At 32.2% G+C, this 250,232-nt stretch overlaps 18 protein-coding genes and 1 long non-coding RNA gene across 53 annotated transcripts in view; 8 read left to right on the top strand and 11 right to left on the bottom strand.

Moving 5' to 3' along the window:
* Nucleotides 1–11,731: 11,731 nt before the first annotated feature.
* LOC147910982 (TWiK family of potassium channels protein 18) lies at nt 11,732–15,209 on the bottom strand. The gene is made up of 5 exons (XM_087414207.1): nt 14,955–15,209; nt 14,167–14,509; nt 13,562–13,959; nt 12,293–12,740; nt 11,732–11,865 (listed from the first exon to the last, which is right to left on the bottom strand). The coding sequence occupies exons 1-5, from the start codon at nt 15,207–15,209 to the stop codon at nt 11,747–11,749; spliced, it is 1,563 nt and encodes a 520-aa protein (XP_087270333.1). The 3' UTR covers nt 11,732–11,746.
* Nucleotides 15,210–15,236: 27 nt separating this feature from the next.
* Nucleotides 15,237–51,022, bottom strand: LOC105146875 (TWiK family of potassium channels protein 18). Of its 2 annotated transcripts, none has more exons than XM_011057483.2 (8): nt 50,116–51,021; nt 49,697–49,865; nt 34,763–34,919; nt 34,506–34,593; nt 34,062–34,252; nt 33,340–33,524; nt 32,513–32,664; nt 15,237–15,374 (listed from the first exon to the last, which is right to left on the bottom strand). In XM_011057483.2, exons 1-7 carry the CDS (start codon nt 50,422–50,424, stop codon nt 32,558–32,560), a joined length of 1,206 nt encoding a protein of 401 aa, XP_011055785.1. In that variant the 5' UTR covers nt 50,425–51,021; the 3' UTR covers nt 15,237–15,374; nt 32,513–32,557. The 2 variants fall into 2 exon arrangements, with proteins under 2 accessions (XP_011055785.1, XP_087270340.1); XM_087414214.1 differs by lacking the exon at nt 15,237–15,374 and adding an exon at nt 28,418–28,494 and having other exon boundaries at nt 50,116–51,022.
* Nucleotides 51,023–52,022: 1,000 nt separating this feature from the next.
* Nucleotides 52,023–72,612, bottom strand: galene (potassium two pore domain channel subfamily K member galene). Of its 3 annotated transcripts, XM_087414179.1 has the most exons (12): nt 70,907–72,612; nt 68,807–69,015; nt 67,570–67,689; nt 67,240–67,366; nt 57,476–57,602; nt 57,218–57,319; nt 56,772–56,894; nt 56,409–56,548; nt 55,818–55,964; nt 55,273–55,515; nt 54,596–54,877; nt 52,023–54,292 (listed from the first exon to the last, which is right to left on the bottom strand). In XM_087414179.1, exons 2-12 carry the CDS (start codon nt 68,999–69,001, stop codon nt 54,027–54,029), a joined length of 1,872 nt encoding a protein of 623 aa, XP_087270305.1. In that variant the 5' UTR covers nt 69,002–69,015; nt 70,907–72,612; the 3' UTR covers nt 52,023–54,026. The 3 variants fall into 3 exon arrangements, with proteins under 3 accessions (XP_087270305.1, XP_011055958.2, XP_087270315.1); XM_011057656.2 differs by lacking the exons at nt 57,218–57,319; nt 70,907–72,612 and having other exon boundaries at nt 68,807–69,151; XM_087414189.1 differs by lacking the exons at nt 68,807–69,015; nt 70,907–72,612 and having other exon boundaries at nt 67,240–67,405; nt 67,570–67,649.
* Nucleotides 63,341–66,575, top strand: LOC105146874 (uncharacterized). The gene is made up of 5 exons (XM_011057480.2): nt 63,341–63,776; nt 64,180–64,356; nt 65,029–65,170; nt 65,251–65,340; nt 65,542–66,575. The coding sequence occupies exons 1-5, from the start codon at nt 63,565–63,567 to the stop codon at nt 65,815–65,817; spliced, it is 897 nt and encodes a 298-aa protein (XP_011055782.1). The 5' UTR covers nt 63,341–63,564; the 3' UTR covers nt 65,818–66,575.
* A 627-nt stretch (nt 72,613–73,239) lies between the features above and the next one.
* On the bottom strand, nt 73,240–110,065 carry LOC105146873 (hypothetical protein). 5 transcript variants are annotated; one of them, XM_087414201.1, is made up of 5 exons: nt 109,925–110,065; nt 92,187–92,322; nt 88,900–89,200; nt 76,948–78,496; nt 73,240–76,371 (listed from the first exon to the last, which is right to left on the bottom strand). In XM_087414201.1, the coding sequence occupies exons 4-5, from the start codon at nt 78,387–78,389 to the stop codon at nt 76,038–76,040; spliced, it is 1,776 nt and encodes a 591-aa protein (XP_087270327.1). In that variant the 5' UTR covers nt 78,390–78,496; nt 88,900–89,200; nt 92,187–92,322; nt 109,925–110,065; the 3' UTR covers nt 73,240–76,037. The 5 variants fall into 5 exon arrangements, with proteins under 5 accessions (XP_087270327.1, XP_087270326.1, XP_087270331.1 ...); XM_087414200.1 differs by lacking the exon at nt 109,925–110,065 and adding an exon at nt 99,918–100,128; XM_087414205.1 differs by lacking the exons at nt 88,900–89,200; nt 109,925–110,065 and adding an exon at nt 99,918–100,128.
* Nucleotides 110,066–111,369: 1,304 nt separating this feature from the next.
* Nucleotides 111,370–114,384, top strand: Ssu72 (Ssu72 CTD phosphatase). The gene is made up of 4 exons (XM_011057477.2): nt 111,370–111,781; nt 111,994–112,137; nt 112,337–112,595; nt 112,673–114,384. The coding sequence occupies exons 1-4, from the start codon at nt 111,699–111,701 to the stop codon at nt 112,772–112,774; spliced, it is 588 nt and encodes a 195-aa protein (XP_011055779.1). The 5' UTR covers nt 111,370–111,698; the 3' UTR covers nt 112,775–114,384.
* Nucleotides 113,155–117,661, bottom strand: Ns3 (nucleostemin 3). Its single transcript, XM_087404692.1, has 4 exons — nt 116,102–117,661; nt 114,422–115,814; nt 113,938–114,238; nt 113,155–113,695 (listed from the first exon to the last, which is right to left on the bottom strand). The coding sequence occupies exons 1-4, from the start codon at nt 116,198–116,200 to the stop codon at nt 113,548–113,550; spliced, it is 1,941 nt and encodes a 646-aa protein (XP_087260818.1). The 5' UTR covers nt 116,201–117,661; the 3' UTR covers nt 113,155–113,547.
* Wdr33 (WD repeat domain 33) lies at nt 116,369–126,030 on the bottom strand. Of its 4 annotated transcripts, none has more exons than XM_011057472.2 (9): nt 125,451–126,030; nt 124,298–124,755; nt 123,953–124,222; nt 123,483–123,634; nt 120,985–121,082; nt 120,252–120,612; nt 119,928–120,139; nt 119,475–119,807; nt 116,369–119,351 (listed from the first exon to the last, which is right to left on the bottom strand). In XM_011057472.2, the coding sequence occupies exons 2-9, from the start codon at nt 124,619–124,621 to the stop codon at nt 117,961–117,963; spliced, it is 3,141 nt and encodes a 1,046-aa protein (XP_011055774.1). In that variant the 5' UTR covers nt 124,622–124,755; nt 125,451–126,030; the 3' UTR covers nt 116,369–117,960. The 4 variants fall into 4 exon arrangements, with proteins under 4 accessions (XP_011055774.1, XP_011055776.1, XP_011055773.1 ...); XM_011057474.2 differs by having other exon boundaries at nt 125,574–126,030; XM_011057471.2 differs by having other exon boundaries at nt 125,439–126,029.
* Nucleotides 126,031–126,999: 969 nt separating this feature from the next.
* On the top strand, nt 127,000–129,447 carry rept (RuvB-like helicase 2 rept). The gene is made up of 7 exons (XM_011057470.2): nt 127,000–127,188; nt 127,562–127,669; nt 127,753–128,187; nt 128,256–128,688; nt 128,755–129,023; nt 129,138–129,243; nt 129,323–129,447. The coding sequence occupies exons 1-7, from the start codon at nt 127,183–127,185 to the stop codon at nt 129,358–129,360; spliced, it is 1,395 nt and encodes a 464-aa protein (XP_011055772.1). The 5' UTR covers nt 127,000–127,182; the 3' UTR covers nt 129,361–129,447.
* On the bottom strand, nt 129,373–132,734 carry LOC105146868 (uncharacterized). 2 transcript variants are annotated; one of them, XM_011057469.2, is made up of 4 exons: nt 132,652–132,734; nt 132,420–132,548; nt 130,177–130,311; nt 129,373–129,896 (listed from the first exon to the last, which is right to left on the bottom strand). In XM_011057469.2, exons 2-4 carry the CDS (start codon nt 132,523–132,525, stop codon nt 129,868–129,870), a joined length of 270 nt encoding a protein of 89 aa, XP_011055771.1. In that variant the 5' UTR covers nt 132,526–132,548; nt 132,652–132,734; the 3' UTR covers nt 129,373–129,867. The 2 variants fall into 2 exon arrangements, with proteins under 2 accessions (XP_011055771.1, XP_087268244.1); XM_087412118.1 differs by having other exon boundaries at nt 132,420–132,574; nt 132,652–132,725.
* A 7,409-nt stretch (nt 132,735–140,143) lies between these two features.
* On the top strand, nt 140,144–161,884 carry sff (BRSK family serine/threonine-protein kinase sugar-free frosting). 4 transcript variants are annotated; one of them, XM_087414015.1, is made up of 13 exons: nt 140,144–142,396; nt 147,608–147,788; nt 147,870–148,010; nt 148,096–148,246; nt 148,360–148,575; nt 148,711–148,910; nt 149,024–149,254; nt 149,696–150,015; nt 150,932–151,080; nt 151,348–151,500; nt 151,802–151,976; nt 152,564–152,793; nt 153,138–161,884. In XM_087414015.1, the coding sequence occupies exons 1-13, from the start codon at nt 142,297–142,299 to the stop codon at nt 153,360–153,362; spliced, it is 2,472 nt and encodes an 823-aa protein (XP_087270141.1). In that variant the 5' UTR covers nt 140,144–142,296; the 3' UTR covers nt 153,363–161,884. The 4 variants fall into 4 exon arrangements, with proteins under 4 accessions (XP_087270141.1, XP_087270153.1, XP_087270138.1 ...); XM_087414027.1 differs by having other exon boundaries at nt 150,929–151,080; nt 152,564–152,775; XM_087414012.1 differs by having other exon boundaries at nt 150,929–151,080.
* Nucleotides 161,885–162,823: 939 nt separating this feature from the next.
* On the top strand, nt 162,824–176,120 carry Asator (tau-tubulin kinase asator). 5 transcript variants are annotated; one of them, XM_011057464.2, is made up of 15 exons: nt 162,824–163,089; nt 166,431–166,563; nt 166,776–166,923; nt 167,032–167,246; nt 167,350–167,619; nt 167,772–167,858; nt 167,937–168,206; nt 168,357–168,543; nt 168,616–168,950; nt 169,018–169,314; nt 169,430–169,696; nt 169,772–170,039; nt 170,161–170,538; nt 171,338–171,656; nt 171,820–176,120. In XM_011057464.2, exons 1-15 carry the CDS (start codon nt 163,082–163,084, stop codon nt 171,872–171,874), a joined length of 3,237 nt encoding a protein of 1,078 aa, XP_011055766.1. In that variant the 5' UTR covers nt 162,824–163,081; the 3' UTR covers nt 171,875–176,120. The 5 variants fall into 5 exon arrangements, with proteins under 5 accessions (XP_011055766.1, XP_011055761.1, XP_011055764.1 ...); XM_011057459.2 differs by having other exon boundaries at nt 171,236–171,656; XM_011057462.2 differs by lacking the exon at nt 162,824–163,089 and adding an exon at nt 165,352–165,621 and having other exon boundaries at nt 171,236–171,656.
* A 711-nt stretch (nt 176,121–176,831) lies between these two features.
* Nucleotides 176,832–178,895, bottom strand: Arl8 (ADP-ribosylation factor-like protein 8). The gene is made up of 3 exons (XM_011057458.2): nt 178,600–178,895; nt 177,715–178,031; nt 176,832–177,642 (listed from the first exon to the last, which is right to left on the bottom strand). The coding sequence occupies exons 1-3, from the start codon at nt 178,720–178,722 to the stop codon at nt 177,522–177,524; spliced, it is 561 nt and encodes a 186-aa protein (XP_011055760.1). The 5' UTR covers nt 178,723–178,895; the 3' UTR covers nt 176,832–177,521.
* Nucleotides 178,896–180,190: 1,295 nt separating this feature from the next.
* Nucleotides 180,191–185,915, top strand: twf (twinfilin actin binding protein). 2 transcript variants are annotated; one of them, XM_011057456.2, is made up of 5 exons: nt 180,191–180,442; nt 180,570–180,647; nt 180,879–181,538; nt 181,604–181,722; nt 182,213–184,601. In XM_011057456.2, the coding sequence occupies exons 1-5, from the start codon at nt 180,418–180,420 to the stop codon at nt 182,375–182,377; spliced, it is 1,047 nt and encodes a 348-aa protein (XP_011055758.1). In that variant the 5' UTR covers nt 180,191–180,417; the 3' UTR covers nt 182,378–184,601. The 2 variants fall into 2 exon arrangements, with proteins under 2 accessions (XP_011055758.1, XP_011055757.1); XM_011057455.2 differs by lacking the exon at nt 182,213–184,601 and adding an exon at nt 184,990–185,915 and having other exon boundaries at nt 180,195–180,442.
* On the bottom strand, nt 185,587–187,430 carry 140up (RPII140-upstream gene protein). 2 transcript variants are annotated; one of them, XM_087414064.1, is made up of 5 exons: nt 186,955–187,430; nt 186,578–186,810; nt 186,222–186,473; nt 185,913–186,161; nt 185,587–185,743 (listed from the first exon to the last, which is right to left on the bottom strand). In XM_087414064.1, the coding sequence occupies exons 2-5, from the start codon at nt 186,727–186,729 to the stop codon at nt 185,617–185,619; spliced, it is 780 nt and encodes a 259-aa protein (XP_087270190.1). In that variant the 5' UTR covers nt 186,730–186,810; nt 186,955–187,430; the 3' UTR covers nt 185,587–185,616. The 2 variants fall into 2 exon arrangements, with proteins under 2 accessions (XP_087270190.1, XP_011055756.1); XM_011057454.2 differs by having other exon boundaries at nt 187,178–187,430.
* A 1,017-nt stretch (nt 187,431–188,447) lies between these two features.
* tweek (transmembrane protein KIAA1109 homolog tweek) lies at nt 188,448–214,163 on the top strand. 9 transcript variants are annotated; one of them, XM_087412046.1, is made up of 52 exons: nt 188,448–188,571; nt 188,988–189,165; nt 189,751–190,062; nt 190,137–190,280; nt 190,399–190,721; nt 190,824–193,102; nt 193,267–193,553; nt 193,652–193,955; nt 194,053–194,370; nt 194,911–195,286; nt 195,494–195,994; nt 196,123–196,381; nt 196,443–196,787; nt 196,861–196,937; nt 197,025–197,358; nt 197,517–197,698; nt 197,766–197,994; nt 198,065–198,450; nt 198,532–198,693; nt 198,807–198,932; nt 199,856–199,994; nt 200,425–200,667; nt 201,016–201,272; nt 201,416–201,445; nt 201,535–201,838; nt 201,914–202,312; nt 202,390–202,887; nt 202,959–203,374; nt 203,452–203,890; nt 203,973–204,220; nt 204,362–205,059; nt 205,144–205,304; nt 205,406–205,617; nt 205,895–206,124; nt 206,194–206,412; nt 206,620–206,691; nt 206,756–206,911; nt 207,006–207,182; nt 207,421–207,613; nt 207,692–208,068; nt 208,147–208,547; nt 208,649–208,972; nt 209,041–209,352; nt 209,432–209,624; nt 209,758–209,987; nt 210,058–210,342; nt 210,416–210,604; nt 210,696–210,899; nt 211,236–211,259; nt 211,884–212,014; nt 212,115–212,320; nt 212,394–214,163. In XM_087412046.1, exons 3-52 carry the CDS (start codon nt 189,810–189,812, stop codon nt 212,611–212,613), a joined length of 15,072 nt encoding a protein of 5,023 aa, XP_087268172.1. In that variant the 5' UTR covers nt 188,448–188,571; nt 188,988–189,165; nt 189,751–189,809; the 3' UTR covers nt 212,614–214,163. The 9 variants fall into 9 exon arrangements, with proteins under 9 accessions (XP_087268172.1, XP_087268177.1, XP_087268179.1 ...); XM_087412051.1 differs by lacking the exon at nt 188,448–188,571 and having other exon boundaries at nt 188,614–189,165; nt 196,443–196,775; XM_087412053.1 differs by lacking the exon at nt 188,448–188,571 and having other exon boundaries at nt 188,614–189,165; nt 202,971–203,374.
* A 4,916-nt stretch (nt 214,164–219,079) lies between these two features.
* LOC105146860 (myelin regulatory factor-like protein) lies at nt 219,080–243,597 on the bottom strand. Of its 5 annotated transcripts, none has more exons than XM_087412078.1 (18): nt 243,009–243,597; nt 227,334–227,427; nt 223,938–224,159; nt 223,520–223,611; nt 223,149–223,444; nt 222,804–223,067; nt 222,499–222,677; nt 222,214–222,430; nt 221,987–222,145; nt 221,539–221,865; nt 221,196–221,455; nt 220,759–221,109; nt 220,477–220,651; nt 220,267–220,342; nt 220,035–220,147; nt 219,696–219,949; nt 219,405–219,624; nt 219,080–219,241 (listed from the first exon to the last, which is right to left on the bottom strand). In XM_087412078.1, exons 1-18 carry the CDS (start codon nt 243,055–243,057, stop codon nt 219,164–219,166), a joined length of 3,426 nt encoding a protein of 1,141 aa, XP_087268204.1. In that variant the 5' UTR covers nt 243,058–243,597; the 3' UTR covers nt 219,080–219,163. The 5 variants fall into 5 exon arrangements, with proteins under 5 accessions (XP_087268204.1, XP_011055747.1, XP_011055748.1 ...); XM_011057445.2 differs by having other exon boundaries at nt 220,035–220,150; nt 243,009–243,596; XM_011057446.2 differs by having other exon boundaries at nt 220,035–220,150; nt 222,214–222,418; nt 243,009–243,595.
* Nucleotides 243,598–243,822: 225 nt separating this feature from the next.
* Nucleotides 243,823–246,431, top strand: LOC147910981 (uncharacterized). Its single transcript, XR_015547012.1, has 2 exons — nt 243,823–245,731; nt 246,342–246,431. It is a non-coding gene; the product is annotated as an uncharacterized LOC147910981 (long non-coding RNA).
* A 141-nt stretch (nt 246,432–246,572) lies between these two features.
* The window catches only part of LOC105146855 (tyrosine-protein phosphatase non-receptor type 7), a 9,316-nt gene continuing 5,656 nt past the window's right edge, over nt 246,573–250,232 (bottom strand). For all 3 annotated transcript variants that reach the window (XM_011057435.2, XM_087412108.1, XM_011057434.2), the window contains 2 exons: nt 250,032–250,232; nt 246,573–249,954 (listed from right to left, as the gene is read on the bottom strand). The exon at nt 250,032–250,232 is cut by the window's right edge and continues 9 nt beyond it. In XM_011057435.2, coding sequence (XP_011055737.1) covers nt 249,843–249,954; nt 250,032–250,232 — 313 coding nt within the window. In that variant the 3' untranslated portion in view covers nt 246,573–249,842. The remainder of the gene's footprint in view (nt 249,955–250,031) is intronic.

Genomic DNA, 250,232 nt, shown 5'->3' with positions numbered 1-250,232 from the left:
TATATATATATATATATATATATAACATTTTTTCTGGAGTATTCACACAAGTATATACAAAAAAAGTATATTAAAAAAAAATGTAATAGAATTCAATGATGAGTTAGTGTTATAAATATAATATTAATAAAACCAAAGTAAGAGAGAGAAAACATGAATTAATTTTACAAAATTATTATGTGATTCATACATATTAGAAACGATTAAATTTTTAAATTCAAAAGAATATCCAATAAAAATTCTTTTCTTTACTGGCAATATAAATAAAAAAAAATATTTATACACGAAGCATTTTAATAAAAATAAGTTTGATAAATATAAAAAAATTATTGAAATAATTGATTTTTAAAATAAAATTGATGAAATAAATAATGAAATAAAAAAATAAATTTTCGTATAAATAAAATATTATGAATTTTAAAATACAAAGATTTCTACAGATTTCTTTCTAAAAAAATTATAGTATAGGATATTCATATACAATATACATATATATGATATAAAAATAAAAAATTATATTTTGATACAGCAAAACCTATAATTAAACAAGTTACGCATTTATTTTTCTTAATCCTATTCCCAAATATTTTTCATCCAAGATTAAATATGGTACAAATTGGTGCAAAGAAAAATTATGTACATTTTTAAAAATATCTTTTGAATGCATACAAATACAAAATTTTCCTTCTTTACAAGAAAAGTACAATAATGTTATACAACGACTAACTAATCTTATTTTACATATATACATATGCATATAAAATGCAATACTATATATGACTATAAATAATTAATTCTTGAACACACACAGCATTAATTTTAACATAATAGTTTGTAATTTATTTTATTCATTTGATTGATTGATAAAATAAATTTACAACAAGTAAAGCAAAATAATTGACATAAAATCCTATAAGTCGCAAAACATAAGAAATTTTCAAATTACATTAACGTTTCCATTAAAATTTGTCTATAAAAAAGGTACTTTCATATAATACATATTACAATTAGATATAAGTGATATAACAATAATATAAATGCAACTGATAAGGAGCTTATAAGTCACAACGCAGGGTTTTTTCGCGCAGTAGTTATATTTAAATGTACATATATAAACAATAAATTATAAATTCTGTCGAAAAACTGGGCTACTTTCAGTATGTTAAGATAACGATAAGAGAACAAGTGTATAATTTAAAGTAATAATGAAGTATTAATATGATGAAACTATTATTAGCGCGATAAGTACAAAGATTTCCACAGATTTATCTTTGAAATAAATAGAATTATCATCTTAAAACAAATAAAATTATCTAGATGCTATAAATACAGTCATAATGTATTGGGTCTATGATGATTCAATTTTCTTGCCATTCCTTTTCCATTGTATTTTTGCAATCATTTCTATTATATTTCATATAAATATTGTGTAAATACAAGAGTCCCAGACATAATTTAAAATTATTGTAAAACTAATATAAACCGCTAAATTATGAATTACATAGTAAAGAAATTTTTTAAATAAAACAATAACTATGTTAGAAATAACGATTACTTCATAATTATATCGAGTTTAAATACATTTTTCAAAAATCAGATAGAAAACAGAAACTTATTTTAACAATATGTGTAACGTGTCCGTGGACAAAGTGATCGATGTCATGATAATAGAGAGATTTTTTTTATATAAATGTAAATAACTATTATATTATTATGTTAAATATTATAGAAATACTTCCAAAGTCACAACAGCGTTTGCATATAGCGTGATATGAAGATGAAAATATAAAAAAAAATAGCTAGATATATTAATTGTCATAAAAATTTATTACATTTAGTTTAAAATCAATATGTTTTAATGTCACATTTAATATGCGTTCAAGATGAAATTGAAACACAATAGTACAAATTAACCATAATTAAATATAAAAATTATAAAAAGCAATTCTACATACATCGTAAAATGCCAATCCACGTAATTTTTCAAGAATTATTCTCTTCTCTTTTCCCATTACACGTTTCTTTATTTATCTCCTTTCTATAATAGCTTCTCCGTCTCGGCCCTCTCAATATCTTATTTCTTTTATAATTTTTTTTTAATTTTTCGTGTGTCATTTAACATTTCTGTTGCAGCTTCCTCATGGCACATGCAATAAAGTTTATTGAATTAAATAAATTTGAATTTTATTGAATAAATGCATTTCTTCAGAATTCACATTTCCGGTAAACATTTTACTCGAAATTTGTGTAAATTCGGGATACGGTCCGGGTAGTAAGATCGTTGCAATACTCAATTGCCCAATTCTCGCCACATTTACCTGTCTGTCGAGCTTGTCTCGTAAGACTAGTGTTTAGGAAATCGATAAGCCGAATTAACCATGATTAACGCACGAGGGATGTGGGCAATAGCGTCCCAGAAAATGGATTGCCTCACGTCGTGTCTATCAGCCGCGTGATTTGCACACTTGGTGTGACACAGACTATTGTGGTTCGCAGAGTATTGTGATTATGAAGGCCTCGTCGACGTTAGACGCGCGTTAAACGTGACACGAGAAGCTGGTCGTATTCGCAACGATCTCACTGTTGGTCCCGCATCCACTGTCGAACGTAGCAAATCGCCACAGTCTTTTTTATGTACCATGAAGATGCAGCAACCGAGACATAAAATGACTCTTGAAACATTTAGAAGATTTCTCTGAAGAGAAATTGAAATATGTGATGGGTGGAATTTATTGTAGAAGAAAAATCAAAAGGAAAGATTGTAGAAGAAATATCAGGAGTACACGTTGGGAAAAAAGAAAAATGAATAACGCTGGAATAAAAAAATAATAAATATTAAAATTAATAAATATATTCGCAACGATTTCGCTATCGGTCCCGCTGCGTCGATCATAGCAAATCATCAGTCACTTTGCGTGTCGTGCAATTTGCGTATCGTGTCGTTTGCACTTTTCATGAAAGATTTGCAACAAGGATATATAGATATGTGATGTATGATTCGCGAGGCGTCGAGAAAATTTATGCAAAGAGAAATTGACGAAAGCGAAGGAAAGAATTTCTGCAGAAGGGTGATCAAAGAGAAACTTGTAGGTGGAGCGTCGTGAAGAATCTCTTAGTCACGAATCGCGGAATTCTAATAGCGGAGATTGTGGATAATTGTAAAATAAAGATTTAGTATAATTTATATATTTTATGAATAAATACGCAATTATAGGAAGAAACATGGTAGCATTTTTGTAAAATTAAAACATATGTGAAGTATTTAAATATCATGTGGAAGAGAAATTAATTAATTCAATATAATATTTTGTTTTATGTAAATTCGGATTTTTAAGGTTACTTTTACTGATATCTAATAATACATTGATGAAAATTTGAGGAAAATATTGAGATCTCGTAACGATTTTTATTGTGACATGCAATTTCTATCGCTTCGTTGAAAATGAAGGGAATTGGGGTAACTTTAGCTCCTATTTTGTAATTCTTACAATTAACGACAATAACTATAAATATCGTTATATATTGCCATTGAACAGATTTCATACATGAAAAAACTACGCAACGATAATATAATGACATTGACACTGTCATTGAGAGTTACAGAATAAAAGCCTTTATCCCAGAAATTTTGACATAAATTATAAAAATACATATGCAATACATATGTCCAAAATTATGACATAAGATTTTTAAAACTTCTTTAAAACAATAGTTCGATCAATTCTTTATAAGATTACGTTTTTAAGATATTACATGTCCAGATTTTGCGTTGTATTGTCAAAATTTGGACTAAATTTATTCTAATTTTGGATAAAAATTATTCCATTTTATGGTATTGTAAAGGAAAGAGGACTGCCGATTGGATAGCAGGGGATGTGATGGAGGATCCTTCTATAAATTAACTCGTTTTTATCAAATTAAATGAAAAACGTATATGCGTAATTCGAGTGTAACATATTTTATAATTTTTTTGTATAGTATGTTGGTTTAAAAGTTAAAGAAAAAAGGAAAATGGAAGAACTGAAATAGCAAACTGATGTTATTTGTCGTCATTTGACATATTAAAATGATGTCTTTATATCAAAATATTATTTTGATATAATTGACGGAGGTGGTGGAGGGCCTTTACAATTTAAATTGTATTTGCCACATAATCTGAAAAATGTATAAAAGTAATTTGATTATAACGTACTTTATGACTTTTTTGCATAGTAAAAATGCATTAAAAGTAAAAAAAAGAAAAGGAAAGAATCCTCAAATAACAAGCTGATCTTATTTGTTGTCATTTGACATCAACATATAGTCTAATCTAGTATAAACTAATAAATCTATTGTGCATGTGCAAAAAATCGTACTTATATCCGAATACACTTATCGTCAGGATATATATATATATATATATATATATATAGAACTCCATAGTTCTCAATTGTAATTATTCACATAAGAAGAGAAATATATAACATTGCATCTATTTTAATAACTTTCCAAATTAGTATTTCAACAAAAGATAGTCATTATGAGCGTTTAAATATTTATTTCTATAATCATTATGCTTAATAGTTGCAAAATTTTATTAATTTTTTTTTATCACTAAAATCCCGGGAAAAAATATTTTATATATTAGATGTTGGAATTAATTCGTAGCGTTTTTTAATGAAAGAATGTTATTTATTTCACATGAGCATTAAAAAATACATTAATGAAAGTACTTCCCATCACTTGTAAAACGCTACGAATTAATTCCAACACCTAATATAATTTTATATAATTGTATATAAATGGACATATTTTATATACAATTGTATATAATTATATATAAAATTATATATAATTATATATATATATATATATAGAATTACACATAATTATATATAAAATATGTCCATATATATATATATATATATATATATATAATTATATATAATTTTATATAATTTTATTTAATTATATAAAAATATTTTTTCCGGGATGTTTTCAGAATCATTTTAGATATTTATAAAATTCAGCTAAAAAATATGTTCATAACAAGTCTGTATTTTATATTAAGTTGCTATCAAAATTATTTTTTTTTCGAGATCATGGATTTTATAAATCGCGTTATCAATTTTATCGTCGGTAGCTATATGCAGAGGGAAAGAGAACATGATAGCCAAAATATGTAATCGCAAAATGCTGCCGCGCACTATCGCCTTCTGAAGAAATAGATGTAAACTACCCAACAATATCCAACTTTTTGTAGTGCTCCTGATGGAAATAAATCGCTGAAATCGTTGAAGTCTTTATTAATTTAATAGAATTTATTTATTTTAGCGATTTCAACTATCTATTTCCATCAGGCACCGCAAAAAGGTGAATATTGTTGTGTAGTTAACACCCACTTCTTCAGAGGTGGTAGTGCGCAGCAACATTTTGCGGTTACAGGTTTTGGTCACCATGTCCTCTCTCAGGTTTCTCTCTGCTATTATTCCGTGCTTACATCGGCCGGTTCTTAGTAATTTTTCATTTTGCTTCACAATTATTTATAAATAATTAGAGATTAAATTATTTTAAATTAGCGTGGGCAATTGATTTGCATATTATGTTATGATGTAAAATAACATAAAAGATTACATGACATTTTTTCTGAAAAACTAAACTGAAAAATGTTGGTAATAAAAACTCCTACTCAACACGATTTTAATTTGTACGAATTAGTAACACTGTTGAAATAATAAGTCCATAAGTTCGTCTATGAATCCATACCACAAACTTGGACTTACTACTTCAACAGTGTTATTAATTCGTACAAATTAAAATCGTGTTGCGTAGGAGTTTTTGTTAGTACCAATATTTTTCAGTATAGTTTTTTTCGGAAAAATATACAAGTAAAAAAATGTACAAGTATTCACTGAATGATTTAAATGCAGAAACGTTTAATGTCCATTGAATTGCAATGTCTGTGAGACATAAAAAATGTTTCTCATATTAATTAATTCAATTTTATTATTAAAATAAGTATTATTGATTAACATCATATTTCAGAACACATTGATAAAATTATAATTGAAAAAAAAGCTTCCTCTTCATTTGGGAATTAATTTACTTATTTTCCTAAGTGGTCACCCATCCAATCTTGTACACCATCCAACGATGCTTAACCCTCTGCAATCGTATGGAAATTACAACTTTGATGATCCACGAACCTTGAATGTAGTGAATATATAATTGTGACATATAAATATATAGAAACGACATCACGCATCGGATCAGTCAAATAATACCATACGTGCAAGCATTCTGCACGCGCGGCCAATTCTCGCGTAAACATATATTGTTTAGAAATGAATTAAAAGATCAATTTAAGTGATTTAAATTTTCTATTTACATGACATTTTATTTTTGTTTATTTTTTACAAAATAAAATAGATTTTGATATACAATTTATTCAATGTCATTTCAACATTGCAGCAACATTAACAATTAATGTGGAAAAATAAATATTCAACTTGTGGTTTAATTTATTCAATATTATTTCAACGTTGTAGCAACATTAATAATCAATATAGAAGAATCAATATAAATACAACATTGATAAAACATTGATACTTTAACATTTAACATTGCAACATCTCAGCATTCTTTTCATGTTCTGTGCTGTATGGATTGAATTTTAATTTGCATTAGCAATTAAAATAAATATGAACACTATTTTTGTTCTTTGCTCATATAAAAATTATTGTATATATATCTTAATTTCTGAAATAATTTCAATCAACTTACCGTGAGAACTTCATTCTTAATTCATTCAACTTTAATACATTGATATTTATATATGTATATATTTTACATTTTCTTATTTAATTTTTATTTATTACGAAAAAAGATTGAGAAAAATCTAAGCTTTCTCAACATTTTTGAAAAATGTTGAGAAATTTCCAATTCGCATAAAAAATTTTCTAAAAGAAATTTTGATAAATTAATATACAGAATTTTAAGAGAAATTTTTAGAATATACATTGTATAATTTTACACACACACACACGCGCGCGCGCGCGCGCACGCGCGCACAATACATATAATATGTGTGTACAATATACAGGGTATATTAAAATACACCCATCCTGAGCAAGTAGAGTGAACTAAACTGAATCAAAAAGTTCTTTACCATTTTATGATTTTCGCAATGCTTAACTAGATATTAATTATATAATCGATACTAAAAATCGCTAAATATTGGTTTTTAATAATTTTTTACTCAAATAACTATCAACTTTACAGAAAATTACAAGAGACATAAATCATTTATTTTCTTCTCATAGAACTTTAAAAATTTTTTCAAAATTGTTTAATCAACTTTTTAATACTGCATTTTCTTATTTTTACCATCATGAGATAATAATGATATTAAAAAATTCTGAAAAAATTCTGAAAAAATTTTCAACTTTATAAGGAGAAAATAAACCATTTTTATCTCTTGCTGTTTTTCTGTAAAGTTGATAGTATTTGAGTAAAAAATTATTGCAAACAAATATTTAAGCGATTTTTAGTAATTATATCTCGTTAACTATTGCGAAAATCATAAAATGGTAGGACTTTTCGACTCAGTCCGCTCTACCTACTCAGAATGGGTGGTGCCGTATTTTAATGACATCTTGTATATGACAAAAATTTTCTTAAAATTCCTTATATGTATTAATTTTTCAGAATTTTTGTGTAATTTTATAATTTTTTAAAAATTTCTCCAATTTTTTATACAAATTGGAACATTTTTCAGAAAGACTGAGAAAGTTTGTATCTTTTCTAGAATTCTTTATATATATATATATATGTCAATTATATACATATAAAAAAACATTCTACAATTTTCGAAGAAAACTTATAAAATCTGAAAAAATTTAAGATATTTTTCGAAATCTTTATAATACAAAAAGTTCTTACAAATATATTTTGAGAATTTTTTTTTACCAAGGTGTATGCATATATATATATATATATATATACAAAACAAAGTATCCAGTAAAGGTGAACAACGTTTAAGGGTATAGTATATATTCCTGAAGTCATTTTGAGATAAAAAGTTCCAATACCAAAATATCAAGGCTATAATTTATTAAATTATAAACATTTAAAATTAGCGAATTATATTGCCTAATTTGCGCGTTTAATTGGTTTTGCATTATACTCCCAGTAAAAAAAATTTGTCATGCATGGATATGTATAAATATATATAAACATACATAAATATCCATAAACATGTATAATCATATATGAAATATGTTCATACATCTCTCTTTCTTTTATAACATTACTTTTTAGTGTAATAGCAATATGTAATAATAGTAATATGAAAATATTAAAAATAATTAAAGGGATAATTTTCGCATTGTTCATTTCAGAAAAAAACAAGTTTGGAAAAATATAAAAAAATTGCTCATACATAATTATGCATAATTTTAGATATAATTATGCATAAGTAATTTTTTTACATTTCTTCAAACTTGATTTTTTTCTAAAACAAATAGTATGAAAATTACTCTTTTAATTATTTTTAATATTTTCACGTTATTATTATTATTTCTGTACATATTTCGTATATGATTATACATGTTTATGAATATATTAGGTGTTGGAATTAATTCGTAGCGTTTTTAATGAAAGAATGTTATTTATTTCACATGAGCATTAAAAAATACATTAATGAAAGTACTTCCCATCACTTGTAAAACGCTACGAATTAATTCCAACACCTAATAATATATTTACAGTTGTGTGTATTACCTCAAAAAAGTAACGCGTTACCATTACCGTTACTTTTTGAAAAAATTTAACTCCTTATTATCATTCGTTACCAATTTTAAAAAGTAACTCGTTACCATTATCATTACTTGAAAAGTTACTTTTTTGTTACTTTTTTTTGTATAATGCTAAAGTAAGCTATTAGATTTTAAAATTACATTAGCTGATAATTAATTTAATACTAAATAAATATTCAAACTTGAAATTCTCTACTAGTTTGTATATAGAGTTAATATAATTGTTAATATAATTATAGATATTTGGGTATTTATGTATTTCTGGCTGATGAGTATTAAATATAGTCGAAATGTACTGTTGAAACTTATCGTCGGAAAATTATAATTTGTGATTAATAAATATTATTTAGTACACCTAACTATAGCTCGTTTAATGTATTGACCTGGTTTTTATTATTTATTAACTTGTTGTAAATTATACGAGCAAAAAGAATTGATATTATTAATATTGTAATATTACTGTTATGTGTATTTCAATATTTATTGGTCGTACTAAAAATTTACATATACAATTTACATTTGTAATGTGAATTATATATTTTCAACATTGATAGTGTCTATTAGAACACAGTACAAGATATTAAGTACAAAATACTTTTTAAGAAATTAAGAATAAATTATAAAATAAGAAAATAATAAGGAACTGAAGTAAAAAATAACGGTAAAAGTAATGGCTAAATTCGTTACTGTAAAAATGTAACAACGTTACTGTTACAGATAGAAAAAAGTAACGATCGTTACTGAAAAAAGTAACGAAAACGGTAACGGCGCGTTACTTCTCAACTTTAAATATTTATATATGTTTATACATATTTATACATATTCATGCATAAAAACTTTTTTACCGGGCTGTGTGGAACAAAATATCAACCACACCTAAACGCGCGAACTTTAAACGGATTCGCTAACTTTAAATAATTATAAATTATTATAATTTAAAAAGTATATAGTCTTGACACTTTGGTGTAAGAATTTTAAAATAATCTCAGGAATCTATTCTTTAACATTGTTACAGTCTTTACTGAATATTCTATATAACTTAATTAGTATAGTTATAATAATAATGTGATAGGATAATTGTATGTTGTATAGGTTAGAATTATTCAATATATTTTTTGAATATATATGTATATATAATATATATACAAACTATTCGTGTAATATTCGGAATACATAGTTGGACTTATCGGACATAAAATTCGAATACTCGATAGAGATAACCTACGCTGCGCGTAAGTAATTTGACAACGATAATGGATAATATACAGTCGACATTTGGCTGACGAAAAGCTTCCACTGTCAATTATAACATCTTTGTTTTTCTTCTATCTTTTTGAATTATGACGGGTATTTGTCTTTTTATTCTTCGCTTTCATATGTAGTTCCTGTGCATAGCATCGCAAATTAAAATATAAAACTAAATGACATATATAGTTTCTTAAAAAATTGTTGAATATAAAAATAATTCTGTAATCATTACAAATCGTCTGTAATCAAATGAACGTTTCAACGATGTCTAAAAGATATTCGAGATATATTTGAAGATTTGGAATATTTATCAGATCTTTAAGCGTCTTTTAAATATTGTCTTGAATGTTATTCATTTAATCTTGTCTCATGTGGTGACAAGAAAAAAATCTTTACAGTGCCGAAAACTCATAATAAATGATTTTCAATAAAAGTTTTATCTACGAACAAAATATTTCTTAATGTCGCAGTCCTTTTTCAGAGTTTTTATAAATTGTTAATAGTTTTCACATCCTCCGCCATATTTGATATTTAGAGTACTTTTATATGCTTATAGTAGCCATGTCATCGCGTTGTACAGATATGCAGTTTTCTGTAAAGGTTGTCGATCTGTCTTTTCGTTTCTCTTTGCCTGTTTCGTATTCTGTTTTATAATTAGAATTCACATAAATTGTGAATAGGTTCTTGTATTTTATTTAGCATTTATGTTTCACGACGCATAATTGGATATGATTTTGTTCTTAATTCTTAATATCTCATCTAATGTTTTTCAATTATGTATTCGGAATACGTTCAATTCTTTTTTCTTCTTTTAACAAAAACGTCAAAAAATCTCGGTAATCATCGGATTAACAACTCGTTGTCGATATTTCTCAATCGTTTATCGTCCAATCACATTCATTAATTTTTTTCATAAAAATAATTCCCGTATCTATTTAATTTTTTATCGTTTTCAAATGGCAATATCCATCGACATTTCGATGATTTGTCATTGTCCGTCTCTTCATATTCGAAGTGTGGAAATTCCGAGGTTTTCCTATCCACAGCAGCAAGCACTTTAGCATCTGTGAAATCTGCGGCACAGGTCACATAAAGACGTTATCTAGGGTGGGTAGGTTCTTTCTAGTGGGTGTCGAGGTAACGCCGCAACTGACTCCCTCGTCTTCAAACGTAACCATTTTCTCACGACTTCTGGTAGCGATGTTGCAACCACCACCACTACCACTATCTAGTAATCGCACCTGGTTAGTGGTGGTGATCACTGCGGTGGCAACCGGAGGTGCGATCGTCGAGGAAGGCCTAAGAACCGACGCGGGAGGTGGCGGCGGTACTGCCATGTCCGTTACGGCAGCTGCGAGATTGAACTCGCTGACGCTGCGCGGAACAAAATATTCAAAGTGCAAAGAACTCTCCTGCTGCCGGTGTGAATAATGATGTGGCAACTGTTGTTGTTGATGTTGCTGTTGCTGATGAAGATGATGATGTTGCGTCGGCGACAAACAGCTCCTTCTTAACGGCTGGCCCCGCTGGAACTGTTGAATGCTGGCACCTGAAGATGACGAGTTGCTCGCTGTCCTGCCGGCAGCATCCAGCGGCAACGTCTTCTTGCGTGGCAGCGAATGATGGCCTGGCGACAACTTTATGGCAGTGTTCGAGGGATGGGCCAGGAGCTTGCCGTCGCCGGGGCTCCTGGCCTGATGCTGTCAGGAACCGGCCGGCACCATTGACATGGCGATCGCCTCCTCTTCTTGTTCGGACAATCGCGAATCGCTGGTGCCGCCTCCATCATCGAGATCGGCCTTGAGACCGGAAGTGGCGCCTGCTGCAAAGAAAAAGAGAGGGACCACGCGTGACTCGTGACTGCCACTCGTCTCGGCGGTTGTACAACCGCGCTGTTCTTTTCGATCGTATTTTCCGGAAATTCTCAGTTTCTTCGGTCGCGATTGGCATTGGTAATGACGACAACTTTTATTACGTAAAACAACGGGGCACTCGCAAGATAAAACCGTTCCGCAACGTAGCGATTACGTTTGATTGATGCATATTATTATATCCGGTTTGGTATCGAACTAATTAATATTATTACAGGTTTTTTTTTTTGGTGTGTATATGCTGCTGCTGCAGTTTTTGAACGCGACAAATGCGTGACGGTCGATAAAATAATCAACGATTCACGATGCTCTCTCTTTCTATCTCTCGTGGAAGACTTTCATCGTTGATTCCCCACCGAATGCCTTCATCAGGGATACCTGTACCACCGATAGGTCCGACCACCACGCCCGACGACATGCCGCAGGTTCTACCGAAGACCCTGACCACGCGTACCACCTCCTCCTGGACGAGGTTGAAGCACATGGCGATCAGGCCCATTCCAGCGAGGATGTAGAGCGCGCATGCACACAGGCTGAACTCCTCCAAGGTGGTTGAGGGTGCGTTACGTCCCACCGGCATCAGGTCTCCAAAACCGATCGTACCGAGGCTGGTGAAGCAGAAGTACCCGCCTTCCAACAAGCTCCAGCCTTCCAGACGATTGAACATGATCGCGCCTCCGCATATATACACTAGCATTATCGCCAGGCACAAGCTGATCGGTATCCTGACGGGATTGGTCTCTAGCATGTACGCTGGTGATGAAGTCGATGATAAGGACAGCGAACACGGATGAAAGTGTCGCTTGCCGTTACCCGTTGTCACATCCTGAGTCACAGGCGAAAAAGAATTCATATGAAAACTATAAAATGTGTGATCAAATTGTTCCTTGAAAAAGAAAAGATTTTCTATGTTAAATTAAAATAGATCCCAATATAATAATTATTAGAATTATATATTTATATATATATATCATTTTTTTCTCTTTATGATTTTATTACATGTACCCAGATAATCAAATCTGTCAAAAACAAATTTTGTTATAAAGCTGTGTTACCAAATTAATAATACAGATAAGGAACAAAATCTACTAACGTAACACATGATAAATTGTTGGCAAAAATTAAGCAAGGCTTGCAACAATCTGACAGCAAATTGATAACAAAAGTCGATGAAGTCAGCCGACAATTTGCTGTCAGATGCAAACTTTGCTCGGCTTTTGTTGTCAATTTGCTACCATATTGTTGCATATGCTTGATTTTTGCCAACAATTTACGATAACTTTGAGTACAATAAAATTTGTATTAAATTTGATATTTTTTTGTTATCAAAATTAATTGTAGCAAAAATCTGACAAAATTTGTTTTCGACAGATTTGACTGGAATATCATATTATAGTAATAAAAAAATATAGTACAAAATATTAGAAATCACTTCCGAGATCTCAGACAGAGAAAGAATTAATAAATCACATTTGAACAATTCGATCACATGACCAACACAATAATTGGTCAATTTTTTCCATCCAAAATCTTACAACCAGATTGATTTTTAATATTATAAACACAAGGCTTTTTAGAAAACATTCTCAGTAAAAAATGATGATATAATCTTTTCGATTTATCGTAATAATATCATCATAACATTACCTGGAGCGCGGCTGTCGAACTGGTGGTAGCGTGCAAGAGACCCTCGCTACCGCAGTCGAGCAAGATTGCGCTGCCAGTACCGCGAATACCCAAATCGTCGCAGGAACTTTCCCTGCTTGCCGAATAGTAGTTGCCGCCTCCCTTGGTCTCCACGTGATTGTCGTAGCGATACGCCTTGGTCATTATACCACCGACTGGCGGTGGCGGTGGCGGTGGTTGCTGTTTTCGTGTACAGTTACGTGGCTGCCGACATATGCGTCCATAGAGACGACGGAAGCTTCGGGCGAGCACATCGCCTACTGTGCTTAGATAAACCAGCATCAGCGGAATTCCCGCTAAGGCGTAAACTATAGTGATCAACCGGCCCCAAACTGTGCGTGGTGCTACGCTACCATATCCTGAAACCGAAACGATCGTTTCCATATATTTCGATATCTATCATGTGACGAAAATAAACGCTCGAATTTCGGCCACAAGCTAATAATACTTGACAATTGTATAAGTCTCAGTTTATATTGAGTGCGAGATGACGGGTATGATTTGACAAATAATGTAGGTCGAGATGACCGTTTTGAACGCGGTCATTTGGACGAATTTGGACAAACCTATGGTAGTAATTAACGTCAGAGAATACAGCAAGCTACTGCTGAAAGTCCATCGTCGACCGTGTAGTCGTCTATCTGCCTGATGCTCTCGGGACCGCGGAGGCACCTGCTCGTAAGAAGTGCGCTTAAGACCGCGGGCCAGATTCTCTTGGAACTCGAGAACTTCTCGGGCAGCTAGACGAGTCCAATTTTCTTTGTAGAGAACGTTTAGATCCTCGGTGATGCTCCATAGTTTTTCGACCGTGCGTGCTCTTAATTCCGTGGCAACGGAGTCGTTCTCCAGATTAGGCAGCACGTAGGAAGCCCCATCGGATTTTGAGGGTGGAATCTCAGTAAGCGAATCCTATAGGAGAAATATATAGTATAAATTATTCTCATCGAAATATTTGAGCGATGATCATATCGACGGCACGTTGCGGAGATTTCGGTTGGTCAAATTTTTTTTCAAATAATTGTAAGTGTTTTGGATATTGATTAACAATCATTGAACACGAAAATATTACATTTTTGTGTGCATATATGTCTAATCTCTGTCATGAAAGTCAAATCTCTAATCAGAGTTAATGTTAACAATAAATTTTATTACGTAAATTAATTAACTCAATTAATTTTATTTGGTAAATTTAATTTCATTTTATAAATTTTGTCTTTATTTCACATTTATTTCACATTTATGCAGAAACAAATTAAATGCGAAATCGTCGAACGAATTATATTATCTCGAGTTTCGGCGTCGAATGACAAATCGGGAGGAAATGGTTTAATTGTCGTCGGCTCCGATCCCTCACCGATTTAAGGTCTCCCTCGAGGGCCATAAAGGCGAATGCGCCGAGGAGGGTGTAGCCGAGGACGAGCACACACACGCCAAGACTCGCTAGCAGTCCCGGAGTCTTCGTGGAGGTAGAGGTGCTGCAGCTGCAGCAGCAGCAGAGCAGCTCCGCGCCTCGCACCGATCCGCTCGCACTATTATTGTTGTTGCTGTTGCCACTTCTACCCGGACAACATCTCGGCGCTCTTTGATAATAGTCACCGGTGTTCTGCATCGTTTTGCCCTCTTATTAAATCGTCGCCACCGCCACCACCGCAGCTGCAGGTGCAGCGACCGATGACGCCGCAGCTGCAGCCGCAAGCGGTAACGTTCTAACGTCTTTCTATCGTCGTCGTACTACGATCATCGCTGTTGCCATCCACCTAGTACGCTGTTTGACCTGCATCACAGTCATAATAATACATGATTATGTATATTTTTAACCGGGATTTAGAGCAGATTGTTGCAAATAATTTCTAAATGAACGCGCGTTGTTTCTGATACTTTTCGTTCTTTTGTGTTAATTATATCTTTTGTCCCATGGAAGATAACTTGTATCGTTATCATTTTAAGAAAATAAAAGAAAATCAATGAGAAGAGAAGAAAAGCAAGATGTTCAAACGTGTTCGCGAAATAATAGTTATATAATACGAACGATGTCAATGCTATATTTTACTACTTGCTGATCATCCTCGTTTCAATCTGATAGAATTTCTGACTTTCATATGAAGTAGGAGTTTAAAGTAGCAATATCATTAGATGCATCGGCAATATGCGTCTATCGTCAATACATCTAATTATATATATCATCATTAATAATCCAAAATAAGGAGTTCAAAAGGAACTATTTGTCACTGTGCATAATATGCGTCAGTGATGCACAATGACAAATAGTTCTTCCTGATCAATAGATCTGTTCTTTTTCCACCTCGCAAGTTCTGAACTGGTGTACACTGGTGCAATAAATAAAGAGAGACAGATATAGTTTGTTTCACTCTACTTACTGCATTAGTTCAGAATCAGTTCAGAATTCTTTGAAAAAGAACAGACCTCTTATATTGGCTGGTTAATGACCTTCATAGTAGCACAGTAGCTCCTTCATTTCGTGTTCATGCGAAACAAAGGCTTTTGTAAATTGAGCGATTAACTCATCGTCGTCTATATAAATATTTTTACGGAAAATACGGTAGATTTATTATTCCTATTATTATTATTGCTATTACTATTTCTAGCGTGACTGTAAATAATATAAATATAGAGGACTATTTATAAACGTCATAAAATATGTATTATATGGGATATTGTATCATCAGACATGAGACTTATCTACAAGAATCCATTCTGTGACTAATTGTAAAATCAATTTTACTTTAACAAAAAAAGAAACTGACGCCACCTTTTTTGGACAACTTTTCTTTATTTTTAATATATTAATATAATTATTTTTAAATATATTAATAAATATTTCTTCGAGTACAAAATTAAATTTTAAAATAAGATATTATCAGAGAAAAGTCTATTTGTATGGAATTAATTAAGAGCACGGTCTCATGATCTATTTTTGTTCCGATATAGCTTAGTTTACAAAACGACTTTTATTCCGGTGACACGAGATCCGATGGCGCGTACCCCGTTCCGTCAGTCAGTCTCATACATCTGATAAAGCAATCGTCACCGACGTAAAGTCGGAACACGTGCAGAAATAGCCAGCCACACGATCGACCCTTGGTATACATTCACTGCTCGCGTTCGCTCGTTACAGAAACGCGTACATCAGATGCACGATGTATAATAGGCTCACTTGCGCGACTCGACGCGCCGGAATGGTGGAAAACGGAGAAACAGCGGCAGAAACGGAGACAGAGACGGAACACGAATTCACTATCCTAGACCGCGATAGGAATGTCTGTAAAGGACTGAGAATCTGGGAGAGAAAGAGCAGAAAGAGAATGAATGCATTTCAGAGAGAGAGAGAGAGAGAGAGAGAGAGAGAGGAGGAGGGGAGGATAGACAGAAAGAGAGATAAGGGTCAAAATGGAGAGAACGCGTGTGTAGATCATCGAGAAAAGCACGAGTTTCGAGTGAATATACATTAGAACGTTAGCTTTTCAAGATCAGTAAAAAGCATCAATGATGCTTCGTCTGAAGAAGATGTCTCGTCTTCGCATGTAAGGCGAGGCAGACATCATCGCGCAATTGAATAAATAGATATGGCAAATTATTCGAAAACTATTCGATGAGAAATGGAACAATTATTCTAAAGATAAATTGTGATGTTTGATAATTAGTACTTAGCCGAAAAATATTAATTTTTATTTTACAAAATAAAAAAAAGGATAAAAAGTTAATATAGAGAGAAAAAAGTTAGGATATAGAGTAATTATAGAAAGAGAGAGAGAGAGAGAGAGAGAGAGAAAGAGAGAGAAAGAGGAAAGAATGAGAGAGTAAGAGATCTGTCTGAGAGAGAATAGAAGAGAGATGTATAAATAGAATGTGTGCAAGAAGAGTAAAGAGTGAAGCACATGGAACGCGTATGCGTATGACACCGTTAACAAATGATGTGTGCGTATGCATATATACGTATACAGTGGTTCCACGTGTAATTGTGCACGCGCGAGATCCGCGACCGTCCTAGTTGAGGCATTGTATCACGGCTACCAGCGATAAGGCATGAAATTAAATTCGACGGAATGTGGGTCGTCGTGCCGTACGGCTCCTTTCGCCACCCTCTACGTCACGTCCTGTTTAACGACAACGTCGAAGAGATACGTTGGTACCCGCCTACCTATATGAATATATATACATATATATACATATAAGAATGTATACCAGATAAGTATTGTAACAATCGCTAAAAGAACATTTTTCAAATTGTCTCATTTATATGTTGATGCTGCAAAGTATCTTATAAAGCAAATAGTTTTTCATCCATGAATTTTTTGATTAATTTGGAGTATTCATTTTTATTTTTCATCAATGAATATATGAGATTGATGTAGAATTGACGATTTAGTAAAATCATCAAATCACGACGTATTCTATTACATGTTATTCTATGACATGTCGCTTTATTGTACGATATCCAAAACAATTTTTCTATTTCATTTCGCATAAATTGATAAAATATCTGAATTGCTATTTTTAACGTTTTTTTTTTTTTTTTTTTTTTTTTTAGAACCATTTAACGCGTTTTCGAGGCACATGAATGATCGTAATCGCTATGAAAACGCCGGAAGCATATTTCCAAAAAAAAAAGCTAGAACACGCTGCTCCAGATATCTCGATGAGAGATAATTTCGTATGATGTACTCTCAAATAGAAAACAAATAACTTTGAAAATACATGTATTGTATAAATAGTATGTCAAAATCTAAAATAAATTTTCTCTTTTAATTAATAATTTTCCAACTTTTTTAATTGCAGATATACAAATACAGCATCTTACTCTTTACTTAACTTTAAGTAAAGTTTTATTTTAATGAAATTTTTAGTATTGACATTTAAGAATGTCATAAAAAAACATGACATTTTCTATGATCGTATCTTTGTTGAGAAAAAATTAATTTCGATATTGATATAAGAAGACAGAGGGAATACCGATTATAAAATTAAGATCAGAAATTTTGGAACACGCGTGATGCGTAAACTATCTTTTATAGTTTGCACTCTGTACGTGCCAAATGCTCATTACATTAGGCACCGTGCCATAGGCATCAGTTGGCATTAGTCGACCATAAGCATTTGTTCAATTGAAACATATGCGTGAGCAAACATCAAATAATTGCACTATCAGCTATTGTAACATCGTCATAATGGACATGACCGAGTATGAAAATAGATTCGTTCTGTATCTACATAAAATAATTAAATGTGGCAAGATTAAATTGTATTTTAACTAGAAATGATGGATTAATTTAAGTTCATAATTAAAACAGATTTTCCTACGGTGAATATTAATCCAAAAATATTCTCTAATGTAGGACACGAAATAATTTCAAAAGAAAGAGGATTGAACTTGATCTCTGGATTGTCTGATTTTTACGGGTTAAGTTAAATCCTCTCAGTAATACTCTTGATAATAATGATCCAATATTCTCAATATAAAAATAAAATCTTTTTTGTTTCCACTTTTGTTTTAATAAGAAAGCAATAATAGAGAGAAATCATTGGTTTAATTTATATATGCTACTTAGTTCCCTTTAATATCACCTTTAACATCCTTTAACGATTAAATATATACCATTTATATATTTGACCGCATATTACTTGCATGTTAACTTTTAAATTAAATGTACATAATGCTTTTAGTCTTTCATTCTTATTATACGAACTTAAAGATGTAATTGTAAATTTGGATCAATTTTAAACTTTAATTGAATGTCAAACACATTTTAATTTAAATTTAAGTACATGCTCCATTTGTATTTCGTTATATACAACAAGCTTGAAAATATAATCAAATAAAAATAACCTTTAATATTTCAGACTGCATGCTGCTTGTGTGTTAAAATATCGAATAGAACATCCTGTATTATATTTTATGTATAAAGCCTCGTGACTTTGACGTATAGTCCAAGTTAGCCCTAGGCGGAATGCATTAATCTGTCTACATAGCTAGGTAGCGATTCGGGTCTGTCAAAAGTCAAGGCGTGCCTACTACGTGGATTAGACGGGATAAATGATTTTCCAATATCGATACGGTTTCTAGCAAAGCTTCCCATTTCGCTAGACAAACTATATTAGCGCAACGTCTGTAGAGAGAGAGAGAGAGAGAGAGAGAGAGAGAGAGAGAGAGAGAGAGAGAGAGAGAGAGAGAGAGAGAGAAAGCTTATTAGTCATTAGATCTTTAATCTTAATAATTACCGATTTTTAGGATTGTTGTTTTATTGAAGCGAATAATAGTTGCAATTAATATATTTGGATAGAAAATTTAATTTATTATAAACCATAAATTCTTTATGGTTTATAATACTTAGTGACTTAAATTTCAATAATAGATTGAGACAAATTTAGAAATAATTTTTTTTTAAATTAAATAAAATTAAAAATTTTGTTTTTAACTTTTTTGTATATTTGATGTTAGATATTTTTTGATAATTATCTTGATTTTATAATTATTAATAATTATTTAATTTTAATTATAATTTAATATTCTTCCTGCTTTTATATATGTGTGTGTGTGTGTATATCAATTAGAATTTTCAAATTTTAGATTTTCAAAGATTAGAATTTCAAAGAAATCTTAATATTGAATTTTTTTTAACAACTATGTGTTTTCTTAACAAACACCAACTGATTCATCTCATTATTTTGTATGTGCATGTGCATATATGTATGCATACTAGAAAAATTTGCATGGGAGGATTATTTCTTTATCTGTATTACACAATGGTACTATATACGATTCCATGATACGATGATGCGAACCATGCACTTATCGTCATATCTTTACAAGCTCAAAGAGATCGCAGCCACTGTCAGACATAAGATATTTCCACTGACAGTTTCCGAGGGAGTAATATACGCATCTCAACTCTGCAGTTACATTGTCACAATAATCGATTGGCATGCGAAAGGAATTCCGGGCGTTTAATTGGAATTTGTGTGCGAAGCGTATAGTACAATATATCTCATCGTCTACTACAGCCATACTTAGGGAAACGATAGCATCACATATACATATATGATACACTGCTTGCTTGTATCATTCTCCAGCAACTCTAATCTAATATCTAATTTAAAGCCCAATTAATAATTAAGTATGGATAATATATATAACTCTACCATTATATTACACATTACATGTATACATTACATGATGATTACGACTACGATGAAAATTAATATAATTACTAATTATTAAAAAAATAGCTTTTCTTTGTATTGTCTTGGATTTTTAATAATTAAAAATTTGTGTTAAATTAAGCTTTATACAAAATCAAGTATATAAATCAAAATAAATCAAAAAATATCAAAATCAATTTTTGTATTTAATTATAACTTTATAAATTAATCAATTATTAATAAGGACAAAAACAATTGTGTTTCATATTAAACGATTTTATCATTAAATTAAAAATTAAAAATTAAAATTGATACTCTCAAATAGAAACAGAAGACATCAATGACATATAAATAGAAAAAAAAATATAATATAATCTTTTCATACTTAAAATAGTTAACTTGCTTAGTTTAATATCTTTCTCCCTTTGATTCACGATTAAATTCTACTAGAAGTAAATTAGAAAAAGTGCTTTCAAAGCAACATTAACAGTAGTAGTATTTGAGATAAGAAAGGGAACTATATTATAGCCATCAAGTAGATATCGATGCAATATATAATAAGGAAGGAATTCCATTCCATAAGTAGCGAGCCACGCTTAATTGGAATTTATGCTTGTAGTGGCCACCCTCTAGACGAACACATTGAATAATATGGTAGTTGATAGGAAACGCGGTAGCATCGTGTAACGAGTTAGCACAAGTAAAAGAGAGATGACGAGACATGAAGAGAGAGAAAGAAGCGAGAGAGAGAAAGAGAGAAAAGGAAAAAGGAAGAGAGTAAGAGTGAGAAAATGTCGAGAAGGTACCTTCTCGTGGCCCTGGCGGCTCGCAATCGATAGCCGAGCAGCAGTTGAACGCGTAGAGGTCGGTGCGAGGGTCGATGACGAAGAGAAGAGAGAGAGAGAGAGAGAGAGAGAGAGAGAGAGAGAGAGAGAGAGAGAGAGAGAGAGATCTGCTGAACCGAATCTCCCTCCCTCTGATCGTTTCAACCGAGACTACCTTGTTAAATAGGTGCATGTCTGCAGCTATAGAGACGCATAAAACCTATTTGAACTGAACTGAGATCTGTCAGGTTTAACCGTGACTTTTCACCTCTTTTAAATTAACTCTCAACTTTCTCAGCTTTTCTTTAATAAGTACCGATTTTAAAATGCAATTTGAACTAATAACGTTACGTACAATTAAATTTTCTAGAAATATTCATTAACACAATTGAATCATCTCTTAACGTAAATGAACAAAGGAATAAATAGTTAAGTGTACAAAAAATACGGAGGATTTTCAAAATCGATATTTCTATTTAATTATCGATCTGAAGATTCAATTAAAGCGATCAAATAAGAATGTAATAATGTTTGTTATCAAGTGCAGTTAATGATGTAATTAAAATGAATCGTTAAAGTAGAATCGATGAAGAAAGACAAGAGTTAATGCTTAATTCAGAAGGAGTTTTTAACATTGGTGCAACCGAGAATCCATGGACCCCCACAAACTCCGGGATCAGCGGACCCCCGCAAGCCACAGGATTCGCGAGCTTCTGCAAATCCCCTGGTACGTGGCAAATATTTATGAATTTTTTGTTGCAATATTGCAGATCTATACCTATGTATATTTTTCTTTTTTTCTATGTAAGTGTTCACAATGGAAAATTTATACTTTCAAACTTTTCAAACTCAATTAATATTTTTATAATAGACCCTTAGAAAAATTTTGATCAATTTTTTTTAAAGAAAATTATTTTTGGAGGTCATTGTTGGGTATATTACAATTTTTTAAAAAAGTTTAAGACAGTTTTCTAAATAAAACTATGTTTAATTCTCGCATTTTTCGCATGATAGTTAAAATCGTAATCTCGTTGATTCTCCTCCTCTTTCGAGATTTTTCTTGTCATCGAGATTCTGATTTATCTTGCTGATTCAGCTCCGCGATTTGCAGTGAATAACAGAGGTGCTAGCCTGAATGAAAAATAAGAGGGAAAAAACGACGATTTTAATTCAAATTTCTCTCGAAATTTCGTTTTCGGACTAGATTATAAATGGACAAAAGTAAATATTTATTTTCCAAAAATTACAATTCTAGAAAAAATAATAATGTAAATAAAAGAGAATAAAAAACTCTTAATCGACATGTGACATATATATAGCTGCATTACATAATCAAGTTTTAATTTAGAATTTAGGTGAACTGTACATCACACGTGCATCGTCAAAATAGCGACACAATAATAACCATGGTATAAGTATTAGGTGTTGGAATTAATTCGTAGCGTTTTACAAGTGATGGGAAGTACTTTCATTAATGTATTTTTTAATGCTCATGTGAAATATTATAAATAACATTCTTTCATTAAAAAACGCTACGAATTAATTCCAACACCTAATATCTTTATCCTCTTGAATTTTAAAATTTAAATATATTTCTTTAAACAATGCGAGAAATGTATGCTCTACTGGAATACATCCATGAATGAGCTTTTTTCCCAATGATTTCCGTCGAGAGCGACAATAAACTATTCGTCGTAGGAAATGAAACGCGACTTCCGGAAAAATCGCATGCGCGATGTAGTAAGTACATCAGAGGGATCGCGCTATCCACGCGTTTTTGCAATTAATTCGCACAGGGAGCGGTTTTCAATCGAAAAGTTTATTTAACCGACTTGCACGCTCCGCGCTGTGGAATTAACGGGATCAACACTCGTGACGTTCGTCACGAAACGAGAAGGGAAGAGAGAGAGAGAGAGAGAGAGAGAGAGGGGGGGGGGAGAGAGAAGGAGAGAGAGAGTGTTTCAAGTTTGACAATGTTAATTAAAACGCATATACCGGCCACGCGCGATAGCTGGTTCGCGACGATGTATCATGTTTCATCGGACGGAGCTGTTGTTTGTACTCTCGATGTCCCTTTAACTAACAGGGCAACCGTTGAAAGAAAGGGGATGAAATTTGAAACAATGCATGGGCAAACGTACGATCGAACGAACAGTTTGGCATCGATTTATTTTCAAGCGGTCGCACGCTCACAAGTGACTTTCGCTTTTTCACGAAATTCGATATCCGGAGGTCGGTTTTATCTTAATTTTATCACCTCCATATGCTCTCTGACAGGAAATTACACATATGCAAATATGTGATCACATAATACCACGCGTAAATGGGGAATCAACGGCAAATTATAAATATAATCTTCTTTTAGCAAAAGAAATTTTGTCTTTATTATAGTAAATTTCAAATTACTCTGTCGTGTTGCTTTTAAATGTTATGTTACTAAATTTTATAATTTTTATCAATATTAACTTTTTATTATCACCATAGATATGACATTTAACTTGCATTTTTTATTTATACATCTCGTTATAATCGATATATTTTAAATTTTTGTTTCTTTCACACACCCACACACAGCCATCGAAGAAGGAATCAAGAGACAACATTCAATTAATAATTAATTGAATTTAATTAATTAGAATCTATCGGTCATCCAGCGAAATTTTTATCATCTTTGATTACTTTATATTTATTTACATACGTTCAGATTCTGCCCACTGTCTTCCTGTCTTATTTTACACCATTTGTACCTTATTTGCGAGCAAAAGTAAGATATTTTATGTCACTGATAATATAAAAAAGATACTTATTCTATCTGCTTTGCGCTAAGATTTCTTACTTTTTCTTTTAAATTCTTTCCCTTTTATTTTATTTTATTTTACTCGTGTTTTATTTTTTAATCATTTTGGCATGTGTCGCTATGCATATAAATATAAAAAAATAATCTCGTGATAAAAGGAGTAAATTCGCAATCCCTGTTCGTAATCCCTTTTTCCAAGTTTTCGTAATACGGAACCTGGTTGCAGCGAGTGAATAAAAGGATTAATGGGTTATTATTTTTCCTGCGCTTATAGATTAATATCACCTCCCATATTTCACGAGAGATATTAAAATTACAATTATTCAATGTAATGAAAAATCTCTCTGATTGAATTATGTAGACGAATGGAAATTATATAAACGAAATACGTCTTTTCAATATGAATAAATCTTAAAATGCTGCGTTGTACTATTTAAAGTTATTTTCTCAGATTCACATATTAGCTTTTGGTATTTTTTCCGAATCAATGCATCTGATTTTAAAAATATCATTGCACCCAGACGAGATCAGACAGGACACTAGAGAAGAGTAAAACTTAATTTGGAAATGTCATTTTATTCTTGCTAAATATTTAATTATTCCACGTATTTACTTATATTTGCATTATCTTGAGTCGTTATTTCACCGATTATATCTATTTCTCTGGTTGCAAAGGACATTAAAATTTTAGATAATTTTATAAATTAACAACACTCAAGTGAGCAAGCTATAACAACGATAAGTATCGCCAATAACAGTCTTACTGTATTAAAAAAAAGGATAAATTACACATGAAAGTTATTCTTTTTTCGAATGGACAGAAAATAAAGGAAGCAGGAGACTGTTCCAGAATTAAAGGATTGTTCAGAATTTCAAGTCTTCTATCGATGCTATTCAATTGACAAAAACCCTTGCATATTTCTTGAAGCTTAAGAGGATCCTAAAGCAAAGTTCGAACTCCGATGAGATCGCGCCGCGCACCGCATATCGACATGTCTCTTTATACTACCATAGCAATATCTCATGCAACCTATGGTACATGCAGTCACACGTCAATTTTCATATAACAAATTCATTGCGATAAGTCTAATTCTAAGAACTCAATGTTTATTCGTGTAAACTACGTGTGTGTGTGTGTGTGTCTGGGAATCATTATTTCGTACGTACAGATTGTAAAGCTTTCGTATCAAGCAAATGACTTGACAGCTGAGACGCCATGTTACACTAAAAAATGGTAAAAAATATATCAATTTTGAAATTTTCTATCGTTCTCGGCATAGATTCCACTTTCCAGATACGTACTAATGCTATACTTTAATTCTAGAAAAGGATTTTCAAATCAGTGAGAAAGAGAAGAAAAGTATTTCTTATACAAAAATTATACATGCTTACATGGTAAAAGGAGGCTTTAGGATCGAGAATTAAAACGAAAATTGACAATGATAGCATGTCGCGAAGAATGATTTGTTTTTATTTCCTGTAATTTTACGGATCTGTCTGAAGGCGTGCAAATAATAAAAAAAATAAAAAAATAAAGGGCAGGTCATCGAAGAATTCAAAAGATAGAAAATAGCGTGAAAAATATATGTGTAGTGACTTTCTTTTTTCTTTTCTCTAATAAATTATTTGTATTAAAGGAATTATTATTATTATCTATTAATAGAACTTATCAACAAAGTTGGTATATTTTATATTATTCTTTCAAGCAATTTAAGAATATTTTTCACTTTGAAAGTAAAGACAACAAAATAAAAAATCTTGCAAATTAAAATATACATTCGTGCATTCTTTCCTTTCGTCACATTTTGACATAAACGTAATGCAGCACTGTACGTAGTATATTATATAATGCGTCTTTCCCAAAAAAAGAAAGATCAGAAAGAGAATATCTGAAAATTTTATTGACGAACGGGGGGAACCAATCGTTTTAAAAGACTCCTTATGCGGTTTCTCGATATAAAGTTTTGTCGGAGAAAAATGAGGTAGGAAGAACAAAGAGAAGTAGGCGAGGAAAGAAATAAAAGGGTTTTACAAAGGAATGCCCAAGAGAGATTCTGTACAGCAAAGTGACAACTATATGCGCGCTTCGGCATTATGAGTTATCTAGCCTGCAGCAACACCTGCGCTTTTACTCAAATTTCACCAACGAGTCGACGTGTAACGTTACGATAGAAATATTTCCTACAAACTGATACATATTTCAAATACTGTTATGTTGCCCGAGCAAAAGAAACATATGTAACAGATAAATAATTAAAAGCTACATCAAAATAGAGAGAATTTGAGAAAGAGAAAAATAAATTGAAATTAAAAAATAGCTATTCAAAAAACGGAATTAAAGATAAAAAATTATGTATAAAAAAAAACACCTTGTAAAGCATCTTACTTTATACACAACTATATATAAACTATATATAATTATATATAACCAAATTTATTTACGACGGCTTTAATTTGTTTTACATACAGAGAAGTTTCTTTAAATTTAAAAAAAGTCACACAAAAGAAGAAGACAGAAAAATTTCTTTAAAATTTAAGTAAAATCATGCAAAGAAAGAAGATAGACTAGTTTATCCAATTGCCGATCGATGAGGGTATAATTTATATATCTTAAGGGAAAATTATTTTAAATAAAAACAAATTCATTCGACGAGAAAAGTGGAGGTTGCTCGTAAACCCGAAAACTTTCTACAAAATACAATTTTTCGCTTGCATTCGTGCTCATTCGTTTGATATATCTATCGTTTGCTAAGCGAGATGTTAAAAATTTAATGAGCTTCGAGTAAAGCTTGTAATCCTCGAAATGGACGTTAAATGTTGCACCAGAAGAGCTTTGCTTTCGAGTGAGAGCGGCTGTCGAGCCAGAAAGACAAATGTTTTTAAATTCGATTTTACTTGTAATTGAATCTCGGCTTTAGTTTTAAGAGATGTGATATTTCTTGCGATTATATGCAAGGAGAGGTGTAAGCGAATGCAAATTTTGCCAAGTGCCATATCAATCTCGCTTGGACAATTTTTGCATGAAACTCGAGATAAGTATAATCTGCAAGCGCGCGCGTAATCAGATTCCTTTTTTTAATCCTCAAAAGTGCCGCGCATATCGCACGTTCATTACTAAAGAGAACGTTCTTATCAGGAAGCAAGGATTAACCTTGCTTGGAGAAGCAAAATTGTCTCACCAATTTTTAATCACGGGCATAAACGGGAATGATACAAGATAAAGAAAAAGTTTTGCTTGCCACACTTCCCTATACTGTTCACATAATGATGTATATATATTATATGTTTTTATGCTACGACCATTTTTTATGTTGAATATTCTTTTTTTCGCATATATATATATAAAGCACATAGTTATTTTAATCAGAGATTAACAATAACTTATCAACAATAATTAAAACAAGTGTATTTATTGTATTATATTATTAATTCTGTATAAAATAATACCAATAATAATAATAAAAAAGCAACTGTTTTAACGTTTAAGAACTATGGGGAAAATAATGATTTCATTATTTTACTTTACAACGTTACATAACATATTGATTAAATTTCCATCTGCAATTTTTTTAAAATAAAATGTAAGATATGATTATATACTTTTTCTACATTTAACAACTCTAAAATTTTTAAATTATCACAACATCATTAATACTATGAGAACTGCAATTCAAAGCTTGAAATAAAGGGATGTATAAAAATTTCTCGATACTCTGTATACGTATTTTGTTTGCGTTCATCTCTTTTCTTTAACAAATACAAATTTTATTATAGGATCCAAATTAATCAAATCCAAATCACAATGTAAATCACAATGAGAGAGCAAAGTATACTTTCCTCTATCTATAACGATCGTATTCCGTATTACATGTGTTTTTTTACGATCGTATTCGCGCCAATGGGACAAAGTATTAAAACTATTAACTGTAAACTGTGAATGCATTGCGATTCTTTTAATGCGCTGCCCTGATCGCTTTGCAAAATATGTTTAAAAAATTTTATTATTACAACTTACCATTCAGCTTAACAATGATCGCTCCTTACTTTTGCTTTTCGCGTTTTCGATGACGATTCTCGAATTCCCACGGCGGTTTGCAGAACATAACATCGCACCGCTAAAATAGAAAAAAACCTGTTCGCACAATGTTCACGCGGAGTTTCATAAAATCGCGCCTAGAGAAGCGCCGATTATTTTAAACGATCCTATTTATTTGTTTATAATAATAGGAAATCAACATCGATCATCCGTTGCCATAATATTTTTACACCATCGTTTCGTGTATATATATAATAATATTATTTATGATAGATCAATATCGCTCTGCGCGTTACACTATGCGTCTCGCATTAATTTTGTTTAATAGTGAAAGAAGAGACAAGCAATTTCTAGTTTGTCAATAATATCACTTATCACAAATAATGTCTCATTATGATCGACATCCTACGATATAATAATATCTGGAGCACTCATATCACTGGCATCCGATACGGTCTGACTATGATTGACCCATATCACTTACTATTCATAAAGTTTAATTATAATCAACTTATATATTGCTTACGTCCGATATATTAACAGATAAGTTGAAGAAAACGACTCGCAGCTGGACTGCTTCCGAAATGGAACAATATCGATACATGCTTCTTTCATTTTGCGAAATACACACTACAAATTTATTCGATATTATTTATTCATCATCTCATTTCTTTGTTACTGTTTTATCAAAATCATGCTTTAAAAATATGAAAAATCATCGTGATAAATTGATCGCGACGGCATCGCTGATTATTCCGCACTGATTGGCATTCGCGATTTACTTAATGGTCCGCATCCGTTCTCAATCTATCGCGGTGACGGGCATCATTGGAAGAACTCTTGAATTGAAACACGATGACCACATCGAATCACGTCCGCTCTTTACCCTGAGGGGTTGTTTCAAAGCGTCCCTTATGAAAAATGAACGCTCGACCGTTGGACATATATGGAGATGATTAATTTTGAGCGAACGGAATATAAGAATTTAATAAATCACAAATAAAATAAATCATGCGAGTAATTTGTCAATTAAGGAATTCTTCAGTTTAAAAAAAAAATTGAAAAAAATTGAAAAATTTAAAAACACTGGTCGAAAACAAAAGAATCATTTACAGACCGCATATCTTTTCTTATCAATCTCATTACGTCATTAATCTGATTCCATCATAATTCGGCGAGCTATTATATGCAACCGATAAACGATTTTAAAGATCATAATTTAATTATCTTCAAATTATCTTTGTTACCCGAGTAATATGGAAAGTTTCTATTTAGATAGAATGTGTAGATTAAATGTGTCACATTACTCACTCTGTTCCAAACTTAAGTTCCATCTCGTCTTATTTTCCAAGAATCGTAAGCAACAGCTATTCCAATATTCCAATATAAAATAGGAAGAATTTAATGCCATTGCAAAAGAGTCATTATCGTTACGAGAAATTCGTCAGCAAAGAACAAAGTCACATGTCGTACTATAAAATCTCCACTATGTTTTCAATTAAAGAGGCTTCATTGATAATCGTCGATCGTAGAATGCACACTTTCTCGTTATAAATGTCATACTAAATGCCATTCCGATCGTATACGCGGGCTCTATCGAACTTGACTCTATGGACGTCGACAAGTGGCCTCGTTCGTGGCTGTCTATTCCCTCGAGAGAGAATCCTTCTTCTAACCGCAGATACACTCTGCAGTAAAATCCAACAAATGTTTCGATAAAACTATCCGTAACTTTTCACGTTTAAAACAAGCCTCATATCTCAATACTGAGATACGTTCAAACTTGGAACTGGTAAATATCGAGCCGACACCGAAACCGAACTGTCGGTGGTGAACGACGATAGAGCGCGATTCGACGCTCGGTGTCGACGAGATCGATAAGATTCTTTAGTTTAGATCTCGCGGCCGCGGTGCTTGAGGCGTTTGAGTTTCGATCGAACAGACAAAGTGAGACGAGACCGTGAAATGTGAGATAAATGTTGAGCGAAATACGAGCAGGCCGAGCCGAATGACGACAGTGAACGAGGAGCGTACGCCGGCTTTTACGTACGGACGCACCCCCGTAGTGGCGGCAGGGCGCAGGATCGCTCTCCAATGTCTCCGGGGGTGGCTGTGGCGCATGTGCGGTAAATGTACAACAGGAACGCTGCATGCAAAAGCGCGTAGTCGCAGCCCCGTTCCATCGCGACCTGATCTCCTATCTCTCCCCCCCCCCTCTCTCTCTCCCTCTCTCTCCCCCCTCTCTCCTTTTTTGATCCTTTTTTTCCTCTTTCCTTCTTTACTGCCATGCCGCCCTAGGCTTCTTTATCCCTCCTCCCTCTTTCGTCTTTATAAATGCTTTCTTCGCCTCTATTACATACGCACTGTGATGCACTTTTTATTTTCCGAGATTATATTAATAATGACGAGAATTCATATTGGTTTCGCGCGATCAAAGAAACTTGGTTAAAAGTTTTCCCTTTCCCATCATTTTTCTCGTTTTCTTATTCGCGAATCTTTTTGTTACGCAATTCGAAGCTCGCGCGAAACGACGATCGTCAAAAGCGCATCAATTTCCTCTCTTCAAGTACGCGATCATGCACTGTGATATATCATAGATATGCTAGACATAGATAAAATAAACTAGTAGCATTTTTGGCGAAATTCTTATTTTTCAAAGAGATTTACATTAACTCTCTATTTACGTTCTTCTCTTTTCTGAATATATGTATATCGTAAAAATAATTCACATTGTAATATATAGCAAAGTATATAAATATAAAATAAGTTATAATTAAGTTTGCAATTGAGTTTTTGTTACAAGTCATCAATTACTCGTTATATTTTATTTTCTCTGATATTATCTCATGATTAAAAATGTTCACAAGAATCATAAGCTAAGTTGATGTAAAACGCAAAGAAATCAATAGTTGATAAACGGGTCAATCGTTTTTTGTACTAGATCCGTTTATATGGCGACCCCTGCATTATGTACTTATTTCTTACAATTGTAATATACAAAATGGTTGAAATATTTTTTTAGTCGGCGATGTCCACTTTCATCTTGTTGAAAGTGGACATTAATTTGAAATGGGAATGTTTCAAATTAATTTATAATTCGATTCAAATCAATTAATATTTATATCCTATCTCGATAAGAGGTCTACTTTGATATTTTCCTTACAATTATAAATACAAGTATTAGCCATACTTTTGCAAACGCTCGATAGCTTCTAAATCGTCGCGGATATCTTCAGATATCGTAATCGCGTTTCACATTGCGCGCGCGCGCGCGCGTGTGTGTGTGTGTGTGTGTGTGTGTGTGTGTGTGTGAGATATATATATCGATACATCTATTTTGCACGATGACGTCTGATCTTTCTCTCTTTCTCTCTTTCTCTCTCTATTCTCGCGCCGACAGAATGCTCGCTTCGTCAAATGATCCGATAATCGGATAACGAAAAATTCCAACATGCAATTTTAGAAACGGTAAAATGTTTATCGAAAAAAAAGATTTCATAAAATTGTATTGTTTCGAAGAAAACTGATTTTTGATACTTATAATGTGATACTTTGAACAACTATTTAACCGATGAAATAATACAACGTTAATTTTTTCTTCGTAAAACTTTTAACTTTTAAAAGAAAACCTTGGAGTCTCGAAGGAGAGCAAATGGATCACCCGCGTTTTCCTTGCGACACGAAATAGTCGTATAGAATTTATCGTTTACGATTTTTGTCTTGTTGCTCTTACTGTAATGCAATACTTCTACTCAATCGTTCGTTCACTTACGCCCCTACGCCTCGCGAAAGATTTGAAGGAGAATTCAAAAAGAGCGAGAGAACATCAAAGATACAGTTACATGATACAAATGATTGCTCTTTGCTCGTACGGATCGCATCTAGTACGAGCAATCTTTTTTTTATAAGGAATGATTTTCAGTGGAAAATGTCTCGTAAAAATGTGTACCTATTTCTTAGCATTAAAAGTACAGGAAGAATTTTAGAAAAATTAAATTAAATCTTTCTTGTGAAAACTAAGAAATCATCCTATCATTATAAATCATCATAAAATTAGATTATTGAATGATTGAGAACGGAAATATTTATTAACTCACCAATTAAAATAGTGGTGGTGCAGAATCACGATGAAAACTCGTTCGTCATCTTTCACATCTGAAGATGTACTTGACGATGCGCACTAGGTTGCGTATCTTCGCGATCACCTCCTCTTGCATAAGATTAAAACACATAGCGATCAGTGCCATTCCTGAAAATATAAAAATTACACATTACGAGTGATTCGATGTCTCTGTAAAGTCTATACCGAATATTAGATTAGAGAGAGATTTCAAGCATTGCGGATATTATTGCGCCAATTGTTGCGTAAATTGAGAGCGCCGTTCGCGCGTATGGAAGCGGTCGAAACATTTAAAAGCACTTGAATATTTTCCACAAAAAATCTGCCCGGCAATCGGATATTGATTGAAACGAACTTAATACGCTCGCAACATGGAAAGCTGTATTGCAACGAATGAAATCGCGTTGCAGGATTTAAAACGGTTGATCCCTTTCAAAACGATTGTCTTTGCATCGTAGCGTTGAGCGTCAAAAATTTTGTGACAATCGGAGACAATTATATTTCTTAAAAAATGAAGTATCTATTTTTTATTCTAATTTTACTAGAATAAAAATATACGATTAAATACGATTAATATACGATTTACTAGATTAAAATACACGATTAAATCAAATGATTTTATATTCCTTCAGTCTGTAACATGTAATAATATTAATAATGAATATTGTTTTATTTATAAGGGAACGTTTAATTATTAGCAGTTAAGAGGATTTTCTCGAAGGAAGCTCTAAAATAGACTCTTATATACAACTAATAAGAGATGTAAGTATCGTATATATATATATATATATATGTAAAACTTACCAAGCATTAGGTACATTGAACACATGATAAAAGATAAATCGAAGGCATGTCCGGAATAGATTTTCTCACCAGGAACAATATCGCCAAAACCTATGGTCGATAAAGAAACGAAGCAAAAATAAGAACCATCCAGCATATCCCAAGATTCCCATGTCGAAAACAGAAATGCGCCACCCCAAATATACCTATCGGGCAAAAAGTAAAAGAAAGTGCTGTCAATTCCAGACAATTTTTCTAGAGGTTCTTTTAAATTTTTGAAAGAAAGTGACATCAAGTTTAATGCAATGTTAGACTTGCAAACTGAAAATAAACATCAATATATACTCCAAGTCAATATATGCATCGCGTCCGAAAATTATACTCCATAATTTTACCTTAATAGAATTTTAATTTGAATAGAAAAGAATTTAGCAATCTCGAAATTAATTTTTAATTTCAAAGACTATTTTTAATTTCATAGACACTTGTAACTTTTCAAATTAAATAATACCAGAGAATCGTAAAAATATTTATTTCAAATTAATTTTTAAAAAGTAATGTTACAAACCATATTTTTCGAGTTATTATTTTACTAAAAAAACTTTAAGTATCTGAAAAACTTTTCCTATTAAGAGAATTTTCATCATTTTTTTGTCAATTCATTTATCTGTTATATGTTCTTTAAAAGTGAATCCTTTAATTAACTTTATTTCTCTTTATTATCTCGCTCGTCAAATACTCACCCCACCATAATAGCAAGACAGAGAGTTAACGGCACCGTGACATGCTGAGGATCGTAGCTGTCACTCTCGTCGTCATCGTCTTCGTCATCGCCGTCACTTCCGTTAACTTCTCCGTTGTCGTCGTCTCTAGGTAAAGTTTCTTCTACATTCAAGCTTGACGTATCTACCTCCTCGTCATACGTGCTTACAATCTACAGACAAATTTTCTTTGAATATCCCCTACTTGATATCCCGAACATATCAGAATTCGCTTGTAACAATAAAGCATTGATGTCTTTGATATTGAAAAAATTTTGCTTTATCTCGATTAGTTTTAGAGAGATTTCGAATGTATAATAGAAATAATTCTGATTCTGTATGAAAGCCTTATTCCCTCTTGAATCACGATGTTACTTCGTTATAATGAAATCGAATTGTAATTCTGGTTACAACGGTGTCGCTTACCTGCTGCCACCGATCTCTTTTCGCATCTGGATCATTCGATATCTCCGACACTCTCGCGTTTGTCGCATCGTATGGTCTTCTTCGGCATCTTGAAAAATCGATCGAGATTAATTCAACGATGTCGATGTAAAATCTGATTCTACGCTATCGAAAAAGATAGATACTGAAAAGATGAATAGGACATGTAACATATGAACTACTACAGAAAAGTTCAATAGGAATGTGACACATTTTTGCGACAAGCAGAACGGTCTTACTTGCACAAGCAACAGCGGGCATAGGTCCACTTGAAGCTTCTGGCCAGAATGTCACCGATATTGCTGAGGTAGAGAAGGAAAAGCGGCATCCCTATTATTGCGTACACGATAGTCGCGACTTTGCCCCATTTCGTCTTGGGACAAATGTTGCCGTAACCTGCGCAGTTAAACGAGAACACGGCAAGTGAGTTTATCGACAAGCTTCGTTGCTTCGTTTCAGTTCTGTTTCTTGCTTTATATCATTCTACAACTATCCGCCAGCTGATTCATTTATTATTAATTTATTGCCCGCGGTGTTTTTGATAGAAACCCATATAATATCATATTGTTCGAACTATTAATTACGCAAACACACGTGATAAAAATATTTATTCTAAAGAAAAAGAAAGAATATACCGAATGTTTGAATTCATAACTTTCATGATTAAAACAAGAATCTCTTAATGTATGGATTTTATTCATTTAAAATATTGTATATTTAAGGATAATTTGTATATTTAGACAGAAAAGGTAACTAATATCTCGATATATTTTTAAATTATTTGCACAAAGTGATCCGCACTATATTTATTAATGCGGCTTAAACTTGTTTTCGGATAGCTACGAAAACTTTATTATCGCAACGATATTCATAAAGTATCAATTGTCTTCCAAGTAATTTAACCGGACGTTGTTTCAACAGACATATCCGTGAGAGTTTGATCGCATGCTACTGAAAGTTTCAGGTTTATCTCGTGGGAGACGTAAACAATCTCGTGGAATCTACTCGGACATTTTCATGTTTTATAAGGTGGCGAAATGTAGTGTTCTATAAACTGAGCAAGTAAAAGTCTTTAAACAAAAAAAAAAAGAAAATATCACAAAATTCCAACCGCGCCTTAAGCGGAAATGATTTTCCATGGAATTATAGAAAGATCATATTCTCGCGAAGACTAATCGTAAGCAACAATGTCGTTCGTTAAGGCAAATTGTTTAATCATGTCTGTTTGCGTTAGTTTCTCTCGTTGCAGACCGAATTCGCCTTTTAACATTAATCTTTTTCCTTCAAAGAGATTCCTCTCTCAAAAAGAATCTTCCTATCAATATAATAATCTGGCAATCTACTGACGACTTATCGCGATCGGTTTATCGAGTAACGACTTTTGTTGATATTTCCTCGTTTTAATTTGCTCTCTATTTCGATCATTTATCATTCGCAAAAGAAGCAAAAAGTATGCACCAACAAATTTTCGTCCAGTGCCAAAAAAACTGTCGAATTGATGTACGATACCAGGGATGAATCCGAGCATGCCTTGTAACCGCGCGAAGTCGCCACGAAAAAAAGCTTGTTCAGCTGCTCTTTTTTCCATACACGTACACAAATATGCGCGAAATAGGGAAGTAACAAAAGAGAAACGCGAGGATATATATTCAGCATGATTTTTCAGGAAAACTACATGTCGAATCTCTCGCATGCGAAATGACCAATTCCGGGATGCACGAGATGTAGACTTTATTATCGATCCCGTCTCTCGGATAATCTTGAAAATCTCGTAATGGCAATTTTTCTTATCGCAATCTTGCGTTAAACAATGGCCACTGTATAATACAATATATGTACATTTTAATAAAAATGAAAACTTTTAAAAATCTAGTGCATAGGTTTTTAAATAAAAGGTAACTTTTCACGAAAAATTAATCTACGTAATAAATTTAGATAACTTTGTAATTTATTCTTTAATTCGCCTATTAATATTACAATTACAATCAGATCCGTAATTTTCATTTTGTATTAAAAAAAATGATGTACGTTACAGTATATATACGGTTATAGCCAAAATTATCTATTGTTTCTGACAAAATCGAGAACCGTGTCATTTTTTTCTCTTTGTCTCCTTTTCTTTTGGCATTTTTACATAATTTTATATTTCGGAGGAAAGGGAAGCAGCGATCGCGTTAATTTTCGAGAATCGACACTCACGCCGATGATTTACGGCACGGCCGAATCAAAATGAACGCTTGACGTCCGATCGCGCGAACGCGTCTTTTAGCGACGATAAAACGGTGGCGCCGACCGATTGTATATGACAGCGATAAAACCTCTACAGTAAATCGACGCGTTTAAAGCTGCGTCTACGCGGACACTGCGAATATTCCATATTCACGACAACGTTTTATAACGTGTATGTTCCGCTCATGTCGCGTCGAAAATACGATGTACGCGCGGAAGGCAGAACGCGAGATAATTCTTTCTACATATTTAATTTAATGTAATGCTTAAATACTTAAATTTAATTTTGATGTCTCTTTGATAAATATGTTTTTAGCACAAAATTTCTAGATCTCGTCATATCTTACATGCATCTTTGTCGATTTATTTTAAATAAAAATCTGTTGATTGACTAAATCGTATGACTTTATCAATGAAATAGAAGCGAAAGATAAAAATCGAAATATGTAGCCGAAACAATTTATCCCCTTTATACGATATCTTTAATTTGAGAGCGCGAATTGCATTCGTTCACACGAAAATAATGTACTATTCACGCACCATACACATTCATAAAAATCCTCTCAAATCGCAACCAGTCGGATCAGAATCGCGGAATCGGCTATATCCCGACGCAATATCCAAAACTCTATACGGCAGAAAGCATCGAAAGAGATTTTCTCGCGCATCCAATAAACAATATGTGCCATTGCGGATGGCATGCAGCGACTGATTTTTCAGTGTCATTTTTTAATGCTTGTCCGCAACCGAATAAACGCAACACCGACTTTGTTAATCTAATAATCGAGAGAGATTTGCGTCTTGATACAATTTTTTTTATTCATCTTTCCAAAAATCTATTGTTACAAAAAAGAAAGAAAGCAACTGCAATGTGATGCTATTGCAAGTTAGTCTGCAACTATAATTCGCATTATAAATGCTATAAACAATTTGTGCTCATTTCATTATGAGATAGTTAGAAAGTAATATCTACTCTCTAAATTTCTTAGAGTAAAATCTCACTCCAAAAGAGTTAAAATACAATCAGTAAAAAGAATGAAAAATTTACACTCTTGAATAAGAGTGGCAGATTTTTACGCTTTTTTTAAGTAAGATTCACTTCAAAAAAGAAGTGATATTATTTTTCTTTGAAGTGAATCTCATTCATTCTTTTGAAGTAAGATTTCGTTTCAGAAATTTAAAAAGTAAATAAAATAGAATGTTATTCTCACAATATATCATCGTAATACATCAAAAGTATTATTATAATAATTATTGTATATGGTAATATTATTATACGTTTTTTAATTTTACAAAGAAATGGAAACGTGTTACTATTATGGAAGCATAATTATTTATTTAATAATACAAAGGCTCCAGAGTCTCGCAACTAAAATATTAAAATGTTCTACAAATTACAATGTTATTATATATGCAAACCATCTTTTTTTAGGAGGGTTAAATCCTCTACAGAGTTTCCCTTTAAACGACCACAAATGAAGATGTTACTTTTATAGTGTCGCAATCTCCATTTTATTTCACGTTGGTATATGAAGCTTTGAAGTTAAAGAAGTAGAAGAAATTTAAGAGGAAGATTTGTAAAGAAACGCTTAAATAAAGATAGATTTACTCTTTAAATATTCTATCATCTAATTCTGCCAACTACTTTTATTCTAAGATGCACAAAAAAATGGAAAACAGAATGTTACACTCAAAACCGTTACTTAAAATTAAAATAATGTTTTTGTATTGTTATACATTTTTCTCATAATAATCAAAATGCATTAAATATTATTTTATTAATATAAATGACAAATAAACAAATATGTATAATGTTATACGAAAATTAAACATATATATTTATATCTATTCTTCAAATATCCTAAATAAATCGAAAATGTTTAACTGCATTTTGATACAACATTTTTTTTGTTATTTTTTAATCGAAAATATGGCAACAAAGTTCTTTGTACAACTTTAGACTCGCTCTATGAACAATTTAATATGCGCACATTTCATAGTCAGAAATGGAAGCGGAAATAATGGACCATGCACGCGAAAATTAATGTCGTTATACAAGTCGACGAATACTGGTGCATAAAACCACTGCGTATATATGGAATGTTTCAGGAATTCTGATTAAATATTTTTAGATTTGACATTTCTTAAGGTATATTGAAATACTAGTAACTCAGAGTTACAAGGCATCAAAAGTGAAATAATTAGACTTTTATATAAATGTATAAATGATCTTAAAAAAATTTCTAGCTTTATTTCAATTCGCACGATTGTTATTTCTTTTAAAATTTTTATTAAAGTGAACTTTTGACTTAGATTTTCAAGATTTTTTTATCCCAACTACATATCAAATACTTATTACTATTAAAGTGTACTTTTGAATAATAATAGAAGTAATACAAAATGATAGTGCAAATGTAAAAAATAATTTGAGATCTTTTTTGGTACACTGGAATATTAAATTTTAAATATTGCAAATAATTATTTCTTTTACAGATAATTTAATTCTATCCGTTATTTATAGACATGATTAACTTCAACAAATACGAAATTGCTGTTTTATTGGCTGTTGTGACGTGAAACGTTAACAATTATATCGCGTCATTTTTTTCAATTTATATTAAGTTTTTGCACAAAAATATGAATTATCGAATATCAATGTAACAGGAAATTTGATGTTTTCTTTCGATTAGTTTTAACAGAACATTTTGTATTTATTTATATGTGGTTTTTTTGTAATCGTAGGATCTTATAAAAACGGTCAAGTATTCTTTTATCAAAAATTCCGATATATTTCTATTTTGACTGCAATTTTCTATAACATCTCTTATTCAAAAGATCTTATCCTGAAAGGTAAAATTCTATAAAATACGCGCATGAGATATGTGGAAAATGATTTGGATAATGAAAATCTTTATTTATTGTTTGTCTTTTATCGCATTGATAAGTTAGATGTAGCTAGTTTAAAAATAAGAATGCATCAAAAAAAAGTATTATAACAATATATAATCGCTGATAGAGGTTGCGTCACTTTCAAACGCGCGACATGTTTGAAACTTATGTAATCTAAATTCTATATTTTCCATGAGAATAAAAGTCTTTTGCAAATCTATGAACTCTATTTTGCAAATCTATAAATTTATGAAATTTAATATTGATTTTTATTGATGAAAAGAGAATAAAATACACAGGAGGCAAAAATATAAGCATTATTGTTCTCCAAAGAGTGGAAATGGCATTTACGAACCGTTTTCGATTGCCAAAACCAATAAAAGATATACGCAAATCACATTACAAGTCATTCAGAAGACTTCTCATTTCACATTTTAAGAATGAATATCGTAAACAAATCGCAAACATTTTTTATCAATTTTCGGAAAAATTTAACGACGCTGGTAATACATGTAAAATATGATCAAAATTCACATAACATGTATATAAAAGTAATTGAGTACTATGGTTGAAGCGTATGTGTGCATCAAAATCTAAAAGAGATAGGAAATTCTCGACATGGCAGAATAGAACGATGGTACGTATGGAACGTATGGAACGAGACTCAAGTTGATCGACGAGTTATGTTACGTATCGCCGTTGACATTTGACTTTCCGGTCGTTTCGCACATACAATATTTTACCCGGCGTAACAATGTAACCCAACCATGTAACGGAATATACATTATACGTACTGCGTGCGATTTTTTTAACAGTTTGTTAAACATTAAAAAACTCTATTTCTGCAGGCTTTGCACACTCATTATTTGGATCGTATATATCAAGTTTATAAAGCCGGCAAAAGATTGTGTAAAATGATGTTTGTTCACAGCGACATTATGTAAACTACTGACGACCATTAGGTTATTATTATCAAACGTAAATCCATCACTAAATGAATAACGATATACCGATGTCGACATTTACAATCTCGAATTCAATTAACCGACGATGTTTATAGAAATGTTATTCAACTTCGCTGATGATAAAGTTAAAGTTTTTTCGTCGTCGATACGTGCGAGAGAACTGTTTCGCCTATTCATTATTATCGATTTTATCGCGATTATGTAATCTTGGAACGGCGAGCGTTAATGATTTAATAAAATATAAAAGCACAAAGACGTTTTTATACAGATTCTCTTAAAGAGTCGCGAAAGGCGAGTTTAATCGCAAATTCTTTGAAACTGAACTTTTCATAATTCTTGACTTTTAATTTAATAATCAAGGTTTTAATGTTGAATATTAAAATTAGTTTTAAGACCGACAGAAACAAATTTAAATTGGATATATTGCGCTTAATTATTAAAATATCTTATTTAAATAAAAATTAATTTAAAATATCTTATTATCTATACTTAATTATTTAAATATCAAATTTGTAATGTTATGTTTTATCGAGTCTTAATTTGAAATTGCAAGAGATAAATGGGAATATATTTTCAGACCATTTCGCGTGCATTCACATGTAAGAGCTTCCATGTTAAACGTACATCGACGATGTGCATTTAGTTTTAACGGTGTTCCTGATAATTCTAAAACGCTGATAATCATGTTGTGAAGCATTGCGTGCGCCCCCAGTGATGTTTATCATTTTCACTAACTGACAATTTTGGCAGCCGGGATCACCTGATTTTATCCTCTTTCGCTTCCATGATGATTTACTGCAACACGCCATGACATAAATTAACATGATATATGCACTCGTCATATCATTCGTTTCCATTCGTGGCGGTTTAAAGTATGTTTAGACAGCGCATAAAGCAGATTGGATTATGACATAATAATCTTAAAAACTGAAATAAAATAGTAGAAATGCTGTTAATTAATACCAGGTAAAGTAACATAAATCTAGAATAACGGAAAGAAAAGAGAGAGCGAGAGAGATTTATGTAAAATGAAAATAAAAAGAATTTTGGACAATTCCGCAAATGTTTTAAAATTATTCTCAGGACTGCGAATGATTGATACAGGAGGTAATTAATTAGAAATCTCGAATGTCAAAACGTTTTGTTCATATCGACTCGAATGGCACTATCGGCAAAACGACATGCTTGTCTTGCCACGCACGTAACAGGTATCACGTGCCAGACGTATCAGGGACATTAGTCCGTTTGGGTCGGGCCTCCGGCCAGAGAATTATTGGCGATTAACCAAAAATACGGAAACCGATATCCCGCGCGTACTTGTGCATATGTTTGTTATTTCTCCGTCTCGAACGACGAGGGCGACCGACGCGACAGTGTCATCACATACATGGTTAGCGATCAATTATCGCGAGGATTAATCGCGGGAGGTTTCATCGCGGCACCAATTTATCGGCTTGTCAAGAAGTTTAACGGCAAAATGATTCCCTCTGAAAATTAATTATGCCCGTTGCCGGCGATACCGGACAATCGCTGTCGCGCTTGATTTATATCGCGTCACCGACTATTTCCACATCCCCTTGTGATATATACTATACGGTTATTATATCTAAAATTCTGTTGATAATCTGAACAATAAGTAAAAGTGTCCTAATTGACCTATATTCAGACAAATTATTAATTTTTCCATTCTCCTTTTGTTTTCGAAAGACAATTGAGAGAAGCAGAAGAGTGTTTCACTTAATATCGAATTTAAATAAAATTAAAAAATATGTAAATATCCGCTCGGATGTGTAACAATAAATTAAACTATAGACTAAATAACGAGCAACAAAGGATCTAATTGAATCTAGTTTATGATCAAATAATTAGAAAATTAGAAAAAGTTAGTAATATGTATATTGTAAAATTATACATATATATACATATATATACATTATCACAATTAAACGATGGTATGTTTTGACTATATTAAATCTAAATTAATTGTAAATCTTCATCAATCTGATGACAATCTATCATAAATTAAAATTTCATTACAGTAATAAAACGTAAAGAAAAAACACGTTAGAAGATATTCATGATATTATAACATATAATAACATATTATAATATATAATTCATGATATTATAACAGGTTGAAATGAAAACATGAAGTTATATCGCAAATTAGATACAATGATGAATTGGCACTGTCCTGTGTTCCAAACTATTTCATAATTGGATGACGAGAAAGAGCAGAGCCAAGAAATTTACTATAAAAGAGCTGTGTAAAGTCAATAGTAAAGTAATATTTACGAAACCTGATATGAATTGGAAATATAAGTTCTGTTCTTTTTGGCTGAACTTTTCCATCAATTCATTTTTCTTTTTCTTCTTTCGTCCTGAAGAGAAAAGGAAGAAAGAACTGGTGCGAAAGTTTAGTTAAAAAGAACAGACCTATTGTCTCCGGATCTTTAAGTAAATTAATGTATCCAATAATATTAAACAAACTTCGTGTTCTGACGAGTATTAGCCGAGAAATGCCCTTAGGCATTGTATTTGTTAAATAAATATTGTCTGAAATACGCGAAAATAGTTACTGTATTTTATCTCAAATACAAAGAATATGCCACATATAAATTTATTTTATAAAATTCACTTTAGATGGATATATCTTTCTATTTTTGTATTGAACTCGATGATAGAATTTATAATTTTATGCAACGTAATATGAAAAATTTGGAAAATTAGAATATGCATTAAATATATATTTAAGTATATATCTCGAAATATACAGCATCTAAAATTATAAGGCATATAAAATATTAGCTAATCGTAAATCTGACGTACATAGATTATGGACAAATTATTTAAATCTAAAATGGACTGAGTGATAAATGAATCAATCGATTCTTGATATTTCTTTATTATATTATTCTTTTTATATAGTAGGTAGTGATCTCTTCCGTGTATCTAAATACACATGTATCTCCAATGACGTTTAACGCCATGATTTCTATATAGAGTGCTGACGTGCATAAGGCTATGCATGTATCATCTATTAGATATCATTTACTCAACGAGACTCGAGTCGGCAGATCCTCGCGTTTTCAAAACGCAATCATTTAAAGAATTAAAAGTCAACAAAAGTGACAACTCATGTACATCTTATTTAAGGTATAGATATATACCTGCACTATCATGTATTGTAGCGTTGTAGAAAGATTTGCCATACAATTTTTTTTATTTACGTGTTGTACGAAGATACGAAATTGTCCTCTTAAGAAGATAATTTTGTAATTTTGTTCTTAAAAGTATTATAATAAATAAAATGATCTGCTTCTTATGCTTACAGTATAGATACATGTCTTCATGCTGATATTTTATCTCTTAGAAATAATATCGCGTCACGAGAGCTTCTCAGCTCCTTTTTTTATGAAGCTAAAGATACGTAGAGCCGAATTTTGCAATTTAATTTTTAAAATATTATATTAAACAAAATTATCTGTACTTTAACTACATTTATATCGTAAATTGAATAAGATATCAAGATAATTTTTTATCTCTTTTTATCCAAAAAATGTTCTGTATGTGTTTTTCGAGAAACGACTTTCTTGATTACAAATATCGCAAATACATTGCGATTTTCTTGGTATTCTAAATCTATAATTTTAGCATAAAGAAATTTGTCTCCAACAGAGATCTCCATAGTCATTCCTGTCCGAGCTTTGATGATGAGAAACTCACGTGATTAACTAACTGTCGCAATTAACGTATGATTAATTATAACTCTCACGCTTGTTTAAATTGTATCGAAATAATGGCAAAATCTAGTAAATAAATAATAGTATGAATCGTTTTAATTTGTCGCGTCATTTTGTAATGTCATTTCTGGAAGTAAAGTACATTATATAAGTATACTTGTTCAAAAAAGTATACTTATCTTTGTTAGAAACAAAATTTAACAAGTTTAAGCTTCTTAAATTATTTTAAAAAAATTTTTCTTCAAAATATCTACATATGTATTTATATTTATATATTTAAAATGATCATATTATATCTTCAATCATCTATTTCATATGCTTTTATTATTATTAAATCATTTTTGTACTTTTTAAGAACAAATTATTTTGAGAATAATTATTTTATATAAAATATTTTGTGCCTTATTTTTGACAAAGTTCTTGTTAACTTTGAACGATGCGATATTGTGAATATGATCCGTTTAAACTTTTGTCGTCGTAGAATACCATTGGTATTCGCACAATTTACATCAAAGTTTGAAATTAACAAATAACTTTTAACAAAATTATAGATAAATTTTAGTCTTTAAGAAAAAATGAAAAATTATTTTTAAAATATGTGTTTACTGTAGCAGTTTTCATCATGTTTATGTTCTCTCGTTTAAATTTCTGTTTACATGTGACATAAATATATGCTAATTGTATAGATTGTAGAATAAAAAATCACTAAGAGGCTTCTTCAGCTTTGACAGAAGATATCTTGGCAACAAACCAATTATGCTCGAAGATAGGCTACGACTTTCGCTTCATGTTTTCTAAATTCGAGGATGAAGTGTATACAAGTCAATCGATTACTGATTTGACGGCATTGATTGGGCTTTATACAAATATTTGAAAAGCTTTTAATAGCGTTATTTTTGAACGTAAAATATATAAAGTGACGGTGTTTCCATATGTGTGCGTGCGCGCGCGTGCGTGCGTGCGTGTGTGTGTGTGTGTGTGTGTGTGTGTGTGTGTGCGTGTGTGTGTGTGTGTGTGTGTGTGCATTTCTATATTGCAAATATAATAGGTACATAATTTGCGATTTTAATCGAGTTTCGAGAACGGCAAGTTTAATAAATTGATATTCTTTTGTAACAGGAAATTTGTTTATTATAACATTTGAATATACTTAGTAAAATCTTGAGTATGTAGTAGCGATGTAATACGTATTTTTTTCAAAAAACTTCTTTATAATTCGTCATAATTCGCAAAATAAAAGAAATTAACACAATAAAAGATAAATGCAATTAATGAAAATGCGCAGATATTTAAGCATATTTGATTTTTTACTCGAATACATCTCGAGTCATTGTGATTAATGTATATTATCTAAAAAAAGAATATATATATATATATATATATATATATATATATATATAAGTAAAATGAAAAATTATTAAAATTATTATTATTACTTTTGAATTTAATTTATTATATTCCTTTGTATTGTAATACCTTGTGTATCCCTGATAAAAATTTTTCTCAGAATTTTTCATGTAATTTTTCTATACAATTAAATTATATAGAATTTCTATATAATTTTATAACTTTCTTATATTTTTTATACGAATTGGAACATTTCTCAGAAAATCTATATCTTTTCTCAGAATTTTTCATATATGTTAATTATGAAATATCATAAAATTTCTAAGATTTTTTGCAAGTATAATTTCTGATGAAATGTTATAAAATTAAAAAAATTTTTTAATATTCTTTTTAAATTATGGGATGAGAAATTTCAGAAATATTTCAGAATATTTCAAAATTCACTTGTGTGAAAAATTCTGAGAAAAGATATAAACTTTCCGAATATTTCTGAATATTTCTGAAAAATGTTCCAATTTGTATAAAAATTATGAGAAAAATTTTCACCAGGGAGTATGTATAAAAATAATTGTGTATATATGTATATCTGTGTGAAAAAATAGCGGAATATCTTTTTTGCAAAATGCACTTTGCATGATGTCGTCGAATATTGTGTGCATTCAGGAAATTAATTACTAACCTAGCCTATTAGACACTAAAGAAATTAATTAATAGTGAAATGGAATGTCGATCGTTGATGGTGACCATCAGCGATGTTCTTGCGATGAACGAACAAATAAATGAACGAATGAGCAAGTTTCGTCGATCCTGGGGGATCGAACGATCAGCGCACGTTAATTAATTTCCGGCCTAACGAAGTCCTCGTCAGTCCGCAAATTCGTCGTCGCGGAACACGTCGTAGACGTACGACAGGTAATTTTCGGTAGCGATTCGATTCTACGAAGGACATCGGATACGAAGGAAATACAGGAAATTCGGTTGAGCAATATAATCCAATTTCAAAACTTTCATCGAGCGCTGTTCCCACTATTTTTCATTGATTTTATCAATGTCGGTTAACTATGCTGAAGGCTAATAATAATAATAATATTTGAGATAATTAATAAAAAAAAGCCGTGATTTATAGCGATTAGCATTTTAAAAGTCAAATGATTATGAAAAACTCGAGATAAATAGATTTTAAATACTTTAAGTTTTATTAACTTGTATTAATATGTATATACATATATCTAACGTTATTTTACTGTTAAGTCAGCGTCTTAAAATAGACGGATATTGGACAGCAAGATACACAATGTGTCAAAATGAAAAGGATACTAATTTAATTAATTATTTATTTATTTATTAAATGATGCAATATCATAAACTGAATTGCGCGAGTTTAGGATTAATTGACTAATGTATACAATTCATTGATGGTTATCATTTCACGAAGAGCATACCTTATCAATATCGAATTTCATAATTAATTTTATGTTAATTCAAAGTGACCGACTTTGTATTGTGCCAATTGACAAAAATAACCTAATGTCAAAGACTGAAAATAATTATCATCGTGGGCGCATGCACGAATGAAATTTACGTTCCAGTATTCATACGCAACCTTCCAAAATAGTTCCAAACACAGATATTAATATATTATAATGATCAATATAATAATGTCAATTGTGGTGAATTCTATTAAAGTTATGTAAATTATATGATTAGTGGATATTATAATTTAATATTTATTATTCCAGCTATCAAAAATTGTAAAATAATACAATAGTATTTGTGTTAATTTCATATATTAAGATAACATTAATCGAAATTTTTATATTAAATAAATACTAATGGATATTCTACTATTGACACTAACTATTCACTGAAAAAAATATTGAAATAGATTTATATTAGAGGAAACAAATTTTAGAATATCAAAGATATACACATCCGTGACCGTGAATACTTTCATGTATTTCTAATTTATGCGATAGCCTCATGAATCGCGTAATTCCTTTCGTGTAATTTCGCCGAGTAATCATGATTTATACTCTTCTCACACACACATTCTCGCACATAGTATACCGATACGGTGTAGCACGCACAACGCTGAGAACAAAGCCGCCATCACGTTAAAGTCATTAATATCACTTTATCCTTTCATTGCCGTGGCGCCGGAAAATGATAAATCCTACGTCTCAGGATATTATTCGTGGCCTGGATAGTAGTAACTATCCAACATTTTACATTGATTTTTCTGCCTGATGCTATAACTCGATCTCTTTTGATACATTAGATCGCGATAGACTAAGAATAAAGTAATTTTCGTACGCACTCATCAACAATAAGAAACTTTCAATTTCTTTTATTTTTGATATGTAATTAAATCATGATTGATCTGATTAATCGATGAAAAAATTAGCTTTTTGTAAAAAATTAAGATTAATAAAATTTCGCTAAGTTAATTTATTATATTTTTTCAAATTATACATATATTAGTTTATATAGATTGATCTTTAAATTGTTTCTTTCAATAAATATTGTATTTATTTAAATAAAAAATTTTATGTAAAGATTTTTCTTAGGAATTTCTAGATAGATAAATGTTTAATGTATAAATAAAATATAAAAATAATATTGAGAAAATGTGTGCATGTATAGGAAGAAAGCATTATGAGATTGACATTTAGTCTTAGATCTTTAAATTGTTTCTTTCAATAAAAATAATAAGAAAATGATTAAAGTTGAGCAAATAGCAAACATTTACGCCATACTGCCAAATATAAATAAATCAATCAATTTATTCTACAATTGATATAGAATGAGTGTGCATTTTCTTTCTTATCAAACAAAGGAAGAGCTTTATAAATTTCAATTTTAATTATTTGCATTCTAAATATTTTAAAAATAATTTGAATATAAAGTATGACATATATAATAATATGAAAACAGAAAAAATTAATAGGTATTGTCTAACAATAAGAATTTTATGAATATTTTATTATTGCGCTCTTTCTCTCTCGATTTTAATATCCTTTTCTTGATATTTCAGACAAGACCAAGATTTATGTATATATTATATTTTTCAACTCGAAATCGGTCTGTTTTTACAATTTAAATTCACTTCTTTTATTTTTGGACATACACGTAGCTTATTTGGAAAATGTGTTACTCGCTAGAATTTTTGAATCAAATTTTTCTTATCATGTTATAAAATTGATGTTCTCAACATCCATTATATGCGTCAGATAGATTATGTATGCATACAATTAAAAAAATTATTTATTTTTTGTTTTTATAATGAAGTGGACATCAAATTTATTCTACATATTTTAGCATAATGATTTCAAATAAACTGTATATTAATATTTGGTCATAGCTTGCTAATTTTATAAAATATTACAAAGTTGTCAATCTCTTGCACAACTTTATTGTTAAATACAAAATCTGAAGACTTTATCTCAAAACATTTTCATAGTTAGCATAAAAGCTTTTAATGAGATTAATCAGTCACGACGAGAGAAATGGGCATTAGCTAGGCATTAGCAGGGCAAATAAGCGTGCCATACTTAGTATGGCAAAATATCCAGCAGCGAAACTGTCTACATTTTTCAAAAATTATTCTGACATTTACCCTTTCATTTTTCATGCCACGTTTAATTCTTAAAGACAAACGCGCGCGAATATACCGAAATTCTATACATTTAATTAACTCTTTAATTTTATATTTTTAAATTAAAATAAATTAAGAAATGTAAGTAAAATTATAATTAAAATTAAAGCGGATATATTGTTAAAAATAAAATGTTAATTTTAACTTAAAGACGTATAGTGGACTTTCTGAAACATTAGTTAAAATTAACATTTTTGTACAAAAAAAAATGTTAATTTTAACATTTTTGCGTGTCTCAGAAAGTCCACTATACGTCTTTAAATTAAAATTAATATTTCACTTTTAACAATGTAAAATTACAAGTAAATCGTAAACAATTTGATTGTATATAAGAGCGAGACTCACCGATGGTCGTTATTACGGTAAGGGAATACAGAAAAGCACCGGCAAAAGTCCACTTAGTTTCCTTCATACCATTGTATCCATTTTTTATAGCTGACACTATCGTCGTTTGGTAATTCTCGAGAATGTTTCTTACCTTCTCCTTCCAGAGTTTTTCCGAAAACACATTTTCCTATAAGCAATATATGGACAGTGTCAAAATGTCAAAACAAATAAATATCGACAATATTAATAATGTCATTCGTTTGTTCTCTCGATATTTTAGTTAAAGAGTGATCTAAATATGTGTAAAAATAGATGATTAATAAAACTTGTAAAAGATAAAATACGTATATTTCTACGTATCTGTTCTTGCCGATATCATGCGATTTCACTACTGCGAGAAATTATAGCGCGTAGCTCGATTCACGTAAATTCTTCACCTTAGAAGTAAGCTCCCAAAGAAAGTCGGCCGTCGAATTTCTTAACTCGATGACGTCGCTGGCGACATTCAAGTTGGTTTTACCCTCGATGTAGATGAATAGGAAGGCGCCCGCTATAGTGTAGCCCACTACTAGACACACGATGCCGACGTTACTGAAGAGGAATGCTATCAGCGTCCTGATCCAGTCGGCGATCCGCTCACCCCATGGCTTCCGCTTGCGTTTCCGCCGTCTTCCGCTCCGGCTGCGATAACTTCCGCGTTGCCAACTCCTACTGACTGACGAACGGGGCGTCCTATCCGTTTCCATCGACGATTACGACTTCTCAATGTCACCTCGATCGCATCACTTCCGGCCGATTCGCGAACATCACGCTTCCGGATCGCCGAACTCTCACTGAGTTCTCGCCGTTGCTCTCCGTTGTTTATGATATCACTACGTATAGGTATCCTCTCGTGGACGACTAACCACGCGGAACGGTCACTTCGAACCTTTGATTCCCTATTTCTTAATAATTCATTGATGATGATTATAAAATGCCTATCGCAAGAAACCGCCAAGTCACCACAAGAATTCACATTATTGCTCGAAAACCGCAGTCAAGTAATTGGCTTCGTTCCATTTCGTTTCCATTAACATCATCTTACGATCGAAGGCCAGAGAAATCTCGCTCATTAATTTAAAGTTTAAGTGAACGCGCGCGTTATATGAGATTTTTTTCTTAAGTTAATTTAGTTGATACAAAGGTTTCTAATATGTAATAATTACGATCGTGATAGTTTGTTTTTTCAACTTTCAATTTCTCAATTTTTCACAAAAATATATGTATATCAATTAATGAGCTGATGTTATTTGAATTGGATTTTTTTCAAAATTGATACTCTAAAACTGTATATATTTAATTATTATGATCGATTATCGCGATAACTTTACTAGCAAATAAAGCTAATAGGCGAGACATATATATATATATATATATATATATATATATATATATATATAAATGTGTGTCTATAATGGTTTGATATAGAAAAATGTAGCATACAGAACTACAAGAAGATCGCGAACTCTTGTATGCGAGCACTGACCGAGGCTAATGGAAAATTACGCTCGGCAAATTTAATAGGAAATGTCCGATCTTCGAATCTCTTTTACCTCCGCGAGTTGATTCTCGGAATCTGCTATCGACTCCGTCGTGGTCCACGGGGAATAAAAAATCACGACGTCTTTGCAATTGCAGTAGAGATGAGCCACTTGGCTGCTTAACAAAATCTATTGTAAAATTGTTTACGATTCCATGAAAAATGATCGACATTTCCTTGAAGTCGTCGACATAGAATATAATCTCTTTAATTAAATTGTTTCAATTTTCGTAGACAATTTTCGCAAACTGAGAATAAATCAACGAAACGAGATTGTTCAAGACTCTATGTTTTGACACACAATTAATATGAAATATTTTTCTATTATGATTCTATAAACTTGACAAAATATTTTATTTTAACGTGAAATATCTTATTTTATTGAATCAAACTCTATCCCGAATTATGAAGATGGCTTATTATAGATAGAATGTTAATGATAAAATATTTTAAAGAATTAACATCAATCAATTTGTAAAAATTAATATGCAATATTGGAATCTATTTCTTATTTTACTATTGTCTTAATATTAGAGCGGTGAAACATTTCTGAATATTTATTTTCAAAAGCTTTTATATTTAATCAAATCTTGGAATCAACATTTACCTCATATTTTTCGTGCATTATATCAATTGTGATGAGATTCATGCGTTTAATTCTCGTTGCGAAAACTATGTACACATATACGCACATACTAACATATTAACTAAATAGACGATTATAAGATGCCGCCATCACGCGTAAGAAAGATCATTAATTTACAATTTTCGTTTTTTTTTTTATAAATCATTTTTCTGAGAATTTTATTGATATTATCGCGATTAATTTAAAAATATTTGTGATTCTTTGTGAAAACCTTGCACCTCGATTCCTCAAAATAATACAGTACGTGCACTATTAATTATTTCGACTTCGGCATTCCCCTCCCCCGACTCTCGTTACATCATTATTACGCGCGTACACGTACACGTTGAAACGAGCAATTAATTTTCGAGCGATGACATCCCATTGTGCACTACGCTTTTGCGAAAAGATCCATGTTTGGCGATAATCGAGATAGAATCTGAGCTGTAATTGCCGGTACACAAACATACAGAGAACAACCCATCTCGACCAAGTTTCTTCATAAACTGATTTCTCCGTAGCACCCCGCGTCACGACATGCATTATCCCAAAATAGCGCGTCGCCGAAAATAACTGAGTTCAAGTCGCCTGGGTCTGGTTGTACAGCCGGTCGAATTGTTAGACTTATCGGACACCCGGTACAGACGAACCTGTTTCGATGATCCAGTTGTGCACAAAATGTTGAGATGTTAACATTTAAAAAAGTACCAACAAAATATTAACAAAAATATATTTAGAAAAAGTTTTTTTTCTCGTCAATTTTTAATATCTCTGCTTCTAAATTTAAATGATCAATTAACAATATATCCTTTGATCAATTATTCACTGATGTATATATTTAGGCAAAAATATTTAATTTTTTTTATAGAGAATAATTTTATGACGCTAAGGAAATGCGAAAGAGATAGAAGGAGACAGAAAGAGAAAGAGAGAGAGAGAGAGAGAGAGAGAGAGAGAGAGAGAGAGAGAGAGAGAGAGAAAGAGAGAGAGAGAGGGACACGTCATTTTAACCGGCTTTAAAATTTATGAAATGCAGATTTCGCCGGTGGCAGGATTGTTCATTCGTAATGGACGCGAACGAAAGTTCTTAGCGACTATTATTTCTTCTTTGAGTGGACTTTATCGCGCGATTATCGAGTCGTTGAAACCGGAGCCGTTAACTGGATACCGTCGCCACCGCCATCGCCGTCGTCGAGACGATTAACGTCCTCGCGATTTAAACGACGAAATGCAACTGCGAGCATAGTAGCGAAAATGTAAGAGAACGTATATGTATGGATCGCAAAGAGGATGAAAGGGATTTGCATAGCAAGCGTGAATTTTGCATGCGACAAGTGCGTCCGGAAAAATATTGTAAGAACAATTTTCTGTGCGCGGAAGGTAGTAAGCCGCACGAAAATATCGTACCCGTTGGAAGATAATCGTATTCTCGCGTCGCGTGCATTCGAAGAAAATTTAAGAGATTGCTGGAACGTAGGACTATTTTATGGAAATGTACAGTCTCAGATTTTTAGCTGTTCCACAGCTTCCTGAGCAAGTTAAACGAATGAGTTAAATGAAATGAAATGTTGCGCTTGCTGTCTTTGTGTCGCATTATTTTTGCAAAAGAAAATTTAAAAAGTACGTAAAAGTAAATTGTTATAAATAATGTACATTAATTAAATAAACATCTTAATAATTTTTACCAAATTTACAATTAGATTACTTTATTAATATATAACAAAAGATAATAATAATAAACTTCTCAGTATCGCTACTTCTAATATTGTGTAAATAATGAAACATGAAAGGTTTCTAAATTAAAAGATCTTTGAAAGTCCTAAGGAATTAAAAAATTTTAGTAATAATAATATCTAGATGTATAGTATTTTAATAATTGGAATATTTATAAATTGAAAAAGATAACTGAAATAATAAATTCTGTTTTTAAATTAATTTAATTGCATACGTTTGTGTTTATTCTTGACTTACATGAAAAGAGCTAGATTACTCGATTGAAAACTATCGATCCACGAGAAATCAAATCTGTGTCGAAATTGACACATATCGATCTAGATGAAACACCCTAAATCTTGTACTATGTATATGAAGATGGATGACTCGCGTTCCAGATCTTGTCGAATAGTAAGCTGAAAACCACGAAATCAGAGCTTGGGCTCGTTTTCATAGACCTCATCTTCGTACTCGGCGTCGTATTCGTCGTAGTCCTCGGCTTCTTCCTCCTCTTTCTCCTCATCGTCGCTCTCTTTGATGATACCCAACCTCTTCGCGACGCTCTTCACGTTGTTGATGACTTCCTCTTGCACCAGATTAAAGCTCATTGCCAGCAAGGCAATTCCAAATAGCAGGTAGAGAGAACAAAGGGCGATGCCCTTCTGCGCGTCCAACGCCGGCACATAGTCGCCAAAACCTTAAAATAGAAAAGATAGGAAATTGTGCCAGTTTCATGTCATAGCGTTCAAAATAAATGTAAGATTAATTAATAGATAGAGATAAAAATAGAAGTAGAGCCTCTAAGACCTTCAGAAGACATACAGATATTATATGTCTATGGTATGTTTTCTGTGGAATGTTACGAATAAATATACATTTATTTTAATAAGATTGCTATATCACTAGTTTCAATGGCATGAACTTTAGAAAATAATAATTAGTGACATCATATCTTTTCGTAAACAGCGAAAAAGGAATTATTAATTATTAGGAAACAAACCGATGGTGGTCAACGTGATGAAACAGAAGTAAGCCGACTCAAGGAACGGCCAACCTTCCCACCGGTTGAAGAGATAAGCGCCGCCAAGTATATAACTGACGACCAGAAAGACACACAGCCAAATAGGCACGGGCTTGGTCGGTTGTCTTTCCTGATCATCCGTACCAGAATAGTAATCGTAGTCAAAATCAATATCATCGGCATAAACCTGTCGATGAACAGCAAATCCCATTGGTGACATAATTCTAGGCGACGGCAGCGGTCCCCGTTTATAAGAACGCGCTAGAAAAAGATATTTAACCAATTTGACAATTAGAAAATACACGCACACATTATTGATTAACTTATTATTTCAGTTGTTAATCGGAATATTTGCAAGTACAATGTAACAATTTTGAATAATTTGGATATGCTCGATAATTAGAAATATATTCAATATAAGTTAAATTAGATATATAAATATAAATTGCAAACATTTTATGCTTTACGAATATCATCATTTTTATTCTAAAAATTTGATTCTCTCATTTAGATATCAATATTCATTTACATAAGTCGTTTTAGATATAATCAGTCGCTTCTCAAAATTTCCATCAAAATAAATAATCGAAAACAATCGATTATTTTCAATTAATCTGATTGAAATTTAATCTATGTTTATATCGCCATTCACTTACCAACAGAATAATTGCTCCTAGTGCGTCTACTTTTGCTAGACTGCGATCTTTTCATATATTCCATTTCCAAATAGATCGAAGCTGGTCGGTGTCCTGAAAATGAACTCGCTCTATTCGTCGTCGTAGCTCCTTCTACAGAAAGACATCTTCTCGGCAAAGATCTGCGGCTAAACGAAGTTCGTTTTTCAACGCCATCCAACTCTTCAACCATTTCTGTGCTTTGCGGTTTCTCTGAGTTCTCGACTGTAATAGCGTCGGTTTTATTTAATTTCTTCAAATGTTTCAAAGTATAGTGTCTTTCATCATCTTAAATAAATACTTATTTGAATCCTGAACTAATAAATAGTTGTGTTATCATATATGAAATAGCACGAATAGTATATCATACGGAATAATCATATGCAATATATCTAACAATAAATATCTAATAATATGTCAGTATTTTTTTATGTAGAAAAAAAGATTATTCATTTTCGTTTTTCAATTACAATTCCTAGAATTATAATTGATATATAATTAATAATATTAATGATATTAACGCTCACCTTTATTTTGAGGTAACTGCCACCTCGATGTTTCATCTTCCAAATCATCCAATGCATATCTGTTGCACAAAACCGGTGAGCGATCCGCTTCATTCGGATTCATCAGCAATTTTCTGTCCAGTGACTGTGTCGTTATTTTGGGACTGGCTGTACGCGGCAATGCAAATAACGCAAACCAACCGATTTGTTTAATTAATCAATGAGTCGATACCGAGTGTAATGTGGCGCAATCCATGCGCTTGAATTAATTAATTAATTAATATCTAACGGCAGCATTTTGTATCTTGTTCGTGTAATTCTGTGTGATTTCATATGTGACACCGACATGTCGTTTATAACTCTTTTATTATGTAAATAACAAACAAAGTAAACAGCAGAGATAGAGAGATTAAATTTAACATAAAATTTAATTATTCGCCATTTATCTGTTTCTGTATTTTGATTGTCTGTGTATGACAACAAAATAATATCTTTTTTTATAAAATTAGTTTGGGATACAACTGCTTACGTATATTATTTTTATCTGTCAACTTTATAATCAATTTAAAATTAACATGAAATAAACAATTGATAAAATCGATTAAAAAATACCTCTTACGCTTCTCGGAGTCGCCATTGGAATATCCGAATAACGTGGCACAGTTGCGGCCTTAATTTCCATTGGATGATTTGTAGAAGGTGTATAACCGATTGGTTTTGATTCACTTCCTTCCAATCGTCGAGACATATACCTACAGTTTGTTTAGTCTTATACATTAATTCTTTATTCCTATAACTTTTTAATTAAATCTAAATATATTTGTGTAATATATTTTATGGTTACATTAATTAGATAGCAAGTAATCAGAAAAACTATATTTATGATATAGTTTTATTTGAAAGATATAGATTTTTATGATATAGACTTTTATTTGAAAGATAAGGTCACTAATTGAATTGATTAAATGATCTTACCTGCAATCAGTATCAGAGTACGAAGACTTTGTCATACTTTCGGAGAGCCCTAAGGCCGAGTCAGCTGATCGTTGACTCACTCTGATGGATCGACGAAAAGGACCTCTACTTGATCCATACCGCCTTGTAAAGAATAATAATTTTTCATGTTATTAAATAATAGTTTATAAATTTTTATTTACACTGGACACAGATTATTTATGTAGAATTTATGTAGAAGTCAATAATTTTATTTCAATTTTTAAATAAAAATCCATAAATGTTTAGGAACCTTCTTCTTGTGCAACATATTAATACATTATTGATTTGTGATTTTTATTTTATACATATTACATACTGTATTTTTATGAAATTTAGATTTTCACTTTTTTTAATTTTTCTTCTTTCTATTACATTTTTGTATAACAAAATATTTAAAAAAATTTGTATATTATATATAAAATTACCCTGATTGACGAACAGAATACGACCTAACCAGATTGTTACGTCCTCGTCGTTTTTTTGGTGGTTTCGTGCACACGTAACAGCACACTTTCCAATATAGAAATCTAAAAATATTATAAATCCGAAGAAAAAAACAATTTTTAGCGCTAATGAAAACTAGTAGATAAATATTTTATATTTGTTATGTGAAACTTTGCTAAGATTTTTGATTTTATTAATATGGAACTTATATTTATATATGATTAAACATTATCTGTTACCTAAAACTCGACGCCATCACGTCTCCGATATTTGATAGGCAGAGCAACATAAGTGGGATGCCGAGAATGGCGTAAAAAATAGTCACTACTTTTCCATTTTTCGTTTTTGGTGCAATGTGACCGTATCCTGAAACAAGAAATAGAAAAATAGAATGCATAAGAGAAAAAATTTTTATACAAGATTGCAAATTTATTCGATAAAGTATTTTACGCGAGAAGCAAACATAAATATAAAATACTATTCAGTTTATTGCACTACGAGTCAAGAATCATTTTGCTAAATGAGTTTGATCGATAATAACTGTATCTTTAGAGCCAAGTTTAATAATTGATTTAAAAACTTCAAATTAAAAAAACAAATTGAAGGTCATAAGTCTTTAACTGTACTCGCCTCAGCCTTGAATCTTTTCTTCTAGACTCGCCAACAGTCTCATAATTTCGTTAACAAGTCTGGGTCAAGGTCGCCGAGATTCTTTATGATATAATGAAACTCGTCTATTATATAAGATCAACAGTCATGCGATAGCGGGATCTGCCTTCACGGTTATAATTCCCAAGTGTTTTTTTTTTAAATTATTAGAAATAGTTCACATTTCTTTATTATTAAATTAAAAATAATAAAAATATTTATACGTAATTCTTCACATTTTTTATTTGAATAATAATATAAAAATGTAAAAAATTTCTGATAAATAATATTGAGAAAGTATATTATAGAAGTTCTGTAGGAAAAGAATATAAAATATAATTTTATAATAAGATGGTAATATTAAAGTGTCGGAAAATATTATAGAAAAATATTGAAAATTAGAAAAAATAAATATTCTATTTAAAATATTTTCTATTTAAAATATTTTTTTCTATTTAAAATATGAGTCTTTTGTATACAAAAATAATAATATGATGAAGTTTATGACACTAAATTATCCAAAGCAGGTCAATATTACCTATTTTTTCATTGAATTCAAATCTTTTGAATAATTTTGATTGTGCAAATTTTAAAACTGTTATTTAAATATTGCAATAAGGTAAATATATTTAAATATCTTTTTATGTATAATAACTATGAATAAACTTTTATGTATAATTCTTTTTTTTATAATTCACGAAGTATTCCCGTAATACAAACGAGAATTAGTGAAACATAAAAAAAAAATAAAATTTTTTTTATTTACAAAAAAGTACTCTATACTTAGTACACACAATGAGTCATTTGTGACCCAGAGATGAACTTCCGAGTTATTCTAATCAAAGGATACGCACAAATTGAGACCGGTAACGTACAAAAACTTGTTCTCTAAATACCAAACTTTTTTTTAGAAAGAAGAAAAACCGGTATTTGGCCAGGTGCTTTTAATATTTCAAAGAAAAGAAATCATGTATACTAAGGATTAAATATTTTTTAATAAGAACAGAATTAATTTATTTTATATTTAAACAAAAGTATCTAAAAAAGCCAGCCATTTTTAATATAAAACAAGATAAACTCTATTTTGTATTATTATGTTAGTTCCTCATTGGCGGAAATTGTTTATTACAAAAAACCAATAATCCAAATGCATCTATATCAAGACTTTTTCCACTTTATCGAAAGAACGGATTTATTCGCACTCGTGAAAACAAGATGACCCATAATTTTACCCCAATGAAGCCATTTATTACGATGATCCCAAGGCGAAATGTGCGACAAAGGCAATTTAGACCCCCTCTTGAGCGGAATTGATTTTATGATTTTATCCAATAAAAAATTTTGTGACAAAGAGTATTTTTATGATATTTAATTATATTGAAATCAATATTAAAGTAATAATATCTATATCTCTCTTTATTCGATTTTGTTTTAATTATAAAAAGTGGAATTTGATAAATTTTTTTCTATATTGAAATATCAGAAAAGAAGAATCTCCCTTATATACAGTATAAGGTGCAGCATATAGTACTGTGCATTATGCAATCGTACATACAACCAGGATGGAAAATATCTGTTAGGTAAAAACTCCGTTTTCTCAGTGAATATATGAATTCTTTAAGAATCCTAAGATGTCAAAAAAACTTTGCGATCTATGCGCATTGCGAGATCTTGCTTTTATTCATCTTTTTTTTTTTAATTCTTGAACGATATAACATTCTTATTCCAAGAGGAGAAAATAATCAAGGAAAAAGAAAGAGAAAGAGAGAGAAAGAGGGGGGTAATAGCGCAGGAAAATGAGAAAATAGGTCGTATAATCGATGGCAGGAAATTATTCAAAAAAGAAAAAATATATAAAGGGAGGAAGTTGCCAGGCACGTCGCGAAAGTCTGTCGAAGAAATGAATTTTTGTCGAGGAATTAATTCGCTCAATCGTGGTAAGTGCAACATTCATCTACTAAAAATTTCGATAAATCTTCATTTCTCCTCAATGAGTCACATCTAATTTCGCTGAAGTTAATTTTTACGCAGTTACAAACCGGAAACATTTTCCGACATCACGAGAGAATACATTGACATTTCCTTTGAATATATGATATCAATTTTTTTTTAAATAAACGTATTATGGATATTGTTGAATTAAGTAAAGATAATTGTTAAAATTAATACTTTTTTATAATGCAAAATTTTTTATTATATAAAATTAAGAATATGGCAATTACCTTAATGCAAAGCTATTTATTTTGAAAATATAAATCAAAGGATTTTTATTGGAAGTTTTATAAAGCCATTTAATATCAAAGATTAAAAATTTCCATTATCAGATAATATAAACATATATCTGATACGAAGAAACCATCGTTAAAATATTATTCGATATTAAGATATTTTTTAAATATATATAATATGTAAAAGTAATAAAAAATAATTTATATTATTTTTTTTAAGTAGTATATTATAATAACTTTTTATTGAAATAAAAATGATGAGAAAATAATACTATTACATAAAATAGACACATACTTTATATTTAAAAAATAATATTGCATACATATCTATATGCACATATAATTAAGTTAGTTGTTTCAATTTTCTGTAACTATAATAATTTTTCATAATAGGATTTACAAACAGGGCAAAAGTCGCGATGAATGGTCAAAACATGCACATTTTATATTCTATTTATGATATAGCAAGAAATTATTTAAAAAGGATTACATGTTAGGAAATTAATTAAAAAGACGAAAGAACATTTTTTCCGATGACGAAATGAATTCGACGAAATAAATACGACAAGTTTTTCTCGAAATGCTGAAGATATTTTGTCAGACTACGACGCGAAAGGGGTTGTAAAGTTTAATTTGATCTTGCATTTTGAAGACATTTACTTATTGTTAAACTTTGGAAACTTATTGAAAAACTTTAGTAGAAAAGAAGACCTATGTTTGGTAAAAAAAATTGTAGTATAATCTCATCAGAGAGTTTTCCCAATAAGAATTTAATAATAATATCTTTTAAAAATATCTAATGATGTTATGTAATTATTTTTTTGTCATTATATTGTATATTCTCCTTTCTCTTTGTTTGCTTATATATAAATCTATAAATAATTTTTATTATTATAGATTATTTACTATTAATCTTTTCAATTCTTCCTTTATTTATGAAAATTTATTTAATCCATAAAAAATATGTAAAAAGTTTATAACTAGAATTTTAAATCAAATATTTGAAATATATGTTAATTGGATATCTGCGCATGTAACATATGTCATAATATATAATAACATTTTTTTAAACGAGCTAAAATATCGAGCGTCGTTCTTTAATACTTAATCTAATGCACTCGTTCGGAAAGAGGTCACTTAATTTGAATTAAATTTCCAAAGTAACTTCCAAAGTTTGACCAATTTGAATTCAATTTTTCTTCTTAAAGCATCCGCGAACAGTTATAGTTTACACATTCGGATTTTGCATAAAAAATGTTTGTTAATATATTCGTAATCGCTTTGCTCCGGAATATAAAATTCCACTGTTTAAATTCTCGCATTTAATCTCATAAAAGAATGTCGTTCCAGAATGAATTTCAAAGCAGCCACGAAATAAAAGCATTTTGCATTTGTTTTGACACGCTTGCTCTTTCTTTAGAAATGCAAACGATGCACATTTACATTCAAAATAGTTCGTTAACCGACAGAAAATCATATTTTCAAAAGAGTTTATAAGAGAAAATTTTCTACTGTTCTTATATGTTTTATTTATAAAATGAACTAGAGAGACCCTATATCAGAGTCTGCTCACAAGCAATTTTATCAAAATCCTACAAGAGAGAAAGGTATATCTGTTATTTCTTCCTGTGTATATATATATATATATATATATATATATATATAATCTCACTCTACTTATACTATCTCACAATAACCTTAATTAAAATTATAAAGTAAAATAGTATAAATTAAAATGAAATAATATATATATATATATATATATATATATATATATAGGAAGAAATTATACGATATCTTTCTCTCTCGTAGGATTTTAACAAAATTGCTTGTGACTAGACTCTGATGGCCAGAATCTTTAAAATGAATAAATTCCATGTAATCTGAGATAAATTAAGTTGTTAAAATATAGAAATCGATCTCTAATATTTTATTAACAAAAATATATTATACATATACATATATATATAATATATATATATATATATATATATACATATATACATATATATGTATATATATTAGGTGTTGGAATTAATTCGTAGCGTTTTTTAATGAAAGAATGTTATTTATTTCACATGAGCATTAAAAAATACATTAATGAAAGTACTTCCCATCACTTGTAAAACGCTACGAATTAATTCCAACACCTAATATATATATAATATATTAATGAAATATATAGTAAAATAAAATAGAATTTTTATGTCGATTACAAAATAGTACAATTTCAAGATAAATTAGCAATGAAATAAAAATATAATTTTATAGGTACTCGTGATTTGTAGTTTTAATTTGACATATATATGATTTATAGGCGGATTTATAGGCAAATTTAATTTAATAAAGGATATATTTTTCAAAAGTGAAGGCTGAAAATCTTTAATGGTAGTAATTTTACTGTCGAGCAAGACAAAGATGCGGGAATTAACGTTACGCCATGTGTCTCGACTTTACTTTAAGAAGGAGGTCAAAGAGTGCGTACATACTACGCGGCCAACCAAGTGGCTTCTCTTCTCCGAAGTCGAAGAACTGGGTTTTCCCAGTTCGAAGGACGCTTGAAGAAACGGAATCGACCTCAAAAATTGACTGGGTCTACCAACGTTACATCGTATAATAAGTTACGCTTGTAAGTCAGCTGGTGAGTTTATTGTAATTTCGCGATTGAGTTTTATGCGGCGAATTTAATTTACATTCTGGATTAAATTTTATTAAAGTCATTCATGCTGATATTTTACTTACAATGAAATTAAGAAACTATATAAAGATTCGAATTGTTCATTATTATTTTACAAAAAAATTAAAATTTTTAAAAATATTTTTTTCACATTAAGATTTCATGCTAGAGCAATACTTCTACTGAATGTGGAAAAAATTAAGCAAGTGTTCCTAGCAGAAGATCGAAATAAAAATATTTATTTTAAAGAAAAAATACAATTTTCTTTTATAACGTACACATCTTGCGCATTGAAAAAATCATGATTGTAAGATGTCAAATAAAAAATAGTTAACAAAAATATCTTATCGTAAAATATTACATAAGATATATTAAAAGCTAAGTACTTGGAAAAGTTATTTGCTAGTTTAGAAGATTAATCATAGAAAATTTTTACAAATTGGCATTATACAAATCTAAAATATTAATTATTAAATATTAGTAACGTTTATGAAGAAATGCATAATTTAAATTTCAATTATCTGTATTTATAAACTCATAATATTTTGAATTCGTATTTTTACTAAGAATTACTCAAAATAATAACTTAAAAAACATGATATTGCGTGAAATAATCGAATTTTTGGGATAATTTACTTAAAAACAAAGAAATACAGTCCATTGATCGCAGATAATTATCAACCGAAAAGACCTCGAAATGTAGCGATGCGTTCACCATCTCACAATGCATATATAAAGACGTGATTCACTTTCACTCTCGTTTAGTCGACTTCGAATGTTATGCGTGCCCAAACGTCTTTCTTTTTCGGCAATATTAACTGAGATGTATTGCATTAAATGTCTTGATTCTGCTATTTGGCAGATAATAAAAATGCGTGTTTCTCTTTTGATCTTTTTCGCCGTGATCGTTACAGCAACCGCTGAGAATGATAAATCTTGGACTTGGAATGATGATAAATCAAAAATCAACCGAAACATCGATGCCAGGTGTGTGTCAATGATTTGTTACATAACAATGTTTAATTACATGTTTATGTGTAATTATACTTTATTCAAATTTTTTACTAAATTTTATTTATCTATTATTTTATTGAATATTCCTGTCATATTAATTAAATTATATATTAATTAAATTATACACTTCATCAACAAACGCGATAACATCTCGTGCCAAATATATTTTTCGTTAGCACATTCTTTTGTGAAGAAGATGCTACAGCATCCTATCCTTTATAGGAAGAAGAATTGCATAATTATACATTAATAGTACTTTTAAATAAAAAAAAGTATAATATTTATGTCGGTTTTAAATCAGACAATCAGCTTTAGGGAAATCTATATGTACTTGTAGCACACTTAGGTAATAACTTCTCGCTGATGCAACTTTTAGGTATCAGACATACGAGCCTTCTGAATATTTAGATGGTTTCAACAACGGCCTTCAGTTAGGATTTAGACCTCAGAATACTGGCCCTTACGGTCCCAATGGCAGACCGCTCATACCAGCATATCAAGGCAACAATGGCGTTCTCGTGGGTCCCGGTGGACCAACGGGAATAATCGGCAGGTATTTCATTCATTCTGTTTACAGCAACCCTTCTATTAAATATTATTTCTATGTTTATACGTTTATTTATATATTTACACGCAATAATTAATTAATTGGATTAATTGACTTTCCAAAATTGCCAAGACTATTCACAATTCGGTGAATTCGGCATGATATATGTAATCTTATTAGAGTCCCTTTAAATCACATTTTTCAAGCAGATTTATTAATCTTGGAAAATTGAGGTTTTCCGTCGACTTCCCAACGTATTTTCCTAGCTCACTCTATATTAAATTTCCAATGATCCGATTAAAATATATAGCATCACTACTCCACGGAGACCGCTTAATTTAGATATTCCCATTCGTATATTTAATTGCATAGGAGGCACAGTTCAGCCATAATAATATTTTATAAGAAATAGCATATAATAATGTTTTATAAGAAATAGCATATATTTGAGTTACTAACTGATAAATAACATATATATTTTTCATAAATTGCAGATTTATATTTAGATTTATATTTATCTATAAAATTCCATTATTGAATTATTTCTCAAATTGTCGTTAATTATGCAACAAACTATGCCAAAATCTTGCTAATTAAAATTTTATTTTGCATAAAGTAAATGTTGTATTAAATATCTGTTTTAAATGTAAAAAAAATGTAGGGACATTGTTATTTCAGACCTCCTCGTTTTGAATCGAATGGACCCGACGGTATTTTGGATTCAGTACCACCATGGATCAGAGATGATCCTCGTTATCGTGAGTTCGATACTTGTAAATGCAGATACAGTTTTAATTGTCCATCACCCGGATTGAAATTCGTGAGTCCAATTGAAAGTTTGTTACACGAAAATTTACAATTCCGAAAAATTTTACAAAATTTGCCTAATGATGATTTTAGGGCCATTGCGCAAATGAGAAGAAGTACTGTTGTTTCAACAGCAAAAGATTCCCAGGATTGTCTGAAGGGCATCATTACCCATATTATCCTGTAACAAAAAGAATTTAAATCTATTCATGCGTTTCCAAATTATTTAACGTGCTCATATACTTGAAATTATATTTTCTGAAATATTATTTCAGGAAAGTTAAAAATATTAATTAATTTTCAAGTTTTATCATATTTACGTAATTCGTAAGTTTCTATGATTTTCTATGATTTTCATATTGACCTTAAAGTAATAATTTCTAGGGCGCACCGTACAAGTACAGACCGAATGGTTTCGAACCATCAAATTATTACGGTAATCGAAGACCGTACGGTAATGGCGGCTACCAACATCCGTCTTTCGATTATTATTCAGGACCCTACAACGATGGTTATGGTCGTCGCAATGAGTTCGAGTCGTTACGGCCATACGGCTACGATCCAGAATCTGACGATTATGTCATCTACGGGAGGTCATTGGGCAAGAATCAAACGCAGACGAATGAGAAACCAAAGACGTTCGAAGATACTAGAAAATAATAATCAGTAAATTCTCGAAACATCTGTTATATCGATATTTCTTTATATTTAATGATAATGCCAAAGATATGACAGAGATATGGAGAAAAATATATTTATATTGGGTTGGGGAAAAAGTTTCTTCGTATTTTTTAATTCAAAATTGTATATACAATATCTTCGTCAAAAATAAATGAAATTTCAATTTAAAAAGAGAGTTTTAAAGCTTGAAATCTTTACTTTCGAAAGATTACTATATTTTTTCAGTTTCTGTGAATTTGATAATTTTTACATCAAAAAAACTGCGAGCTGAAAAAGATGAAAATTTTTCTTTTCACTTTGAGGATCTCTCACGTGTCCAAAAAAAATTTACAAAAATTTTCGACTACCTATTGTGAAAGCTCGAAGCTTTTCCTACAAAATCATTTTTTAAAAATGTTCCTATGATTTTTTGTTACTGAGTTATTCGCGAATTAAGTAAAGGAGCATTCTAACTTTGATTGCTCGTAACTCCGATAAAAATCATCTCACCGCAATTTAAAAAACAGATTCTTAAAGCTAAAACTTTGCTCTAACGAATAATATAATTGTAACGAAAATTTTGCAACAAATGAAAAACTTTTGCGAAAAATTTTTTTTAAATACGAAGAAACTTTTTCCCCGACCTAATATCTATGTATTGTGTATCAATATATAGATGTACATGTACTAATATATTTTCCAATTCATTGAGCAATTGTATAACACAATACTAAATGGAATTAAAATATTAATACAAATTTTTTGCGATAATTGATTTAAGTTAATGCGTTGCTAGTGTAAATTATGAATTTCTTATATTGTAAATTTTAGTAATGCTTCGTTTCCGAATTTAAATATGCATTCTTCCTTTATAGACTATATTAAATTGACAAGAATAATTCTGAGCAAAAAAAAATAATAAACTTCTCCGCTTTTCTTAAGAAGTAAAAAAATAAGTACTCTGAATTATTATTATTGTTTAATATATTATATATATATATATATATATATATATATATTTATATATATATTTGACGTAATAAAAAATTAAATTTTCGAATAATACATAGCAAATATCTCAATTAAGAAATAAACTCTTAGAAGATAACCTATTTAACTTTTATTACACGGAGAAAATTTTCTTTTAAAATTTCAATAAAATATGATATAATACAATATTTTAAAGAATTTTACCATGCACTTTACCAAAATTGATCAAACTCATTTTATACCTTATTGTACAATAGTTTTATTAATGAATGAGAGAGATTTATATTAAAATTTTTCGAAATACAATGTTGTCCTATGACTGTCACATTTTCAGGGTAAATTCTAAGAAAAAATTCTTTCCGTGTATATAGTATCTCATATAATTTTATTAATATCAACAATTTTGAGAATACTTTACAGACATCAACTTACCAATTGTTGTGATGACGATAATGGAATAGAAAAGAGCACCGGAAAATGTCCATTGCAATTTATCCTCCTTTTCGTTGCCATTCCATCCTTCCTTCTCCATTTTTTCCAAAAGGCATTTCTCAAATTCCTGCATTGTGCATTATTCGTGCAATCAACAAATAATCTTCTGTCGAATCGAATCAAGTTTAATAGAAAAAGATAATATTTTGTATTTACGTGTTATTTTTTTAATAACTTTTCAAGCCATCATAGAAGCGATTCTTAACTTCGGCTTTTGTTTTATACAAGTAAAAATGATCTAAAATTATGAGAAAAAACACAAACACGTACCTCCAGCTTGTTCAATGCCTGCTCTGTCCAATTTTCGCGAATCAACACGTCGAAATCCTTCGTAATTTCCCATAGTTTTTCCGAAACGTTTTCTCGTATACTCTTGATACTCATCTTCACCTGCGAAGAGAGCGCAGGTGAAGAACGCTTAATCAGCGCGGACGTCGCGACGCTTGACACTAGTCAATAATTCATTGACACGAGCGTGGAATATTTGACGTGGGAGAAATTATTTGTTCCCTGTATCCTTTTTTCTTTTAGTGTCGAATCAATTTCTGTCCCAGTAAACTTCGATCCAATAAAATTACGTGATAGAGATATTATTTAATGTTCTAACTAAATTATTAATCCAGATGTTAGTAAAATTAACAAGAATGCATACAACATTCATGACTATTTACTTTCATATTTATTTTTATAACTATTTAATGAAAAAGTGTTAAATAAAAGAATAAAAAGGAAATATTTGGCAACAGTAGAAAATAAGTACTATAAATTTAACATAATCACTATTATAATTACTATTAAAAACTAATTACGAATACAATTAGATTTATTCTGTTCTGAGATAATTGAAATAAATTGAAATTATTTCAATTTATAAGAATTAATTTATAAATAATAATGATAGAGTTAAGACTATATATATTCAATTTACATAAATTTAATTTATTTTAATATGTTATCAATTATATAAGTAACTTATAAATATAGAAAGCATAATAAAGAAAAATTTATTAAACAAAAATTTATTAAACGACAAAAATTGAAATATATATAAAATTAATCTTTCCCTTTTATAATTAAAAAGATCTGAACTTAATAATTGATCAAGTTGTTTATACATAAACGTTATGTATATGTACATATTTCGAGATTACTTTAAATGTAATAATGTAAAATGTGTAATTGAAAGAAAATTGAGATTCTTAACCCTCCAACGCTCACGTTGTTATACTGTTTTATCATGAGTGCAGTACACTGTGTATGACTATCCACAACTACAACTTCGATTGCTTATAACTTTCATAAAAATAAACATTATAACACATTTTTTTAATCAAAATGCCAAGCATTAAGAAATACAACAATATTGAGCAAATGTTATTATAAAAAAATTTATAAGCGATAAAGTTAGCATAGAAGTTTTAAAAAATACAATTTTTCGAAAAAAAAGCCACCGAGAATGGCATTAAAGAGTTAATTAATAATATTTACTAATAGTCTCGCAATTTACCTCCTTCTCATGTTTCGCCTCCAGTGACTCGAAAGCGTATGCGCCGATTAGACAATAAGCAACCACCAAAGAGATTAACGTCACGTGAGAGAAGATGCATCTGCTGAATTTCCATAGCAGCCGGAGGAATCTGATGCACCTCGATGGTTTCTCCACTTCCACCACGTCGAACACTTCCGTTCGCGCGCGCGGCATTTTCTACTTGCCTCCTTTAGATCGCAGGTATCCTCTTATTAGATTTTCCATTTATATAGCGAGCGCGAAACCGCGCTTTACCTTCATCACTTAGCTTTAATTGCTAATAATTAAATTTTCTCTCTGATTCCAAGTAATAAATTGATTTTATATATATATATATATACAAATATAATTATGGAATTATTTCTATTCGATATTCATTTAAAAATAAACAGGTTTGACATAAATTTGGATAGATTGATTTAAATATAAAAGGAAATAATTATTGCAAATTTAAATGCAAGAAAATAGAATTTATAAATATATGAAAGAGAGAAAAAGAGAGAGAGCACGTAACTAATATTGCGTCGATTTTCGATTCTGTGATAAACGGGAAAGGGAAAGTCTATAAAATCAAAAAGCTTTTTAAATAACTTTTCTAACTTTTGCTTTTCCCTATACGTCACGAATATATAAATATCAAATGACCATCAATAAATAACTATGTGCATAAGAATTACAATATCGGATTATATCACAAATGATTAAATGCAAAATATTTCTCTCACATATCTATATTTTTAAGAATATATATATATGCAGTAAATAGCGAAACTTTATTAGCATTTTTTTTAATTCATGTGTTTTATGTTTTACGAGATGTAGGGATTAAAAGCATTGAAAAAAGTCGGCGTTCCCGGTCCATTTTTATTTATTTTTTTTTGTATGTGCAATCACTATTGTAAACATAGTAAATTTATTCGTATTGAACATACAGTCTTGGGGTAAATAAATTACATAAGTTTCAAGAAAATCAATAAAAGAATCCTTATTCTTGTACGTATTTGCTACTTCTAGATTAAAATTAGAAACTTCCATTAACTTTACACGAAAAAACTATTATTAAAACAAATAGTAAGGTACTATATAAAAATAATATAATAATAATTAAATAATAATAATAAGTTATATTGTATTAGCATCATTTTCTAAAAAAATATAATTACATTATTTTATATAAATATACATAATGTGTGTATAAATATATATATAATGTATGTAATGGTATATATTATTGTATGTAATTGGAAATTCTTTTCTGATGTACGTATGTTATGTAACATTAATGAGAAATTATTTTCATTTTTTTTTTAATCAAGCGTTTTTTTACAAATAAATTGTTGTTATTGCTATAAATACAATTTTATCGTTATAAATCAGAGCTAATTTTGGACGAGATTTATTCATCAATTGATCAATCGCATTGTGCCAATGTAATTTTGTTTTGTAAAAGTTGCATTTGTGCATAATACGATTGATCAATCGATGAATTAAAAAACTCACTCATTATTGATTATGTAATCTGTTTTTTAATCTCGAAATTGATTTATACTCTTTCTCGCTTTATGTTCGAAGTTGATTTCTTAGAGCAGGGAATTAGAATTTTTTTTTTAATACTAAAATTATTATATTTACAAGTGATTACAAATACAAAAAAAATAATAAGAACGGAAATAATGAGAACATTGACTTAAAATAATTTCAGGCTTAACGATTGTCAATGAAAATGAAAATTTTTAATTAATTGAATGTAGATAATTGAATTTTAAATTAAAGCTTGTGTGTTATACATATATGTATTTTAATTTATTTTGTATCAATATATTTTATATCAATTTTATCGTCCATTATAAAATTATTCGCATTAAAATAAATTAACGCGATTTAATATTTATATCGCTAAAGCTCTTGATTATTTTAATCATTTGATAAATTATTATCAATGCTTGTTAAAGAAATTAATATTAATTTATAAATTAACTATGAAATATAAGAGTAATGAAATAATCAACATAAATTAAAAATTCAAGAAAGATATCACTAGATATATTCTAGTGTAATTATAAAATATGTCAAACATACACAATGGTTACTTAAAATATTTAAAGTTACATCAGAGGGCTGCTGACAACTGTAATTAATCGTAACCATACAGCCGAAAGATAAAACTATTTCGATCGTTTTTCGAATCTTTGGATAATTCTTCAAGACTTCGAATAATCTCTCTTTCAACACAGGATAAACTCCACGTTCACCCGTAAATACCCGAGCACAATTTTCATCATAAGGACACGCGTGTGATTCTCGCACATTCTTGACACGAAACTAAAGCAGAAACATAGAGCGTAGTTGAGTTACATCCGCGAAGCGGTTGTTCCAAATTTATCTCGGCGTTGAAATTTTGTTCGGAAAGTTACGGAGAAGGGAGTAACACGTACGCGGGATCCATCTATGATCGGAGACTCTCACGTTTAACAGGACATGACACAGAAGTTCAGAGAATCGCAAAAAAATTAAAAAGTTACATTATAACTTATAAATTGCATTATAATAAATTCATTAAATCTAACTTATGGACATAAAACATGAATTTCTTTGTCGATAGACATGTATTAACTACAGTACAATATAAAATTATTGTGAATTTCGATAAATAATGCGACAACGCGTGATCACGCGATAAACGCCGAGGCGAATATGTGTCCGGCATCGGTAATTATCGCAGCGGCGTGTATTAATTTGACCATACGGGGGTTGCATGAATAAACATGAGGCTGCCGATCATGTAAATCCGCCAGTGGCGACGGGGAAGAGCATAGAGAAATATCGCACTATTCTCCACGAAATCAACGATTAGGAAAGGCTTTATTTTTAGTGATGGCTATTTGCAGACAAAAATGGGATCGAGATGAGCGCAACATGCAAAAGATTAGTGCGATAATATTTCATAGTTTTGTCAAAAACATTTTCACAAAGTTAGCAAAACTCGAATTAATAGCTGAAAAATCAAATACAAGCGCGAGAATCTTTGTCTGAAAATCGATTATGTAATTCTTTTTTAAAAATGTAGAAAACAATGTAATTTTTCACATATATTTAATAGAATTTCATGATTACAATTTTAGTAAATATATGTGAAAAATTTCATTGCTTTCTATATTTTTAAAAGAGAAAGTATAAACTCTATATGCAATATACAAATTTTGCATTAAATTAAATTTTCTGTTGGTAGGCAAATAATGAGATCGATTGACAAACCGTATACCCTCGGAAGGATATTCATCGGTTATTTACAGATACCTTATTTATCGATGTACATATAATAAATTTTATTGGAAGAAATTATATGGAACCCTATGCTGCAGTATTGTCAGTCGGCAAAGTTATTTCAATTACTGCGCGGATTATATTTGTTTTGAAACCAATGCTGTATACGAATCAGAATTTAAAAATGATGAATTTTATGTTTTATGAGCATATACCATATATATACAGGGTGTTTGGAAAATAATGATAAATCTTTGGCATAGAGGCAGAATGGACTAAACTGAGAAGAAAAGTTCTCTACTATTTTGCAATTTTCACAATAGTTAAAAAAATATTAATTGCTAAAGATTGACAAAAATCGGTCTTCAATAATTTTTTACTCAAATACTATCAATTTTATAGAAAAACTACAAAAGACGAAAATTGTTTATTTTCTTCTCATAGAACTCTTAGAATTTTTTCAAAATTTTTTATTAACATTTTAGTATTACATTTTCTCATTTTTACCAACATGAGAAAATACAGTATTAAAAAATTCTTAGAGCTCTGTGAGAAGAAATAAACAATTTTTGTCTCTTGCAGTTTTTCTGTAAAGTTGATAATATTTGAGTAAAAAATGATTGAAGACCAATTTTTGACAATTTTTAGCAATTAATATCTTGTTGACTATCAAAAATTGCAAAATGATAGAGGACTTTTCTTCTCAGTTTAATTTATTTTGCCTCTATGCGAAAGATTTGTCATTGTTATTTTCCTAATACCCTGTATATATTATGTATATAATAAATCTGAAGACTTATTAAAACATTTTTTAATGTAATACAGTTAAAATAAAATTAAATAACTTTAGTTCAGTGATAATAATAAATTAAACTTCTACTTATAATATTAAAGATTAAATTGTTTAATGAAATAAAAATTATTATTGATGAAAAAGTTATTCTACTTATCACATTTCTTTAAATTAATGTTGCTATTTAAATTATGTCGTGTAATACATATATTTTTGCGATATTTTCTGTAAATTCTAATTTGTTTTCAAGGCTTTCATTTTTATCGACATTCATTAAAATTACTTTAATGTTAAAAAAAATCAACTGCTGCTCTAAGGAAAAGCATCAAAGATATATGATTTTGAGATATAAATGTTTTTTGCTTCAAGTATATTTATTCACGTAAAATTATTCTTATATTTAAAAAATAATAGTATTGTATCCCAAGAGATGTCGAAATACCTTTGGAAACTTAGACGAATAAAATAAATGACTTAACAATTAATAGGAAAGAGAATGTTATTAATTGCATTTCGAAGTCTCTTTCGATACAGCACGTCGTCGCTTGGTTGAAGGGAGCTTATATTGTAATCGCCATCGATTATCCTGACACATGTCGAGCAGGATATGCTGACTCATCATACTGATAACATCCGACAATTTGGACACGCACACGATAAGACAACGGGCATTTCAAATGACGCTAATGCCATTCGCTACAAGCTAAAGCGAATACATTCCAAAATTATATATTGTTATATGCGATCCGCCTAGATATAAATTTACATAGACTTATGCTAGTAAAAAATAATAATAATAATTACAGGATAAGAAAAAGATATGTTTATATCTTCTTGCAATAATTTATTATCTTACAAACAGATAAAGGAAAAATATTAAAGGATTATTGCAACAAACAAAAAATTTTTATCGTGTAAAACGGCATAATTATTATTAATTGGCTACGCGAGAAATTTACTGTTTGTCTTATCAGTTCAGTAGTTTAAAGAGCAATTCTTTTTTTAGATAATTGGTGTCAGCTAATTACTGTCATTTTATTTTAATATTATCTTTTTTCATTCTAAATCATTTATATTCAACATTAACTAAAAGCTATTTGTGGGCATGGGCGTGAAACATATTGTTGTATAATAACATGTTGTATAATAATTTTTACATATTATTTAATATTACATATTATATTAAATAAGCATAAATAAAAACAGTATTTAATTAAATAAGAGAAAATAAAAAATACCATTTTGTCTGCCAATATTTTAGCTTGAAAAACAGCCCACAGTTTTTATTTTTCAAAAATACAATATTATTTATTCTCGCACATAGACCAATGACGTCATGCGAATCGACTTTTCTGACTTTTATTGACTCGTATCTACAATGGTCCCTTTATATCGATATATCTCATGATGACACATGAATCGCCTTCTTACGTTTACAAACGACGTTTATGTCGAATAGTAAATAACAATCGATTTTCATCGTGCAGAAAGCGATCGAGGTTCATCATAAGAAAGAAAGATTTCCAAAATCACGAAGCGGTTATAAATAATTAAGCGAGATAAAAGAATCATATTTTCTTATATTCTCATTAATAAAGGCTATAATATTTAAAATATTATATTATCAAAATATATTTTGAATTGTTTTAATATTCTAATACCAATCAAAATTAAAATAAACATAGAACTATGATTATGTACAGAGAGTTATCAGCGTTATTGTGCCATTTTAACTTTATTGAACATATAAAACAAGGACAAAAATGACAGTGCGATCCCCTAACGCAGTTTGTACCATACTGACCATAATATTTTTTTATTCATTTTCTTACTTATCAAATGTGTGATAAAAATTAAAATAGTTTCGATTTTTGTACTAAAAATCTATGAAAATTAAACTACTTCGTGACTGCGGAAAACTGGTTAAATCAAAAGTAGTCTTTACAATATCGATGCTTATATACCTCACAGCATTTCAGTCGTTGGAATGGTATGTCAATACCTTTTAATACCATTCCAAAACAAATATTTTTAATGTCTAGATTAGACATTAAAAAAAATTTTATATATTTTATTGTAGTTGTCTAAATATATTTTCGACATAACGCACCTATAATGTAACTAATAATTTCGCGCCTTTATTTTTCTTTTATATAATTTCTTTATACTCTTTATTAAACTCTTTATTAAACTTTAAAAGTCTACATTAACTTTTATTAAATTTAATGTTGCGTGCAATCCGTATATTGTATCCAAATCCGTATATTGTAATTCGTTTACTGACACATTGCACTTATTCACTATAGCTATCGATCAATCGCAAACTGATATTTCATATTGAGCATATGTAAAACTTATATGAGAGAAATTATTTACAAAAAAGAAAAAAAAAGAATACTGCAGTTTTATTATGAATGTAATCACTCAATTTGCCATTCGAATCAAAAATTTGTGTATCGTTGTCGATACGAATCAAACTGCAATTACGTTCAGCCTAGAGATAATTTTCATTTCGCGGGCTAACGGATGCCTGAAAATTATCATGTTAATAGGACTGGCATAAATTGACTACAGTAATTTCCCATCATGCTTGCGACTTTATTCAACTAAGATTTGGAATATTTGTTCGATAATTTTTTTATTAGAATTGAATTAACTTTGATAAAAAAACTGTGCGTGCTTAAAAAACTTAAAAAATTAAATCCCGTTTTTTATATACGCTACTTTACTTTAGGCGATACAATGAATTCTATATTAAATTAATTCTCACAAACGATCAATTGTTCCGGTCTCAATAATATTCTTGATTGATAACCTTATTTAATAAGGCTGAGAATATTTTGTCGCTCAAGACACATGACCTATGTATTTATATATATACTAACAGCACTATCATCAGACAAAGGTTATCGATCCACGCTCTTCTCACGCACGCACAACACATAAAAATAAAAGACGCGATATTACGCTGTCACTAGAAATGAATCAACTCTATCGGTTACACCAATCCCTATTATCTGTTCAATTAAATCTCTGATCAAGTCCCACCGGCAATTACCTCCCGCTGATAGATTCATCGCTTCTCAACCGATCAAATCTTCACCAGAGAGAGAGAAATGAAAGTAAAAAAAAAAGGGAGATCAATCTCTGACGCTATCTCGACCCGAAGAAGCCGAGAGTTTTCAGAGTGTCGGTGACTCTGTTGATCAGTTTATCCCTGTAACGCCATATCGTCGTGTCTACCACGCTATTCTCCCGATATTCCACGCATGTTTTCTTTAACGATCGCACGCAATCGGCGCGATAATGCTGCAGTTGCGCATCCTCGGTCTCGATGGGATAACTGGTACATCCAGCACCCAGACATGCCAGGGGAAAATGGTTGTGCAGAGTGACCACTCGTTCTGGATTATGGAAGCACTTGATGTATTGATTTGGTTTCGTAAAGTTCTTCGAGCGATACACGTGTTGAAGCATGTGCATATACCTATGAGAAAAATGTTGAAATCAAGAATACATTTCTTCATTTCACATGAGTTAGAATTTCTTGGGAAAGATGATAAGAGTAGAAAATGTTCAGAATTAACTGCTTAACTGATTAACTAATAAATTCTATTCCAAAAACTTGATTTAAATTTAGAAACATTTTTTTTTAAAGCAAAACTATTATCAAAGTTTTTCATATGCCACACAGTTAATATTTTCGATCACTTCATTAAGATTAAAATGAAGATATGAACATATATCTACCTCGCAGTATGAAGCAAATATTTTAAAATTTGCATCGCTACAAAAAGATATAAGGAAAAAACAGTATAATAATATAATTGTATGTATATATAATAAGAATCATATTATACGTTCTTTAACAAACAAATTTATTCAGTTATCAAACTTCCTATTTCTCCTTCGAAATTATAATTTTTGTTAATTCGTTGCAAAAACAAATTCATGACTCTGATTACCGACGTATACCAAGTACCTACTTGCGAGCCATCCACCTTCACATTCCCTTCACGGACGGTCGATTTGTGCGCGGCGTGAAAGTGGAAACCTTACTTACTTGGGTATGTCCTTGAAGTAACCATGAGAGTGCAGTAGGTCGTCGAGGAAGTAGACGTTTCTGACGTTGTACGAGGCACGGGTCTCGTTCCGTATTTGTAGGGCCTTGGGCAATACTCGGCGCATCAGCTCTTGCCAGGTCGCGTCCTTCACGGGCATAATCACTTCGTCGACGTCCAACAGTGCGATATACTCATACTCATACATGTGCTTATACAAACAATCGTTGTAAGGTATTAGTTCATTCTGTCGCTTGTGATTGGTTTTCTTCGTGAGATACATGTGCTGGAAGGCGGGCACGTTAGGCTGTCCGCCCGGCAGGGTTAATGGGGTCACATGTACTATACCCAGACGCTGATAATGCCGCAGCACCTTGGTCACGTTTGGGTGTACCTGCAGCTCGTAAAAGTAGATTTTGTCAGCACCCAACAGGTTGATCAGCTCGATCCATTCAACCAGTCGAACCGACAGATCCTCATGCAGAAAGTCCAGACCCTTTACGCACACTGCAAAGTCCTTTTTACGTTCGGGCTTGTTGTAAATTACGCGAAGATGGTTGGTGGCCGTGTCGCAACGCTTCTCCACTATGGAGACGGACGATGGTGGCTTACCGTGCGCTTGTGGTGGCACCCTACATGCTATCACGTATGGCTGATAAATGCCCTGCTTGTAATTGCCCCATTTAGGATACCATATATACTTGTATTCGAGCGTCTCGACAATCTTGGGCTCATTCTCGCCTTCGTACCATAATTGACAATATGTCTTCACGATTGGTTCAATTCGATCGATCATACCAACGATCCTTATTGCCGGCCCAATCTTGGATAATTTCCGATTGTCATAAAACGCACCGAAAAATTGAAACGTGCCATTATTAGTTCGCAGCGTTTGCCAATAGATGTTATTGAATTCTAAATCGTAGATCTGTGGGTATTTGGCGCAGCTCTCATTGCTCCGTTTTGTCAGTTTGCTATTTTTGGACCAATCGCTCAGTGGTAAGCTCGGTATTCTTTCGACGATCTCCTCGATTAATTGCTGTTCAGTCTTGGCAGGTCTTTTATCTAGCAACGGTTCCAGCTCGAGCGGATTTATCGTCGCTTCCAAATGATTTTTAAGAGTAGTTAGAGTGGTCAACAGAGCGCCGTTACCGCCGCCAACGTTGGTGAAATCGCTCAGTGACGACCTTTCCAAGAGAATTCGAGATAGACTCAAGCTCCCTGAAGAATCTCGGTTCGCATCTCGATCGTTGATGCTACCGACCTCCACCAGGTTGCTGATGCCGTCCTCGGCCGTGGGACCACTGTCCTGATGCAAAACTCTGTTTTCCAAGTGACGAAACTGTACTGCCGCGATCATCAGCAGTCCCCAAGCGAATACGAAGACGAAGGCACGCTTCGCGCATTTTGATGAACTGCCGCCACAACTTTGTCTCGTTGTCATCCTGTTGCTTTTCCCGAAATGTCTTTCCAATGAACACCTGAATGATACTGAATCTCCGTATCTTCCTCTGTAAATTTAATCGTGTCTTCTTCCTCTGAGGACCAAATCTGAAACAGGAAAGCTTGTTGTTCACAAAGTGTCGATTGAATTGTAAAACGATCGATTAATGCTAATGATAGAGACTCTCTTTTATACTGACTACTTTATTATTCAATCCAAACTTATTTTTTCTACACTTGTCAAAATCTTAGAGATATTGATAAAGATTTATTCATAAGTAATTAATTTCGCTAAAAATTAACAAAAATTTAACAAAAGTTTCAATTTGTATTTTTCAATTTTTAAAATAACTCTCTGTAAATAATTTAAAAATTATCGGAAATAAATTCAAAATATATCTATAAAAGGGTAAACTCAATGGATGACAATCCACGGATCCAGAGATTTTTATTTATTAAATTACGATACTGTTTTAGTTGGAACGTTGGGAAATCATTCTTTTTAAGAAGAAGAAATAAGGCAAATGATTTATCCACAAGTAAACGATACGTAAGTTACTACAAAGTAATCCATGACTAGTTGACAGAATTTGGGGCAAGAGACGAGATAATGTCTTTAACTGTATAAGGACACCCGCTACTGGTAACCAGTACTCGACTATCATCAAGAAAGCGAGCGACCCTGTCGGGCGAAACCCCGTTGGCCGGACCGGGCGAGTCTCAGAAGAGCAAAAGAAAACAAGAGAGAGAAGGAGCGCAAGACCCGCTCGTCGGAGATACGTGGAACCGGTTATGCTGATGGCAAACTGTTTTTCACCTTTTGCACTTCGCTTCAACTAACCTCCTCCCTTCCTGACCACCTCGGGTCTTTTGCCCGATGATGTTTCTCTTCGTCTCTCCCTAGTCTCTTCCTTTCCTTTCCCTCTAAACCTAGGCAATGATGGCGGACTCTCAGGATCAAGTTTGACCGTAACCTAGGATTTTCTATGAAAACTACCTCTGTCACGTTTGTTTTATTGTATATGCGTCTATATGTATCTATTATACTTTTTGTACCTACGAAATTTTTAATCTGGCGACGGTATTTAATAGAATAATAATTTTATTCTGATAATCCTCTATCCTGTCCACATATTAATTAAAATTCTATTAGTATGTTCGGTTTCTTCATGTAATCAATAATGTTGCGATGTTATATTACAAATATAATTGAACCGGCGATTAAATGTATATGTCAAAAGATTTTAGTAACAGAGAGGGTTTAGAAGAAAAAGTATACAAAATTCAATTTCTCTTTTTTTTTCAGTGAAAAAATATTGATAAAAAATATACTATAAAAAAAACGTTTTAAAGGACTTTTAATTAAAATAATCATTAAATTAAAATATTTTTATTTATTCCAATAAATAATTTTATAGACTACATATTAAAGTTACTTACAGTATAAAAGAAAACTATAGCGATAATAATTATAGATGCACACAAGATTGATTACGACATATAATTAAATCCTCGAAAAAAATCATTAATTCGAATTTTTATAATACAAGATATTGTTAGAAGAGATCAGAAGATATAATCTTAAAGATAACTTATAACTTAATAAAATATACATAATATAATCGGTTTCTTCATGTAATCAATAATGTTGCGATGTTATATTACAAATATAATTGAACCGGCGATTAAATGTATATGTCAAAAGATTTTAGTAATCGTAATATATATATATAATCACCAAATTTATGCATTTTTTGCATGATTTTCTTGATAATTTTTCGATAGCAATATAATATCTGACTTCTTAAATTAAGCAATTATCTATATTCAAGGAATCACTAATCAACTATTATTTATTTAATCTACCGTCACGCCCTAAGTTCGATAAACGACGTTGCAATTGCAATGCGAAAGTGTAACTTGTGTACGTGCAAGCGCGATGCCACCTCGTTCCCGTTTATTCCATGCCTGTTCTTATCGTTTCGTTTGGAATTAGCAATCCCGCACAACAGCGAATCGACCAGCTAGAACGTAAATTGCGCGGAACGAACGCGTTTATATCGACTCAATCGTCATCGTTCAATATAACCCTTCCATTACATTGAGTCTATCAAAAGAGAAATTTAAATATTTTCTGAAATTTTTTTCTTATAAATAGGTCGAAACTTTTCCACTAACACTTGAATAAGCTATTCTACTTTTCTTGGTCAAGATCTACTTTTATTTATCAAGATTTGACAAAATTGATTTTCATAATTACATTGTTTCCTATGTTTTAATTTATACGGTATTCTTGTTACCGTCAAATTTAAAATCATAATAATTCAATAAAAGATACTCAAAAAAAAGTATATCCAAAAGTTTCCAAGTTTTACATACATTGGAATATATTTAATATACTTTCTATTAACATATTTAATTCGCTTCAAAGTTACGGATTAATGCTAAATAGATCAATTATTTTCTTAATAATCAATTTTCTTAATAATCGAATAAGACTAAAACCGTTACATTCATATTATAAAAAGAAGTATCGATGATTGCGATAAGAGACAAAATAAATTAATCATACACAAGCTAGAGCTGAAAAGGACTTGACGGTAAATAGACGTATTCAAAAAAAATTTAACATTTATTTACGATCAACGCAACAGAATTCATAAACGACGACACGGCTAATATTTAAGAGAAAGCAGGTTAATAAGCCGAAAATGTGAGCAAAGTTTGACTCACTTTTCTTGGGAATCTCCGATTCGACGAAAAAATTAACAAATATTGCTCTTTGTCCCAAGCAGGAGAGAATTTCTTGCTCTCTGAGAGAAATTCTTTAAGATAGCTTAAAGATAGCAATATTATTTCTTATCTCTAATCTCTTTATTGCTAGTAGTAATTCTCATTTTTTCTGAAACGTGAAAAGACAACGATATGTGAGATAAAATTAACAATATTAGCCTATATTATAACCATGACAATTAACTTTCACTTTAATGTTATAACTTCAGTAAGACAAAATCTCTTTACTAAATCTTTTTAATACAGCTTTCATTAGATGAACAAAGTTAAACGGCATATTTATGGAAAATGCAAAGAGTAAATAATAGCAACCTATTTTTCTATCGTACCCGTCACGACCTATTCTCGCACGAACTCGAGATTGCCGATAAAATTCTATTGGAAATAATCCTCTCATGCGTTAATATAATCGCAACGTCACTAAGTAGATAAATATTCATCCTTGTCGTAATCATGATTAGATCCCAAGGTCCTCGATCAAAAAACATAACCGCGAACTCTTGCCTTCCTCGCAACAAAATGCGTTTATCCTGTGAGTGTATAAAAGTTTTCTATACAATAAAATCTCTTGCATGTGTACATCACCTCGATAATCCTCTATTCGCTTGCGTCAGTCGTTGATAAATTATTCGTCAATGTTGCGTATATAAGATATATGATAGCTGAGTCATAATGGCTGTACCACGTGGCTATATAATAATGATTCTTCCAATCTAAACGATTCCATGATTTTTGCAAAAAATATCGATTCGCCAGATTTAATTAATTCGGATATTAATCATACTTTGGCGGCCAAATAAACCGGCTGATATTTCATCATAACACGACATGGTAATAGCTAATTTTCAAAATTTTTATAAAATGTAATATCATATCATTTAATGACACTATTATAGCATTAAAATATTTCTACGGATCAGATAAAGACTCGTTACGCGTGCTCGTGCAAGATAAATCTGCATTCTCCGTCTTACGTAATTCCATTGCATCTCCGCGATTTCTTCTTTCATTGCTAACCACCATAGCGAAAGAGAGTGTTAAAGAAATTATCCTACGCCAGTTATCCCACAAAATCGTCAATATTATTTAAATTGATAATATAACCGATAGCTTCAGAAGGTGAATATCGAAGTGATTCAATAATAATTGGCATACTTTCAACGAGTTCAAGCTTCAATAAATGTAGAAACGATTTAATATACTGGCATATAATTACTTTTGTTAATGATAAAAATTGATAAGCTAAAATTTTAATTTATATTTCTATATTAAAAAGAAAAATGAAAATTTTACGTAACGAATTTCATTGTTCATTTATTTATTTTTCCGAAAAAAGTAAAAACCTACTATATATACTCTTCACGTTTATTTCATGCGGCGTGGTGCAATAATTAATATCATGCATCATAAGTGACGCTTGCCTTAACTCTTATTGCGCTATTTTATATCAAAGCTCCATTCTTCCATACACGTAGCTCCGAGAATTGAAATCATCGAAATTAGACCGGTTTCAGTGTGCTCGCTCGAGAGAAAGACAGGAGGAATGACGACATATGCAGTCCAGCGAGGATGATTTTGTGGAAAGTCGAATAGAGAGAGCGAGTGATGCTGTTACTGCTGTTACTGCTGGCTGGTACGTTCGCCTGCTCCAATTGCGATTTCTCGCTTACGCGTGCTAATTAACCCTAATTGTGCGAGGGGAGAAGGAAAGAGAAAAAAGGGGGGTAATCTATCTAGAGAAGGATAGATCGCGGCGCGAATAGAACAGTGGGGATGCTCTATAGCAGACGATTTCACCAGTCTCGTCCCATCGTCGATCTTCGCGATTCGAGAGCGAGATAGCATTCTGTCGTGCAATATCGTCTGCAATTGGTGGTACACAATACACACATACGTGCCGCGTATATCAAGTAAAGTACAAAGAGAATTCTTTTGATTTAACATACAGCACGCTCTCGTTGGTGCCACGCAATTCCGGGGTTCGTTTATTATATGTATGTTTTACATGGTGACATAGTATGGCATCATGTGTTTCTTTGTATAATAGCAGATAACACAGATAACTAAATACATCAATTAATTGACGTGATATTCATAATTACTTACGTATTGTCGCAGCATAAATGAATAGCACATTCACGACTTGATAATAATTTCTTTAAACTTAATACAGTACCAATTATGTAATTGATATATTCAAGAATAAGAAGGATGCTAATAATACATTTGTGTTTCTCGAATTTATTATGTTAGAAAAGTATTAAATTTAACATCTTACGCACTAATAAAAAATAAATTAAATAACAATAATAAAATATATGTACCATCAAATTATTTTTAAACTATATTTCAAAAACTCTACTATTTCTCATTTTATTCTTTTTAATATTAAATTTATTATCTTAGGCTTATATTAATCTGAAGTCTATGCGAGACGTAATAACAATTTATAATTAAGATCAAAGTTATAATTTAAAATACGTGATTTATCTTCTTAATCATGAGATAATTACTTTCATTTGATACGTTAATAATAATTATTTATCTAGGATAAGTTTTAAAAAAAAAATTTTCTGTTGCAGTGTATAGCAACGTTAATAAATCAAAGCTATATATGATATTTTAAAAGCGCATTTATGATTCGCTAGATCCAATTCTCCATGCGAATTTATGTATCACTTATGCCGCGTACAGTTACGATATCTGTGAAGTTTAAGCGAACGGTTTACATACAGTTGTCCGGCTTGGACCAATGAATTTCACAGAATCCGTTGCATCGTGCGATTGGAATAGCAGTAATAGCAACGGTTAAAGAATCATTCGACTAAATATCCGTTCTCTACATGATCCAACACTTAAATCCGCTGTTATTTCATATAATCGAATAATAATTCAAAAAAACCAATGATGCTATAATATATTTAACATCGAATTTCGTACATTGCGAAATAATTAATAATGTCGAATATAATCAAATCTAGAGTAAATATACATATCAGAATTCTGAAAATATATACTTGAGTTTAATCAGAATCAATTATTTCACGAACGACTTCGATGGCATAAATCGGTATCATTTCATGACAACTGAACGTGCATATCTATATACTGTCTGTTATGTTCAAATGACATTAATATACTCAAAATGAGTATACTTTAATTATATGAATATTTTTTAATTGTTTAAATGCATATTCTGTATCAGATTTCAATACCAGATAACAATAATTATTTACAAAAAAATTTATTTATTATTCTGTAAGAATATTCATGCATGCCTAATTTTGTTATTACATATATAGTTTGAAAGTGAATAGTTTAATATCCTATTCCTGCAGCATTTAAAGCTTACACGTACAAGTGTGATCATAAAACTTGCGTTTGAAGTCCTTCTATTTATAGTAGACTTGATTTATTCCTAGTTTTCTTCATTTTTCAAGTAATTCAAAATAGAAACAAATGTCGTTGATCTATTTTACGTGATGACGCGATAACTTATAGAATGTTCTACATTATCTATTGAATTGTATTATCTTTGATAAGAAATTAAAAAATAGATTTATATTAATATTTTTTAAAAAACTAGAAAGCATTTAATTAATTGTGCTTTTAAGAAATTTGTTTAAAAAACAAATTACATTATCCTTATGCATATTTATTTGCTTTGCTTCTTTTATTCTCTGTGTATGTATTTTTAACCTTTACGTGTTTATTTTCCAAATTCCCATTTTTCAATTTCTAAAAGTTTGTAAAATTCGTTCACAAAAATTAATTTTGTATGACAATTACTCTCTTCTCTTCTACAGATTCAAAAATCCTTTTCTAGAATTATACACATTGATTGAGATCTTTATCATGTCTTAGTCCAATATAACATTCTAGAGCTGTCACGTCGTAACAACATTTGCTTGATATAAAAAGTTGCAATCTGTATTTACGAAATAGTAGTCACAGACTAGTAAATTGCGCAAAGAAACAACGTGGAGTTCTTAAAATTGGACTTTAAAGTCCTACGAAAATTTATATATATATATATATATATGTTGTGTGCGTGGGATATTGATGTAATAGGAGATAGTGATGTGTCACATAAATCGTCTGTGTGTAAAAATCCTACTTAATCGGTAAAACAAACGTCTTTAGGATCCCCTTCTGCACACCCTGAAAGACGTCACGCTCCGATAAGATTCACTATTCTTAATTTGTATCGTTTTTGTTTCTTTTTTTTTCTTTTCCTTTTCTTTTAGCCAAATATACGATTTTATAGAGCACAAATGCGTAATTTAGTAAATTACTTTTCGTATTATACCGTGGCAATTAAAGCGTAAATACTTAACGGCAATACATTGAATGTCGAAATGAGGCCGTTGTTCCCTATCACAGGAAGCAAATGGCACTTTAAATTGCCGGCCGCACGCACGTCATCATCTTGTCGAGGGATAACTGCACACGATCCTTCTCTCGTGTGGATGCAATCTTGATTCGACCGACATGGGTGCCACTCGGCTTTTATCCGATCATTTGCGACGAAAGGCGCGAGTCTTAGACGGAGATAGACGGCGATCGAGCGATCATTTTTTTCCTACTTGCTGCACGAGTGAGATTCAAAATATCTCTTGACAACTGTTCTTTTCCCGGCAAGAATGCTACTTTCACGCGCGAATATATTTATTTCTATTTACTTTGCTAATGTATAAATTTGCATTTGAGTTTTCATGTAAACGTCGTTATCAACATTTAAATCATCTGAATCATGTGTGTATAAATTTCACATAAATTTCAAATTCTAAGAAATGAGAAAAGATGAGCAAATATAAAATTTGCCATAAATCGTGACATCTTCAAGAGGACTTTCCAAGATGATATTGCTGCCGAATTGTTTTCAATAGTTTTAGAAAACAGTTTTAGAAATGAAAAATTAATTTTCAACTTCATATTTCGTAAATTCTGTCATGTTACTCTTTGTAGGTACGTCAAATGATGTTAGCACGTGAAGATGCAATATGTGCAATATTACGTGACGCGCCTGTTGCGCTACGACCGACTTTATCGGGGATGTCAGATTGTGTGATACTTGGATCGCACAACCGTTATCAAGACGCGAGCCGGGGGTCAAGCTTAGTCGTGCATATTGGTCTTTATGCACGTTATTTTCTCTAAGAGTAAAGATTACACGTTATCATCTCTCGAAAATGATTAGTACAAGTACATAATAGATGATTATGATATATCGAACATTTATCGATCGTCGTATCTATACACTCTTATTCAAGAAGCTAATGTAATTTTAATTATAATTACTTATCTTTGAATCCTAGTAAACTAGTTAATACTAGAAATTAAAGGCCTTTAACGGTCGAAGCTGGATCTTTTAATGCTTAAAATAATTCAATCTTGAATTACTATATATATCTACTATACATATATGTACTTGTATGATACTTGCTGATTGGATATCAAATTATAAAAAAAACATTGTTTGTCAATTTAATTTGCGATTATTAAAATAGTTTAATTGCGGAAAAACAATTCAGCGCGCAGTTTAAAAAGACTACAAATATGATATATATATGGAAGTACGTATATAGTACATATAGTATAATTCAAGATTGAATTATTCTAAGCTATTAAAAAATCCAGCTTCGACCGTTGTAGGCTTTTCTAATATTGATATTCTCATATATGCGATCTAAAAATAAAGTTTCTTAATAGTGTTTAAACTAATTAACCTTCGTGAGTTAACCTTCGTGAATTAAAAGATAACAGTGACCTTTCATACTACATCATAGTAAATATTAAGAATATATTAATAAAATTATTTTTAAAAAAGTATGTTTTATTGTGCATCTTGTGTGATTATGCATCTATATTTAAGAACCGTGTTTTAAGAATATTTTAATAATATTACACTGGAAATTTGCATAAAACATTTATTTTTAGAATCAGAGCAATTATCAACTTATTTATTTGAACGAAAGAATGTAAGCCTATAGCATTTTGTATTTAACGAATACTAAATATTTCTATGTTTGCATTTTGCATACCGCAATTCTTTAATATTTGTAACATTAAATATTCAAAAAATGTTTAACAGTGACCATACGCTGTTGACGATAAACAATTATAATAAAGAGTCACGATAGCATTATTTTATATTGCAATGGCGTTACGTCGATCAGTTACAGACATCAGATGCTATATTATAATTTTCTTGACAGATAATATCTAAGTTGCGCCATAACTCATAATACGTTATTGTTATCAACTTGTCCATTTCCTTTGTTTGTATCTAGCGCAAATGCATAAGAACAGCAATCTGACATGCAAAGGTCACACTTGTTCTTCGACACACACACAGTTTAAATATTAATTATTGAACTTCCATAAATTAAAAGTAATTAAACAAATGCAATGATTAATTAGATATCACTCAATTGACGACGAATTGCAATCAGAATTAACACAAAAATGTTTAAAAGGTTAGAGCTATTATAATGTTAAGAATAAAAAAAAAATTGTGACAAATAAAAACCTGTTTCGCTATCGATGATTCATAAAAGAAATATCAAGGCCGTTTTTTTTTTATAAAATCTTTCGATTAATATGGTAAAATGCCGGTTTACTGTGAATTTATCGCGTTCTCATTATTCGTCGATAGCGGAAATTGAATCCTTCGCTTGTTTTTCAATTGACGTCATTAAAATCGATTGAAATGGGTCATTAAAGCGTACAATCATGTGATATTTCGCCGATTGAACGAGAGCCACGTATTTAGCTCTTCTCTAAGCTTTCACACACTTTCATAATTTGTAGCGTGCGGCCGCGAACGGTATTCGACGAAATTCTATGCACCGGCACGGACGTACGATGCGTGTACATACAGTTCCTGATTTCTCTGAGAGAAAGAAAAAGGAGAACAATCGATGTTCTTCGCGTGATCGCACGCATCTTAATTTTTAATCAATAAGTGCAAAATATGAATTTATTATCTTTACATTACTAATTCCGATTGAAACGCAACAAATTCAATCAAATTATTTCGTATAGCCGCAGAAACACGGATATACAGAATCGATATACAGAATCCAGTAAAAGTAAATTGAGGTCACGATCGTTTTAACGGTTTTCTTCAGGCAGTCACTTCGTTGCCACGAAACCATCAAATCGATCGATACTTAATTGCGTCATGAAATTTTCGCCAATCTTATGGCTATCAATCACAACGTGAATTCTTTGATTAAGTAAATCGTTTCTCTAATTCTTGTTTAGACTGACTTTAAGTTTATATTTACATTTATTAATATTTATTTATGTGCTTAGAGTTACATAAATTTATATCTCTCCTTGAAGAGAGAGAGGATTTTTTTTTTATTAATTTTCTCAAGCTTTCGATGACTCGTCAAAAACAGATCTGAAAAAACATATTCCTCGAAAGATTGGGAATAGAATCAAGTATATATCGTGAATGGTATTATATATTAAGAAATCTAAAAACTTGAAATTTTTATGAATACATCAAAAAGTAATATTCCTACCTATCAAATTAAATCTTGATACCTACTAGCGGATTCTGGTACCGTTACATCAAACGCTTTATATGAAATAAAAACTTTAATAGTGTTACTCTCCAACGGAATATTACTTCGGTGTCGAACCAATCCGGATTGCAAAACAAGTCGGATCATCCTAGCCATTGACTATTTCTACGTTCTACTTACGAAAAATATAAAGAAATGAATCGATCGTGACCGTCGGGATCAGCTTGGTCGAGAGATCGTCAGCCTTTCGAATCCATCCAGAAGACGTCCCGGGGTGCCCGGGTCGCATCCCGTGACACTCGACGACGACCTCCGTTATCAAGGGAAGAGGAACGGATCCGCGTTAATACGCCGGCATTCCTCTTCCATTGGCGTATCACGTCATCTCGCAGTTCCTTTTCGTTCTTATCTTTAGCTGGTCCACCTCGGAATCAGGAAGAATGCATTGGCGATCACTATGTACCCACTATGTTTTCTTCTTCTGAAACCGCGGATATCCCGAAGAAAACAACACTCATTAAAGGACAAAACACGAACCGGACGCGCTTTCTTCTCCCGACTATTCGCATATATATATATATATATATATATATATATATATATATATATATATATATATATATGTATGTATATATGTGTATAAATGTATGAGTATGCGTGCGTATCGGCTGCTGTTGCCGCCGCTGCGCCGGATGAATGCGACGTGCCTGAATGGGAAGGACGGAGCTGAAAGCAAGCTCGATGTACTTCGATCTTACAATTCTCACGATTCCTTGCGCATTGAGCGATCGCCCGCAAACACATACAAATTATCGCTCATCGTCACTCGTTCTTTGTGAACATGATGATGACGTTAACTTGACAGTTTTAAGCCGAATACGATCAACTTTTTGCTTTTCGGATTCATCGATCTTTTTCTACCTTCATGCGTCACCTGATTCAGTTGGAGCATTCAAAAGTCGTTGTTAGAGGCCGGTTGCCAATCGCCGGTCGCCGGTCGCCGGTCGGTACTTGAAAGGTTTTATATATATATATATATATACAAGGACCTGTTACACACACCTCTACATCAGTAACCGGCACATTCTCGTTCCCCAAACCTTATCTCGTTTAACCCGATAGCCGCGATAATTATTTATATCAAGAGACTGCAGGTCTTTTTAACTTCATAAAATTATTTATGTACAATAACATGAGAAACACGTTAATGAAAAATTAAATTGCATTCCGGAGTTCGACAAATTCGGGGCAAAAATACTCGTCGTATATCGTGTCGGCGTCTCGCTCCCAACTGCCGCCAGACGCCAGACGAAGTCTTCGACTAGGGGGCCGTTCGAGAATCAAGAGGGGAGCTCGAAGAGAGTGAGAGAGTGAGAGAGAGAAAGAGAGAGAGAGAGAGAGAGAGAGAGCGAGAGAGAGAGAGAGAGAGAGAGAGAAAGAGGGGGGTAGTCGATTGGTCAACTAACATGATGGGAAGGGAGATTCCTCCGGGATCCAAGGGTATTGGGGAACATATGGGAAGTCATAAGAAACCAGCGTCTACACCGACTAAGTTCAAAGAAGAGGCGATGTCTTTGTGTAGCAGGGTAGACATCAAGTATGTGTGACTCCTTCATAGGGCGACAAGTCGCGACGATAACATAATGGATGCAAAAATATTTATATTTCAGAACATGATTTTTATCTTCTTTAATAATTCAATAAATAATGAAGAAAGACAAAAAACAATTTTTATCAATTTCTATATTCTTGTTCTATACATAGGAACAGGTAGAGCGGACTAAACTGAACCGAACAGTCATCTACCATTTTATGATTTTCGCAATGATTAACGAGATATTAATTACTAAAAGTCGTTAAATATTGGTTTTCAATAATTTTTTACTCAAACACTATCAACTTTATAAAAAAATTGCAAGAGACAAAAATCATTAATTTTCTTCTCATAGAATTCTAAAAATTTTTTCAAAATTTTTTATCAACTTTTTAGTACTGCATTTTCTTATTTTTATTATTTTCTATGTGAAAATACGATATTAAAAAATTGTGAAAAAATTCTCAGAACTTTATAAGAAAAAAATAAACATTTTTTATCTCTTGTTGTTTTTCTGTAAAATTGATAGTATTTGAGTAAAAAAATTATTGAAAATCAACATTTAGCGACTTTTAATAATTAATATCTCGTTAACCATTGCAAAAATCGCAAAATAGTACAGGATTTTTCGGCTCAGTTTAGTCCGCTCTACCTGCTCAGAATAAGTGGTGTCGAATTTAATAACACCGTGTGTGTGTGTGTGTGTGTGTGTGTGCGCGTGTGTGTGCGTGTGCGTGCGTGTGTGTGCGCGCGTGTGTGTGTGTGTGTGTGTGTGTTTTTATTAATTTAATATTACCAAAAAAAAGGAGATCTAAACATATCTTACATATTTTATTTAAATCACCGTTTTTTTTTAATTGAGGATCTTATTTTTTACCATATTTCTTACAAGATATTAAGTCTGAATTAAAGAAACTCTTTAACTCGTTATTTATAACAGCCGGATGTAATAATTAGCGCGAAGTTCTCAGAACTTTTCTTTCTCTCGAATAACCAGATGTTCCTTTCCTTTGATTAAAAACTCCAAATTTTAAGTTCTTCTCTTAATTCTAAATTATTCTTTTTGAATTTTAACAACGAAATCATGGTACAGTTTATCATTAAATCATAATTCTAATAAATAAATATTTTTATGTAAAAATGTATATAAAATACCTTTATATATGTTAATATATTAGACATTTTTATATTTTTATTATTTATATGTATATTATTACATTTTTCAAGTATAAAAAATTATATGTGAAATTATAAAGACATTAGAAAGCGTCATATTTAAAAAGATCATATTTTTTATAATCTAACTCATTCAATGAATTAGATTTAATCTCATTAAAATAGGCAATAAATTATTAATGAATTGTCAATTTTATATCGAAAACTTACAAATGGCAAAAATTTAGCGGCTCATTAAAATTTCCTCATTGAAATTGTCGACGCGCCATCAGGAAATCAAGCTATAATTAACTATCCGATTGCATCGAAAAATGATCACGTTGTGGATGCGAAATCGGTTCGGAGACATCTAATCGTTGTGAATATACGGGAAGAATCGTGAGATATATGGTATGAGAGTAAAAGGATCCCAGTGCGACCTACACAGCGACTAACACAGGAAATCATGATCCCGGCAACTTTCTCAACTGAATTTAAAGGATAAAGCAGCATCCATCGACGGCGTGAACAAATCATATGATCTCTATCGACCAAATATATCCTGAACTGAATTAAATTGTTGAATAAAAATAGTTTAATCGAAACGATTTACTCTTAAAATCTGCGTGATTAATCTTTAGAACTACATTTTATAAGTAAAACTTGATGTTTTGAAGCGGAGCGACTTTTCTTCAAATATAATTAGTTATTTACGTACCTTGTACTTTAAGATGACACTGAGAATAAAGGTGGATGAAGAATATTCGGAGGAGATTTGTCCTGGTCAACAAGGTCAGGCAGGGAAATCCATTATCTTCGTTGATTTATATCTTTTTTAATACGATACCATCTGTCTGAAATAAACAAATTTTTGTCAATTAGTAACAAATTAAGTAAGAAATTTAATAACGGATTTAACAATGGAATTTCAATCTTTTTTATGAGAAAGTAATTTCATAAAGTGATATTTTATTATTGTTCATAATTTATATACATAAGTTTAAACACTTTTATTTAAATTTTTTATTTAAGATGATGAATTGTATTTTGTAATCTAAAGTAAACGGAACAATAATTAAGTCACACACGCACACATGTACACATAAAGCCTATACATAAAATTGTAAATGTGGATAGAAAAAAATTAGTTTAACTTATTAGAACCTCGATAATTCATAAAATTATTTAAGTTACTTTTTAGTTATTTTAATTAATTTCTAGAATGAACGTAATTAATGAGTAATATGAAATGATTGAAAAACGCTCTCTTAATTTTGTATTGTAATGTAATAAAATTTTATAATGTAATGAAAATTGTTGTATTAAATTGTTGCAAGTTTTTTGCGTGTAAAATTGCATGTCAGATTTCCAATCGCACAGCCCATAGATCTTCATTGAAGAAAAATGACAGGATATATCTTAGGTAAGGTCTTCCCAACGAAAGGAACAATAGAGTGCACGTGGTCCGCAAGCGAAGCAACTGGGACATGGCTGTCACGATCATTATTACAGACAATAATCGTTTCAAGGGATTTCCTTAATATTAGCACCAACATCAGCACTGTTGGATATTTTCTCTTTGGTATTAACTTCCAGCGCACGATATTCTACGAAATGTATTAACTTAACTTTTCCATTAATTTAAATTTGAAATTAAAAGTTTTATTATTTCCTCAATCCGAAATTAGATTATTAATATTTTGTATATTATTAAATTATTGTGCTCTACATTATAATATAAAAATATTGTATTATTATAGTTTGCAATATAAACTAAAGATAAATTGATACAATAATATGATATCTAAGCAAACAAAAATAAACGAGTTATATATACATTAATATCTTCAAATATAACCAACATAAAGCATCTAATCTTAACTAGTAAAGTAATAAGTACTTTACTATCGCGTAAAGAACTAAGTATACTATAATATCTTATCAAAGATTAGTAAAATTTTTTCCTTAAACAAAATTATATTTCCTCATAAATATATAATAAAAGTAAATTTTGAATTTTTGCAACATCATTGCTCTTACTATTTTATCACATACAGCAATTAAAAATAATAAATTTTCATATTTGTATTAGTATATTTAAATACGTTATTGCTTGATGATTTACGTCATCATTTGCTTAAGTCGATAAGCAGATTAGAAGCCTAACGGTTTCAATAATCGTTTGTCAAATTCATTTCTCCATTTTCTCCATTATAGTGATTGTATTGATCTAACAATAGTTTTATATTGCAAAATATTAACAAGCGGTGAGCAGGATATGTAATTATTCGCACTCAACTGTTACGATCGTCTCAAAGACCCCGTTCGCGTTGACGATGCCGTAATCCATCTGAGAAAGATGTTTTGATATGCGAAAAGAACTATGAGAAGAGTACTATCTCAATATAGCATAAGCAAGAATTTATAAAAGTGGGCAATAAATTTTACGAATTCGCACCATTGTATTATTGATTTTGTCACATTTTGTAACTCATTCTTGATGATCCTTTTTCTTTAATTACATATATTAGGTATTGGAATTAATTCGTAGCGTTTTTTAATGAAAGAATGTTATTTATTTCACATGAGCATTAAAAAATACATTAATGAAAGTACTTCCCATCACTTGTAAAACGCTACGAATTAATTCCAACACCTAATATATTCTCGATAGAATCTCCAAAAAAAAAATGATAGAACAAATGAAATAGACAATCATATAATAGATTCATTGTTTCATCTATTATTCTATCCTACTAGTAAAAATCGATAAATATATAAACCTCTCAAATCTGTTGCAAAATGACATAAAATAAATTAGAAAATATCTTCCTTAAATTAACACTCGTGATACTTGTATTCGCAATATTATATAAGTATGTATATATTCTTATATATCACTTCTGATGAAATATGATGATCAACACAGAGGACTATCCGAAATATTATGATCAATACACCGGATACGAATATCACGTTACGAGATACAATAAAGCTTTGCTTGGAGCCTGGCAAGTTATGCAAGCTAAAATATCGATGAAATTTGCAATATTCAACATATCAATGCATAACAAAGCAGCGCATGCAAAAGCGATATCGCTTCTCTTTGCATACGATATTACTTGTACACACAAATGCATCTATCTTTTCAAGTATTTGTGTCTTCTAGTAAATTGTGTCCAATAATGTTACATGATGATTAAATAATAGATCGCGACGCGGAAGTTTAATTAAGAATACAATAGGCACTGAAGTTCAAATCGAGTATACGGTATAAAAGCGGAGGAGTGTAAAAGTAGGATACTTTTCCACGGTATAAGAAACGAAAGTCTTATGTTACAACTATAATGGCGTTGTAACTCTGCGATTTAAAGATCATAAATATTACGACTAAATTTAGACTGGGATAAATCACACAGTTGCATTGCGAGAAATGTGCATTTCGAAATATAATCTTCGCTAATAGTGCAAATAATTTTACGATTAACAAGGACAGTATCATTATTGTTAATGGAATGATCGAAGATACTGGCATTTATAGCATGTAATTTATAGAATAATTTATAGAATGTCAGTTAAACGTATTATGTTTCATAACGAAAAAGATATTATTATGTTTCTTTATTATAAATTCTATTTCATGCATAAGTCTGTGAATTCATTGTTAAGGATTAAATAAATCTTTAAAATAAGTTCTAGTTTTTTTGTATGACATTATAAAATATTGCCTTATGGAAAAATAACTACGTTTAAATTACATTAGATAATAATTATATTTGACTTGCGCAATTTTGTGTACCATAGATGATTTAATTATAATAAATCCAATTCTATGACAATTGATGGCATAATTTTTACATAAATTTAAAGAAAATCTTTTAATGTAACATGCTTCTATTGCAAAATTGTAATAAATTATTGATTCTATGTTGTCAATAATTTGCGTGATTAACATTAATTTTAACGTCGAAAATAAATGTCTACTATAAAATATCGTAGACATTATGTAAATTTGTGTGTCTAAAGAATCATAAATATGTAATATTTAAATCTTTAATGATTTTAATAATATAAACAAGTTAAATTTATGCAATAATTAAAAGTTTGAAATGAAAACAAAAAAGTCATTCAAAAGTATAAAAATAACTTTCCATTATTTAAAAATTATTATGTTAAAAATCATTAAAACTCGTTTTTCATATTTAATCTTTGAATTTATGCATGTTAAAATTAAGATCTATTAAAAGCAGTTTGGATAGAAATAATAGCATATTTCGTGATAGTCGAACCGTTTAAACTGCGGAATAGAACGACTTTGATCGTTCGTCAGAAATTGATCCTGATTTATAATCCTTTGATCTGATTCTACAACGTTCATCGTTTAAGTAATCGTTTATCATTACCGTTAATTTGACCGATTCACCATTAATCGCGCAATTTTGCGCGACTTGTCGATCATGCCGTGACTACCTCCGTTTATCCGCACGAATCACATAACCGCAATCCGATGTTCGCATTTTGCAAAAATTCCACCTTACAGTGCACTCCGTTCATCTTATTTGTATGTGAGAGAACAATTTGATTAAGAAATTTTTGTATAATCTGTAAATACAATGTTTGCAAGAAAATTAATTAAATTATTTAGAAAAGTAATTGCTGAAACAAACGGCCTCGGAATTGTCAATACAACTGTCATTACTTAGTATGATGTCATTTTACATTTTTTGTAAATATCATTAGTTTTCTCCATAGTATGCGCATGATGACTATCTACGGATAGATTTTATCCTTATAATATGCTAGTCTCTCGAAGACGCTACGTGTCCTTGCGAAATTCCTCACCAAGAACCTTTAACTAACTTTATTAGTAGTAAACATAAAAAAAACTCGGAATGTGACACTCGCATACCAAACAATGGTAAGCAACTTCTTTTTCTTGTAAAATTACATGAAAATATTTCGAATAATTAAACGTAATTTATAATTAAGCAATGTGGCAATGCTTTTTAAGGTGCAGTGTTTTATCATAAAGAAAAATTCTCAAAGCTTTATAATTACTAAAGCAAAAAATATTACAAAGCTTTTTTTATAAACTATTAATTCAGAATTACTTTTAGATTAAAATCGATTTAAAAATAAATTAAATTTACATAAATTTTCATTCAATTTTAATTTATATATATATATATAAATCTATTATTATTGTTACTCGTTATGCTACCTGTTTGTTTTAATTTTTCCTTACAAACTTAATCCTACAAGTATCCAAATATTATTTAGATTAATGCAAATAACTAAAGCTCTACCTCAATGTAATTTAAAAATTATACACGCGCGCGAATACATCTCTAACTGCGCGTGTTAATCCGTATCTCACTATAAAGAACGCATGCGCATCCTTATCATAAAGTGCACGAGTCATAAATTCACGGAATACTGTCGACATGTGTGGAAGGCATTATCCTTTCAGTGCTCCTCTAACATCATGAATCACCGACGTTAACAACAGGTCGGTCGACCATCGTAATCCATTTTCATGCTCGCGTGGTCGCTCTACTTATTTATCACCTTTAAGCGCACATCGGAAATAAATTATTAAAGCACTATTTTCGCATCATTCTAGCTATAAAACTTACAAGCGTAATTAATGCTGGCCGGATGTTCTATGTCGGTTGCCGTCGCATTGGCATTCGCTGAATTATTGATGCATTGCTACATCATTAGTATTATTTAAAAGAACAGTCTGCAAAAATCAAATATTCAAGCAATCACTGCCAACAGTAAATTTACACATCTATGACAAAAGTTAATTAACGATTAAAATTGAGTTTAGATAGAAATACTTGATAAATTATCAAGAAACAAGACAATTTATATTTTTCTCTTCAAACAGTCAGATTTTTAAAATAATTGTATAAGTATTATTTATCGACATTGATAAAATTTTCTTAAACATATTTCTTCTTTTGTTCTCTTTCTGTATTCATCAAGCATGAAATTACAGTTCGTCAATCATTAAAATCAAGGATGAAGTGCAATATTTCTTTTTTTAAACAAAGAAACTGAACATCTGTTTTGCTTCGGTAGAATTTTTTATGATGCGCAAAATCAAGTTTATATTATGAACAATAATAATTCTAATCATATTTTAACATTATCTTTAATGTAATATATTCACAATTGGTATTATAGGTAATAGGTAATGTTGACAAAATTATTATGTAGCATTATCCAATATGAGCATATGACTGATTCTATTTTCTTCTTTTCATACCAACATAAAAGAATACTGGTAGCATATATGCGCAATTAATTATTAATAGGTTGACATTTTACATATATTAACGCAAATAAGTTGAACGCGGATAAAAGACCAATTATTAGAAACCAGCTCGTTCACAACATTCATTATCGATGGAATAATAACGAAACGAGAAAAAAAAACGATCTCTCGTCCTTCGTACAATCGTGACTCAATCTTTCTTTATATTATAAGAAGAATAATATACCATGTGAATTTCTATCTGGGTATTTAAATCTAATATGTAATAATCTTTGGAAGTCTTTCTAATAAGAGTCTAATAGAAATGTTTCCTCTTCGTCACAAATGTGCTTTTCCATCGTCTTTTTTTTTTTTGCTTTCATTCATATTTTATACAATCACTCTGCTGCCCTATTCTGTAACTCTTAATGAGTGTCGATATCGTTACAGAGTTGCGCAAATATTTTATATGGTAAAAAAGCTACGCAACGACATATAACGATATCGACATTGTCAGTAAAAGTCACAGAAGGTATGTTTGATGGAAGTTAATTAAAGTTTCGTCATAAAAACGGTTAGATATGAACATTATATGACTAAAGTTTTACAATTATGAAGAGATCTAACATTTAAGAAGAGATAGTGTTTCCAAAATGACTATCAAATTCCCTTCAAGAAAATCCTCAAGAGATGCAATCAAATTATTCAAATTAATTAAGAAACGAATGTTATATTTAAAATTAAATTTTGAGAGAATATTCATATAACTTATGTCTTCTCAGCGTCTTATCAGCGGATAAAATCATGTGTTTTGATTAATTGTAGGACCAACTTGCCCAAGTCGACAATTGTTTATACATTTAAATGAATATATTTTGACAACACGAAAGAGTCTTTTCATCCATCTATCTATCATTTTCTATTAGTTGGATACGGAAATACAATTATACCGTCGATTGTCTCGTCGTGCGGCATCTTACCAATAATGTATTTCTCTATTCGCGCACGGCGCTAATCGTAAGTATTAAATCTTTCGTAACAACAAAAGGTCACCGTGTTGATGCACTAAGAGAAGAGATCGAACCGCCTCTATCATAGTACGTATCCTTTCCCGTGGCCTTTCTCTTTCACTATATACAGGTTGCTGCGCTTTCCCCTCGCCTTGCAGCAATGTAGGGTTCGATGTCGCGGATCGATCACGGGTATACTTCGAAAATCGATTCGATAAAGAGAAACGCATCGAAGAAAGTCAATATCTTGGAAATAATAACAACGAGTTAGGTAAGGATAAATTTCCATTTTCACAGTAAATCTTGCATGTCGTTGGAATGGCGATGACAAAGAGCTCCGAGTTCGCGTTCGTTCTTGCGCAAACGGAACAAAGTCGTGCAAGGCCAAGCCAATGCCACATTTCCGAACCACGCTGGCAGTCTCTTTTAAGCATTTTGTATTACGTGGACTAAGGAGTTAGTTCGATCAGGAGAAATCGGTACAGCACTTAATGCGTGGTCGCTATAACACGTTACACGTCTAATTAACGCGTTCAGCGCTTGTAATTAACAGACGCTGAACGCGTTAAAACGGCAGTTATATTATACGTTTCAGAAATTAAAAGCTTACCCATTGCCTTAATTCGTTTCTCTTTCTTTTCTTTTTCGATAACGTAATTTCTAGTTTAGAAATGGCTGCGTTTGTATATTTCGTATCTATGTGAAATCATGAAATCATTCATTTTTGTAATTTATATAAATTTAATTATAAAACTTTCTACACTTCTACACTTTTATACTCAAGTCTTGATTTGATGTTAACAATAATTTAAAAAAGAACATCCAAAAAACAAAATTTGAACCATCAAAATATATATAGTTAAAATTCTCGTGTCATCAAAATATGCATTTGAGAATCAAATTGAGTACAATTGCAAAAAAAATTTCTTTATGTTATTCTAATATATAATAATATAAAGAATTGTCACAGAGATGTTTTCAAAATTTACTTTTAGAAGTACCTTTTATACGATTTTATTTCGTAATTATTATATGAAAGATCAAAGAGCGCTACTCAAAGAGTAATTATTATATGAAAGATCATCGTACATCATATCCTCGTCTATAATACCCTCTTCCGATTTAATAGGATCGGCTCTCTTAGAGTAAATGTACTAATCTGACCGTGCATCAATACCAGAATCGCAGCGCGAAGGACTTCTTTGGCCCAGAAACGTCACTAGTGCAGTTACCAGCCACTCGTAGTAAGTCCGACCGACACGCAGTCGAGTCCGTTATGCAATTGCACGTCCTGCAGACGGCTGGGGTCCACTTCGTGACGACAACGACGACCGAATTAGGACAACCATGCGCTACCGAGGACACTATAATGCACTTTAACGCTGATGCAGGCCTTCCTGCAATCTACGCCTCATCCCAACGCGAACGTAACGGGCTGCCTCGTTCGCTTTGCTGTAATGAATAGAGTGCATTCTTATCTAACGATAAATGCTACATGACGATCGTGGACATCAAATCAAGTCAATTCTATCCTGACGATATGAACATTTTATAAACATCTGTCTGATATTCGTTGGTTATATACGATTTAGAAGATAAAATATTAAAATCGTATCCAAGTATAAAAATTAAACTAGATAAAAACAAACATTATATCACGATAATAGTGAAAAACCGATAATTACATAATTGACTATTTAACTTAATAGTCTTTTATTGTCTTGTCTATGACATCATATGTGTGTTTAAATAATTAGATGTAGACTTGCTTTCGTTAATACTGTCAATATTATTTCTTAATATTATCAGCATTATTTTGTTATTAATAATAATAATAAATTTGTATGTCTTTGACGTCTTTCCTATTATCGTGTTTCAAAGAATTAAGCGCAATTTCGAATCGATGTTCCTACAGATATAAATAAATATATTGACAATAAAATGTTTTGTATTCAATTCGCGTTAAGGTGCAACTACGACGATACTAATTGCATGACCAGAAAAAAAACGCGCAAGCGATGTCCACGAAGAAATATGTGCGTTGGTTTCTCTTTATGCATGCCAATCATGCATCACGCAGATGAGTCTCATCTCGCACCGCATAAGGTATGCAAAAGTCTATATTTGTCTCTCTTTATTTTTCTCGCGTGACCACGATTGGAAATGTTGGTTAAGAATTGCGCAAAGTGCTAAATACATGTGTTAACAATTAGACCGCGCACACGCGGTAGAATTGCAAGGTGAAATAAATTTACGAGTTGTTCCGTAAATCAAGATTCATTTAAAAGTGTGCTTTTTGTTTGCTGCAAACATTGAACCGTATTTTTACATTTCTTACGCTTTTGATAACTTTCGCATGGATAATTGTAAAAAAAAATTATCTTATAGAGGAAATTTATCAGAACTTATCTATTTATTGGAATTTATCGGAATTTATTTGATAAATAAAATAGATAAGTTCCGATAAATTGCTTAGAATGGGCAAAACATAGAAATGAAATCTATCTTTGAAAATGAAAATAGACATGTCACTGGAACATGATTAGATATTTTCACATATATATATCTTTTAAAGCTATTAATAAAATAAATAAACTTAGTAAGTTATTTACACGTTACAACCAAATTTTTATTTGTATCATGATGCAATAGGTTAATCTATATCACCTCATATAAATATTTGAATAAAATTAAACCATGAGCACATAATACATGTTTAAAATCTTCATTTAACTTTTAATATATTGTAGAAGAAATTTCTTAATTGATTTCTCTTAATATCATCGCTTCTAAAGACAGTCTTATATAACAGACTACAAACACAAGACAAATACAAAGGAGGCGTTTACATAACGTAAGTTCTCAATGGATTACCTTGTTTATTTTAACTTACATTTTTGTCGTAGCTATTGCTATGTTACTTCGTTAAAGCTTATAGTTTCCAAGAAATTGTTGAGCGGCAAACTTTAAGAACGTTGTGCATTTTACCATGATATTAGTACAAAAGTATTAGTGCAAAAGTCAATCATGCATACTCGCTAAAATCTTTGGAGATGATGCAAAGTTTCAAGACGATACAGACGAGTGTCGCGACATAATTCGTTGTCGCTTGACAACGTTAGGTAATTACTGAATGCTTGACGCATACGTAATGTTCATGTCAGTTTTGCGCGTCAAATTTATCGCGACGCAAGAATGCGTTATCGGAGAACAGATGCGAGAAGCGAGAATCGCATAACAATTCTAAGGGCGAGTCTCGCTTTCACGCTCGTAATGAAGAGGAGTTCTTTTGGAGAAAGCGATGCTGTTCCCATGCATATTTAACACATAACTTCCTTACTTAACATATCATTGCCGATAGTAATGGGCATCGGCATGAGATGCGCTATATCTTACATAAATATGCAAATCCAAAATTTCGAGTTTCATAAATATTTTGTGTTTTTTTGTTTTTTTTTTATAAACGTGTCTGCTTTAAAATCTCTTTTAATAAGTCATTTATTCTCACATTATTATATGGCGTTACTGTGTTACGTGCTGTATTTGTGCTTTCATTATTATATTATTAATTAATTGGAGTGTTGTTTTCAATTAATGAGAAACAAGTTTGTTTTTAAGCGCATGTTGCAGCTAATATATTATAAAAATAGATAAATTTACTTCCATTTACTAATAAAGTAGCTAATCAAACATTCAGCAATCAAAATCATTTTTACTGAATTTTAAAGAAACAATAGATATGTTCATTATGTTCCATGTACCCTGTACGCGCATATGTAACTTTATTTTTCCAAAAATTCATCAATTTTCTCAACGTTTACCAACACCGCCTTTGTGGGAAATGGTATTTTTAAATTTCCACCAGCAGCGAGTTTAACGCGGGAGGGCTCTGTAGACCTCCTAGAGAGGAGAAAAATACGTAATAATAACTGTCTCTGTGTAAAGATCTTGGAGCAATGGCCTATCAAGGTCGCGTTGTGATTGCACGCGTGGACGCACTCCCTCGAGGTGGCTGGAAGGTACCCGAGAGAAGCGCTTAACAGCAACGATCCATCCTCCGTGTCTCGTCAGAAGTGACCTTCGTGACGTAACGGAGCGAAAAACCGCGTGAGTTCTATTACGTGTTCTGCACGCTAGTTTCATTACGCGCCAGCAAATTACACATTTCTGGAAGCGTATCAAGTGCGTTTCAGGTACAAGACAGGTGTGAGTGATCGCGCGACAGCGAAATGAACTAGCGATGATAAACCACCATCATTAGACTGCCATAGAGGACTACATCTCGTCGCGACTATCGCAACAACGATTAAAATCAACTTTTCGCTCGTATCTCATTCTACCAAAAAATTTACACGCCGGATGGAAAAAGGCGAATTATTTCCAATATATGCTCCATGTATAATATTTATGCATGTAATTATTAGGTGTTGGAATTAATTCGTAGCGTTTTACAAGTGATGGGAAGTACTTTCATTAATGTATTTTTTAATGCTCATGTGAAATAAATAACATTCTTTCATTAAAAAACGCTACGAATTAATTCCAACACCTAATACTATTCAAGAAAAAAATACCTAATTATAAGATATAAATATAAACACATCATTATTGTTTCATATGCGGATTGATATCTCAAAAGTATCGTGGATGAAATCTATTATAAATTTTTTTAGAAATTTTTTTTCTAAAGTTGATTAGAAAATTATTTTATTTATCTTAATTTATCATCTTAGTTAAGAAATGGATAATTTTTGACTATTTATTTTTTAAGCATTATAAAATGAATAAGCAAATCTTGTAGAGAAATTGTGAAACCAGTTATAAGCTCATGATAGCACTAAAGTTTTAAATAAACTTGGTAATTTAAAATAGCTCCATAAAGCTAGCAGGACCAATGTATCATTTCTTGGAAATATAAAATTTTTGATATTATAGTACAAAATAGTACAAATTCAATCCTATTGATTTCTGACATTTTTTTTTCTTTTATTTTATATTGGTTCTACCAGCTTAATATTAAGCTAGCATTACCACGATTTTTTTCGAAATGACACACAAAATTATCATTAATAATACAAAATAAGTACTAAAAATTCCGATAAATCCGATTTGATTCTGTTGATTTGATCCTGCTAGCTTTATACAGCTGTCTAAAATTAGAAGTTGTAAATAAGGTTGAAGTTACAAAAAGAAAAAAACATGGAGCGCCAGGACAAAAACCAGGCGCCTACGTTGGATACACGCCAACTTTTCGAGTCCCACAATAGTATCTTATCGTTCGTTGCTCTCACGACAGCAGTGCAATGTTAATTTACACGAGAAGCGTTGTGGTTCGTTGAATTTCTAGCGTGGAAAGAATCTATTATCGAGTATTTTAGGAAAAAAATAACAAAAAACTTTTTTACGTCGTGTTACAGTGAACGAAACGGCAGCGAAGCACGCGACTCTCTAAGAATTATTCGTTCAGAAATTATGAAAATGTTAAATTTACGAAATGTATATTTCGTGCGACAAGTACCTATTTTTGTTGCCAAATACTAGCGACTAATTTTAATTCTGGCATGGCGATATCACGTTGCACAATTTGCATTGCGTTGATCGCATAGCAGACCAATAATAAAATGATTAATAAAAAATTAATGGAAACTTTGATTAATGATGAAATCAATATTGAATTACGATATAAATTATAGATAATTTTCAGTTTATTATGGAATTAACCAAAAGTAACATTTAGTAGTATCATTGCGGTCAATGTCGATTATATGATGATATAATGATAAGTTAGCGTAAAGAGTAACAATTAGGAGACAAACTTGGCATTTTCATTGCGTAAAACGAATTCTCACATAAGCATTTTCGTAAATGATAAATGATATTCTCCTCTATTTAATAAATTACTTTCGGCTTTCGCTATTTGGGAACAAAATTATCAACAACTATTAGGTGTTGGAATTAATTCGTAGCGTTTTTTAATGAAAGAATGTTATTTATTTCACATGAGCATTAAAAAATACATTAATGAAAGTACTTCCCATCACTTGTAAAACGCTACGAATTAATTCCAACACCTAATATTATTATTGTCGCTTTTACTAATATTAGTGGAATAAATTTCGAAGCAGATGCAATTGTAAAGATTAGAAATGCTGCAAGTAACAGACTTAGTCTGGCAGCCTTTGAGAGGTGTTTAACTGCCTCAATGTCGAAGCCAACTCGATGCGAGATACTTGATGCTTGCATACCGATCGAGGACAAATCGTGATGCGAATCATAAATGGTTTTGATGACCTTTGTATACGTTCACTCGCGCTTTCATGATGCAGTGTGCCGAGCCCTTTGCTAATATCGAAAATCTCATAGTGAGATTCAGCGTCAGGTGTGTTTTTGAACAAATGATTCGCAAATTAAGTAGCATTATTTTAAAACGTAAAATCCAAAAATTGGGGATTTTAAAGATCTATCTAATTTTTAAGTAAATTTTTAAGTAAATTTTTCTTAAAAAGAATCAATTAAATTAAACAATAATAAAGACAAATAATAATACAAAATGTTAAATATATATATTTATTTCAAAGCTTAAAATTTCGCATTTAATGATTAATCCGAACATTTCAAACTGCACAGAGCCCTTCATCAACGGTGAATATATGTATGTATAATATATAAAATATATATATTAGGTGTTGGAATTAATTCGTAGCGTTTTACAAGTGATGGGAAGTACTTTCATTAATATATTTTTTAATGCTCATGTGAAATAAATAACATTCTTTCATTAAAAAACGCTACGAATTAATTCCAACACCTAATATTTTTTTTTGTATGATATAACATAAATACAAATGTGTTACTAAAAAAAAAAAATAAATCTAGTATATGTTGTAATATATAATATCTAAAAAAAAGGAGCAACAGATAAAAAAAATAAATCTAGTATATGTAATATATCTAAAAAAAGGAGCAACAGATTCTCTCTTCACTCTTTCGACAAATAGATCAAGATTTTTTTTTTATATATTTTCTTAAGATATTTATATTATTGATCTTAACTTAACGTTTTCCGATATTCAATGACGACTAAAGCTCTGTGTCGCTCGAAACGTTCGGGTTAATAATTAAATGTAAAATTTTAGGCTTTGAAATAAAAATATATTATTATTAGGTGTTGGAATTAATTCGTAGCGTTTTACAAGTGATGGGAAGTACTTTCATTAATGTATTTTTTAATGCTCATGTGAAATAAATAACATTCTTTCATTAAAAAACGCTACGAATTAATTCCAACACCTAATACGTTTAATATTTAGCCTTGTTTTATTTTTATATTGTTGTTTAATATTCACAAGCTCGATTTATTAATTTTCTTTTCAATTAAATTAATAAATTGTATAACATCAGATAAAAATTCGATTAATATAGGTTCTTCTCCTATCAAATTTCTGAATCGTGCATTTCCTTAACTTTTGATGTGCGGAAATTCTAGTTATCGAGTTAGAAACGACAACTTTCGATTCCACGACTGAAGAAATTTCATGGAGTTCCGGTATATATGAGAGATCTCTTGCAGTCGCGTCGTATTCTCTCTCCGCAAAAGAGTCATCGTTTCCGCTCTGTCGGTCGCGATTTCCCGACTTTCACAGAATCGACCGTTGCGATGTAAAATTGGCCAATCTGTGATTAATGTAGTTCAGGTGCGAAGGAAAGGCGATCTTCTTTTTAGCCGCAATTTATTAACTATTATTACCAGTCTTACGAGAGATTAGCTAACTCAGTATTAATAATGAAGACGTACAATTTCTTATTGCCTTATGATTTATGAAGTCTTCGTAATTATGTATCATGACATCAAAAATGTCTATAATAAATAAGTCAAACCTATATTATAAAATGAGCTAAAAAGAGATTGAGGGAGCTATTTTTAATTATTTTATCATTCGCGTTAAAATTTGCGATTGCTTTTCAATTTCACGAAAAATGTCAATTTTTGTAAGGAATTTTTGTAAGAATTGTGTGTTGATTTTTGAAGTGCTATATTTAAGGTATTGATGCACATAAATAATTAAAACTGCAAAATAGATTTCTTTATATAATTTAAAATTGTCAAGTTTGATTAAAAAATAAACTTATCAATCATATCACAATTGCGCCATTACTAATCCATAACAATTTATCTCGCTCCACTTGATTTTGATGCTGAATTGACATCGCGCAGTCATTCCTGCTATTGGTTTAGCATTGAAGTAAAGAGCGACACGGAGACAGATAGGCATGATTTAGCAACATGACGCGTAACATTGATATTCGGAACGCGGAACGCACTCAGGAAAAGAGAGATAATTTAATGAGCGTTGCACCGTAAGGCTAACTTTTGATTATTCGTTTATGCATATGATATCTGCTGGACGTCAGTTAGATGGTCTCTCATGGTCGCGGAGTACTCGTCATTAATATCCATGAGTTAAGTTTAAGCATATCCGGCTGTGCGTTTTCGGTTTCGAGCACGTAGAACATAATTTATGACTATCGTGAGACACGAACAATCGATTGCACATTCTATACATTTAGCGATACTCCTGCTATTTATTTCTGAGTCCGTTATCTTCTGAACGAGGAGATACGTTATCATCAGCAAGAGAAATGTCCAATTAAAAATGTAATTTTATTTTTAAAAAATCATATCACAACGTTACATGATGAAATCATCTAATTAAAACGGTAAATCACGTAACGAATTATTCCAAATCAGTACGTAATTTTTTTTAAATGATGTAATTTGAAAAATCACATAATATTAGAAATAATTTTATCCGTCATGTGATTTTATAGTTGTCAAATTTTAAAGAATTAAATGATAGAAATGACTGATAGAAAAAAAAAGAACATATCATCATGTGACATTTCAAATTACGTAATTTTAAAAAATCACGTATTGATTGGGAACAATATTTTATGATTTCGTCATATAACTAACTCGTGATTTTTTTCAGTAGATTCTAAATAAAGAGTTGAAATAAAGAATTAAAATCGAATATCTTAACCTTAATTTATACCTTTGGGTCATTCGTGTCCTGCGCATTTCTTTTCTTTGATTTATATATACAACAACATTATATAAACAACAATTGTACATAACAATTTACTATAAACATATAACTTTACAAATATTTTCTAAAAATGTCAAAATATATGTAAAAATTGTTTAATAATTGTATATACTTGTAAAAGTGATGAAAATTAATTCAGGACACAAAGGATCCATTGTGTGTAATAAAGGTACCAAAAACTAAGGTGTGTACTAAGGGTTAACATTGTTATTATGCAATTTATAGACTTTGGTACAATTTAGTTCTTGCGAACTAGTAAATAATTTTTATAAAAAAATAAAGATATTTTCGCGATATTATATTTTTCATTATTTACGCATGTGACATTAAATACCGCAATGCAATTAATAAATTAATAATCAGTGAGACGTAAAATATGTAAAAATGTTAAATATATAATAAAAATTCGAAAAGACTTGATACGCAACGTTACAATCACCGGAAAATATTTCCATCTAAGTGGGTTGGTAAAGCAATTACTATGCGAGGTGCAGCGGAGCACATAACACGCGCCATTATGGTCAGTACAAAGAGACGAGCTATGGATCTAAATTGGTTTCGTTCATCGTTGATCTGTTTGTACGTACAAGTTGCGGTGCACGTGCACCCATGTGCACCCATGGATGATTCGCGGAACGAGAGCATACGGATGCTGCAATATGAGTAGCTAAATGTACTTGACGTCGTTCGCGTTAATTTTACAACATCACCTATTGCCGACAAAATACGTGCGATCCGTTTTTAAATAATTTCACGTTGAATGATGATAAAAAAAGTATTGGAAATTATATAAATCGCAATTTTTGTTTTCTCAGATAATGTTATCACTAAAAAAATTTATAAAGAATATTTAAAAGGAAATTAAAAGGAATTTTGCTTATATTATGTCCTACTTTAAGGAACAAAAAGAAACAGAAAATGATTTCGTAACAGCCGATAGAATAAAAATTAATACTAAATAAGTATATACAACGTCTTATTTTTGCAACATTATTTTTAGACAATTCTAACCAGTTTGAAATAATAGAGGTAGACAAACATACAATTTTGCAATAAAATACTTAGCATAAAGTTTTTGTTAAAGAAAAATTGATTTTAAATAAACTAGTAAATATGACTTCCTTATTCATTTTTTTTTTTCAAAATTTAATTCATCAAAGGCTCTTATTTTTATTCACTAAATATACGTATAATAATTTCGGAAGCTATAAATATATTTCTATCGAAGAAAAATAGATTTCAAGTTGATGAAAGAATATTCGGTTATTATAGAAGATTGCGACAGAAACGAGATGATGTGACAGAAACAACAGTATATAATCGTGATATTATACATGTAATTTTAGCGCTCCGTCGATCGCATCTCCCTTTCTCGAAACGCTCGCCGAATCTGTTCGGACTATTCATGTTCTCTTTCGGAGGATCGCGACACCGGGCACTAATCTTGCAAGAATCATCGAGCGCGAAATTGAAGTCTCGTCGAAGCCTGGGTCCCGCCTTAATTCAAGCCTCCGAGTTCGAGACACGCAATCTTCATCGAGCGTCCCAAGTCGCGTCGACTGTATCCCGACCAAGTATACGCGGCGCTAGTCATTATTTCGTGGTTTTGTAACAGATCCGCGACCGGCATTATGCAATTTAATGACGAGCCTTTTTAATTCTCCCCGACTCGAGAGCGCGCGAATTTCACGTGCAATTTGTAGAAAGACGTTAACCTAGAGCCGATTCAATACCTTAATTCTCGCGAATCGCTTGTAAAAAATTAATCAAATTTATCATTTAATTTGGCACAATAAACAATTGTGTAAAATAATTGTGTAAAATAATATCTGTTAGTTCCTCATCATTTAAATTATGTCTTGTGAACGTTATTAATTTATTATAAATATATTTTTATCCCATTTCCAAGTCGATATATATTTAATTGTTTTTCGTCAAATTTCGAAAATTAAACCTAAAAAGAATGGTATATGAAAAATAAAGCACATATATATGTATATATACGTACATACAACAAACGCATATATAATGACGATAATGCATAACCTCAGCAAACAAACGTGTCAACTTTACTCACCAGGATGGAGGCTTCTCTGGATGGTTTCCGAGAGTTTCTTAGCGAAAAGTATGATAAACGAGCACGTTTATACACACGAAGCACTTTTCGAAGAATCTCGTTCACGCGATAAAACGAGTCACTTTTCAAAGAACTTCCGCCTGCATGCGCCAAAACGAAGCATACCTTCAAAATCACACGCGCTTCAACTGCTTGAAGTTTGCACCAGTTTGAATTGCCAAGCCATGTTGCCAACGTCGATTCGGTGAACCACGCCGATCATAATATATAATATTTGTTTAATCGTATATGTATATATAAAACGTACATACAAAGCAATTTACTACATTTACACGGTACGCTTAATCGGGTTTGATAACATCCGTAGTTATTAAATTGATCAATCATAGCTGTTCCTCGGAAGAATAGATTGACTAATTTCATAACTACCCAGCAAACGAGAATGGATTAAAAATAGATTGAAATTTTTTTCCATTCGAATGCATATTTTATATATATATATATATATATATATATATATATATATATATACAGGGTTGGCCATATTCGACGGAAATCTCCTTGAACCCTATTAAATGATTTTTAAAATGAACAGCAAAAAATGTGTTTTTTCCCATGATTGAAAAAAAAAACATCTTTCCGTCGAATATGGCCAACCCTGTATATATATATATATATATAAATAGCGAATATTTTTTTGGATTTAATTGGATTCAATTGGATTCAATTAGATTCAATTAGACGCAATTGGATTGAAAAACTGCATTTCCTTTCAAAATTTTGAATTAAACAGTATTCACAATATGTGTTATGTGCACAGAAAAAGCTACTATTATTTTTAGATTGAAAGGTATAAAGATATGCTCCATGCAATTCCTATAAATGAATAAAAATTCAGGATTGAAAAGCATTTATTTTAACATTTGTGAATCAATATTTCTGAAAATCTGAATCTATTTCAATTCATTTCAATCCATTCTCATTTGCTGAGTACGGATGTTATTAAATATAAGGATGATTAAAGATGTCGTGTAAATATAGTCGATCATTGACTGATTACTATATTTGATAAGATTTAATATGTTATCTATATAAAATATAATTATCTTATACAAGACATTTTTACACTTGAAAGATAATAAATGTAACAAAGTATATTTTCTTGTCATTTATGAGATAACTATATATTAAACCGACATTCTTACTCTTAGGGAAGTTTGCGTTCCTATTGAGGGATTTAAATGACCGAGAGTAAAAAATTGATAATTATTAATTTTATGATTTATTAGTTTCGTAAATTTTATTGTCCGAGGTTGATAATTTTCTTTATTCCCAAAGTTTCTGTCGATAACGGTTTTTTTTTAACTATCGTATTACGTTTATCTTTAGATGTCGCTAAAGAACATCTCCGTTATTTTTATCGACGGAGCAAAAAACTCGGAGACGGAGACTTGCGGAGACTGGAGAACAGATCGTCGTGGATCGTGATAGCGTTCGGGATCTTCCCGTAATTGCTCCTAAATAATCCGTTAGGATAATTTCTCGCCGTGGGGAATGATTAACGTTCGCTCGGGCTGCATTGCGCCTCCATTACGCTTCGATTAAATTCAGATAAAAAGAAATAAATTACACTCGCATCAAAAATTTACACGTCGCGTATCACATGCATCCTTTGTAACCTTTCAAATATAACCTTCAAACGCGAAATTATCTTTGGTTAGACGATTTCACGACTATCACGGCCCTTTTACCGTTGATAGAAACGCGCGGAAAAATGCCAGCACCAAATTCCATCAGCGTAGCTGTAATATGTTCCAGTAACATGAACAGGAGCATGGAGGCACATGCTTTTCTGAGGTAATCAGTCAATCAATGATTAACCTCGTGCAAACCGATTAATCCATTGACAATTGCATCCTCGATGATTTGTGACTTTCTTCTTGTAGAATGCAATTTTCGATACTTATTTTCAAATTGCTAAATCCTCCAAAATATTGCAATATTTAATAATTGAAATCAAGTTGTTGCATAGAATGTGCATCTCATTTGAAAATATGATTGTGTTTCAGCAAAAAGGGATTTAATGTGAAATCATTTGGAACTGGAGACAAGGTCAAATTACCTGGTACTGCACCAGATCGCCCTAATATCTACGACTTTGGAACTTCATACGATGAGATCTACAATGATTTATTGATGAAAGACAAGCAATAGTATCCTTATATAAATAAGCTTTTTGATACTTTTCTGACATATGTAATATTAAAAATATAAATCTGTTTTGTTTGCTAATAAATTTTATAAATTTTTGCTATTAAGCTACTAATTTTAATTTATCTAGATAAAAAAAGAATTTTCTTTATATAATACTATATCTTTTCTATATTAATTATTCCTTAATAATTAGTACAGTTATACACAGAATGGTTTACTACATATGCTGGATCGGAACCGTCGAATAAAACCTAGACCGGAACGATTTCAATTGTCCAAGGATAAGTTTGATATTCTAATTTCATGCGAGGAACGTGTATACGATCAAGTAATCGAATGCATGGAATCTAGAACTAAAGAAGATAATCAACCTGTGCATTTGATTAATATTGACATTCAGGATAATCACGAAGAAGCCACAGTAGGCTCGTTTCTTATATGCGAGCTAGTAACAGTGGTATTATATATTCTTTTTAATTTTAATTAATTTGAAATATATTTCAATTTTATAATATGCAAATGTTCATGTTTTAGTTGGCAAATAGCGAAGACTTAGACAATGACATAGATGAATTACTCCATGAATTTGAGGCCAAATTTGCAAGAACAATATTGCACACTGTGTTATTTTACTGAAAAATCCGACACAAGAATTATCAGGAATCTGGTGTTCATCAAATTTGAAATTTATTTATAACAGAAATTAAAATTAATTATATATAATTTACTGCGCGTATATATATATATATATATATATATATATATATATATATATATATACATACATATATATTTAGCTATCAAATAGAATCAGATGGACTATAAATTTTAACTCAAACGAAAAAATCCGCTTGTATTTCTTATTTAACGGTTATTTCCATGGAATCTAATTAACATGGTAGACTGTGTGAAGTTGATAACGTATTCTATGATTTACATTACATCAAGATTAAACAAAGTCTGTAGAATGGTATCAATCTTTAAGTATGAAATGAAAAAGGAATAAATGCAGAGAGTATAAAATATAAAACACACTATATTTAAGCATATACATACATGTTCATCGTGCACGATTACATCCGAATATAAATCCACAATATACGTATATATAATATACACAATATATAATATACACATGTAAATTATATATTTATATATTCAATGTACAAAAGAATATGTACGTATGTTCGAGATATATAAATATATATATATATATTATATGTACACATTTTAATATATATATATATATATATATATATATATATATATATATATATATTCGAACGTTGCAGAGTTGTCATACACACATTATATATACATAATCATACAGCTATATTACATGGCTGTTACTGATAAAACCAACAGATTGAGAAAATGCAAAACGATGATATTTTTCACATGTTTTGTACTCAGTGTTGATCAAGATGAGCATACAATCTTCGAGCCTTTTCACGTTTATTTTTATTAACATGTTTATTCATAATTTTCCATGGTTTTTTGATTCTATTTGAATGACCGTCGACCGATTCTGTTAAACTAACCGTTGATCCCGCGTGCCTGGAAATTAATTGCATCAGTCAAATGAATTTTGTATATGAAGTAAATACGAGACATTCTGATAATAGTCTCTCTAAATATTTATTATATATATATATATATATATATATATATATATTTCAATCATGTATGACAAAGTCACTTGATTAGAATTCGAACACATTTTAATAGATTATTTGATTATATTGTCACACTATTATATAAGAGAGACTACTTAAATAAAGTCAACATTTTGACATTACATTGTAGAGTTTTGCAGCACAGGTTCGCGAATCTTCTTAATGTGTGTATCTTGGAAAAATTTCCGATCTACAGCGTTGACCGTTACTCGACATCCTTCATTTATGCGAATCGTTCGGGGTGGTACGTGTTTATTCATGGATATATTACGACGTCGCGGTGGAAACGTGTGAAAGCGCTCTTGGTCAAACGTTGGCGGTGCAACGCAGTATAGCAATTTACCATTAACGAAATCTTTCAAAACGTATCTGGCTGAACGTGGATTATCTGGTTGACCGTTCTGCGTCATAAAACCTCTATTATCTGCAAACGATATATGCATATACGATATCAATTTATAGAAATATACATTATAATTATTACAAATAAATGTATGAACATAAATCATAATTTATATATTATACAACATGTAATATTATAAATATAAAACTGGGGCAGTTTTAATTTAATACTTTTTAATATATTTCAATTTAAATGATTACATACAACCGTGTGCATTTAAAAGCTCCTCTGCAGTTGGAGCACGATTTGAGTTTTCTCCCTCGGATGGTATAGGTAACATAAAACCATAAAGATCTTCTAGAATGTACCTAGGTATCAATGTAGCCAGCAATGTAATTGCTGGTACATGATCTCGCATCTGATCAATCGGCAGTATGCCATTTAAGATCATCTCCGCTTTTGTACAAAGAAAACTTGGCATCACCAAACCTGGGCAATCACATAATAATAAATCCTTGTCTAAATACAAAGTTTGAAAATGCTTAGTTTTGCCCGGCGTGGCAGACACCGAAACCTTTTTATCCATGAGCAAAGCATTGATAGTAGAACTTTTTCCAACGTTCGGATATCCTACCAAACCAATTGTTGTCACTCCATCTGTATAGGTTTTGTTACCCGCAAAAATTGTTTTAAATAATTCTACGAGATCATTCCTATTTAATAATTTCGATGAATTAACTATTTCTCTTGTTTTGTCTTCCTCTATCATAGAGATGTTTAAGTTCTCCATTGCACATTGAGTTTCCATTTGTTTGTCATTATCAATTTCTATATTAGATACAGTAGATGTATCATTGTCAATGATACTATTTTCTGCGCTTTCATACTCTGATTCCGAAGCAAATTCAGAGTTCCACTCATCAGTACTACTTTCATCCTTTTTATTCAAACAATCATCATCATCGTCATTTTTATCTATCGATTTTGCATCTTCATCTTCTTCTTCTTCTTTTATTGATTGTTTTTCTGCAGCTAATGTGGCAGAAAAAAAGGCCACTCGTATATTTAAGTCTGTAAAATATTTTGCCCATGTCTCTCTTTGCTCATCCGTTAAAAAGTCTGCTTTATTAAGAAGAATCATATTTAATTTGTCAGAATTTATTTCTTTAACATAATGTTCCAAATCTTCACAGCGAAAGAGCAATGGATTGCGTGCATCTACGATTTGTACAATCACGTCGCTGCGTTCTATTACTCTCCACAATTGTCGCCAAAACTCTAAATTTCTCTCATAAGGTGTCAATATCAATCCTTCCACTTCTTGTAACTTGGCCAAATTGCGTCTCCATTCTAAGAATGCCTCTTTCTCAAGAGTGTGTAATTCCTGAGCACTTAAGGTGTTCCACTTGGGTCTTCTAGGTATCTTAACAAGACCCTTGTTTCTTTCTTGTATTTCTAATATTTTCTCCTTTTCATTCTTTGAAAGCAAACCACTACTACTGGGATTCACAAATTTAATATTTAATTTCTCTGCAGTAAACTCGGTTCCTGCAAGTTCAGCAGTCGACAGAAACTCTTGAAACGAGTTCTCCTCTGTAACTGATTGCAAATTGAGTCGACCCCAATCGTAACCGTCATTGATTTCTGTAGTGTGAAGCTATATAAAAGGCGAGAAAAGATATTCTAAATAATAGTTTATCAACAATTAATTTATTAACAAATACATCATCGATAGATAAAATACTTAGTAGATAAACTTAGCAACTGATAAAATTTCTGATAAACGTCATGAATGAACATGTTATTTATGACTAAAAATATAAACATGACAGAATACTTTTGCAAATTGCATTATTTATGAAAAATCTATGAAATTAATCCCAATTCGCCCACACTTGTCAAAAGGACATTTAAAAGAAAAGGTTACAATTTGTTTTACCATACCCACTCATTGTTGTTCCTCTTAATTTTCGTAGATCCAAATCGATCCCTAATTAAAGATTTTCCTAAATTACCACCTCCTCCTTTGCCTTTCTTGCCCATCTTTTTTTTGTTAGATAATATTTATCCGTTGCAAAAACAGTATGTGACTCTGCAATATCTGCAACTTGAAGGTTAAGTTTTGCGAACTATATAACCTCGCCTCACACGAAGGATTTATGTAGTTCTACCACTACATAAAAAAGAATCAAGCCTCTCTCAACGATCAAGTTATTATTAAAAGAATGCAATTTATTGATAATTAATAAATAACGCAAATTATGTACGTTTCTTGAAATAAATCGATGGATACATCATGTTACAATTCAAAATGTCCCTATATAATGAGGAACATAATTCAGAGATCGAAATAGATCGAATTCGTGTTCCGATAAAATTGAGATATAGAGAAAATGTATTTTAATATTTTTAAGTGCAACTATAAAAACACGAATTTACAATATGAAACATTAAACTCATTGAATCATTATCATTATCGGTTTCGATCTCTAATATCCTGTTTCCGTTCAAAATTTCATCATGATTCGATATTCGCTGTATTACATTTGCATATTATACAAGATCAAGAGAAAATCGATATAAATTCAATCAGGATAATTGTGACATTAGAATAGTGTTTTCAATAATAATCTAATAATTGTTATTACATAAAATAAAGTAATTGTAAAAAATTATAGCTATATATATTCAACAGATATGTATAAAGATATGTACTAAGAGAAATATTACAAGCTTTCAAATTAGTAGTGTGAAATAAGTCACAATTTATAATCTTTAAATGGACAATTTTATAATTTTAAAGTTGTAAGAAACTTACAACTTTTTTACAACTCTCTGTTGCATCAAATTCAATAATATATACTATTTGAAAACTTATATCGTTTTTAAATCTTTAAAAAATTCTTTTTTCTTTATGTCACGGTTATCCCAGTTGAGCTCGCTCGCTTATCGTATAACACATGCGAAAATAGGGCAGAAACGAAAGATGCTTTATGTTATTCCGTTTTATTAATAGTTGATAGACTGTTCCGGCAATCTCACGTCCTTCGGACGATAACAAACACAAAAGTCAGTCATACATTGTGTTCATTCTCCTCCAGGATTATGCATCACTCAACACGATTAATGCTTGCCGACACATATGGAATAAGAATTTCCTCGCAAGGCAGCTTGTGAACAGTTCCTATCGGATTAGTATTCATGTCGCCAATCCCTAATACATTATATTACAATTTCGTGTTTCTCCATCTTGAAAAAAAAAACTGTTCATATTGTAGCATACTGCATCACATAAATCAACTCGATTCAGAGTAAATCCAAATTTGAATCAGCGATTCGTTCTCGTCTCTCTCTCTCTCTCTCTCTCTCTCTCTCTCTCTCTCTCTTCTCTTTCTTCTTTAAAGAAAGTTTAATTAATCACCTATTATACATAATCAATTCGCGCAATTCTTGCACACAAAGTACTCGATCGTTAGCTCATTAGGCGAATCATAAAAAAAAGGAGAAATATATATATGTATATATATAAAATATATATTATATATGTATATATATACACACACATATATATATACATATATCTCATATATCTATATATATATATATCTATATATATACTTCATAAATACCATACGAGTACCAGGTATTTTCGCATATGAGTAACAAAGTTCACTCATTCAAGGACGCCGGCACATTATTTTATATACTGAGTCAAAGTTTCACTGAACAGTTCATGCAAGACAGTTTATATCGAGGCATAAGAACATTGTCGATAATCACGCATATTGTTCTGAGAAATCTCTTCAATAATTGTCTCTTCCTCTCCCTCCTCTCGATTGATCGTTGTCACGTCCTCTGCCGCGATTATTATAGCCGCCCCTGCCCATATCGCCACCACCACGACTTATGCCGCGATTGGGACCATTTTTGCCAAAATTGCCAAAGTTGGAATTAAAATTGTTCAATTGACCCTGTGGAGTTTGTCCGCGGAAATTAGGTCCGAAATTTGGTCGGTCGAAATTCATCGGAGCGACATTTGGTCCGCGGAAGTTGGGCGGTCCCTGAAAATTATTGCCAAATGGCGGCGGGCCCTGATTCGGTCCAAATGGTAGCATTGGATTTGGTCTAAAATGATTTGGGCCGAAATTGCTATTCGGCGGTGGTGGTCGAAAATTGGGTCCGAAACCACCGGGCGGCGGTCCATTGGGTCCAAAGCCTGGATGCATGTTTGGATGGGGCGGCATCATATGGGGTGGCATCGGGCCATCTATACCGGGCATACCAGGATGCGGCGGTTTACCCTGCATGCTAGGATGCTGTGACATGTTGGGATGCGGCACAAGGCTTGGCATCGGTGGCGGCATGTTGGGATTAATATTTTGCATGTTATGATGATTCGGCAGATGCGGTATACCAGCCATAGGACCATGCATATTATTACCCATGCCCATTGCTACACCATTGTCGCGTTTGTCAAAATTGTTGCCGAATGTACTGTCCAATTTACCACGCGATCCATCAGCCTCTTCGTCGTCCCAGCGGCCGCTGGCGTTATCATGTTCCCGCTCGTCATAATCATCATCATCCAAAGACTTGGATGACAGGAAATTGCGAAAATCCTTGTCCGCGAAATTGTTGCCGCGTGAATCGTATTCGTTAACTGAACTGGGTCTACCAGGACCGGTAGACATGTTGAATCTAAGATCTTCATCGCCACGATTACTTCTCGATAGATCGTGAAGACCGCTCCTCCTATGATCTTCATCTTGCCCGCTATGGAAGGAATTACTCTCCGCGGCGAGACTTGACTTGCTAAATCTCAAATCAGTGTCGTTGGACTGCGAGTCCTCCGTAATCACACCACTGAAGACCGGCTGATGCATCTTAGATATACGATCACTAGCTCCACCATCGCTCCAGCCGATTAGCTGATCGAACTTACGCTTGCCGCCGCGATTCAGCGATTTCAGCAGTTCCGGATTCTGTGCAAATTTGGAGCTAGGCAAGGGTGGCGGCAAATTTACGTTGGGCACTTTAGAAAAATCGATCTCTTTATCGTCCAGCAGATATTCTTCGACTTCCATATCAGCCTGTGGACATACCAACTCCCGTAATTCTTCTACTTCACCAGAAAATACTAATTTGTTTATGGCATCGGTTCCTTTACTGATTGCCTGCGCCAGTTTGGAGCCAGCTGAAAGATGCAACTGAATTTAATAACTATATATAACTGCGTATTTTTTTAAATTAATATGCTTTAAGACTGATGTATATGCTTAAGCTGATTACACTTATTTTACTAAAATATATTGCTTACATTCCACTGGAATCATTTTCCCATATAATATAATGGCGTTAGGCGTAACTTCGTTTAGTGGTACAGCACCTGGCGTTGTCTCTATTAATTGATTGACGAACTGATTAACTAATTCGACTTGCTCATCTTCGCCCTCTATTTCATTCCACTGCGCTTGGAAATTTCGCGGTATCGGTTTACTATATGGAACTTTCTTATTGGCGAATTTCTTGCCCTCGTCCACAGCGTGATCTAAATCCAGACCGGGGATTCCACCATTTTTCTCTTCGGATTCACAATCTGCATTGATTCTATCCTCTGGCCCCATACCAGGTATCACCGCTGCTTCATCAGCTAAGACAAATGAAGCGGAATAAGATATTAAAGAGAGAGAGAGAAAGAGAAAATAAAAAATATATTAAATATTATATCATATCATTGAAATAATTTTAGGAAATATTCAGTACTCAGTACCAATTTCGTGGTCATCGATACCAGCCGAACCTGCCGGTAATGTATTGAGATTGTATTTATCTCTCATTAGATCTCCCGGTCTGTTACGCGTCCAAAATTTAGACGTGTGATCGTTACTGCCAGAACACAAGATGTGTCCCAATGGATGCCAAGCTAATGTCCAAACTATGCTATCGTGCGCTTGTTCTATCGCTCCCACTTCCTTATCCGCTCTGAAATTCAAAATAAAGTTAACTGTAATGTCAATTCAGTATTAAGAAAAATAACAATCATATAAGTAAATCAAAAGTGATTATGTTGATTATAAGCAAGAACAATATGTACCCAACATGCCAGAAGAGTATGGCGCCATCACTACCACCACTACAAAAGAGACCTTCATGGCTTGGATGCCACGCGACACTAGACGCTTCCTTTTTATGGCCACGAAAAGTCTGAACTTCTTGACTAAGATTTCTGAGATCGAAAAGTTTTAAGAGATGATCTCTTGATGCAGTTACCAACCAATTACCGTTTTCATTCCACTTGACATCCATCACGGTAGATTTATGTGCGTGAAGAGTCGCCAGAGACTGTCCAGTTTTCGGATCCCAAAGTTTCACTGGTTGCTGATTGTCTTTGCTGCCAGAAATGACTAGACTCTTTTGTGGATGCCAATGTACACATTTGACATCCGCACCATGACCTGTAGAAAAAATACTATGAAATATTGTGTTTAATATATGTGTGTGTATGTGTTTTTGTGTGATTTTTTATTTGCTAAAAAAACATAAAATAGAATAATGTAAAATTTCGAAAAAAAATCATTATCAATTGTTTTTAATAATGAAATAAAAATTCTATTTTAAGAAAGTAGACTATCTCATATATATATATATATATATATATATATATATAAAATAGTTTTATATATATACATACTTATGTATGTATATGATAAATATGTAATTTGTAAGAATAAAAAATATATGTCAAAATATACACTAAGCTATTTAAATAATAATCAAAGAAAAAGATAAATTTCATATAATATTTATAAGATCAAAAATATATATACCCCTGAGAATTCGTTCCTCGTGACAGCGAAGAAAGTCCCAAATTCTGACAGTTCCATCATCACTGCAAGTTGCCAATTTGTGATCCGTCGGACTGAAACTACCCGCCCAAAAAAAAAAACAAGTTACATTTGAACAATGCATTACCATATATAATAAAAATTGTATTAATATTTGCTAATATTCATAATGAAAAAACAAAGATAAGCTGGAGCAGTTTATTAAATTTGCGGGATATACTGAAAAAGCATTAACCGTTTATTGTAACATTGTAATATATCAAAAATTCATGTAATTAGTTTAAGAAGTAAGAAATCAAATAATAGTTTAATATCTTGAAATAACTAATTGTAAGAAAATAAATACAATTGTTGTCTTTACGAATTTTTATTGAATTCATTTTACAAAAATTAAATCATTTTGTTATAGCAAAGCGAAGAAAAATCTAATAAGAAAGAGTATAAAATAGTTATAAATATAGTTATATATTATAAAGAAATGATATGAAAAACATGATACACCTTACGGACATTATTACGGTATAACTCGTTAGTTTTTAGCATTGAGTCAAACATACAATTGCCTACATTTATTACTGATTCCTCATTATTTTTGTTATAACTACCGCATGCAATGTTGACATATATGTATATGTATATATATATATATATATATATATATATATATATATATATATATGCAAAAATAGAAAATACGTTATCAAATTATCGACATTTTTTATGGATTTCTTTAAAAGTTCTTTAAATTATAGCTGTTATATACTGTAATAAAAAAATCTTTTTTAATATGCTCTAGTTGCATCAATTAATTTTTTTTTAAATATATATATATATCTAAAATTTTATAATATGTATCTTAAATCACACGATAAAAAATAAATGTAAATTGTAAATTATAATTAAATGCATATTAAGTAGTCATTTTATAATAGTTTCTAGCTTTCCTTTGATGATTCTCCCAGTGTGTTTGTTGCTGATAGCAGTATACGCGCGGAGAGACAGAAAAGAAATACGAGCAAACGTACACAAAGTGCACACATGAGTGTAGTATATTTCCGAATTTTAACTTAAACCAGAACAAATGTAATAGAACACATTTTTTACGAGTAAAGCCGAATTTTACGAGTACGCCATTGTGAGAAATAGAGATCAGTAATAAAAAAAGGAATCTTTATATGTATAAACATATATTATAAATAAACAAAAAACCATCCGCGACAGTCATATCTGGCACTCAAATAAAAAATACCATTATTTGTCAGGTAGTGAAACAATTTCATCTGGTAAAACTATGATTGATTTTTGATGCCACATGACCACCGAGTGATGTATTAATAGTAATTTTTTTTTAAATTTAACATTTATTGCACAAAAAAATGTCCGAAGTGTACATGAATTATGTCTTATATTTGTCTGTTACGCTCTTTCTCCCCCCCTCCCCCCTCTCTCTCTTTCTCTCTCTCTCTCGCTTTCTCTCTCTCTCTCTCTCTCTCTCTCTCTCTCTCTCTCTCATATCTGCGAAAGGGCACAAGTGTGACACATAAACTAAAGATAAAATATTTTATTTTCATAGCCATGCAATAATAATGTCTTTATTTAACTTTATTGAAACTTAAACGATATAAGAAGGACACAGGATATTTCATCTTTTATTTATCATTATATGGGAATCTCGACTAGGTATTGCCATATATGTATATATATATATATTTTTCTTTTATTCATCTAAAACATACATCTTTGCCGAATAAATAATCTAGCCACATAAACAGCTTAAAACGAGAGCCATAAGGACCTAATAGCATTATAACAACTTAATTTAAAATGTGTGTCACTTCGATGTGTGTTAAACGCATTATCGATACTATTATGTGGAGTAGTTAGTTAATCGAAAGTTAGGTCCCTAAGACTCTATAAATACAAATAATAAATTATATCGATACGCGCATATAATGTACGCAAAAAATTTACACTATCTTTGTATACTGATTTTTAGAACGCGATAAAAATGCGGTAAAAATATTTATTTATTAGTTTTGCAAATTCTATTGAACTTTTTTAAAATTTATTGTTTTAAAAATATAATATCTGCCACAATATATGAAAATATTTTTATACACGATGAAAACTATTCCATTCCAAAAATCTTCTAATTCGGCAAAAGATATCGAAATTTTTTTTACACGAATTCGATCGAGATATTTAACAATTAACTTCTTTCATGAACATTTCATGGTTCATTCCATGGTTCACGACGGAAATGTCATATTTTGTTGTACTCTATCCGATGTTTTATATTGAAACTCGTTTAAAATCACCTGTGTACCCATACAAGAATCACTATTGCTTTGTCAAAAACTGCACAAAACCAGAAAAGGAAGAGAAGAAGAGTCACGTCCGATATCCTAACTACGGCAAGGATGGACCGATCGGCAACAGTGACGCAAGAGACGTAAGGACTAGTGTGGTGGATGATATACCTGAGTCCTCTAATCGCTTCTTTGTGTGCTTGAAACATCTTGACATTGTTCATGTTGCTCTGCCAATATTTCACGTAACCCGCATGGTCGCCTGTTACCATCCAGCTTTCATTATGTGACCATACCATTGTCCTGACCGGGCTGTCATGTGCCTAAACAAATAAATTAATTTCTCTTGTTAGAGAACTTTTTCTAAAAATTACAAGTATTACAGTACACAATAATAAAAATAAAAGACTATAAAATTATCTTTTATATAGCAAAATAATCTCTATACTCTATAAGATATTCAAAACTATTATAGGAATTGCAAAATTATACAAAGTTTTATCTCTCGAGATATCTCAATCTGATAAAATAAGTTATAAAACTATTATATATATACATATATAAATTTAAAATAAAGTCATTGCCTTTCAATTGTCTTCAAGCAAAATATTAATTCTCTACACTTATAATATAAAATATACCTGCAGAATAGTTTCGAAATTGAAAGTAAGGCCATTCCACAAGGTAAATTCTCCACTCGAAGCGCCAGTGACAAGACGTCTACCCTCTGGTGTCCAAGCCATACAAAAAATTGGACAACGCATTTTATTGGTAGCCGTTTTTACGAACCTCGTGGTAACTGCATTTATAGGGTTGTCAATATAACTTGGTGGAGGGAGTAAATCAGGATAATATATTACATCTGGCTGAAGCGCGCGACGATCTCTATAGTCCCGCTGCCATACTCGATTCTGTAAAAATTCAAAAGTTTAGATATAATGTCGGAAAATATTATTTTATCAATTTACAATGAGACTTATACTTACTTCTAAGCTTTTAATGATGGCGGAGTTGTAATCGACAGTCTTTCGCATAACAGATTTCCTCAGCCTCTTGCCATCAAATTCATCTTGCAGAGTCTCTTGTCCTCCAGTGACAATTTTTGGAGCATGATAAGGTCTAAATGGTTTAAAGAAACCGCGATTGCCTTCTCTATGATTTGTATATCGATGTTGATAACTTCCCGATGTGTTTATAGTGGTTAAATTTGGTGGTGGCGCTGACAAATTCGGAGTTGTAGGTGGTGGCACAGACATGTTGGGTAAGCTTACAGTCGGCGGTGGATTCGCAAATTGAATGTTTCCAGACATTATGAGAGGATATAAATACAGGCAATTAATTCAAATTACACGTTCTCCAGCTTATTTGGACAATAGACGTCAGATATATTTCATGGCAGTAACAATCCTGTGATCAATCAATAGATCCATTCTGGTGAAGGACCCTATAAAAAATATAAAAAATATATCAATCTTTATATAAAATAAACTATATTAGGTGTTGGAATTAATTCGTAGCGTTTTACAAGTGATGGGAAGTACTTTCATTAATGTATTTTTTAATGCTCATGTGAAATAAATAACATTCTTTCATTAAAAACGCTACGAATTAATTCCAACACCTAATAATTTAAAAATTCTAAAACAGTATGTTAAATCAAATATGAAATTATGTTTATTTGTAAATTTAATTATATTATGCCATTTAAAGATTCTTATATTTCTCTTTTAAGCATAATAAATAAAATCATGTAGTTGACAACTCAATTAAATTTTTTAACAATTGATTTTATACAAATTATAAGTGTCTAAATAAAATTAAATTAAAATAACAATATTAATATAATTATAAGGATATTTCATTCTTCATTAATTATTTTTATTGTTTATTACAGTACTTCAATTTATCTTAATTTTTATTTATAATGTATAATTTCTACGGAAAAAGATGCTTTAAAGAGAAATCTACAGCAATCTTTTCTAATGAGTTACGTATTGACTCAATTATAAAAATTAGATTCATATTAATTATACATATAAAACTCCTTTTTATTCAATTATAATTATAAATAAAAAATCAATTGACTCGAGGAAAACATATTCAAGGAGAGACAAAAATGATATATACACGTCACGTTACTTCATGTAGCACACAGGATGAGTATGACGATGTAGTACACACATAGGAAGTAGATAGTGAAACGTGCGATTCCGAAAATTCTCAGTTCATGATTGGTCGATTAAAGTTGACAATCGGAATTACCGCGTTGAATTGACGAACATTTCGAAACTCAGATTCACGTTCTCTTCGTTGATGACGTGCTTCTACACGAGAACGTACACAACCACCAGTTCAGTCGCCACGCTTTCACAAAGCGTCTTGTATTGAGAAGCTCTCAGGCTTCGTTTACGAAAGACACGATCGATCTTGAACTATAGAGAAAAAGTTCTCGATGAAAACGATGAAAGTTAACACCGAGCCAGTTGTTTCAATATCCAATTCGCGACATAACAGACGAACCGCGAGAATATCGTGCCCTCGTCGCGGACGCCATTACTCTTTCTTGGGCGATGACATCCGCTTTGGCAGTCGGCTGTGGCCGCCACTTCCGGCATGACTTCCGTCTTTATGGTTATAAAAACTACAGATTTTTTGGTTGGTATTGACACTATAAACTGTGCTCCGAAATTCACTGCTAGTATTGAAATTGTTGATAATGTATAAGGGCATGTTCACACTTTGACAAAAAAAAAACAGAAAATGGAAAAGCAGCAGCCAATCAGAACTCGCACTGGTAGTTTACAATTTCGGTCCACTTCACTCTGCAAATGCTTTGAAGCATTCTCTGATTGGTCAATTCGTAAAATTCGTTCTTCTGATTGGTCAACGAAGTACTTGCAGCGTTAAGGTGTCTTTTCATGCTGACGTTCGACGCTCATTTTCAACGTCAAAAATAGAGTTTTCGACTCGACCAAGTTTGCACTAACCTGGGTTGAAGTAATGGTGTTTCGTGCTCTCCTCTTGGTAGAGCATGTAACGTCAACCAATAGCGAAGCATTTTCTAACTCAAGTTTGCGCAAACCCGGTCGAGCCGAAAACGCTATAAGTCACGTGATCAAAATTGACGCTTGATATTCGTCAATTTCTATCACGTGACTCATTTTCACGCCGAAAATGAATGTCGAGCATCAGCAGATTTGTTCACATCGCATGCTCCAACATGCTCCAATATGGCATTTTTTCGTTATCAACCAGAAGCTACCACAACTAAGGCTATCTTCTTCAAGGATCAGAAGACGAAGATAGTCTTAGCCGTGGTTGCTTTTGGTTGTACAACGAAAAAACGCCAAGCTTTTATCATAGCTCCTACTTACTCCAATGTGTGTGTTCTCATTAGAGTGAATAAAGAACTATGGCAAAAGCATGTTGCCATGACAAACCTAAAATGAAAAGGCACCTTTACACTACGTTTGCCAATGGCGATCGCGCCGACTTAGGAGTTACGCATAATGAAAGGAATAAGGAACGGAGAACAGAGAATAAAAATGTCAACCTATCAGAAACTGTATTCCACAATACATGATTTCTGATAGGTTTAAATTCTTATTCTCTGTTCCTCGTTCCCTGTGCGCAGCTCCTCATGGATTTGTCTTGTCATTGGTTGTCAACATTTCTCCTATTCGACTTTCGTATGACTCCAAACATTTCAGTCATACATATCAAACCACTACATACATTTGCCTCACAAACAAAGCACACATATAACGGCTTTGGTAATCGGCACGTTTTTGAGTATATGTTCTGTGCGTTTCTGCAGTGTTTCCACACGTTTTGCGTGATTTGAGAAAAAGAAGTAGTATTATTATTAGGCATGGCGGTAAGATTTATTATTTAATTATGTATCTGTCATAAATATAAATATGTTTGTTTAGAGGAAAAAAGTTTATTGTTTCCTATAGTTCTCATTGAATTATTACATCAAGAACTATATACACGCCGATTAATCTGTATCTCTTTTAATTATATCGTTTTATTGTACTTTGTGTATATTTATATATATTGTTTATTGTATTATTTTTGTATAAAAGAATTATATTGCTTAAAGAAAAGCAATACTATAAATTTACTAATATTATTTTGTACCTTATTGATTGGCATAGCAACCAAATGTTTGATCCATTTTATTGCAATTACTTGATCGTAATACATAGATATTAAAGTATCATGCATCCAATTATTTTTTATTTCAGATTAATACTAACGTACAAGAAGTACGTGAGGTCACCAGGATAGAGCGTATTGGTGCTCATTCTCATATCAGAGGTTTAGGACTGAATGATAGTTTAGAGCCCCGCAATGTAAATATTCTGCTTTTTTTTTTTATAAAGATTTGATGTTTTTACAATTTAATGAAAATTAACATTTGTTGTTACTGTATTAGGTTTCTCAAGGCATGGTTGGACAGCTTATGGCACGCCGAGCTGCTGGCGTTATCTTAGAGATGATTAAGGAAAGTAAAATAGCAGGTCGAGCAATTTTATTGGCTGGACAACCTGGCACGGGAAAAACAGCCATTGCTATGGGAATGGCGCAAGCTTTAGGCCTAGATACTCCTTTCACATCAATGGCTGGTTCTGAAATTTATTCTTTAGAGATGAGTAAAACAGAGGCTCTAACTCAAGCTATTAGAAAGTCTATTGGAGTCAGAATTAAGGAGGAGACAGAAATCATAGAGGGTGAAGTAGTGGAAATTCAAGTTGATAGACCAGCAACTGGAATTGGAGTAAAAGTTGGCAAGTTGACATTAAAAACAACTGAGATGGAAACAATTTATGATTTAGGAAATAAAATGATTGATTGCTTAATGAAAGAAAAAGTTAGTATATATATGTCTATTAAATAGATTATATCTCGTTTGTATTACGACTTTTTATTCATCTTCAGGTACAAGCTGGTGATGTTATAACGATTGACAAAGCCACAGGGAAGATCAATAGACTTGGACGATCCTTTACTAGAGCTCGAGATTATGACGCGACAGGTTCGCAAACGCGTTTTGTACAATGTCCAGAAGGCGAATTGCAGAAACGCAAAGAAGTCGTGCACACTGTGACATTACATGAAGTTGATGTGATAAACAGTAGAACTCATGGCTTTTTAGCACTTTTCTCTGGAGATACTGGAGAGATAAAATCTGAAGTGCGAGATCAAATAAATGCTAAAGTCGCAGAATGGAGGGAAGAAGGGAAGGCAGAAATAGTTCCGGGTGTACTTTTTATCGATGAAGTACATATGTTAGATATCGAATGTTTCTCATTTCTGAATCGAGCATTGGAGAATGAAATGGCTCCAGTTGTAATTATGGCAACAAATAGAGGTATGCGCGAATAATCAATTATATTAATATTAAATCAATGTTATTTAACAATCTATAATTATGTAGGTATTACAAGAATTAGAGGAACAAATTATAAGAGCCCTCATGGCATTCCGATTGACTTGTTGGATCGTGCGATTATTGTTCCAACGAGTCCGTATCAAGAGAAGGAGTTGAAAGAAATTTTGAAAATAAGATGCGAAGAGGAGGATTGCGAAATGACTGACGATGCTCTGACCGTGTTAACTAGAATCGCTTCAGAAACATCGCTGAGATACGCAATACAGTTAATTACGACGGCTTCTCTTGTAAGCCGTCGAAGAAAAACTACAGAAGTAAGTAGGACTGACGATACAATTTATTGCATATATATTTCATATTATATATGAAATAATATGAATATATTTCATATTATTGTAATGATGTTATGATGATGTTTTAAATGATAGGTCGGTATTGATGATGTGAAACGTGTCTATTCTTTATTTCTTGATGAAAATAGATCTACGCAATTTCTTAAGGAATATCAAGATGATTTTATGTTCAATGAATTCTGTAAGTTATATAGTTATATTTATATGATATGTGTACTTAATGTAACTAAAATTTAAATATTTTTTCAATACTGTTTCAGCTGCTTCGGCTGAAGATAACATGGAGGTTTCTTCATAATACATTGTAGAATATCATTACAACAAATTTTTTATTAAGTTATAAAATTACAAAAAATAGAATAAAATTTTTTTAATACAACAATAATTGAAATATATATGTATTCTTCTAAAATGATGCATTATCACAAATATTTTTAGTTAATTATATATTAACATATTTATAACAAAATAAATGTTTCGCATTATCCTCTATCTCTTAAATAAACATTTAAAACATCTTAGGTCATAATTGATAAGGTAGATATGTAAACAACTTCGTACATACAATATGTAACTGCTTAGCTTTGATTTAATATCTTAGAGATAATACATATTTTTGATGATAAAATAATTAAAGATTAACATTTATGGAGGTCCATTTTTTTGGTGTATAAAGCTTAATTAGATAACTTAACAGTAACAGGTGCATAAGTAGATGCGATTAATAACAAAACGCACAGATTTCCAACGTTCTTTGAAGATACGATTCAACAAATATTACTTGACATAATTTAGAATATTTATATTAGATCTTCTTTTCTTGTACTTTGCTAACTAGAAAAAAAAAATAAATTAATGTTAATAATTACTATGATAATGTAAAAAATCGCTTACATGAATTATATAAAAAATTTATTTTTATGCAACCGTGTACGTTATTCACGTATAATAATTTACGAGTAAAAAGTATATACATATATTTTACAATTCAGTTCACACACATATCCGTGTCGCGATCCATTGATATAGATAAGGAAAAGAGAAAGTTATGAAAAAAGTTCATCGGAAAAACAAGATCTCTTAATTTTATTTAAGCTATACTTTTTGTACATACTTGTAATCAATTTTATGCCACCTTCTGGTTTGAATGACGATAATTGGGCCTTCTTATCTTTCGATACGAAACCTAAGCCATATCCCACTTTGTACACAGGCAATGGAATTACCGTGGATGAAACGGGTACCATTACTGAAAGAAAAAAATATTAAATTCAATATTAAAATCAATCATTAAATATTTATAGTGTATACGTATAGTCGGCTGATTTAGTAGGTCACTATATACATCGATACTCGATAACGTAACTTGTACAATTATTTTATATTGATTACCAATAATCGGTATAAGATATTCATAACCAAATATATATATATATGTGTGAGAATAAAGTGAAAGTTAATCATTCATTCCGCATGCAAGAAAAAAATAGAAAGTTGAAACACCGAAAATTAAACGACGGAAATGTCAGAACGGCAGTAAATGTCGCGTATACAGAAATCGCTTGACAATGATAGAGCTATCTACACCGCAAATATCATATATATATATATATTCATCATCATATATATATATGAATTGAATATCTATATTGATTTTAATTACAGTAGCGGTACGTGTGAGGTAATGTAATATATGGTCATACGTTTCATATAATATGTATAATCTTCGATGAAACACATTCGCATCTGATCTACAAGCCACAAATCTCGTTTACATACACTATAATGTACATTATAATAGCGGCATCTGTTCACACTAGAATGAATTCAAGTTGTATACACCTACAGTATTCTACCACAGAGAAATCCTTTCGAATTGTTCACTCGAGCGACGATTGCACTTGGTTGCTGAGAAACGCATCGTCTCTACCCCTCTTTCCGCCGATCCTCTCTCTCTCTCTCGCGTTGTAACGACAATTCAAGGACGACATATATGTAACTTCTATTAACACCTTTTACGCGTGGGCGTCTTACTTTATTTAGCGATTCGCCTTTCCAACCGTTCGCGCCGGCAGCGAGAAAGATTAGAAAAGATATATCACTCTCTATGCTCCTGCCATGCGTAATACATATAGCGACATGTAAAAAATTTCGAAAAATACAGCTAGAAATGCATGTTATTAACGCGATATGCGTACATAGTGGACCTGATCATCAGAAACCTACGCATTACTTGTCTGACATCACCGTTCCGTTCCATTCACCTGTCAAATATTGTTTTGCGCGAATTCAGAATTCTCGAGAGAGATCGCTCTTTATATGGTAACATTTCGCCTCAGATCTTGCTTCCTTTTTGTTAACATACATTTATCATCAACTTATGCACGAAGCGGTCGATGTGTAGAAGAAACAAGCGCAGCGCAAAAGAAATAAGGACATGCAATCTCCGTGTTAATTAGCGTGGTTAATTAGATTCTTAGACTCTAATTATCAAAGTGAAAGTTTCTTCTGCGTAGACATTTTTCTGTGCGTTATTTAAGTTCTCTTGTCTGAAAAAAAGCAAACTATACTTTCAAATTGAAATAGATTTTTTCGAACATTAAGACGTTATGTGTATCGTATTGACATTTCGTTATGTCGGTGTGCAGGATAAAATTTCACTTAACTTTCTGGAATGACAATGTATATTTCACACGTTGCAAAAATCGCAAATTGAAAGGATCAATCCTTTGGCAAAATTGGAAAACTCATCCCGTAGCACAATTTCGTCCACGTACAATTTTTAGCGTAAAATAAAGGATATATTTTTTTATTATTGTTTTAAGAGGGAAATTGCCATACAATGATGCATATCTGTAGATGGATGATATGTATTGGAAAACATCCAATTTGCACACGTGCCGGCGACACCTCTGATAAAAATAAAAATCAGAGCGTAAGTCGAATGTAATGGGAGAATAACAGAAGCGTAAATGAAACTTCTAGGAGACGAAAATTGAAACATCAAAATGTAAAAGAAGCGTAAGTGCTTCTTTTACATTTCATTGTTCCAATTTTCGTCTTCTAGAAATTTCGTTTACGCTTCTGTTACTCTCGCATTACATTCGACTTACGCTCCGATTTTTATTTTTATCAGGGACAAATTATTCCTCGTTGCGCTAAGAATTCAGATTTCGTAATTAAGAAACATTCAAAGCATACACACGCAATCTCTCTTTTCCTCTTCCAAAGCGGAAAGCTAGAATAAGCGGACAGAAGAATATTTAAATTTGTTTCGCAAAATATTCGAACGCGTTTTTTTTTTACCGATTTAAATCGAAAAAAAAAATGCTCTTGAATCGCAGATTTTTCGCTTACCTGGCTCGAATACATTATCTTGGTTCTTTTTGTAAATCGTTGGCTTGGCGTGCACCACAGCGATCACGGTGATGACGCAAAAAACGATGGTCCAAAAAGTCCCCATGCCTGTCTCGCTGCGGTCGGCAGCTGTCAAATAGTGATAGAAGAAAATCCTTTAAAAATAAATAACAATCCTGAGAAAAATCCTTTAAAAATAATAAATACGCGCAGATTCGGTCGCGAGAAATACCTTGCGCGGCAATACCTGATGCGACACTACTATCGCTCGGCGCTCGTTTGCCGTGGACCAAAGCAAATGAAAACACTTACCGTGAGTGGGGAAACTATGGATAAGAGAATTGACGTAATCCAAAAGATCGTAATCCAAGATCGCGACTCTACGATTGTAATAATTCCACGTAGCGCAAAGGAGACGCGCAGATATCAGAGATAATAATGAGGAAGAGATAAAATAAGAAACTTATTATTAGATCGAAGAAAGGAAAGAGAGAAAGAGCAATGAACAGAATTATAAATCTCCATCGTCATGTACCTTTCGCTCTCCTCTCTCGCATGAGAGAACGCGTGAAAGTTCGATTTTTGTAGTTTATTTATGCTACTGCATACTACGTTGATCTACATTTTAAATGTTAATTTATTTATTTATTTCTGCGAGCGCGTTGCGTATTGAAAGACATTTCTATTTGTATTCAAAAAATGTTTACTATTTTTTTTTTGAGATACATTTCGCAAGATCTTATTCTCTATTTTCTACTTTTTGTACTTCAATTGTACTTCAAATAATTGCAAATCACGTTTCCAATATACATTTAATTTTAATACATATAATTTCAAATTTTATTATTATATATTCGCACAGAAACATATTTATAATATTTTGAAACAACATTTGGACGTATAATTATTTACGAAATCGCGCCACTTCATAAATATATGTTTATGCTATTTTCTCATGAAAATGAGTAAGAACTATTTGAGACGAAATTACGCCCACGATTTATTCCGCTTGAAGGTAAACTAAGAAAGAAACAAAGTGCTTGTAAACGATGACCAAGGAGCGTCAAGGATTTGTATTAATCATTCTTTATACACCTACGTCATTCCAAGAATTTTTCCGTAAATACACACAAATAGACGTACAAGTGTATACGAAAAAAGACACGTAAATACAAATTTCTTCGTTTTAAATATATAAATATATGGTCACATATTTTAATATAATTTATTAAAAATAGAATATATGAACAAATTTATTATTTATTATACGAGTATGCATCTAATTGTAGACAAGACAATAATGATTTTGAGAGATGAAAAAAAAAACGATAAGTACTAACTACAGATAGTTCGGTAATTAGCAAGCGTGACAGGAACACAGGCTAGTAGTCTAACAATGGAAACTGGGTTAAAAAGTGAAAGGATTCAGATTGAAGAAAGAACGATCGTAGAGTTCGAGCTTTCTATTCACTCGATGACAGTTTTGCGGTGCCCGAGAGGCGTCTCCTGAAAGTGAAAGAATTGCAAGTAGTTCCAAGAATGAGCGTTATGTCAGCAGAAATAGCCAAATCCTTCTTCTTTTATCTTCTTTTCAGCGATTTTTTGCCATGTGACGCGAAGAAAGTAGACTGCTGGAGAGATAGCTATCAAATTATGATTAGACTTAGACATATTATGCTATTGTCGTTGGCCATTAGCAAGTATATTCCCTTTTTTCCGAGAAAAATTACTATTTATAATATTCCTTTATTTTATGAATTGCAAAGTATGATTCAATAAAAAGAGATGATACAAAAATAATGGAATATAAATACACGCGAGGTTTCATTGATTTCTACAGACACAAATTCGTTAAATGACATGATAAGAAGAACGTCAATGAGCTTGACCGTAAAATAAAGCGGTGAGATAACTTTTATCGACGGAATATTCCTGTGAATGGTCTATCAAATAGCCGGGAATATGATACCGTTATTGCCATTTTTCTACCGGAACAAGTAATTGAATGGAAGGAAGAAGAGAAAGATTGGGGAAATGCGAGATATATCGGCCGAGATATAATCGAACGAAATTGCTCTGCGGAAACATTCAATAACTTTGCACGCACGTGCTCCTATAATCGTACATCGTGTTATCAACACGAAGAAACTGCTTTTTCTGCACATTTTATTTGAGTTAAATGTAATAAGTTTGAAAATACATCGGCACGGCTGATATTGAAATATTTTATTCCTTCTACGTGCAAGTTTCGTCAAACGTGTCGAAACTTGAAATCGTGAATAAGTAATTTTATCATCATATTTTATGTAATATATTTATATGATTATAAAAATTATTTTTACATACATATATTTTTATATATTTTACTATAATAGTAATAAGTAACTCATCATTCTTGTCACTGAGATAAAAAAATCATGAATTTTACTTACTGATTTTATGTACGACACTATATATTTTATAGATACAATTGTAAGAAATGCACCAACAAAATCTATTCGTCACGGCGACTGATCGTTTTACATGAGAATATATCCGAAAATTCGAGATGACTGTACCGCTGAGATTTCACACGGATATGCACTTAGTAACACAATACACAGTCAATTTCCGGTATGGGGAAAGAAATCCACTCTCGAGAATACGCTCGTTGCAAAAATAAAGATCATTTATAAGCGAGGATGTTGCGTGTAAAATATTTTTTAATATAACAAACAGCATTATGTCACTGATAGTATAATTATATATGTACGTTACAGGCGTAAAAATTATACGTATCACTGACAAATAACTGAGCACAAATTCCGGTTCGTCTCCTCCAAGCTCACTTTAAATGAGAATCGGAACCGAAAGAACCCAAGGAGGGTGAAGGAACGGCTTACCCTTTGCAATAGTCAAGTCTTACCGCGTTAATTGCAAGTACTTCCCTCCAGGGGTACCGCATACGAATATGTACGTATGTAGACGCTCGTCTACGAGGGTAGACGCAGGGATGACTCGGCACAACACCCCATTTCCCTTTCAGTGCTCTGCTTGCGCGGGTCCTTTCATACCTCGCCGCCGCGCTGGTTAAAATATTAGGATTTCCCCAAGGTCTTCTACACGCAGAGAGCACCACCAACCCTCGTTGTCCTCTTCGTAAAGTTCTCGCAGAGTCGCTCGAAAGTCCGAATCAAAGCCTGCTCCCCTATTCACGTGCTCGGTTTCACGTGTATGCACGAGTTACTGCGTGGGCAGACACGTGAGTTGTCACGCCTATGAGGGTGGTTGTTACCTCTTTGTTATAAAGCAATCTCTGAGAACGTGGTCTTCGAGAAGAACTATTTGTACTTTATGAAGATGAGGCGTAATGAGTTCCTAATTATGTGTAATATTGTTCCTAATTACTTATGTGTATATATTTAAAATATTCAAGAGACTCCATATCTTGGTAACTTTTAAGTGAAATATTATCATAGATACACTTACTTGGAAATCTACGTGTAATAAATTATGTTACATATATTGTCATGATTATATTTTCGTTAATTTAGAAAATTCTAATAATTAACTTTGGGAAAATAATTAAAAAATGTCTTGGAGTAAGTTATCTTGTTACTCTTTTTTTAATACAAATTTCATAAAATTCTAATTACAATAATTTTAAAAACGCTCTACTTTTTCGCATCTTTGTCCGCAGAAGAATTAATTAAATTATTTATTGCATTAGAAAATTTAATCTGTAGATGAAGAGACATTATGTTTTTCGACGACTGATGACGCCAGTCAAGCTAAGAGACATGGAGCTAGGCTGTTAATTATTTCTGAAGCTAGTCCGACATTGGCGGTGTCAAACTTGGTACTTTGGGCCGCGATTATATTATTATGTCCCATGGGAGCGCACCCGATGCTACACCCTCGTGATTTACCATACTCTGAAGTCCATATACAAAGTACACGCTTAATAGAGATCACATTTAGCTGTATAAATCAAACTACGTTACGTATGTATATTGCACTCGCGATGGGTTTAATACGGACACATACTTAGAAGAGAATATGTCATTAATATTATCCAATGCTGATAATTATTTTAAACTTATTATAAAGAAAACAAAAAGTTTCTTGTAAAAGAAATTATACTAAAAATCGATATTTCTAAAAAGAAAGAAAGATTCGAGGATTTTAGGGAAAGCGAAAACGATATGGGAAAAGAAGATGAGAAGCGGAGGAGTCATAGGGGTGTCAAGTATTCGCTGTTCGTTTCGGCATGTTAGTATCATTCCTCCCTTTCATATATGTACGTATATTACTCATCCCCATGAGAAAAATATCATATTCACGCATATGACTCAAAAGAGTGCAGCTTTCTTTTGGAGTGTTTATAATGTTTCAAGATAATACATTTCTAAAAGAATATTAGTAATATTTTTAATTTTTTGTATCACATATATCCATTATATTATAATATACTTAAATGTTAAGCTTTTTTAAATCTTTTACAGTGTTTTTCTAAAGCTCTATTTGATTTTTGCGGAAAAGCAAGCATTATATAGAAGCACAATATACAACAAGCTTAATATATATTAAAAATTTAATCACTGGCGCATTTCAGAGCTCGTAATTTCTCCGGATTTCACATCAGGAATTACATCGGGATTTAATCCGCTAAGTTGACAGTGCGGATAAACTATGTCTGTATCACTCTAGTGAAATATTCATCTCCCGACATGTTTCAAATATCCATACTGTCACCATAAAATTGTCGGTTTAATCTCGACTGTCCCTGATTGAATATTTGACGAATCCTCAAACATATATCCAAATTTACACGTAATATAACTACTTTTTTCTGTTCCAAATTTTTGTTTCTATTAAATTTCTATAACAAGCAGTAAGAGAAGCAAATATTTTTGTTGATTTATGATAATTTAACCATGCATATTTATAATGATTATCTGGTTCTGCACTGCAGAGGACAGTAAAGGACGATTCCAGACCAATTAATAGCTTGTACTTGAGCTGTCAAAACCTGAAGCTCGCGCGTTCCTGATGTTTAACTTCAAATTTGTATCCAGGATATCTGCAGAACACAAATAATACACACATGATAGAGTAAAATCTCTCTTATTTATTAATATAACATACGAGTAGTACTTCAGTTTTTTTATAAAATGTTAAAAATATAGAAATTTGCACTCAAATTATTGTTTAATATATAGTTATTGTTTAATAAATAGTTGATAAAAAGAGATAAGGACATTTCTTCTAAAAAATTTATAATTTAATCCGTGATTAATTTATATATTATACATTATGATTAATTGATTCTATCAATTTACTTGTTGCATATAATAATGCATACATTTACCATTTATTTTGTTCTGAAGAAAAGCATGTGAGCTCCCATTTATATAAATTATTTATGTAAATCTATTTGTACAATAATTTTAATAGTAATAATTACATCACTGATAATCTTATGTCGTGATCGCTGAAACGAACAAATTTGATGTAAAAATGCATGGTCGAATTATCGATCAGTATTGAAAAACGGCTTGTTAGTTCGAGTTGAATCACCTCGTAAGAAACCACCCCCAGAAGTTTCCCAGGTGTCAGACGCTTCCTGTGTTCCTTTCTGCCTCTATATATCTATCGATCCTAAGCACCCTACATCCCTTCCTCTTGTGCCACCGACTGTTATCCCCCCCTCTCTCTCTCTCTCTCATCCACTCTCTCTCTCTCTCTCTCTCTCTCTCTCTCTCTCTCTCTCTCTCTCTCTCTCTCTCTCTCTCTCTCTCACTCTCTCCTATGATCCCATCTCTTCACCATACTGTAACTTTCTCTCTCGCTCGCTTGCAAACTAAATCTATGGGGTGATTCATAATCGGTTTCTTCTTCTACATCTTCTTTTAACCATTTCGTTACTAACTTTGAAATATAAATCAATATTTTAATAAATTTATTTTACTCTTGTTCAAATGTAAAAAGCAAAAAAGATGAATAACATTCGTTATAATAAAAATAAAAGCATTTTTATTGGAAACAACAAAACACAGAACTACATTTATAGGAATAATTTAATTTTTCTTAAAAGTATAAAAAATATCAAACATAGATGCTATATTCAGGTTTATGGATCACCCTGTATAGTACACTGTGCCCCTGCAAGTAGCCCTCCTCATAGTAGCTTACGCCATGGGGCGGGTAATTTTCCTTGCATATTTATACACGCGCCTCATCGAGAGAAGTGCCTCTGTTATACTTCTTCTCTCTCTCTCTCTCTCTCTCTCTCTCTCTCTCTCTCTCTCTCTCTCTCCCTCCCCCCCCTCTCTCTCTCTTTCTCGCTTGTTCTCTCTCCGAAAGAATTAACTGCTACGTTTAACAGGTACCATAATAAGGAGAAATTCTTCCTTTTTTCCGCAAATCCTCCTTTACGAAAGCGAACGATTCGTTTACAAGATCAAGATGAAGCTATTTTCGCTCATTCAAGTGATTTAACAAATCATTTTCTAATACGCTTCATGCTTCATTACAATATGCAACAAAAGATTGTTTGGAAATATTAAAATAGATATCAAGGTGATATTGTTTAAAATATAACAAATTTTAATGTAAGAAATTCGTACACAATACTTGACTATTTATATAGTTATGAGTTATCCATATTGCGTCACTGATATTGAGAATTTGAAAGGAAGCTATAAAATAGAATTCTTTAGTTAATTAAAGATAATAAACGTTTATTTAGTACAGAAAGGGATTAGACAGACTCTTGCAATCTCTTTATCTCTTTATTTAGTCTAATTCTATAATACATGATATCTATATGGTAGCGAAAACTTTCACACAAACTTTGATCCTGTTACTGAAAAATATCATGAAATATTGATAACCCATTTCATCTGAAATATCTCTAATTTTATATTAAATAAATTTAATCATTTATTTTACGTGCTGTTTTAGTTACGATAATTGAAGAGATTACGCACAGCAATTTTTAAATTAAATCTCGATTTTTAACGCATTTATACGGAAGCAAAATTAACTACTTTATTTTTTTATTTTTATATTAAATACAATAATACTATTTCATAATAAATCGAATCGAATTATTAATCAAAGAACAATCCTTTCCATCACAATAGGATGAAAGTAGTTTAGGTCTATGTCTAATAAGTCGACAACCCCTTGGCTTCCGTCACAGTCAGTTAAAACGTTGACAGTCAAGCGAGTTACATCAATGACAGCGGAATGCAGTTCCGGCATTCCATTTCTGTCGCTGAAGAATCACATTTTATCGTTTGAGACGGAAACGACTCTCTCTCCACGAGACAACAATATAGCTCTGACTTTGTCGCGAGGTATTATTACTCGTTTCAACCAATAAATGGAAAGTGGTTCGGTGTATATTTTAACCACTTGTCAAACTCAATTAAATACACGTGCCGCTAATAAAACAACGAACAAAATACGATTAGTAACGAGTAAACGTCATTATTAATTATGCAAATAGTACAAATAAAACTTGATAATATTTATTTATATTTTTAGATAAATTTTTTTAACTAAAAATATATAGAATATATAATACGATTAAATAAATAAAAATTTAAAAAAATAAAGAAAAAGTAAAATTAGTAGACTCTGTTTCTGGGCAAATATTTTTTTTATTCTCTGTATAAAAAATATTTACATATTATATTTATTTGTAACAAAAATGTACAAAAATGTTGAAAATGTTGTATATATATATATATGTAATATACTATCTAATAAAAATATATCATCCAAACAATTTTCATTTTATTAACCATTAGATTATATATACTGCCATTAGATTACAGCATTATTTTTTGTTTGCGTAAAATGATCTTAAAGAAAAACAAGGTAAAAAATATTTTTATAAATTTACCTCTCCCCCCACGTATTATACATATTATATCAAAATTACGCATATAAATATATTGCATATTACCTTCTATATATTATCTATGTAACTTTAAAACTCTATCCGAGGTAAAGTGAATCATTTTTTAATGGAAGAGTGAGACGAACTATTTAGTGCTTTCTGACTAAGAGATAAAATTAGCACCAGAAAAAAAAGCCGAGCTGTGAACACCCTCGCATGACGGAAAACTCACTCAACCACGAACGAAAGCTCGGACGCGAACCATCGGTAATCGTCATTGTACCGACGGGACGTGGCGGCGATGCCACCCCCGCATATCGTACACTCTACTACCCCCGAAGGTAGACACGCGGCTGCTCTCTCCGCCACGTTTTCCCGAGCTCAGTCTGACACCCTCCCATCGCCTTCGGTCGGTGGTGGTTTCCCATGCGCGCAGAGGGTGGAAAGGGTCTCCTCGTTCGCGGGCGTGGGGTTGCGCGCGCACTTTCTACCCCCTCTGTATGTCCGGCACATAATCGAACTGGGAGCGCCGTGGTGGCCGTCGTCAGTTCCGTAAGACGGAGCTAAATTTCATTTCTAAAATGAGAACATAGTTTAGCCAAAACGAAAGAAGATAAATGCGACGTAAAAACGTGAAGTAAGGAAGAGATTCTTCGTGAGATCCTCCTCGTCGTGACAAAGAGTTTCGATTTGCAGCCCGGTCTCGCAAGTGTAATCACGCTGCTTATCGCTCGACTGTAGCGATATCATCGATGCACAAGTGCACGCGGGATAGAGTGATGGTGCGACTTTAGGAAAGGAGGGTGGTCTCTTCTTCAAGTTTACACGCGTTTTGCTCGAGCTCCGAGGGTGTCTGAGAAATTTTAAAACATCCACCAAGTAAAATTCGTCACTCCGCGAGTGCAAAGCAGGGTGGATATCGTCAACGAGAGTTGAATAGGATTTTGGCAGTAAAGGGTTGACGTAACGAGAGGAGAACCGTCATAAAGTAGAGGAGCTGCGACACCGCCACCGATCAAAAGCGGCCAATTTCGTCAGGGCTGAGCTACGTCCTCGACGAAGCAAGGGATTCCACCGTGTGGAATCTCTCCTCGAATCACAATGGCGCCCAATTTCGTGTTTGTGGAATCGTGGCCGGCCACGATCGACTAATGCAACAACAGCAGGCGTATTTGTAAATATATAGCCATATATATCCCTGTATCTATCATCCATTCGATACTCTGCTGATTTAAATGAGTAGAGTATACCAGTTAATTGACGTTTCTTGAAACGTCTCCGATAGTCTCGCCAGTATACGGTGAAAGAGGCAATATGAAAAGAATACGCAAGAAGCATCCGCCAAAGATAAAAGAAAATTATGTCAAATTCGTCACGATGATAGTGAATGCAGTGAATTCAGGTGCGTGATGCTCTCGCCTGGGGATATTTAGCGGTGTCTTTCATCGCTTCTCGTTCATGAATGTTACTTTATTGAAAAATAAAAATCTGAGCTAGTGACAACGAGAGAGATGTATACGACACGCAATTTACAACAGTTGTCGATTAATTCGAACGGAAGAGAGGCAACGATCCGACGATATTCGTAAATAACCTGTGCTCGAGTCTTGAAACTTACGCGATGTTCTTCGAAAAGGAATGGACGAATACCGACGATAAACTGATATTTGACGTGTATGTTGCAATGATTATCTTTGAATTGCTGCCCGAATGAAATTGAAAAAATATACGCCAACTCGAAGACAATTTATTCATTAAATTATCTTCGAAATATTTTCCGTATTCCATCACAAATCACGACAAAGAGCACGATGTCGCGTGAAATCGCGATAGGACACAGAAGACTGATACCAAAACTCACAAGAAAGTGATAACGGCGAAGAGAACGGAAAGTGAGGAAAGATCGAAGTTCAACCCTGTTTGGCTGTTTTTATAAAACAACCCTTCAACCTGGCGGACCAAGAGGAAGGAAGTGGCTCAGCGGCGATGCAGGGCAAGGAGAGCCCCGTTGGGTCCAACACCCAGGAGACCCATCAGTACGTCGGCCCGTATCGGTTGGAAAAGACCTTGGGGAAAGGCCAGACTGGTGGGTGGTGCATGCTCTCCCCCTCTTTCTCGCTCCTTTTCTCTCTCTCTCTCTCTCTCCTCCTTCTCCTCCCCCTCTGTTACAAATCTCCGTTGCAATCGTTATTGCGATCGACGATAACCACAGGAATGTCTAATCAAGTCGAGTCAGAATGTTCAATTAAGTTCCGTATTCGAGAAAATATACGAGATCTCGCCAACGCGCTTCTCAGTTACAGAGCTTTAAACTCTGTTTCACACCTTTTTAATTGAAAAAGATTAAACGATTAAGGTTTAACGATACGTTGATCGATACAAATTTACCGCGAAACTTTCGCAGGACTTCAAGGTTTGCCGCATTGTGACATAAAATATTTGTAATTCTCACAGATTATCTCACTGCCCACGCAAGCTTCCAAAACGAGGATATATTTTTATGTCTTTTGAATCTACAAGAATTGAGAATTCTGTTCTCGCAACAATACGAAAATAGAAAAAAAAATTGATAACAGGTACACGATGGTTAATGCGAGTTATTTCACGGTAATAGTGAATTATAGCGGTAATAGGATCAAATCGAAGCCATTTCGCGACAAGACTATTAGTTTTATGGCACTGTTGCCGAATGCATTTTCGTAGGCTATCGGTTCAATTCGAATATACGATCATACTTTTCTGCCTTTTCACGTATGTCGTTCTACTCTCATTTCGTATTCAAATACAATTCCTTTATTCCTTGAAATTGGAAATTCCTTGGAATTAGTCCTTGGCGTAACTACGTACGAGCAAATTCTCGGAGAATAGATATACACATTTTATGTAACTTACTGTACATCGAGTAGACTTAAACCAAACAATATTTTGATTATAATACTGTTGCACGTACATATTTACAAACGGTACACTGAGAAAAAAATAGTTCATTTAATTAAATTAATTTAGTTTTTATTTCTTTTGATGAAGAGTATATTAAATATATAATATTTAAGTTAAACATATTGAAAGAAATGAAGACAACTAAATTAAATTAGTCAAATGAACAATTTTCTTTCTCAATATAACGCTGTAAACTTGTGCAAGCGTCAGAAGTTTTAATTGCAATTGCTATATGAACAGTTTTATCTTGTAATGTATTGCGGTAGTATTTATTATCAAAAATGAGCTTTTCATCTAAAATTTAATTACTCCAATTTATTTTTTTAATATTTTCTAACTGAAAAGCTCATTTTTGCGGAATAAATTATAAAAGAAATAAATAAAAGAACAAATGTTTTACAGAATCAATATTTTACGGAGAACTCGCGCGTCCAGAATTTGCAGAGAGGGAAGTTTAACGCCACACTAATTTGCTCTCACCTCAAAGGCATTCAATGCTATTATACGATCGATACTGACAGCGTACTAATTATGTCATGTAACGGTTATGGCAGACAGAGAATTAGCAACGTTTTCGAGTAGGGTAATCATAGTAATATCTATAATAATATCGCATATCTAAAATATAGTATAAGAAAATTACATTTGTTTACTGCTACATAATTATAAGTTGGCAGAATCAGATTATATTCCCTTTAAGGAGATCCTAAAGCCATCTGTATTACTTTACACACATACATAATTTACGTGTCATTGACATATTACACATTATTACACACTATTATGTATAAATTTTCTAACTATAACTAATCTTTTATATGAAGTATCTAAGCCTAATTCTAAGAACACAATATTGTTTGTTCATGTAATCCCTAATCCAAACCAAGATTGTTTTATACGTACAAAGTATAAAACTTGTATATATTATAGAAAGCAAATATTGTTGCGAGTTGACGTCAGAAGCCGATAACAAAGCTTTAATTTTATTTTTTTTTGTTTTCGACGTAAAGTTGATTGGTTTGGACTACATTATCTCTCATACTTTAATTGTGGAGAAAGATTTTTAAATTTGTATATATAAAAGCAGAAAAATACATAGAAAAATACTTATTTAAAAAACAATCGGTAAAAAAACAGACGACTTTAAGATGTCCCTTTAAATGTCACTGAAAAAGGGGACGCATGAACCACGAAAGAAAAAAGTAGAAGAAAACGATAGAGAATATAATTTATAATTGTTCTAATTCTTGAATTATTCTGTAACTTGGTACTCTAATAACAAAACATGAATATAGTTCAAAGTTTAAGAGCCCCTTGCTTTGTATCATGCTGTACGAAAAAGACTCGACGACAATCGTAAATCTTTATGAAGCAGTTAATAAGCATTTTTAATTAAGTGCCACCAGCAAGGGGACTGGAAAGTAATAATGTCGATGACAATGAACGTATTAAAGAAAAAAGAATTCGCCGATTCGTCCGCGCGTAAATACTCTGCGTGTAAATGCAACAGTAAATTAGCGATATTGAGATGAGACATTCTTCTCTTTTTCATTAAACACTTTTTACTTTCTATTCATTTTTTATTTAGATGTAATATCTAGAAATGGAATTTGCGACGCAGATGCGAGGTCTAAATAGAAACACAATTTGCTTCTTCGATCAAACGTAATTTCACGTAATTTCGCAAAAGCTCGTTAATGAATTCGCGGCTCGGCTTTCAGCGGATGGGTCTCGTGGTGGTCATTTCCTCCGGTGGACTATATCGATCCCGTATGCATCTCGAAAGGGGTGCATGCTCTGGCACGTGACAATACGGCACGTTAATCATACGAATGAATTCCTCTCCACGCTTTGAATTCCATGACCCACGCGCGAGCGAGTAATGAAATTGCCGCTCGTGCTCGCGACATGAGTGCGCATGGTTTGAATTATAATTGACGAAATCGATAGAAACATTAGAAAGAAAAATAATGACATTACGCAGGAACGGAGGAACGGAGGTACTAAATGATGTACGAAAAGTCTTCGAGCAAAAGCTTAGTGTGTGAATCGATTTTGAAAAAAATGAACGAAAATTGATATATTCGGGCTTTAATGGTTTAACCTAATAAGCAGAATGTTTAAAATCGACGCATAAAACAATTTTAAGATATCTTTCAGAATTCTTTATGAAATATCCTAAAGGTGTTTCTTAAAAATATTTCAAAGTTGTCTTATGCGTCGATTTTAGACATTCTGCTTATTGGGAACTTATACAAAATATTTTTTACATAAAACTTATTTTCTATCTCGTATTCGAAAGCAAATTCAAGATTAAATGTGTTAATATCATAAATTTATGTACTGAAAGAATTCGTTGTCAGACGTCTCACAATCAGTTCTTGGACATATTAACAATAAGATGTAAGAGGGAAGTTTATAGATTTGATGTAAAATTTTATCTCGGTAAATATAAATTTCTAAACTGTATGCGACGGATCCGAAGGATTTTTCTCTACAAATGTACATATATGCTATCGTCACCGTTAAATCATGGATGACGTAAATCGTTAGAGGGAAGTGCACTTTAACTCTCGATGGTCTCAATAGCCGCTAATGCAATTGCCACCGAATTTGATGGGAAACGTCGTGTTCGTTTAATTCCATAGGAATTGTCATCTCGTCAATCACAGACGAGACAATCTCGCGCGTTTCAATTGAGAATGGCTGAAAGATAATGGCCATCGATCATAAAAAATGTCTTGGACTATTTATAACATACTAGCGTAGCGTCACAGAAACGTAATATATTTTTAGATGATATGTAAATAAGTGTATGCAATACAGATACAAAGAAGCTGATGCGCACGTGAAATATTATTTTTCACTCAAGTAATCAAAACACATCGATCACTTTGCGCCTGAGAATTGAGGACCTGCATTAATGCTCGCAATCTTTATGTAATCGCCGTGTAAAGCGCGCGACACAAGATTCTTTATTTAGAATTAAACCCTTTAATCTTTCAGATAGACTTTGTTGATGCGACTTTGTTACGAGGATTCTTAATTGCTCTCCATCGTTATCTCACAACAATTTCTTTCTGTGTATTTTTCTTTTTTCTTCGTTCCTTCAATTATCTGCTTAAGCCATGTACAGCCGTCGTCATAGCGCAGCCATTTAAGTGGATAAAGACATTGTGTGGCGCGACTCGTGGACTTCCAACGGTGATTTAAATCAATTTTGTACCAACCTCATAAATCCCGTTTCTGCATTAGCTCTTCTTTTTGAATCATTTTTTTATCGCTCGTTGTTATAAAAAATCATAAATCCGATCTGTTGATCTTTTCAATTATAATAAGTTCCTGTAATTTGTCCTTAATGTGATCAGTGATTTATATGTTAATTAATGTAGGTGTAACTAATAGCTATAAAACGATGTAGTATTTTTTATCATAGAATTCACAAGACTTTAAGCAACAAAAGATTTCTCGTGATTATAACAGGCGAATTAACATGCGTTTGATTAAAGCAATATTATCACATATCCATACATTATCGCGAATTCAGCCGATACAATAGTGTGTAATTACTCGATCTGTATAGATAATTATATAGGAATAGTTTTTCTTAAAAAGAATCCCTTAAAAAATCTATTTAAAAAAAGAAAAAATATACGCCAAGGGCGTATAAAAAAGATATTGAATACATTCTCTTAATAAAAAACGGATGTGAAATAAATGTAACTAGCCAAGTATTTCATTACGCAAGACACATAAGATAGACTGAAAGTGATTAAAATTGTCAATATATTGTATTAAAAGATAATAAGATCGAATAATAAGAATCGAAGCATTTGTATTTGATTAACTTGAATTGTTAATATATTCCGGAATTTGATACAGCAAATTGATAAAATTATGTTTACCCGAAATGCTCGAAGAGTGATTTTTAATAGAAATTCGCCTACGTTGCCAAACTTCCCGGAATTTACCAAGCGGAAAGAATGCCAAACCACTCGAGTAAAATCATTGTGTTTGTGTCTGTCCAGGATAATAGTGTGTTTACATACTACCGCATCCTCAAGAAATAATTCAATCCCCAAGTAATTTAAGACATTCCGTATCGACATCTTCACTGATTTTTTTTTGTTTAACTATTTTTTTCTATCTTTAATTTTTCTATGATCGCAGAATGGCAAATTAATAATTAAAAATTTATACTATATTAAGGCAAAAAATAAAATTACAATTATCTATCATAGTGCTATACTATAGAAATCAAATAGTCCACCTAATGATAAATAATATAGAGAAATTTTTTTATTGACTTTTTATATGTATATACTTGCATAAATATTCTGTTATCTTTAAATTTTAGGTTTAGTTAAGCTCGGCATACATTGTGTGTTGGGCAAGAAGGTGGCAATCAAGATTATCAACCGCGAAAAGCTTTCGGAGTCTGTGTTGATGAAAGTGGAGCGTGAGATCGCCATTATGAAACTAATCGATCATCCGCACGTGCTCGGGCTCTCGGATGTATATGAAAACAAGAAATATCTGTAAGTACATTGATGAGAAAATGTAAAATTTTTAAGTTAATAAAGGCAAAAATATCACGCTTTCTTTCAAATTTTTTCAAGATATCTTGTTCTGGAACACGTCTCAGGCGGGGAGCTGTTCGATTATTTGGTTAAAAAGAGCAGACTGACCCCGAAAGAAGCGAGGAGATTTTTTCGACAAATAATTTCTGCATTAGATTTTTGCCACAGTCATAGTATATGGTGAGTCGCGTGTATTATCACTTAGCTTATAATTGTGTCTGTACGAAACAATCTCGGACTCGTTTGATTTTGTTATCACTTTTAGCCATAGAGATTTGAAGCCTGAGAACTTGTTGCTGGACGAGAAGAATAATATTAAGATAGCAGATTTCGGAATGGCGTCTTTACAACCCGCGGGCTCTATGCTGGAGACCAGTTGCGGATCACCTCATTACGCCTGTCCCGAAGTCATTAGAGTAAGAGCCCTCAATTACGATCAATTTGTGATATCAAATTACACAGAAATATTAAGCGAGTAATAACTACTTGGGTTCAATGTCATGAAATAACGTTTGCTTCCTTTTAATAGGGTGAAAAGTACGACGGCAGAAAAGCAGATGTATGGTCTTGTGGAGTAATACTTTACGCGCTTCTAGTAGGCGCCTTACCTTTCGACGATGACAATCTGAGAAAATTGTTGGAGAAAGTTAAGCGCGGATTGTTTTACATACCACATTTTGTACCGCCCGAGTGTCAGAATTTGCTCAGAGGCATGATTGAAGTTGATCCCGAGAAAAGATTAACGGTGAGCTCTTTTCTGCTTCTTAAAAAAAAAAAAAAATTGCAATATTCTCTTTCTCTCTAAACATGTTAACATCGGATACATGTATGTATTTACAAACGCTAAGACATTTTCTGAATAAATGTAAATTTTTTTTAGTTAGCAGAAATAAATAGGCATATTTGGGTAACGGCGGCGGGTAAGGGCGAGTTGGAATTGGAATTGTCGATGATGGACGTGGTGCAGACGCATGTTATTCCGTCCGTGGAAGCAATCGATCCCGACGTGCTACAAGCGATCGCAAGTCTTGGTTGCTTCAAGGAGCGTGACAAACTCATTCAAGAACTGCTCAGTCCAAAGTAAGATACAATATTCCTGTCTCGTAGAAAGACTTTGAATTTAGTTTCTGTTGAGTGTTGGAAAAGTATTGAGAAAAGCAACTGAGGAATCTGACGCACCAATATTCTCTCAGCCACAATACGGAGAAGGTGATATACTTCCTACTACTAGAGAGGAAGCGAAGAAGACCGGCGTGTGAGGACGAGCTCGAGGTAATGAGGAGTAGCATGAGAGGATCCGCGGGACAATTAGAGGCCGATCCGCCGAGAAAACGGGTGGATACATGTAGAGTGAATGGAAGTACCGCGCTCAATCTCGGACAAATCAGCCATGGCTCGCCTTTGACGCCTAGAAGACAATCGAGGTAAATAAGCGTGAATTTTAATAAAAACAAGTAAAAACATCAGAACGACAAGTCGTTTTTATATTCTTATTGTGTGAAGAACAAAGTCAAGAACACCCGCGTGTTTTGCCGATAAAATTAACGTGCCAACTGTACTCGGCGAAAACGTTCAGTGTAAAGGCAGCTGTGCGGTTCGCTTCAAACTGGCTAGCAATCGCGTGACAGCGTCAGTTATCTGCACATGTCGCGTGTAACCTATCACGTGTCTCCCCATGTTATTTTTTTCTCCCTCTTTTTTTGTCGATTCGTCCTGCATTTACAAACTTGAATTCGCGTCAGGTACGATTATCGAATTATATTTCAATTCGTTTATTTCATTCGATTAGATATCACAAAAAAAAAACATATTTTAATTGATACGTCTAACGTCTTTCGCATACAATTCGTGATTCCGTTAATTAGATTGCTAATTATTTGCAGCACGAGACATCACGCGCGTCGATCACCGAGCACGGGTGGATGCCACACTCATGCGTCTCATTCGCACACGTCAACGCCGGGTAACTCGCCGTTGCATGCACCTGCAGGTCTACTGAGTCCTCATAGAGCAGTGCCGACGTCGCACATGGGCCAGACTATTACCTGCGGTGCACACAGACTGTCCCTTGGTGGCAATACCGCCAATACTATCGCCGGAAACGGTAGCCCAACGAGTCAAAGTGTCCCGACGCCGACGCCGGCGCTTGCCAATGTTGGTATTGAACTCAATGAAGTGCAGCCAGGTAAGTTTAGCATATCGGGTGTTTAGTCTCTACAAAAAGTGGTTGGAATTGGAAATTTTCCCGGGAAAAAAATGTTATAGACATAAAATAGACATATTTCATATATACAATAATTATATATTGTATAATTGTATATAAAATATGTCAATTTTTTGTACTATAATTATATATAATTTTATATAATAATATATGAAACGATTGAGAGAATAAAATCGATATTCGATTTCTATTTAAAATATAATTTTATTGTTTAATGTAAATTTCTCATTTTATCATAATTATTTTTTAAAAACATGTCTACTTTTTATTAAAATAATTTTTGATCCAAGTCCTAAAACACCGTCAAATTTTTTGCAATAAATTAATTTCAAATGCAATACAGGAAAAATCTTTTCTTCAAAATACGCTCTTCAAACATTTTCAAATTTTAATTGCTTTATATATATGTGTGTATGTCGTGCACAGACACAGTTGTGGATTATATTGAAGAGACTGTATTGTATAACACCGATTATCACTTAAGCTAACTGCTGTTCTTAGAGCCACTATACCGTAAGCACGGCAGATCATATTACGTTAAGTGTTCTCGTATTTATCACATAATCGCAAGATTGTGTATTAATATTTAAACACAATATTCAATGTGATCATGTAGATTAAAATCTTACATTTTACCAAACGTTATTCCGAGATATATTCCGATACTCACACTATAATTACAAAATTGCGTAATTTAACTTCACACGATAGACTTTCTCCTTATTTCGATTAATCGTCACGTAATAATTATATTTTGAATAAAAATTTTGGAAGATAAATTAATTACGAAAAGAAAAGAAATAAGCTAACGTTTTAATTTTTAGATAAGTCGAGTACATACATGTATGTTTTTAAGATATAGCTCGTTTCTCAGTAGTTGCGGTCGGAGTTACACCGCCGGGGTCGCCTCACACTGGAGCGGGATCTGGAGCTCATCATTGGAGATCGCGATTAACCACGATCAAGAATTCTTTCCTGGGTAGTCCCAGGTTTCATCGTCGTAAATTGCTCACTAGTACCGAGGAGGTATGGAGTAATAGATAAAGATATAATTTATTTCTTTTCATTATGTAAAATTGTTCAACATTGTGTCATATTATTTAATATTCTATCAATTGCAATGTTTGTTATTATCGAATTGCATTTCTTTGATTAAGTAATCTAGGTTCTTCTTTTTAACAAAATTTTTCTGAAAAAAGATTAGTTTAAAAGTTATATCATAGTATAGTGCAGTTGTTATTATTTATGATAATCCTAACGTTACGTTTATCGTCAAGTTTCCATTGCATATAGGTACATCTCACGCCGGATTCTTCGCCGGAACTTACAAAAAAATCATGGTTCGGTAGTTTGATGACTACGGAGAAAGATGAAACCTTCACCGTTTTGGTCAAAGGAAAACCGCTAGCCAGTGTAAAAGCTGATCTAATTCACGCCTTTTTATCGGTAAGTGCACCAAAATTTATTGTCCATTTTGATATAAGTTGCAAGTATAAGTGACTATTATCTATTTAAAATACTTACGAGAATTACAATCAACAGCAAAGTACTCGAGAAAATTCGTTAAAACATGCATTAAAAATATTTAATGGATTTGAAGAAATTTAATAATTTATGATTATAAGTCAATATATGACTTTCAGAATCCTTTCTGTTAGAATTTTTATTACAACTTTTATAAGTATATCAATTTAATTGATCTCTCTGATCTTAGTTATTCAATTTGAGATAAACTGGACGCTTACAGATAGCAGAATTATCTCATAGCGTGAGCTCGCCAATGTCGTTCAGAGTGGAGTACAAAAGAGGTAGCACCGCACCAGCCATGTTCCAGAGGCAAGTGCGATTTCAAGTTGACATTAGCGCAATCTCGAAGCAGCCGAATGAGCCCCTCTTCGCCATTACCTTTACATTATTGAGCGGTAAGCATACAGTCACGTTCTTCGCGACTTTTCCTTCGATTAGAAAAAGTCGATTAGAATCTTTGCAATTCTTGAACCAAATATGGCACAAAAATCAAAGAAACAAAAAATGTTGACTGAAGGGTTCTTCGACAAGTACGAAAGCTCTCGCGAAAATATAAATCACCGGGATGGTGAGTCGCCTCGCTGTTTTGCGTTTGGCAATCATCCAAGCGCAACTAGATCGATGTTACCTTGGCACACACAGTTAATATATACATATAATTTTATGTTCTATCCACATATGTATATATTCTACGTTCGGTCTGTCGTAGAACGCAATGGAGTCTGGTCTTTTTTTTTGATAAAGCTTTAACCTCTGACATGCCGGAGTCGTTCGAGCTCATAAATTCAATTTGTCAAAAGCACGCTATATAAAATTCAATATTTTAGTAAGCAAAAGCAATCTACGCTCGAAACACATTCAAACGTTAATTTTCAAGGAAGTCATATTAATTCTTAACTTGCTTATGGTCCTCTGTTTTTCTCAAAAAATTAAATATTGTCAAATTAAGTGATCGTCAATGAAGTCAATTTGATATTCGCAGGAAACATTCGAAGATTCAGGCGAGTATGCGAACATATCCAATCTCAGGTGTGTTCAAGAAATGTGAGTATGAACTTGGGAGGACAAAGCAGAGCCGCGCCGCCTAGTCCGAGGGCCTCCAGAAAGTTCACCACAGAGATGAGCGAGAGTTCCAGCTGTGGCAGCGATACCAGTGAACGACTATTTCTTAGTCCTCACCCAGCTACCAGACAGGTAGTCTGTTTCAATAAGGTAGCGCATCATTCTTATCATCTTTATTTTCATTATATCATCGTCATAATAATCACTTTGGAATGTCTATTTTATTGAAATCTCAAACAAAAATTTTTTCATCGAGATAGTATTTCATAAAACCACATAATTCCTTTTTCATTCATAATCTAGATTGACGTTATCTAAGTTGTCATTTATTCTACATAAATAATTTCAATCAACCGCTTTCTTTAAATGTAATTAATGGAAGATTAAAATTTTTTTCAATTTTATTTAAAGCTATTGTAGAAATTTGTGTATGGCGAATATTAAAAGAGAGCAACTTTGTATCATCAATTAACAGATTATCGTATCGGTTTTAGATCGATTCGGACATCGAATCGGACACGTCTGTATTTGACGTGAAATCGCCGACCCGCGAGAACGGTAGAAGAAGTTCGACGTCGACGAATAATAACAATGCCTTGTCGGGCGATACAACACCAACGCCAGGCAGCCCGCCAAAAGCGGTTCGAAGTAACTCGGAGAGTCAAAACACGCCTGAGAAAAAATGCGTGACCACAATGAGCGGCAACAACATAGCGTGATACTACCAGAATCTTCGCTTCGAATTCCGTTCAAGTCTAAAGAGCCTATGGGACAGCGCTCAGAGATTCTGGTGAGGTTTCCTCTGACGAACGCTTCTAACGCTTTAAAAGAACTGCAGAAAATGCGTGAGACACATCTATATGCGTAATACAATGCAACAAACAAAATTGAGGTCTAACATCGTGAATCTTAGTCATCGTCAGCAGTAATAGCGAAAATAATAGAGAGGTAACAGTGATGATAATACATTTATCAAATTTGCATTGTGTAATTCGAAACATCGAAACCTTTAGTGCGAGCTCCCTTCATTCTCAAAGTTCAAAAAAATTTAATTTTGTTTCGAACGATACGTGCGTAAACATTTTCTTCAAACAATTCAAAATTAAACGCTAGAAGAAATATTAAATGACATTAAATACAATCATTGTAGTCTGCGTTTATAAGATAAATGAATTTCGAGAGAGACATTTCCAAATTGCCTCCAGATAAAATCGCCGAATGGCATATATATTTCAACAAATAAGCCTACATAAAAAATTACACAAAGAGGAAGTTTCATGATTATACACAAGAAGAGAAATGTAAAGTATATTTAAAAAATATGTTTCGTGCGAAATTTAAGTACAATAATGTAACGTTATTGTATTATTTCGCCCCCCACAATGAATGTCACTGCAAAATTGCATCGCGCTGTGTTTGTGTTAAAAAAAATGGCACTTTTACGTTTGGACGCATTTCATTCATTCATTATAGAAAAGACAAACACTGTTGCTTAGAGAGTATTACATTATTATCCCGATACATTATAAATTATTCGTTTTGTTATAATTTTTATTTATTTTTTTGTTCGCTTGTTGCATAATTTTTTATTTGCAGCTTTATTATATCAATCTTCTCATCGCAATCTATTCTCATCACAAATCAACCACATTTCAACATCCAACTACATTGACACGATCTGGCGCGAAAAATGTCCCGAGAATTTTATTTTTTCACACACGACGGAGAAGAAAGATAGATACTGGGAGAGAGAGAGAGAGAGAGAGAGAGAGAGAGAGAGAGAGAGAGAGACAGAGAAAGGTTTCCGATTTTAAAAGATAATAATAAATATACACGCAAGTCTCACGATCGTACGAAGCGTAGATATTCGTTTGCTTCTCACAAGAAGAAAAGCAAAGAACAGTGAAGTCGTTGATGGCATACGAAATTCACCGCGAAGCGATTGAGGGCTAACGCGTTGCTGAATGTATAACTCATATAGAAAAAAAAATATATATAAAAGCAGTAAAAACTGCATTTCCCTAAGCGATATAAAGAATAAGTAGTTTTATCATAAAGTTATTCTCAACACAGACATATCTCGAGATTGTCCCTATTGGCTTCTTAGTAGAAAGCGATATAAGGTGTATAAATGCGCGTTTAGCATCGTTTTTAAGCGAAGATTTGTTATATAAGGCTACATCGTGATATATGTTTACGAAGAAAGGAGGAAAAACTAGATAAAGTTACGGAGGAAATAACGAGCGTTGAGCGCCCGGATATTCTCAAAGATCAATATCTTGGAATCGATTGATTTTTTGAGAGTGTGATGCGGAAAAGAAATTATCCTTGATAATCCAATAATCTTCAAAGTTTACACGATTAGGATTAGATTAATAGGTGAGAGCGAAAGTGCATAAACGTTCGCACAAATCAAAATTGTGACTTTTTTTTTTTTTTAAATGTACATTGGATCTTCCGATAGGCGCTCTCGCTTCAGATATTACCTACGTATTATATCGCGCATGTGGCGACTCGTTCCTATATATAAATGTCCGAGGGCTATATCTTTATAATCGATTAACAATACGGAAAAGAACAACTAACGATCTACTCTCCGTTGCATTTTGGAGTAGCAAAATTCCGCGAGACGCAAAACGTGATGGTGTTTTTCGGCTAAAGGCTCAGCTAACGGCAGATGCATTGTCATTCCGCATTATTAAGCAAAAATACATAATGCAATACTGTAAAAGAGATTTAGCTGGACACGTATCGAAAATATTATCCCGATGAAAAATGCGTGGGTGAAATTTTATGAAAAGTCGTTAATCCTTAACTATTTTCAATTTTTATAGTCGCTCGTATTATTAGTGATGCATAGACATTTATTAACTTTTTGAGGGACTAACAAGAGAGGGAATTAGAATATTATTTATCTATAATCTATATGCAAACACCAAATTATATAGATAAAATGTAAATATTTTCCTTTTTCTCGCTTTCCAACAATTCTTTTTTATTGCCGTATATTGAGAGAAAAATGTTTCGTATTTATAACTATAATTATATGTATACTATGATTATTACTGCTATAATGATAACAGTAGCTATATACCTAAAATGATTATAATTATAGTTATTATAAAAAATAGTTGAAATTACCATAAAAATGATATAATCATATTTTTTATGGTTGCCCCAAAACATAACTGTAAAATTATAGTCACTTGAATCATTTTTATGATAATTTCAACTATTTTTTATAATAACTATAATTATAATCATTTTAGGTTGCCAACTATATACATTTGTTGCTAGAACTATACACATAGTTACTGTTATTGTCATTATAGCAAAAATAATCATAATTAGCAATATATAATTATAGTTACAAATACCAAACATTTTTCTCTCAGTGTAAGAATAAATCGTTCAATATGGCTATAAAGAAAGAACAAACATTAATTAATATCAGTAGTTAAAGATTCGAATGAATTATCATCGAGATTATCATTTTTATTGTTAATCATAGGATAATTATATCGAGAAGAATAGAGACGAATGTCATTACTCAAATATAAATGCGATTAATCCGCGAAAAAGCCTTTGTTATTTTCTATGCGCATAACTCGCAAAAAGAATGACGATATTCTCTGAAATCTCTTAATAATATAAATTAATTTTCTCTGTTTTTTAATAATTTTACACTGAGAAATCGGACTGTGCACGAAATTGATTACGAGAATGAAAATAATAGAGAAAGAGAAAGAGAGAGCATGTGAGCGTGCGTTTTCATGTATGAGAAAAAAAAAAGGAAAGAATGAAAGTTCTTGTTACATATTAGAAGATGAATGTGAATTTAGTATTATCAATACAAACACAGACATACACACGTACCACTACATATAATTAAAATTATCATAAGCTTGCAATTATCTATTTACTAATTGCGGTTAAATATAAAACTATTCATACAGTGCGTAAGTATATTATAATAACAAAAAGGGAGAAGAAAGAGAAAGAGAGGCGAAATAGTAGGTGAACGGACGTGGTTACAGAGAAAAAGAGAAAGAGGATGTAAAACAAATTACCGGCCATATTAAATTAGGATTTTATATTGTGCGAGTCTGTGAATGTAAGCGGAGGAGAATTAAAATAACTTCGATATGCAAATCTATATTAGCAATTCAAGCAAATTACACAGTACAGTTTCGCGTGTGAGGATATAAATTTCAGACAAATCTCGAGAAGAAATCTCTGTTTTCTGTTTCGTAAAAGGCAAAACTGAGGGGAATCCGCGTGATATTTTCGTAGATCGAGCCAGAGTATCAGGACGATACTTTGCGCAATACAGATGATAGGAGTGCGTTGTTATCGATCCTCGACAAAATATCACGCCAATAACTGTGCCGCTAACGTAAAATCGTTAATCTCTTGTACGAAGGAAAGAACAGAAGATTACTCGCTATCTCTCACGTGTCTCCAATTTATTTTTCGATTCGCTTTTGCGCGCTGCGAGACGCCGCGATCTAGCGTGCGAGCGATCTCGTGATCGGTTCTCGTGTACGCGAGATGATTGTTATCCGCCCGAAGAATTTGCTTAATAGCGGTGACGTAGCACGAGCACGAATATCGATTGTATGTCACTGTACAGCCAAATGCGATTTTGAGACTTGCAATTTATTCAGTCGAACGACAAAGTCGTTCTTATTCGCGAGATGATTTATATAGTGAATTCAATCACTCGCACTGCATTAGATTATTATACATTAAAGGCTGCTTTATATAAAATAATTAATACAGTAGCATTATAATCAACGTAACAATTGAATAATATATGCATATATTTTAATTTTTTAACTCTTAAACGTCTTTTCGGTATATAGCACATCTTTAATTTCTTTTTCCATTGCTTATGACTTTTTTGTTAATGAAGGTACATACAGAGATACCATTACATTCCTTAATTTTATTCAGTCTTTTGACTGAATAAAATTGTTTACAATACGTTCATTTTTATGAAAGTTATAAGCAATCAAATTAGGTTGGGTAGTGGCGTTCAATAGTGCGGCGTTTAAGGATTAATAAATATACCATTATTTAATTAAATATCATTATTGAACATTTAAAATATTTATATGCTTTTACATTTAACTTTACTGATTTCATTATAGTATAGCAGCTTTTAGTACGCACTATAATCTAGTATAATGCAAGTGATGCTATAAGTTTCGGATCCATCTCTTCACGTGTTCGCGCCGATCTTTTTGCTGGATGACCAAATATTAAAAATAATAATCGTTAAGAATGTCGAATCGGTAACGAGCGAACGTGTACCCGATAGCTTGGAGCTCGCGCGCAGATCGTAGGAAAATTGTCTCGTCGCAAGAGAGGCGCGCAGGTCTGCAGGCATTATACAAATTCCCGACGTATCGTATTCGTAAGGCATTATAAGCTAGGTTGAATATAGAAAATTTTTATACAATTTATAAGACAATGCAATTTGCGCATGCGACCGATTAATTTATTATTCACGCACGTTTCCTTGTTGGCGTTTTTGTTAATTAAATGTGCACTATATTTTTCTCATTCGGGGCGTGAATCCCGCGGCTGTCCCGCTAACAATGAGTTTCGCGAGTTCCGTCGCGATCGAAACGGACGACGTGCTACAGTGGTACGCTCGCTCCTCTGAGTTCTAAACGTTATTTTCCCTCAAATTAAATATGTTTCACGCCTTTAATTATGTTGTAAATAATTCGTGGAACAAAAAAATGATGAAAAGATTCTCGCTCTCTTTGTTCAGTCTTACGTATTTAATACATGTAGTATAAATGTCGATGCAATCTCTCTAAACTCTTCGGAGTGAAATCTCACTCTTAGAAATCTGACAAACGAATCACTCTTTTTGGCTCAACACCGGCTCAATTGTCACTCTTTGTCACTCTTTAGAATTAGATTCCACTCCAAAAATTTTAGAGAGATGTATAGGACTCAGAGGGAAATAAGAAAATGGCGACGGAATTGCGCGGGTCGCCGCGACGTGCCTCGTGTCGTCCTCGTATTCCTCGAGGACGCGTCTTATCTATTATGTAAGATAGCTCTTGTCCAAGTGAAAAATTCCGCGTGGTTTATTATTATCATGTGTGTGCTTCTCCCTATATCGCGCATCCATATAATAATGTTTATCGTGCGTCTTTCGCGATCTCTCAGCGCGAGCGTCGCGCTTATCGTGTGTATGTATATATCTATCTCTTTGACTGTCATTTTGATTTTTCGTAGCCGAGACAAACGACGAGGTCCAATTAGTTTTAGCCAAGATTTAGTAAAAGCGGAGAAGAATAAAAGCTCGCGAATATTCGTGATAATCGAAGTTGAAATCTGGACAACAAGAATGTCTAAGATCGATATTCATAGTCGATTCTTATTTCAAGACCGTCTTAAGTAATGTCTTAAGACGCTAATACAACCTTCCGATTGATTCATGATTTCTTAAGACCGTACTTAAGATTGTCTATATCTAATATAAGATCTGACTATGAATACCGGCCTAAGAGACATCCTCTTTCAGACATTCGAGTTGTCACATTGCGATGCAAGCCGCGACTAGAAATATCCCCCAAAACAGCGCTTCTTTTTACGGTATACATCGCGTTCAATTACGCTTCTCAGTTGCAAACGATGCATCACCGATCGCTGCATCGCATTAATCGCCAGATCTCATAAATCAGCACGTATACCTCTTGTCCTCTTATCATCGCTCATAAATCACGTAGATCATAATTAGTATACGGGACTCGAGAGATCGTGTTGGGTACCATCGATGATCGACGAAGATGGAGTGGCTTTCTCGCAGAACTGCGTGAACGCCTTTCTCGAATCAAAAATTTTAAGATAACGAACGAGAGTGTCAAATTGATCGTGCATCACTAGAGCAGTAACGAATAACGTTCGCAATCGAGTAGAATAGAGATTGAAAAATCGAAATCTCTTGATGTAAAATTGACATAAGGACGATTTAAGTATATCGATCCGAATTTAAAATTAAACATTTATGCAGGAAGGAGCCGTGATTGAAAATATAATTCTCCAACAGTCATCTTAAAAGAGCATTGCAGTTTCATTTGAGAAAGAAAAACTGCAGTTTCACCACAAAAATAAGTAACAGGGAATAATAATAATAATTCCTGGATATATATTGACAATTAATTTTTTTCAATAGTCGCTTTGCATATTTAGCAATATTTTATAAAATTTACGACTAATTCCTTTCTTCATAATTATGTTGTATAAAAGGGAATGCTTTCTTTCCCTTTCGATATCTTACTAATTTTTCTTTTCATCATGCAACAGCAAATGCGCCGCGGAACGTAAATAATTTTCCAAATCTCCTCCCTCGCATTACGGGCTTCTATCTACAAGTAGTCGCGTGTACGTAGTATGTGCTGAATATTTAGTGACGTCCAGACAAACTGACAATAACGGCTGTGAGTGAGCGGTATTCTTTTCAGCAAAAATCTATTGTAGCGTAAACCGCGTTCCGCTCGATTTGCCTGTGTGAATCGGATGATCACCATGTCCGATCGATATCACTATATCCCACACACACACACACACACACACACACACACACACACACACACGCGCACACGCACGCACGCACGCACGCACGCACGCATATACATAAAAATATGTTTAAACATACACAGACACGTATATACATAAACACATAGCGCATGCACGTATCGATTGATTTTTATACTATATCAGAATTATAATATACTTCTCTTCGGCTTATATGGTCCAACTCTCTAAATTTCTTGGAGTGAAATCGCACACTTCATAAAAGAGTTAAAATATTACCACTATAAAAGAAGTAAAAACATTCACACTCTTGAATAAGAGTGACAGATTTTCTGGAGTGAGATTTCACACTTTTGGAGTGAAATTTACTAAAAAAAGAAAAGAATAAGATTTATTTTCTTTCAAGTGAATCTCTCTCCAAAGAATGAAGATCTGCTATTCATATTAAAAAAAAAGAGTGTAAATATTTTTACTCTTTTTCAATAGTGACAGTTTCACTCTTTTGAAGTGAGATTCCACTCCAAAAGTAATTTAGAGAGAATTATATCGATCCGCTTCGAAATGCGAGATACGTATCGCGTTTCTCTTTGTAGATAATTTCCGAGAACTCGACACTTACAGCCTGAAACCGCATTCTAGTAATCTGTTATAGTAAACCACGTTTCGGGAAAATTCCGAGGGCTCACTTATATTACATCACGAGTACATCTTACTCGAACGTCGTACCAGATTCATGCAATTAGCCTGAGAAAAGGAAGAAAAAACGTTGAAATTCGATGCACTCGCAGTCAACTATTTTTTTACGAATGATAAAAATTGCCCTTGCGATTGTATGCCGATATTGATATAATAAGCGATATTAATTCATTATGTATGGACGATTAGATAATTCCCTTCACACGCGAATTATAACGGTAACATGCGTACGGATTGTGATGCGTTGAAACATGCGTCACAAACCGATGAAAGAAATGAATTACATACACACAAGTATACACACACATACACTTTTCAACAATCGTCGATCATTCGAGATAAAATTTTTGTTCTTGCGGATACATGATAGTTTCGTAGACATAATACAATGTTAAAAGCGCGGCACGCTAGCACATATTTATTTGCGTAATTTTTGTTTGAAAAAAAAAAAAGAAGAAAAGAGAGGATAGCGCGCGTGACGCAGCACGAGATTTTGCGAATCTGTACGCGCGCCAAGTGATTAATTTTTCGTCACGATTCATCGCGTCGAGTATGCATGTGTATGTTCTACATTGTTTTACTTGAGTCTTATTTGTTGAATATCGATTTACGCGATGTTTTTACCTACCTATCGCGCGTTGTTCCAATACGCACGTCGTTTTAGTACGGAGCGATTGGAGAGAACGACGATGTATAATAATTTAGGGCGATATGATTATTACTGGTAGTCACATGTCACACGCAATGACTATGAATTATTATGTATTATTATTATATTATTATATTATTATATTATTATTATTATTATTATTATTATTATTATTGCTATTATTATGAAAATATATCACGTTAGTTTTTGGACAAACGAATAAAAACACTAGGGGTGGGGGAAATAAAAAATTGTAACATATTTGTTGATGGCCAATATCAAATATGTATAAAAGTAATAATAATATAACATTAATAATAAACAGATATTATTAAATCCTCTCGTTTTGTTAATGGAATCACACAAGAACCTAGTTTTTTTTTCTAAAATCTAGATATTATTAATTCCGATTTGGATGATGCAGCGATAAAAGTGTAAAAATTTGTTTTTCCATCGTTTAACAAACAGTGATTTTACCGACAGTAATACCTACGAAGTTTCAACTGTAAGGTGAGTACAGATAGAGTATCAAATGTGATTCGTAAGACATGAAATTTTATTTTTGGAGGCTCGTTTATCATTCTATCTTAAACGAGAAAAAAACCAATTTAACACAAAGAGAATTTTTTTAAAGATTTCTTTCAAAAGAAGATTCACTGCATTATATGAAATAAATTGTATTAAGAACGTATTACATAGAATATAGTGTGTAAAAAATTAATTTTAATTTTAAGAAATTATCGGAATATACATATAATATGTATATGTTATACTTGTAAACATATTTTTTGGAAATACAATCTTTTTCAATACAATCAATTCCAAAAGAAAAAAGTGAAGAAATACCTTAAAAAAAGATTCACTAAATCAATAAATATAGTTTGTAGTAAATATTAAAGAATAAAGAGAAGAAAGAAAGAGAGAAAGAAAGAGAAAGAGAGACAAAGCTCGATCGGAGCGAAGAAACGGCGAAAGAGATGAGCGAGAAGAGGAGAATTCGCTATATATTCGATCTGTATCGTACCGTGTACGAATTGTCACAAAGAAATTCGTCGCGTGGCAGGAATCTCGCTCTTTTGTGGAGATTCGCTCGTTTCTCGAGAGGGGATCGACGGAGAGACAAGGAGAAGCAGGTAGAGTGAAGCAGAGGCCGAAGGGGACGATTTCGCGATCGCGTTTCCGCCACCGCCGACCGCGTCGCGACTCTGCTCGGCTTCGATGCCAAAGAGCGAAGCGCTGTTATGACTCGAGTTCAGCTCGGTCATCCTCGTCGTCCTCGTCGTCGTCGTCGTCGTCGTCGTCGTCGAGGTCGTCGAGGTGAATCTACCTTGCCGCCACGCCGTCCCGCGCCGCGCCGGTTCGACGTTAAAACTGCTCGCAACACGTGCGAGAATCTCGATTCGGTCCCGCGTGGTTTTTACCTTATTAATTCTTTCCGCGTCCGGTGTTCGACGCGACGTATATACCGATCCGATCCACGTTATCGCGTTTACTGTTCACGTCACTTCAACCCCGTTTGTTTCCTTCAAGATCATGAAATGGTACGTATGTACGAGTATATCAATGCACTTGCCGATTAATTAACGCGACGTCGAATGTCGCGCCAAGTGATCGTATCGCGATGCTATCGATTGAATCTAACTTCACTGTGTAATTTTGCTTTTTGCAAATGCTTTTAGAGACGCTAACTGAAGCGTATGATCGTGCGTTACTGTTTGGTGCAATGAAGAGTTACGATATCACGTATCTGTGGCAAGCGTATACTAATTTCTGTTCAATATACACACATTTCAAACAAATAAATTACAAATCTTTGCCAGAGCGTTAAACTTAACCGTTTTGGAATACTTCCCGAATATATTATGTATAATCATAACTAAGAGAGATGTCTGGATTTAACACTTCTCTTATAAATAGAGAGAATAACGCAAATTTCTCGCTTTCAGCGCAGATCGAAAATCGCGCATGGCTATTCCTGAAACTCGGAAGCTGTCTATGAAAATGGAAAAGACACGCGACTTTTCTTTCATCTCGCTTCGCTTATCATTTTCTCCTGAAAACAAGAAATGTAAATAATTTAATCAGGGCTTTTTTCATATTTTTATTTTCGTAGTTTAGAACAACTTCAAAAGCGTTCGCGCTAATTCTACAATCTAGAATTATTTATTTAAAAATTAAAATAGTTTGGTAAATCGAACATCATCGATATAAAGCGCAGATAATTAAGAAACAATAAATTAGATGGCGACAATAACTTCGAATGTGTAATTATATAACGATATAATTACTGTCTATTTTAGTACCGAGAGGTATATGTCTTATTAAAATTTCTTTAAATAATCTCGTTGCCCCATATATTCTTTAAATCATATTGCCATTATTCGATAACAAATCGTACTATGCATAATAATTTACGTATGGAATTATAGATTATCGCGATATCCGTACGTAATTCAAGTAAATAGGTAATGGTAACGAATATCGCTTGCTTATTTAGATAGAGCGAAAATCAAAGTATTCCGCGTTCCAGGCTATTCTTATTTACGCGCAGATGTTTGCAACGTCGGCTCATAATTGGTCCGTGCGGAATAAGAAAACGGAGTGAGAGAAAAATGGAAACAAGTTGGAAAAGTTGCCTGGCGTGGAGGAAGATGCTGCTTGGTGGACGAGTATATTATATGCCGAGTGGGGCCGTTTAAAAATAGACGTTTAAACTTAAATTATGCCCTCTAGCAAAGGGAGCCGCGAGAGCGAGCGGTCAAAATTTTATAAGCGCTTTACGCCTTAAATATAACCGAAGGATATCGCCAATGGGGAAATGTTTTTTCGATCCGTATAATTGTGACAAGAGATTGCAAAATTAATGTTTGCGAATTAAAAGTATAATTACATGAAAAAAATAGCGAGAGTATTTTTCCTAATTATTCTGCTGTAATTAATAGCTATAGATCTTACCTTTCGTTAAATTACACAATAACGGGTAATCGAATCTTTAATTAGAATTTATTACGTGTGTGTGTATATATATATATATATATATATATATATATATATGTGTGTGTGTGTGTATACGTGTAGGCGGAGGTATCATTACCGTGTATTTGCGCTCGTCTACTGTCCAGCTGTCACAAAAAAATGCCGTCTTCTTAAAATAATTTAACAGTTGACGCGGAAGAATGTGCCGTGTGCGACTCTACTCGCGACTTGCGGCCAATTCTTACGAATTTAATAAGCGGTTCTGAAGCTTGCAGCCTAATACGGCTCGATTATAAATAACCGAGTGTTCGTAAAAGAATAATGTAATTATCCTCGACACGATTGATGATTCATGAGAAGTTGGCTGCATTACGAACTCGATGGAACTCGAGTCTCGATTTGTAATGTCTACCCACGTAAATTGCAATTATTGCAAACTGCAGGAATGGGCAATGAATCTCTCTGGCGATCTTCTTTTCCACAATTAGAGTCGCAATGCAGCTCCACGAAAGGAAAGATTGTCGCGCCGATGCGTTTACTTCAGTTTACTTGACCATGCAGAACTTTTAACGCGGTAAGGGAGATCTACGCGAAAGATCTATGAGAAATAATAAAGCCGCGAATAATAAAGGGGCGGAGAAGGACGCCGAGGAGCGGCGTTAGGCGTCGCTGGCGCGAGTCAGTGCGGAGTCAGCTCGAGTAGTGGGCGCGAGTGGGCGCGGGCGTGAAAGCGAAAAGGACGAGGAAAATGAGAATTAGCGAGAGCGAGAGCGAGAGCGAGAGGAGAGGAGAGGAGAGGCATGGCACGGCACAGCACTCACGAGTGTGCATCGATCGTGGTGCAGCGCGCGATATCTCCCGGCGGTTTCGCGCACTACGACTCTCGTGTGGTGCGAAATTGAAAGATGGCCGTCCCGCTGGCATTTGACGGCAACTTTTACAGCAGCCGCACTACGAGCGAATTGGAGCGAGTGATCGGCTACGCGGCAATCCGAGAGCGTTGCGCGGACGGCATTCCGGCCAGCAGGAGGATGGCGGCGAGAAGATTGTGAAGCAAGTTGTGCGCGCGCGTTGTGCGACGGCCGTCCATCGAGAGAGTACGTCACGCACAACGAGTAACGTCGACGTCGCACCGCGCCGCGCCGACCGCCGTCAGCGCGGTGTTTCTAGCAGACGACATTGTTAGTAAAAATAAAGTACTATTGTACATATATATATATTTATATATATATATATTTGGATCGGGAGTGTGAAAACAGGCAAAAACCGCGTTCGTCAACGTTCGTTTCCGCGGCGAACGTCCTATCGCGCCGTGACGCGACTATTAATTGGTCGTAGGCGGCGAAGAAGCTCGCTTTTTATGCCGCGCCTCATGTCGATCTACCGTCGATCGCCAACGATGGTCGCTCGCGCCCGTCGACTTCTCGGCACCGCCAGTCAACAACGAAATTGCGAAAAAGAATCGTACGTGCCCGACAGCCTCAATTGATTTCCGTGACATCCGTTAGTCGGCGAGTCGAATCATCACGCTGGCAGAGTAACGATCGCTAAGCCGAACGAGAGGCGTAAGAAAGAGAGAAAGAGAAAGAGGGAGAGAGAGAAAGAGCCAAGTCGCGAGCGATCGAAGGATCACTTGATATGGAGGTTCGCTTCAGGACCGAATAATAAGAAACCGAGCCAGCAACACTTTTCTCTCGCACGCAATCATGGCTGCCTAGCACAGGGCGCGTATCGACCAATTTTGTCACTTCAGGTTAAAATCGTATTCGTATTCTCGAGATGCGTTTTGCATTGACAGCTTGTGTCGTCGGCGCGGTGACCAGTGGTGACCAGCGGTGACCAGCGCTGTCACGCTGCGTTGTGTCTTCATATATTTATCACATAATCTGTCACTTGCATTTTCCAGGCCTGCGAATCATACCGAGGATTTGGCGTTGAGGAATGTAGGCGACGAAAGCACGGATCAAAATAATAATATAACTATGACGAGCGAAGACCTGCTGCAGCCCGGCCATGTGGTCAAAGAGCGTTGGAAAGTTGTAAGCTTCTTTTTATTATTCTCATGTGTATGCTCCAAGAAATTCACTATTTGTCATTACTACTTTTAACAAAATGAGTCATTTAAAGAGATACTTTTACATCAAAGGAGACAATATATTTTTTTTTATATCGATGTAATTTTTTGTTTGAAGCAATTCAAACTAAATATAATATATAAAAACAAGAAAAAACATGTATTTTTAATATATAGGTGAGAAAAATAGGTGGAGGTGGATTTGGTGAAATTTACGAAGGTCTTGATTTAATGACGAAGGAACAAGTTGCCCTTAAAGTCGAATCTGCACGGCAGCCAAAACAAGTCTTAAAGATGGAAGTAGCTGTATTAAAAAAATTACAGGGTTAGTTTACAAAGTCTTTTCCATTAAAGAGATATTTATATTCATAAAATTGAGTCAAGTTCTTTATTTTTGGATTATTATATTAAAAAAAATTACTGCGCGTTTTAGGTAAAGACCATGTTTGTCGTTTTATTGGCTGTGGACGTAACGATCGATTTAATTATGTTGTAATGCAATTGCAAGGAAAGAATTTGGCTGAATTGCGCAGGGCGCAACCGCGAGGAGCTTTTTCACTTTCTACTACATTACGTCTTGGTCTTCAAATTTTGAAAGCTATAGAAAGTATTCATCAAGTGGGATTTTTGCATAGAGATATTAAACCTGTAAGTGTACATTGTTAGTTACATACAAAATTATTTACGCTTTTATTAAATTATACATATTAAAATTGTACCATTTTTTAAATATTAATATTCTATCTTACAGTCGAATTTTTCAATTGGTCGCCATCCTTACAACTCCAGACTAGTATATATGTTAGATTTTGGTCTAGCTCGACAATTTACTACCAGTACAGGAGAAGTGCGACCGCCTCGTGCTGCCGCAGGATTTAGAGGAACCGTCCGATATGCGTCAGTCAATGCACATAAGAATAAAGAGATGGGCCGACACGATGATTTATGGTCTCTGTTTTATATGCTAGTCGAATTCGTTAATGGACAATTGCCTTGGCGAAAAATAAAAGATAAAGAACAAGTAAGTCTGCGAAATTTTCACATAAGATACAGATGTAGTTTTATCTATATATTTATCTATACACCATACGCACGCACACACATATATATATGTATATATTTATGTATATAAAATTAGAAAAGCGTTATTAAAGTTCATAATATCTTGTATAGGTGGGTCTTATGAAAGAGAAATACGATCATCGATTACTTTTAAAACATCTCCCATCTGATCTACGAGTTTTTTTAGAACACATTCAGGTAATCTCCGATATGATTCGAACTTACATGATAAATGTTTATCTTTGTAATAACAAAACACTTGTAATCCTTTCATAGAGTTTGGAATATGCAGATAAACCAGATTATGGTATGTTAGCTGGTCTCTTTGAACGATGTATGAAACGTAGAGGTGTAAAACCAAATGATCCCTATGATTGGGAAAGACCATTAATAGCTAATGAAAGTTTATCAACTACTAGATCATTACCTACAGTAGCTGTACCACCCCCTCTTACCACAGCTACTACCCTCAATCAGCCTCCGACTACGAATGTAGATACAAATAATCAAGAGAACGTGGAACCGGATAACAGAAAAGAATTAGATGTAAGAAATAAAAAAAACCATAAATATCTTTATCTTATTTATTTTAAATTTTATTAAGACAGCATTTATATACTTGTTATATTTTTAAACAATTTTTAATTTTTTTATTATCCTAAGATCCATTTTTTATTGTGTATATTTATTTGTCAGGCACAATTGGATTACGAAAGTATATTTAGAAGAAACAGGGTACGTGGAATAGAAGGTTCTCCAGTGCCATTTGCAGCAGCTATTAGCAATCATGGTAGGGATAAAAATTGCAATGCCACAATACCAACGACGGATAATACGCATCAACAAGTTGCACAACAGACTATACCACCTTTGCCAATCCAAGGTTTGTATAGTTTACCTATATCGTAATGTTTGTTTTATCCTTATTACATAATAATTATCGTTTATCACATAGGATCTCCCAAAAAACGACGTGCAGTTTCGATGGCAGTAGAATCTCAAGTTCCTACGCCAGTAGAAAAGCAGGTAGATAACGAAGGAGACGCGTTGATGGCTTCCGCACGTTCAGCATCCGAGGTTCCTCGCCTTAAAGCAGTAACCAATGCAACAGCGCCACTTAGAAAATCAGCAAGCGGTGCTACATTACCCGCTACTCTCGCCCGTTTGCGCATTGCTACACCCGAAGGAACATCCGGTGAATTACCAAGTCCTCGTATACAGACGGAAGTTGATGCTTCCTATTGCTCTTACGATGTAACTAATACTAAATACGTTGGAAACCAAAGTCCGGTGAGTACGCAATTTATACTTAACGTAACAGAGATTACAACAGTTATACAAATTTCGATATTTTTAGGTAACTGAACAAAGAGAACCTCTCAGAAGAGAACCCAGAAGAAGAGCAGACAGCCGACAACAAGTAAGAAGCGGACGGTCGGCGGTACGTGATTGTTCTATTACGCAATTTGCACAAATAGACGACGACAATGTATCCGCTCTGCAGCAAGTGACCAAAGGCGGTGGAGGATTGACTTTGGCTTCACAATGGAAGTCGCAATTTGACGATTCTGAAGAGACTGATAACGAGTGGAAAGGAGAAAATTTGCAAAGTCCTGAGCATAAAGGAACAAATGCCCCATCCATACCGCCACAAGTAAAAATTCTTGCTTATTACAATAAAAAGATTAGATTAGCAGGGACACGTGGATATGTTTTGTATCGAAAGTGCTCAAATAATGCTCGAAATTTAAACAAGTTTATACATGCAGTCCACAGGTATCGTCGAGGGCTCACAGCAATTGGATACAAAACCTAACGCAGCTCAATCAAATGCCTCAAATGTGTGTCAACAGCAGTCTTTAATGCCCACAGCACTGTCTAAAATAAGCGAAGATTCTCCGAAACCAGCAGTACCGCATAGATGTTTGAATATCGCGGGTATTGAAAAGTATCCAGAATTACAAGGTGCACTTCCGCGAGCTTGGAGTGTTCCGGTTTTAGCTCCACATGTTCGAGCTTATCTCGAAGCTCCATTGGTTCGTACCATGTTCTGTGGGTGGCTCGCTACCGATCTCTTTTGCACAGACTTATTTAAATTTCGATGGTAATAGGTTCAGCAAGCAGCATTTGATGATTTATTATATGAGGTTGATGTTATGAGGAATATTGCCACTCGATATGATGAGCCAAAACAGATCGTACCAGTCAGAAGATCTAGTCTACCAGCAGTAACTTTCTCTCCTTTTGATGCAACGGTTAACACTCCTAGAGGAGAAGAAGAGGAAGAAGCAGTAGCGGGTAGATTGGAAATCAGAGTGGTAGATGCAACTGGTGGTGCTACAATTGTGCAAACTAGTGCTGATAGGGAACCATTACAAAGTACGTGCGATTATTTTTTTTTACAAATCTGTTATCAATTAATGAGTTAGTGTGTTAGTCAGTCACAATCCATTTTATAATGCACTTATAATGCGAATATTTACGTTATCTGAATTTGTAGAAAAATTAACAAACGGAACGGCAGGTAGTCCAGCTAGTCCTAATCCAGGACCGGAAGAACCATCGATATATTACGACGCTACTGAGAATCGACCGACTGCAAATATGAGTTTGCAAAAGGAATCGATCAATCTCACTACTGCCTCGACTACTGTGCAAAACGCAGTACCGCTTCGTGATAATAAGGACAATAAAGAGAAGGAAACATCTAGTAGGACGTACATCGCTCATAGTAAAATACCAGTTCCTGTTAAAAGTCCAAGGTGTTCGCTATCCGAATCGACGCCTGAAATTAACACTCCGAATATCAAGGCGGGAACTGGAAGTGATATAGAAAAACTACCCGTGTCCGCGACCGCAACTAAGGAAAAAGAAAATAGTTAGTAAAACTAATATAATATAGAAAATTCTTTAATAATGTCGATATATAATATTTATACATATATTTATTATTTATGACATGCAAGATTATGATAAAAATTGATAAGATATATACTGTTCTTAAAAAGTTTGTAAAGAAAGCGACGTATCACTGAAGATACTGAAAAAGCTACGCTTTGAACGCTTTAATTTATTACTATATGATATTTTATTTTAATAATTTTAAAGATTATTTATTTACATTGTATCATTGTTATTATTAGAGAAAACTTATGAATGTAATATAATTTTAATATAATACAAAAATTTATTGTTATATTTTGAAACAATTGCGTAGAGAAAACAATTACAGTAGGAAATTATTTTTCAAATGTTACTCCTTTAAAAAAAAATTTGTTTTATATCGATCACACACACATAGTGTGAATAAATCTTCTACAAATTATTTCGTGTTGTCAAAGTAAGAAATATTAAAATTTCTTAACTATATATATAAAATATTATGTAATAGTAAAATGTGCATGAGTTTTCAATATCCTACAAAAGAATTTAACCCTTACATACAAATATTTTTGAATAAAATAGCATTAGTCTTGAAGTCTATGACTTGTATTTAAAAAAATAAGAAAATGTATATACGTGAAATTAATTTCTACACACTAGTTCCTCTTCGTACTAACGTTCGCAAATTTTAGCTGTCAGAGGTAAACCATTGACAGCACATATGGAAGCACCAGCACATTGCCGTCGCATAGCATTATCTGACGCTAGACCAATCATGTCACCTTTAACTTCAGCCAGCTCTGCCGAAGACGAAAATTTAACTGGATGTACGCCCGCTTTGCGCCGTCGAAGACAAAGTGAAAAATATGTGACAGACGCTAGTCAGCTGAATCTGCAGTTCCAAAGACCACAACACAGAACGAGACCGCAATCTGAAGTATTGAGACTTTCTCCCAGAGGAGTACCTTCGCATCTTTTACGGGAACCTGGTAAAAAATCCGAAGAGAGCAGTGAAAGTGATTCTAACAGCAGTGGACCGCCAAAATCTTCTTCTCGTCAACCACCACCACCGCCTACATCGTTGCCACCACACATAGCAGAAAACAATGCTAGGTGAATATATTTGCACATATATGTATCTGACTTGTGTAAACAATTTATAATCGGAAATTTAAATATATTACTCTCTTATCTCGATATCACTATGTAAAATTAATTGTAACTAATGATATAATTTCCCTTCTGTGATTATGGATATAACTTTCTGTAATTATAGATGCCGCCGTTATTGGCCCATACCAGATACAACGGTTGCTAGCAGAGAATCGTGAGATTTGATGTTCAAAATGACAAATAGCCTGTTTATGTTAGAATTGAGAAGGCTTTTACTGCTCAACCATCTAAGAATGTGATATCATTTGGAGCACCCGCAATACGAAATTTTTCTGATAAATATATCGTCGAATACATGAAAATTTTAGCAAAAATGCATATCTATATATCTACAAAGATACAGAACATACTTATTCATTTAGCGTGCGAAAATGTAATTGTCTGTGAATGCGTATTCAAATAGTGCCGCTTTAATTAATGCCTGCTGAATTATTTGAGTGAATTCCTCAAAAAAAGTCTTTCTATTATTTTTGGGGCATATACTCAACAAGTTTCAGTAAATGAAATAAAAGTGTACATGAGAGTGCGTGCTTTCAGTGTGCAAGCAGTACAATAATTTGGTGATTCGAGATAGTCGCTTTTTTTAAGACTATATCTTTTCTTTATTTATATAACTTGTTACATTTATGTTACAGTATGAATATGTCCAGAGTATCTTTAAATTTAGTATTTCTACATACAATATTATATATTTCTTTCCTTTTTTTATATCTGTTGGATTTGCATACATGATTTATGCATAGAATATGTTTTATATATGTTACCAGAAAAAAACTTTATGTTATTATTAAATCTAATAGAATTTTCCTTGCACGGAGATATAAAATGCACTTATTTGCATAATTCATTCATATTATATAAAATATCCTATAGAGACAGCTTTTATAATTTTATTGATAGTAGCTGCAAAGTAATTATAAATACATTTCTTTGTTATAATAATTATCATTATAACTGTTGTACACTGAAACATATTTTATTTGTTAAAATAATACAAATATTTTATATCTTAAAGGAAATGAGTGCTCGATAATTTATTAATTAAAATTATACTCATTTAATTTATGATACTTTAAATTGTTAGTAATTTAGAATTGCTATGAGCATAAATCACGTAATAATAACATAATGAGTTTTGTGGATAATATAAGAAACCATGAATAATAGATATTATTTAGCATCGCAAGAGAAAGATGAGTTTAATGAAGTGGCTCTAGTAATTATAAAATTCGGGCCAGATATACTAGTCTCCTTGATAACTCATTATTAAGGCCAACAAAATGCAATCTTTTTTTCGCATATATATACAAGGTATTGCAAAATCATCAAAAGTTCTTTTAATAACAGTTCAATTAAGAATTGATTTTTCTTTGGCAAAAGAATATAACAAAGAAGATAATCGTTTATTGCAACTTCTTTGTATTATATTTGTTTGATATGATGCTCTAAGCCTTAAATTAAAGTTCTATGAAAATTATTTTCTACTTGAATTAGTTGAAATTAGTTGAAGAATGTTTTATTACTCATTGGTTTCTTGAAAATTAATTTTAAAGTTTTTTTTTGTTCAATCGCTCAAATTGATTAAAGAACATGTCATTAAAAGAACTCTTAATGCTTTTGAGACATCCTGTAAATATATATATGTATATGATCTCAGCTTCCTTGTACTATCTTTCATCTACAGATCTTTAGACTAATTTGAAATTAAAAAGGAGTTTTAATTCTTGAACTGTAAATAATTACAAATTCAGGGATTTTCTCAAGTCAGCTTCAGGGATGTAAATATATATATATACATATATATAATAAGTATATAGTAAAATAATAACTTTAAATTGAAAACTGAAGACATTTAGGATTATTGTATTAAATTATATTAATTTTATTAATTTTATTGTCTTAGAAGTTACTCTATATGTGTATATAAAGTTATAAATTGCACATTTTTATTTTTATTATTATTAAAAATATTTAAAATTGAATGTTAAAAAGTAACATTTTTGTTAAAAAAATGCATCCCAAATTTATCAGGGAATCTATAGATGAAAGGATATGCAGAGAATTTGGGAAACTGCGTATATGAGTATATGCGTGTAGATGCGAATCGAAGGAATGTGTATGCATGTGAGAAACATTTATAATAGAAACAAATAATATTTGTACCAAACGATGTACTAAATACAGGTTCCTTTATTCGAGCATCGTAGCACATAATATGAACATATATTACACATGACATGTGTATATATATGCACATCTATTTCAAGATGAGATATAGAATGCCACTGTATATGAGAAAGATGTTGAATAAGACATAATTGTGACAGATATTTAAACATTTCTCATGCACATAATATGACAAAAAATTGATTTAAGCACGAATGCTTTGCGAGTTTTCTTATATAACGAATCTTGAATGAAGTCTAGTGATGCATAAAACTAGTCATAATAGAATAATCCATAATGTGCTATTGTTAAATCCAGTTTTAAATATAGAGTCTTGTCACCTTGTATAAAATAGGAAGATTATTCTGTGCAATGATTATGATTAGATCAAGTATAGAAAGTGTTCCGGTATTGGCGAAAAGTAGGCATAACGTAATTTCTTATGAGATGTGTGATGTCGATTTTTTTTAGTTTTTTAAATACAAAAATGTTAATCTTTCTCGAAATTTTTGTCGGGGGAGGATCAAGAGTTCAGGGTTCATGAAACTATATAACCATCTTTCGTCAATTCTGTATGTGGACACTTAGTATAATTTATAAATTAACAAATTTTTAATTATTTTGTTCGGCAGAACATAACGCGCAATAAAAGAGATTGTATTAATAGGAAATTTATCATCGACTTATTAGTGCTTATTAATTATGTGGCAATATATCTTCGTGTAAGATGTATACGAAATGCGGATACACGACGTAGATTGAATAGACATAAAAGGATCAAAATCAATGAATTTTGGATATTATTAATAATAGCGTTATTATATAAGAAATCTGAAAAAATGTATCTTTTCATGCAAGTATGTCATAGACTTGTAACTGTAAAGTATTATTCGGATACATGTATAATTGAATTTATAAAGTTACACCGCCTTTTTTTCAGTAAAAAGAAAATGAGGAGAAAAGCATATAGTATCTCCTTTTTGAATTTATGTAAATAAATGGCATGTATGCATATATATGTAGATATAGCTTATGAGAAATGCATATATACATATATGCATATAGATGCAAATATTATATGTATTTTATGGATATTCAAATGTAACATATAATGATTAAACAGAAAGTTTCAATAGATGTTCAAAGATTAACTCATTAAAGCCTATAATTTCTTATAATTTCTGTATGAAACTCTCCTTCTGTATTCATTGGATAATCCAGAGCAATATACTTTAGCATGGAAATTTTGTATAGAAATTTTATCTATTTTCAAAGTACTTAAAAACCAAATAAAACTAAAATTGTAACTAGACTTTAATGAGTTAATTTTAAATCGAATCGTAATCAATATAAAGACAGATTGTAATAACAGCAGAATATCAACATTACTGGAAAGTATTTAAAAGATAGATGCTGTAAAACCGACTTTTTTGTGAAATATGAGAGGTTCTTAATTATTATAATAATTCTCAATATTAATTATAGTAATTTATCATATTCTGCTAAAATTTATTCGAGATTAACTGAAAAATAAAGTTGATCAATATTGTTTGGTCACTTAAATACATATAAAATTCTACATATTATATTTTGATCAATTTTTTTTTAAATATTCCTTAAAAATCTTCAGTATAGAAACATTGATTTTAAATTTTGCATTAAAAAAATCTATCAGTAAAATATTTTCCAGTCGTGCAAGATATTCTGTTTATGGAAATTTTACGAAGTTATAATAGAACGGTATTTTTAATCGAATTTTAAAGAAACAAGTGTTATCTTTAAATTCTATAAAGAATATTATTCTATTATATTTTCACAATTATTTTATTTTTTTCTTAATATTGTCTGTATTATCTTTACAATATTTCGTATAAAAGTATTCAGTTCTGTATTCTACTATACTTGACTTTTGGACCTTAATCATAAATAATGTAACTGTATGTATGTATGAGCATATTTTCTGTCCCTGAAAGATGGAAACGTATCATTCCATCCATGATTCTGTATTATAACATATGCATTATAAAATAGGAGACACGATAATCGTTTTTATCTTTATCATGTACATGTATCCGCAAATCGTTGACGAGACCTCGAGGATTTTTTCTGCTGTAATATGTAATTGATTTTTTGCTGACAATTTAATACATATTGTGACCACTTTCTAAAAGAGTGAGTCATGTACAGTTAATAAATATAACAAAAATTGGCTGTAACAAACACCACTAGAAAATGAAATATCATATTGTCATATAAGCGCAGTTCAATTTCGCTGAAATTTTATTTCAGCAATTTGAACTTAGAAAAGCTCTTCCCCTCCCTATACAGTATATTATTGAAAAATTTAATTGTAACGATTTGTTTGAAAACTACATACTTTGAATTCGATATAAATAAATATCGAAATATTTTAACGTTATACATACGGTATACAAAGCAATTCAACTCTGTGACAATTTCATAATTATGTCACTGACTATACAGCCAATCGAACAAAGTTATTTAGAAACATTTTATTAGAAGCAATTTAAACTACAGAAAATTGGATCAAGGGAAATTTAAGCGTATACAAAACTTTATATGTAGATAGAAATGAATGAAAAGAAATCAATTTATAGGATAAATAACGCGAAAAAAATCTGTGAGCGTTTATACACTTTCTCGTATCGCTACAGAGTAAATAAAATTATCTATTCTACTGCAATCCAATTTTTTTAGAAAATTGATCCATTTATATAGTAGAATTTATACTTCTCATAATACTTTTCGAACTATTTGTCGAAATTTTATTAGTGATTGACACCGTTACTGACATTAACTGTTTTTTTTCTATTGTTTTTGCGAAATATTTGATAAATATATGCTCCGTCACAATTCTTTATACATAAACACACGAGAATAGCATCTGACTCAGGATTATCACATTCTTGAAGTAAGAAGAAAAAGATGATGTTTGCAATACGTCGTTTTTATTTGTTATTAAAGTTTTTCGAGGTGTATATATATATATGTATATATATATACACACACATATATATATATATATATGTATATATACATACATATATAGTATATATATAATAGTATATTAATAGTGATATCTTTGCGCGTGTGTATTTCGTAATAGCTACAATTTTCTCTAATTTATACATGAAACGTTTGGTATCTCTCAAGGGTACAAGACAAAATCAGATTATCGACATCTAGACTATAATATCACAATAATTAACTGCGATTATGTCGGTATTATTTCAGCTTTACACAATAGCGGTAATTATAGAAAATACAGAAATACTAATTACATTTAATTGTTATATTAAGTATTGGAATATATTCTTGGACTTATCTAAAACGAAAATATAAAAAATTGTTCCTTATTACTAAGGTGCTCGCGGGAAATGAGTGCCTTATGATATAATTCACACGAGCAGATTCTTGGCATACAAGCATGATTTTTAAATTTTACCACGGCATATTCGCACCAATCAACTTAGATAGCTAAAGCTCGAGTAATTTTCTACAATAATGACTTCAGTTTTGAACAGAGTTTGTTCAATGCGATCGTTTCACAATTGATCCCAATACTGTTATCAGTATCAAAGTCTCGCCGATACTAACAAATGGGAGATTTTAAGAGTATTAACGAACTCCACTTTTTGAATGCGCTATGAGCCATTGTAACGTGATATCGATATTGTCTTTTTCTTTACACGAAATACTGTAGCAACAGATCTCACGGTCCTGAATCGCAGATAGATTCCTAGAACAAAAAAATATATATATACATCCATACATTTGCAAAATGTTACATACAGCTGAGTGTGAAACTTACATTCTTTCTATGAGCCCATTCTCATCCAATGCATGAGGTAGATCCCTTTTATTACCCAGAACCAACACTGGTATCCCAGACAATTGTGGTTTATCCAATAAATTGTGTAATTCATTACGGCTTGCCTCAATCTTCTCTGAATCAGCTGCATCAACCATGTAAACTATGGCATTTACTCCTCTACAATATCTCTCCCACATAGATCTAAACCTTGGTTGACCGCCAATGTCCCATACTTTTATAGTGACATTACCTTTGGTTATTTTGCGCATGTTAAAGCCTACAGTTGGTATCATATCTTCGCTAAACTGACCCGACTGAATACAGAAAAGAGAAAGATTATCTTTGTTAGTCCATATTTAAGAACAATGACACACGATTATCATTAATTATTCTGATAATACAAAGATATAATTTTATAACTTTAGTTTAATATAGTTCAATTATAACAAAAATTATGTACTATAAATGAGCGTATTCAAATTTAGCATAAACAAATTTAATTTTCAATTCGTTTATAAGTGCAGAAACAATAAATTTTATTATACATTCGCAAGAACAATCGGATTTCCATAAAAAAAAAGAGAGGGGAAAAAAAGCGGGGAAGAAAAAGACGAATAAATAAGCGGAAGCAGCAACGCAGTTCAATGACTATCACATTTAATTGCGACAATACTAAATCATTTGACGTAAGGGCGTATACGGTGACGGTATACGTTAATACAGAGATGGAGTTATTTCGAAGGGGTTATTGAATCTAACCAAGCATTGCGACACACACAGAGTACTTCCGCAAACCTCGCGTCTCGTTAATATTGACTTGTACGTTTGTGAGGTCGATTCATGCACGTTCTGCTAAACAGAGGAGATTCATGACTCACGTACCGCTATGACATTCACGAAGGTAGTCTTTCCACTGTACTGCAGGCCAACGAGAGTGAGTTCCATCTCTTCCTTCCAGAAGAGGGACTTGAACCAGTCCAAGATCCGATTGATAAGGGCCAGCATACTGAATCCCGTGCGGTGAAATCCAGTTCCGTCGAGAGGTTAACGTGGAAACTCCTTCAAAATACACGACTGCTCGTTGCTCGCTACCTTGTATCCGCCGTCGAGAGAATCAGGATACGTCACTCCCGCTTCCAGATGGACAGACGAATTTCACGCGTGCGCAATAGCGCGAGCATTAGCAGACAGCTGTTCGTAGACGATTTAAGCGACAATGGCCTACAATGGCATTTCGAGAGTGTCATCTTGAGCGACGCTTGTATTCCGAAATCATTTCTGTGCCATTTGTGTGCCATGCGTGGTACATTGCATCAAATTTCTCTTGATGCTTCTCTATATTCCTCATTCTTATCATATTCTTTATCATTTGGCTGTCGTAACTGCCCACTAACAGTCTGCGCAGATCCATGAATGAGATGTGTTCCTCGATGCGTTCCAAGATGCGTCGAAAAAAAGTTTCAACTCTCTACCGGCAATGTTGGGTTTTAAAAAAGACAATCAATTTTTTTATTAATACACAATAGATAAGTCTTAAGTCTTCAATTTATATTCTAAAAATAGTTGATAAGTATTAATATATTAGGTGTTGGAATTAATTCGTAGCGTTTTTTAATGAAAGAATGTTATTTATTTCACATGAGCATTAAAAAATACATTAATGAAAGTACTTCCCATCACTTGTAAAACGCTACGAATTAATTCCAACACCTAATATAATGCGGTACGTGTAACGTATCACTCAGTAAACGAGAATGGATTGAGATAAATTTAAATGAATTCAGATTTTCAGAAATATTGATTCACGAATGTTAAAATGAGTGCTTTTCAATCCTGAATGCATTTTTATTCATTTATAGGAATTGCATGGAGCATATCTCTATGCTTTTCAATCTAAAAATAATATTAGCTTTTTTTATGCACTGTGAATACTGTTCAATTCAAAATTTTGAATAGCAATTTTTTGAAATTTGTAAATGCAATTTTTCAATCCAATTGCATCCAATTGCATGGAATTTTTTTAAAATAAAGCATTTATATGCAAATGAGAGAGATTTAAATATAAATAAATCTTAGTAATCATTATCAAGCGCAATTGGACACGTCGAAAGAATTTCTCGATTGAGATTGATCACGTTTCTCTTATCGGATTTTATTAAAAAACAACTCAGTTTTTTAAGGCAGATTCATACTTGATTTATAAAATCTGCAAATTCATACATACACACGAAACTTAAGCCGGTATTACCACAATCGAACGTTTTCCTCAATTTAACCTTTTTTTTGCGACTATACGATTCTAATATTTCTAATTGGCTTATAAATAAAATTCGCTTATCGTCGAGTGTTTCGTGGGTTCTCCCGATCAAGCCTTGTATTCACGCAATCCACGGTGCTAAAATTCGGTTCGTGAAATGTATATCCAATCAACTTGCCGTTTTTCCGTAAAAACTGCACGTCGATTGGCTACACATTTCTGAATCCGAGAACTGCCGAGAAGCGAAGAACTCGGACCGAGTTCTAGCACCGTAGAGACAGGTCTTTATTATACTTGACAATCGAGTGGTCCTTTTTCGCGAACTTTGGTACATAGAAAAAAATAACTCTCGGACGCGCGTAGGCGACCGTGAGCGACTGTTGACGTACTTCGTGAATTCCGACCAACTCCGACAGGCAGCAACAAGAGTTCCTCGTGAAATAATGTCCCATCAGACTGGAATTAAGGGTGATTATGTTTCTTTGCTCGTAGCATACTGCATTCGCCACAGTGAAGATTAATTGCAGTGAATTGATAACAGAATTTTTCGATCTCAATTGTCAATCTTTTATTAATAATGGTTGATTTATTTTAGCCAATGACGCATTGAAGAAGTTGTTCGCGAAATGCCGTGACGGAAAGATACGAGTACTAAAAATTTCTATAGAGAATGGTAAGTTCTGGATTGTAGCAAAAATTTGCATTGTCGAAATCTTAAGAACATATGTTTATTTTGCTATAAGATCCTGGGATTAATTATATATCTTGATGCGTAGTGAAAGTTACAAAGTGAGCGAATATTGACTTTGTTAATTTCATCTCATTTCAAGATACGTAATCAATTCTCTGAAGAACAAAATAGAGACGCATGGCATCTTTAGTAATTATTCTTTTCATTTTTCAGAGGAATTAACTCCAGCATCTAGTCTGAAGCCAATTAACAAATGGCACGATGATTACGATAAGATGATCAAGCCACTGATTGTGGAAAATCAACCAGCTTATATTCTTTATAGATTGGACACAAAATCGCCAGATTCTGGCTATGATTGGTTATTTATATCTTGGTCTCCCGATACTGCACCAGTACGACAGAAAATGCTTTATGCTTCTACTAAGGCTACGCTCAAGCAGGAATTCGGTACAGCCTCAATAAAGGAGGAATTACATGGCACTGTCCCGGAAGATATTACATTAGATGGTTATCACAAACATAAGAGAAACGATACAGCACCTGTACCACTGACAACGGCAGAGGAAGAATTAGCTGAATTGAAGAAGACTACCGCGACTACCGACTATAGTGTCGAAACAAGACATCAGACCTTGAGTGGCGTGGCCTTTCCAGTAACAGATGAAGCCAAGCAAGCCATTGTGGAGCTGGGTAAAGGAATTCACGAATACATTCAATTAAAAATTGAATTAGAAGAAGAAAAGATACATTTAGTCACAGCTTGCGATGTTTCATTGGATAAATTACCTACTAAAGTTCCGTCTGATGCTGCTAGATATCATCTTTATAATTTCAAGCATACTCATGAAGGAGATTATACAGAAAGCATAGGTAAGTGATAAATAATATTTCATGTACCTGCACAGTGTAAAAGAATAATTTTTTTCTTTTTTCAGTTTTCATATATAGTATGCCAGGATATAATTGCAGTATTAAAGAAAGGATGTTATATTCTTCATGCAAAGCACCTCTGTTGGACCTAATCCAGTCTCTAGGAGTAACTATAATAAAAAAGGTTAGTACTTTTAATATTTTAATAATTCACTGTAATTACTTTGGCTCTGATCCACTTTATGTAAATATTTTTCTTTATCAGTCTTGTTTTAGTTTAGAAATATTATATATTTCAATCAAATAGGCATACTCTTTAAATATAATAATAAGAATAATGCAACATTTAATTAATATCATACGTATATGTGTTTTGTGACTATAACTATTTATTTTAAATACAAATCTCTAGTATTCATCTGTAATTTCTTTTTAAAATTTAGTATGCCTCAATGGAAATCTTTTTCTCTTTTGTACCATCCTATTTTATAATAATAATTGTAATTGCAACATTGTATCATATATAAGATTATGTGCGTTGCATTTCTAAGTGTAATACTATTATACTTAGAAAAGCAATTATTATTTATTTATGATCTACTAAAAAATATTCTTGATATACGTTTGTACTTATATATAACTGCCATCTCTATATTATATAACTGCAATCCTAGTTGGAAGTTAATAGTGGAGAGGAATTGGCAGATAAGTTGGAAGATCCTCCAAGCATAAAAGACTCAGCTGCAATAACTCCTGCAACTCCATCGACACCTTGTGCTCCTACTCAATCCATACCAGAGAAAAAATCAAAACAGAAACGGTCTTGTGTCTTAAGCTAAAACTGGCCTAAAGCATTTATCTCTGCCATTATTATTGCTTTTGCTAATTGAAGTGTTTATGATGTTTTGTGCATCAAATATCTTCCTTCATGAATTCCAGAATTGTGATAATATGATATTGACATAGGATATGTCGTTAAAATAATGGGTTTCCAATGTTTCATGTTAGAGCAAATTACAATTATCTAATTATATATATATATAAATATATGTTATGACAGTTAATTTACAAGTAGCAGAAAATGTAATGCATCATGCAAAGGAAATTAATCTGTGTTATTTATCAGCATTTAGAATTAATTTATCAAAGTGATACGTAAATCTAAGTAGCAAAACAGAGTAGACCAGATGGTGTATTTTTCTAAATTTTAAAAGCAAAATTATCACGTGGAAGGTTCTTTGCAAAACGTCATTATATCTATTGATAATAAGTGTGACATGCCTATGATGCAGATAACCCCATATAGTTCATGTTGTTTCACATATAGTATATTCATTAATTCATCCTACATATGAAATTATTCATTTATGTGAAAAATAGTCGAGAATTAGATTGAATTAAATTATTTTGTTTGACATTGAAAGCTAAGCCTCACTTTTTAATTTTTATATTTAGTATGAGTATTATATTATGTGATAGCAATTGTGTGAAATGTGTATGTAATTTAGTTTTATACAGAACTTAACATATTCTATTCAGAGTTCCTCTTCATTCTAATAATTTTATATATACATATGTATTTTATATGCAGCATTTCTATACCTAAAATATATATTTTCTTTAAAAAATATGTTTAAAAAAATATATATATTGCACCTAGTACTACTGAATTAGTTCCTAGTTTTATAAAAGTGATATGTGTCGTAAGTATTTTTAGAGTGAAATTTGAAGGCTTAGCTTTTAAACTCATTCAAATGTTCATATGAGATTCGATAAACATAATATTTTTAATATTGATCTGTGGTAACTATATACACCATATGTGATGTGAGTAGAGAGTTAGGAAAAATTCCATTTGTGCTCTAAATAGATAGAAGGAAAGAGAAAGAGCTAAAGCCATTCACCTAACTTCTCTATATATTTTCAATATGATAATAACGTAGTTATTAGACAAGTGATAAATATGCAAACGCCACATTAATGTGGATATATTTTTTTCGCACACTATTATTTCAGCTACAAGATAGTGATAACACTAGTTATTTTACATATAAAATTTTATATCATGTTCTACACTATTGTAAATGCTAAAAATATTAGATCTTACAAATGTGTATGATGTAAGACTGATCTTGGTGAGTCCTATCAGCTGTTAAATATTATATATTTCCAACTATTAAACAAGATTAATGATAATTATTTGTTATTCTTATATTATTACTAAAATTTTAAAAAGCTATGTTATTCGAGAGCATATATATTATTTAATATATTTATTATAATAATTTATTGTTTAAATAATAAAATATCTCCAGAGAAAAAATGTTTTCAAATATTTAAGTGAACATGCAATTTACAGCAGATAGGACTACAATTTGATAGTCCGCAACAAAATATATGAGAGGCATTCTATTTTTTGTGATCTGTATTTTCTTAACTTGTAGCTTTTTATAAACTTTTTGAATGTTTTAGTCATAAAATACGCGTGCGGAAAAACGATTAATAAAACAGCTGGGTCTACTTGTGCTGTGAAAATTATTTGAGCCAAATTTTTGGATTTTTTCCTTTCGTGCACGGTTTTTTATATTACGGTTTTATAATACGGTTTTTATATGATTTTATAGATTTTTTTATAATCCTAATTGTTATATCCCTTATTTTTAATGAATTATTTAACTTTCTAGTTTAGTTAAGAAAGAGAGAGAGAAAGGGGGGGAGGGAGAGAGAGAGAGAGAGAGAGAGAATGTCTAAAGCAGAAGAGGAAAGAGTACAATTTTTGGCTCATATTTGCATAAATATATTTAAATTAATTCTTGTACTATACTGAAGACTAATTAAACATACGTATTTTTTTAAATCATGACCCACAATATTGCCTAATAATATACTTTAGTTAAGTGTCATATCAGGCCTATTCTGTAACTCTCCGATTTTATCTTAGCTCTGAACTTTTCAGTTATATCTATATAACTTATTAAAATCAAGGAAATTGTATATATATATATCTTGCCAATATTGAATATTACTGGAAATAATAAAGCATTATGCAACTTAAACTTACAATTTGGTGTTTCTCTTTTTATATTATATTCAGTATTACATATACATTTATACTAGGTACATATATAATTATTATAGTAAGGACCACTTAGGTATGTATATTGCTAAGGATGACTTGGCGACACTTCTTAAAATAGGTATGTAGTTATTTTTAAGATTCAAAGGCATGTTTTGTTACAACTTGCAGAATAGGCCTGCTATATGATCTACAGTCATATGTTTATATAACTTATCTTTTTCCTGATTTTCTCTATTTTTACAGTAGTAAATCTCTTATAACTACATTCCTATTTCTGTTGATATGTATATATTATTCATTTCCTAAATTTTTATTCTATTAGATGTACATTACACATATATTATAATTTTTCTTTACAATTTAATTGCACAGCTTGAAATAGCTGCTGGACAGGAACTTACCGAAGAGTTTTTTCAAGAGGAATTACATCCAAAAATCAGTTTACATCAGCCAAAATTCGCTAAACCCAAGGGTCCACCGAACAGAGGTGCTAAGCGTATAACCAAGGTTCAAGAGTTAGCATCCTCTGGACAAGAAAATTAAAAGACTATTTATGAAGTTATTAATGTTAAAATAAAAGCAGGATAATGATTTCTAATATATTTGTATGCACGCATTGTTATAAAATATGCATGATTCATTTTTCTCATTTACTTAAAAGAAGAGATATTAAAGATAAATTTATTTTGGCCTATTCTGTAAATGTATACTTAAAATATATAATTATTTATTTTATTGTTTCATCTCTAAGCCAATTATATATATGTGTATATATTATACATACACACATATATGTGTATATAAGAGATTTATCAAACTTCGCACTTATGTGATAAATTATGTGTGAAATTTATATATATATATATATATATATATTTATTTGTTAGAAAATTTTTTGAAATTGTTTCGCATCTCACAAAACTTTAAGGCAATGACAAATGGATAATAAAAATTTCGATCTCACAGAGATTTTTCTATATATAAGATTTATTTATATAATTATGGGTTTATTTTGTTTTGGTTATTATCATTTTCGTTTATATCCCGCAGTTTCTTATTTTCTTCGTATAATTTTTGTATCTCTGGTAATTCACTCCTCATATGTTGTTTTATCATTTCACTCGTCCTACAATTGTTAAAAATATACAATATTAATGTATTTAAAAAATCAATATAACTTTATAACTTATACATTCAACGATATAACACAGTATACTTATATTGAATGTAGATCTCTCTTGTAAAAAATATCAAATTCAATATTTAAATTATAAAATGGATAATATTTTACTTACGTATTTCTCGCATTTATCCAATTTTTTTGTGCTTCTAATACTTCATCTATAGTTATTCCTGATAACTTAAGAATAAGAAGTGATGCACCGCCACATACTCCACCTAATATACCACCAAGTCCAGTGCCAACAAGCGCTCCTCGAAAACCCAGGTTCATTTTAAATAATAATCCTGCTATAGAACCACCCAATATATAATTCTCTAGTGCTAGCTTTCCACGATATGATGATGTACATGTTGTTATGGAACTATAAAAGAAAATATCATTTTAACTTTCCATAATTTTAGGCCATAAAAAGTATACATACCTAAAGATAAAACAAAATGTTCCAAGTTTCATTCCATATCGTCCACCCTTCTTTAAAAAATTTGTAACAACCAATCGTTGAAGACTTTGTTTTGCATCAAAATGGCTTAAGAATCGTGTTGCTTCGTTATTCATGATGAAATTATTTATTGTAGTCTTAGCTGAACTCGTACCACCCATAACTAAGCCAACTGCAAAACCTGATACTGTTATATTTATGATAGATTGCAATTCTTTTGAATATCCAGTTTCTCTAAAAAATGAGATTATAATTACGAACCATTGTAATAAAAATTTTATTTATGTAATTGAAGTAAAGATTTTATATTTAGATATGTATATGTACATGATACATACTCAAAAGAAAATATTTTTTTTACTCTGTCCCAACCTAATTCATCATCTAGTGGTTTTATTATTGTATTCACAGGCTTATCATACTGATCATTATTTTTGAAAAATGGAAATACGGACATTAACATTGGGCTTCTGATTAATAGGCGTGTCATCTTAAGTTTTGATAATTTATTATAATAATTTATTACTAGTTATATATGTATATATCTATATATATGTGAATATTGATAAATCTGAAATCATTTCGGACAAAATTGAAAGCTTGAGCATTTATATATAAACATTTCAAATATAGCGGTATAATAACGATAAACACGATGGAACAAAAATTAAATATAATAGGATAAAATTTAAGAATTATTATTTCCGCATATAACCTTCTGTTTAACTGAAGTCAATATATAGTTATATATAATGAAACCGTTACCACTGTCACAAAATGATTAAAAAATATATGTACATAAGTATTAAAAAATAAATGTACATAAGTATTAATAAATATTTCATAGAAAATTAGATAAATATCACAAATAATCTCAAAAATTTTGTATTTTAATTAGTTTTGCACTAGTATAAACACGCAGTGTTATTAAGACGAACCGCTTTTTGGTGCATGCGCATTGATGCGTATTCGATAATCAATGTTCGATGGCAATGATAGCATCACTATAGCGGGCTACGTCCCAAAATTGACTGCCAGTACTGAAAATCTATAGTACACATCTATAGTACACATCTATAGTACACATAAAGTATTTTTAACGCTAGCAGTAAATTTGGAATACAGCCAATTTATAAAGATCCCGTTAGGAAAAAATTAATTAATAATATTGTAAAATACTACAAATTTTCAAAAGACTAAAAACGAGCGAAAGAAATGTCAGTTTAATGATAAATAATAAATACGTTTATTTCTTTTTATCTATAATATGAAATTTCAATTTCACCAAGTCTTCTTCAGCTGTAAGAAAATAATATTGTAGCTGTGTTCGTCGGTTTCAACACTTGAGTGAGCACTCGCTGCTATTGATGTATTTTTCTAGATCTAAAATACTGATTGGTTAATCTGAAGGAATACACCAATAAGAGCAAGCGTTTTATTAGCCAATCACAGTTGAATATAATCGACTATGATTGACTAATTTTTTACAGATTACGAATTACGACTCTATTATGTAACAGGTCTAAGATGCCATTACGGTCCACTTAATGCTACAAATGTTTCAAAACATTTTTTGATTGGTCAATTATAATAATAAAATTCTTTCTTCCGATTGGATCAATCAAACGCTTCAAAACATTTGTAGCGCCAAGTGGACCGCACCCTATATAGGGTGCTTTTCATTTAATGACATAAGTGTCGTCCTATCTTTGTTTCTGAATGTCAAGAAGAATAGAACAACACTTGTGTTGACTTATGTCATCAAATGGAAAACCCATGGTAGCGTCAAGTGTTGGACATCATGAGCTTATTATTCATTAAAAACAAGTCTCGTGATTAAAATTGACGAAGCAAGCTCACGATGCTCAATCGACTTAATGCTCAACTTGACACTGTCATGTAAAGATACCTTTAGAAACATTTGTAATCTTTTTCTAAAATACAATTGGCTGCGTTCAGCAGAGAAAGCAGCTTTACAATTTTTGTAAAATTCTTGAATATGATTGGTTTATACATTTAGATCCAATGAGGAATTAAGAGCAAGACCAATCATATTAAGCCGGTTCTACAATACATTAGTTGCAAGTCGATCGCAAGTTTGTTGCGACAGCCAATCTGAAGTTTGCATTTTTAAATCAATGCTTTATATTGGCTGTCGCAACAAACTTGCGATCAGCTTGTAACTAATGTAGAACCGGCTTTAAAGAATTTTACAATAGTTGTAAAATTGTTTTCTCTGCTGAACGCAACCATTCTTTGACTATCATCGTACAAACATAAAGCTTATATTGTATTACTGGAGAGGGAATGGCCTATTCAATGAGTGGAAAATGTGAGTAAGATCTAAAGATCATTCTACATTAGTCGTATCGTAGCGTTAGAAGCATCGTAAGAATCGTGCGACTTTAAAAATAAAGCATTGCATTGGCTGAAGTGACAAGTTTGTGACTTGCGACCAATATAGAATGACCTTAAGAAACAGAAGATATATTTTTGATCTTCCAGTAACTTTTCTTCTTTCTGCACATGTGCCAAAAGAAGATAGAAAAATTATTGCAATAAAATATTTCTGTCCTGCTCAATAACTTCTTTCTGCGCATGTGCCAAAAGAGAATAGAAAAGGATAGAAAGATATTTCTATCCTTTAGATCTTGCTCACAGCTCGACGTCCGTATTCCCACTCCAATAGTATAAGCGCTCTATACGTACAGATCAGTGTAAACTTACCTTAATAATGTATTGGTCAAGCAAATACGTCAAATATGGAGTGGTTATGCGTGTCATTGTTCATTGATGACGGCTCTCTCTCCGACATTTCTCTCAAGATTATTACAATGATAATAGGATTATTATAATGACACAAGCGTAGAAATATGAATGGCACATCAAAATGTCAATGTGCTTTATACCCGACTAGCTAATAAAGGTAAATCGTCGAAAGAAAATGTCGTTTTATGTTGAAGAGGTAATCACTTTTCTCGCAGAGACGAGATCATTGTGATGAATTATTTTTGGAAGAGAAATATTAAAATTTTTGTCGTACACAGTGAAAATACGTAAACAATTCAACATATATCTGTAGATTTAAACATTTTGTTTTTCGTGATCAAAGGTTAATAAAATTTCTTTTGACATGTTAGTTCAGTTGAGTTAATTGCATGTTTTGAAAAATAATAGACGAATAACTGTAGAACAAACATTATACTTAACTGAATTATGATAAAAATCTTTTTACAATTATATAGAAATGCATAGGTTATGTTAAAATAAATTTGATAATATAAATTTGAAGATAGATATAAAGATAGATTTATACTAAATAGTATAATAAATTTTCATTTTTTTTTCATAATTTGTAAATGATCAAATAATTGTATTTATTATGCGATATATTGCATATATATATATATATGTATTACATATATATATATATATATAAATATTTTATATTTATTCATGTATTTTATATTTATTAATAAATATGTTAAATAGACTTTTTTTATTATTTCAGTATATAATATACTATGAACAATAGTTTTTAATTCAGTAGTTGAAAAAAATAGCATTATTATGGAGGAGAACGAACTATACAATGCTACAGTCTCATCTTTCTTTGGGATTGAATCAGCATTTTGGAATTATTCCGATCATGTCATCTTGGATGATCTTAAAATGGATAGCAACTTTATATGGTTGCTATGTTCGCTAGTATCTGCCATATCCTGGATTGTTTATATCGCTTATTATAATAGTAGAGTAGCTGGTTATATATTGACAAAGTTGTTAAATCGGTTTATTATTAGAGACGGATATGTTAAAGTTGGTAAGAACATATAGCATATTTAACAAAGAATAAATTATTTTAGGATGTTCATTATACATTTACTTTATTCACAGGATCTGTCATACTAAGTGCTTTAAGTGGGAAGATAATGTTTAGGGACATAGTTTATATTACAACAGATTATAGTTTTAGAATTCAGGATGGTTGGCTCATTTTTAGATGGTGGAGAAGCTATGTCCCTAAAGATGTATCAGAAGGCAAATATTTTTTTAATACTGGATATTACAATATAATTATATAAATTTTCCAACCAAATTATAAAATAATATATATATATATATATATATATATCTTATAAAATTTGTTATATTATAGATCTCTCGCATTCTGACACACGATTGTCAGTTATGTTAAATGGCTTTGAGTTACATGTTTACAATCGCTGTCAACTTTATGCACAATTAGAAAAATCTTTTGGTCTTACACCACAAATGTTTGCTGATGAAGAATGTCATAATATAAACAGTGACGATCTAGATGGAGAATCTATAAATAATGCAGCTAATGAAACTCGTCATTCACAAATTAACGCAATGGATGTATCTCGTCATGTAGATAATATTAGAAAGAAAGAAGCTCATGTGATTGCACGTACTTGGAGAGACTTGATACCAGTTATTAAACTAGATATTTGCACAGTAATATCAAATTATTCTACTCTGCTTTAATTTTGCTATTTATACTTGGTCACAAACACATAACTTGTAAAACATTGCTGCAATATGTTCCTTCTTTTCTAGGGAAGACTAGTATTTGGTAATCGATTAGTGCCAACTACATTATCAATAACAGTAGAAGAAGCACATTTTGTATATTCTACAAAACCAGCAGCATCCAGGCATGATCATTTTATGCATTTTACCAAGTGCAAAGCTGAGAATTTTAAAGTTATTTTGGCCCCTAGCCCGAAATATACTGGAATGGTTGATGATCCACCTAGATACATGGGAGAAGGTTTTGTTATTTTAAGTTCAAATAATATGGAGGTTTATTATTACATGGATGAACCTGGCGTCGTACCGGAACATCCTGAAATGATACAATTGGTGAATGGAGATATGGTTGAAGCAATGCCTCCCATATGGGGTATCGATATCAAGTGCGGAAAGGGTACAGATTTTAGTTATGGCCCTTGGGCCGATAGACAACGAGAGAATTTATTTAAATTCTTTTTTCCTAATGATTATCAACCAATGAAAATTACAAAATTGCCTAAACCAGGAGATAAAAGACAAGTTCAATCGTTCGACATTAGATTATCAACATTAAATGAAGCAACGATTGATATACTTTTTAGTAAAAATAGAGAAACAAATGCTGTTCACGTTAATGTAGGACCAGGATCATATTTAGAAATTACAATGCCATGGATAGTATTACAAGATGGTTATACTACAAAGATAACGGGTCAGCTTTTGCATTTGGAAGCTACAACTAGTTTACAGTATCGAAGTCTTGTTGAAAGTGAGACCTTAGAATTTGGAGTAAAGTGTCATTATCCCCTTAAATGGAACGATCATCAAGAATGGACGCTGAATTTAACTGGATGTAAAGCAACTGCTAATTTAGTTTATTCGCATAAAGACTTTTTTCAAGATATGATCAATGATTGGGCGAGTAAAGCAAGACCTGATATTTTACACTTTGTTCCATATACTTGGAAATTTAGTTTACTTTTAAAAGAATTTGAACTGATTACGCTTTGCAATGAATACAATTGGATCGATTGTTCGTCTCAGAATCAAGAGAATGCGCACATCGCTTTTTGCGGGGAGCTTTTTGATCTCTCATTTGATCTTCCATTTGTAGACTTTCTACCTGTTACGATACCATTGCGTTTCTGGATTCAAGGAGAAAGCGTTGATCTTTTATTCTACTTGCCAGAAGTTAATACTAATCGTATTATTTTATTGGCATTAGATAAGAATGCAAAGATTATGACGCGTGATGGGTCTCATAAGCACTTACATGAATTGAATAGAGGCAAGAAATGGAGAAACTTTTGTCAAAAGGAGTCAGGCTGGGTAGATTGCTGGTCTGTACCGATCGTGGCATTGAGTATTAATTATACTTATCACCTATGCCCACCTTTAGGTCCTACTCCACAAGCTAATATAACAACTCCAGAAAAGGAAGAAATTCTCTTGTCTCCTATGCGAATTCCTAAATGTAGGAAATCACCAGGCTTGCAATGGGCAAGAAGTGGCGCACAAAAATTTGATCCACAATCCATAGCGCCTGATAAAGTTAGTGTAGAACTTGAAATCGGACCATCCATATTGATTTTATATGGATCTTTGTTAAAGAATTTTATGCACTTGAAGGAAAATTTATTTGGAGATTATCAAATGTTTACTGATATGCAACAAAGTAGAAACTCTTCAACATCTGTAAATGCAGAAAGAAATAAGGATAAAGATATACAAAATAGCAGTATCGAGGTATCTATGGAAGATGAAGAAATAAAATCTAAACCGTTTGATCCGAGAGATTATAGACCGTTAGAAGTGACTGTTGGTGTTACTATGCATGACATTCAAGCTCATTTAATAAAAAATTGTAATGAAAATGATCCACCATGCCCAGTTATACTTTTAGAACGTTTTGGATTTGAAATGAGAAAGGGTTATAAGGAAACGCAACTTCAGTTATTACTTTCTCCTGCCATTGCTTTAGTCACAGATAACGTATCAAGATCAAATAAAGAACATCATCTAAATCAGGGGCATTTAATGTTGAGTGCATTGCAAATTAGAGGTCACGCTATGTTCAGTAATGAAGGAAGAAGTTTAGATCAAGAAACATTGGAGTATGCTTGGTTGATCGAAGTGCAATTAGGCAAATTAAGCGGAAAGATCACTTCTCCCCAATTACATCATTTTGTTACATCATTAGAGACTTTTTTGTTAATGGCAAAAAATACAGAGAACAGTTTACGCCCACCCAATTTACCTTTTCATTGCCACCATGGTCTCGCGCCACTACAATGTCCAGAGAGCGATGTTGATAAACATTATAGGTATTATCTTCTGTCTTTTACAATAAAAAATAATATTATAGAATAAGAGTGATTGATGAACTTTGTTGTTGTTGTTATTATTATTATTATTATTATTATTATTATTATTATTATTATTATTATTATTATTATTATTATCATCATCATCATTAAATTAATATCAGGTGTCCAAGTTCCGAAGATATAAAATATAGAATGACGAGATTGTCCATAGATGCTGTTGATTTATACCTACAAGAAATAGGTACTGCCATACAATTTTGGATATCTCCAATTCGTGTTGCTAGTTGTAATCTTCATGGACATCAAGTAAAATCGGGTGTTACCGCTGTATTACCTACAATATCTATTCGCCAGTTTGTATCCGCAGCAGATTATTTTGCAAATACAAGTAATACTAATACAACTGGTAGTGGTAGATCTCATAATAACGCAAGCAGTCGAATGTCAGGTATTTTTTTTACTGTTTTTACTATTAAATTCTTTAAATGTATATATTTAAATTTGTAATAAAAAAAATTTTTAATATATTTTTGACTTATGTAATAGGTGATGGGTCAGATATTTGGCTTGAAGTAGGATCAATATCTTTGGGTCCAGTTGTTTTAGAAGCCGCGATTTCTCTTCCAACTCCAGAACACAATTTGCATTTAGTACAAAATAAATATTTAAAAATGCACGATGATGTAACAAAACGTTTGTGGTTTCTATGGCCACAGGAAAGTGGAGTAAAGGCAACGAAATGTGGTTGTATCGGAGGTTGTATATTTTTTGGCAATAACCGAAACGGACCAAGATTTTTTAAACCAAGCTATCATGATCTTCAAGATGGTATTAACATAGCCGCGTATAGGTAGAGATTTACCTTCACATATTGAAAACAAGTTTGATTCAAGAGTTTTAGCATGATAATATCTTCTTGTTATGATATAAATTACTTTTATTCATAGAATTCATGAACCTGGTAAAGAAAAAGGATTTGGACAATCTATTTTGCATGATGGTCAATTGGTATTCCACACACCACCATATAGCTTGCAAGATATATCTTTGCAAGATGTGTGCTATCCTATGACAGGATTGAAAGTAACACTTAATCAGGATGGTCCACAAACTCTGAAGAAAAGTATTGAACGTCCAAGGTCTGTGACCGATCATAATAAAGAAGAAAATAATAGTACAAAGTTAAACGTTGCGTCTGCAAGTCCATTGATATCTAGTGGAGATAGGAAATCATTGGACAGAAGATTTTCTTATACATCGATACGGTAATCTTTGGCAGCAGTTTTTTTTTAATTATTTAAATATTTTCAGATAAATAATTATTTTTTTATTTATTGATATTGCACGATTTAATCTAGAAATTATACTTCATATTTCGTAATCTATATCCGTATTGTTAAAGAAATTAAAATAGTATTTATTAGTCTTAGTGTAAATGGTTGAAATAAAAAATAGTGTACGTAAAAGTTGTTTAAAGATATAAAAAGTTTTACGAAAATTATAAAATCTTTAGATACACACACACACACACACACATATATATATATATATATATATATATATATATATATATATATATATATATATATATATATATATATATATATATATATATACACACACACACACAGGGTTGGCCATATTCGACGGAAAGACCTTGAACTCTATTAAATGATTTTTAAAATGAATAGCAAAAAATGTGTTTTTTTCCCCATGATTGAAAAAAAAAACATCTTTCCGTCGAATATGGCCAACCCTGTATATATACCTATTTTAATATATAATACAATGTTTTTTTGTTACAGTGGGCCGAATACGAAAGATGTACCATATTCTCGTTTGATTGACGCTAGTCCTGTAGCACAGTTACCCCAAAAATTAGATTCTGATTCTAAACTAAATGCAGAACGTAGTAAATCCATTTTAAGTGTACCAGAAATTGAAACTGTGCCCAAAAGTAGTGTATCTGATTCCAAATTAGCCGTAGATTATTTTACTGCAACAGAGAATGTAGAAACACTTGAATCAAACAGCCCGCAGTCTTTACCTACAGTCCCAACTGAATTTAATCTCTCTACGTCTATACGATCGACTACAAAAGACAGCGAAGGAATAAATGTATCGGATTCTCATCATTCATTATATGCAAGGACAAATTCAGAAGAACGATTAAAACAGGAGGTATAAATAATATTAGGTGTTGGAATTAATTCGTAGCGTTTTACAAGTGATGGGAAGTACTTTCATTAATGTATTTTTTAATACTCATGTGAAATAAATAACATTCTTTCATTAAAAAACGCTACGAATTAATTCCAACACCTAATAATATCTTATTAAGCGAAAAATTTTAACTACTATATTTATTACATAATTAATTATTTATAGGTACAACGTACAGTATCTATGTCGTCTGAAAATCACTCAGAAGCATTTTATTCGGCTGATGAAGATATGAGTCATGGATTAAGTGGAAGTCGAACGTCCAGTTTACGTCAATCCATCGTCGGTTCTGGCTGTGTTTTAAACCGCAATGATAGTATAAAGAAAAAATTTTCGTCAGATTTGTCTATTGTTGAGAGTTCGGCTAATATAAATATCTCGGTGGCGGATAAAGCGCACACATTAGAGAGAGCAAAGACACAAATATTAAATACAAAGAAAAGTCCTAGAATCAATAGGAACACTAGTTTTCAAAATGAAGTTGATCAAACTGAAAACTGTGGTTTGCAAGATTCGTCAGACAGCCATTCAGTATCATCTACCAGTTTTATCTCTGCTGTGTCCTCACAAGAAGATGTCACGCTTGTAAATTTGCATATGCAAGTGAATAAACCAATCGTAGATTCGCCGTTATTGATGTCGAGTTATGTCAGCCATTTAACACAGGTAGTTTTAATAGATCTTAGTATAAATTCAATTATATAATAATTCTCTTAATATGTGCATATGTGTTAGCCAATTACTATCTAATTTAATATAGTATGTATATTACTACACATAATAAAAAATGTTAGGTTCGCTGTTCAAATTGGAATCAATCGTCATTACCTTCGGGTGGTGATGCATTTACTACTCCTATATTTCAACGTGCAGAGGATGGTAGATTAGTTTATGTTGGTGGACGATATACACCAAAACTTGAAACTGTCACGGAAGGTTTTACATCGTTAAAAATGGTAACACGTTCCGATGGTTCGCCCGTTGCAAGTTCATCCAATAAAACACCTACACATCCTTATTTGTGGGATAATACATCTTTAAATCAAACAGAAGGTACAGTATTATTAGTATATTTGATTATAATTTTAAGGATCTAAGATCTTGTATACAATAGGCGAAGATAATGCGATGCATAACGAGGAAGAACTATTAGCAATATTGCATGAAACCGGATTACGTACAACGGTTATTGTCAAATTCAAAGGAGATGTTGATATTATGCTAAGTCCTATGGTTCTGGAATCACTTCAACGATTTATCGATAGTATTATACCAACTTTGGCCAGTTTACATCCATTGACAATCCTAAATCATCTTCACAACGAATGCATAAGCAAAGTAGAGGATGCAAATATTTTAAAACAGGATCAAAGTTTATCATATTGGAGTCAAGTCCAAACTAGTTCAAAACGGTCTACAGCAGAAAGGAATCTTAAAAATGGTCAAGGTGATGAAAAATGTTAGTTTTTACGATATATTTTTCTGTATGAATACAATTAGTTTGTATTTATAATTTACTTTATTTTTAACAGGTAAAATTGCACTACAGACAAATGTCTACGAAGAAAGTATTACGACACAAATACAAGGCAGTATTATTTTACCAAAGGTAATAATAATTTTGCATAATAAAAAATAATTTTCTCATTTACGCATATATTTAAATTATATTAAAAATCTTTTTTTTTTCTTTTAGTTGAATGTAACATTGTTGCAAGCATCTGTTGTTGAAGAAATTATCTCGTTCTCTGCATTAGAAAATATTCGGGACTTGACATGTGTATCGTTATTTGCTATTTGTCTCGATGATGTTACTGCGAGATTCTATCTAGGAAAACAAGCTCGAGAAGTTGTTCAAACTTTTCACAAACCGGCTGCATTACCGAATCAGAAGAAGGTAAACAAAATCAGTAAAGCATTTTTATCTGGACATCAAACTACTGCAGTAGTAGCTGACGTGGGAGGAGAAACAGTATACATAGAAACGTCGGAGAAGCAGCAAGAAGAAATTATAGTCACTTTAAATATCGGTATATAAATATAAAAACAAATAAATGTATACACACACACACACACCCCCACGCACACGCACACACCCACACGCGCACGCACGCACGCACGCATGCAAACACACACACACACACACACATGTTCTATATACGAAATGTAAATTTTTGATTTTTGATAGGCAAAGCACATTCTCAATTAAGAAGACTGAGGAACGAATCTTCGATATTAAAGGATGCAGTGATAACCGCTATACCTGCACATTATTCGAAAGTATTATTTACTTGTACAAGAATAACGTCCCCATTAAAATGTATTGATTATTATTTACATTACATGATGGATGAAAAAGAAAAGCCGAATGTATGTAATTTCTTTTTTGATATTATTTTAATAATAATACATGCGTGATAATTTTTATACATTTTAGAAACAGACCGGACCACCGCAAGCTACTGAAGAATTTACAATGGGATGTGGAGAAGATAGATTAGGGTTTATTATGTTTGAATGTGGTTTTGAGGGAATTAAATTGAAAATAGTAAAGAGATCTCAATTTGAAAAAGGAGAAAACGGTGATAGTGACAAAAAAAATGAGGCTGAAGTATTTTGCACAGATAGTGTTAAAAGCCAAGACGAATTAGATAATAATACCGCTGGTAAAAAAAAAACTATGATTCAAGTGATATTGCATCAATATTCTGTTTACTTAGTTTATCCTACTTTTAGCATCCACAGCAACTGCTGCAGAAGCAGAAGTAAAGCCGACAAATGCATCTGCTGGTACTCAAATGAATATGAGCGCGACATGTACCAGTCTTACGTCTAAAGCAAATGGCAATACTGTATCATGTGTTATTGAATTAAAAACAGTATGGTTTAATTTTGCTGCACCTCCACGTACTCCAATAACGAGAAAAATTGATTATACAAGATTAGATTGGAATTTACTCAGTACGGCATCACCAGCGATAAATGCGTGGATGAATCCTAGTAACAAATTCGCAATTCGTATTGTTTACATGGTCAGAACAATGTACCGAAGATCTACCGCAATTGTTGCCTGCCTTATGGCTGAAGCATTAGACGTACAAGGAATACATATGCCTTTGAAGGTATGTGATTTCTTTTGATGTAATTATAATAAAAAAATGTTTTCTGTTGTGTTCATTAATACGAATATTTTTTTTTTACAGAGTCGTTACGGAAGATTAACACCTTTAGCAAAAACATTGCAGGAAGATCCTTCTTGTCAATTATGTAGTATATTACAAAATTATGTTTTATTATCTGAAATCATAAATATTGAGGCTAACTTAAAAGAATCCGATCTACCACTCCTTTCTACACTCCGACAAGTAATAATTGTTAAATTGAGATGTTACATGCTTTTATCAAATATTACTTACATAAAATTTGTATATTATTGTTTTTATTAATATTATAAATTTAATATTTCTTTATATTATAGGGTGTCATTGTATTAAGCAGGCAATGGAAGAACGTACTTTATACGCCATTATTATTGGAACACAATTACAAAACTAAACATGTTAAACCATTAAACGTTACATTTGCCGTGTCCGATCCTGATGAGGTAAGATATCTTTGTATGCAGTTTAGTAAATGTAAGTAGTTATATAATTTGAACCTCAATATTGATGTAAAGCAGAATTTTATATTTTGACAAAAAATATATATACAAATATATAAAGTAAGTATTAAAAGTATTAAAAATTAAATAAAGAGTATTAAAAATTAAAATTTAATAATCTATAATAATTTACATAGAAATTTTATATATTTTGTATCCTGACATAATATTTAAGATATCTAAAAGTTATCAATAGAAAGAGCATAATTTGCTAGGAACTTCTTCTTTCAGCAAGTAAATAAGACAGAAGTGGAGGAAGAAATCAATATGAAAAGGAGTAAGAATCCTTCAATAAAGAATATTTTTATAAAATTCACGCATTATGCAAATTATGATAGTTTTATATATTTCTTAAAAATAAAATTTTTGACTAAACGCTTTAAAATTTTTCTTGCAAAATTGTTATTAAATAATAGCTAAGAAATGTGTTACATAAATATGCTTTTAACAAACTGTAATATATGTTCAAGCAATTTTGTTTTGTCTCTCGATATATATATATATATATATTATACATTACATCACAGGTGCAGGTGTAGCAATGCTTGCAAGATACATGTGATTATTTAATAAATAGTTATGTATGGAATAGCTAAAAACCGTTTTTATAATTATTTCTATGTATCGCAAATTCTTTAACCATATTATATTGTGCTATTTTATAAAATCAGCTTTGAAACGCTTTCAAGACTATTTAGAATGTTAAAATACTACAAAAAAGTAAAAAAGAAAGTTTGATACAATAACTATATATGTTAATATCAATCAAATATCAATTTTATACAAAATTATTTTGTCTTAATCGAGAAAAACAAAGCTTATTAGATATTAAAAAAGTTATTTTGAGTCTTGATTTATTGATGTAGGAGAATCTGTTGACTGATGGGGAGGGTAGTGCAGGAGATGTTGATGATCAGGAAGTAACAGATGAATGTGCTATGCTCATCCATACGGACCATATGCATAAACATACACATATCAAAGGCGGACAAGATAAAACATCAGGTATTACACAGTAAACATAGTATTATAAATTTTTGCTAAGCATTTGAGAAAAAACAATTTTTATGATAATTAAGTTATTGAAATAATGTGTTTAAGAATGGGAACGACTTTAATTATTTGTACATACCTGTACTATTTATTATGACATGCTTTATAAACTGTAATAAAAAAAAACAGTATGTATATATTTTTTAAAGAGATATATGTCAATCACAAAATATGTATTTGTCATTATGATTCCATCAGAAATCGTTTTATTTTCAATGCTTTTATTAACCCCATGTATATAAATGCTTATATATGTTCGTCTAAGCGCCTTTTCTCTTATTGTTCTAAAAACTGTATTCTTTAGTAATTGATTAGCTTGTTAGTCCCGTAATTAACGAATAATGTAACCTTATATGCTTTGGCTTCATGTGGAAATGACTAGGTATGTGTGGTGATGGTTTGACGGTTCCTGTAAGCTCTCCTCGCGGGAAAGATACAACTCCTATAACAACACCGGTTCCAGGCCCGGATTCATTTTCCTCTCCTTCTCCACCCGTAGCTCTTCCAAAGAGAGGAAAAACATTACAACCAACGCAAGTACCTGCTAGTACACGTGCAAGTATCGTTTTCCCCTTACTCACCAGCGGTGGGTTATTCAGTCAAACACGAGAACCAAATAACATAAGTAAGTGGATAGTGAATGAATTATTTAATTTTCTTAGTAGCTAGCAACTTTTTTCATTTTTGAGCCAAGCAGTTGGAATAATAATAACAATTAAACTATCCTGCATGGTCTCATCTTTTGCATATAATTATCATCGTTTAATTTTGTACGTATTTTTATTGTACTCCTTTTTCTTTTATTAATCTAGAATACCTCTAGAATATTCATTGTTTCTTTGAACGCGTCTTAAGAATATTTATTAATACTGCATTTTTATTTATTCTACTTATAGTTAATCTTAATTATTGTAGTTATTATTAATAATTATTTCTATGCGTTGTTCGAATTTATGAATTATTTTTATGCCAGGTTACGGAACGTTGAAAGAAGAAAAAACTCCACAAATTCATATTTCACATTCACATCAACTTGGTTCTAATCCTAGTATTTATTCTGGAGGTTTGGGTCATGGTAGTCAACATAGCACTGGAAGTTTAGACCAAGTTACATCTCCTACAAGTCATTCTACTAAACCTATAAATACAGGGGAAGATCTGTATAGCTGGATGGCAAAACAGCAAGAATTTATAAAGGATAATGATAAAGGAAATTTAAAAGGAAATTGGGTAAGTCTAGTCACTGTCATCACATCATAAGATATATATAGTCTTTCAATATTAAAATGTCAGAAATTCATGGGAATGTAAAAATTTATTATATATCTATGCTAAAAATTTGCTTATCTCTATTTTTATTCTTATTTACATAGGTCTTTCGTACAGAGCAAAAATCTGCGAAGGTACATTTAAAAAGGCACAATTTTTATCACTCTGTAACATAAATATGTTGTTCCAATGTAAGATCAAGTAAAATATTCTTTCTTTTTAGGATTCAAAAATTAACACTATGACTACTGACGACACTGAAGATTCCGATATACAAAGTGGTGCTTTCCTGTATCCAATGAAAGACTCTCTAAGATTATTAGATGCACATCTGATTTTTGAACCGCTTTTGTCATCCTTATCGGTTATGCCACAACAGATGTTATCAGTTATCGGATCAGGAAATGTAAATAATATGTCCTCCTTAGATTCATTAGGCTCAAATTTATCTCTTGTAGGCAGTATGGATACTATGCGTATTGATATAGTCGTGAGTGAATTTGGAAAAGTAACAGATAAGAAAAAAAGTAAGCTTGGAAATTATTAAAATTCTGTATACGATGTATTATTTATAAATAATATTATTTTATTTTATCTTTCAGATAACAAATGTCAGGCAAGAAAAGGAACTAACTCGAAATTTCATCTTGATATTCCACCAGAGACACCAGCATTTTTATGCGAAAGGATTGGCGTAGACATCGATATTAAAAAGATGGCTGACATGACAGTAGATGATATGATACAAAAACAAAATGTCCTATATATATCTAGAGGTCAATTGAAGAAACATACTAGCACAGTGGTTAACATTAGTTTAAATATTCGTTACATAAGTCAGCAAGTAAACATGCCTCTTCTTAGATTATTACATCAAATAAGTAATATGTATCAGAATGTTAAAGAGACACAGATGGAGTTAAAGGAGCAACAGCCTGAAGGAAAACGTAATACTAACATAATTGTTAATGATAATGTTGCGAAAAACGGCTCATCATCAAGTAAATACACAATATTTTAATTATAAATAATTCTGTGCAATTTATATTTTGTAACAAATAGAATGCTATTTTTTTAGCATCTGATCTACAAGAACAGTTCCTCCCTGGCAGCAAAAAGATCGAAGCACCTTTGCTTCGCAGCAGTTTCGAACCGAATCAATCGAAAGCATTACCAGGTGCAACTGTGCGCTCTCGGCCGCAAAGTTTTGCACAAAAATTACGAAGCACTGGCAAAAGTGTAAAGGGCTATATTAATTTAAGTGAAGGTGTTATTACGCCCAGTTTTGGAGCAAGTCCTAGTGGATCTGGTTTGAATAAATTTACGGATACATGTAAAGATAGCGCACACCTAACACCACGATGCTGGAAAACTATATACTATCTTTTGGATTTGTACGCAACTCGTCCGGAAACTAAAACTATTACCCATCGATTTTCGATATCTGCAGATGCAGCGGAACATTATAAAAGTGGAAGAAAGTATGAAATCTTGAATGAAACCAAGGATGTTGATATTGAAAAAGGATTGAATGCTGAAAATAGTTCAACGCCGATTCCTCCATCGAGAGAATTAAGTAAGTATAGAATATATTTCTTTTCAATTTTTATCTTGTCAGCTTTAATTTAAATCGAATGCTATTTATAGACATTGTAACAGGCGAAAGAACAAGGCTAATTATTTTTGGCGTCGCACGAATTCATAGAACCAGATTATTAGCTACTTTAAGTGGCTTAAAGCTTGAAGCAGAAATTACTAGTCTACATTCTAGTCTAACTTGCCGGAAGAAATCACGGCCTGCAAGTTTAGAATGCAGTATGACTGGACAAATCGGAAGAACCATGATTGTTTTATTGGAAGGCGTTGCTCCTAATCAACAAACTGTTGTAAAAGTTACCGTTGGAAAATCACAAGCTCTATATTCCAGCATTACAAGACGTCAAAAGGACAAGAATAGCGGTTTATTAACTGTCGGCGCTGTGAATATTGATATACCGCAACATCCTGTAGCATTGCATGGAATGATGACTAGAGGCAGTAAACAATTGTCGTCAACGTTACAGGTAAATATTAATTTTGCAAAAATTCCTTCAAATTCTTAAAAGAAATATGTGTAAAGAGTAAATCTACTTTGTTTTAGGAATTAAGAGTTACTAGAACATCATCGAGAATGTCGCGAGGACAACAACAAGATGATGTAGATGCTGTTTCGGGCAGTCCACATCACTACGCGCCAACTCCTTCAATAGGTGTAGAAAAACCACAGGCCGTATCTGGTCTTTTAGAACCTATTGTTATGCAATTCCACATAATACTTCAAAGCCTAAGTATAACTGCGGCATTGTTACCATCTCTCCAAGCTCAATACAAGATGGATCAAGTGAATAGTTCTGGCATAACAGGTAGCAAGGCTAAGTTTACTATAGACTTGCCTCATCATAATCTGAGTTTTACGACGAAATTGCAAGTAACAGAAGCCAACTTACCGTCTGAAGCAAGTATCGAATTACCTAAAGTGCATGTTTTAGCCGAATACGTTCAGGACGGAAGCAGTAACTTGAATGATACTAAATTAGCAGGTAAATAATATATAAATCGTGTATTTCCATATTTTAACAATTGTGTTTTAACTATAAAAATAAAATTGTCATTGTTTTGCAGATGGTGTTGTATTAAGACAAGGTAGTTACCTAAGTGCAACTGCAGATATCGGAGTGTTTGAACATTCTTTAACGACGGATCTTTTAAATCATTTGGTATTTGTACAAAAGGTATTTATGAAAGAGGTAAACGAAGTAGTACAGAAAGTTTACGGAGGCGAAAAACCAGTACCTTTGTGGCTCGAAGACGACGAATCAACCAGCTCTACTCTGAAACGAATTTTATTTTCACTGATTATACGTATTAAGGTAAAATTTACAAAATTTTACAAAATTTTTCTTATATCTGCTTTGTTAGAGATTTATAAATTAGCATCTGTGAATTCGTTATTAATTTGTAGTCATTTTTTGAAAACATTTTCTCACAAAAGAAAGTTTATTTTTTTTCAGAGGATTCAATTGACTGCAACAACGCCAACGAATTCGGCAGTGCGGTTAGAAACCGGTGCAGTAGAATTTCAATTATCTAACAGAGTACAAAATGTTTCTGGTGCTACTCAACCTAATCCCTATATGAAATTATTTGGCAAAGCACAAGTTGATATTAATTTAAGTCTGGGACAATTATTAAAAAATGTATTATTTGAAGAAGCAGAGCCCGAATTTCAACAGTTTGCTTTCTTTAATACTAGAATAGGACTACGAAATGCATTTCAAGAGGAAATGGCTCAGGAAGAAGACAAAGAAGTAGTTTTAATTACTCTTAAACGTCCACTGATTTATATACAACCTATCGCTATCGATAAAGCTATACTCGTTTGGTTAAATTATAAAAACGCATATGAATATTGGAATGAAAAACGATCTAATTTGAATAAAGAAGTGTTAACTGCTACTCAACAAGTATTTGAAAAAGTTCCATTCGGGCAACTGACGAGTCAGCTCAGTGCACCTCATCTCGGGACATTATTTTTGCAATTAACAGTCGATGATATGGGCATATGTGTGCCGCTTAATCCCTTACCACCAAATAATTGGAGATTAAATAGAAGCCTTTATGATGGAGAATCGCGAGGTGCTGTTGTTGTAACACTTGAAAATACAAGCATATCCGCATGTAGTAGCGGTAGTTTAGTTAGTAAAGGAAGGTACGTATATGTCCATAATTTTGTATTCATAAACTCTTGATATTTTTACATATTTTATATTTTAAATTATATTTTTCTTATTAGGTTCGTAGGATTATGCTTGAGATTTGCAGAAGACTTTGAAACTTCTTTGGACGATTGGAAACCAGATATGACCGATAGTAATATAATGAATTTATGTGTCGTATCAGAAGGTACTTATGAAGTATGTAGTAGGACTATCGCTCAAAAACAAGATAAATCTGGTACGATCTGCATATTTAATAAAAATAATATATATTTTTAAAGCGTAGTCATATATTTTTTCTTTCGTACATATTTTTTGAAAATAATTAATCTTTTCTAGACAATGCTAAATGGATCTTAAACGTTCAATGGCAAATGGAGGGAGTTGATATTCATCTTGATGTCAATGTAGGACAACAGTTATCAGCTCTTGGACATACATTAACAATGCTAACTGGATCTGAAGAGGAAGATGATATTCACGTTCCTCCAGATTATGACAGCGACGATGGAGATCAACCAGAAAATAGCACTAGCCAGGTTAAGAAAAAAGTATGGTTTAATTATTTTTATTTTTTGCCATTAATACACGCGGCATTATGTTTAAGTAAGTAATGTAAATAATGATAAAAGACATGTCTTACATAACATATATATATATGAAATTTGTATATAAAAAATTTCAATTAGATCTTGATAAAGAGAATAAAGCGAACATATAATTAATACATTATTCAAGATGGTTTGCAAGATTGTTTGTTAAATTTTATTATTTCAATGTTAAAAATTAAAGTGATATTTTTCATCAAATTTGTATGTACTCTTATAGGAAAGCATATTAATGAAAAAATCAAAAAATTGGACGGATAGTCTCCCAGCATTTATCTTCGATCCTACACTTGATGCAAAAAAGAGGTCACAATTAATAGAAAAAGAGATGAATGAACAAGCAAAAATTATAAATGATTTGCGTTCATTGGGCGCTTCGCATGGAACAATCGAGCAGGAAATGAAACGACTACATGAATTAGAAGCGATGGTATTTAAAGATTTTAGAAGGTACGTGATGAAGTGACTTCTTTTTGTTAATTTGCACATTTGGATTTATGAAAATATATTCTCTAAAAGGGATATGATTCAAAAGCTAAGAAGGCAATCAGTGAAAGCTTCTGGTATTAAGGGTAAATTAGGTCTTGGTAGCAAACCGAATACATATCGTTCAAGATCATTTATTGTACCCTCGCCTACACCAGAACATCATTTAGAAAGTCCAGAAGACATGAATACGGAAATTAATTCAGCAAATTCAGCTAGTTACGAAAGTAGTCCTAGGAGCGGTCCCAGTCGGTATGCATTTATGTGTTCAATTTTAAATATTTAATATTTTTATAATTTAATTTTTTTTTTTTTTTTTTTTAGAATAATTTTCAATTAGAAATTTATATGTATATTATATATATATATATATATATATATATATATATATTAAATATTAAATATTAAATATTTAATTAATCCATTCATTAATTTTTTTAAAAATAATTTATTATATAGGTCAGCTTCTTTGCGAGTAAGAGGGCTTAGCGGACCACGAGTTACTTTTAGTGATACACGTACAATGTGCAGGTATAATTGAAACACTATATTAGTAATAAAAAGATATAAATTAATTGTTTGTAATCTTTGTCAGGCAATCATCTCTACCTAGCGCGAGTTCTGATTTGAGTTTACCAGAGGGAGAATTAGAATGGCCAGAGACTATTGAGATCGAAGGAGAACGAGTTGAATTGAGAAAAAAAAATAGAGATATCAGTTGTACATCGAGTTATGACAGTATGGAGGGAAAGTATGTGTTTTCTTAATTTAGATAATTATGAAATATACGTATATTTGTAAAATATACGTATAAATATATATATTACACTATCTTCTCTTTGCAGTGCACCATTACTAGATTCATTTGGAAAAGAGCAAGCTTCATCGACATCCTCTCCATTTATTACCCAGAAAACTCAAGAGCCTAATATAGATTTTGAACTTGATGTTAAAGTTTTAATTAATAGCGGAAAATGTGTATTACACACAAAAGATCCAGGAAAAGAAGATGAAATTAAACTGTAAATATAAAATAATATATAATATATATTGGCTTAATAACTTTAACAATTTTTTAAAGATATTGAAAGACGTATATTATAATTAATTTCTCTATATTAATCTAATTGTCCTAAAAAAAGATACGTTTGTATAATTTATTACATATTTTACTTTTTAATTTAGTACTATCTGAAATAGTTTATATAATAATTTATATAATTAAATTTTTATATAACAAATATCTTTTCTCTATTATAGCTTAAGAATGAAGAAAGAAAGATCATGTTCTGGTGGTACATTTGAATTTCAACCTGGTAGTCCCAGTAGCAGTAGAAAACATTTAAATAATAAAGAGAAACCGTCTAATACATCTCGAATGAAATATCTACAGCATGCAAGTGTGCCTTTAGTAGATTTAACAATTTTTCATATTCCTGGTTTGGATGTTAAGGTAAAATTTAAAAAACATTTTATCTATCAATGATTATACGTACTTTAAACAATGATATAAAAAAAAGCTATTTTGCAGATTCATTATGAATCCAAAACTCTTCCAGAAGAATCTTTATCTCCCCGCATATCTGCTGAGAACAGTCTATTAAATCCAATTACAGTGCTTAGAAAATCTAGTACTAAAAAAGCCAGTCTGTTTGCTTGGATGACTCTTCAAAGCATTCCTGAGGAAACTATTATTAGTCCTCATATCCTTGAATTTTTAGAGCAGACTTTAGAACCCATTCCGAGCAAGAATAATTTCCAGAGTAATGTGCAAACAAATGCTGGCTTCCTGTTAGAAAATATGGAAAACACATCGTGGGCTGCCACTGCTGCAAATAGCAATTATGTTTATGCCAGTTTCCCTGTTGATGTTATAGTATATTTTCATATGCAGCCGTCTACATTCAGGTATGTCAGGCATTACATTTTACATAAATTTTAAAGAATCCAATTTATTTGTTAATAAATTTTAATATTTTTATATAGATTCTCATCTTTACCAGTTTCACGAGTAGAATGTATGCTACAATTACCATCACTTGATATTGTATTTTCATCAAAACGTGCTGAAGAAGAATTAATAGAATTTCGAGAATTGAAGTCGCAAACAACGGGCAAAGAAATAGGTACAGCTATCGGTGGATTATCTGTCACAGGTTGTTTAGCGGATTTTTCCGTTTATATTTTTCATCCGTATGGTGGTGGAAAGAAAACAGGTTTAAAAGAAGCGCAATGGTCGCCTTTGTCAGACAGCGAGAGAAAAGATTCGTTAAGTATCAACGTCGAATTTGTAAAATTTCATTTGTCAAGAAGCAGAAAATTGAATTTTCAAAGCGAACAGCTTAAGAAGCTTTCGGATACTAGTCGTGCTGTCATACGATTTTCAAGTATGTAATGTAAATTAAAATATCGCGAGCATAATTTATAAATTTATTTAGATATATATTAACAATGTTTTAATAAATTTTTTATATAATATTAATTTCAGCAATTATTGATATTGGATCTGCCTCATTTAAATATGATATGCGTCGACTAACAGAAATTCTGGCATTTCCAAAGGCTTGGTATCGACGTAGCATAGTGAGACGATTATTTCTAGGAGATTTAAGTTCAGGTACCGCATATTCCGAAGGGGATGGAAGTCCTCCATTAAATCAGGAAGAAGCAGTCATGGGAAGCTCTTTATTGAAACATTACGATAGGCACGATCCATTATCAAAAAATGCATCTGAAAAAAGTCCTATATTAAATAGAGAAAAATTGAAATTAACCTTGGAAAATGATATGCCAAGACCTACGCGATTAAAAGGTATCTGCTTTCGCGCAATTAGCAAAAGAGTAACTTAAAATTTATATTAAATATTACTTTTATGTTAGATATTGGAAGAGGATGGAGTTTTACCACAGACAAACAAGTATCATCTGAAATCAAATTAAGAGAATCCGCATGGGAAACATTGGTGTTATTTGCAGTGAATTTTACACGGCTTAATGTGCATATGAATATGGGTAATGTAATGGGTAATGTTAGCTGGATGACAAAAGATTTCAGATCGGATGGAAGACTGTCTATTGGCAGCACGGGACATAAAAATTTGTATATAGGCATTGGCTTAGGAGGATCGAGTTTAGATGCGAAAGGTGGTATAGTTGGTGGGACAATTGAATTGAGTAGAATTGATACTTACAGTGAGTTTTTAAATAATTAGATTTTTATACATTGATAAGTTATAAAGAATTTAATCTATATTTTTACGCATTATCATAGTACATATTCGAGAAGAACCTGGAATAGAACCTGATCATACAGTAGGATTGAAATTATTTGCATTAGAATTACGATTGGATTATATGGGAACAAGTGTTCTAATGTCTCGTGTGTCTTCATTGGATGTTACTCTTAGAGATGAATGGAAAATTAATCGTAGTAGCAGTGGTGATGCTTTTATGCCAACCCGAAGGTATGTATTAATTTAATCCTAATGAAGTAAAATACATTGCTTCAATGAAATAAGCAAAGAAATACAATATTTATTTTGTCGAAATTCAACATTAAAAAGCGATGTATACATATATAAACATATGTTCATATAGGCCCGCTATTATTTTTATGCACGGTGACTTGGGCTGGGATCAATTACAAGTCATGATCAGTAAATCAACAACAGCCGATTTGTTAAAAATGTTTTACAAATTGGATGAGTTTTTCAGTCAACAATTTAAGAGCAGCAAACGTGTATTTAGTTCCTTACAAACAAAACATCAAAGAATGAGTAACAGTAGCATTAAGAAAAGGCAACAAAAGAAGAAATCTGCTGTTGATGGTAAAGTCGAACTATTAATATTTATCAATTATTATAATGAAAATTATGATGCTGATTAAATTCATTGTAGGTGGTCCATGGAGTTTGAACCAGACTGCTATATCAGATGCTAGACATCATAGGCATTGGCAAAGAGTATTAACTCAAGTAGCTGGTCTTCAATTAGGAAGCTTAAGGTTTTCTTTGCCGTCAACTGGTACTGTCCTTGGTGGTACAATGGAGCTTCATGGCTGTAATATTAGCTTAGCATGTTTCCACGGAATTAATTTTAAAAGCAAAAGCTGGGCTTTGTTCTCGTTAAAAGAACCCTGCATAAGTTTTGCTACAGAAGCCCAAGAAATCCCAAGTGTTGAAAGTAATTAATATTAAATAATTATCATGTTAATTCTATATCAAGTGTACTATAAATTAATTTTGTTTACACACAGCACCTACCTCTTACGACGTTCACGTCGTACAGACGTTAACCATCAGTTTAGGACACCAACAGGAACAACATGCAAGACATCATTCCATGGCAACTGTATGTAGATTAAGTCGAAGTGTTTTATTTCCACCGCAATTCAAATCTCTGCAAGAATGGTTTCATTATGCATTTGCTAGTAGTGAGATTGATGGTATGTATAAAATATAAAAGTAATTTCATTATTTTTTCGTTTTTATAGAATTTTATATATTTTTCTAACTTCTGTCTCTTTCATCGCATAGCGGTAGACAGATTTCCATGTGTCGAGAGAGATAGAATGGAGAATACATCTGACGGTAGTAATGTATCACGAAGGAGCACGTCCTCAACGTCTGGCAAATTGCAAGAACATTCTCATACACGGGAAGTGATATTTGCTTTGCCTTCATTACAACTTCATCTGAAAACTGAACATTTACAAACAGCTAGAACACCAGACGTTATAGGTACGTAAATTGAAAATAATTGCTATTTTGCTGTCTAATTGTTTAAATATATATCTGTGTAATATTAATCGCTTTTTTTCAATAGTAATACTGTATAAATGTATGTTTTTATATTAAACTTTCAATAAGATACGAAAATAAATTAAATATAACGATGTCCAACAGACACGTTTCAATGATATTAATACATATAGAGCTTTTATTTGAAATTATATTAATAAATGTATTGTCAGTACAAATTTTTTTATGTTAAATCACACTAAGCACAAAACATAATATTATATGTCCTTCCACTGTGCTAATTATTCTGCAATTGGTTCTTTGGTATATTTTTAGGACTTCCTAAGCATATTTTATATAGTAAGTATATGAAGTTTATTATGTTTGGAATGATAAAAAACGATAGAATATTTAGTATGCTTTACATGTTTAAATAAATGCTTAAACGATATCTTATACCTGTATCTTGTTTAATAAATTTTTAAATTTTTTAAAAGTCCACACACACACACACACGCACGCACGCGCATACACACACACACACACACACACGCACGCGCGCACACACACACACACACGCACGCACGCACGCACACGCACACACATGAACACATGCACATATAATGTAACAAATAAATTAAAATTTATAGTTCTTTTCAATGCTTAAAGTTATAATATTACGCTTTAATTAATATTATGTGCTCAATAATATAATTAAGTATAATACTGATCAAGATGATATAATAAAGAGTTACAGAGTTTATTTAAAAATTTCCATAATTTTATTTAATATAAATAATTAGTAATGCTTAAGTAAGCATGAGAAATTAGTTTTATTATTTAAATGGAACTTAACTATAAAACTATGATATATTATTTTATACGAATAACTTCAAGATAGCGTAGTATATGCAAAAATATAAAATCATTCTTAAAAATCATTGTTAAAATATTATGATTATATTTTATTATTTCAATTTGCAGGCGAAAAACCATTAGTTGAATGCAGCTTTATAACAGAATTTGAAGATCATATATTTGTTACTGTTGATGCCGAAGCCTTTTTCTTCCTACATGATCTTATTACATCATATGTGAAAGAAAAAGAAAGAGTGGTAAGAGCTTTATTGAAAGTACATTCGAAACAATTTTAAATTTGAATCTTATCTATTTAGAGAAAATATTTTTATTCTTATAAAATTTCCTACATTATAGCATACAATGCAGAATATGGGTGCAAGAGCACACAGTCCTGACCCACAAGAAAGAAAAAATATAAATACAGGTACAGTTAACATATCTAGCGTATCAGTTACTGCCGAGGACGAGAAGAAACGCAAACAATTTGATCCAGCTGAAATGTTTATAAAAGACTGGCGATCATATAGATGTAAAACATGGCATTTAGAACCAACAGTAAGGTAAGTTATTTTTTGAAGTATATAGCTTTTTCGAAGTTATCTAAGATAACGTAAAATTTCTTATTTTGTCAAGGCTATTGTCATGGGCTGGCAAAAGTATAGAACCTTATGGAATCGATTATATCCTTCAAAAATTAGGATTTTCCCACGCACGTACGACGATACCAAAATGGATACAACGAGGATTTATGGACCCTCTAGACAAATTACTCGCCATTCTTATGTTAAGAATGGTATTAGCTGTTCGTGAAGAATCATCAGATGAACAAAAAGAATATAAAAGAGAAAAATAATACTAAATTGACTTTTTTAAATAATATACATATGATCTCGCAATAGGTATTACAGCGGTGCAATAACACGTAAGGATAACGTAATTCACGTCAATGTTACGATGCGTTAAAGTTTATGCATAAAGTAACAAAAGCCTATGTATAAATTTTTTTATTGTTTATTTAAAATAGGTTCTGAAATAGTTGATATTAGTAATATAATTGAAAAAAGAACCATAGTGGTTGATAATAATCGTTCTTGGTAAAGAACTATGTAACTTATATTTGTAAAACTGATGTCCAGATATGCTACATGTTTAGTGTGTGTGTGTGGGTGGGTGGGTGGGTGGGTGGGTGTGGGTGCGGGTGTGTGTGTGTGTGTGTGTGTGTGTGTGTGTGTGTGTGTGTGTGTGCACATACATATATATATATTTGTAAATGTAATTAATAAAACGTAACAATATATATCCAGATAATTGTATATTACCAATGTATACGAAGAATTTTATTAGATATTATTTATCTTAATTGAGAGAGAAAAAGAAAGAGGATATTATTTTAATATAACTGAACTATATTCTTACAGAGTTTCAAAATTCTCCGCTGTGTAGTAATACAGAATTAATCATTCACATTTTTACCTACTTATCTTTTTATTTTTTAAATTGCCAAATATCATAATTATATATGTTTAATTTACAAAATGCGAGATCTATTAAAAAAAAAACAATTTTTATGTGCAGATATATAAGTGAAAAAAAATAATACCTTTCATTTTGAACATATACAACAATGTAACACAGAATTTATGTGATATATAATATTGATTTATCGTGTTTTGTTGGTAATACGTATGAATTTATAAATTATATTTGATTTTATAATATAAATTGTATATATTATATTTTTTAAAGACTCACGACTGTAAAACATGTGCGATCTGTGATTCCTCTATATTTATTTTATATATTGTGTATACGCTATTTATATATGTATTATGATTTATTTGTTTATAAAATTTGCTTAAAAGTAACTCTTTAATATGATTTAAGTATATATAAGTAGATTTTTAATGCGCATTTACGATCATTATCGACCATAAAAGAGTTCTCTAGAACAGTGTATTATGTAACTTAAATAATGTAAAAAAAGTTTTATATTGATATGTGTAAATACGTGAAAATAATTAAATTTATCCAGCACCAAACACACACACACACATACACACACACACGCACGCACGCACGCACGCACACATATATTGCACGAATAAAATATTCTAGAAGATATATAATATGTAGATCATTTTTAAGAATTGAATATTTCAATATTCGATTCAAGAATTCAGTAGATTGTTTCAATAAGAAGAAATATTGTATGCATTTTTGTATAACACACCACACGCGCGCGTGTGTTCGCAGAATATATTTATTAAACTTTACCGAATATAAATCCAACAATATATATTCATAATCTTTCAAATATGATCTTTTCATTGCTTCAACAGCACACAATATATATTGAATAATATGTATTTTGCTGATGCTGGAATAAATATGTGTTTATAAATATTTCTACTTTTGAACTTATTTTTATATTATTATACAATGATACATTATGTAAACATATCAATGTGTATACATATATACAATTGTATACATATATACAATTTTTTAATATTATTTTATTTCGAACAACACTTTGAAATATTTGTAATTATTACATATTTATAATTAATTTATCTCTTTTTACACGATAATTAAATAAAAGATTGTAAGAGTTAAAATCTATCTTTCAATACCATTTTTTTTAAACCATCAGTTATTAAAAAAAACATGATAAAAAATAAATGTAACCCAAATTGAAATTTATTTCATAATTTTTTCTGAAATATATTTCCATAATAAATATATTTCCAACTAATAATTTTTTAAATATTGAAAAACGCATATCTAAATCTCTCGCTCGTATCTCTTGTGTAATTATCTAGGCGAAGAGATAAAGCTATATCAACACACATTTTATAAAATACCATTCAAAGTAATATAATATTATACTGAACACAATTGCATATATAAATATTTAGTTTCTACAAATTTAAAAAGTTGTTCCAATTTTTAACTTCCAAGACAATTTAATAATTTGGCTTTTCTAAATTTAATTTCTTTATTCAAAATAATTTTTGCATATCGTAATTTATATGAAAATTTTATATCATTTTATTTTAGTATATTATATATGTATATATAAATATGTATATTGAATATATATGTACAAAGTGTCTCGTTTTAATTTATTACTTCCAAAAACTTTTATTTTTGATTAAAAAAAATGTTTTAGGCAAAAGTGGAACGGTTATTTTTTGGCTTATTCTATAAAATAGAAACAAAATGATCGAAATACAGGGTGGGCCATCTATTGGTACGTTTTTGAATTTCGTCGTATGGCAACACCGAACGAGCTACAGACCCGAAATTTTGACAGTTTATTAGTCATACCGTCCGCGGCACGAAACAACATGTTTTCTCTTGAAGAGCGTTTTGAAATTTTAAAAACTTATTTTCAAAGTCAGTGCTGTGTCGCCGAAACTGTACGAATTTTGAAAAGAAATATGGGTCGTGATAGAGCACCCACCGAAGGAGCTATACGCAAATTGGTGAGGAAAGTTCGTGAGAAAGGGATGTTAGTGGATGACAGAAGTGGTCCCAGAGCTCGGACAGTGCGCACACCCGAGAATATTGAGGCTGTGGCCCAAAGTGTGAGACAGAATCCGACGATTTCAACTCGACGCCGATCGCAGCAACTGAGCATTAGTCGCACCAGCCTGAGGAGAATACTGCACAAAGACCTCGGATTATTCGCCTACAAGATCCAGATGACTCAGGAGTTGAAAGCAAATGACCATCCGCTTCGATATCAGTTTGCTGTGTGGGCTATAGACCAGCTCAATAATGACGTCGATTTTGGTCGAAAAATCATCTTTTCGGACGAAGCTCATTTCCATCTCGGCGGATATGTGAACAAGCAAAATTGCCGGATTTGGGGCTCGGAACAGCCACACACAATCGTAGAGAGACCAATGCATCCTCCAAGAGTCACAGTTTGGTGTGGATTTTGGAGTGGTGGCATAATTGGCCCATTTTTCTTCGAAAATGATGCTGGAAACGCCGTTACCGTCAATGGCGAACGCTACAGAGCCATGTTGACCAACTTTTTATGGCCTCAAATCGACACTATGAATGTGGACGACCTTTGGTTTCAACAAGATGACGCCACATGCCATACAAGCCGACTTACCATCGACCTTCTGCGCATCAAGTTCAACAACCGCATAATCAGCCGTTCAGGAGATGTCAATTGGCCTGCGCGTAGCTGCGATTTGACACCGCTGGACTTTTTCCTGTGGGGTGCCGTTAAAGACCGATGTTATGCGGATAATCCAGAGACAATTCCAGCTTTGAAAAACAATATTACGACTGTTTTGAGTGAAATTGGCGCCGAGGTAGTCCAAAATGTCATTAATAATTGGGGTGACCGAATGGCATACTGTAAGGCCAGTAGAGGGAGCCACATGAACGAAATCGTTTTTCATTCTTGACGCGGATACTTTTAGCTTCACAACAAAAAAAAAATTAATAAAAAATATCAATGTATGCTCATTTGATCGCATTTTTAAAAACGTACCAATAGATGGCCCACCCTGTACATCCTCTTCATTCCACTTTTGTTTAAAATATTTTTTTCTAGAATAAAAAATAAAACAATTTTTGAGGTAAATAAAAATCATTATTACATCTTATACAGAGTAAATCGCCCGGAAAATCGCCCGCAATACTTCGGGAAATGATTCGGGACCCAAAGAAGGAAAAAAACCTATATAAATATAGGTCCGGAAATAAGTCGCTTCCGAGTTATAACCACTTTTATGTTATATATATATATATATATATATATATATATATATATATATTAGGTGTTGGAATTAATTCGTAGCGTTTTACAAGTGATGGGAAGTACTTTCATTAATGTATTTTTTAATGCTCATGTGAAATAAATAACATTCTTTCATTAAAAAACGCTACGAATTAATTCCAACACCTAATATATATATATATATAATTCATATGTAGTAGTATATAAAATAAAATAATAAATCACAATGTAATTATGAATATAAATTTATTACTCGCAGAATGCGCAAGTGAAGACTTAAAAATATTTTTGCTTATAATGTATGAGATACTTCTTATTGCTATATATAATTATATAATACATCTATATCTATATTTTATAATATTATATTGTAGCTTCACGTACATTAAGATAAAAAAATTATAATAACAATTTTCATCAAAATTAATGACATCAAATAACAATCAAAATAATGACATCAAATAACAATAAAAGAAATATTAAACATAAAGAAAAATTCAAAATATATCAATGCATGTATGCAGATTGAAAACGCAGAATTCTCATATCATATAATAAGAATCTTTTCTATATATTACCATAATTTACTTTTTTTATCACGTATAAACGTTACGATATACCCTGTAAGACAATTATCTAAAAGAATAAATTTTAAGAGAAAAATTTTTACGTATTGTAATAACATAAATTGAATAAAAATAATAAATAAAATTTGCAGATATCATTTAGCAACACTATATTACTCTGTTATATATATATCAATATCATTAAATGTATATTACTGTACAATAAAGTGTAGTTTATACAATTTATATATATATATATATATATGTATATATATATATACATATATACACACATATATATATATATATATACATACATATATGGATAATAATATATACTAATAATTATCCAAATTTCAGTTTCTCTACGATACATCACAAGTTTGTGCACTGAGCTCTGAGTATATATAGTACAGATAATCAATCGATAAATTATAAAGTTTCTGTATGAACTGTTTTTCGCCATACAGAATACATATGGACGGCAAGGATGTTTATATGTATATATATATTTAAATTGCTTAGAGATTGCTCATGTTTTTGACAACATTGTACGAGTCAGTTAATAATGAAAGTACATGTTTTTATATTGCTATTAGACAAAAATTAAAATCTGGATATTTTATTCTATTATATAAAATTAAAATTAGCGTAATTAATCAGGAATAAATGTTTCCTAATAACTTTTCTTTTACTAAACTATAATTCTTGCGTGTATTTCTATCATTTCCAACACAAATGTGACAAAATATGTGCATGTAAATCATCTCTATCATTAAACATTTACTGTACAATATTTTTAGGAACTCGCACAATTCTATAATAAACACTCATTTAATAAACAAATATAGTATAGCAAACTGTAATATTAAAACGTTTAGTTGTCTTGGTGATTTTCGTCATCCTTATGAAAAAGAGGCTCTAATTAAAAATAACTTATTATTAAAACCAACGATAAATTGTTTCCTTATTTGAATAACAATATTATATAACATATTATAACATTAAATAGTCAATATTGTTTGTACATCGTGAAATGAAATTAATTATATAGTAGATATATAGACTATTTACAATTGAAACACTATAATGCTTTTCATGTGACATAATATTTTGATAAGCTTATTTAACTCCACAAGTATCTAAATCTAAAACATCGTTAGCAATTAATAGTTTTATATATTACGTTTTATACAATGAGTTATCTGTAAATCAGTATCAAAAATTAAAATGTGTACTACGTAAAAGATATATGCTAAATGTAGAAATATATGTTTACAATTAGATCTTGAGTATAAGTTTCTTATAGGAAACCGTTAATAAATTAGAAAAGATGTAGCATGTTGATGGGTATAAAATTATAAAACTGATTTACACTAGTACATATATACATTTTGTAGTACATTATAGCACATATTTTCTTTATCTCACATTTTATATATCTATTTAATATTTTGCAATTGATTCGTTAATAATTAATTTAACTTGAAAGTATTAAAATAATTTAAAAAAATATATATATATATATTTAAAACACATATATATATTTTAAATATATATATATATATATTTAAAGAAATATATATATATATATGTACATATATATATGTTGAGACAACACCAATTTATAAATATATTATAATCAGAATTGGTTCACCCATCAACCACTACTTATTTGTTATCATTATTACTGCCAACTCTTAGTGAATAATAAGATAATTATATGTATGTGTATGTGTGTGTGTGTTTGCGCAAATACATACTATATATGTATATATATGTATGTGTGTATGTATGATTTGTTCATACACTATCTAGAAAAATTTCCTGCACAATGATACGTGTTAACTATAAATGAAAATTATGTATACTTTATGTTTAATTTATTAGTAAATAATATACTATGTACTGCAATACAATATGATGTATAAAATACAAGAGTAAATTATGAAAAGCAGAGGATAGATTACAAAGGCACAAAGGCTTCATATAGAAGAAAGAAATCTAACTTTTGTTAGATATCTAAAAACGTATAAGTTTCTTATAGAGTGTGTTGTACAAGGAAAGAATATTCATTGTTCTTCGCAGTCTCGATAAAAATGCAATGTAAATTCCAAATAGTCGACATCATGTTTACTCTTGCAAATATTCTGTAATAAAATAATACGATAATTAAACTATGTTACCCGATGTTAAATGCATTAAGAATTTCAATATATTATAACGTCTTCACTCTACTACATTTACTATTGTAAATATTTTGTAAAATATATATCATAAATTAATTATTAATCTTCACAATAAAATAATTACCTCTTGAGGTTGCATCGTAGGTATTCGAAACTTTAAAGTTTTCCTAAGGTAATGAGCGACATCAAGAGGAAAGGATTGATCACCCGGTTGATTGTTACTTTCGATATACTGAGATTGTTGCTGCATAGTATAGCTCCAACCACACACCATTGTTTCGTCTATACCAGAGTTTGATGAAAAGGAACACTGCTGCACAATTTGCCAATACCACGGCATACCGCTATAAAAAAAAAAGATTAATATACTATCAAAATTGAATACACATAAAGTATACACACATGCGTGACTTACACAAAATGTAATGTTAAATGCGTATCTGGCATATGTTTCGATAAAGGTACAATGCAACTAATATTGTTGGGTGTATCTGGTGACGATGGAGAGCAATATCTTTGATCCAAAGAAGTGTTAAAATTTTTTGCTACTACGAATAATTGTGGTCTAGGTTCTGGTGGTAATGATCCTGCAGCATTGCTAGCAACTTCTCCCCAATCTCCACCACCAGTTTCTCGTCTTGTTCGTTTATGTAAATACTTATAATTTGTCTATAAGGTACGCAAATATATTTAATTTATCTTTTTTTGTTATAATCTTTCCGATGTAATAATAATTTAAGAAAAGAATCTGTACCTCTTTCACAAGAGTTTGAGTACTAGGATCGGATGGACTAATACCATTTTGGAAACCCTTACTTAATTTTCGTTTCTCTTCATGTGGCATACTTAATGGTTGTTCCAAGTGATCTGCTAAAAATAATAAAATAAAGTTTATCGTACAATATTACATTTCGAATTGTATATAACATAAATAATTCAATCGCATTATATTTTAATGAACTTAACAAAACAGATATGAGACTTACAAATGGATTTTTTTTCTGGTGGATGATCAGGCTGAGGATCTTCTAACTGATGAATCTCAGCTGTGCAACAATATATCTAAAATATAAACATTGTGTTTATATTTTATTTAATAAATATTATAGATGTATTGTACATCTATAAGTATGTACATACAGATATATATACATCAGTAATATTTAAGTAAATAGTATTGATAAGTTTTCTAGTACCTGACATGGACTTTCGAGTTCAGTAAAATGTGCGGGACACTCTTCAGGTCTTCCTAAAGGAATTGGACCTTTATTAACAGATGAAGAATCTATATCTGAGCCTTGATCGTTTTCGTCCACATTGCTTGGAACAGCACCTGCACCATTTCTACTAAGCCAATTTCCCGGGAATTCGCTAAAATATATTATTAATATAATATTTTTAATGAATCTGTGTATAACAAAATGTTTTCTTTCGTAAATGATGTTAAACATCATTTAAAAAATTAATATTTTACTGACTTATTTTTTTCATGTTTAGGTTGAGGACCCGGATGGATGCTCATCGGATACCATGTTATTTCCTGAGAGTATAATTGTTGTTTTGTGTGCGGAGGAGGTGTGGTAAGAGAATTACTTTTGACAGATAATCCTCCATCTAATTCCCTTGTATATGATCCTTGCTTAGTATAGAAGGGGGATAATGTGCTATGTAATAACGAATTATATCGATGATTATAATTGGAAGTGGTAGACATTGTCGGTGGATGAGCCGGGCCAATAGCCAACATTCCATTGCTTGCCATGGCAGACCATTCAACGGTACTACGTTTTTGATATTCTAAGAAATATAATGTTGCCATTGCAACAAGACTGAAATTAATAGTGTTAATTAATTAAATGTTCAAAAAAAAAACGAAATCAGATTAAAATGAAATTAAAGCTAGAGAAATAATTACCAAAATGCCATGATGAGAATAAGTATAACAATAATAATTTGAATAAATTTATTACTGCAGAGAAGTTCTTCCTCTCTTTCGAGTCTTTTTGTTTTTCCGTGCAAAGATGATTTATTATTGATAGATGATGAATATTTATTGCCTGATATACTAGATACTGTGCTGATAGAACTCTTTAGACTATCACCTCTTTTCAATTTCGCTAATCGTTTATTTATTCTTTCTAATTGATCTATTCTCGTTTCTAAACTATCCGTCACCTGTAATAAGTCGATTATATAATTAGATAAAAAATTAAATATCTTATATAACGCTGTATGAGGGACTGACAAACGATTTTTACCTTGCATAATTCCTTGACAGCACCAACGTTCTCCATAAATATTCTCTCTTTATTTACTACTAAGAAATTTTCGATTCTCTGACCATTTGGCAGGACTATATCACCTGCCGGCAACACCGCTTCCGGTAAAATTTGCTGAACCTCTTGCGCTATGACACCAGTATCTTCCTGTTTAATATCCAGACCTGAATGTTGTGCGAATTCTGGAGCGTATCGATAACGAACAACGCGTAATTGTTGTACGTTCCGTAATTGTTCGCGCGTATCCACTTCTTGAACGCTCTGTTTCGCTCTTACGTCGCTAGGTTGAACGATGTGACCGGTTACCTATGTGATACATTACATTTAACGATGTATTATTACGCAACTAAATTACTTAACATTATATCTAATTTAATTCTCAATGACAATAAATATGTAATTATGCGTAAATAAGAAAGTCGCGTACTTTCATGTTGCCATGTACAACAAGAGCTTCGTCCGGTCTGTCCGTATTAATTCCAACTCTGCCAGCATGATATACACTATCCGGAGCTGCTCCTCTCTGCCATCCACCTTCAGCACCCACACCAGTGCCTTCTGATTCAAATTGTCCTGGGTTACTCGCCTATAATGCAACGTATGACAATCAATTTTGATTCTATATGGAACAATTTCACCATTGATTTTACATACTCTAACAATTATACGTTCCGATGCGTGAGCCACTACTTGATAACTGGCTTGGTCTGCAGTGTGAGCATGTAATCCAACAACCAAATGAAAATACCTCTGATCCGGATTTGGTTTTCCCTTCTTACGCATATTATTGCTTGTAGTTTCGCTAAAGTGCAAGCGACCAACCGTCACTTTTGTAACACGTTCACCGCCTAATTCGACTCTGTAATGCAATCTACAGCATAATCCAACTGTATTTAATTATATTATTGCTTTATACATAGCATCGATATATAAACTCACGTTACAGGATGGAATGGTTTCTTGCTTCTATCACTTTGACTTTGTTCGACTCTAATCGTTTGCGACGGAGATTCCACTTTAACTCCATAGAAATGTAGTTGAAAACCGCTTATCTTTTTTAGACCTTCACCAGTCCTTACAAATACGGCCTCACCTTGAAGTTGCGCGTGGCATGTTATCTAAAAATATAACAATTGTAAATATTATTATTTAAAAATAAAAATTTATATATAATTTTGATAACACACACATATATTGATACATTTAAATTCAGAAAAATTATGTTTTTATTAATTCTGCAATACCTGAAAATGATTCTTCTTCTGACAAACAAAAGCATCGTCCGAATTGCTAAAATTAAATCCTTTATCGGCATCCACTCTATAATGTGGTACCGGTAACTCTTTGAGATTATGATCGCAAAGAACGTGCCAAGATGTTTGTTGGAAAGGATGGAACCGAATACACTGATAACTTGCATCGATGTAATTGTTATCAGCGACTTCGTCGCTGTCCAGCACTGCGCTACTGCTGCTGCAACTGTGTTCTACAGTACTCAGTTCGGGTTCCTGAAAAATAACAATTGCAACTAATAATCCAAATTAAAAAAAAAAGAAACAATCAAAATTACGAATAAAATGCAAGAGCACCTGTTTGACGTGGATAAGGCCATCTTGACTGAGTTTTCTCTTCTTTGGGATCGATTGCAAAGGGGAGTATAACGTGTTAATACCAGTCGGACTATGTTCATGCGATAAAGGCACTAAAGGAGGTCCTATCTGAGCTTGCGTAGGAAGATTCGACGTTCCCGATGTAAGATGGGATGTCAGAACCGGTGTTAACAGTAGAGGATCCGTTGTCGGTGCAGACAATGTTCTCGGAGAAGGTGGTAGCAAATTAGGAGGATACTGATGCAAAAGTATCTCTTGCAGAGCTACTTTTTGATCTATAATTATAGGCAACTGTAGATTTTTTATAATTGTCTCGTAAAATGTTCTTATGCAAGCGTATTTATACTCACGTGGTGAGTGTACGTGTTGAGTGTCATTATGTCCCGGCGGTGAGTACGGTGGCTCACTTCCGCTATCCGGTGGACTTTCCGGTAGCGCGTGTCTGGAAAGCGATGTTCCAGATTTTCATCGAATCATTAAATCGCTACAAGAGATATGTCGTTTTTCTGTACAGAAAAACTCTACAGAAGTCACGTTTAATCCAGTGTAATCTAAAATCTTTATTATTTAAAAACTACAATAACATTGTGGAATCGGTGTAATTTCATCGAATTTTATTTCTCATTTCGTGTCTGATATACGGGAAGATAGAGCTCATATTGATTTTCGTAAATAAATATTAATAAGTAGATATTAATTTAGCTCTCATAAACGTGACGAAATCACAGTTGTCTTATTGTCAGTTTTATTTTTCGGAGTTCGACTTACGGATGAACATACGCCTGCGGATCTTTGTAGCCACTGTTGGGTACCGTCGTGGTACCGGAAGCACACGCTATCGAAACTGGATGAGCCTGCGTCATCTGCGGCGAAGGTAGTCGTGGTGGTTGCTGTTGGGCGACCGGCTGCGACGTGGGTGCCTCGATTCGGCCACCGTGAGATACCGTTCCACCTCCATTTTCGTTGTGGGCAAGGGTGTCCGCGAAATATCTAAACATAGAACGAATTTTTCATCCAGCCCCTATTCTATCTTTTTTTTTTGTTTCATTACTTCTAGAGTAAATAGAGTACTTCGTACTATTTATTTAAACTATTTAGAGATACCTGATATGTGTATAAAGATGCAGAAAACATTTTGATAGAAGTCGATATGTGTGCTACGTCAACATCTTTTTTATTGATCTTTCAAGAACTATGCATGCCGAGACTGCGACTGCACGTTGAATTTGCAAAACACGAGATATCGTTATCGCCTGAATCACAGTTTGGTAGTACAGCGGTAAATGATGCTTCGCGCTGCATCTCGCATTGAATTTCCTCAACTTGCAGAATGCGTGAGAATTTAATTATATGGTATCGATTCTATTATACAGTTTTTATCGAAGAAAGATTCGCGGCGACAATCTGCGACAATCATCTATGAATTTTCCACGAATTCTTGATTAAAATACGGTAACCAGGAACAATCGATAACAATCCGCAATCTCTATCAATCACGTTAAAAAAATCATGTAAAATACCTGTTCCTACTTATTGCATAAGCTATTGTAATTATATCATCAATCGAATGGAAATTTCTGATTCTTTAAATATAAATTGTGCCTATCATTGTCTATTTATTATCTCTTGTTACATATGGTTTTTATCGTGATATCTCGCGCGTTATTTCATATTATTTCGTAATGAATGCAACTATAGAATCGAAAAATAAATATATATTTCTATATGGCGTATCCCTTTTTCTAAATAACAATTCCATATAAAATCATTTCGCATTTGAATCGCTACTATGAATTTTCTCCGCTTATCTAACTAATGTTTTTTTTTTTTTTTAATAACATATCTATTGCGTATCGATCACGATGCATACACGTGTACATACTTCGAAATACATACAGAAACACAAGAGTAATAAATAACAAAGAGAAAGAGAAAGGCATGCGGAAATCAATAATTAAATAATTAAAAAATCTAAGATAAAGTAGACCTGTTCCTAGAAGATGAAAAAATTAAAAAAAAAATACATAAAAAGTGTTTAATATTTTGAAGTACCAAACTAATAAATTAGGATTTACTATTGTTGAATAAATAGTATACGAGTCACTTGGACAAGAATAAAATTTTATCTTTTTTTTTTCTCGATTAATCCGGTCGTTGTGCGATGATCCCGAGAGTCTTTTAATGGAAGACGAGTGCTGGAAGTCGAATTAGCAGGGTTAACGCAGTGTGCACGCTGTGATTCCATCAATTCCGTTCCGTCTGCCTCTGTCATTATATCATTACACCTCTGCGGTTGTTATCTGCCTGAATATCTGTCTGCGGACTGAGTATACATACGCATACGTACAACTGTGTGCGTGTAAAGAATGGCTGGATGCGTTTCCTGGTGTACGCGATTACGTCAATATGCGAGATCAGGTCTGGAATAAGATGTTTTCGTGCCCGAAGCCAAATGGGAGGCTGAGAGCCAACTATATCAACTCGTGCGTTATTATTATTTATTTAAAGCATCAACTTTAACTTCTTATTCTTTAAACTTCTTATTTTTTATTTAAACTTCTTATTCTTCACTTGAGAAATTACAATAACAACAATACAATAATATAAAACGATATTTTATAACGATACGAGTACCTATTATGCTTATACATAAACATATTTGATATATATATATATATATATATATATATATATATATATATATGTGTGTATATACACAATTATATGCTGTAATTAATAATTGATTTAATCATACAACTATTTATTATCAAATAAATTGGTTATTCTGAAATTCTTGATCTGATTGCAAATAAAATAGCTATAGACATCATCAGTATAAAAATCGCTGATTTGAAATGTTATTATACATAAAGCCAAAAGAACTGCTCCAAGAAACAATTTTTGAGACAATATGAAATCCTAAATTCGTACGTGTCGATATATGTCTATGATAATTATCAAGGTCAGCGTATGTTGCATCAACGTTCATTGATTAACAACGTATGTTTATTGTATACGTATACTTAACACATGTTTTTAATTTTTTTTTAATTTAAATTATGATCTGTACTTATCGCAATTTATATACAACGCTGTATTAACTTTCTTATAATCTTAAAAAATTTCTTACTCTTTAATTGAGTATAATTTGTCAAATGTTTAATTTTTATATGCGAAAATTTATACGCGACAACTGTATCTCAAACTTTTGTTAGGTTCTTCTCGTTTGTTTTACTACGCAGAATATTTAAAAAATTTTATAGAAATAATTTCACGCGTATTATTTATGGCAATGAGACAGGAAAAATATAATCTTTTTTTTAATTGCTCGGTTCATATGCACTATATGCACTGTATGCGAGGAAAATTATCAAAATTTATCACAGGAGGCAATTTGAATTAATAAAATTGAAATATTGTCAATAGTAACAATTTCTATAATAATCGCCATAATGTGGTGACAAAGTACATAGTATCTAGATGGAGCATAGTGTCTAGATGGAGCAATTTAGAAATTTAGCCTGATACATCATGTCGTTCGCAGGAAACGCGTGCTCGTGCTGTTGGACGGCAGAAGCGTATTATCTGAATTCGTTAATTATCATAATTTGAGAAGGCGCCAATATGAGTGTCGAAAACGTCTGCAGAATTTTGCAGTTCGCATTGCACATATGTATTTTTACAATATTTTGTAAGTCTCTAATTTCAATTTGCAGAATTGTCTTCAAATTTGTTGATGAATCAAAAAAAGTGAAAAAAAAGCGTTTCTAGATTTTGATGCGATACATTGATGTTTATGTGACATATGGATGAGGAGCAATGTTTCGCCATGTTTGATCAAAAAGACTCATTAATGCGAGTCTTTAATAGATTTATTAGTGTAAATTGACATTAGCATTCTGACAAACAACAATTCGAGTTTTGCGATCATCGCGCTGGCGACACGCATTACGGACGTGTGACGAACACGCGCATTGTAGGCGTTAACCATGGCTTCCAAATGTGGTTAAAACTTCGTCATCAGATTGAACGCTTCAACGTCCGAGATCAAGTTTCTTGTCTAATCGGTAGATTTTCTTTTTTTTTTTTTACAATCAGTTCAAGATGAAAATGGAAATAACAATAATCATATAAACATGCAAAGTTAATACTCTTCGAACTCACGTCGCAGGTTGTTCACTGTCACTGTTGATGAAGTCCTCCAACTGCGAAAAATCCAAGGCTTCGTTGTCTATCCCCCCGACGAAATCGCCACGTCCTGAAAAAGGATTAAAAATTTCACATTAAGACAACAATAACTTATTTTTGTTATAAGTACATGTAATATATTTATTACATTATTATTTTGTATTATGATTTCTAGTTTCTAATTGTAGATTTGTAGTCGATATGAAAGCATATCCATTTCGAATTTCGATAATATATATTCATTCTACAATACTGTTTAACATAAAATATAATTATAAATCTCACAAAATTGTTGCTATGCGCCTATTTCAAACATACACACGTAAACGATTGTCGTCGTCATTTGTTGCATCATAAGTTGCAAGAGTTCACGTGAGAGATGCATCTACATGGGAAAGAGATTTCAAATAAAGCATATTGTAAGTTACCGTCCCTGATAGTTTTTAGTGAGGGAGAAAGTTGATTTATTGAATGGACACGAACAAATTTCACGGATGATTGCGACTAGAAGACGACACAGTTGAATGAACAAAGCGTCAACGGGCAGGGAAAATAGTAGCGCGAACAACCGAATTTTTTTACAACAGTCCCTAAATTCTATGTATATCGTCCGACGGAAATGTTTTTAAACACCAAAGTTATAGGAAACAATCTATCAGATTTATAATTTTCTCACGATGGAAATTGCGCGAGACTAAAGAAAAAATTTACCAACTACTTGGCAAAATCTAAAAATCCTAAAGCAATCATTGGTCTCCCTAATCAACATTGATTACTCTCGATCCTGTTTTGAAATGTAGAAACGCAAGCATGTATATACTTAAGCGCTTAAGACTACAAGCAAAGCGTTGTAATACGTTACTTCCGGTCAAACATTCATAAACGTTTAAGCCGAACGTTGGGAGCCCCGAGAGTAAGGACACTTTTCAAGTGAATAACGAGTAACATTGCGTCGCGTCGTCTCGTCGAAAGTTTTCCAATATTAGAGCAATTATTAATCGTCGCGTTATTCATCAATATTTAATGTTATGCAATATAAAGCAGGAGAATCATTCTTATTTTGAATTGTTACATTTTATCGAAATTGTATAAAATAGTAATTGTAATATAACAATAGTAATAGCTTATTTTATATAATGAAACAATTTTGTAAAAACAAAACTATTGTATAAAGAAAGTTTAAAAAATATGATAAAAGTGAAAAATTTAAGTAATAACCCTGTAGGCGCATAATATTATTTAATATTTAAAGCTATTAAATATTTATTCTTAGAATATTAAATGTACCATTATAACATTATACTAGACATAATAATATTATACGCCTATAAGGAAATGATAAATATATACAGCAAAACAACTTAATTATTTAAATCAACATATACCAGTCGACCAGATTGAACAAACGCGATGCTTTAAATTTTTTTCACGTAAAGATGCTAATTATATTATAGATTTTCTGATTTTCAGTGATCTCATAGGGCAACAAGTTTTTGATTTTTGGTAAATAACGAATTAATAAACAGAAATAATTATATTACACATCAATATCATGAAAATTAATAAAAATAACCGGAACAACAACATTCTCTTCGATAATGCTTCCAATAGTTTGAAGTATTTCAAAAGCTGGCTTAAAATTTTATAATTTTTACTCGTTTTTAACAATGAGTATCTTTCTTTGCTATTGACTGCAATAAAAGCTACCATTTTTAAATAATCAGGCAAATGAAGTCTAGGATGTGCATGGCGCCTAGCGTTTACGGAAAGAGTTGGAAGGGTAAGTTACGAGGGTAGATGAGTCGTTGCCAGCCAACCCTTTATCGAGGTATCGACCAAACACCGCCTCTCTGAGCATGGTTGGCCGTTTAAATCTGAATATCATTACACCAATATGCACCAAATATGCGTAGTTATAAATTAGCGAAATTATTATTAATACTATATTAATTATTATTAATAGTAAAAATTAGAATTAGTATTATTTTGTGAAAAACTGTAAAGAATTTTCTTTTAAAATTTACCCTGGAAATATGGTAGTTGTGATACAATACAAAATTTTAAAGATTTTTAACAAGCATTTTAGTAAAATTAATCAAACATATTTTATATTTTATTGTAGTTCTATTAGTGAATGAGAGAAAATTAGTACATAAAATTCTTCGAAATACAATGTTGTCCCACGACTACCGTATTTTCAGAGCAAACTCTAAAAAAAATTCTCTCGTGAATTTTTAATTTTTTTATACATAAATATTTCTATTAAAATATATTATTTTTATTTATATATATGTATATTATATATGTTAGTAGGTACACAATGAGTAAAAATAGTATTTTTAAAGAAAAATGGAACATAGCAAAATATTTATTTTATTCACAGTAAATCAGAATTAATTTCAGTTCGTGATAACATAAAGAAATGTTACTTTCACTGAACGTAATTATATACATCTTTTCTTGTCGCGTAATGTGTAGGAATGTTAATTTTAGTTGAAGCAAAGTCTCCAATCCCAGGTAAAACAATTTGTGTAATAATTGCGCTTATTCCAATCAAGTCTCGAATGATGTAAAAAGACTTATGTATAAAGACGTATGTAGGCTTTCGACCTCTATGCCTGACAACCACTTTCTCCGGCAAAGCAAATAGAAATGCATCGTGGACAGTGACTTGTCTATGAAAATTGGCCAGCTTTCATCCTTCGCAATAAAATATAGAGGAATATAGAAATGTTTACAACTGTTGTAATCTACATGGCGATAGAAAGTAATACTAACGCATCTATGCACCACCATCATATTATTCTTGCGACACGTGTATCATAACGATCGTATCGACAACGTTTAAATAGAGGAAGTTAATCGAAACCCAGTTGTCGATTTCACCCCTGTTAATCGTAGGGTTCATGCAGCTGCCGCATCGTAAGCACAGTGCAAATCCGATGGAGTCCCACCTGAGGTCTAAATGATTAGCAGGGTGCAGCATTCTTTTTCACGGCCATTAAGAGGTTTTCGAGGGGTCCGAACAAGTTGTGGACAGGTGTTAAACTGCTGTTCATGATCACGAATATATCAATATCATGCATATCTTTGACAACTTTGACATAATTGTGTTTATTATATAAAAATTAAATAAAAAATAATAATTTTGTTTTAAAATCAGCAAGAATACATAACATAAACAAACAAACGTAATTAATGAAGTCAGGATTGCGTATAGTATTTTCGTCACAGAATTCTCCTTCCTCTACTAAAAAATTTTATTTAAAAGAAAAAAGTAATTTTTTCTCATTTATTATAGAATTAATCGATCAAGCCATGCGCGCTTTGGAAACAATAATATAATTGCAAAAATTAATAATAAAATTTAGGATCAACTAACATCAATATTTAGTCTCGATTGCATTCGGTGCTTTTTAATTTATTTGAAATGATTACGAGATATTTATTATTTTAAAACCAAATTTCAAAAATAAATAAACTAGGATTGACAACTACGTTGTGTCGATTTCATTCATTATTTCAAATTCAATAACTATAACATTATAATTGTCTAATGTCAATTCCAATAAAAAAAATTATCTCTTTATATACCTTATTTTCCAATATTCTATGACAAATGTCTGCTTCGAATAAATACGAAAAAATCAATTTCTGAGATGTAAGGAAAAACACCTATTAGCATTTTTACTTCAAACATATCTTAGGAACTATTTTCTCTTATTAAAAATAAATTATATTTTTTCGTTTTTTCAAAAATATTATCAATATTATTTTACGACCCTAAATTTTACGATTAGGACTTTGTGACTTTATTATTTTGTATTTTATGATTTCGTAAAATTAACATAATCAACAGTGTAATAGTCGAGTTTTACTTTCGTTTAGAAATAAAAATTAAATCTAAATTAAAAGATAAAGACTAATAAAATGAGCAACCACAAGATGTGTATATCTTGCCATCTTAAGATTGTTAAACTTGTTCTATTGGCTTTTATCCTTCTTATTTAATTTTAATACTAGCCATTACATAATATTTTTGCTATAAATAAAATATTGTAATTACAACAACATTCCTAAAATAGAAAAAAGGATTCTGTTGCATAAATTTTTCATTAATATTCGATTACCTGCTACGTTGAGTAAACGACGAGCGTTAACTTGATTGATAATATTAGCATCTTCATGATGATCGTTTGGATGATTTCGTCCATTTTGATCGTTAGATTGATGCTGAAGTGCCCACGAAAATTCCATGGCGACGGAAATATTTTAATAAACTTGTATCACTCTCGAAAAATTGTCTGAGATATAAGATTAGACTTCATAAGACGACACTTCATCGCTATGTAATAAATGTCGCAAAAAGTTGAATTAACTTAAGATTTAATTTAAATGAAATAAATATCACTTTGCATATAATTTGTTCAGATATCGCATGGGTCTTTACATTTTACATAGCACTTCATAATTTTTTTCCACGAAAATATTCCAATTAAACAATAGATTATTAAAATTCGTTTGTCACAAATTCGCGACAAGATATTCCAATGACGGAATATTGACGATACTTCGAGACGGTAATTTATATAAAATTAGTATTGAATCTCTCTTTTTAATTGTCTGTCGCGAAAATGAGGACTTAGATCGCTCGTAGTCCTGGTTTTCTAGTTGGGCACAACAGTCTACGATAGTTCACAACTTAATCGCGGGTCTCCTCCATCGGAGGGCTCCAATACCTCCACCATATTCCAAGTATAGAGGGGATTTCCTCTTTGACTGGAGGGCGGCGCTTATTTCAGACTGAAAGGGGTGGTTATACGCAGCCCCTTTCTTCGATATGTGTGTACTATCGTACATAAGACGTCATACGAATTTAAAGATTAATGTTTTTCTTATAAATTGCAATTAATGTTTTTCTTTATCCGCTATGAGTTCAGATATCGATTATCAATTAACTAACAATAAGACTTGATATTTAAATTACGTATCTAACAATAGATGACCGAATAACTTATCACGCACGATTGGAATATAGTATATAAAATTAAGGTATTTTATATTCATTTGTAATAGGTATATTATTCTAAGAAAATGCGAAATAATATGATTAATTCTAAAACAATTCCAACTAATTCATATAAAATTAAATTATCAACTAGTGTCAATTTTTAACAATTAATTTTTCGATAAACCATTTCCTTCTTTATATACACAATTATAATGATTATGTATACAGAAATATAAAAAAATAGAAATTGTATACACAATTGTATACATAATTAAGAAACAGTTTTTCTAAAATTCTTACTTTAAACAATCGTGAAATTTTTAAATTTTAATATCGTGATATGCGTTAAGGTATAGATACACAGCAATGTTCATTTCTACAGTAATGCTGTCTTGACTGAACAAATCGTTTATTCGCATCGTCTCTTTGTCGATTAACGATGACTTGAACGCGCATCATCGTTCATATGTATGAAACATTAAACAATTAAAGGGGCTTGTGGATCCAATTATTCTATCAGAATTCTTTCGGTAAACACCTGCTATTCACAACACGCCCGTCACTTTTGCACTGAGTGAGAGAGCGTGAATCCATTTCTCGTCGCGTGCATAAATGTTCACGGGTGCGTATAATCGGCATCACGCATTAAGTGCTCGCCCGCGTTGCGTTGTATCAACCCTCCGTTTATATTACTATTAACACGACCGGGACTGGGTACACCGAACGAATATTTCCCAGGCTCGATTTTGAAGACCATGCGATCGGAAAAGGGCGACGGTAATGGCAGACCGATAATATGCAAATGTTTGCTTCTGGTTAAATGGCCTTACTTATTCATCGCTACTCTGAACGCTACATTTATCCTCTGTCATTTCTCGTCCGCGAAAAGGATAATTGTCTTCGTAAATCTTTCGATTGCGCCGCTTCATAAGCTGGCGATCTCCTGTACACAAAGACTCTCTATAATAAAGCGACTTTTAAAACGTGCACGATATGTGGTGTGTATCGCCTATAAACGTCAAGATATGTAGAACGAGAATGATCGGCAATTACAAGCAATGTCACTGATGATTAAGCGACTTAAAAAATTTACAATCTTAAATAACTTATATCTGTCGCAAAGAAATAAAAGAGAAAAATATTGAAATCTGTGACATTCTCGGTGACATGTTCTCTGTCACAAGATATGATTCGGTTGTAACAAATACGTATTTCCGATCAATTATTAATTTTTATTTTATTATCTAAGAAGATCAATAACAATTATAAATATTTTATATACTTAATGCAAAGATAATTTTTCACATACACTTAATGCAGAATATTTTATAATCGTTGAATAGTATTATCATTCGATAACTCTGTGTAATGGATTAATTCCTGTGTCTAGCTTTTTTAAAAATCTGCTGTTTAACTTTACCTCACATGTGTGATCACATATAGCGTGATATTACAATTACAGAAACCTGCGAGGTCGCGCTAGCAACTATCAACATTTCATTATGTCTTACAGTACTAATGGAATTTGCATACAACCGGCATTGTCGGTGTTCTTCGTGCTGATTCAATTGTTCACCTCATCATCAGATTCTTATCGGAATTACGAATAGTACGGCATTTTTTCCGCAATACTTGATTTATTGCAACGTGAAAGAGATATATATGTTTAATTTTACTACTGAAGTGTGTTTGAACTAAAGTAATAATTATACACTTTACGTTGTTGGTAATGATAATCACAAGTTGCAAATTGACGTTAGATAAACCATTACTTGGAATCGCACACAAGAGAAATATTATTTAGCAAACAGTAAACGACAAAAAAAATTAATAGCTGCACATGCAAATTTTTAATTATTTTAAAAGAATTTTATAAATATAGAAACGTGACTCTTAAAAAAAAGTGTTTTATTCAATATTCAATATAAAAAATTATATATGCAGACATTTCTTTTATTCACTAGATATATATAATTATTAATTAAATGCGTGTCTGCAAATCGTACAAGTTTCGTGCGCAATTATCGTGAACCAATTTCAGGCCAGTACAATGGAGCAATTAACCGATGTAAGTGTCAAAATGATTTATGATACATGATTGTACAAGTCAACAACGAGAATAAATAAGAAAAGAAGAAATATGGATTTTTTTTCTTTGTAATCAAAGTTTTTGAACAACCATTCGGCTCGGCTGCCTTACGGTAAATCGTGTAGACTATCACTGTGGTTAACGTCATTGTGATTATCGGAGGTATCTGTATTACACGCGCGCATAAAAGCCATGATTTCTGAAGCATTGCTCTCTCTCGACTCATGTACTCGCGCATCGGTTCAAGGAGAATCTCGAAGGATAGTAAAAGTATGCAGCTGGTGCTTTAACGATACAAACTCACATAGAACGCCACGTTTCTCCACGATTCGTTATTTCGTTCTTTTATTAAATTAATATCTATACATTTTTCATTGATCTTCTTTTTTGCGCGTGTGAACATCATTTTGTCATTCCAATTTTACATCTTTATTTTGACTGAACACGTCAATAAATATAAGTTATAAATAAAAACAAATTACAATTTGTTAAAAAGATCCGTCGTTAGAAAAATGACAATCTTTTAAAAGCGTACTTTATAACGAGTACTAAGATAGTTTATAATTTTAGATGGTCTAGTCTATTTGATGCGTGCCGCACCGGCATGAATTCACGATAACCATTATAATTGGATACTTTCCGGCGGCGATGAGAATTATTTAAAGTTTCACTTTAAATTTGTATAGTGTGAATTGTTACGTTAGCCACACCTATACCTTTCACCTGACAAGTTAACTTGCGCATGAACAACTTGCTCGATATTTATTCGATCGTATTCAGAAATCTGCCGTGAATTATAAAGCGATGATGAGATATATATATATATATACGATGTGAAACATATACTTTGTTGAATCATTAAAATACACATCCAAGAAGCTAATTAAACTGAAAAAATCGAAATCACACTTTTTGTAAAATGTAAACATCTACACACTATCAGTTCAAACCTTACGTTAGTAGTATTTCTCCTGGATTCTGGTTTTATATCAAAACCTTAATAGAGAAAAGGCCCCTATTATGATCATCTATTATGATCATCAGTTTGTTTTCTGTAATTGCTGGAAGTCTATAGGCATCAGAATTTAAAAAAAATAATAGATCATTTTTTTAAGAGTATTTAATTAGCTTTAAAAGATACTGTAATGTAAAATTTAATTCGAATATTATTTTTTTCTGAAAATCAGAAAAATGTAAAAAGTGAGTAAATCACAAAGTCATAAAATTAAGTTCATAATATGAGATACCTTGAGAAATCGACAAACAAGCATAGCCAGTGTGAGCACAAAATAAGCATGCGATGTATTGTATTCAGGACTCGTCTTCAGGTAGTTGGAACCAAGCATCGCAGAAACATGCACTCGATGTTTTATTTCGGTTATTCTTTTTATTACTGTACAATAACATTTCATACTTCAGCAACGATTGTCACTCGGCTCATAGGAGCACAGATTATTTCGTATTAGAAGTGAATATATTTATCATCATATTCCATGTCTCATAATTTTACGATCATCAAACTTCTATAATTAAGCAATTCAACATATCTCGTATTTTTCTGTTGATACGACTTTACTCTATCGCTACATACAGAATTTATTGCAAAATATTTACTTATTAAGACAAGATTTAAAGACTCATCTCAATGAAACTTGAAAATATCCATTCTAAAAATTTTTTTTTACTACGAATACAGACATGATTTAATTATGAATTTCCCACTATAAATAATTTTCAACCTAAGAGCAATAAATTCATGATGGAACCAACAGATAGCATTTATTAATTTAGCAGAAACATCACTATGTCATATTAAGCGCCTATCTCATAATAAAGGGTTTTCCTCTGTTAATTGTGAATATTAAATTTCCTTTTTAGATCCTTTATCGATTTGTCAACTTTATCAAATATCGTTATGGAATATCGTTTTCCCATGAATTATAGAATTTCTAATTCATAATTGTGAAAATAAATTCAATATTTACTATCATTGCCGAACGATAAGGATTCGCGTGTGCTCGAGCATTTAACCCAAACGCCTGACCTCATCCACACATCGCTCATCCGTGACACGCTCGCCTACGAATGCGAATGTTATTGCCAAAGCAATAAATATGGTAATGTGTCTAACGTGGGCGTGCGTACGTACGTATCCACGGAATAAAACAGTCATTTCCAAGCACTTAGATCGCCTAGAAGACTATTGGTTCGCGCGTACGAATATATTATAAATCGGCCTGTATTTCAGGGGGAGGAAAGGGGGGAGGGGGAAGGATCGAGAACGGGGACGAGCGAGAAAAGTTAGCGTGACTCGAACGGAAGACACGACATCGGGACATCAGCAGAAAACGGCCGGGGCCATGTTTCTCCCGTAATACCACGTTCCACGGTTCCCTACCTCATCGTGATCGTGAGCATGTTGAATCGTGTCTCATTGTATGTCACTGATATCCAGCTCGAAGCGTATCGTTTTGTTACCGTATAATAGTCTCCTTGGAGAATTTGCAAGCATCGTCTCCGGGATCGATAAACTCACGGAATTTTTCCAAGGGACCAGAATACATTTCAAACTTTCACGAAAAAGGAATTGAATAAAAAATCGGTATTTTTACGAATACTGCGTTTTTTGCTAGCTGTTCACTGGCGTTTAAGCGCGACGCGTTATACGACAGGTGCGTCAAACGTTTAACGATAATAATTTAATCAAGTATAATCATAATCTTCGTAGTACAATGCGGAGAGAAAAGTCGCTTGATTCCCACAGTGATACGCCCCCTGAACTTTAGCTCGAGGTATTCATCGGCTTTCACTAGTTGCGCCACTTTGATGATACAAATATACAGTATTTTGATCGCATTTGACGTTAGAAATAAACGTAAAGTTCCGCATTAATAAGACAAATTTATAAATATAAAAACATATAAAAAATAAGAGCATAAAAAACCACAGCACAAGTTATAGTTGTTTAATTAAATATCACAAACTATAACTTGTGCAGTGGTTTTTTATGCTCTTATTTTTTATATGTTTTAATATTAGAACCACGTTAGTTTTCAAGATATATATTATAAATATAATTTTGCCCACATCTCATGGATAAATCTAATTTTCTCAACTTTTTCATCCCTGAACTTCTTCTTCGAGAATCGTTGCAAAATTGAAATATGCATTTAATCGTCATATATAACTATGTATATAAAATATCTGCTGGCATGCGTTTTCCATTGTTAGAAATATCAAAAACAGACAGATCATCCATCCAATTATTACGATTTACTACCATAAGATTCATACATTTTTTCTCGATATGACTCATTACTTGAATGATGTGGCGCTTAAAGGTCATTTGTGCAAATAGAATTAAAAGAAAAAGTTACTAATAGAAAGGATTATCGCTTCCTCCGGTTTTTATAACCAGTCCGTTCGTTCTACATGTAGAACGTTTGTACGTTGAACGATCGCGTCGGCAACGGCGACTCGTAAGTCGTAAAGTAGTCCACACATCCTCTCTCTTGCATTATAAACAATCTCCCATGAAAATCTAGAGCAGTCGGTGTAGTAAAGTCCGCGACGAGCGTCTGAGCGTATAGCGAGGACCATTAACCGTGGCAAATGAAGACATTGTCGCGATTCGAACTTACAATAGGTCGAATCACAATAATCACTGCTCACAATCGTTTAAAACATTACTCTCATTATCCTTTCTAAAAAATAAAAATATAATTTTTATATATAAAAATTGTAACTTGGTAACAAACTTTGGTAACATATATTTAAAAAAAATATGAGTAACGAAAGATTAATTAATAATTTTGACAATTTGTACATCTAATTTACTCAAGGAAGGAAGATGAAGAATAGTGCCCGAGAGCGATCGTTAATTAGAAACTTTCATTACGTAACTTCTGATTTACGAATTTTAGAAAAAAGGACCTATTGAAAATATAATTTGTCGGAATTATTACTAACTTCTTTTGTGAACTGCTATACGGTTTCATGCTCGATAAAACTTTCAACGATTGAATTCAGCTTTCGCTTTTGGTGACAGTATTGCAAAAACTGCAATATCGACACTATTTATTGTAGAAAATTGTTAAAATAATATACTTACTCGAGTTTTTATAAAAAAGAGCGATCAAGTTTATTTAAGTTTTAATTTAATAAACTGCAAATATATATAAAAAATTAAAATATTCAAAATTAATGATATTGATAACATCGCTATTAACAGGAAAAATATGTGAAAAAAATATTAATAGATAACATCTAATATAGTAGCTGTACGCCACACATATTTTTCGCTTCGTAATACCTAAAAAAAATATATGCAATAAGTGATCGCGGATTGTGAGGTCTACCAGAATCAAAGGGTCTTGCCATCGATTAAACAAATCGCCCCATTATGCCTGGGGCACGTGCCTATGTTTACGATGTTCGCGATATGTTTACTTCCCCTTTTTAAGAACTGAAAGGTCTGTGTGATATAACTTTGTGCGTTTACAATTATATTTAAATATATTTAATTTATGTAAGTTTCATCATTTTAACTATGCAATAATAAAATATAAATAACATTACGAAATTCTCTCCCTCTCCTAAATATAGAGATATTTGTATTAAATATTTGTATCAAAGAATTTCTATTTCTAAGTATTTTTAATCTTTAATTTAATCTTACGTATTACATCATAACTAACAATTTTCTCATATTTTATTAATGTTTATCATTTAACTAATCAATCTCATTAAAACATATTTTATATCAATTCTATTCATAAAGATTTTCATTAATATTTTATACAGACAATAAAAACCTCCATGTGCATTCTTTTCAATTTCTTTTTTTCAATTTTTCTCAGAAAGAGAAGCACTTGTCATAAATTGCGGTTTAGTTTAGAATATAATACCCCCGACAATTTTCTGAAAGACATTTATGCGGGGACGCTTCACAACAGTACACGTTAACAAAGGCAAGAATAACGCTTAGTAAATAGCCTCTCCTACTTGACGTAGCAAGAAGAGCGCGCATGCTCGAGCTTTTCGCGAAAGGCGGACCCGCGAAGCTTTTCATCGACCAATGTGCTTTCGTGGGTGGCACAAAACATTCTACGGCTTGCGCGCCACTTTCCTGAACGGCCATGCTATGCGCGATGAAATCCCATAATTCATCCGCAGAGCTTCAACTATCACCGATAAGCTCGCGGCGATCGAATTCGACTTTCATTATCGTTTTATTTAAACTCGTTGCAAGCGCTCGTAGTCCAAAATAAATTTTAGGTCGCGATCGATGGCAAAGTCCGACGAAACTGCGAATTTCCTCGATACAACCGCGAGCTGCAATGAAGGACGGCCGAAGGATAAAAATCGCAATTTGATCAAATAAAAAGACATAAATTTTGGATGAAAGAAATATATTTCTGTCAGTCTTTCAAAAAGAGTATTATTGATAAATCGTACCATGAAACTGTCGGGTGAAGCCCGAAGTTGGTTTTCAAGACAAACATTGCGAAAACTTTGCGCGTCGCCTCGGCGAGGCGTAAGTAAGTAGCAAGTAGTAAATTGGTTCTTCTGACAACACACCGTTTGTTGCAATTTGTACCCGTTATTATTATATCGAGAGTAATAAGCTACAACTTATAAACCACTCGTTACTATTTATAAACGAATCGAACGAAATTGGAGCACTGTCTCCATTGTTTCTCATTCCGGAGTTCTCTCTGAGATGTGCACGTACAAGTTAAATAGAACACAATGTACGTACTGTCTGATTAGAAACTTGATAAATGAAGTTACACGTGCTGGATTAATATTACAATGTAAGAGGTCAAAATTAATTATTTATCATCGTATGACGGCTCATAATGAATATGTTTCATCATATATATGCGTTGCCTGCTCGAAAAAAATAAATAAATAAAACATTTTGAAACGCACGAATGAAATCACGTCATGTTCCACATTTTTCTAGTCAATGACGCATTTTATCACATACGTGTATAAATAAACGTGTAGTACACATTACACGTTGTCAATTATAATAATTCATTTAACGTCTGCGTTACTCCGTAACAGCCTCCAATACCTCATCAACCTTTTCATTAAAACCATGTTATTCTCATTCTATTTAAAAGATAAACGTTTAACACAAAAAGACGAGAGACGCGGCTCACGGAGGATAAAAGGAGCGCTGTTGAACAAGAGAAATGTTAGTATCGATAGAATAGACTCAGGTGACTCAAAAAGTGAATGCATATAGCGGTACATTGCCCGTCTTGTGGTATAGGTTACCGTGAATTATCAAACCATTAATTCCAAATAAACGGAAAAGCACGTTCACCACGCGACTTTCACTATCTGTCTGCAGTAGCAGAGAGAACAGTGGAATTGTTGGTAACGGTTGGAGGATAACGTCGATGGCCCGCAGGAGAGAAAAAAAATGAGAGATCTATGTAGAACGATCGAATCGACCAATAACTGTTACTGAAAGGATTGACCCGACCTAACGGTTTTCTGGAATCATACCGACGTCTCATGAAAAACATTCCGTCGCTTTCTAGGTCTTTAAAAGATTTTTTTATTTCACTTTTCTTCTTCATGATTAGTAATCTCTATGATTAAACGCATCTATAAGACTCGGATCTGGCAGTGAGATCGATGTCGCTGACAGTACAAGTTTCTCGAGTCCACCGATCAACGAGATAACAACAATGCTTTGTTCCTGATTCATGCCGGGACGAGGTGGATGCATTCATCTCGAAGATCGGAGGGGACATTACGTTACAACCTCTGACCTACATAAGGAACGCTACGCTGCACTCGTTACAGGTGAATGCACTCGACGTCGAACAGGCCGCAAACTTCGAAGAAAACGTAAATATACGCGGAAGAGTAGGATAATCGTCCGCGTATCTACATTTTTTTTTTTTCTATTTAATTTTATATTCCGCAACTGCGATGATCGACGGTCGTTGCAGCTAGCGAGGCCCTCGGGAGGTCTGGAAAAAGTAAAAAAAAAAAAAGTCGAGACGCGATTCAGTGCGATGCATCAAACTGAGAGGCGCGTGTAACAGGTATGCGAAGGTGGTTTTTCCGCGAGTGTGGAGGAGGCAGAGTCGCAGTCAAAGCAAAAGTAGGATAAATGTATCCACATAAGCGGCATGATGACTCTTCTCTTTTAACCTTCGCACTTCAAAGTCTACCGGATTAGTACTTTCGAGTTACAATTTCAAGTACGAAACTGAGATCGTCGATGGGACATTTCGGGTGTTGACTCGCCGTTAATCGCGTGGTCAATTTGTTTCCTTCGGCTTCGGGACTGTCATGCCGGTATGAGGAAAAGCGAGGATAATAGAAAAATGAGGATAAGGATCTTCTGGGACGCAGATACGCAAAAACCACGCGGCGTTTCGCGATAAGGAAGATTTCGCGAGCGTATCGCACGCGTTGACGCCTACAAAACCGCGGATCGAACTTTATCCTCTTTCGACGCACATTTTTATCGTCGATCTCAAATTTCGAATATTTCCTGCCAAATGATATGCATTAGTCTCCGACCGACGAGCGTCGCACATAAAAAATATCGTTTTAAGAATACGGGACAGCATTTTATCGGATTTACGGGGGTTCGATTGTGTACCTTGAAATGAGTAAAAATGACAAGAGTAAGTGCAAATTCACTAGAATATTTATAATTATTTGGTCAGCAGTGTCAGCATCTGATGAATCTGATGACTCTTTTGTCATTTTTATCTCTTTCAAAATTGACTCCCAGATATCAAAGAAGACAGATGAGCCGAGTTGACTTAACGAACGATGCATTTATCGCAAAATCGAGAGACTTTTCTCGTTCTCTCGCCAAATGAAATGACGCGCAACACTATACATATAGCGACAATAGCGATCCTAGTTCCTAGCCGATCGAGCCTCCTCTCCCATCTCTTCCTTCACCTCCTCCCACCCCCCCCCCCCCCCATTCCCCCTCGAACTCCCACCGACGATGCGCCGCGTGTTTCGCACGCGAATTCCACGAATTGCGTTCCATTGCTTTCGATTCCAGCATCGGTGAACCGATGGCGTCGTTTCGCTCCTCTCAACTGAAAAGTTAAAGGTTGAAAACGTACGCGCACGTATATCCGGTGCGTACGTTTAAGGTCAACGCATACTTCGATATTCGGTGGAGAACCCGACTGTGGGACTCATGACAGCGTAAAACGCGATGGAAGATAACGGTGTCGGTGTCAAATTCACGACATTCCGTAGCTGTCATCGCGCTCGTGTCGCTTTTGATCCGCGCCTACTGTTAGTTGTTACAAGCGCGTTTAGAAGGATCTAGTACCGTTACGCGACACGCTCGAAAACGAGAGAGCCGCGCGTTTGCGAGCCGTCCGTTGCTCCGCTTGGCTCCGCTTAGCTTGTGTAAACGCACGGTAAGGTGCCGCACCGCGACCGGAGCGGCCGAAGAAAAACAAAAACTGACAGCGCGTTGCTCGCTTTCGCGAAACGCAAAAGGCGAAGGAAAAAGGAAGGAAAGAAAGAAAGGAAACTAACTCACCGAGAATCGCCTGGAGGGTCTGCTCATCCCCGTCCCCGATGACGTCCATGCCTCCGTCGTCGTCGATGGTCGTCGAAGCCCGTAGCCGCTCTCCCGGACCCGATCAACGGGCCCCATTCCGCGACGTTCGAGCCGCGACGAGGTCTCGCACCGTCGCGACGACGTTCCGCATAGCCGCCGCCGCCGCCGCCACCGCCGTCGTCGTCGTCGCCGTCGCCGTCGCCGCAACCAACCTGATCCTGCGCGAACTCGCTCCACCTCCTCTCCTCCTTCGGTCGGAGATCTCTTCACGTAATCCCGCTTGCTGCTTGCCTTGTTCTCGCTTCTCTCTCACGCACTACTTCCTCGCGCTCGCGCGCGATTCGCACGGACGAATCGGCTTATATACCAACTATGGATATCGCGACACCATCGCGCGCACGTCTATCTCGGATATGCAATCGGTTTCGCGGGTCCGGATGAAAACGCGCACACGCGCGACACACGAATACGGCGCGCGCGTTCCGCTTTTACTCGCGGGAACGCGTAGCGCGAATAACGACGACGAGATAGCCAGATAGCGAGCTGTACCACTGCCGTCACCGTCGCCGTCGCTGTCGCTGCCGCTGCCACTACTCCTGCAGTCTGCTCCAGTGCTGCGCCAGTACGGAGCTATTCCGCGAGTCGCCCGTGTCGGGGACTAAAAATCCGTGCCTCCTTCGCGTACTCCACACACACGCACGCACACATATGTATATGATATCTGTTTGACTGGTTTGTACGTATTTCATGAGTCCCAGGGACGTATCTCTTGCGGATCATTTTCATAGCAAGTGGATTTATAGAAAAAAAGAAAACTTCTATAATAAACGAAGTTTCATTGTTAAATAATGACACGGTTGATCGTTCTGAAATATAAATGTTTTTTTTTATAAAGTAAGTCTTTTTTTATAAATATTATCTTTCTTTTTTTAATTGAATGAGATCTTACGTTCTGTCGAGATGATAAAATTCTGCAATTTGTAATAAGTGTTTATCTTGCAACAATTTTAATTCTCCGTATAATTATTTTTTCTTTTTACAATAATTTAACCTTTCCGATAGCATAAAGATATATTATATACATATATACAATCGGATGAAACATATACAGGGTGATTTTAACATATTTCGTCACCCATCATGAGCAGGTAGAGTGAATTGAACTGAGTCGAAAAGTCCTCTACCATTTTGCAATTTTTGCAATAGTTAACAAGATATTAATTACTAAAAGTTGTCAAATATTGGTCTTGAATAATTTTTTACTCAAATATTATCAATTTTATAGAAAAGAGATAAAAATCATTAATTTTCTTCTCATAAAGTTCTGAGAATTTTTTCAGAATTTTTTAATACCGTATTTTCTCATGTTGGTAAAAATAAAAAAATGCAGTACTAAAAAGTTGATAAAAAATTCTGAAAAAATTTTTAGAGTTCTATGAGAAAAAAAGTAAATTATTTTTGTCTCTTGCAGTTTTTCTATAAAGTTGACAGTATTTGAGTAAAAAATTATTTAAGACCAATATTTGGCAATTTTTAGTAATTAATATCTCATTAACTATTGTATAAACTGCAAAATGGTAGATAACTTTTCGACTCACTCTACCTGCTCATGATGAGTGACAAAATATGTTAAAATCACCCTGTATAATAAGATGCACGGTTAAATCAAAATTATTAAAATTATTTATGATAACGTAAAATAAAAGTTATGAAATTTATGCTAAGTTATCGATAGTTTTACATAAAGTCACTTTATTATTATTTCGTATAAATACAAAAATAAATGTTTCCCCAACAAAAATATTTTGCACGAATTCTTTCAGCTCTATATAATATAATTCCAAAAATTAATGGAACCTACATACTTTTTATTCGCTGTGCATTTCGTTTAAATTGTAATAAAAATGCCAAGTTTACGAAGGACAGTATTACCTAGAATACAAAAACGTTGCTCGAGTCGATCGAGGTCTGTAATCGTAGCGCTTGTTTATCTTCAAGAACGTTTCACCGGCTCGCCAAGAATGAGAGTGAAACAAAAGCAGAACCGAACGAGATGAAGTAACTTTTAATAATATAGATTATTTTGTTACTACATGAGGTAGATGACGAGACTCGAGGCTCGAATCGTTCGCTCTAAGAGAGAAAAACAAGTCGCGATTTCTTTCAGTCGAAGTATTAAACGACGTAACTGAGAATCTATTGCTTTTCATAACAATGCGCTGCTTGTCGAAATTCTTAGAACCGCAAGATCCGGTTATCACAGATAAAACATCGTCCACAGGTGAAGACGGCCCTGCGAGGCAGCGCTCGATCACGTGATCGAGCATAATCTCGTTCGAACGGCCGCGCGCGAGTTGCTCACGGAGCGTCAATCGTTCGTACGAAGTGGAATCGCGTCCGTTTACGAGAATTCGACGCGCGATTGTCACCGAGATTGTCTGAGATTTCAGCGAAGGGTTGAATGGAGTGCGCACGTGAAAAGTCCCAATGACGACGATGCACGATGCGTCTAATAACGCGAGTGCGGAAATGTGGATACGAGATGCCGCGTTTTTCATGAAGCAAGATGGCTACAATACTCTGCAGGATGAAACTCCACGCCGTGCTGCGCCGACCGCTTGGATGAGTGCTGATCGACGACTGCGATTCTTATACCTACCACTTCCGATGGATGTAGAGATTGCTTCGAGAACTTCCTGTCAGTGAGTGCGATGAAATTGTTAACCTATATCAATCGATTATCAAGCGTACGTGTTATTTTGAAACAATGCAATCCGTGCCGCTTTACATATTCGAATTATGTTTCAAACCTAATCTACAATGTACAATTTCACCATTTATTTTTACCTCTTACTTTTTTGCCTTTTATCCTGTATGATTCCTTTGTTTCCTATCGCCTGAGATAAAAATCAACAAATTTCAAAAGAGATAACGAACACGATAAAACACGACCGCAAAGAGGAAAAAAGGCAAGATGTAAAAAGCAAAATATAGAAAGCAAAGAGCATATTATAGATTAAACTTTAAACATTTCGATCCTTCAGTCACGACGGTAAAACCGGTTTTCGAAATTTTCAAAATGAGATGCTGATCGTATCAATTACAATGACGATGTATTTCAGAGTATTCGGGAATGTATGATTTTTATTTTAAACTATATAAAACGACGCGATAAACGGCGTACAAATGTCGTAAACTATTTGCAAAAAATTTGAATTGCTAAATTATTAAAAAATTTACTTGTTTCTTTAATGTCGAGTTGTCGACTAAAATGAGTTTTAAATAATTCATTTTGATTAATTTTTATTTTAGTTGATGTTTGCCTCTACAGCATTAAGATGTTATAGCAAATTTCTTTTCTATTTGACAATTTCAAAGAAATACGCTATACGATATACTTTCAATGCACATCGTAAATGTAATTGCAGCGATAAACTAGGAAAATTATGAAGGTGTCGAAAGTACATGCATCTATGTGTTTATGTTGTGCGTGTGTAGACTATAAACATTTATTACATCATGTAAGTACAATTGAACACCAAGGGGTTGCTAAATTATTATTATTATTTTTACCATTTATCATTGTTATTTATCATTGTTACATTATTATTGTTATCGTTTATTATCATTGCCTATTAATACATTTATATCAAATATTATTTGTGACTTCACCCGTTCATAAATAATATACTTTGTCTCTTTTAAACAAATACATACTCTCTTAAATACATAATTTGTCTCTCTCTCTCTCTCTCTCTCTCTCTCTCTCTCTCTCTCTCTCTCTCTCTCTCTGTACAATCTATATACACATAATATGCTCACACATATACTTGCTTGCTCTATACGCGCGTATGCGTAAATATACGTATATTTTTCAGAGGCATTAAATCGATAATACAAACGAATAATAAGCGATAATTATGCGGATATATGCGTGTATATCGAGGAATTTCATCGCTTTCTTTATTAGAACACGTATGAAACTGCACTATGTTTTTGTGTGACCAGAAAGCCAGATCCTACATTTCGTTCCGCTTAATTGTTGATTTCATCTAGGACTTTTTATCTAGGACTCGAGACACTCGAACTGGACCTTGTAATTAAAACGAGCGCTGACATGTCCCTATGCGTGTCTTAGCGCGAGATATTACCGTGTCTTCTGATTAGTCAGTAAGTAACACCTCAAAATATATGTAATACATCGTGACGTATACGTCGCGAATTTCAAGATTATTTCACACTATCGAGAATTTTAGCACATATATCAATTATTATTCTACTATCTATTAAATAGTCTAAAAATGTTAGCGGTCAAAAAAGATTAATTGCATTTAATCAATTAACGAAACGTTAACGCTGTTTATATATATACATATTGTCATGCAAATTTGCGGTAATAATTCAATACAAGTCGATTCGAATTTTTTTCGTATTAATTCACTTACGTATTAAAATCGAAAAATGCATTATTGTGGTTGAATATTAATTTTCATTTAAAATATCATTACGTAAAGACATTTACATTTCCAAAGTTATAAATTTATATTCCCGATTTTTAATTAAATAACTATCGACTGATATTGTATGCAATATTCAGATTCTTTATATATTATATAATTTATAATTGAAATAAACAAAACAGATATTTTTCTAGATATAACAATACGAAAATTATATTATTATATAAATTAGTTTCTTTATAATATTTCTGTATAATATCTTTTAAAATAAAATATAAATTCACTTTTAACTGCTAAAATTCCTTTATTATTAAGTTGAATTTGAATATAAATAATACATATTAAATCAGTCTCAATTTGATAAATAAACGAGTAAAATTGTTAGAGAGAGCGAATATACTTGTGTATATTTTCTATAACAGCATAGTTTAATATAATTGAGAATATTGGTTGTTTATTGGATACATATAGATATATTCGCTACAACTACGTTGCATTTGGCTCATATTTGTCTATCAAATTGACTCTTATTCAGATTTTTTTTTATCAAGCCATTGTCTCTTTCTATTTTTCTTTTAAATCATATTGCACTATTCGTATTCAGTCTTACGATTAGTCGGCTAAATAAAAACAAAAATCATGAAAACTTAAAAATCAAGTAGGAACTAATATGAAACAATATCTAGTCGATTTGGGTCCCATAAATTAGTTCTTGTTATAACAATTATTCATGTGTCGCGTATCACCGATATACAGGGTGTATACTAAATATGCTAAAAGATTTTAAGGGATGATTTCTTAAACAAATTTAAAACAAAAACTTCATATGACGATATATCCGAAACGGCTTAATTTTACAGAACGTCAAAGAATGAAAAATTTCACATTTAAGTTATTTTGATAAAATTTTAAACATATACAAAGTTTCATCAAAATTAGTCAAGTGGTTTTAAAAATTTTTAGAAAAAAAATGAAATTTTTTTCTTCAACTTTGATAACCTGTATCTTTGAAACTAAGCCGTTTCGGATATATCGTCATATGAAGTTTTCGTCTTGAATTTGTATAAAGAATCACCCCTTGTAAAATCTTTTATCGTATTTATTGTTAGTATATATCCTATATACGTAGTCACAAAACTAATTATCTGGACAGGCAGACAATTATCGATAATTTTTTCAAATTGTTGTTCGAGGATTAAAAATTATTTTACGCATACATTACGTCATTGATAGTTCACATTTATAATTGGACAACTAATTGTGAAACTACTAGTGTCATAATGCGTATCGAATGCGTGGAACAACTTTTAACCATCAACTTTCAACGAAAAAAGTTTGAAAAAAATCATCAATATAATGACGGATTGTCCAGATAATTAATTTCATAATTGTACGTATAATATATATATATATATATATATATATATATATATATATATATACGTATGTATACATATATATATATATATATATGTATATGTTTGTATATATGTATATATATATACATATGTATCATGTTACATTTAGCTCACATTTAACATTATATATCATTAAAATAATTACCATTAACTTTAGCTCTTACACGCTAGGACAATTTAATAAATTTTGTTATGTATCATGTATCTACTTTATCGCGAAACGTGATAATAGCGAAGAATATCGTACATTAGTATCGGTTATATTAATACGCGCGAAACCGTTTCTACACATTTTTGTATTTAAAATTTTATTGAAACTTATAAACTATTTCCTAACACACGAGGAATGTGTGGATAATTAAATTCCAAGTTTAGTGTCTGATCTTTAGATATAAATTTTACGATACGAATCGCGAATATATTATCGCCGTATTTAGAAATTATTTCTAATTCATATTATATTTCATATTTATACTATATATTCATAACTTATATAAAATAATATAATATTAATTTTTAAGCGTACGTGCCGCACGATTCATATCGCGCGTTATTATAAACATAAATATTCTTTTTATTAAGCTATTTGTGATATCTCAGTTTTAAAAAGCACCTGCTTATAGAAAATGCACTCCGACGGTGAACCCTTTTTTTTACCTCTTGAGCTCTGTGATGATTGATATCAATTGTCAACGATTTGTCATGGCAGTAGAAAATGGCAGCTTATTAAACGAGTTTGAACTCGTTGAAATATTGAGATAAAAATGAGAGCGTCGGTTCACAGGCTGACATTGAGATTCATTAGAAATTTATGTTTTTTTGCGGTAAGCATATAGCCCTGCACGAAGTGACATTCTCTTAGGCAATAATAAAGCCCCGTCTCATGAAAGAATAAGCGAAAGAAATATCTATAGTAGTAGTAGTAATACGTTCATTCAGTCGCTCGAAGTCGACGGTTTGCTTTCCAGTGTCTGCTCGAAAAGATAAAGTGCTCTATGAATAAATTCATATTGTTCCGCTGTTTGCACCATCCCTCCCCTATCGTATCTAAAATATTAAGAATACTTGTATTTATAAAATCTACATAAGATTACAACGTACGTATTTAAAACTTATTGTCTTACCTCATCTGGCACAAAATACCCAATATATCGACATTTCCATCTCTTATAAGTTGATTCATTCCTATTCCTATCGCTATGAAACAACCAGTTCGTCCTATACCCGCGCTGCAGTGGACGACCACTGGTTTTGGCGAAGCGTTTATCTCTGCAGCCATACTAACGAGAGCATCTGCAGTTTGAGGTACAGCATGGTCCGGCCAT

This window comes from Acromyrmex echinatior, chromosome 1 (assembly GCF_024713525.1).
Source record: "Acromyrmex echinatior isolate Ae372 chromosome 1, ASM2471352v2, whole genome shotgun sequence".
NCBI lineage: Eukaryota > Metazoa > Arthropoda > Insecta > Hymenoptera > Formicidae > Acromyrmex > Acromyrmex echinatior.
Note: the sequence above shows the minus strand (reverse complement) of the source record. Positions and strands in the feature narration are given on the sequence as shown.

Bases quoted from the DNA above. Each gene is read 5' to 3' on its own strand.
- tweek (XM_087412046.1), top strand. From the start codon at position 189,810: ATGGAGGAGAACGAACTATACAATGCTACAGTCTCATCTTTCTTTGGG. The intron at 208,973-209,040 runs GTATCTGCTTTC...CTTTTATGTTAG, and splicing joins AAGACCTACGCGATTAAAAG to ATATTGGAAGAGGATGGAGT. The intron at 212,321-212,393 runs GTAAGTTATTTT...TATTTTGTCAAG, and splicing joins CATTTAGAACCAACAGTAAG to GCTATTGTCATGGGCTGGCA.
- Ns3 (XM_087404692.1), bottom strand. From the start codon at position 116,200: ATGGGCAAGAAAGGCAAAGGAGGAGGTGGTAATTTAGGAAAATCTTTA. The intron at 115,815-116,101 runs GTATGGTAAAAC...CCTTTTATATAG, and splicing joins AGAGGAACAACAATGAGTGG to CTTCACACTACAGAAATCAA. The intron at 113,696-113,937 runs GTAATGTCAAAA...ATTAATTTCCAG, and splicing joins GTGCTGCAAAACTCTACAAT to GCACGCGGGATCAACGGTTA.
- sff (XM_087414012.1), top strand. From the start codon at position 142,297: ATGCAGGGCAAGGAGAGCCCCGTTGGGTCCAACACCCAGGAGACCCAT. The intron at 148,911-149,023 runs GTAAGATACAAT...ATATTCTCTCAG, and splicing joins CAAGAACTGCTCAGTCCAAA to CCACAATACGGAGAAGGTGA. The intron at 149,255-149,695 runs GTAAATAAGCGT...TCCGTTAATTAG, and splicing joins ACGCCTAGAAGACAATCGAG to ATTGCTAATTATTTGCAGCA.
- Asator (XM_011057459.2), top strand. The intron at 169,315-169,429 runs GTAAAAATTCTT...TTATACATGCAG, and splicing joins CCCCATCCATACCGCCACAA to TCCACAGGTATCGTCGAGGG. The intron at 170,040-170,160 runs GTACGTGCGATT...CTGAATTTGTAG, and splicing joins TGATAGGGAACCATTACAAA to AAAAATTAACAAACGGAACG.
- 140up (XM_087414064.1), bottom strand. From the start codon at position 186,729: ATGACACGCCTATTAATCAGAAGCCCAATGTTAATGTCCGTATTTCCA. The intron at 186,474-186,577 runs GTATGTATCATG...CTCATTTTTTAG, and splicing joins AAAAAAATATTTTCTTTTGA to AGAAACTGGATATTCAAAAG. The intron at 185,744-185,912 runs GTAAGTAAAATA...TAACAATTGTAG, and splicing joins TGGATAAATGCGAGAAATAC to GACGAGTGAAATGATAAAAC.
- LOC105146874 (XM_011057480.2), top strand. From the start codon at position 63,565: ATGTTATGCGTGCCCAAACGTCTTTCTTTTTCGGCAATATTAACTGAG. The intron at 63,777-64,179 runs GTGTGTGTCAAT...TGCAACTTTTAG, and splicing joins AACCGAAACATCGATGCCAG to GTATCAGACATACGAGCCTT. The intron at 65,171-65,250 runs GTGAGTCCAATT...TGATGATTTTAG, and splicing joins CATCACCCGGATTGAAATTC to GGCCATTGCGCAAATGAGAA.
- LOC147910982 (XM_087414207.1), bottom strand. From the start codon at position 15,209: ATGCAGAACACCGGTGACTATTATCAAAGAGCGCCGAGATGTTGTCCG. The intron at 14,510-14,954 runs GTGAGGGATCGG...TTTCTCCTATAG, and splicing joins TCGAGGGAGACCTTAAATCG to GATTCGCTTACTGAGATTCC. The intron at 11,866-12,292 runs GTATCCCTGATG...TTTTCTTTGCAG, and splicing joins CGGACCTATCGGTGGTACAG to CAGGCGCCACTTCCGGTCTC.
- Arl8 (XM_011057458.2), bottom strand. From the start codon at position 178,722: ATGCTGGCCCTTATCAATCGGATCTTGGACTGGTTCAAGTCCCTCTTC. The intron at 178,032-178,599 runs GTACGTGAGTCA...TTCTGTATTCAG, and splicing joins CCTTCGTGAATGTCATAGCG to TCGGGTCAGTTTAGCGAAGA. The intron at 177,643-177,714 runs GTAAGTTTCACA...TTTTTGTTCTAG, and splicing joins AATGGGCTCATAGAAAGAAT to GAATCTATCTGCGATTCAGG.
- LOC105146860 (XM_011057441.2), bottom strand. From the start codon at position 231,614: ATGGAATTTTCGTGGGCACTTCAGCATCAATCTAACGATCAAAATGGA. The intron at 220,151-220,266 runs GTAAGTCTCATA...TATTATTTTTAG, and splicing joins ACCAGAAAAAAAATCCATTT to CAGATCACTTGGAACAACCA. The intron at 219,242-219,404 runs GTAATTATTTTA...ATTTTATTACAG, and splicing joins CTACGATGCAACCTCAAGAG to AATATTTGCAAGAGTAAACA.
- Ssu72 (XM_011057477.2), top strand. From the start codon at position 111,699: ATGCCAGCACCAAATTCCATCAGCGTAGCTGTAATATGTTCCAGTAAC. The intron at 111,782-111,993 runs GTAATCAGTCAA...ATTGTGTTTCAG, and splicing joins GAGGCACATGCTTTTCTGAG to CAAAAAGGGATTTAATGTGA. The intron at 112,138-112,336 runs GTATCCTTATAT...TAATTAGTACAG, and splicing joins TTGATGAAAGACAAGCAATA to TTATACACAGAATGGTTTAC.
- Wdr33 (XM_011057472.2), bottom strand. From the start codon at position 124,621: ATGTCTGGAAACATTCAATTTGCGAATCCACCGCCGACTGTAAGCTTA. The intron at 124,223-124,297 runs GTAAGTATAAGT...GAATTTTTACAG, and splicing joins CCATCATTAAAAGCTTAGAA to AATCGAGTATGGCAGCGGGA. The intron at 121,083-123,482 runs GTATATCATCCA...TTGGGCGGGTAG, and splicing joins GAAGCGATTAGAGGACTCAG to TTTCAGTCCGACGGATCACA.
- rept (XM_011057470.2), top strand. The intron at 128,689-128,754 runs GTATGCGCGAAT...ATAATTATGTAG, and splicing joins AATTATGGCAACAAATAGAG to GTATTACAAGAATTAGAGGA. The intron at 129,024-129,137 runs GTAAGTAGGACT...TTTAAATGATAG, and splicing joins GTCGAAGAAAAACTACAGAA to GTCGGTATTGATGATGTGAA.
- LOC105146875 (XM_087414214.1), bottom strand. From the start codon at position 50,424: ATGGAAACGGATAGGACGCCCCGTTCGTCAGTCAGTAGGAGTTGGCAA. The intron at 49,866-50,115 runs GTGAAGAATTTA...TATTGCTTATAG, and splicing joins TTTGGGAGCTTACTTCTAAG to GAAAATGTGTTTTCGGAAAA. The intron at 33,525-34,061 runs GTGAGTATTTGA...TTTGCCCGATAG, and splicing joins TGTCTTGCTATTATGGTGGG to GTATATTTGGGGTGGCGCAT.
- LOC105146873 (XM_087414201.1), bottom strand. From the start codon at position 78,389: ATGACAACGAGACAAAGTTGTGGCGGCAGTTCATCAAAATGCGCGAAG. The intron at 76,372-76,947 runs GTAAGTAAGGTT...TTTTTCTCATAG, and splicing joins TACTTCAAGGACATACCCAA to GTATATGCACATGCTTCAAC.
- twf (XM_011057455.2), top strand. From the start codon at position 180,418: ATGTCCCATCAGACTGGAATTAAGG. The intron at 180,648-180,878 runs GTAAGTTCTGGA...TTCATTTTTCAG, and splicing joins AAAAATTTCTATAGAGAATG to AGGAATTAACTCCAGCATCT. The intron at 181,539-181,603 runs GTAAGTGATAAA...TTCTTTTTTCAG, and splicing joins AGATTATACAGAAAGCATAG to TTTTCATATATAGTATGCCA.
- LOC105146868 (XM_011057469.2), bottom strand. From the start codon at position 132,525: ATGGGGACTTTTTGGACCATCGTTTTTTGCGTCATCACCGTGATCGCT. The intron at 130,312-132,419 runs GTAAGCGAAAAA...TTTTTCTTTCAG, and splicing joins AGATAATGTATTCGAGCCAG to TAATGGTACCCGTTTCATCC. The intron at 129,897-130,176 runs GTATGTACAAAA...TTTTTTTTCTAG, and splicing joins TGGCATAAAATTGATTACAA to TTAGCAAAGTACAAGAAAAG.
- galene (XM_087414179.1), bottom strand. From the start codon at position 69,001: ATGCCGCGCGCGCGAACGGAAGTGTTCGACGTGGTGGAAGTGGAGAAA. The intron at 56,549-56,771 runs GTAAGATCATTT...AACAAACTGTAG, and splicing joins TACTCTGATACTGATTGCAG to GTATATGTCTCGACGATTGG. The intron at 55,516-55,817 runs GTGAGCGTTAAT...ACGCTATTACAG, and splicing joins GCAGTTACCTCAAAATAAAG to TCGAGAACTCAGAGAAACCG.